We start from the raw sequence: 278,737 nt of genomic DNA, 5'->3' as shown, positions 1-278,737 counted from the left end.
CACTTGTGTGTGGGTAAGTTCTGCCAGTTAAGGACACTTAGGGAGGATATGTTTAGTTTTCCAAGGCTTCTGGGAGCTAGTTTAGTTATTTATTAAGAGGGACCCTAGATATATTGAACTCAACTCTTTTGCCTGTCATGAACCAACTGGCAGAAGGATTACACAGAAACCCTTGAAATTCCCATGAAGTTGCAGGTATCAGTTAGGCAGTTTTAATGAGTTTCCCTGTGCTGCATTTCCTGCTCCACAGCCTATGTGTTCGAATAGATATTTCATTTTCAGCCACAGTAAATGCAACACAGCAACTCATTTTAGTGGTCTTAAACAACAAATATGTGGTATTCTTCCTGTTTTCTTCAGTGTCACTTTCAAAACTATCTCACCTATGGTTGTTACACCTGGAGCACTTACAGCTGTGACAAAACTGAAAGATCTGAGTTCAAATACCTGTTGTGACAGGTTCTCCCCAGGGTGCCACCTGGAACTGGGGTACCTGACCCACCAGCCTGGGCTCTCCCTCACACTGTATTGGTGTGACAAGCTACAAAACTCCCCAGCCTTCACTTTCACCAGCATACATACAGGTAGGGACACACCCAGCTGCAGTTACAAGCAGGCTCTCCGACCAGCTCCTGCATGGGAAGGCTATTCCCAGCTTCTGAGGCACTCACCCCCTCTGGAATATAAACCCAAAATTATACCCTCTTGTGCTGCACAAGGAACTGTACAGCATATGCTCATAAAATTTGCCCCCTCCCTCAATGTGGAGAGGAATATGCAACAGCCTTTTGCCCTGGAGTTATGATTCCCACACACTGCTTAGATAAAGCAAAACCAAGTTTATTAATTACAAAAAATAAATTTTAAGTGATTATAAGGAATAGCAAACAGATCAAAGCAGATTACCTAGCAGATAAACAAAGAACAAAAACTAAACTTAATATACTAAATAGATTGGATATGAATAGCAGATTCTAACCCTAAGAGATGATACAAACAGGCTGCAGATTCTTAAGGGGCAAGCTGCACTTGCTTTGCAGCTTGGAATCCCCAAGGTGTTTCATTCACAGGTTAAAGTCCCTTTAGCCTGGGTCCAGCACTTCCCCCAGTTCAGACTTTGTTCCTCAGGTGTTTCCAGGAGTCTTCTTGTGTGGGGAGCGAAGAACACCGGATGATGTCACTCCCTGCCTTATATAGCTTTTGCATATGGGGGGAACCCTTTGTTTCAAAGCTTGATTCCTAAACCAGTCTGTGGAAAATCACTGACATCCCAAGATGGAGTCTAGAGACACGGTCTCATCACATATCCTTATAGAGTCATGTTTCAGAGTAACAGCCATGTTAGTCTGTGTTCGTAAAAAGAAAAGGAGTACTTGTGGCACCTTAGAGACTAACCAATTTATTTGAGCATAAGCTTTCGTGAACTACAGCTCACTTCATCGGATGCATACTGTGGAAAGTACAGAAGATCTTTTTATATACACAAACCATGAAAAAATGGGTGTTTACCACTACAAAAGGTTTTCTCTCCCCCACCCCACTCTCCTGCTGGTAATAGCTTATCTAAAGTGATCACTCTCCTTACAATGTGTATGATAATCAAGTTGGGCCATTTCCAGCACAAATCCAGGTTTTCTCCCCCCCCACCCCCCCACCCCAAACCCACTCTCCTGTTGGTAATAGCTTATCTAAAGTGATCACTCTCCTTACAATGTGTATGACAATCAAGGTGGGCCATTTCCAGCACAAATCCAGGTTTTCTCCCCCCCCACCCCCCCACCACAAACCCACTCTCCTGTTGGTAATAGCTTATCTAAAGTGATCACTCTCCTTACAATGTGTATGACAATCAAGGTGGGCCATTTCCAGCACAAATCCAGGTTTCCCCCCCCTTCCCCCCACCCCACACAAACCCACTCTCCTGTTGGTAATACCTTATCTAAAGTGATCACTCTCCTTACAATGTGTATGATAATCAAGGTGGGCCATTTCAAGCAAAAATCCAGGGTTTAACAAGAACGTCGGGGGGGGGGGGAAGAGTAGGAAAAAACAAGGGGAAATAGGTTACCTTGCATAATGACTTAGCCACTCCCAGTCTCTATTCAAGCCTAAGTTAATTGTATCCAATTTGCAAATGAATTCCAATTCAACAGTCTCTCACTGGAGTCTGGTTTTGAAGTTTTTCTGTTGTAATATCGCAACTTTCATGTCTGTAATCGCGTGACCAGAGAGATTGAAGTGTTCTCCAACTGGTTTATGAATGTTATAATTCTTGACATCTGATTTGTGTCCATTTATTCTTTTATGTAGAGACTGTCCAGGAAGATCACCGATGGATTGTAGTTTCCTCAGGAAGTCAGTGGTGTCTTGAAGGTAGCTGGGAGTGCTGGTAGCATAGGGCCTGAGGAGGGAGTCTACATAGCCAGACAATCCTGCTCGTTCACCTGCACATCCACCAATGTGATATATGCCGTCATGTGCCAGCAATGCCCCTCTGCCATGTACTTTGGTCAAACTGGACAGTCTCTACGTAAAAGAATAAATGAACAAAAAAAAAGGGGGGGAGGGGAGAAAACCTGGATTTGTGCTGGAAATGGCCCACCTTGATTATCATACAAATTGTAAGGAGAGTGATCACTTTAGATAAGCTAAAAGAAAAGGAGTACTTGTGGCACCTTAGAGACTAACCAATTTATTTGAGCATGAGCTTTCGTGAGCTACAGCTCACTTCATCGTGAGCCGTAGCTCACGAAAGCTCATGCTCAAATAAATTGGTTAGTCTCTAAGGTGCCACAAGTACTCCTTTTCTTTTTGCGAATACAGACTAACACGGCTGTTACTCTGAAATCTGTCTTTAGATAAGCTATTACCAACAGGAGAGTGGGTTTGTGGGAAGGCGGGGGGGGGGGGAGCGAAAACCTGGATTTGTGCTGGAAATGGCCCAACTTGATTATCATACACATTGTAAGGAGAGTGATCACTTTAGATAAGCTATTACCAGCAGGAGAGTGGGGTGGGGGGAGAGAAAAACTTTTGTAGTGGTAAACACCCATTTTTTCATGGTTTGTGTGTATAAAAAGATCTTCTGTACTTTCCTCAGTATGCATCCGATGAAGTGAGCTGTAGCTCACGAAAGCTTATGCTCAAATAAATTGGTTAGTCTCTAAGATGCCACAAGTACTCCTTTTCTTTTTATAGAGTCATAGCAGCCATCACTCACAGGCTGTTTGGAGAGCTCACAGGAAGGCTCACCAGGTGGGAGGTAAACTTTTCCTAAGGCCTATTGTTTTTTCCTAATGGCCCATTGCACTGGATAGGCCCTTCCCCACCCACTATCTAGACTGAAAGCATCTTGTCTAGTGGGCATTACCCAGATGTAACTACATTTGAAATACATCTGAAATAGTCAATATTCATACATGCATACAGTACGAATAGGATAATCATGTACAGCAAATCATAACCTTTCCAATGACACGTTGCATGACTTATATTGAATAAAATACAATTATGTCATAATCATATCATAATAATATCACTGCAAAGAATACAGGGTGAAGTGTCACACCTGTAATTAGGTAAATATGAAATTTTACAGTGCACCCTAAACTATCAGGTTGAAATCCTGACTCAACTGAAGTGTGAGAGAAATAACACATATTGGAATACAGACCTTATATAAAGTTTAATTATTTTTATTTCCTTACATGGGTTTCATCTTGAGGTTTTAACGTAACTTTTCCTCTGTCAAGATGAAACTTTCAAAGATAAATAGAGCCCTGTGCGGATATAAATTTATATCCAGGGATGCGGCTATCCGCAGATATAAATCAGTATCCATGGAACTGCAGGGCTCTCCCGGGAATGGCAGCAGCAAAAGGAGCAAAACATGTGGCTACTGCCGCTCCCAGAAGCCAGCGTCCCGTGCCAGTAGCTCCTCTGGCACGGCTGTACTACCCCCAGCCCTTCCACACAGCAGTCTGCATCTCCTATCTGGGGGCTTTCATGCTGCTTGAAGCCCAGCAAGTGACCTGCACCCACATGCTTAAGAGGAAGTTGAACAAACCCCAACGTCACTGCCAGTCTGACTCAGGGGTGTAGCCATGGATGGGCCTGTGTGGGACACAGTCAACGCACTTAGCATCCAGCACACCCAAAACGGAGCCGGAGCCCCCCAAATCCACAGGCTGGGACTCCCAACCCCGCTCAGTGTCCGTCTGGTGTCCGCCCAGCTGTGTCCCTCTCCTGCCAGTGCTACCTGCTGCTGCCCCCGGTCTCTGGCCCCAGTGCCTGGGGTTTGCATGTCTGGGCGGGTCTAGTGCTGGGGCTGGAGACTGGGGCAGCAGCACATGGCGCCGGCAGGGGAGGGAAGCAGCCAGGCGGACGGACACTGAGCCGGGGTTGGGAGGGATGGGCAGAGCTAGAACCCTGGCGGGGCCCCCCTCCATCCCACGGGTACGCCCTGCAGCCTCATCTTCGGGTGCCTTCTGAGCGGTAAGGGCCAGCTGGAAGGCGTGGGAGATGCGGGTCCCCCTCCCTCCTGCCTCCCCTCCTCTCACCCCCCCCCGTCATTGCTCACCCCCCCAAAAGTCAGGGCACACCCAGTTTTCCTGTCCTAGCTATGACACTGGTCTGACCTAGGAGAAAATTCCTTCTCGATCCCACATATGGCGATCGAGCATGTGAGATGAGCATGTGACCTGAGCATGTGAGCAAGAACCAGTCAAACAAGCAGCTGAGAGAGAATGCTCAGTGCCACCTTAAGGTCCTGTCCCTCCCCACCCAATGTTCCATCTCCAACCCTGGCTATCTCTGATGTTTCAGAGGAAGGAGATTAAAAGAATCCACCCCGAATACACTGAGGGAAAAATCCCTTCCAGACCCCTGCAGATAGCCAGCTGAAATCCTGAAGCATGCTTTTAGGAACATAAGACACAAACTGGAAGTGAGCCCCAGGCCCGTAGGGCTGTTGAGACCTGCCCCCTATCATCACAAGTGTTAAGGGACAAGAAGATTTGTCATTCCCCTGGGACCTGTTGCACCATTAATGCCTGCCATTGTCCAGAAAAGGTGTGAAGGCGGACTTGCTGACAGAGACTTCTTTGAAGATTCCAAGAGCTGGGCTGATGGAGAATGGAAAAGACATGCCTCCTCCATCTCCTCCTCCGCCAGGTTTTAGCACAGGAGTTTGTATGCAGGAAACCCTGCTTGGCAAACTGTCTGCCACCAGCCACCACTGAGTATCTGTACAAACACACAACCTATATTTAGACAGAGATCACTCCCTTCTGGGGATTAGGAGCTAGCAGCACCTTTGAAACAATTCTCCATCGCCAGAGCAACTAAACATCAAAAATCCTCCACCAGCACCAGGAAGAGTCTTCCTTTCACTGTTTCGTCTCTGACGAGTCAGGCATCATCACTGCTTTTCATCTCCGTCAGTTGTAGCAGAAATTGTCAGATAAGAAAATCTGTACTATCTAACACATTGTCTAGTATCTGAAATCGAGATGGAATTACAGGACAGGATTTCATATCCTTCCCCAAATTCTTCACTATGAAAAATTCATTTGTAGGGGAAAATATATATAGCTTTTGTTGGAGCTTTATTCTTGTATTTTTGATTTTTTTTTCCCTCTAAGTGAAATCTGGTTAAATGAATATCAGTTAAATGAATAATTCTGTTAAAAGAAGGCATTTTCTGTGCACCAACCGATATGTTGTGAGGAAATGGAGACTGGAGACTATACATAAGAGTGTTTTCAGAAGGGGAAGAGGTGACAGCAGCACTTAAGAAAGAAAGGGAAAAACACAGCTAAGATGGTGTAATTAATTGTGATCTGTGAGGGCGATAGTTGAGAAATAGGAAGTTAAAACTGAGTTTAGATAGGGTATCAGTTAGGGGAGATGCTTTTGTTCACAGAGGATATGGAACATAGTGATGGCTTTGACCTAGCCTAGCAAATGAGATGCCATTTGATGGGAGTTTGCTCCCCACATTGGTCTAAAATAGCCCCAATTTGACAACTTTTCTAGACACTGGAAAAAACATCTGTTGGAGAGCCTGTTTGGGAAGGACTGAGGGAATGTTTCCCAGAACGATGAAGAGGGGGAAAAGAATTTTTTTGTAGGTGAATTATTATTTTAAAGCTGCTGGAGTTTTGTTGTTGTATTAGTCGTGTTAGGGCACCTAGAGCCTTATATATGAATATTTATTATTATATCATCATATTATTTAAATATAAATAAATAAGAACCTGCACACATAAACAGATACATTTAGTGGTAGGAGAGATTGAAAATGTGTCCGCTTACATATGGGGTCAAAGAAGAATGAGGCCCTTGGATTCAAAACAGCACTGAAATAATATATATTACTGATTTTCCAAATTAAGAAGATAGTAAACCCCTCAGATCACTCACCGAAGAAAGGAATATTATTATTATTATTAGATCTACTGGCATCCAGGTATGTTCTTGTCCCTTCCCAAAACAGAAAGAAGACACAACCCTACTCTTAGGCGTTTATAAGCCAAGGCCCAATCCTTAAATTGATCCCTTATTGATGTAAGCTAAATTGATATAAAACATGTTTAAATCAATTTAAGAATTATAGAATCATAGAATATCAGGGTTGGAAGGGACCTCAGGAGGTCATCTAGTCCAACCCCCTGCTCAAAGCAGGACCAATCCCCAACTAAATCATCCCAGCCAGGGCTTTGTCAAGCCTGACCTTAAAAATATCTAAGGAAGGAGATTCCACCACCTCCCTAGGTAACGCACTCCAGTGTTTCACCACCCTCAAAGTGAAAAAGTTTTTCCTAATATCCAAGCTAAATCTCCCCCACTGCAACTTGAGACCATTACTCCTTGTTCTGTCATCTGCTACCACTGAGAACAGTCTACAGCCATCCTCTTTGGAACCCCCTTTCAGGTAGTTGAAAGCAGCTATCAAACCCCGCCTCATTCTTCTCTTCTGCAGACTAAACAATCCCAGTTCCCTCAGCCTCTCCTCATAACTCATGTGTTCCAGTCCCCTAATCATTTTTGTTGCCCTCCGCTGGACTCTCTCCAATTTTTCCACATCCTTCTTGTAGTGTGGGGCCCAAAACAGGACACAGTACTCCAGATGAGGCCTCACCAATGTCGAATAGGGGGGAACGATCACGTCCCTTGATGTGCTGGCAATGCCCCTACGTATACATCCCAAAATGCCATTGGCCTTCTTGGCAACAAGGGCACACTGCTGACTCATATCCAGCTTCTCGTCCACTGTAACCCCTAGGTCCTTTTCTGCAGAACTGCTGCCGAGCCATTCGGTCCCTAATCTGTAGCGGTGCATGGGGTTCTTCCGTCCTAAGTGCAGGACTCTGCACTTGTCCTTGTTGAACCTCATCAGATTTCTTTTGGCCCAATCTTCCAATTTGTCTAGGTCCCTCTGTATCCTATCCCTACCTTCCAGCGTATCTACCTCTCCTTCCAGTTTAGTGTCATCTGCAAACTTGCTGAGGGTGCAATCCACACCATCCTCCAGATCATTTATGAAGATATTGGACAAAACCGGCCCCAGGACCGACCCTTGGGGCACTCCACTTGATACCAGCTGCCAACTAGACATGGAGCCATTGATCACTGAGCCCGACAATCTAGCCAACTTTCTATCCACCTTATAGTCCATTCATCCAGCCCATACTTCTTTAACTTGCTGGCAAGAATACTGTGGGAGACCATGTCAAAATCTTTGCTAAAGTCAAGGAACAACATGTCCACCGCTTTCCCCTCATCCACAGAGCCAGTTATCTCGTCATAGAAGGCAATTAGATTAGTCAGGCATGACTTGCCCTTGGTGAATCCATGCTGACTGTTCCTGATCACTTTCCTCTCCTCTAAGTGCTTCAGAATTGATTCCTTGAGGACATGCTCCATGATTTTTCCAGGGATTGAGGTGAGGCTGACTGGCCTGTAGTTCCCAGGATCTTCCTTCTTCCCTTTTTTAAAGATGGGCACTACATTAGCCTTTTTCCAGTCATCTGGGACTTCCTCTGATCACCATGAGTTTTCAAAGATAATGGCCAATGGCTCCGCAATCACATCCGCCAACTCCTTTAGCACTCTCGGATGCAGCGCCTCCGGCCCCATGGACTTGTGTTCGTCCAGCTTTTCTAAATAGTCCCAAACCACTTCTTTCTCCACAGAGGGCTGGTCACTTCCTCCCCATGCTGTGCTGCCCAGTGCAGTAGTCTGGGAGCTGACCTTGTTCGTGAAGACAGAGGCAAAAAAAGCATTGAGTACATTAGCTTTTTCCACATCCTCTGTCACTAGGTTGCCTCCCTCATTCAGTAAGGGGCCCACACTTTCCTTGACTTTCTTCTTGTTGCTAACATACCTGAAGAAACCCTTCTTGTTACTCTTAACGTCTCTTGCTAGCTGCAACTCCAGGTGTGATTTGGCCTTCCTGATTTCACTCCTGCATCCCCGAGCAATATTTTTATACTCTTCCCTGGTCATTTGTCCAATCTTCCACTTCTTGTAAGCTTCTTTTTTGTGTTTAAGATCAGCAAGGACTTCACTGTTAAGCCAAGCTGGTCGCCTGCCATATTTACTATTCTTTCTACACATCAGGATGGTTTGTCCCTGTAACCTCAATAAAGATTCTTTAAAATACAGCCAGCTCTCCTGGACTCCTTTCCCCCTCATGTTATTCTCCCAGGGGACCCTGCCCATCAGTTCCCTGAGGGAGTCAAAGTCTGTTTTTCTGAAGTCCAGGGTCCGTATTCTGCTGCTCTCCTTTCTTCCCTGTGTCAGGATCCTGAACTCGACCATCTCATGGTCATTGCCTCCCAGGTTCCCATCCACTTTAGCTTCCCCTACTAATTCTTTCCGGTTTGTGAGCAGCAGGTCAAGAAGAGCTCTGTCCCTAGTTGGTTCCTCCAGCACTTGCACCAGGAAATTATCCCCTACCCTTTCCAAAAACTTCTTGGATTGTCTGTGCACCGCTGTATTGCTCTCCCAGCAGATATCAGGGTGATTGAAGTCTCCCATGAGAACCAGGGCCTGCGATCTAGTAACTTCCGTGAGTTGCCGGAAGAAAGCCTCGTCACTTCATCCCCCTAGTCCGGTGGTCTACAGCAGACTCCCACCACGACATCACCCTTGTTGCTCACGCTTCTAAACTTAATCCAGAGACACTCAGGTTTTTCTGCAGTTTCATACTTTAGCTCTGAGCAGCCATACTACTCCCTTACATACAGTGCAACTCCCCCACCTTTTCTGCCCTGCCTGTCCTTCCTGAACAGTTTATATCCACCCATGACAGTACTCCAGTCATGTGAGTTATCCCACCAAGTCTCTCTTATTCCATTCACATCATAATTCCTTGACTGTGCCAGGACTTCCAGTTCTCCCTGCTTGTTTCCCAGGCTTCTTGCATTTGTGTATAGCACTTGAGATAACTCCCTGATTGTCCCTCTTTCTCAGTATGAGGCAGGAGCCCTGCCCTCTCACACGCTACTGCTTCCTCCCGGTATTCCACTTCCCCACTTACCTCAGGGCTTTGGTCTCCTTCCCTCGGTGAACCTAGTTTAAAGCTCTCCTCACTAGGGTAGCCAGCCTGCTTGCAAAGATGCTCTTCCCTCTCTTCATTAGGTGGAGCCCGTCTCTGCCTAGCACTCCTCCTTCTTGGAACACCATCCCATGGTCAAAGAATCCAAAGCCTTCTCTCCGACACCACCTGTGTAGCCATTCATTGACTTCCATGATTCGACGGTCTCTACCCAGGCCTTTTCCTTCCATGGGGAGGATGGATGAGAACACCACTTGCGCCTCAAACTCCTTTATCCCTCTTCCCAGAGCCACGTAGTCTGCAGTGATCCGCTCAAGGTCATTCTTGGCAGTATCATTGGTGCCCACGTGGAGAAGCAGGAAGAGTGTCCACACAGGGTTGTCCCACCATTTAACTAAATCAACTAAAAATACACTGTTAGTTAAAATGATGCAATTTTTAATATAGGCAAGATATAAGGTGGGTATTCCACATACCTCAGTTGTGAGTTCCGACTTGCTGTACATCTGTACCCCTGTGTTTGCAAGAAAACAAGTGAATCCATATTTCCAACATCATAACATTAATATCAGTTAAGAATCAGATTTCTTTACTAGGTTTTAATTTGTGTTAAATGAGTCACTCCTCTTATTCTATTTTTTTCCTAATATTTTATCTTTTTCCAATATTTTTTCTAATATTTTGCATAGGATTGTTACAACAATTAAGCTGAAGAAAAGCATCCTAACTGACCCAATTCTTTGAGCTTCAAGAGACTTTCTTGCATGTTTGTATGATTTGCATTGTAATTGCACAATGGGCTTCTGCTTCAGTAAATCCAATACTCCAGTATTCATCTTACAGAATGAACCAAAAGTGGGGAATGTTGCAGAGGATTATTTGCGACAAATCACTGAAGAAATCCAGTTAGGACACAGGACTCACTTATTTCAAAATACAGAAAAAATTAAGTTTGAAGAAACAGAAAATAGTATTAGAAATAGTGCAGAAACTCACACGGATTCCTATTCTGATAATGCATTACGCTGTGTGACTTATGTTAAAGAAACTGATGGTTTAGAAATGACAGATGTGGAATGAGATTTGATGATATAATTCAGGACTTGATCCAGCCTGAACAAATGAATATGGCATAAAAATATTCTAATTAGTCTACCAAATAACAAATAAAAACAAAATAATGTTCAATAGCTGAGTCAAATAACCATAATCGAATACACTTTTGATTTCAAGATCTATTATTTGGCAATCTTTGGAGTAACTTTTATCATTGTTAAAAGTTCTCTCTTCCCATCCACGACAAATCAAATGTCTTAAAGCATGTTCTTATTTTGGGGAGTATGATGGGATGCACAATCCCCACATTAGGCCTGAAGGTGTTCAACGACAATACTGGCCCCAAATAGCTCTGCCCTTCCAGCCTTCAGAGCATGCTCCAACTGAAGAGGAAACTTAAAAGGGAGCAACTCAGTTCAGAAGAGTGAGGCTAGGGAGGAAGACGAGGCTCCTGGACAAGTGTACCAAAGAAGCCTCCCCGTGAAGACTAAGGCCTTGTCTATACAACATAGTTTTGTCAGCAAAAGGCGGCTTTTGCTGACAAAACACTGCAAGTTTACATGCTACAAAGCTACATTTGGCAGCAAAATGTTGCTGTTTCGCTGACAAAGTAAAATCACCTTGAGGAGACGCAAAAAGCTTTTTGCGGAAAAGTTAAAGTGACAAAGCATCAGTGTTCATTATGTCAAGATAATTGGCCCCCCAGTATCCCATAATGCCTGCCGTGACCGCTCTGCTCACTGTTTTGAACTCGGCTGCCCTGCAGGCAGTGTTCCCTTTAATTTTTCCCACCCATGTGTGGAATGAATTTTGTTATGTGCATCAATATGGAGGTGATGTGTGATATATCACCTTCATATTGGTGCACATAACAATATTCATGTGGTGGGGGTGGGGCCAAGGGGTTTGGAGTCTTGGAGGGGGCTCAGGGCAGGGGCAGAGGGTTGGGGTGCAGAGGTTTGAGGGCTCTGGCTGGGGGTGCAGACTCTGGGATGGGGCCAGAGATGAGGGGCTCAGGACTGGGGCAGAGAGTTGGTGCAGGGGGTGAGGGCTCCGGCTGGGGGTACGGGCTCTGGGGTGGGGCTGGGGATGAGGGGTTTGGGTTGTAGGAGGGTGCTCCAGGGCTATGGCGGGGAGAGAGGACTACCCTCCAGTTCTCTCTCCCCACAGCAGCACCTGGGCTGGGGGGGGAGAGGCGCCTCTCCCCACTGTGGCAGCTCCAGGACTGGGACCGCAGGATAGGTGCCCCTCCCCTGGCAGGTCCGGGCCGGGGCTGGGTTCGCGCCGGGGACGGGCGCTGCATGTCTGTCTGCCTTGAAGAAATGGTGGAGGGAAGTCTAGTCTCTGGCTTAGGCTGGACTCCCCTGGCTACTGGGTTCACTAGCAGCCTCTCCTCTTGGGCCACCTTCAACTTTTTAAGCTCCCCTTCTCCAAGCAGGGCATGCTCTGCACGTGTGCCTAATTTGCACTGCCTGAGTGCAGGGATGCTCATAAGGCTAACTGTCAGTGGGATAGGGGCATGTCCCATCGCATTCTACCCTCCCTCTGCCCCTCCACCTCCAGTCCCTCTCAAGACCAGAAAAGTTTCTTGTTCAAGCATCAACCCAGTCCCAATGTTTCAGGGGAAAAAAAAAAATCTGCATTTGCATGCTCCTTCCTGTCTCAGTGCTGCATCTGGAAGCTAGCTATAAAGCTGGAGTACTAGATACCAGCACATAATCCTGGGGCTAGAGTCCTTTAAAGAGTGTAGCCACTGTAAGGGCACTGTCTGTAACTAGGGAGTAAGGACTACCAAGCAGGTAATACATGAGGGTGTCCACAGTCCACTTTATTGCCAGAGCTTCTTTCTCAATAACAGAATATGCTTTCTCCCTGGGGAACAACTGAAGGCAAAGAGCAGAAAAAGTCCTGGGAGAGCACTGCTGTCAGGCCAGTGTCAGATATGTCCGTATTCATCACATTGTCTCAACAGGCTTTTTGGTGTCCTTGCCCTGTAGCAAATCAGTCCGGGGTGCTGTGATGGATGCAAAGCTGGGGATGAACCAATGATAATATCCCACCAACCTCAGGAGGTAGCATATGTGTCTTCTTGTCCGGGATGGAGGGCAGGAGTTAAACACATGGACTTTCTCTATCATTGATTTCACAAGACTTCCTTCTTCCTGATACACTAAATAAGTCACTTCTTACACTTGGCAGGTGAGGAGGTAGAGCTTGAGGGGAGTACGCCTGTGGACCCTCTCTTTGCCATACACCCTCTGTGTAGTTGCACTCCATCAATGAGCACTCTTTCCTCATGTGCCTGTGTTGCCCACAGGCAGGGGTGTGCGCAGGAATAAAAATGTGACTGCTTTTGGAGAGACACGTTCTGTGCCCCTGCCATGGTCCCAGACCCAGAGGAGCTGTCAGCTGTTGCCCCAGGGCCAGAGGAACTCTGTGCTCCTGCCAATTATTGGGGGGACATGTGCCCCTGCTTGCCCCCCCCCTTGTGCATGCCCCTGCCCACAGGAATAGCAGGTTACCAAGCTTATGTCTGCAGGCTCCTTTTTGACAGGGGACTTATTTAGACTATGAGGGAGACCTTTGTCTGAGCTCAAGTACTCCAGCCCAGTTGTTTGTGTCACTGGGCAGTTATCCGTGTAATACTTCATCTGAGCTCAGCCATGTGTCTTGCCACGGTCTCTCTCTCTCCATGCGGGTAGGTCTTCTGGGGTGCCATGTCTGCTGGGGGAATCAGCTGTTGGTAGACCTAGTTGGCAAGTGGATGGAGGCTACGTGTTTCCCATTCCAGGGACCTTTTGACTACGAGAAAATTATCTATCAGTTGCTTTGTGTCTGACAACAACTCAGGGCAATGCCACAGAACCCACTCCCAGCCCCTCTCTGAAAGTATGGGCATGAGATGCTCTATGAGGACCAACTCTGCAACTTGAGTCCTGGAATGCTCCTCGAGGTGAAGCCATTGCCAGCAATGCTCTTTTAAACCTTGCACTTCCAAGCATGCCCCCTTGTGGTAGGTCTCTGTCCTAAAGTTCTGCCAATGCGTCTCTTTGGTAATATCCAGATACTCCAAAATAGCAATCTTCACCCAATTGCAGTCTCTAGCCTGTTCCGAGCCAAGGTTACAGCAGGCCAACTGTGCCTGTCTCATTAGGTAGGGAGCTAAAACTAACACCTGATGCTCCAGAGGTCACTGAGATGCCAATGCTGCCCTCTCAAAGGTGATGAAGAATGTGTCCAGAGCACTGTTGGGGCCCATCTTACTTAACTTCTGGCACAAGTGAGAGTTCCTCCTGGTGTATTGGGCCCTACCAGGCCTCCCTGTGCAGAGGCAGGGGTTTTTAACTGTGGCAAAAAGTCTCTCTGGAGTTCTTGCTGGTAGGTCACAATCTCTTTCAGCAACTGCTGCTGTGCTGACTGGGCCTGCTGCTGGGCCATCCAAGGCTGCAATATCTGCTGCTGGCATTGCTGTTGTTGGATGGCCTGCTGCTGTTGCCATTCCTCCATCTAGTGCTCAGGATCCATCTCAACCGATGCCCCCTCTCCAAGGACTAGCACAAAACCTGTCTCTCTCTCAAGGCAGTGTACTGTATCAGGCACAGAGCATCATGCCTGAATCCTTCACCACCCGTAGTCAGCTGGCTCTCAGCCCGGGCTCAGCTGTCACCTCTTTACATCTCTTGTCATAGAATATCAGAGTTGGAAGGGACCTCACGAGGTCATCTTGTCCAACCCCCCGCTCAAAGCAGGACCAATCCCCAATTTTGCCCCATATCCCTAAATGGCCCCCTCAAGGATTGAACTCACAACCCTGGGTTTAGCAGGCCAAAGCTCAAACCACTGAGCTATCCCTCCTTGGAGCCCTCAGTCCTGGGCAAGCTCACTGTCCCCTGCGGCAGTTGAACTCACTCCTGGGTTCCTTTCTGAGTCTAATTACTCCAGTCCCTGGCACTGTTGCTTAGGTCCAGGCAGCCACAGGGCACAGATGGAGAGCAGATGGCCAGAGCCCCTCTCAGGGCTGCATGTCCCCCTACCCTAAACAAGGGGAAGGAAAGGCTCGTCACTGCCTTGGGGTGTGTTCCTGATGTCAGGTATGACACAATCGCTTTGTGAGAAGCATTCACCCACGGTGGATACGGTGTTTCTGTCTTTTTTTCAGACAAACCACAAAGGCTTGTCTCTGACCCCAGCAGAAGTCGGTCCCGCAGAACAGACGCTATCAGCCCAACCCTGCCTCGCTCACAGAAGGACACACACAGAGCAAAATCCCTTCCTGCCCCTGCCGTGCGCAGCCTGGTCTGGCTCAGCCCCCGGCCCCAGCGCGGCAGAGCTCCCCTCACGCTGCGCCAGTGGAACCAAGCGCAGCGCAGCTGAGCCTTGCCTTTTCCCGCCAAAGCCTCCGCCCGCTCACGTGACCTACCAGGTCGCCTGGCAAGCCCCGCCCCCCGTGCGTGGGAGGGACGCGGTGTCTCCTCTTCTCCCTTCCCCCGCGTCACCGAGCGACTCGCTGGGGGAACATCAGGTCCCAGCTGCGGCGCGGGGCCGGAAGGCTTTGGGATGCGCACCGAGGACAGGCCGTCGCTATAACGGGCCGCGTGGGAACGGGAGGCGGCTGGAGTCTCCCGCTGTGAGTAGTGACCTGACCCCGCTACAGGCACCGGCGCTCGGGGTTTCTTGCTCTCCTGGCACAGCCGGGCCCGGCCCCTGGTCTGCGTCCCAGCGCTCTGCGGTCGGAGGGTGCGTAACAGGAGGGCACGTTCCCCCTCCCACTCCCTCCCCCCGCCGCGGCGCTGCCGAGCTTCCCTGCCCCGCCCCCCTCGAGCCGGTGGAGCGTCACACCCAGCGCGTTCCGTCATCGCGGAGCTAAAATAGCCTCGGGCGGGGCTCCTCCGTCGCGCCCCCGCCCTGCCCGCGGCTGCTGGTAACTCCGGTGCCAAGGAGCGACTGGGCACGGAACTGACCTATGCCCGCTCCTCTCTAGTGCGGTCCCTGAAGCGGGGCGGGGGGCAAGAGTGACCTTGACAAGACGACGCGTTTTAGTGTCCAGGGCCATTTAAATCCTGCACGTATTAGCTGGACCACTTTACTGACTCCTTAAAAAGTTAACCTGCATATTTGTGGCAGACTAGATTGTTAAATACTTCTACTGCTTCTGAGGGAATTTCGTGCCAACAAAATAAAAATTTTGCACACGTTTTGAAATGTTGCACCATTCTGCAAATTTTATTTGTCAATACATAAATGTGGAGGCTTCGGCATGGGAGTGGGGAGCACAGGCCATTGGCTACACAGAAGTGGGAGATCACCCTGTAGCTCCCCCTCAGATACAGAGGTGAGGCTGCACCTGACAGTGCCAGTGGTTGGCCCTGCCCCTCTATGCCAGGCACACCAGATGTGGGCAGGCAGGCTCCTAGTGTGGGAGCAGATCCAAGTGCTGGGTGAGAGGGTTCTTTGTGGGGCAATCTGGCTGCTAGCAGCTTGGATACAGCTGTGTGTGTGGGGGGGGGGATCTTGATGAACAGGGGCTGGTTGGAAGGTTCTGGGTGCAGGAGCAATGGCACTCTGCATTAACGTCCAGGGGAAGGTGGTTGTGGCTCAGCGGGAGGTCCAGGTGCTGGGGAGTGGGGGTGGGAGTCTGGGTATACCTGGTTGGGGCTCAGTGTGGTGGGGCATGTGACCACTCTTGTGGCTTCCCTTTGCTTCCCCAGCAGTAAGTCACTTTTCTGCAGAGAAGCAAAGAAATCTGGAGAGGAGGGGACCATGAATTCTGCGCATGCGCAGTGGCACAGAATTCCCCCAGGATCAATGTTAATGACAGTATTGTAAAATTACATTGTAGGGGGGAAAACAAATACAATCAGATACTATGCTTTCCTCCCCTTCCTCACTTCTAGTAATATGCAGCAAGAGGAAACAGCCTTCTATAGCCCCATCTTAGATATTGACCATGCACCCGTGATGGAGTACCAACATCATATCTGGGAGAAGGAAATCTACCTTGAAAACACATTCATTGTGGTAGCATCACTATTTGGTATCCTGGGAAGAAAGTGAGTACAGCATGATTGCCTTTAGTAATGTGTTTGTACTGGAGGAGTGCGGATTATGAACATCTTATGCTAAACTTTGACAGACCTGCCTCTCCTGTCACAAGTTATCTGAGAATTTTATTAAAACCATGGTAATCCCATCATCCCTGAAGAACTGTTTTCAGTTATTTTATGTCCTCAAGATTTCAGCAGCTGGCTTCAAGTGTACAGCAAACAGAGGACTCATTCTACAATCTGTTTCTAGTGATGTTTACCAGAATTTGGCTGTGGAAGATTGGATTCATGACAACATGAATTTAGAAAACAGACAGGTTCTTTTCCTTTGGAGAAATTCTCCCACTGTGGTGATTGGGAGACACCAGAATCCCTGGCAGGAATGTAACCTCAAGATAATGAGGAAGAAGAACATAAAACTGGCTCGAAGGAGAAGTGGGGGAGGGACGGTTTACCATGATCTGGGCAATATCAATTTTACTTTCTTCACATCCAAGAAAAAATATGAGAGAATGGAAAACTTAAAATTGGTTGTTAGGGCTCTAAAAGGATTGCAACCCCAGTTAGATGTGTGTGCCACTGACAGATTTGATCTCTTGCTAGATGGGAATTTTAAAATCTCAGGTACTGCTGCAAAGCTAGGAAAGACAGTTGCTTATCATCACTGCACTTTGCTATGCAATGCAGATAGGTTTCTTTTATCTCCTGTACTGAAGAGTCCTTACAAGGGGATAAAAAGCAATGCCACTCCTAGCATGCCTGCTTTAGTGAAAAATCTCTTTGAAGAGGATCCTACGTTAACATGTGAGATGGTCATGGATGCTGTTGCTGCAGAATATGCAAGATGCCATCAAATTGACCATCATATTACCCTAATAAACCCAGCCGATGAGACAGTGTTTCCTGGAATTAATAATAAAACCAAAGAACTACAAACCTGGGAATGGATATATGGCAAGACACCAAAATTTAGTATTAGCAGTTGCTTTAACATAGTGTATGAACATATTCTCCTTGAAGTTAAAGTGGATATTCATGTAAAGCATGGGAGAATTGAAGTTTGTAACATAGATTTGCCAGAGCAGTGGCTGCCACCAGCAATGTGCAATGAACTAGAGAAAAACCTAATTGGCAGTAAGTTTTGCCCAAGTGAAACCACAGCATTAGCAAGTGCTCTGCTGAGAATATGTCCACAAAACTATGAGTTGCACAGGAAGTGGAGTCTCTTATGTGAGAATGTGATGACACTAATGTGATTTTCATAACGAAAGTGTAAGTCACATCTCTTATACTGACTAGTGCATGATTTACTAAAAACGTAAAATAAAATGTTTATTTTCAGTATGTTGTGCAAGTTGATTTTATAGGAGTAAGCTACCACTGAAGTAACTTTCTCTTGATTTATCCACTAAAGTTCTTGGAGTCTAGTGCTTTAGTTCATGACTGATTGTGTAACTACTAATTAGACTGATTATAAAACTAAATTTCATGTCACCACTGTCAACATGAAACTATTTCTCAATTACTGAAGACTGAACATGTACTTAGTCACCTAAATACATGAAGATACTTCAGACTAGATCTATATGCTAAGAGTTCACATCTCAGAGGCAGTGACTTGCTGGAAAGCTATATTGGATTTGGACAGAATGATAGTTCGTTTTAAGAAGACTGAAGCCACTAGACTAATATGAGGTGGTATTTTGATACGTTTGTTAACTTCTAAGAGTTTAAAGTTAAATGTATACATGGAGTATCTGCATGATCTACATTTTAGGCTCTAAATTAAATTTTATTCTAGACTTCCATCTTATGGTCTACATTAAAAATGGTAAAGTTTCCATGTTAACATCATGAAAAAAATCAGTATCAGTAAATAATGGGCCATGCACCTGCGACCAGCTCAGACATCATGCAGGAGAACTGCATTTTGATTCTTGTCTCTTGCTCTCTGGCATGGTTCTCGTCCTCAACTGGAAGGATAATGGCCACAAAGCAGGACCACACATTTAGACAGTCTGATCAAGTATGACACATTCTGTTCAGTTATCTTCCATTTATCGGTATGTGGGCCCTTCAGTACATGCACTGCCATTAGTATTCAAATAAGTTAATCACTGAAATGGAGACTTTTGAAGGGTGTTAAATTGTAGTGTGACTGCCAACTGGTATTTCACAGAGGACTCTGCAAAAATATTCACTGATTTTACAGCTCTCCACCTTGTTTTAGAAGGAAACAATTGGCCTTAATTATCTAGTTAACTAAGCTACAGTTTAACATGGTTTCAGAGTAACAGCCGTGTTAGTCTGTATTTGCAAAAAGAAAAGGAGGACTTGTGGCACCTTAGAGACTAACCAATTTATTTGAGCATAAGCTTTCGTGAGCTACAGCTCACTTCATCGCATGCATACTGAGGAAAGTACAGAAGATCTTTTTATACACACAAACCATGAAAAAATGGGTGTTTACCACTACAAAAGGTTTTCTCTCCCCCCACCCCACTCTCCTGCTGGTAAGAGCTTATCTAAAGTGATCACTCTCCTTACAATGTGTATGATAATCAAGGTGGGCCATTTCCAGCACAAATCCAGGGTTTAACAAGAACGTCTGAGGAACGGGGGGGCGGGATGACGGACGGACAAGGGGAAATAGGTTACCTTGCATAATGACTTAGCCAGTCTCTATTCAAGCCTAAGTTAATTGTATCTAATTTGCAAATGAATTCCAATTCAACAGTCTCTCGCTGGAGTCTGGTTTTGAAGTTTTTTCTGTTGTAATATCGCAACTTTCAGGTCTGTAATCGCGTGACCGGAGAGATTGAAGTGTTCTCCGACTGGTTTATGAATGTTATAATTCTTGACATCTGATTTGTATCCATTTATTCTTTTACGTAGAGACTGTCCAGTTTGACCAATGTACATGGTGTTTTCCTTCAATCCTATTGGTTTTTTCTTTAAAGTATAATACTAAAGACAGTTGCCTAACTTCTATATATTTGGATTTTCTGTGTTGGATCAAAAACATCTAAGTTTGTGAAGTGTGAATAATTTATAGATACGTAACTAGTTTCCTAAGCACTTGTGAACTTTTAGCACTGCTAATTCATCATATTTGATACAGTAGAACCTCAGAGTTTACGAACACCTTGGGAATGGAGGTTGTTTGTAACTCCGAAATGTTCGTAATTCTGGACAACATATTATGGTTTTTCTTTCAAAAGTTTAGAACTGTACCTTGGCTTAATATAGCTTTGAAACTTTACTATGCAGAAGAAAAATGCTGCTTTTAACTATCTTAATTTAAATGAAACTAGCACAGAAACAGTTTCCTTACCTTGCAATTTTTTTAACTTTCCCTTTTAGTTTTTTTAGTAGTTTACATTTAACACAGTACTGTACTGTATTTGCTTTTTTGTTTTGTCTCTGCTGCTGCCCGATTGTGTACTTCTGGTTCCAAATGAGGTGTGTGGTTGACCAGTCAGTTTGGAACTCTGGTGTTCATAACTCTGAGGTTCTACTGTACCTTGCTTTAAAGTGTTACCCCATTTAGTTTAGAAATTCTATTAATTCACACTGCAAGTAATCAAAAATATAAAAAAATATAGTTTTATTCCGTAAAAAATGTACACTACATGTAATTGAGAGAAATTAAAAGCAGGCATTTAAAGGTTGTAAGAGCAGTAATTAAATAACAGAAATACTTGGTCATGTTTTCTTTGTATGTTTAGTATGAAAGACATCCACTGTTGTTTCATGACATGGTCTCAAATCAAAGTCACAGTATCCAAGGCAAAAACGACCCTGCAAAAAGGAACAAAATTTTAGAATAAGCCACGTTGTAGTTCAAATTCATTCAAAAGAAAATACACACCTACCTGTGGTTTCTTAAAATAATCAAGCCCTCTTCCAATCTTAATCATCCATCCATTGTTGAATCTATTTAAAAAATTCCCAATATTATTCCATCTTCACAAGTTTACAAACTGTAGGTACATTTAACATAATTAGGAAAAAAACCGTAATCATATCTACAAGTTACGCAAATTCCTCCCACCATTTCAATCAAAATTTCTAGTTAGAGTAGATGTCAACTGTATAATACAGCAATGTCTTGTTTTAAAAACTAGATCCCAGCGGTCCCAAAGTTGAACACAGTATAAAACTATGAAGAACCTACTTTACTGGATAAAGTAACTGCCTTCTGCTTTGAATGACATTTGTAACCATGGTTATAGATAATTTGTCGAGATTAAATAATTTGGAATTTATTGGTTTTCTGCATCACCAACCTTATTTCTCGATCATGAATTGAAGATGAAAATGAGACATTCAGTGTTACTCCATAGTTCTTTAGTGATTGCTTTATTTCTTCTAGGCTACTTGTCTGTTGACTCTTTCCACTACCCTGTTAAGAGTAAAAGTTGTTTTTTCATCTTGCTTGCTCCAATTGTGTCCATTTATCTTCTTCAATTCACTAACACCACTTTGATCTTACACTTATCTAAGTCTCAAAATGCTTTATGAAGGCAGATAAATTATACTCATTTTTGCAGATGGGATGACTGAGGTACAGTGACTGCCGTGGCCAAAATCACATAGCAAGCCAATGACTGATTATGCACAAGGACTCAATTCTCCCTCAGGGTCCCATGCGCTAACCATTAGATATGCTGCCTCCCCAGTACACTGGATTATCTGTTCAGATTAAGATTTGGGCTAGAATGAGTATAATGACAATGAGAGGGTTTATACTTGTCATAACCCCAAAATATCAAAATGTATCCAGGCCTTTCTTATTATAAAGAGTCTCCCAGCAGAATTTATTTAATGGTGTTTCTTACAATAGACAGTCAACTAGGACAATATAAACATCTTTCTTCCAGGGTCACTTCCACTTAGGATGCCACATAAGTAGAATTTATTAGTTAGCAAAATATTTGGAATTACACTATTCAGTGTTTGTTAAATCCTCTTGACCTGATTGCATCTCCTGTTGAAGGAGAGAGGGCCTCAGTCTACCAAATATTGGTAAATATGAATAATAGATACTTACTTCATCATAGGAAGTTAGGAGGTGGATAGTTTTCACTCTGCAGGGCCCCTTAACAAGCATCTCACAGAATCTTAAGAAGTTGTAGAACTGTAAGAGTTAGTTTGATTATTGAATAACTGAAAAAAAATTGTTCTAGTTTTATAGATAAACTACGTTCAAGATCCACTTGCCTGGTGAACATGTCTGATGTATGGGTCCTCTACCCAAACTTCTGTAACGGTCTCATTAAGGTAGTCTTGAAAAACCTTCTCATAGCTGAAACCAGTTGAATTTTCTTCAATTTTAATTTGCTGGTGGTATTTACCATCTAAAAAAGAAGTATCCTTCACTAAACAAGACAGTGCAATCATACACTTGTATTCTATAAATCCTAGGTAACTGTATTGTAACTTCAGATGTACAAGTGCATCATTTCATGAACATTTAAAAAAATTTACAGTAAAACTTCATACCTTCTCTTTCTTTTTCAATATGTTTTTTAATAGCTTCAGCTCTCTTCATGTATTCAGGTATTTTTTGTCTGTAATGAGCTTTTTTTGTTTCATCTTTTGTAGCTGTGAATCAAAAATATTCAGATTATCTCAAAAAAGGAGGACAACTACGTCTGGTAATTATTCCCCAGGATATAAAGTCCTCTAATTTTTTTTTCATTCAACAGTCTATAGGAGAGGAGAGAGATCCTCTACTGGACCTACGTCCATGCCCAAGAGCCAGTCCCTTTACTATTTGATTCTCAACATTTTTCATTGTGTGTACCTAGGCTTGGCAGAATTTGATATTTTTTAAAAATAATTTTGACTGGTAATATCAATGTTTATTTTAATCACTTTTAAAATTTTCACAGTTCCAGAAAATTATGGGTGGGTGGTGAGACAACAATTATTTAATGAAAGTAGGTGTTGAGATTCAACAAGTTAAAGCTTTTTAATGGTTAAAACACAAATTATCAACATCACATGTTAAAATATACAAATTAAATATCCTTAAATGAAACTCTAATATGTTCTCAAGCAGTACTTTCCATTATTTCTGTACATTTTGATTATTATTCATGGAAATACTTTATTAGTACACAAATATTTTGTGTGTTTCTGGTGAAATCAACCCTTACCAACATTTATCAATACAAATCTAAACCTTCCAAGCCTGCATATACCCCAGGATAAGCTTCTTGAACGAACGTGTGTGTCTCGAACCACTGTGTGTGTGTGGGGGGGGGGTGGGGGGGCTTGGCTACACCTGCGTGTTACAGCGCAATGAAGGACCCTGGGCGCACCAGCTCACTACCCATCCACACTGGCAAGACACAGAGTGCTCTGACTCCACGGCTTCAGCACTGCTGGTACTCCACCTCTGCGAGTGGAATAACATTTGCTGTGGTGCCATTGTGAACGAGGTGTTGTTTTACTGTGCTCTGATCACACCCGGAAATGTCCCATAATCCCCTTAAGTCAAGTGGCCGCTCTTATCATTGTTTGGAATTGGCCGTAGGAATGCGGAAATGCCCCTTAAAAGCTCAGTTTCTGACAGCGGCTGCTGACTGCTTATCTCCTTCCAGACAAAGCAACCATTACTGTGGAATGCTGTGTGAGAGAGAGAAAGGCAGGGGAGGGTCTGTTGCTGTCTGAACTTACAAGACAGCATGCTGACATGCTCTCAGCCCCCCAAAAACCCACTCTCTCCCCACCACATACACACAACACACTCTCTGTCATACTCCACCCACCCACCCCCCATTTGAAAAGCACAGCTGCAGCCACTTTGCATGCTGGGATAGCTGCCCATAATGCACCGCTCCCAATGCCATTGCAAGTGCTGCAAACGTAGCCATGCCAGTGCGCTTGAAGCTGTCAGTGCGGACAGACTGCAGCGCTTTCCCTACTGCGCTCTGTGAAGGCGGGTTTAACTCAAAGCACTCTACATCTGCAAGTGTAGCCAGTAATGTTCTTAGCACTTAGTCTACATTTAAAATGCTACAGTGGTGCTGCTGTAGCACTTCAGTGAGGATGCTGTCTACACTGACAGGACGGGTTCTCCCCAGTGTAGGTAATCTCTCATGGACCTTGTTCTATCTACAGCCAGGGTTAGGTTGGTTTAGCTGCATTGTCCAGGGGTGTGGATTTTTTACACCCCCTGAGAGATTTAGTTACTGATCTAATTTCCTAGTGTAGGCCAGGCCTTAGTCATTTATGAAGAGAGGCCCAACACAGGCACATATAACCGTAACATGCACATCACTGCCTCTCTAAGCATGTAGCACATACATTAATGTTATTAGGGCTCATCACACTTAAAACACTTCAGTAGCACAGCTGTGTGGCTTCAGCCTAGACACTTCCTAAGCCAAGGGGAGGGGTTTGTCCACCTCCCCAAGAGGCAGTAGCTAGGTTGTGAGAAAAATTCTTCTGGCACCATCTACACAGGGATTTGGGTCGGTTTAACTACACCACTTAGGGGTGTGGATTTTTCACACCTCTGACCAACATAGTTAAGACAACGTAATTTTCTAGTATAGACCAGGCCTTAAAGAGGCAGCACCCGCAGGTCAGCCAGAGCTGGGCTCCGTCCCGCCACGCCCTCTCTGCAACCCCAGAGAAAATGACAGCCCCCAGCCCCAAACGTTTGCAAGCTCAGGAAGGAGCAGCGTTAACTCTGCCGGGTGGTTGCATTGGCGCTGCGGCTCCCGACCTTTCCCGGCGAAGCGGGGCGGGCAGGAAGCCAGCCCCGGCTCTGGGCGGGGTGAGCTACAGCGCTGGAGGGGAGGTAGGGGCCACGCCGCAGAGCCCGGGTGTGGGGATCCAGCCCGTCGGTACCTTTCAGCACCTGCAGCAGCAGGTCAATCCCCTCCTGGTAACACACCAGCGACTCCTGGAAGCGGGACGCCGAGTCCAGCTCCACCGCCCGCTTCAGCGTCGCCACCGCCGGGGGCTCCAGCGCGGCCACCGCGCCCGGACCGGCCTGGGACATGGGGGCGGGCGGTAAGCGGCACCCGGCGGGCATCGAAGCCCCAGGCTGGACCAAGCCTGCGCGCGCCACCAGCCACCACTTCCGGGAGCCAGGCGGAGCTGGGGGAGGTGGTCACGTGATTTTCAGGACCCAGAAAAACCCGAAGCGGCCGCCGGTGTCGCGCTTTATTCCCTCCCCGCTCTCGCGCCGGAAGTAGTCGGAACCAAAGTGCAGCGGCTTCTAGGCGCCGATCTTAGTGGCTGCTGGAGTCCGGAAATAACATTCGGTGCCAAGATGGCGGCGGCAGCGCTGGGCTGCGTCGCTAAGAGACCCCCGGCCGCCTGGAGAGTGAGTGGGGCGCAGCGCTGGGGGGTTTCCCTGTGCTGGTCGCCGTGGGAGTGGGGGGCAGTTCCTCCAAGGGGAGGAAGGGCGGCGTGAGAGTGGGACCCGGGCCTGCAGCCCCTGGCCTCCCATTGCCCCGGCTGCTGCGCTCCGTGCTTCGCTTCCCTGGCCCCTTGAGCCCCTGGTGAAAGGGTCGCAGGACTGGGGCTCTTGCCCCTCCGAGCTATCCTGGGCCACACTAGGGCGGGCTGCAGCCTGATTCCCCTGGGACCGTCCCTCCAGACCGGGTCAGCCCCAGTGAGTTGCGCTGCCTGATCGCGCTCAGAGTGCGTGTCCCGGCTCACCGAGGTTTTCCTCGTTTGCAGGGCCAGAAGCACGCCTGCCGTTCTGCAGCCTCCGTTCTAGTGAAACCAGGGGTTGTGTCCTCATTTCACTAGACACCAGGAGCAGAAACACAGGCTTTAAAAGGTTTCAAAAGTATTTGATTTCATTAAGCAAGACTATGCTAAACGTCTCGGTGTCAGAGCACCCACTGATATAGTAAGGGCACAGTATTGTATCGGTTATTCTGGTTGCACAATGGGATCCTGATCCTAATTTAGTCATTTCACGGTTTTATGTACAATACAAATGTTAATAATTTTCTTCTTGAATAAACTTAACAAATCATGCCATAACTTTTTTAGACTCTGGCAAAAAGCAGCATGGAATCACTGACTTGGACAGGATGGATTCGCCATAAATTTACTAAGTCAAGAATTCCAGCTTCAGTAAGCACAATATTTAAAGATTTGAAAGCATGTTTTGGGTTTGTTTATACCTTTAATTTTTTTAGTAAGACTAATTTGTAACAGTACTGAGCAATACTATTGTTAAACCAGAGAGATATGCACTCAGATTCTTGTATGAAAAACCAGTGTCTGATTGTAGTTGATTTTATTTCTGAAACAGGGCATTCTTGAGTAATAAGCCTGTCACAATCATCTTACAAATTTGGGTCCCAGTCCTACAACTAGACCTCTGCTCTTATGTGTTCATATATATATTGGTGAAGAATCATGCCCCCAAAGACTAGGCTATATATGAGTGGAGGATCATGACCCCAAACTTATTGTATCTTTATGGAAATTGTCATGAGGAAACACTTGAAATAATTTTAGGTTATTTGGAGATTAGCTTTTTTAATACTATGGTCATATGTTGCTGCTTTGCCTTTCTGGAAGGGAAGCTTATTAGAAATTTAGGGGGGGTTTGCCACATTTTCTTTCTAGTGAAAGACTAAAATATATTTTAGGGGAATATTTTTACAGCAAGATATTGTTGGATTCAGTAACTGTTGAAAGGTTTAAAAATAAAAAAACAAAAACATGCCTTTTGTGAACTACTTATTTGTAGGTATTTCAGCCACGGCCTTCAGATCATGAAAAATACGGAGGTGATCCTCAGCAGCCTCACAAACTGCATCTTGTCACTAGAATCAAAAGTGGAATAGGTCGTCCATACTGGGAAAAGAAGATAATACATGATCTTGGACTGGATAAAGTATACTTTCTCATTTACTTTATTTCACGTTTATCATGCACATCTGTAAAGTAATTAGCCTAGAAATTTAGGGGAAAATTCTTTTCTCAGATCTTCAAATCCTATTGAAATCAAATGGATTACTCACAATAATAAAGTTGAGCAAATAGGTAGGCATTTGCATGATTGGAGCCTAGATGTATGGATCTCCCGTGGATATTAATAGGAAATAAGCATTTGTATTAATGAAGATGTTAGTGAATCCCAAAAGTTTAATGAATTTTAGCACACTTATTTTCAAGAAGTGTGAGTTTCCCAAAGTAGTTTAATTTTGTGTACTATGTTCTTCTTTTATTGATATGTGAATTCTTCAGTTGAATACATCAGTTCCTAGAGACATAAATTGCTTTTTCGAAGTGAGTTTGTAACATTCTGCATTGTTTATAGGCAAATCAGCCCAGAGTGCACAAAAATATCCCATCTGTGAATGCAAAACTGAAAGTCATAAAGCATCTAATAAGGTTTGTTAACTTTTCCTTTAACCAGCAACAATTAAAATAACTTGTTACCATAGTCCGTGTTTTAAACAAATTCTCTTGTCTGTAGAATTCAGCCCCTGAAACTGCCTCATGGAATTCCCACAGAAGAGGAAATGTCAGATACCTTACTTAAGAGCACAGGAGAATTAGTAATTCGGCGGCATCTGAAATGCGTGGAACAAAAAGCAATTAAATCGTAGTATGCACTGACTATTCTCACTTTTATAAAATAAATTATTTAACCAATAAATTGGGAGTTGTGTCTACAGTAACTCCTCACTTAAAGTTTCGTTGTTACATTGCTGATCAATTAGAGAACATACTCATTTAAAGTTGTGCAATGCTCCCTTGTAACGTTGTTTGGCAGCCGCCTGCTTTGTCCACTGCTTGCAGGAAGAGCAGCCAGTTGGAGCTAGCTGGTGGGGGCTTGGAACCAGGGTGGACCGACAGACCCTCATCAGTTCGCCGCACCCCTAAGTTCCCTGTGCGGCAGCCGTCCAGCAGGCCATCAGTTGCTGGTAGCTCAGTTGTCATGTGCTGCTTCTGCCTTGGAGCTGCTCCCAGGAGCCTCCTGCTTGCTGTGCGCAGGGAGGGGGGCGGGGAGGAGAGAGGGGGGCTAATGTCAGGGTGTTCCCCTCCCCTGTGTCTCTGTCTGCCATGCTGTCTCCCCTCCCTCCATTCGTGCTGCCTTGTAGAGTGTGAGGCTACATTAACAACAATGGGTTAACCCTTGAGGGCTCAGCCAAAAGCTAGTTCATCATTTAGCAGTAAGCCATTCCCTGGGAAATATCCCACCCTCTCCCACCCTCTAGCTTCACTACCTCAACCAAGCTTCACAATCATCATCACTGTGTACAGTATTAAATTGTTTGTTTAAAATTTATACTGTGTGTGTGTGTGTGTGTGTATGTATAATATATAGTTTTTTTTTGTCTGGTGAAAAAATTAATTCTTATGGGGAAATTGGATTCTCTTAACATCGTTTTGCTTAAAGTCGCATTTTTCAGGAACATAACTACAATGTTAAGCGAGGAGTTACTGTATTAAATGATTAAAATGGAACCCAGCCTGTCCATGAGTAGCACAGTTTACTGTCTCACTATAAAAGTTTTGAGTTAAGACCTTGAAACAACTGCTTCCTCCAACACATTGTGAACACTGCCCAAAAGGCATTTTGCCAGAAGGCAGCAAATGGCACACTGGGATGCCTACCCACCATGTATAGCACTTTGTGTCAAAACTAGAACTCCTGGAAAATACGTGCAGCGCAGACACAAGCAGCCAAATATGCAAGCGCATGAGTGATATACAAACTTCAGCAGCTGAATGCTAACATAACTTGTGTAGACATGGCCTGAGTGTGGGATACAGGGAGGCATCTATCTGTGCTTGCAATCTACAGCTGGGAATGCCTTTCCTGGAGTCAGGCACCTTCGATGCCTAAGCTGTTGCTTGAGAGAACAGAACTTAGGCACCTGTCTGACTCCCACAACAATGTGTGTGTGTGTGTGTGTGTGGAGGGTGTTAGAGGAGGAGATGGCAGGTGCCGTCCTTTGTCCCAGTGTCAGAGCGCTCACCCAGAATGTGGGAAACTGGTTCAGTTCCCCTCTCCGCCTGACAAGCAGAAGGGATTTGAACAGGATTTCAACCTCAGGTGAGTGTTCTAACCATTGGACGATAGTCTCATTCTCTCTCTGGGCCCATTAATATTTAATACAACATAGAATGACTACAACAAGAGACCCACATCTGAATATGCCCTGGGGGTTAGGGTGCTCATTTGAAAGGTAGGAAACTCCTGTTCAAATCCCCTCTGCCTAATGAAGAAAAGGGAGTTGCCTCAGCCCACCTGAGCACCCTAACCACGGGATCAAGGTTATAAGGGAGTTGTCCTCCTCTGTTCTGTGTGGAGTAAGTCATGCTTAGAAAATGCCTATCTGATCAGGCCATGATGGTGTTCCCCCATCTATCGTCTGATTTGAGGATTGCACTGGGGCTTAGGTATGAGTTAGGCATGAGTATGCAGGCCCAGAGGCAAAAATGAGGTTCCTAGGGAACTTTTCAAGTGAAAATTTATTCCATGAGTGAGTTTAGGCACCTACAGGGTTAGTTAGCAGCTCACTGGGGGTTTTCTGGATTGCAGTGGTACCCACATTTGGGATTTAGGCACCTAAATTCCTTTGGAGCTGAGCCACCATCCTTTCTCAAGATGAATTACTGGGCTGAAGTCATTTCACCATGTGTGTCCATTGTGGATTTTTTGGGGTGCAGCTGGTAGCCACACCCTACCATAAAAGCTAAGTTAAAGAGCAATAAGCCAATTTAGATAAAGCCCTGTTTAAACAAAAATTGGGTTTATCAAGGTACCTGAAAAATGACTGACTATATATGGGAACACAAACTTTTATTTACCTTTAAGAAGAAATGAAAGTCCTGAAAGTTCCATTTCTGTGCTCCTTTTTGGGTACACTTACTACTCCCAGATTGTCTGGAAGTTAGATCCCAAGGTGTTCGCAGCCTTTGATAAAGTTCTATTAAACTATGTGGATTCTTTAACTGAACACAGAACAGGTAAAGAATAATAATGTTGACTACACAAGAGGTGCTTTAGTGCAAAGCTCTCAGAGAGGTATTCTGAACATTTTTCAACCTGAACCCCCAAACCATACACTATTGCCTTTGACTCCACCCCCAAGCCACCAACTTTTCTCTACAATGACTCCACTACATAACCCAAAGTCTCTTGGGCTGTTTCAGCCAAAACATCCCAAAAAGCATACATAATCTGGTAATTTTTTTTTTTTAAAGTTTATTGTGCCTGCTTTAAACCAAGGGGACACTTATATTCAATGTTTATAAATTTGATGTCATTTAAAAAAATACTATACTATCTATATGTTCTTACTAAAAATGATGTATTGATCATTCTATGAGTGTGTGTGTGTATGTATATGTTTGTGTGTATATATATATATATGTCCGTAAACACTTACTGCACCAGTTTTGCATTTGGTTATTAGAGTTAAGACTTCCAATTTTAATAACCTAATGTAATCTAACCTAATCTAGTATAATTAATACATGTAATTTTTCATTTTTAGAAATTATTTCTAACCTAAACGCCTCTTGGAGCTCCTAATTTATTTTTCTATTTCCAAGATTTATATCGGAAAAGTAGTATTTTTTAAATCACTCTGACTACACTACTTTTAGAAACTGTTCTCTATACGAGTGCTAGTTTCCAAATCCATTTCTCTCCAAAAACTGGACTCTTGCATTAACATCATTGCCGTAGTCATTATTTGTTGTGCCAATATCCATTCTGTCATAGCTCTGGACATTTTTAGGTCCTGCATTATATGCAGAAATTGCACCTGAAAGGAAAAAAATAGATATACTTAAGAGAAACTTGTTTCTTTTTTAAGAAATAAAACTAAACACAAATGCACCTCAGAAGCTTGTTCCTTCAGTGTGCAGTTCCCTTTTGTTCTATAAACACCTTTGGCAAAGTGTGACCCTAACGCACTCCAAGTGAGATGGCAAAGGGCTCCCAGCTATGCAACAGTAAATATTAACTGGCCTGACAAGCTCAGCACACTTCACACTGTTGTCACGATATTCATTTAAAAGGTGCCTTGTAATATATCACTTGTAAACTAATAACATGCTGGTCATTAATATAGCTGTGAAATGTATGTAACAAAGCTGAATGACAGTATGGATAATCTCTGATACTATCTTTTGGAGTCTGTAAACAGACAAAGGAGGCAAAACAGGTTTATTTTTGTCAGTCTGTCTAAAAAGGTATCGTGAAGCGTAGGCACCGACTCCATGGGTTGGCTAGAACACCCATGGAAAAAAATAGTGGGTGCTCAGCACCCACCAGCCACAGCTGTTTGGCCAGTCCTGCTGATCAGCTGTTTGGCAGAAGGTGAGGGAAGGGGGTAGAGCGGGGGTGAGAAGAGACAGAGTGTGGGCAGTGCCTTAGGGGAAGGGCGGGGACAGGAAGAGGTGGAGTGAGGGTGGGGCCTCGGGGAAGAGTGGAGGTGGAGCACCCACCCAGAAAAATGAAAGTCAGCCCCTGTGATGTGAAGTATCATATGCAAACTGGTAAGATGCTGGTCCTGAAACTCATTGCGTGGTGTACTACTGGGTGTGTACAAATAGCTATAAATGTGTGCTGGAAATATGTTCTTAAAATGTGTTTAGCAGGCAGTGCATAAAGCCCAGCCTCCCCTAGACAAAATAATGTGTATTTACATGTCTGACCGGCTTGACCACCAAGAACAATGAAAAGTATATTTACATAAAGGTAAACAAAGCTAGCAAGTGGGGGTGAATGATCTTGATGGGGAATGGAGTCCGCGCCCCCAGGAAGCCTTCCTGGCTCTTGAAACAGACAAAAAACATTGGGGAAATACAAAGGGGGTAAAGAGACATTTGATTCACCCATCATCTGGGAAAACAAAGAAGCTGTCGCTTTATAGTGATGAAAGACGGGTCTTCCTGCAAAACTAGTTGGAGAATGTTGACAACTTGGTGTAAGTAAGAAACCATGCTAGGCAAGCTGTATCTTGCTAGAATTAAGTTTTAGACATTAGAATGCAGGTTAGTTTTGTTTTTAACCCTTTTGTATCTCTCTCGCTTGAAATCACTTAAATCTATTTTCTTTGTTAGCCTTATTCTTAGTTTTACTACAAACCCTCTCAGTTCTGTGTATGAAGGTGGGAGGGTATAACCCCAGCTGAGTTAACAAGCTGTTATGTGTACTGGCTCTGTTGCCGGCACCCAGTGCCGAGAGGCTAAACAACAGCTGGAGTTGGTTCGCTACCCGGTGTGCTACACCCAATAATCACAACGGGGTGGAGAAGCAGAAAAGTTTATTTGCAGCTGCAAAAAGGTACAGGGAGAATAGAATCTCAAATCCTGCACCCAGAGCAGGAAGTTACACAGGCTTTTATACATCCTTTTTCCCAGCATACTTATCCAATAGCAAGCTACCCTAAGTATCCATATAGCCAGCCAATCCAGTTCCCAGCTAGTGCCCTTGTAATCTGTATCATTTGTTAAACCATACATAAAGCTGCTTTATTCAGCATTGTTCTTCCATATCTGCCCTGTTTGGCCTTGCTTAGTTTCAGGCAGTCTGACTCTGCAACATATTGTTGCAGATCCTCAGCTTAACTGCTGTGAGTGCCTCCAGGCGGGGCGGGGCAAGGACACTTGGGCCTAGTACGCAGAGCTGCTGCGAGTGCCTCCAGGCGGGAGGGGGGGCCAAGGACACTTGGGCCTAGTGCAAGGGGGCTTCATTGACACTCGTGGTCTTCCATCCCCTCGAGTTACCTAGTGGCCATGCCCCAGTGTCCCCAACAACTCCCTCCTTTGAGAACACTCAACAACCTTGGCTCTGAGTTTTCTCACTTGGGCTATTTCTTTACAATAGGACTTTGCATAAGCACTTTGTGATAGCCCTGAAGACAATGACTTATTAACTTTTGCAAAGGGCCCTAACACATGACACTGCACAGCATAATACCAGTAATACAAGCAATACAGGAAAGAGAAGTTTCAATAACAGGCTAAATAAACCACCAAGCCAAAACGACAAACCCCAGCCTGAAAACAAGGTTTGCAACCAATCGCTCTCTGGGGCAGTATAGGCAACCTGTGCTCTGGCTCGGGCATGTGCCTCACCCTGTACCACCTTTTCATAGATTTCATAACTGCTATCATTTACATATACACAACATCAGGGCCCGACGAGGGCACAAACCCCTCCTTGGGATGCCAAGAGATAGTCCAAAGCCAGCCTGTTTTGGAGGGAAAACGTCCTAAGCTGCTGTACCTCTTTATTTAATGTTTTTACTGCTGATCCTAAATCACTAACCGAGTCCTCTAACTCTAAGGCCACTTTCTCAAGTACCATTTGCAGACTTACAGTATAGCGGCCTATGCATGCCATGGCTGGCCCAGAAAACAGTGGCGCTATTTCCAGTACAGAGCACCCTACAAGCTTCTCGGTTGTGAGGGAATTCTTCATATTGCCCTCCAATGCCGTAGTCAGTCGCCGCAGGGTCTTTTCTCGTGACTCAACAGAGGTGTCTCGGGCATTTCTAATCTTTCCTTTGGCAGTGTGGCAGTTATGGAAAGATGAGGAACTCCATGAGCTATATAACAGCTACCTGTCCAGTTGCCTGGCAGCACCTTGTAAGCCTTTCAGCCACATACAAAATAGTGACCCTGTAGGGCCCAGTAAGGACTGTTTCTTAAGGGCATTCCTGGGATATTTAAGGCTGTTTTTTTCAAACAGTTTATATGCCCCTAAGGGGGCATCCCATCCTCCTGATTCGGTACAAGTGGGGGCTTTTCTAATTGTGCCGTTCAAATTACACTCGCCATAGGGACCACTACAAACCCACCATTGGCTTGCTACATTGGAGATATTAACTGGATGGCAAGTTATATTTTCAAACCCTTTTTTTTTGTGGTAAGATTATTTGTAAGAGTTTCCCTAAAAGGGGAGGAACCATTACACCCACACTGTTGGCCTCCCCTTTTGGTCTTTATCCAATACCCATCAGCCCACTGTGTAATAACACAGGAGCTTTTTCCCACAGGACGCCCATAGTGATCAGATTGGTTTCGGGTAAAACATAACACTCCTTCAGTGAGTACTGCAACTGAATACTCCTGGTCCTGATAGGTGGCTTGCTGTAAAGAGGTCTTATTCCAGAATGGCGAGTCCATTCTTTCTTGCTCTTTGGTGGCGGCTAATTCTGCTAGGGTCAAGGGCAGCAGGTCAAGGGGCATTCCCGTTTTGGGGGACAGTGGAGTTGGAGCACATACCCAGCAATCAGTCTGGTTTGTTAAAGTAGCAACATGGTGCGCAAGCGAAACAAAGGAGTTATGCTCCCGATATGCACAGTTTGGAAATAACAATACAGAGAATAACAATGTTACCCAATTAATTATCACCAGAGTCTTTTTAACCCAGGGTCTCCAGTACTTGGGTGGGCCCATTTTAGCATTAAGGTGCCCGCTATTTGTGTCTTTTAAACAGTAGCTTTAGCCCGAGATCGTCACTAGATGAGGAGTCAGCAGGTTGGACGGTCCACTGTTCTGCTGACGAGGGGGCAGGTACTGCCTTCAGACGAGAGTGATGGATCCAGTTCTTGTGTCCCTCGATCTTTGCCGCTGTATGGGAGATCAGCAGGACGGTATAGGGTCCTTTCCACTTTTCCTGGAGAGGCTCGTCTTTCCAGGTACGAACAAGCACGGAGTCACCGGGCTGTAAGGAGTGGACGGGAGAGTCCAAGGGGAGAGGCTGGGAATCCTTGGTATACCTGTGAAGAGACAAGAGAACAGCAGACAGGGAACGCATATACTGTGACAAAAAACCATTACCCAGCTCCCATTTCCCTGACAGAACCGGGGTGCCATTCATAGGCCATGCCCTTCCAAACATAATTTCAAAGGGACTGAGCCCTAATCTACCCTTAGGGAGAACGCGGATACGGAGTAGGACGAGGGGCAAAGCATCAGGCCATCGCAGTGAGGCTTCTTGGCACACTTTTGAGAGATGCCGTTTAAGGGTCTGATTGGTACGCTCCACTACCCCACTGGCTTGCGGTCTCCAGGGCGTATGGAGTTTCCAGGGGATCTGTAAGGCATGTGAGATGCTTTGAATGATTTTTGACGTGAAATGTGTCCCGTTGTCAGATTCCATCCACAGGGGGAGTCCAAAGCGAGGAATGATCTCCTTAACAAACTTGAGGGCCACTGTTCTGGCAGTGCAATTACAGCATGGGAAGGCTTCTGGCCATCCGCTGAACCGATCCACTATGACAAGGAGATATTGAACGCTTAGGTCCGGGGAAACTCAGTAAAGTCTATTTGCCACACTTGTCCGGGGCCCGGAGTGGGTTCTAGGGCAGCTGGTGGCACAGGATGTCCCCGTCGGGGGTTATTCTTTTGGCAGACTAAGCAGTCCGCTTGTATCTGGGCAGCCAGGGGTTGGAGTCCGGAAGTGATAAAGTATTTTCCCATTAGCTGGATAAGTGCTTCCCTGCCAGCATGAGTGGTTTGATGTAGTTTCTGCAGCACTGGCTGGATTAGGCCCTTTGGTAAGAGGACCTTCCCTTCTGGGGAATGGAGCCATCCCTCCTTTTCCCGGAGACCGAGTTTGTCAGTTAGCTGTCTCTCCTCCCCAGAGTACTGAGAGGTTGGAAGCTCCCCTACTGATGGGATAAGGGCATGCATATGGGCGTTCTCAGTCTGAGGGGATGGCAGGGTGGCAGCATGCTTAGCCTCTCTATCTGCCCGGGCGTTACCTCTGGCCACATCTTGATCTTCCCTTTGATGGGCTTTACAGTGTACCACCGCCACTTCTGAGGGAAGTTGTACGGCTTCTAGGAGCCAGAGGATTTGGGGCCCGTACTTGATTGGGGAGCCTTGGGCTGTCAGCATTCCCCTTTGCTTCCATAGGCCAGCATGAGCATGCAGCACACCAAAAGCATACTTTGAATCAGTAAAAATGTTGACCTGCTTTCCTTTTGACAGTTCAAGTGTACGGGTCAGGGCAATTAGTTCGGCAAGCTGGGCAGAGGTCCCAGCAGGCAAACCTTCAGCTTCCACAGTGTCATGGAGGGTCACAACAGCATAACCCGCCCTCCTTTGTCCATCTATTACAGTACTGCTACCATCAGTATACCACTCATAATCTGCATTTGGGAGGGGTACATCCTTTAAATCCGGATGGCTGGAGTCCTGGGCATCTATGATCTCTAAACAGTCATGTTTTTGTTCCTCTGTTTCTGGCAAGAGAGTGGCTGGGTTAAGGGAGGGGCAAGGCTGTAAGGTGACTTAAGAGTTCTCTAACAGCTTAGCCTGATACCGAGCAATCCGAGCCTGGATGAGCCAAAGCCCTCCCTTTGCATCCAGTAAGGCTCGGACCATATGGGGAGTATAGATTTGCATAACTCCTCCCGATGTTAGCTTCTCGGCTTCCTCAAGCACTAGGGCAGTAGCTGCGACCGCCCATAAACATGCCGGCCAACCCTTGACAACCTGATCCAGGTGCTTAGAAAAATAAGCCACGGGATGTCTCCATGCTCCTAACAGCTGTGTGAGCACTCCTAGGGCCACCCCCTTTTGTTCATGTACATACAACTGAAACGGCTTAGAGAGATCCAGCAGGCCCAGAGCCGGGGCTTCCATCAATTTTCTTTTCAGGATTTTAAATGCCCTGTCAGCCTCTGGGGTCCAATAGAAGGGGTCATGATCTGCTCCTTTTACACAGTCATACAGGGGTTTAGCCCACAGTCCAAACTCTGGGATCCATATTCTGCAAAAGCCTGCCATACCCAGAAATGCCCTGAGCCGCTTACGGTTACTTGGGGTAGGAACTTGACAGATAGCTTCCTTTCTTTTCTTTTTTCCGCTTGAACGCTGACGCTCCCCTTGCCTTAGCTGTAACCTGATCCCTCTCCACCTCAGACAACAGGGTTCTCAGGAGGATATTACAGTTGTCTCAATCCGGCTTGTGACTACTGAGGCACCCCTCAAAGACTGATATAAACCTGCTTGGGTTCGTTGAGAATTCCCCAGCCTGTGTTTTAAAAGCTGCTAAGTCTATTGGATTGAATGGTACATGGGTGTAAACTTGCATAGTAGTAGCCTGACGTCCCTCTGCCCCTGGGCAAGCCATAACAGTCTCGGTAATCAAAGGATAGATTCCCACCGAGGGGGCAATCTCTGTAACCCGAGGCATCCTACCCTTATAAGGTGGGGGCGTGGGGTCCGAAGGGGACACCGGCTCTGCCATTACAGTGGGGTGGGGGTCTGGGGACTAACATTAGCTACTACCGAACCAGTCAGAGTCAAATTACAACTCTGCAGAATTACAGCTCTATTCTATTTCTTAAAGCCATAAACGCTTGTGCATACAAATATTCATTCCATTTACCCATTCACTGACAAAACAAAACTAATTGGAGGATCGTGTTGTAATTAATTGACCCTCCTGGTGGCCACCACTCCTGGTCCTCTAGTTGATATTGAGGCCAGTCAACTGTACAGAATCGTTTTAATTGGCTCTTAGTCATCGGATCCGCACCAAATACCTTCCAGTTTGCTAGAATGCACTGTAGGGGCGTACACCGTGCCCTAACCCCCGAGGTCTGTCCCTGTCCCATACCTAAAGGGTAACTCTGGGCGTCCCCAGGTTCCAACAGAGCATACAATCCGGATTTCAAAAGGTTCCTACCTTATCCAAGGGACCGGTTCCTCACCGTTGTTCACAGCTGCTCCACCCCTATGTCTAAGGGACCGGTTCCTCACCGTTGTCCACAACTGCTTCTCCACTATATGAGTGCGTTGCACCGTTGTGCCCTCCGGGGTTGATCAAATCGCGTCTCCTCCAAGGCTCCCGATGAACTCACCGGTGCGTGCTGGGCGTCGGTTCTCACCGCAATCCTCGACCTCCAGGAGAGGTCCGGGCAAGGCTACATAGCAGCCTCGTCGCCCACCCAGGGACGCCAAAAGCTGTTGCCGGCACTCAGTGCCGAGAGGCTAAACAACAGCTGGAGTTGGTTCGCTACCCGGTGTGCTACACCCAATAATCACAACGGGGTGGAGAAGCAGAAAAGTTTATTTGCAGCTGCAAAAAGGTACAGGGAGAATAGAATCTCAAATCCTGCACCCAGAGCAGGAAGTTACACAGGCTTTTATACATCCTTTTTCCCAGCATACTTATCCAATAGCAAGCTGCCCTACGTATCCATATAGCCAGCCAATCCAGTTCCCAGCTAGTGCCCTTGTTCTCTGTATCATTTGTTAAACCATACATAAAGCTGCTTTATTCAGCATTGTTCTTCCATATCTGCCCTGTTTGGCCTTGCTTAGTTTCAGGCAGTCTGACTCTGCAACATATTGTTGCAGATTCTCAGCATAACTGCTGTGAGTGCCTCCAGGCAGGGGGGCCAAGGACACTTGGGCCTAGTACGCAGAGCTGCTGCGAGTGCCTCCAGGCGGGAGGGGGGACCAAGGACACTTGGGCCTAGTGCAAGGGGGCTTCATCGACACTCGTGGTCTTCCATCCCCTCGAGTTACCTAGTGGCCATGCCCCAGTGTCCCCAACAGCTCTCTGAAGACAGCAAATGTGGGGTTACCTCTGTGAGTGTCCAGGAAGAGGGACTGGACACTTGCAGGAGAGATTTGACATTGGAAGGTTTGTTGCGGTGACCTCACAAAATGTAACTGGGGTGAAGGAAGGTCAGAATGAGACCTTTGTGCTGTCAGCATGCTGCTGGGGCCAGGGCTCTGAGCCAATGCTGCACAGCCTAAAGGCAACTCAGGGTTCCAGGGCTGGTGGTGGAATCTAAACCACTATGTTTCTGGGGATACCCCCAACTGATCAAGCATGATGGCTTTCACTGCATCATAATCTCTAGCTGTTTCCTCATCTAGAGCATGGCAGGCCACCTGGACTTCCTTGGAAAGAAAAGGGCCCAAGCGGGTGGCCCAGGTTTCTCTACTCCAGACTGTGGTTGTGGCCACATGCTGAAATGTAACCAGGAAGGCCTCCGGTTTGTCATGGGGCCCCATCTTGGCCAGGGGTATCCCTGGGCTGGGGTTCAACACATTTTGGAGGGGCTAAGCTAGTTAGCCACTATAAGTGTGACTCCTGGAACTGCTGTTCCTGTTTCTGCTGCTAGAGCAGCTGAAGCACCTCCAGGAGCACACCTGGATATTGCTGGGCAGCCTGCTGGGCCTCTTGTTGACTTTCAGCTCATAGCCGCTGATTTTCAGCAGAGCTGTCCTGCTACTGGGATAGAAGTCTCATCAAGTCTTCAATTTTTAAAGTTTTCCCCTGCCCTTGTTTCAGTGGCCAACCCTCAAAAATCCACTTTGAGTACCAAGTTGTAACGGGGCCCTCACCTCTGGAGAGCCTCTGAGCAGTGGGGTGCCTTATCAGTCCTTTTCTCACCCTAGGTGCCCCCTGCAGGCTGCTGGCTGACCTTGCTGGGTCTTTGGTGGCTCTCTGGCCCTCCAGTCCAGTCATAAAGTCCAACTGGAGCCCCGCCAGGGTATTAAAGAGGCCAATAAATAAATGGTCTATCTACCTTCACTAGGGTCTTCAGCCCAAGCCCTGAGCCCTTTAAATTCAGCCCTTCGTTCAGGCTGCTAAAGAAGTTCAATTCTCTTCTTGGGATTTATGCTACTTTACCTGTGGCCAAGAGGAGCACCCAGGGCTGCCCACTATAAACAGCAGCCACATTATTTCTCAATTTGGTTAGTTGCTGCTTCTTCCTGGACTTCTTTCTACCTGGCCCTTTCAGCTTCACCCTTATCTCAGGGTTAAAGTTCTTAGGTCCTCTCTCTCCCTGCAAACCCAGCTATGCAAAATGCAGCCAGAAAACAAACTCTGTCTATCTCTCCAGTTCCTTTTGCCAGAGAGGAACACCCTTCTGTTTATAGTACAACAGTCTTTCCATTGACTCAGTGGACATTGGTTCAGGCTCTTAAAGGTCCTAAATGAATTGACCAGCTTTTCAAAAATGCTCCTTTAGCCTGTAGCTCCCATCTACATTGGGAACAAATGGATTCTGAACTCACTCCAGAAAAAATGCTCAACTGCTGATCTCAAAGTCAAAAGAGTGTAAGACCTGCTGTACTGGATAGGACTAATGTTTTCTCAAGTAGGTTATCACTCCTTTTCATTTAATGAGGTGGTAAGGCCTTTGGAAGCAGCAAAAAACCCCATAATCTCGGGTAGCACAAATTTCTTTCATTCAATTCCCTTTTAAGTTTGTTTATCTGCTTTAAATGTATTGTTGTCCTTATCAAACATTGGTTAATACAACTGAAAAGATGAACACTGGAGTCTTGCTTCATTTGCTAAATAATAATTTTTATTCAATTTTCATTTGCTTATTTCTGTTCAATTAAAAGCATCCATCCCAGGCTCTAGGCATTTCCATGCCAAAGTAAAAGATGTGTCAATAAAATCCCCACATACAATAAGTTTACAGATCTCTGTCCAGCTGCAATGAAAAATAAATTGTCAGAGTAAATCACAAAAAGATTGAAAATCCATGTTTCCTTCCCCAAAGAGATTACTTTTCCCTTTTTATTTCTTAAGACAACAGCAGATATTGAGATGTAAGCAGTGTCAGGATGAGCTCCACCCTGACATCTGGTGGTGAGGTGTGGCAAGTTGTGGAAAAAAAAACTTTAGGGGCTGATCTCATTTGCATAGGCACACCCACCCCGCCTAGACTGAGGCCATAGCTGCCCAAATGGTCACTTCGGCTGCTGTGGGATCCCCAGTGTCTCTGTTATTGGGGCAGGAAGAATAAATTGTTATTACCCTGATTATGGGAACTGTACTTGGCCTTTTGCTATGATGGAGGGACTCACCATCAACTAAGTAGCACTCGCTAGGCAAGGGTCATGGGTTCCAAAACTGTGTGAATTGAGAGAGACTTGAGACAGGTATTAGTACCTGGTGGTGTGGGCCCCTTTGTGAGGGCCTGAAGCACCAATTGCACCTCTGTCTCTCTCCACTGTGGAATGTCAGAGCTAATTTTGGGTCTATTAAGAGTCTTGCTACAGGTACTATGCTGCATTCACTTTGGCCTTAAGGTGCACCAGCACTAAGGCCCCCACTACTATGAGCTGAAATCACTAAGCACTGTGTCAAGTAGTGGGGAGCCGGAAGATCTAGAGTGCCGCGGTGTGTTTGTGAGACGGCGAGCTGAGCAGAACTGTTCGTGAGACAGCGAGCTGTGCGGAGTGGAGCCAGTCGTGGTGGAGCGGAGCTGTCTGTGAGACAGCGGTGTGTTCGTGAGACGGCGAGCTGTGCAGAGCTGTTCTTGAGACAGCGAGCGGTGCAGAGCAGAGCCGGTCGTGGTGGAGTGGAGCCGTTCGTGAGACAGCGGTGTGTTCGTGAGACGGCGAGCTGAGCAGAGCTGTTTGTGAGACGGCGAGCGGTGCAGAGCGGAGCCGGTCGTGGTGGAGCAGAGCCGTTCGTGAGACAGCGTAGCAGAGCAGAGCCCTGTGGGGCAGTCAGCTTCAGGACACGTAAGGTGCCCCTTGCCCCTTTTCCCCACACACAGGCACATTTTAGCCAGACTGGGGAGTAACACTATGCAGATGAACTTTTGAACTCTGGGGCTGGACTTTTTGGACTTTGGGTGATTTGTGGATTGCTGGACTCAAGAGACGTTTGGGTGCTGGGACTCTAGAACCCGAGGGAAAGGGGCATGCCCCAATTTGCTTGGGGTGGTTTTTTTTTGCTCATGAGTTGTGTTATGAATCCTGTTGGTGGTGTTTCCCCAACATAATGCCACATTGTTTCTCTCTGTTATTAAAAGGCTTTTTTGCTACACTCAGACTATGTGCTTGCGAGAGGGGAAGTATTGCCTCTTGGAGGCGCCCAGCGGGGGTGGTATATATTTGTCCCAGGTCACTGGGTGGGGGCTCGAGCCGGTTTGCATTGTGTTATTGGAATGGATCCCCTAGATATTGAACCCGGCCCTTGTTGCTGCCAACTCTGATGGGCAGAAGGGTTACAGAAATATACATATGATTAAAAATGGGAAGGTAGAAGACTAACAGGAGATAGAGCAGCTTTAATAACTCAGAGAAATAATCAGAATAGGATGGGATATTATCAATACTCTGGTTAATGTTTCCTTTGGTTAGATAGAGGCCAACTGTTTTGAAGTTACCATATAACCAATGTTTTACTGATTGCAGAATTTAAAAATCTGGTGCCTGAGACCCCACCCCCCTACTGAAGCAATTCTTCCCACTGCAGTCAGGGGGCCTATATGCATCAATACGGATTTTCAGGATACAGCTTTTAATCTTCCTCCAAACATACCTAATGAACATCAGACTGATAATCAGATGCACCACAATGTATCTGAAAGAAGAGAACTCCCAGATTCAGTATCCATTTCTCTTATAAAACTTGGCTCGTGCAACGACATCATTGGCATAATCATCGCCAGGCGTGCCAATATCCATATTTACGTAACTTCGGACATTTCCTAGTCCTCCGTTGTAGGCAGAAATCCCACCTGAAATGAAACATCAAAGTAGCTAACACAGTCAATATAAACTAGATTGGGGGGGGGGTATAAATATTCCCCATGCAGTGTTAGAAACCCATCACACAACACTGCTAAAGAATGGAACACCACTCAAACTCAAGAAGTAGACAAACAGCATCAGTGGTGAAAAATTATGTGAGATTCTTTTAAATGCTTATTATTCTAGAGTGTCAGTAACACAAACTTTCAAACATGATTTTTGCCAGAGATTTTCCCTTAATTCCTATACAAATCTACACTGTACCTTTCATCTGTTGTTCCTTTGTCCATCTGGGGAATTTTTTCTGGATTCCCTTAATCATACCAACAAGGATTTGTGTAGCATCAAGGAGATGATCTTCACCATTCCACCGTCCAACAATACTATGGTGGTTTTTATCAACCTAGAAGAGCCAGGGGGAAAAGAAGATGTGTTTATGCAGTTTATTTCCCTCTCAATATACTCTACGTGATTTTAATTGTCAAATTTTGTTTGATAAATCAGTTTTTGGTCATTAATGTCCATGGATCTTCAGTGCACTTCCTGTTGTGCCCTGAGCACAGACACCGAGGGATAGTACATTGGACTGTGCTAATGAAAAAAGACTTATCTTAAAATGCTGCTTCTTTTCCATTTCAAGTTGTAGTTATGTATTTGGCTACCACTGCTGCAGTGTCTGGTGCTGCAGGATGTGGGCCACACTTCCTGACCCACAGAGGAAAGTAAGGGCTTTATCCAGAAAATCTTTACTTCTCATCCTTAAAGATTTCCCTTCTGAGTAGTCTCACTGACTTCATTACAAACATATAATGCCACAGATGACAAGGGCCTGGCTAAATTCAAAGAAATACAAAAGTTCAAAGTGAACCATAAGATTACACTCTGTTCTTTTGTTGTTGGATTATCACTGACAGTCTTATTTTATGGTGTTAGCCAGGTGCATATTTTAAACTCTGTTGTTATCATGAAGGACTCAGTGGCATGAGATTGTGGCTAAAGCCTGCCCTGTCATTCTGAGCCTGCCAGTTTTCATCTCGTCTTTTTGTCTGATGCTTTCCCCCTAACTTGCTGCTGCCACTAAGTACTTCACTTTTCTTGTGTAGAAGGGTAAAATGTGCAGCCTCTTCAGGGACTTCCATTAACCCACAGAATGAACTCCTGTTCAAACTGAAGCACAAGAATCCGCCTCTATCACCCCACGTCTGACCTATGCCAGTGCAATGCGCTGCTGCCCCAGCAATAGTTCATTTTCCAGCAGTGTGCCAAGTATCAAGCTCAGACAGAGCTGCACTAGTGAGAAACGAAGCAGGCTCTCTCCGTTGAAACACTTGGATATACTCTAGTATTTTATTCCTAGTTTATTGATCATTACTGACCTGCATTAAACCAAATGCATTGCCATTATCGCCCCAGCCACCCTTTAGGAGAGTTCCAGCATGCGACTCCCGAGAGATGATACCAGCGATCACAGCTGGATCCACACATCTTTTTTTGCCAGCGCTCTTAATGATGGTTTTATATTTGTTCATATTATTTAAGTCCCTCTCAGCAATCTTTTCTGATGCAGGAACTCCTGTAGTAAATGTAAAAGTAGAGGTGTTTTCTTTAAGATTATTAAGTCAATGTGACATTTCAAAAGCCAAGAGCTCTGGTATGCCATATGAGAGCCTTTGTGAGAGTTTCAGAGTAGCAGCCACGTTAGTCTGTATCCGCAAAAAGAACAGGAGGACTTGTGGCACCTTAGGTGCCACAAGTCCTCCTGTTCTTTTTGTGAGAGTTATGTGTGTTGTGAAAGCAAGGCAAAAACGAATTGTGCCCTGTGTAATTAATGTGTAAAAGCTGGTTTAATTTCTATATCTTTAGGTCCCAAGATGGAATGGGCTTGGGAGGAGTTGGAGAGAGAGCGTGTTCAGCCTCTGAAGAGAAACTGACAGCAACCTGTCGGTGTCTGGATGATGCAGGAGTGATGTTGAGAGGAGTCACATCTACCCCTCTATGGCCAGAAGGACAGGACTGTACTACGGGGTTTCAAAGCTGAGAGGGGGATTCAGAATGGTGGGATTCTTAGGGACAGACGCAGAAGACTTATGTAGAGGGGGACAACTGCAATTTGAGACAGTAGTTCCCAATAGTTGCACTTTTGCCTCAGTTTCTTTTGGAGTCTCAGGACCATTTCATGCTACATTAGAAGGGAATCTCAATCCTACCCACAACAGGAGGGTTTGGCATTAAGTCCAATTTTATTTGTAGAGCAAAAGAATAGGGAGCTCCTTTGATTTTCCCAACAATACCGGATAAACTATTGATCTGATGTGCAAGTAGCTGGTGTAACATAATGAGGACTAACCAAGCAAATGGGATCAGGAATTCCTCAGTACCAATCCCAGCTTTGCCACTGATTTGCTGAACAGCCTTAGGAAAATCATTTGTATCAAATTTTAAAAAGTGACTGTTAATTTTGGATGCTTTAATCAGAGATACCTTGGGCCTGATTTTCAGAGATTCTGAACATTCACAGCTCCTGGTAAGTTTAATTAGAGGTGCTTGTGTGAGCACTTCTAATAATTAGGCCGTAAATGTCTGAAGTTGGATACCTAAAGAATCAGAAGCCACCTGTGTAAACACTGACTTTTTAATTTCTGGACCATAATCATCCCAAGGTTTTATTAAGTTTTCCTCTCTGTCTTAGTTTCCTCATCTGTGAAATGAGGAGAATAATACTAGCCAATCAGAATGTTTTTGTGAGGTTTAATCAATTGATGCTTGTAAAAGTCCTTTGAAGGTGTAACATACTATGGATCACTGTGATGACTCTGTGTGCTGAAGTACAGCAACAAAACAGCAGAATTATACTCACCACAGTAATTTAAACCTTCTTGTCTTGCAGTTTTACAGGAAGCCCCAGTGGTATCAACATTGTTTATGTTACCAAAGCATCCAGTCTGACTCTCAGAAGTACCTGAAAAATTAAATGCAGATATTTTACATTAAGCATCTATTGTGAACATAAGTAAAGCTAAGAGAATTCAAAGGCATAAACAAGACCCTGGTCCACTCTGAGATGGGGTACATTCCATTGTGGGTTGTTTTGGAAAAAGATCTCGTGGAGAGGAGGACTTCCTAGCCAGAAGACACTGCCTCAGTTGAGGAGGGAAGGCCTGTGCAAAGAGATGTTTCTTTCACTGGTCTCTAAAAAAGGCCAGACATGAAAGTGTCCTGACCTCTATACCCCAGTGCTCCTCACTGGGAACACCTCATTCTCACTCCTTGCTAGAGTCATCCTTGACTGAAAGCTGCATTGTCAAATATTGTTTGTCTATTCCATTTGCTGTTGCACCAAACTCATTCTTCCATGTCCATAATTAGGTTTTGTAGGAGTGGTCAGAAAAATGCCTTAATCTCTTATCTCCCCATCCCTAAAATCATCTCTTTACACTGTTGCTCTGGCATTGAGCTTAGTGAAGTAGACATGGACCTCAAACTCACCAAAAAGGGCAGCAAGGCCCAGAATCATCAGCGTTAGTAGCATGGGGACAGTTCTTCTCAGGCACCCAAGAGAGTCGGAAAATAAATCCAAGTCTGCAGAGAAACCAAAATATCAAAATGTACAGTACTGCTGTGAAGAAGTACAAAGAAATGATTGGGTGCTTTCTTCACTGAATGTGCAAATACTGAGATACAAGGGAATTTTGTGTATTAGTGTATAAATACTGGGACTGAGGGCGCAATAACAACTCTGCCTCCCTTTGACACAGCACACAAATGAGGTCATTTCAGTGTAGAAAAGATCTGAGAGAATAAACACAGCAAGTTGTAATTATTTAATTTTGATCATATTCATAATGTGCCTTTGTAGCATCTTAATAGCTTACTTCAAAATACAAACCCCAGTAATATTTGATCTGGAATTAGTAACATTCATAGTGTTCAAGGTGACCTGCTGCTGCTGCTACAAATGCACCTTTATTCTATGCCAGGGTCCCCTAGACCCACTGTGCAGTTGATTGCTAATTGTTGTTGTCATTTCTATGAGCAGAGCACAGGAGATTATCACCTCTACCCTTTTTAGCAGTGCCAGGACTCTAGTTTTCTCTAAAGTAATCTGAATAATCAACAGATGCCTCATCGCTTCTATTCACTGTACAGCAGGGACACAGTAATAACCACTAAGGGTATGTCTGCACTATGAGCTAGGGGTGTGATTCCCAGCTTGCATAGACATTCTCTTGCTAGCTCTCATCAAGTAAATGCTCTAAAAATAGAGATGAAGCTACAGGAGCACAGTCAGCGGCGAGTGGTGGCATGGGTTAGCCGTGCTGAGTACATACCCATGGAGTTCAGGCAGGTTTTTACTCGGCACAGCTAGCCCGTGTGGCTGCTTGCCACTGCCCGTGTTCCCACAACTGATTTTAGCACCCTAGAGCTAAAAGAGTGAGTGATTATATCTATGTGAGCTGAGAATCACACTCCTAGCTCATAGTGTAGACTTTGCCTAAAGGACAAATCCTGGAGTCTTTACTCAAGTAGAACTTATTTCATCTTTCATTACTACCCAGAGGATTTTCTAATGAACAGAATTCAGAATAGCTCCCATTCTGAATTAGCTTAATATTTTACTCACCTGTCTTCAGCTTCTCTTCTCCTAGAACATGGATGTTTTGAAGAGCTTTATATATGCTAGACAGTACTTCCCTGTTTACTCAGCATGTTCTTCTGGTATCAGATGTGATAAAATTTACTGTCAAGTTTCATAATGAGAACAAACTCCAGTGTGTGCCCTTGTGGGAGCTGGCATGAGGGAATATGTAATCTTCCACTATTTGGCATGATTCAAATTTCAAAACAAACAAAAAACTCCTCTTCCCAGCAGTTCTCCCCTCTTCCCCTTCATTTTTCTCTGATTTCACAACCTCCTCCCTAAATGGTCTGTAGCAAAGTCCAAAGCAAAGTCGAGGCATTCACCCTCTCTGGGAATGTTTTTCCCCAGTCTGGTTCTGGTATCACAAACCCTTTTCAGGAGATTCTGTGGGAACAAACTAAAAACATTTTCCCTCCCTGGCAGGAACAACTAGTTCCGAGAGGGTGGGACCTCACTGCACACATCAATGGCTCCTTCCATTCCTCCATTCCCCCCGAACCCTTACAAGTTATCCAGTGGGATGTCCACTTTCTTGGCTAACACAGTGGAGGTTGAACTGGGGACCTCTAGAGCTAAAAGCATCAGCTGCTACAGATTGAGCTAAAGCTTTGTATTTGGTGACTGTTGCAACTCATCTCCTCTGTTTACTGGGCACAGAGGGGGACCTGGAACATGCTCATCAGAGGGTTACATTTGCACCCTCACACCCCCCTCTATTGCAGAGACACAGTGCAACCCTCCCCCCTAACAATCAGGGACTGCATATAGTCCCCTGTTCTCCCCTTCCCTTCCACACCAGGAGTTCTGAGTCCCTCATTTCCCCCCAGCCTCCAGTGTAGGAAGCTTCCTTCCTTCAATGCTCCTCGGATTGGGCACTCTTGCACTCTCTCCCTCTATGGAGCAGGCTTTGGAGAGGCAGTATACCAGGCGTGAGGAAGGGAAGAAGGTTCCTCCTCTCTCTTCTGCCTCTGGCTTATCCCATTGGCTGAGCATCCACCCCACAGGCGGTAGGCAATTCTCAGAAGAGAGAGCAAGGAGCCACTTTTTAAGTGCAAATGGCTTTTCTGCTTTTCCCAAAAATCAGTAGGGCTCTGTCCATTGATGACTAGCATGTTCCCTGAGATACTGGAGGTGATCAGATGTGATGTTCAAAAGTTATCATGTTATATCCTGACAGAGCAATAACATTGAGTTGAGTGCAGGGTCAATTATTGATGAATATCTTGCTTAAGGCAACAAAACAAATGTAAGCAGAGTCAGGATGAGCTCCATCCTGACATCTGGTGGTGAGGTGTGGCAAAGAACTTCAGGGGCTGATCTCATTTGCATAGGCACACCCACCCCACCTAGCATGAGCCCATAGCTGCCCAAATGGTCACTTTGGCTGCTGTGGGATCCCCAGTGTCTCTGTTATTGGGGCAGGAAGAATAAACTGTTATTACCCTGACTATGGGAACTGTGCTTGGAACTGTACTGGGCCTTTTGTTATGATGGAGGGACTTGCCATCAACTAAGCAGCACTCACTAGGCAAGGGACATGGGTTCCAAAACTCTGTGAATTGAGAAAGGTTGGGGACAAGTATTAATACTTGGTGGTATGTGCCTCTTGGTGAGGGCCTTACATGCCAGTTGCAATTTTTCCTCTTTCCACTGTGGAATATCAAACTGATTTTGATTCTATTAGGAGTCTAGTTACAGGCTGCTGAGCTCACTTTGGGCTAATGGTGTACCAGCACTGAGGCTCCCCTAATACAAGCTGAAATCACTGAGTGTTGTGTTAAGTAGTGGGGGAGCCTGAAGATATATTGTGGAGCAGTTTGTGGGACGGCTGGAGTGCCTTGTGGACAGGCTGGTGGAGCAGTTCATAGGACGGCGGGAGCTGCTTGTGGGACGTGGAGCAGAGCAGTTCGTGGACCGGCTGGTGGAGCAGTTTGTGGGACGGCGGGAACTGCTTGTGGGCTGCAGAGCCGAGCTGAGCGAAGCAGTTCGTGGGGCGGCAGGCGGAGCGGAGCGAAGGCCTATGGAGCTGTGGAGCGGTCAGCTTCAGATCATGTAAGGTGCCCCTTACCTCTCTCTCTCTCCCCCCTCCCCATCTCCACCCAGGTTGGGAGGTAAAGCTCTGCAGATAAACTTTTGAACTCTGGGGCTGCCCTGACCAGGGACAGAGACTTTTGGGCCACTGGACTTTTGGGACTTTGGGCGATTTGGGGTTGCTGGACTCAAGAACCAAAGGGAAAGGGCATGCCCCAATTTGCTTGGGGTGGGTTTTTTTGCTCATGGGTTGTGTTATGAATCCTGTTGGAGGTGTTTCCCCAACATAATGCCACATTGTTTCTTTCTGTTATTAAAAGGCTTTTTGCTACACTCAGACTATGTGCTTGGGAGAGGGGAAGTATTGCCTCTTGGAAGCGCCCAGCGGGGGTGGTATATATTTGTCCCAGGTCACTGGGTGGGGGCTCGAGCCAGTTTGCATTGTGTTATTGGAATAGATGCCCTAGATATTGAACCCGGCCCTTGTTGCTGCCAACTCTGACGGGCAGAAGGGTTACACAAATATTTAAAGTTCAGCTGAAATAGTGGACTAGGAGTTATTTTTGCCCTACTCTTTTATTACCTAACTCGTGTGAGGGAGTGAAAACCCCAGTTGACTCCAGCTGATGCAATCTGTTCTATTGACATTGGCTTTGCAATACTCATTCACTTTTGGCCACTGTTAGGTTTTTGGTGGTGGTGTTTTTTAAACCCTGAAGATGGGAAATAATAATTTCTGCCATGCAACAAGACTACATTCCATTCTAGAATAATGCAGAAAGGTTTATTTCAGCACATCTCTCGGGAGCAATGGGGAGAAAATTGCAGGCCCGTATCTTTGAGTGTACAATGCAGGCACCTTAGGCATTTTCATGATGTCATGGATTTTAGTGATTTTTTTAAATGTTGGGGCATTGTTCTTTACTGAATTTGCAAACACTGAGATACACTGTAGAAGACAGCCAAGAGAATAAATTCAGAATCAAGCTGTAATAATGCAGTTTTGTTGACATTCATATATTGTCTTTCATGGAACATCTTAATAGCTTATTTCCAAATACAAATCCTGGTAATATTTGATCTGGACTTCATATTATTAATAGTGTTCAGTATGACCTACTGCTGCTATATATGTACTTTTATTCTATGCCAAGGTACCCTACACACTCTGTGCAGATGTTTACTAAATTCATTATTTCTTTGAGCAGGGCACAGGGAGTACCCAAACCCCCTTGTAGCTGCTCTATGACTCTAGTTTTCTAAAAAGTAATCTGAATAATAAGCAGATGCCTCTTATCTTGACGTCACTGTACAGCAGAGACACAACCACTAAAGGACAAATTCTGGAGTCTTTTCTCAAGCAGAGCTTTCATTGAATTCAATGAGTAAGGAATTGCCCTTCCATTACCACCCATAGGATTTTATTCATGAGCAGAATTGAGACTAGGTCCCACTCTGAATGATCTTGGTATTTCACTCACCTGTCTTCAGTTTCTCTTCTCCTAGAAGGTGGTTGTTTTGAAGAGCTTTATATACACTAGGAGGTTCCTTCACTCTTTATTCAAAACAACCATATCAGATGAGATTCACGTTTCAAGATTATAATTAAAACAAACCAGCATCTGTCATTATGAGAGTTTGTCTTTGGAAAGGTATAACCTCAGTTCTGCTATGTGGCAAGATTCAAATTTCAAAAGAAATAAATTCCCCTTCCCATGTGTTCTACTTTTCATTAGCTTTCTCTCCCTCCAGTCTGTGACAAAATCCAAAGCAAAGATGAGGCATTCATCCTCTCTCCAGGAATGTATTGCCCAGTTTCGTTGTGGTGTCCCAGACCCTCTCAGGCGAGACAGTGGCAACAAACAAACAAAAAGCATTTCCCCTTCCAGGCAGGGGAAACTAATCACTAGAGGATGGCGCATTTCATTGCTGCTGTTGTCCAAGCTCATTGCACATACCAGAGGCTCCTTGCATTCCTCTGTTTGCCCCACAACCTGGGTGTGAGATGGCTGCCTTCTTGGCTGACACACCAGGGGCTGAACTGGGAACTTGAAGAGCTAAAAGCATAAGCTACCAAAGCTTGAACTAAAGAACCAACACTGGACCTGGTGACTGTTACAACACATATCCTCTACTTATTGGGCACAGAGGTGGTCCTGTAGTACACACTCACTACATCACTGCATATGCACCCTCCCATCTCTCTCTATTTTAGGGACTCCTTGCAAACTCCCCCTTCATGCCAGGGGCTGTATTTGCCCCCCACATTCTCCTCTTCCCTTCATGCCATGGCTCTGTGTCCCCCATTTTCACTACCCTCAGCCTTCAGTGAAGGAGACTTAATTCCATCAATGCCCCTGGATGGAAAGGGACAGGTGTATGGCTGGTAGCTTCTCTACTTCTCTTTCTCCCCCTAACCATAAAGCAGGTTTGGTGAGGCAACATGCTTGGAAGGAATGAAGAAGTCTCCTTTTCTCTCCTCTAACTCTGACTCCCTTGGCTGGCTCAGCGTCCACCCCAGAACTGTTAGGTAAGTCTCAGCATTGAGAGTAAGGAGCAACGTTAAGGGCAAATGGCTTGGAACTTGTGGGAAAAACTTTTCTTTCCCTGAGGCCCAGTACGGAGAAATCGGAAATTTGAGGGAAAATTGAAAAGAAACGGTTCTATGAAATATTTTCTCTCAGAACGAACAGTGAAAAAGTTTTAGAGGGATGTTTAAAATAAACTGCTGCCCATCAGCCCTTCAAAATGCTTTGTAATAATAACTAATAATTATGCAAAATGAATAAAACATGAGTTTTGTCTATATCAGCATGACAATGTCAGGTCAGGTCTATTCACATACTAATTCTGAGCCCAAAGGATACAACCTTCCTTTTAGTTTATAACAATAGTGGTGCTTTCTATTTTTAACATTTTATATTTGTTTCCTATGCGCCAAGAGGTTACAAAGAAGCACTTAAATACCTTAATGTGAAACTGCAGCTCCAGCCCTAATACTAGCTATATTCGTCCTTAGTATTCGGATTAACACTAAAGAATCTGTACATATCTATCTCATTAGTATTCCAAACAGTACTTTCTTTATGTGCTAGCTAAATTATACAGAATACATTTCTGATTATTAAAGGAGTAAATAAAGTTTAGCTTTGATAAGCAAGTACCGACTACAGATATTTCAATTTTTTCCAGAATTTCCATTTTCATAGGGGAAAAGGGTATTTTTTCCCCTGCCTTCAAAATTTCTGGAAATGTTACATCCCTAGCTCTGCCTACTGATGCCTAGAACATTCCCTGGAATTTTGGAGGTGATCAGATGTGGTGCTCAAAAGTTATCTCATTACATCCAGAGACATGCCATCAAGATGAACGTAGGGCATAGTGCATTTGCTTTAATCACCTTTACGTGGTGAAAGCCCCATCAAATAGGCCACAGCTGTCAGCCATACTCCAAACACTGTGTAGCATGGCTGTACTGCAGGGTACAGTACCACCTGCTGTGGACGGGGGACTCTTGTTTCAGCCCCTGGAAGCTGCAGTGATTCTTGCTGCCACCAATATGGCAGGAGTCGCAGGGTTTAGTGCAGTGAGGTGGGAATCGGCTGGTGAATGAGAGTGTGGGTTAAACACCCCACTATCTTCCTGAAACCATTTCCTCTCTAGCTAGCTGTGTTTGATGATCCAGGGTTTGTGCACTAGGTACAAATCTGGCACAGGATAGCGCTGGCCCCAGAGGCTTCCCTTACCAGGCCTAAAAGGCTGGTATGCCATGTTACACACTATGTGGTGTTTGCCTTGTGTACGAGGAGCCTGTGACCTTCATTTATGGTGGTATTGACTTCTCTTGTGGCCCTGTCTGTTCACTGATCACTGGCTCGGATATAACCAGTTAATGGGTATTTTTTTCCACCTTTCATGAGGATATGCAGGATTGAGTGTCCCCCGTCACTGACAACACTTTCATTATACATACTAATTTACCATGCTAGTAACTATTGGATGACTGACACATCTGCATATGAAGTGATGTTCTACACTTCTGGGTTCTTCTGAAATTTGGTTTGTCTATTGTTCAAACAATAATCATACACCCAGACTCTTGATCACACTGTGTGGGATGCAATCACACACTCAAGGATGAAATATTTCTGTTTGTGGAGCGTTGCCAGGAATCATCAGGCCAGGGAATTTCTGGTTTGTACTTGCAAGAATAAATAATTATTCATTATTCTGCGAGCATTAGGCTTCGTCTTTAATTTCACAACCTCCCTGCCAAGAGGTTAGTGGCTTTGCATAAAACTTGGACTCCAGGTTACTCCTACACAATAAACTTCATTAACAAAATGATGGTTGTGCAAATGTACTTTCCTCACAAGAATACAAACTGGCAGGCTTCCCAGAAAAGGAGATGAGAGGCCTTGGAAAGACCAGGGTCAGATTTCCAAAGTCTGTCTCTTTAAAACTTGCAGAAATAGGCCTCTTAGCTCTCGTTTTATTACAGTGCCTCCCGCAAGTTGCCTCTTTCCTACTAAAGTCAGTATCTGCCGCCATTGGGCTTTGTTTTCACTTCCAGTTAATTCAAGTGTTGCTTCAAATGTCTCGACCTGCCCACACACAAAAACCACTCTCTCAGGTTTGGTGATTCTTTTAACTCAAGCTGGCTTACCTAAGAGTGGCGTAGGCTAAAGCTCGAGTAAGCCCAACCTGTCTGAGCAAGTCTGTAGGGTTGATGCAGGCTACCATAATGAGTGCCACAAGTCTTACAATGCCTTCCCATAATCCTCTTCCCCACACTGCGCTGTTCATCTAGGCAGGTTCCGTGTTTGAAACCCACATTCACATGTGGCTTTCAGTATAAACAACAGCATGTCTCCAACTCTGGTACATAACTCTCTCTGATTGAAATGGCATCCAAGAAGACCTCTTCCTAGCATGCTGCCAGCTAACCAGAGGCTGACACCCAGGTTCTGGGGGCCCTCTGGTGTGAGGCCAGCAAGAAGATGATTTTGAGACCAACACCTGGAATTCATCGTTCTGTGATGACATCTCCAAGAAGCAGGCAGAGCGAGGGCACCATCAGATAGGATCTTTGTGGCAGGAGAAGGTCAAGAATATTAAGAGTCAGTAGTGGAAGGCCAAGGACAATAACTCCAAGTCTGGTAACTCCATGAGAGTGATCAGCACTCCTCCAAACACAGAGCCCAATTCCATGATGGATGGGTTAAGGGCTCTAGGCAGGTTCCTTGGTAGACCAGGCTGCCAGTACAGGGCAGGTATCCCAGCACAATCTACAACCCACTCTTGGCCAAAGTACTTTTCCTTCTCCTCACATATTGGGGTATGCTGTGCACTGCACAACATAACATGAAGGGTATTCTACACACTGCACCCCAAATGGTGTAGCCAATTAGTTCATTTTATTTTCATGTATTCTTGGGTGATGTTCTGATTAACTGATATGTCAAGTCATACATAACCGTTGTATGCTGAATAGATTTAAGTTGTAGGATCATAGAAGTATAAGATTGATAAGCCTTTAGAAGTGATAAATATGCATTAGGTATCTAAGTAAAGCAGGGATGATACACAAGACTTACAGGCTCAGGCCTATAAGATTTCGGCTTTAGCCATACTAGGCCATGGCTTAAGAGATACTTGACGTAGGGTCATTTTTGGGTCACTTATGTCACAAGATCACAAGATTACTGGAAAGATGTGCCATCAGGTAATGTTGCAGAAATTGACCGCAATGTACTACAAACAACCTAATAAAAACAGGGCCTCCCAATATTCTTGGAGTGCAGAAATACAGGTAAGGGAAAAGAGGGTTGACGCTTTCATGCACATGTGTAGAGTGTTAGGTATAGTCAAAATTACAATATAAAAGAGGGCTTCCGGATGGGATAAAATTGGGACCTACAGGAAAACCCCAGCAGGAACCATTCCTCTGCTGATGATCAATTGTTGAAGAATCCATCAGACCATAAGGGCTGGTCTACACTACAGCTGTAAGTTGACATAAGTTACGCTACTGAAGTCGACCTAACTTAGATTCACTTACAGCGATGTCTACACCGTGCTGTGTCAACATGAGATGCTCTCCCGCTGACTTACCTTACATATTCTGGGGAGGTGGAGTACAGAAGTCAACAGCAGAGTGCTCTGCCGATCTAGACATAAGTACAGACATGGCCTAAGAATATTTTTGAGGCTGTGAGTATGACTATATTTGTAACTTGTGTAGGAGAGCTTGTGGGATTGATGTATGCTTGGATAATCATAACCTTGTTTGTAACTGTAATAAACTTGTAAGACAGACTAGAATTTGTATTTGTGAATGAATGTGTCTCTATCCCTGGTCTTCACGGGTTCTTAGAGGCTCTAAACCTGAAACAAGTAACAGAGGTGACTTTCACTCTGTTGAGCTTGAAAATGTAGAGAATTAAGCCAAATCCATGGTGGTGTAAGATAGCATCTTTAAATCTATGCTAAATAAAATAAAAGGCTACAGAATGGTGTTTGACGCTCTAGAGAACACAGAAAAGACAAGGGAGATAAAGACTGCTTTAAACATTATGGGTGTAATTAATTGATGAAAAATCATTTCATATAGGCAAAAGAGTGTGTTATGCTCACAGTAACTAGAAGAGGGAGCTTTCTTTTTTCGCTTATGCTTGTTATTGCATTATTGTGTGGTTTTGCTTGTCCGTTTATGTAATGTTGTAAGAACTGAGTTCAGGAAAAATTGAAAGGGGAAATTATTAAAGTAGTTCCAAATAGATAATAGCACTTGTGTGTGAGGGAACTGTATGGGTAGAGACCCTATCAGGTGTGGCAGAGTGAGTCAGACGGTTAACTGTCATTAATAAGCTCCCCAAACTTTGGACTCCTCTGGACTGCACTACCGATGGAGGATTAAGGAAAAATGTGTGGGGTAACCTAGGTCACCGCCCCTCCTCTCAGTGTGCTCCAGCTGTTAACAGCTGAAGGGGAAGTAAGCACCACAAGCACTTCTCAGTAGGGAAAATGCCCATATGATATTTTGTGGCATAGGGAGCAAGGACGGGACTACTTTCGAAGCGTGAACTACTAAAGGTGTTATGGAACAGAGTCAGGTGCCAATTCAGGCATTTGCCCCAATAGCCCCACGGACACCCCTTGAAGCCTTTGTATGCGATTATATTAAAACCCAGAGGGGAGGGTTAGCAAAAGGTCAATGGATCCAAGGAACATTAAGAGCCATGGAACTTAATGTGTTCTGTCTTTGAGGAAGAAAAGTTAAAGAAAAAAAACACAATATGAAAAGATGGGAGTTGCCTATGCTGTGTATTTATACCTCCCTACTGTATGTTCCACTCCATGCATCTTATGAAGTGGGTTTTAGCCCATGAAAGCTTATGCCCAAATAAATTTGTTATTCTGTAAGGTGCCACAAGGACTCCTTGTTGTTTTTACTATCATCAAGGTTTTTAAATATTTCTAGCTGTGTCAATTGAAAGTGTGACACATTTACGCTTCCCGCTGCTTGTCATTTTGCTTAGTCGTACAGTACAGTACTGGAAATCATTTCAGAGGCCAGTGAAAGAGCTCTCAGATATGCTTTTACTGCAAGGCCAATAACATGTCACATTAAACTTCCCAAGAAGCTTCCTTCCTTACATTTAAATACAGGACAAGAACTAAGGGTAAAAATGTCAAAGGAGTCAGATGTTCTCCCAATACTACCCCTTTGCTCTACAGTCAGTGTCTTCCAGCTGAGGCTGGGAGAGATCTTTGCAAAGGCAGCACCTGGCACTAAGGAACCTGGAGGCACTGTCTGGTTTGCAAGCAGCTCTCTGCCATATTCCTGTTTCTTGCCTCTGAGCTGAGCAGGCGGTCCTGCCCCTCATCCTTGGTGCTACAGGCCCAAGCCCTCTGCTGCCTCTCCCCAGGGCTTGTTCTGCTCTGTGCACTGCCTGACATACTCCAGAAGCAGCACATGTCAGGGAGTGGCCACCAGCCCCCTGCTAGCGCCCTTCCCTCCCCCACCTCTCACACTCCCAGAGGTGCTGGCAGGACCCAGGAGCGCATCCAGGGGCAAAGCTTGGCCCACATTAGTGGGTGCATGGTGCAGGCTGTGGCCCTTTAAAACTGAGATGCTCCTCCAGAGCGCAGCATGCCGGCAGCAGCTCCAGCTCCAGCAGTTCACACTCCAGGCCAGGCTCCTGTCTCTCTCCAGCACCAACAGCTTCCTTGCAACATCAGCAGCTCAGGCTGTGGCAGCTTCTTTTCCGGGCTCAGACTAAGCTTGCAAGCTTGTCCCCATCCTGGCTGAAGAAGGACGGGGGGAGGGTATTGAAAACAGCACCCACGGCTTACAGGAAAGCGGCTCAGATCCCAGCACTGATCCTGCTCTGCCTGCTCAGGCTGACTTGGGCTGGCAGCAGGGGCTCACAGCTGTGCCGTGAACCTCAGAGTCTTTGCCTCTTACCTGTAAGTGGCTGCCCCCTGCATGGTGAGGCACAACACAGTATTTACTACTTCTTTTTCTCCACTGCTGCCCAATTGCTTAATTCCAGTTCCACATGGTTTCTAGTTGACTGGTCAGTCCGTAACTCTGGTGCTCGTATCTTTGAGGTTCTGCTGTCATCTGTATCTAAAAGGTGTCATGTGATGTATCATTGGAGAACTAATACCTCACTGATCAATAATATTCTGGTGTGATATATGTACAGTTAACCCACAAAGGATTATACAGATGTGCTGGAATTATGACTAAAATGTGTTTAAAACGGCACGCTAGGGGGAGTTAGGCTTTTTTTTCAGACCAGGAATGCAGTTCCACCTGCTTGAACAAAGACTGTAGCTTGTTAAGTTAGGTCCTAGCCATTAGAAAGCATATTTTTATTTTTGTTTGTTTATAACCCTTTCTGTCTTTATCCCTGATACCTGAACTCACATAAAGTTGCTCTCTTTTTGACTAAATAAACTTGTTTTACTTTTGATCTAAACCAACCCAGTGCTTTGGGTGAACTGAAGCGATTGTTAACTCCAGTCAAGATAACAAGCTGCTGTTTCTGTCTCTTTAAAGGAGCAGTGACCATACAACTTCTGTGAGTGTGCCAGGAGAGGGCTGGACACTGCAGGAAATGGTTTTGGGCAAATGTGGGACTGGATGGGGGTGTTGGGGTTACTCTGCAAACAGTAACTGGGTAGTGGAAACCAGGGTGTGACCTGCATGCTTGCAGGCGGGCTGTTGGTGTCAGGGTGCTGAGCTAGAGCAGCGTACCATTTAAAGTACCCAGAGTTGTAGGGCAAATGGTGACACAGCCCCTTACTGGTCTGGGTTGAACCTCAAAACTTTACCAGCTGCCACTCCCTGCTCTTCCTAGTGGGAGCTCAGCATTTTGGGTCTGGCTTCCTTCTCCTGTCAGCCTCTCCGTGTTCTGAGGGTGAAGGCATTATATATATTGCCCTCCTACAGAGAGCTCCTCCCAGTTGGTGCAGGGAGAGAGATGCCCTGCCCTACGCTACACTACTAGACTCCTGGTCCCGGGCACTTAAAGGGATGGTGTCCTGAGTTTTTTCCCATCCTACTATTAATTCCCTGGAATCTCTTCCTCTATTTGGGCTTCAGCCATTTCCTGAGCCTTTGTTTATGTACCAGTGTTCCTGGAGCAAGGTCTTCTGGCCCCTTCTATGCTTAAAGGGCCAGTATACCTTGTTACTGCCTTACTTGCGTGAGTGCAGCACCAGGATGGATACAGTAATTTGAGTATTTTGCGTTGTGGCTGCTCTCACTTTAGTTCAGCCAATGTGAGAGGAGTAACTTAAGTACAGATAACTCTGTCTTGGTACTAGCGCCTACAGTGCATTGTGGAATGCTACGGTGTTGGCAAAATCAGAAGGAGGTGGTAGCTACTGCTCTCAGGCAAAGAAGGAGGTGTAGCGGATCCCTGGGGAAAGGAGAGGGCTGACAGATAGGCCTCTCACTGAATACACAGAAGAAAACTTTGTATTATTCCCTCAGACTTTTGCTGGGGGGCAGAGGCCTCCTGAGAGATTTCCCATTACTCCCATGGGCCAATCCAACTCTGCACACAAACGCTAAAAACAACGAAATCATGTTAAAGTGACATTTTGCACCCAACCAAGTTCCAATTTCCAAGCATTAGCCCATTACAATCCCAATACTCAACCCCACTAACACTTCCAAGTCCCTCGCACTGATTTTCAGTCCAACATTACTACCTCCCCCCAATGGACACATCAAAGACCTGAACTATCACAATGCAACACACAACCGGTTCTCCAGTCTTCCAATGCTACATTGTACTGGAGATTATAACTTGTTACTAAGCAATCAAAATAATACCCATAATCCTTAGCTCACACGTAGTGCTTTCATGCATAGATCATAGCGAGCTGTCTGGCAAGTCCTTATTTGTCAGTGCTATGGTCTGTGCTTTAAAGAGTCCACCCCCCATGGCAAGGTCAACAAATTAATTTCTTAATTGGTCGCTTTGTCACCTGCCAAACCCAGGACTATAACCCTGCTGGTCCTAGTTAAACAAAAAAAAATCATTTTTTGCTGTCCTCCTTTGCTCATGAAACTGAAAAGATGACCTCTTGGGAGTCTTGTTTCATTTGCCAAAAACAATTTAATATGTCATTTCCCTTTATTCATTTGGTCAGTAAATTTACATATCCAAATCTAGCCACAATGAAAAATAGACTTTCAAACAGAATAATCATCAGCTATTAACTTTCCAATTAAAAATAAGGGCTACTAGAGTTTTTCTTTGGTTTTGTTTTCATGATAGTGAGGCAGATATTGAATCATCCACATGTTTCAAAGCTGGAAGGCACCAATCGAACTGCGCCAATGTTAAGTCCAAAAAGATGTTGTACTACTAATCAGTGTCACTGTCACGTAGTTCACAGGAAACTCACTAAATGGGGGGGCCCTTGCTTTTGGGCTGGTGTGACCCAGAGAGGCTCTGCATGACTCCTGGGCTACCCAGAGAGATTCCCCTTTGGATATGGCCACGTAAGGCTCATTTTGACCTTACGTAGCTAACTAAACCTGTCACTGGAAGGAGTCTTATGATTTATCTGAAAAGAGGCTGAAGCCAGTATTACACTAAAACTCGGAATCCATTATTCTGCAGATATTTGGCTCGAATAATAACATTATTAACATAATCATTGCTCGAATTGCAGCTGTCCATTCCGTCATAGACCTGGATGTTCCTAACCTTGTCATGATAGGCACAAATCCCACCTGCAATGAGACACAAAGTAGTTAATGCAGAATTAAAAACGAATAAATCTCAGCCAGAAGCTGCGGCTTCAGCGAAAATCCATCTAATTGAACCTATAAAGTCTTTTGGGAAATGATAAATTGTGCTGTTGCGTAGCTGCATTTACTGAGTACTTGATTCTTAATAGGGAATTTGCAAACAACTTATTATTTGTTTATTTATTATTTATATTGCAATAGCATCCAAAACGCGCTAGATGCTCTCTGAATGCAGATGGGTACACGGTCTTTGCCTTAAAAACATGTATAATCTAAAAAGGCAAGGACAGGTGAAGGATGAAGTAAAAAGATACAACATGCACCTGGAGTAACCAGAGCGATGATGTACCTGTTTATTACAAGCTCCCCCACTCCCAGTCTTGTGTTCACAATTTAACTACATCTCCTACCTCCCTACCTCCTTTCCTTTTTATTGACATTTAGATATCACAAGAACATTTCTGTTCATATTTAATCATGTAAAACCCTTGCCTTAAAATGATTTATTATTTGTATTACACTCCCTCCTGGAGGTCTCGATCAAGAAAGGGGCCCCACTGTGCCAGGCACAGCACAAAAACAGCCCCCACGAGCCTACAATCTAAAAAGACAAGCCAGAAAAAGGATCTGAGCCCCTGTTTCAGTTCCAGGGCCCTTAATCCCCAACATATGACCCCTCCCATCCATTTAACAACCAAAATGTTCACTTCCAAGACAGACAGATGAGGAGAGACTTAAATCCTGATTCAGCTCCTCTGAACTCAATGGCGAGGTTTTTCCACTGTCTTGTATCAGATCCAGTGGGTATGTCTACACAACAAAAAAAGACCCGCAGCAGCAAGCCTCAGAGCCTGGGTCAACTGACTTGAGCTCATGGGGCTCACGCTACAGAGCAAAAAATAGCAGTGTAGACACTTGGGCTCAGGCTGGAGCCTGGTCTCTGAAATCCAGTGAGGTGGGGAGGGTGGGAACATCTGCTGGTTTTAGACCCACACCCCGAGCTTTGCAAGCCCAAGTCAATTGACCTGGGCTCTGAGACTCAGTGATGTAACTTTTTCTTTGAAGTGCAGCCATACCCTAGTCAGCTAAGGCCTGATCCCACAGAAGTCAGTGGATTATTGTCATTGAGTTCAGTGGAAGCTGGATGAAGCCCCTAGCTGGTACTCTTCATCCAGCCCTGAAATGGGTTAGTCCTGCATAACATTCTCTGTCCTCCTCCCCAAGCCAACGTGCCATGTCACGGCAGAATGCCAGAATCCCAGGATCAGCTATTCAGCCCCCAAAGTGTTCTAGTTTCCCACTCAGCTGTGCTACACGAAAGCTGTCAAGTATTTGAGGATCCAAATGTAGGTTATGGATTTCGGTGGAGGCTCTGTGCTCCACGGGCGAGGGCACTGCAATGAGAGTCAAGTGCTATTGCTGGCTTTGTCACTGGCCTGCTCTGAGACACTGGGCAAGTTATTTCACTGTTCTGTGCCTCTCTTTTCCCTCCTTCCCTTCTTCTGGCTTGTCTTTTTAGATTGTAGGCTCGTTGGGGCTGTTTTTGTGCTGTGCCCGGAACAGTGGGGCCTCTTTCTTGACTGAGGCCTCCATGTGGGACTGTAATACATATAATAAATCATATTTTTAAGGAGAGGGTGTTATGATTAAATATGAATAGAAATGTTCTTGAGATTTAAATGGCAGTAAAAAGGAAATGTTTGTTTCCATGTAAACAATCTACTACAGTCTTGGGAGCCCCAGCGCAATAGCATTGTACAGTGCATGAGAACCAGAAAATATAGCCAGAAACAAAACTGTCAACAAAAAGCATGGTGAAAAGTAAATCAGACTTACATTAACTTCGTCTTTAAAAATCTCAGCTATTCAAATCTTAATAAAGTAGTTAAAGCAACTTTTTAATATGTAATGTTTTATCTCGATAGTGTCCCTTTAACTTTACAGCACATACCTCTGAGATATTGTTGCCATGACCAGGTAGGGTACTTTGTCTGTAATGCCTTAATTTCAGTAATTAGAATAGTTGCACCTTGAGTTATATGTTCTTCACTATCCCAGGCTCCAGGAATTGTATTGTAGTGTGTATGAACCTAGAAGATTCAGACAAAAAATTCAGTCTCCTTAGAAACAAAAACACCACTTTTGTTTTCTGTTCTTTACATTTTTAGCCCCCAATTTAAGGATGTATCCTTATTCAGGACGACATTCAAGCGCATGCGCTGGTGTTTTCCTGAACAGGAATAGACTTAAGTATGTACATAAGTGCTGTCCCGAATGTAAAAAGTACTTACTAAATAAAGTAATGTATAAAGTAATTTGCTAAAGTAAAGCCTTAGTGCATAATATTTCTATTTCAGTACTTGGGATTTTTATTTTTCCTGGTCTTCCTTCCATACCTGCATCAAGCCATATCGGTTTCTTTCACGGTTCCAGCCATCGACTAGAATAGCTCCAGCACGACTCTCCACAGAGATGATTGCAGCAATGAGTGCTGGATCTATGCACAGATTTCTGGCAACTCTCTTAATAGGGACTTCGTATCTCCTTAGACGTACTATGTCTATTTCAGCCATCTTTTCTGCAGCATGGACCCCTGTAGCAAATGCAAAGGTGAATGTGGTTTCTGCATGTAATTTAAAAAACATCACTTTACAGATAAATTGGCATTCCAAAGCCATCATTTGCTGTTTAGAAAAACGCAGCCATTTAATGTGGCTCAACATATTTGAAAAGCCAGTGCAATCCTATTGATTTCTGAATATGGTTGATAGTTTTTGAAATCCAGAAGGCAATAACTATATATCTTTATATATCTCTGAATCAGTAACAAAAGGGTTGGGGGCAGCCCCTGCAATTCTTAGGAAGCCTTTGACATCTCTTTCCTCCTTAACATTTTCCTGATCCAGTCTTTTTCACGCTTCCCTTTCAGTAAAAATTTGACAACCCTGATTTTCAGAGATGCTAAGCACCTACAGGTCACAGGTACTAGAGTACTTTTGAAAAACTATCCAAAATTTATAAGAAAGAGAAACACCATGAAGATAAATATGTTAAATGATTTGTATTTTAAAAAAGCAACCCAGCAAGCTACATTAACTGTTAAATCCCCCAGCAAGTAAGTTTTAAAACAGTTGATTACATATGTATTTAACATAACTTACACTATGTAGCAGTTTTCAGCCCCAAAAGTTTTATGAACTTACACTACACTACACATAGGAATCACTTCACACATCAGTAAAATACAGCCACCTCTACTCAGAAGTGAAGTGATTGTTTAAGAGCATAAGGCAATAACACAGGACAGAAAGTGGAGAATACTGTATCCAGCCAAAATGGCAAAGGAGAATTTAGCAATACAAAATGGAATTATCCAATTTGGAGTTTGATCAAGACAATGGGTTTAGCAGCCCTCTTCTTACAAAAGTTCTCTGGGATCTTTCACGACTAAAGGTGGAAGGGAACTCTGTTTTACATCTCATCCCCAAAAAGTTACCTCCAGCCTCTTAATAAACTCTGGATCACTGGATCATTACTGACTCTGAGGGAAGAGTGCTACCTACTGAATCATTTTCCTGCCATGATGTTCCTTGTAGGCCTCCTTTCCAAGTACCTACCCAGCCTGATGGTAGTAGAGTTAGATCATGAATGGGAAATGGAATGAAAGCAAAGAGTGGGAACCTCCCCGTTGAAACCTGACTAGCTTTAAACAGGGCCCATCACCCAATGCACTTCAGTCTTAATCTTCCAAGTTTATCTTCAGATCTTCAAGATATTACATAAGGAGAAATACTGGCTCCATTGAAGTCAATGGGACTTTTGCCATTGACTCTCAGCGGGGCTAGGATTTCACTCATAGCAAAATAGCGGATGTTTTCTACATGTTGCAATAAAATGCTGGTATTTCCTTTTCCTTCTCTAAGACATCTTTTTTTTCCAAACAGGCGTGCAAGTGTGAAAAGGTTTCTCACCCACAAAACTTAATCTCCTCAAAAAAATGTACAGGAAATTGAGAGGGAATTCCTAAAATGGGGCACTCAAAGGAGGGGTAGGATCACCACAGCTCCAGGGTCATCCTCCTTTGATTTGTCCCATAAAATATTTATTTGGCATGTCACAACTGGCCAGTTTATTCAGCATGTCAAGACTCAAGTTTGATTCCAGGTGTCTTGTTTCCCAGTCCATGAGGGGTCTGGGAGTGCTGAGGAAAGTGCGTGCTCAGTACCTGTGTGGAGATAATGCCACTGAAATCCTAGCTGATTAAGGAGCAATGTTGACTGGAAAGGGATGATGTCTGCTTCTCTTTGTTCAGAGGCTGATTGCTGTAAATGAGAGACCTTAAAAGGGGGGTTCCTCAGAGACAGATACAGAAGACATAGCTAAGAAAGGCTGTCATTTGAAAACAGTAGGCCTTAACACTTGGCACTTCTCCTCATCTAGTTTTATAGACTCAGTATCACTGTCTACCCTCCAGTTAGCCCTGTATTTCTGAGCACAAACAGAAGTGTGTGCATTGAAATACTGCCAATCCAGCAGTGAATGATACCTACCACAAGTTGGGGTTTGTACAGCTCCACAGGAAATCACAGGGGTTTCCATAGTACGTAAATCACCATAACATCCATAACTTACAGAAGGAGCTAAAAAGTTAAAGGGAGATATTTAAAATAAAATAAGATCTTAAGACTGTATTGCTCAGACTGTTGCAAGCATGAATTAAACTTATGCAGAAAGGACACCTCCATGCTGACATTTCTGTTGTATTATACTCATTTATATTAATAGCACTATTAGCAGCATCAGCATCAATGGCACCATCAACAAAATCTAATATCCATTAATTGCCTTTTTCTAATATTACATATTGAAGTCAGTGGAGCCAGGACAATTTTTACCAGCTGAGGATCATAGAATCATAGGACTGGAAGGGACCTCGAGAGGTCATCTAGTCCAGTCCCCTGCACTCATGGCAGGACTAAGTACTATCTAGACCATTCCTGAGAGATGTTTGTCTAACCTGCTCTTAAAAATCTCCCATGATGGAGATTCCACAACTTCCCTAGGCAATTTGTTCCAGTGCTTAACTACCCATACAGTTAGGAAGTTTTTCCTAATGTTCAACCTAAACCTCCCTTGCTGCAATTTAAGCCCATTGCTTCTTGTACTATCTTCAGAGGTTAAGAAGAATAATTCTTCTCCTTCCTCCTTATAACAACCTTTTACATACTTGAAAACTGTTATCGTGTCTCACCTCAGTCTTCTCTTTTCCACACTAAACAAACCCAGTTTTTTCAATCTTCCCTCATAGGTCACATTTTCTAGACCTTTAATCATTTTTGTTGCTCTTCTCTGCACTTTCTCCAATTTGTCTACATCTTTCCTGAAATGTGGCACCCAGAACTGGACACAATACTTCAGTTGAGGCCTAATCAGCACGGAGTAGAGCAGAAGAATTACTTCTCATGTCTTGCTTACAACACTCCTGCTAATACATCCCAGAATGATGTTCACTTTTTTGCAACAGTGTTACACTGTTGACTCATATTTAGCTTGTGGTCCATTATGACCCCCAGATCCCTTTCCGCAGTACTCCTTCCTAGGCAGACACTTCCCATTTTGTATGTGTGCAACTGATTGTTCCTTCCTAAGTGGACTGCTTTGCATTTGTCCTTATTGAATTTCATCCTATTTACTTCAGATCATTTCTCCAGTTTGTCCAGATCATTTTGAATTTTAATCCTATCCTCCAAAGCACTTGCAACCCCTCCCAGCTTGGTATCGTCCACAAACTTTATAAGTGTACTCTCTATGCCATTATCTAAATCAGTGGTTCCCAAACTTGTTCCTCCGCTTGTGCAGGGAAAGCCCCTGGTGGGCCGGGCCGGTTTGTTTACCAGCCACGTCCACAGGTTCGGCCGATCATGGCTGCCAGTGGCTGCAGTTCTCCAGGCCAATGGGAGCTGCTGGAAGCAGCGGCCAGTACATCCCTCGGCCCGCACTGCTAGCCCTGGCCTTGCCAAATTGTTCTACTTTCTATAAAGTGAGAAATTAACTGAACCCATCAGCCAACCAAGGGCATTTATGAACTTAGTTAAGAATTAACATAAGTTGTTTTTGTGATCCAATTCTGCTGTCTGACCTATACTTTAGCATTTATAGTTTAATAGGCTTACGTGGAGGGCAAGAGACCTCATACCCAAAAGAAGACTTACCCATATGGTAGATTTTACAACTCTATATAATAGGAGAACTCAGATCTGATTGCATTCCCCTAGCCCTACAATAATCTTTTACCAGTGTTGCTTTTGACTCGTGAAATAGAAATAACCCCAAAACTCACCAACAAGGGCAGCAAGGCCCAGAAACATCAGTGTTAGCAGCATGGGGATGGTTCTTCTTAGGCACCCAAGACCGTCTGAAAATTAATCAAACTCTGCAAACATGAAGAATTCAAGAAAGTTTCCAATGTTACTAAGAAAAAGTTCACCCACACAAATGGCAAATTTTACTCAAACCACATCCAAAAACAGGCTCATTGACTTTTTACCCAGTCTAGCACACACTTACTACTTAGGTCGGGGCTTACTGTCACATGGACTTCAGCATAATAAGCCCTGTATTTGATAGTATTTGAAGGATCAGACCTTTATAGTCTGTCCCTATATGCATTAAATCAGTAGAAACATTTTCATAGATCAGGCCAATAGTGAGCAGCCTTTTTGGTACATATTGTTTTTTCCATGAACAGGAACTGGTCATATAGTCACATTTTAACATATCTTATTTTTTTCCTCAAAGATTTATTTTATATAAAACATTTAAAAAGTCCATCGATTTGCTTCATTATCCGTAAACAAACACACATTGGCAGTCACTAGATTACTACAAATAGAATGTTTCTATGAGTAAAATTGAGGATTCCTCCCGTTCCGAGTGAGTACAATATGAATGAGTTCAGACTCACCTGTCTTCAGTCTGCCTTGTCCTGCAAGACCGATCACTTAAAGAGCTTTATATATACTAAGGTTCCCCACCCTCTGGCTTTGGGAATGTTGGCTTTGGCTTTGGCTCTGGGAATGTTGAGTTCTACTTAGTGTGATGTCATTTCCTGTAAAGTTTAAATACTATAACAGTAGTAATACTTTGAACTCATATAATGCCTTTCATCCAAGGCTCTCAAAGTGCCGCCCTTCATTATTTTGTTAAGCCTCAGAATAACCCAGAGAAGTAAATAAGTATTATATCCTTTTTATGCAGCTGAAGCACAATAAGTGACTTGCACAAAGTATAGCAGTGAGTCAGAAGGAAAGGCCACAATTGAATCAGAATGCTATTCTTTTCCTGCTGTACATCCCTAGACCACACAGCTGAGGAGGTCTCTGGCCCACTGATGTTACTTTTCAATAAATCTTGGAACACGGGGTAAATTCCAGAAGACTGGAAGAGTGCTAATGTTGTGTCAAAATTCAAAAAGGGCAAGTGCGATTACCTGGCTAACTACATATCAGTTAGCCTGACGTCAATCCCAGGAAAAAATAATGGAAAAGCTGATACAGGATCCAATCAACAAGGAATTAAAGAATAGAAATATAATTAATACCAATAATTATGGAAAATAGCTCTTGTCAAACAAACTTGATTCCATTATGTAAGGAGATTGCAAGTTTGGTTGATAAAGGTAACTGCGTAGATGTAATAAACGTAGACTTTTGGAAGACATTTGACTTAGTACTGCATGACATTGTGATTAAAAAGCTAGCACTATTCAATATCAACAAAGTATATCTTACATTGATTAAAAACTGGCTAACTAATAGATCTAAAAAAGTAGCTGTCAATGGGGAATCATCATCAAATAGAGGTGTGTCTATGGGGTTCCTCAGAGATCAGTTCTAGGCACAGTACGATTCGATATCTCATCAGAGATCTGAAAGTAAATATAGAATCACTGCTAATAAAATTTGCAAATCTAATATTTATTAGTGTATGTCAGGTCCTAGACTAAAGTAAGGCACAACCCAGTGATAGCAATAAAGGAAGCAGGAGCTTTTCTTGCAGTGCTGGCTGCTTGTGACCATGCCTTCCCTTGGAATAGGTGTGCGGAGAGCAGTCTGGCATCTAGAGATGGGGACATCCTCAAAAACAATGAGGGGGTGGGGTTAAAAGCAACGAGGCCTCTTTAAAGAGAGCACAATGTAAGGGGAGCCCCCAGGTGTGATCTTCCTTTCAAGGAACTGCCATTTGTGGTTGTTTTAAGCCTGGGGGCATCTAATTTTGGTAAACAGTCTAGTGAGAGGTTTCAGAGTAGCAGCCGTGTTAGTCTGTATTCGCAAAAAGAACAGGAGTACTTGTGGCACCTTAGAGACTAACAAATTTATTTACGCATAAGCTTTCATGAGCTACAGCTCACTTCATCGGATGCATCTGATGAAGTGAGCTGTAGCTCACGAAAGCTTATGCTCAAATAAATTTGTTAGTCTCTAAGGTGCCACAAGTACTCCTAGTCTAGTGAGAGTAGACTGGTCATGGCACCAGGTGAGCATAAACATTCTATCAGCTCATGTGATAGAAAGAATATCATGCTGTCTACAGTCTGGAGTGGAACAGTCACTAGAGAGGTTTTTAAGATCAAGTGTCAACCAGGGCCTAGCTCTTTCACAGTTCCAAGAGACAAGTGAGAATCTGAGTGTCTACCGACCTGGTTAAGCAACCCGTGCTGCTTACTCAGATTCATAGATTTGAAGGCCACCGGGCACACAATATCTTTGTTTTCACATATACCGAGTGTTCTGTTTCTAATGAAAGAAAACACTGCATTATGTATTATAATGTTATGTATTCATGTGAAAAAAATCAATATAAGCAATAAAATAGGCCAGAAAATGCTTTGCTTTGCTTCACTTACTAGTTTCTGTATTTAAAAATAGTCAAGAAATTTTTTTTTTTTTTTTTGTGGCACATTGCTCAGATTGTGTTCTTGAGTTTACGATTTCTGCAGTTATGTGGCCAAAGAGGAAACACCCATTTACAAATCATCAGTTTACTAAGTAATATGCCCTGAATTATATTATAGAGCATGTGCTGTAGCAAGTAATAGTTTGCCATTGGCAAACATGTAATTACCAAATGACCTTATATTGTGTTTTAAATGACAGAACTGCAGCATATGTCACTGCAAGGTTACAGTATTAATTAATGGTATGTTTAAGAACTTTGTCATGCTTAGATGAAGGATACAAACCATTATTATAAAAGATGCATTTAAAAGATTGTCCACACTTTGGAAACCACATAAAGGAAATAATCTCAATTTTTTTCTAGGGCAGCACACTATATAATTAACATGTAATTAATAAGGAGGGAAGACTGGGAGGGAGTTTATTTCGCTTGCGTGTTTTACAAGAATCTGATTTTCATACACATGTTGTTCTCGGGAAAGCACCTATTTATTGCAAGCCATGGGGCTCATTAAATAGGTGAGTTAAAACATTCTCAAAAAACACCTGAGAAAAGTCAGTTAGCAATCATAATTCAGGGTAGAAAGTCTCAGGAGTAGAGTCATGCAACCATACTACCACCTAGACGAGTGGTAGTTTGCGGTTTGCTGCTCTAGGCCAATGGGAGCTGCTGGAAGTGGCAGCCAGTACATTCCTCGCCCCGCGCCGCTTCCAGCAGCTCCCATTGGCCAGGAGCAGCGAACCGCGGCCACTGGGAGCCGTGATTGGCCGAACCTGCGGACGCGGCTGGTAAACAAATCGGCCCGGCCCGCCAGGGGTTTTCCCCGCACAAGCGGCGGAACAAGTTTGGGAACCACTGACCTAGAGGATGCTCTGTGTGGACTCTTTCAAAGCAATAGCTTTACTGGCTGTCTCACCTTCACCAGCCTAGTCTTGCACATCTGTAAATGTAGACATGCTTGCAATAAAATCCACCCAATCTAAGTAGAGTGCTTCTTTGAAGGTCTATTCTGACCAGCTCTATTTAGATTATATTTGTTACTTTAACCTTTTGTTATCAGCTCCAGAGCTGAGATAAGTTAATGAAAGTGTATCTGCAGATAATTCCAAAGACTGCTGCAGAAATTGGAGTTCATTAGACCATAACAGTATACTGGGATAGGCTCTCAGCTAAATGGACATTTGATTCGGCCACCCACATCCAACAAAAAAATAAAAAAGCCTCTTAAAGAACAAGGTAGGACCTGGTATGGTATCAGAATGCTGCTCTGGAGAGAAATTTGGATGTTCAGATATTCCTTCAGGCTAAGGCATATGAAATCCTCATTTCCCTAATCTCATTTTTTCTGCTGGGCAGGTGAAGAGGTTCATAGATGCAAAAAGCAGTTAGTTGGGACATGCATGTAAAGAAGCAGCAGCAGCCACATTTGACTGAGTTATGCCAGCCTCCTCATCTTTTTTAGTTAGTTTATCTTTTAAGAATGAGTGCCCTGGATACCATTTCCACTGGGGCAGGTGGAGAAACCTTCAGAAGTGGGAAAAGAGCTGAAGCATCCTAAAAATTAGCTCTAATCCCTAGAGAAGCTTTCTTTAAACTACAGGGCTCATAGCCCTGATAGTGCAGCACCATCTTACCTCAAAGCAAGCACAACAGACCCTGGAAAGGAGACAGGCCTGCCAGATTTGTCTGATGAAAGAGCAGAATAAGCAGACATATTTGAGTTCAGACCGAGGTTCACCTTAAAAAAAATTCTCACACCTATGTAGTCACTTTTAGACACTATGTGAATATGCAATAATACAGAATTGTAGTTCCTCCCAGTTCCTTGGAGGAGCCAGGGCTTAGTGCAGGCTATATTGCTCTGAAGACTGTTTTTCTCCATCAACTTTCATGTATCAAACTACCTTACTTACAGGTGTAGAGGAAAATTAAAAGTGTCAGTAATTACTTTTTCTCCTCCATCCTCCAACCCCAACCTTCATTCCTACCTGTAGGGAAAATTGTGAGAAGGAACTTTTCCAAGGGAAGGATAGAGAAAGTTTCCTTGTGTATTTCCAATACCATTTGAGACAAAGTGGGTTATTTTTGGTTCCTTGCTAATTTTGTATTCTCTCAAGTTATTTTAAAGATACAACATTGTTTAAATCTTTTTAAAAATGTATTTGTCCAATTCATTTGGGGTTTTAAAATTTATCAATCATCCCCTGTAAGAGTATATTTTCATTTGAGCTTTCTATGATGTAGGCACTTCCACTGCTGACTCAGATACATCGCATCGGATAGGTGAGTGGCAGCCTGTAAGTGCCCCGCCCCAACAGTCCGCGCAGCTGCTTGGAGGGGGTATGGCGAACTCTCGTGATGGTAGTTGCGGGTTCTGGCAAGCAGGGGTAATGGATTTTTTGATCAAATGGATAAGGAATAATCAGGGCCCATACCAAGTGCAGGGGTCCACCTGGGATGAGATTGAGAAGGAGATGGGGGAGATTTTGGGAGACCCCAAGGGACAGGAGTGTAGGAAAAAGGGAATGGTATTACAAGGTTTGTGCACTGGGATGGCATACTGGGTAAAAAGGGAAGGCAATCTTCTCCAACACATTAAGGATTTTGAGGGGATTGTGGATCAGCAACGGATTTTAACAGAAAAATCTGTGTTAGCAGTAGAGGTAGCGGATTTGAAGGCACAGGATGCTGCACAGACAGAGGAGTCTTGTGAGGCAATCCCGTGAGAGACGGATGAACTGCTTGGGAGAGTAGGAGATTTAGAGGAGGAATTATATCAATGTAAACATGGGGACAATGAACTTGGGGACCCCAAACCATCCGCCTCACTAGTGGAACTGAAGGAGACACCTCCACCACCCTACCCTGAAAAAACACTGTAGCCACCACTGCCAGTGGACATTGTAAGCTGGCAATCCACAGTTACAGCCCCTGCCAGAGAAGCTATCCGGGTGCAACTGCAGAAGGCAGGAATAGTGGCCCCAGTTGTGGGGTGGGGGGACCATGCCCCACAAGTAGTAGAATAGGCAGAAATCCACCCCTTGTCCCTGAAGGACCAGGAGGCAGTACTGGGCCGTTTGGGAAAGGTACCCTGGGATGATTGGGACCAGTTTGTGCTGTGGCTAGTGGAGGTGGGCAGGGAGATGAAGGGTCTAACTCGTGAGGACCAGGTGATCATATGACATAGTCTTTTGGGACTGAGCACCTTGGAAATCGATGTGGCAGGACTGGCACACCCATTTCTAATCCCCAGACAGGTGGCAAAACATTTGTTTGGGGTGTACTCTCATACTGCGGGGATGAATAAGAGGAAGGGAATCCCTGGGGAAACAGGGCTGGATACACTTAATCGCATACAGGCATGGGCCCGGTGCTGGGTGCATCCCTTGGATGGTCCATGGGTGATACCCCAGACAGGGGCATCAGGACCTGGTGGGGGTGTAGAGCGGGGTAGGGATGTAGAATTGCTGGAGAAATGGTTGGAGCTGAGTGCTGCGCAGTTTGTGGGGCATTTAAGGTTGCAGCACCCTGAACTTGCTCCCAATGAGCTATCCCAGTTTCTTGAACAGGCAAATGTGTGGAGGCAGATGCATTGGGGGAGAGTCAGTCCATGCTATTACTGCGGAAGATCAGTATATGGTGGAAAGGGGTGGGTCAGCCCAGAGGGGAGATTGTAGAGGGAGACAAGTATCAGGGGGTAGCCATGTTAGTCTGTATCCACAAATACAACAAGGAGTCCGGTGGCACCTTAAAGACTAACGGATTTATTTGTGGGTAAAAACCCCACTTCTTCAGTTGCATCTGAAGAAGTGGGGTTTTTACCCACGAAAGCTTATCCCCAAATAAATCTGTTAGTCTTTAAGGTGCCACCGGCCTCCTTGTTGTTTTTTTGAGGGAAAGGTTCTGGCTTTGGGCGGGTAGTCAGGGACGAGGGGGCAGCTATAGAGCAACAGATCCAGAGACTGCAGGCTAAACTGACTTCCCAGGATCTTACCAGATCAGGGGGAAAGTGGCCCCAGAGACCAGGGGACTGAGATTGCCTGAAATGCCAGGCACACAATTTTGCTTGGGGAGAGGCATGTGTTCAGTGCCTGGATCCCCTGGGAACCAGTGGCAATACCTGATTTACCATGGCATGGGGCCCACAGTTCAAAGGGGCCCCGGCCTGCGCTTCTCTGCCCTGCCACCCCCGTGGGGGCAGAAGCTTCATGTGGCCAGGTCCTCCTGCAGCAGGGCAGGCTCTGCCAGCAGCCAAGCTCCTCCCCGGCCTCTTTCCCCAGCATGCTAGATTCCCTCCCCTCCCCTCCCTCTCCAGCTCTTGGCCACCGATCAGCTGTTTGCCGTGCAGGAGGGATGGGGAAGAGCAGAGCCTCAGAGCGCGCCTCAATCCGAGGAGGAGGAGAAGAGACAGAGGCGGGGCCTTGGGGAAGGGGCTGAAATCGGGGCATACCCCCTCCAACCCTTGCTGTGAGCACCCCTAGGACCCCAGTCCTCTGCCCTGACTCCTGCAACCCCCTCGGCCCCCTGCCCACCTGGACCCCTGCCCACCCCCATACACTTCCCCGGACCCCTGCCCTGACCCCTGCACCCCCATACACTTCCCCAGCCCCCTGCCCTGACCGCTGCACCCCCATACACCTCCCCAGCCCTCTGCCCTGATTCCTGCACCCCCACACATACCCAGACCCCCCCACCCCATGCCCTGACTCCTGACCCCCCCCACATCCCCACCCCCATCCTGAGCACCAAATGGGAGCTCCTGCACCCCTACCACATTCCCACCTGAACCCCTCGCACCAAACAGGAGCTGCCCCAGGTAAGCGCTCCACACCCCAACCTCCTGCCCCAACTCTGAGTCCCCTCCCTCACCCTAACTCCTAGCCAGACCCTGCACCCCAACTTTTTTTTTACAATATTTGGAAAGATCATTAAGTGGTCTGTCGAGGCCCTCCACGGTTTTCAAGTGGTCTGTGGAAAAATAAGTTGGACTACAACAATCAAGGTACCTCACTTTATTTTCATTTACTTGCTATTACTTATAGGAGGAGGATGAAGAAAAAAGAATGAAAAATGGGGTCGGGGGGAGATAAGAGAGAATGTTCTTTTTCTTGGCTGGGTCCCAAGGGGGACCTCGAAAATGAAGCTGAGCACAGGGCCGGGGGGCCCCTCTAACTCTCAATCCACCACTGGCTGTCACATCACCTGGGCTGGGGATACTGTGTCAGCTGATCCCCACAGTCTCCAACCTATCTGGGTAGCAGTACAGCAGACATGGCCCTGCCCATTAGCTCCTCTCCACTCCCTAGCCCACCCACCCCTTGCTTCCCACTGCTTAAGGCTTAGCCCTCTCACTTTTAAAAATGATTGCTTGCCCCTCCTCCCCCACTCAGACTTTTCTGGCACCCCTGTTTCCAGGTATCCAGTTTTAGACTGGAAACTCCAGTAGAAAATGGGACCTGGGTGTCCAGTTAGCAGTGCTGACTGGAAACTAAAAGTCCGATTATAGGAGTAACCACATTAGCCTCCGCTCCTCCCACTCCCAACACCCACCCCAGAGGGCTGGAAGAGAACCTGTCCTCCTGCTGCTGGATGTCACTGAGTGTGCGGGAGTCAGGGTCCTGCACCCCCCACTTCCTGCGATTCACCGTGACTCTCAGCCAGCCAGTAAAACAGAAGGTTTATTAGACGACAGGAACACAGTCAAAGCAGAGCTTATCGGTATGGAAAACAGGACCCCTCAGTCGGGTACGTCTTGTGGGGTAGGGAGCCCAGACACCAGTGCTGGACCTCCCTCTGTTTCCCCAGCCAGCTCCAAACTGCAACCCCCTCCAGCCCCTCCTCTGTCCTTTGTCTCTTTCCCAGGGCAGGAGGCCACCTGATCTCTCTTTTCCAACATCTTCAGTTGGCACCTTGCAGGGGAGAGGCCCAGACCATCAGTTGCCAGGAGACTGGGTGGCAGCCATACACTGTGCAGAAAGCATCACACCTTCCTAGGGCTCTGCAACAATCACACACCTTTATCCCACCACCTAGATACTTAAGAAATTCATAGGGGAAACTGAGACACCCACACAGTATTCAGAGAAAACATTAAGAACATTCCCACTTTGTCACACTGGAGGAAGGGCAGCTCAGTGCAGAGAGAGATGAAGAGAATGGGTTAGAACCAGGGAGAAGGTAGGTACCTGCTCTATGTGGGCAGGGTACCCCTGGTCCCTCCCATGCTCCAGGGACCATCCCTAGCTCCCGCCCCACTGTGCTTTTGCCCTCAGCCCCTTTTATAATCATTCCCCAGGGGAGCCCACAAATATGTTTGGAGCTGGGCCCACAAACAGTTAATCTGGCCCTGACCATTGGAAGGGACAGAGGTGGGTGCTGCAACACCAGGGGTGCCCTGGGAGGCATCCTGTCCATGTTCTCAGTTTAGGACGGGACGCATCTGGTCGCCCCATGTCCGGGGGGCAATTGAAGGGAGTTCCATGAGGAATTTTTTGATAGACACTGGAGCAGCCATCAGTTTAACCACATGGGGGTAGGGGAGGCCCTCAGAAGGAACTGTGACAATTGTAGGGGCAATGGGAGGGGAGACACAGTTAACCCTGAGGTGGGGACAGATCAAAGGAATCTGGGGGGAAGGGGAGATTATGTGGGGGTGTAATGATGTGCTTAATCTGTTGGGGGCAGGAGATTTACACAAACTGGGATTTGTACTGGATTTAGCCAGTTGGGTGTGTTTCCTGCAGGACGGTCAGGGCTATACCATTCCTGTGGGGATAGCCACTATGACCATTAAAGCGGCACATGCCCTCCCACCACCCCCGGCTGGGTGGGAGCACAGTCCTGTGTGGGCTAAGGATAACCTGGATTGTGGTAGGGGCAGCATGGAGGTACTGCTGGAAGGAGGGGACCCTCCCCCACAGAAACAATATCCTATTCCTCTGGAGGCATTGGCAGAGGTGGGGGCAACTATTGGGGAATTGGAACAGAGGGGACTGATGAGAGCAGTTGCGTCCCCTTGTAATGCTGCTGGGTGGCCCGTGAGAAAGCCAAATGGTGCCTGGTGCCTCACTGAGGATTACAGGGCACTAAATGCTCTGGCCAATTCCCCAGCCTCAGTAGTGGCAGCGTACCCTGAAATGCTAGCCCGTATTGGACCCCAATTCCGAATTTTCACTGTTTTGGACATAGCTAATGGGTTTTGGTCTCTGCCACTAGCTATCTCAAAAAGAACAGGAGGGCCTTAGAGCTAACCAATTTATTTGAGCATAAGCTTTCATGAGCTACAGCATGCATCCGATGAAGTAAAATTGGTTAGTCTCTAAGGTGCCACAAGTCCTCCTGTTCTTTTTGCGAATACAGACTAACACGGCTGCTACTCTGAAACCTAGCTATCTCACGTCAGTATAAAACTGCATTCACATGGGAGGGCAGACAATTCTGCTGGACAGTCCTACCCCAGGGATATCGGGACTCCCCTGCAATTTTTCACAGATACATGAGACAGGCTCTGGAGGGGGGTGGATTTAGCAAGGTGCGTACAATATGTAGACGACCTGTTGCTAATGTCAGAGACAGAGGAGGAAGACAGGAAACTAACCGAGCAGGTCCTGCAAGCTTTGGCAAGAGCAGGGCTGAAGGTGAATGGGAAAAAGGCTCAGATGGGACAGACAAGAGTGACCTACTTAGGAGTGAAAGTGTCCCAGATGGGAAGGGAAATCGATAAGGGACGGGTTCAATTGATCCAGTCCCTGCCACTGCCTACAGATGTTAAAAGCTTGCAAAGTTTTCTGGATCTAACTAGATTTTGCAGGGATTTTGTGGCCAAATATGCAGAAATAGCCCAGCCTCTATTTGACTTAACCCCAGCCTCAACTTGGGAGTGGTCAGAAGAGTGGACTGAGGCCGTGAGAGCGCGAAAGGAAAACCTTGCCAGTGCTCCAGTGCTGGCCTCCCTGGATGGGGAGAAACTCTTTTATTTGTACCCTTTGGTATCGGACACTACCATTGGTTGTACGTTAACACAGGAGTATGGAGCAAAGGACCGACCTGTGGCCTTTGCCTCTCGACTTCTGAGTGCTGTGGAACTGAAGTGTGGATGGTGTGAAAAGGTGCTATTGGGGGGGGGGGGGGAGATAGGGAAATTCAAATACCTGGGGGATAACGAAATTAAAATACCTCATGGGAATGCAGAAAGTAATAGTCCGATCTCATGACCCCCTGTGGCTGTTAAACATGCACACAATCTTACAGGGACAAGTGAGTGGGCAGTGTATTGCCAAATGGTTGTTGGCTCTACAAGCAGAAAACATTAAAGCAGAAGTGTTAAAGGAACCCATGGTCTGGGTCGCTGGATTACATCTGTCTGGCACCCCACACCAATGCGAAGCCAGCCCACGTAAAACCCAACATCAGGTGTTTCGGTAAAGGTGGACATCAGGTAAAGGTGGGGACACAGATATGGTTTTTGGATGGAAGTTGTAGGTATCGGGGGGACGGAAAAGTGCAGGCTTAGCTGTTGTGGGAATCGGAGGAAATGAGACAGTCAGCACCATTGGTTTCTCACTAGAAGCAAAGTCAGCTCAGGAGGCAGAACTGGCTGCCTTGTTAACAGTGTTAAATGAAGTGGATCCCAAATTTGAGCCAGAATGTTGGGTGGTGGTAGATTCAGATTATGTATTTCGTAGGGTCACATTAATGCTGTGATGGTGGGCGAATAATCATTTCAGGGCAACAGACGGCTCCACAATCAAGCATGCTACCTGGTGGAAGCGAGTGGAGGAGCTCAGTCACTGTTTTACACGGATCAATGTGGTAAAGGTAAAGGCACACAAGAAAACAGGACCCCTAAGCAAAGGAAATAATCTGGCTGATGTAGAGGCCAAGCGGGCTGCAACAGAGGCACCCCCATGGCCCTGGGAGCCAGAAGAGAGTGTGCCTGTAGCAGTGTTAACAAGAAGTGGGGTGGATACAGATCGGGGAGGGCGAATTCGACAGTAGCAAGAATCTGACCCAGGACTGGAAGGCATCATGGATCTTGGGGACAGGAATGTGTCAAAGGTGGAACTAATGAAAGGGATTTGGTGTGTCTTAACAGCTGAGGGACCAGTAAGACTGTGCCCTCAGGGAAGTTGGACGGCTTTCTTAAACATTGGAGCTTGTGAGGAGGACACCCCAGGTTTGAGGAGGCACTGGGAACTTTAAAAAAAGTTGTGCTGGTGGCCTGGAATGGCAGCTAATTTAAAATCACATCTGGAACATTGTTTGGACTGTCACAGTTACTGCCCTTTGTCTTAATGAGAATAAGGGCCCGAGTATCAAAGGGCACAGGATTTTCTCCATATGAGGCTCTCATGGGAAGGCCCAGGGAACAGTGGGAAAATCTACTTACCCCAGTACCTGGGGAAGTCACTACACACAGCTTAACACAAGAATGGATTTGAACTCTAATTGACCATGTAAAACAAGTACAGCAGGCAGTGACCTGGCAAGACGAGCAAGGAGCAGCAAGCTTGGTATGACCTGCCCGGGTAGCATGATCTACCCAAGGTGGGAGATCTAGTGATGTACAAGATTCCAGGTCAACACCATCCATTCCCAGCTCCTAAATGGAAGGGCCTCTATTTTGCTCTTGAAAAGGGCCCAGTCTGCTATTATTGGGTACAGAGAATGGAGGACAGGAGTGGGTTCACTGCATGCAAATAAAAAGGTACAAACAGGGTATTGGGAAAGGATGTGTAAATTTTGTTATGTGTGTATTACAGGTTAATTCAAAAAGGAGAAAAGGATGAAAATTCCCTGGCACTGGATGGAACAATTACTAGTGCTAATCATAATTGTCACATTTACAAATTCTGTTCAGCTCCCACAATGTGAAGTGTCAAAAGGAGGAAACACATGATGGCTACACATGCAACCTGTGGTAATAAAGCTAATGAAGACTATGGGTATGTCTACACTACCCACCGGATCGGCATGCAGCGATCGATCCCCGCCCACTCTCCCATCAACTGCTGCATTCCACCACCACGAGAGGCACAGGCGGGGTCGACGGGGGAGCGTCAGCAGTCCACTCACCGCGGTGAAGTTATTCACGTAGCTGAAGTTGCATAACTTAGATTGATTCCCTCCCCCATCCCAGTGTAGACCAGGGCTAAGATAATCTCCCCACAGACAGATGTTCCACTAATACTCCAACAGGAATTTGGCAGTGTCGGTATATGGTTTATGGATTAGATGGGGGAATCCCAACACAGTGGAGAATATCAAATTTATCAGGAAATATCGCATGGTACTCCCTGGGTGCTGCCATGGTTAATGATAGTGGAAAACACAGTTACCCAGCTATGTGGTTTGTTACAGAGGGTCCAAAGAATATAATCCTCTGGTCTCCTGGAGCAAATGAACCCTCTTGGGAAAATAGGGCCCCACATTTAGGGTGTGATGTTACCATATGTAACCACAATGGTACTTCCATGGAAAATAATCCCCAAAGGTGTGATTGTTATGTACATATTACATTGGGTGTAAAATCCCCTTTGGGACGCTGGCGGTATGATGAGTTAACCATTTTACAGAATGTAAGTCTACAGGTGATATGGATGCCAAGTTAGAAGAATCCAAATTTAAAGTGGCCACAGTCTAGAGCCGAGAATATTCCCCGATGAGCAAATATATGGGAGCCATTGTGGAGCAGGTGCAGCCAGCACTTTTTAACGTGTCTTTTCACTCTGTTCCAGGGGTTGGATGCCCCAAGGAATGGTGGTTGGACCAAATCCATCCTAATTGTAGTATGTACCTAAAAGGATTGAAACAACAATTCAATTGGTGGGTGAGGGGACACACCTAGAATTGTTGCTGGAAAGGGGATTGTGGGCAGTGGGGAACACTATGCTGGGTACATGGAATCTGGGGGACGAGTGGGTAACCAAACAATTAGTAAGCCAAAATGCGAGATTTCAACAACAAATTAATGAATTAATGTCACAGCAACTATCGGCAATTGCCACAGGGTGGAAGACAGCAGTAAAGGTAAACTTGCAATTAACTCATTGGGCAGAGGACCTGGTGACATGGGTGGGGGATGACTTCAGGAGATTAATGTGGGGAGAAGTGTGTGTAGGTATTCATAATGCTCAGTTAATAATGGATATTATAAGAGATGCTTGGTCAGAACAATGGCCTTCAGTATTAAATTGGGAGGCTAGCCCATATTTATCCACAATTGCAAAGTCATACCCATCTACCTGGAAAATAACATCCCCGACTTGTGGGGACAGTTCTTGTGTAATTGTTACTATGATACCATGGGAAGGCAATGCAAATAAGGTGGTCCCCTTGAACCCTATGGGAGTAACTAGGGAAGGGGGAGCAAGTTGGGAGCCACTAGAAAATGGGGGTGGAATGGGGTAAATTGGACTGTCATCACATTAAGCAGTTGTATATCTAGAGGAGGAATATGGATGTGCCCCTCTCCTATGATTATGGAGGAGCAGGATCAAAGGCCTATTGCAAAAGGGGGGCATTCAAGGATAATGAATATGAAGTACGGTGTATTCTGTTGGGAATGTATGCAGTCCCGCAATATAACAGTAGGTGGCAAAATTCTTCCAGTATATGACCAAATTATGAACTTCTATACACTGCCACCTGGACTATGGTGCACCAAAGGATCAGTGGACTTAAACAATTGAACCAGCACCTACTACCCCATGCCATACCAAGTAGTTGAATTGGTTTGGACAATACCAGATTTCACTGTGGATATTCAATGGACCCACAACATGGACAAGAGTACACAAAGATTACAAGAGCAACTTGCTGCAAGTGCCAACAGTTGGACACCCTTACAATACACACAAAGAAAAGGAGTACTTGTGGCACCTTAGAGACTAACCAATTTATTTGAGCATGAGCTTTCGTGAGCTACAGTATGCATCCGATGAAGTGAGCTGTAGCTCACGAAAGCTCATGCTCAAATAAATTGGTTAGTCTCTAAGGTGCCACAAGTACTCCTTTTCTTTTTGTGAATACAGACTAACACGGCTGTTACTCTGAAACCTGTCATTACAATACACACTACGGGATGGTGCTGACAAAATTTTAACCCTATCAAAGGAGGCGAAGCAGTGTTTTTGGTGGTGGCCAAGCTGTTGGACCATACTGCAGTCGTCAGGACTCTTGGTGGTGTTGTGGATTATCATAGCAGCTGGTGTTTTGTTAACTGTATTTGTGTTATGTTGCATATGGAAATGATCAAGGGAGGCACAACCCCCTAGAGAACAGCCACTAATTATAACCTTTAAGTAATGTAGTAAGCCCTCCCCAGCAGTGTACTAGACAACCCAGACCCAACCTTCTCAGGCCCTCTGTAATGGGAAGTCTGGAACACTAATTGGAATAGGTGTGGTATGCCCGTACGAGAGAAGGTGCAGGGCACAATACTATACAAGGGGCAGTGGGACAGATGGAATATCGACACCTTCCACATTGATGTCTGGCCCTATCAGGAAGTGTGTCGCCATATGTCCTATGCTTTTCCAGGGATACCTGGGCAGGAGGATCCCAAAAGAAAAAAGGGGGAGGAATGTTAGGATATAGACATTCAGGTCTGTCTGTAAAGGCCTATACTTTAAGATTTAGGTATATGTTTATCATTTAGCTAGTTATAGAGGTATAAAAGAAAGAATCAAAATCACTGTCTGCCTGTGTAAGGGCCTTCTCTCACTGTGATGGTCTGAGGCCCTGTTCTTAAGCTAAGGTCTTTGGCTAAGCAATGGGAGCAACCATAAGCTGGAAAGCATACGGTCACGACCTCACACATTTCAAACCAGTCATATTGAAATAAGGCAATCTAGGGCTGTTAGAAAGGTGATCCAATCGATCACCTCCAGCTAAAGGGAAGAGCCTAGAAGATGTAAAAGGAAATTTAGTTTGATTGTTTTCTGTTTGGTAAGAACTCATTTAGCAATAGATATAGTTGGGAAATCCTTATGTCTTTATAGATGTACACTTCTACCTCGACATAACACGACCAATATAACGCGAGTTCGCATACGTTGCGGTAAAGCTCCGACACGCTGTTCTGAGCAGCGTGTTAAGGGTGCCGGGCCGGGCTGGGGCTGAGGAGTTGGATAAGGGGCAGAGGGTGTTGGGGGCGGTCAGGGCCCCCGGGTCTGGGAGGCAGGAGCTGTGGGGGGGCACTTTTGGGGGCCCCGCAGTCCCAGAGTGGCCCAGGCGATTAGCAGGGGGCCGGGAGCAGCCCGCTCCACTTCCCTTGCCCCGGCCCCAGCCATGTCGCTCGGGGGAGGGGGCTTGGGAGAAGGGATCCCCCCACACTCAGCGGCAGAAGCGGAGCAGCCCAGCCCCAGCCTGCTCCACTCCGCCAGCTCCCAGCCGCGGCACTCCACTTCCCGCCGCAGGTGAGTGCGGGACCTTTCCCCAACCCCCCCACCTCCTCCCAGCGACACAGCTGGGGCCGGGGCAAGGAAAGCAGTGTGGGCTGGGGCCGTGTTACTCTGCTTTCTGCCGCCGGTGAGTGCAGAGGGCGTCCTTTCCCCAACCTCCCCGCACTCACCTCCGGCAGGAAGCGGAGCGCTGCGGCTGAGAGCTGGTGGAGTGGAGCGGGCTGGGGCTGTGTTGCTCCGCTTACCACCGCTGCCGGTGAGTGCCTAGTGTGGATAGGGATTGGAGCAGTCAGGGGACAGGGAGCAGGGGGGTTGGGCAGGGTCCTGGGGGTGATTAGGGTCAGGGGCTCTCTGGAGGGGGGGGTCCAAAGCAAGTTTGCTATAATGCGGTCTCACCTATAACATGGTGAGATTTGTCTCCCGAGGACCACATTATATTGGGGTAGAGGTGTACTTGTAAAATCCTCACATCTCTATTGTTTTGTCATTATAGTTCCCACTTTGCTATTGTTTATTTGCATGGTCTCTGTCTGGTTCTGTGATGGTTTCTGTCTCCTGTATAATTAATTTTGCTGGGTGTAAACTAATTAAGGTGGTGGGATATAATTGGTTAGCTAATCATGTTACAATATGTTAGGATTGGTTAGGTAAATTTCAGCAAAATGATTGGTTAAGTTATAGTTGAGAATATTACTATATAAATTAAGGGCAAACAGGAAGTACGTTGGGATTCGAAAATAAGGGTAAAGGAACTTGGATTTAAGCTTGCTGGAAGTTCACCCCAATAAACATCAAATTGTTTGCATCTTTGGACTTTGGGTATTGTTGCTCTCTGTTCACGTGAGAACCAGGAAAGTGGGAGGGTAAAGGAATAAGCCCTCTAGCATTGTTTGAAACAGACCTTAAATTCCATGTTTACTCAGAGTACTTCTTTAAGGGGATGAAATCACATGCATCTTACAAAATGGACTAGCCTACTTTTGGTTTTGTTTACCAGTTTTAGCCTGTATTTTAAGAAGGAACATACAGGAAGCACAGTCCTGAAGGTGTACACCTAAAATACATAATTGCATATCAGATTCAAACTAATGTGCATATTGTAACGAGACTATGATAGTCTGAAAGTGAGACAAACTGAATAAATAACCATAAATGCCAAGATTTCAACAATGGCAATAGTTTTACTTTTCCTAAGGCCTGTACAGAGGATATAGTGTTTGGGGTGATGGCTAATAGTTACATGTTTTCCCAGTCTGCTCAAAGCAAGCAGAACTCAGCATACAGATGTTTGATTATTGTTGTGGCATATGAAACGACTAGTGAACTATTACATTTATTCATCTATTTCAGCAAAACTGGATGTAAGAACAGGATGATTACTGCAACTATACTTTGAGATCACACCACAAAACACTGTGTGCTGATATTAGATTTTAATGCATGGAAAAACCTGTTTTGGCACTTCTCTCCCCCCAACAGAGACATGAATATCTAGTACTTGCATTGGTCTGAAGTGGGTTTATTGTTATTGCAACAAGATAACTGTTCCCCTGCTGTTAAGCTAAAATTTTAACTAGCATCTGCTCTCTTAAAAAGTCAAGAAACTTAAAATGTGTGACTTGCTGACAGCTCCATGGGTAAAAAGCATTACAGTCACGCTAAACTACTTTTAGAAGGAACAACCACCATCAGCATCCGAATTCAAATAACTTTATTTCAACGTACATGAATTGAAACAAAATATAATTGAGATTTACAGACTTGAGAGAAATATATTGCTGGGCTGGCCCATTGGCAAGTCTTCTTCAGTACTAAGCTGTGAGACTTATTAGATTTCCAGTCTTCACCTTGCTTGTTAGGCCAAAAAGGAGCTGAAAGTGCCATACGCTTATTCCCCAAGAGGACTGCATTGCTCTGCAATTAAAAACTAGTGTTTATAAAAACTGAAGAAGAAACCCATCCACTCTTCAGCTAGATAAACTGAACTCCATGCTAGCCTCAGAGCTTCAATGAGAGAGCGACCTCTTCTGAAAAAATACATCTATTACTAAAATCCTACTTCACTTGCGCTATTGTGGAAATTGCAGCTTTCGAGTATTAGGCTTCCACTGCAATTTTGTTTTAAATTAGCTTACTTTGCACAGTCCACAATTTTGCAAACATTTGAGGTTTGCAACACATACTTTTCCCCCCATTAATACATTAAATGATCTTCAGTTCTACAGTGTTTTCCAGAGTTAGCAGAGACAGCAAAGCAATCACTATTGATCTTGCCTAATTCTGTGGATGCTGAGTGTATAGTATCTCGGTATGGACAAGTCTGCATGAAGGAGACCACTGTAGCAGGGCGTTCTGCACTGACATTCAATGCCTGTAATATGTAAATGGCTAAAGTGATGACTTGATTTCTGCAGTTGTGTTAAGACTTTTAGTCTTCTGAATTTTATATTGTCCTGGTTACTTTTTTTTTTTTAAATGAATCTAATATAGGTGCAAAATTTGCAGGCATATATAATAATTGAGTGTTTATATTGTTCCAGCAAATAGGTCTACTCTAGCTTTTCCAAATTACCGCTATTAAAAAAGGTCCATTACTACTTTTCTGCAATTTTCCATGTCTTGTCTGTAACTCGGCCGCAATTATTTGAAGATCATCTCGCGATTCAGATAAGGCCTTATCTATTACTGAAGAGCAACAGTGCAATAAAATATAATGTACTGCCTCAAATTTAAAAAAAAACATTGTCCCTTCTGATGTTCTTATCCTGCCTAATCTCTTGTACAAGCATCTGCTCTAAAATTCACAACCACAGAATTTATATTACATAACCCTGCAAGCAAGGTGTTTTCAGTACACTTGTTGTTGTGTGCTATCACATACTGGCTCAGCTGCAACATGCTGTGTACATACTTGGTAAATGGGAATTTCTTTTGACAGTCGACTTGAAAATTTACAAACGCTAAGACTGTTACAATTTATAGTCCAATGTAGTTAAGTTAGTCAATGCTACATTAGGGCACTATAAGATAAAGCAATGCTTTAAGATGCACTATTTCGGTAACAGTTATTTGCAATTCTTGCCTCTAAGTTTCCTTTATTGAAAATATGATAAATGGTATAAAATACAGAGATGTAGATTATGGAAATGTTTTGAAATAACAGATTAAATTTATAGTCAGTTCCCAGATGATACCTGGTTCAAAGGGGCTCAGATTTTCAACCTACTTCCAAAGACAAACAAATAGTTGGAATTTCTTCGAATGTGAATCAGTTTATAAAATTGTACAGAAAAATGGAGTACTATGTGCAAACATACTGAAATCAACAGACTTTATAAAAACATTCCTAGAAATGTACCAAGCTTAAACAAAAAATGATATAGAAAGATTTATAGCTGAGCTTTTAGTCATCATCAGAATCTGAATCATATTTTTTTCCTCTGATGGTTTTCTTGTCCAGCTTTGTGACACTGGTTCCAAATTTCTTTTGGCTCTGAAAAGGTGGGTCCATCAAGTTTCCACTAGAAAGAAATAAAATTTTGCTGTTTAAAGTGAAAAGGTAAAAAAAAAAAAATGACAGCAGCACAGACCCGGAGAAGCTGCTAGTTCGACAAATCTGTTTAAAGAAAAAGGGGTTGGGATCAATAGTGGGTAGGAGCAGCATGTTCTTTCTATACCCTTAATCTCCCCCTCCACACTAAACCCAGGGATTGACAGAGAAAGTAAGACTAAGACAGCAAGGTTGTACTATCTTGCTTATGCAGCTGCCTCCTCTAAAGCAAGGTTCTTGAGGAGAGCTAGTCGGGAGCCCAGAGAGCAGGACATAGGAGACTAGGATTCCAGAGTAGTGCAGACATACAGAGCCTCCACACTAGGGATGGGCAAACTTTTTGGCCCGAGGGCCAAATCAGGGTTGCAAAACTGTATGGAGGGCCGGGTAGAAAAGGCTGTACTGCCCCGAACAGCCTGGCCCTGCCACCTATCTGACCCCTCCCACTTCCCGCCCCCTGACTGCCCGCCTCAGAACCCCCGACCCATCCAACCCACCCTGCTCCTTGTCCCCTGAACGCCCCCTCCCGAGACCCCCCGCCCCTAACTGCTCCCCCAGAACCCCGCCCCCCGACAGCCACCCCAGGACTCCCACGCCTATCCAACCCCCTCTGCTCCCCATCCCCTGACCACACCCACCCCCCCCAGAACCTTCGCCCCCTCTTCCCTGACTGCCCTCCGGGACTCCCTGCCCCTTAACCAACCCCCGCCCCCCTTACCATGCTGCTCAGAGCAGCATGTCTGGCAGCCGCGCCGCTTAGCCGGAGCCAGACATGCTGCCTTGCAGGAGCGCACAGCCCTACTGCCCAGAGTGCTGCCCGCGTGGCAGTGTAGCTGTGGGGGAGGAGGGACGGTGGGGGAGCAGCCAGGGGCTAGCCTCCCCAGCTGGGAGCTCAAGGGCTGGGCAGGACGGTCCCCAGGGCCAGATGTGGCTCATGGGCCGTAGTTTGCCCACCTCTGCTCCATGCAGATGGCTGTAGCCTACAGTGTACCCCTAGTTATCTGCAGGGTTTGTGGCTCATTTTACAGAGGGAGGGCTAATAGACCTAGATGGGAGAAACTCTGTAAGGAGAACCTAATACAGGTTTCCTCCCACCTCATCCCCTCCTCCAAGTTTTACCACATGAGGAATGGGCCAGCCCATCAATATTTACTAGATTCAAGACGCTATACCATTCACAAAATAGGTTTTCCCATATAAGTTACAATCCAGCAAGTCCACTTGTTCCTCATTTGTTGGATCCTACTAGTATATTCTCTTTGGCCACCCCCTCTCTGCTTGCTTGCTACTGGTGTGGAAGAAAGGGAAAAGGAAAGAGGAAGCGGACGTTCCCCCAGACACTCTTACAGATTAACGAAGTGCCCAAATGAAAACAGAGTTCTATAAAGGCACTGAAAAAATGCAATACTTAGACTAGGAGTGTGTTAACTATCGCTTAGCTCCCATGAGACTACAATATACTGTTCTCATTCTACTTTAAGAAAGAAGCACCTTGTTTGGAATGAGAATACATTCTACAATTTGGAGATTTAACATTCAAATAAAAGCAGATGAGTTTAATGGAAAACCTTCCCTATTTTTAATAACTTGGCTTTAAAAAAAGTCAAGAATATTAAAAGCAAAAGAAGGTACATTATCAAGGTTTACCTTTTAACCACATAAATCAGTAAATTCAGATTGCAGATTCTACAATATCCAACTCTGCCCCTGGTTTTTACTATCCATGTTTTTCCATTAATGATCACAAAAGACACAAGGCTATGTGACAGTTCTTTGCAAATGCAACATAATAGAAATCATTTGCACTTTTTTCAGTAAGAGACTTTTTAAAGTCAAATTGTATTTAAACTACCTTTTGCTATCACCTTGGACAGGCACATGCCCCATACCCAGATGAACAGTGCAAATGTGAAGATATCCTGTAAAGACTGAATTAGTTCAGGAGGAAAGGCTGGGCCTTCAGCTGACTCATGAAGAAGCAGCTGTAAAGAGAGTGGGTGGGAACTGATTATCCTAAAGCCCAAAGACCAGAGCTTTGTTTTCACTACTCTTGAGAAAAAAAAAAAGCTTTCCCAATACTTTCTCAAGAGGCACTTCCCTTGGTTTTCCTTGCCAAAAGTTTATTGCTGTAACAGCTGGATTATTAGCTCACTTTGGTCTTGGGCACACTAAACATCAACAAGATCAATAGAACCTTTATGCAAAGAATGAATCTGTAAATATAACCCTCACACATTAACTTTAAAAACCAAATATATTAATTACCTGTAATTAATTATGTCTGAACAGCCTAATCTCCATTCTAAGGTTTCTGTGGTGAAGTCATCCGTATTACCAAGATCAGTAAAGCCAACAATAAAATCTTGCGTTTTTCCATCTTTTACTAGTGCTAGAGTGGGAATTACTTTGATGCCTAATCTCTCACACAGGAATGGAGATTTTTCAGCATTTAATTTTAGGAATTTTGTTTCAATGTGTTTTTTTGAAAGTGCTGCCAAATGCTTGTCTAATATCATGCATCTGTGAAAAAAAATTCAAATACTTATGAGTTAGGTATCACAAAGGCCATAAATCATTTAAGTCTACTTCAGTGCTGAATTCTTGATTATTAAGGTCATAGTTGAAGAATCAACATTACAGACATAACGTGTTACTTTTGGTTTTACATTTAGGGAAAAATAAAATATTCAAGAACTTCAACTTACATTATCTGGATTTCAAGGTTATCAAAATAAGTTACTTTGACATTGTGGTTGTGGAACTTTGGATAACACATTCCTTCCTTGAAGCCTCTGGCTGCTAGCAGTTCATAGGGAACGCTCTCATCTTTCATTAGGGTGTGTTCTTGCTCACACTGAAGTATTTGGGAATTTTGCTATTGAACTTCAGCAGGAACAAGATCAGGCCCACGTTTTTAAGAAGCAATTTAGTGAGATTTGTTCAGTGATTAACAATCAACACCAAATTTTTTCCTCTGCTACCAAGTTTTCCAATGACCCTTTTCTAGGAATAAACCCATTATTTCAAAATGAATTTTACAGAAATAAAATAGAAACGTTCCCTTACTCTAGTCCGTTTCCTAGCATAGCTGCTCAGCTCAATATTAATGAACTGCCTGCCTCAAAGCTAAGCAACTACGATGATGTGAAGCAAAATGCTCTCCTAGAAATCCTGTCCACAGACTGTAGTGAATATTTTCAGGTATCAGTTTACCAAGCTGGTCAACATAATCAGATGGTGTTCTAAAACAAGTCCTATGTTAAGAGTTTAGGATGCTTATTTAGTCTTAGTAGAAACATGACTGATTGCAGGCCCCCCCAGCTCAGTGAGATTTGACAGACCTGTTGATTTTAAAACCTCTACATTCAGTTCCACTTGCTGCTTTTGGAATAGTTTATTTACTTTTACACATTCTTAGCATCACAAGAGTCTCTTTAAAATAAGGTATTTACTGTACCTGAAGGTTGTATCTTTATAGAAATGGCAAACCACATTTTTACTCTCTTTGACTTCTCGGAAAAAGTCTCTCTCACTTGGGATTTCTCTATATTCTCCATGTCCTTTTGAGAGCCATTCCTATGATCAGAAAGTAAAAAGTTAGTACAGTGTTTCTTAATTGTATTTAATCTATTCTGAGAACAATATTAGTTTTAGAGAAATCCCTAACATGACATGTTATAAAAATGTTTTTATTAAATAAAAAAGACTGCCATCTGAAAGCTTAAATAAAAGATGAGAATCCTTAAAAAAAAAAAAGAGGGGAAGGGCCAGGAGGGTTTTACTGGGAAACAGTTGGAAGTCAAACTATAGCAGCTAGACAGGAAAAGAAACTACCTTTCCCTCTTCTCCCCCTCCACAATGGATGAAAAACCACTGGTCTGGACATGGCTGCTGGGTTAACCTGCCCAAATATTTTTTTGTGGGGTAGAAGAGGAGAAGTTGTCACTGCTTTGGTGAGAGCTGCAGTCCTTGTACAGAATATGATACACTTCCATAGTATAATCTCCTACAAATAGATTAAAGCACCAGTATTCAAGAGAGGATATAAACCCCGAAGTTCTTTCAACAATTTTGGGAGCCTCAAAATTGCAATACTGACTGCCCTCTTCCTAAAGTAATTGTATACTGAAAAAAAAACAAAAGCATGGCACCTATAATCATTAAACAAAAAATATCACTGAAAGCATGACACAGCACACTTTAAAACTGATTTACTTTCAGTTGTCCCTATGTAGAAAATGCAGAGCAATACATTTGTAAAACTTCTGAAATATGCATTAGCATCTCAACATTATAAAGGTCACCAGAGGTGGCTTTACAACAGATACATTAAGAATTTAGATAATCTTTAAAATGCCAATTGTATACAAACAAAAAGTTCTTCAACATCTAGGTTCAGTCCAAATACCCCAACGTAAGCCAGTTTTCCAGAACAACATGCACGCAATTATACACACAAAAATGCATGCTTGTTTACACTTACTGAATACAGAGTTACAATTTCATAAGGGAAAAGTTATAATTGGACGTGCAGTTGCAGTAATTGCATGATTAGGTGTGCAGATATGTGCCTGCAATTTTGAAAGTGTAGCCCTTTATAATAAAAATTACTTCGCACTGAATGGAGAAGGATGGAGTAAGCTAGATGTTTACAAGCAGTACTTGCTTTTCCAAAGCTAAATCTCAAGTTGCCTATTTTTTAAAGTTAAAACAAAGCAATTTTAACAAGATGCCAGTGCAAAAAAAGCATGTTACCCTAGGAAGGAGTGAACTGAATTAAAAAGATGTCATGAATATCCTGAATGTTGTCCATGCTCATGGTGCCTAGTATAGACTAATTATTTTGATTTTATTTAATCAATACAAAGAAGAAGACAGAGTCAACAACAAACTAAACTGTTCAAGGAAAATCAGCAACAGAGAGAGAGAGAGAGAGAGAGGTTACGTTATCAAAAATATGTTCAGGTCTACCTTGAGTCAGAACTATTAAGATTCCATATCCCTCAGCATTCCAGTCTAACAATGACAGATATCCAGCTGTATCTACATCTCAAAACCTGGTATTGGCCACTACCGTTCCCTTCACAACTGGAATGCCCTCTTTCCACCTCATATCACTGCCCAGTTTCATAATTTTTGAGGCTTGACTGTACTAGGTAGGGAAACCCAAAGGACTTCCCTATTTGCAGCTCAAGTTCCACACCAGTTGTTAAGGAAACCCAAACTATGTTGTAAAAGATTTTTGGGAAACATCAAGATCAGTAGCTTAATGAGATGATTGCAACAGCAAGGTAGGATCATTTTCTGCCCATGCAAAAAGTCATGAGGAAATAAGTTTTCTTCATATACATTCCAAAGTCTTACTGGATTGTGAGAAGCCCCTTTGCAGAAGCAGGATAGGTGACCAGCCCTCTAAAGAGCTGGGAGAGGACATGCACCATTCCTTTTGTAAAATGCCTCAAAAAACAGAGAGGGAGGGACTTACATACTACCACGAGAAGACTTCAGATGTTTAGAAGTTTGGAGGAAGGGGATCCCTAAGGCCTGTTGGCCTGTGTGCATTACTGGTGTTTTCAGTCAATAATAGCTGAGGTCTCAATCACCTGAATATTAACAATCAAATCCAAATATCAGTTTTTTGCTTACCCTTCTCTTAATCCAGAAATTTTTTTAAAAATACACGTATGTATAATTTTGATATAACCAAACTGTTCTAAATCAAGGCCTAAAAATTTAAGTGTGTTAGACCTGTTGTATTCTATGCCAAATTTCAGCCCACACAGCAAGTGTACTGCTATTCAACACCCACCCACCCCTCATATTTTCTATCAAACACCAACAGAATCAACTATGGCGGTCTTTGCTATAGTGCATAAAGCATTCTTTGACGTTCAGAATCTAAAATGCTGCCAGAAAGTTACTTGTTTCTGCTGCTGGGATTTCTTTAGTGCTTCAAGCCTCCTTTCTTTAAGGCGTTCCAATTCATCTTCATCCATCTGGTCCAATTTCTGAATCTCAGCATCCAGCTGTTCTTCTACTACTTTAGTAGTCTGAAGCATTTGATTTTCCAGAACTTTTGAAAACATTTCAACAGAAGTATCAGCAGCCATTCTTCTGGACATTCAATACACTCCTTATAGCTGCAAAATATAATACATGAAAGTAGAGATGAATACCATAAAACAATACTTATTTTAAGCCTTTAGTTCATATCCTGATTGGGCCAGTCTCTTATCCATAGCGTGCTGTGTAGCAAAACTGGGGGTGGAGAAAAGAGAGACAGTGCCTATCCCATTAGGAACTAATATGCAGACAGCTGTTTTCTTCATGGGGATTTACAACTCTGTAGACAATACTTACACCTTACACACACGAAAACAAAGATTCTAGTCATATCCTATTCTCTGACTCCCTAGGCCAGCTGCTAAAATAGCACATTCAGCTTGGAGAGGGAAGCCCAGGTTCACAAAGGGCACTTCAGTGTCAGTTTTAGGCATCACTGTGATCCACAACACCAACACCTCACTTCCGCCTAACTCTGCAGGTACCTAAACTCACTCAGTGACTAAGTTTTCAGGGTGGAAGTTCCCTACATATGTTTCTGCCTGTGGCCATGTACACTGCTGCCTCCCTGTAGGTGTCTGGCTACCTACCTATCTCATGCCTAAGGCCTAGCTGGATCCACAAACCAGGGGAGATAGGCAGAGGAGAACCTATCTCACCCATAGGTCCTGAACTAGTAAGTGTGTGCAGAGGCTGCCTAATGCCACAAAACAGCCCGGGGAAGAGTGGGAGGTGGATCTCCCTCATAATCTTTAGCAGAGTGGTTAGGATACCAGGCAGAGGCACGGCTGAGTCTGCCCCCGCCCCGGCCAGGTGCCACACCCGGGGTCAAGGGATGCAGCAGCTAAACACGACGTATTACGCATGCGCGGCTCGCGCCAGCTGCAACAGCTACATTCACCGGCTCCAACCCTCCCCGCCCCAGGCAAACGGCCGGTGTCAATCCCAGGCTCCCCCGCCCCCCCGAAAGGAGCCCGCAGCCGGGTCCCTGGGCCGACAAGGGAAACGCTGCCGGACAGGACGGGCCGCTCGCAGTCCCCGCGCCGCAAGACTGGCGGCGGCGGCGGCGCCCGCTCCCCTTGTCCGCGCGTCTCGCTACCCCAGCTCGTGCCTGGCGGCTCCGACGGTCGTTGACCCGCCTCACGCCAGGGAGGATGGTGGTGAGGGGAGAGGCCCCAGTGCGCACGCGCCAGCACCCAGCGCGACGGCCGCCTATGGAGAGGGCGCGAGACAAGGGCGCAGGAGGGACCCGCCGGCGCTGAGCCAGGCGCTCACTGCTGCCGCCGGCGCCCCCTCTGGCTGGAGGACGAACAGCGGCAACAGGCGACACCCTCCCCTCTCATTGCCAGGCTAGCCCCAGACTCCTCCCTTTATTGCCCCCTGCTGCCTAGCTCCAGGCTGCCCCGCCTTACTGCCCAGCCCTAGGCTCGCCCCCTCACTGCACCCTGCAGCCAAGGCTAGAGGTGGAAATTTCCCACCCATTCCCTCCTCGGGCACGGGGGTGGGCGCTGTACACAGCAGAAAAAAAGGCATGCTCTGATTCACTGGTGTGGCCCAGTGGTTAGAGCACAGAACAGGGAGTCAGACTATGGGATTCATAATCCTGCCACTGAACTGCTACCTGCCATGGGCAAATCGTTTCCCCTCACTGCCCCTCACCTCCCCCCTCTGTAAAACAGGCACAACAACGACATCCTGCGTCCCAGGGGTATTGAGAGAATTCATGTTTATAAAGCACTTTGAGATTACTGGGCAGCCAAGGAGAATTTCTCGCCTCCACCCTCACGAGACACACGCAGGTGCAGAGCAGAACAGTGCGCCATGCGATGCCTGTTGCAGACCGCCGGCCTGCTGTCTGTGGGCGCTGTGGGGTTCTGCTCTATTCCTTCAGGGTGGGGCTGGGGCTGGGGACCCTCCCTGAGGAACAGGGCAGGAGCTCCCATCTGGTCGGGGGATGGGTGTGCAGCACTGGTTGTGCAGGGACTGCAGCTAGAGCGGGGTTCCCCATAGCTGGGTGATGCATCTGCCCATGGCCTCTTTCTGTGGGAGGGTGGGAGTGCGGCTCTGTGGCTTTGGGCTTCTGGTGTCAGGAGGAGCCGTTCCTGGCTCTCTAGGCTGTTCATTAGGCCTGTGTTGTAATGAGGGCGTCTCTTGATGTCAGACATGGGGCCAAATCTTTCCTCAGGCATCATGTATGATGCCTAGGCAAAAACCTTTGAGACAATAAGGGTCACACTAGGCTGTTTCTAAAATCCTGGGGGGAATTGGGGCAGCATGGTAAGTGATGCTTTCAGGTGAGCAGAGTAGTTACAATAGATCATCGCTTCTACCACATGACTTCAGTACGTCACTGACTATTCTAAAATCAAGATGGGATGTTTTTCTAAATGTGAAGGAGCAAGTTATATAAAAGGCATATATAGTAATTTCTCTATTTTGTCATCTAGATTTTTTTTATCCTGTTTTGGAAATGTTAAACATGTAGCATTCAGGCATTTTTTACAACTTCCTGTTGTGTGATCCTTCCAATAGACCATCATTTTACTGCTATATCGCACTTATCTATAGACAGACATTGACCCATTATGGTGGCCAGGAGGAGGCTGACTGGGAATTGTGAACCTTATCACTATAACCTACCCATTCGTTAGTGTCTGTCTGTTGTATTTTTGTGACTCCAAATGTTACATTCTGAAACAATCCTTTCATTCTTTTCTTTAACCACAGTGGTAATATTTTTGACACAGGGTAATGATAGTAATGGCTAGGGCAACCAGCAGGAGTGGTGTCTGTAATCCTTAAATACTGACACTATATAATAAGATTCCAGGAATGTCACACTGTGGGAGTCACTCTGAAGCTTATTATGTCTGTACAGTCAGTGTTAAGTGACAGAAGCAGCTACAAGCATGTTGAGCTCTCTCTTTGTTCAGAATACCACCAGAATGAATCATCACTGGGTTTCACAGTTTGTTACTATCCAGTTTTTAAGTTCTCAGCCATTTTGACTTAATGAATTATACCTGTGTGGTGTACAGCTACAGTCAATTAGTCATGTATATGTCATGCCAAGAGTCCTAGGCTGTTCCAATGTCAGAGGTAACTCAACCAATGACCACCCTTATTCTGTAGCTAATTTGCAGGCAACAATTTTATAGGTTATGTAAGGGATAAGGTACAATGATGGATTACTTGGCCCAACTGTCACACCCAGGTGCCCAACTGCCACACTGCAGCACGCACCCCTCATTCACCACCTGCACAAATCCATGCTACTCTCCTAGCATAACCACACAGACACAAATCAGCACAGCCACTCACACAACACAGCCACTGTATATAATAACCCCAAACACACACAGCCCTTCACAGCAGCACACACCCCTCATTTACCACCTTCACAATTCAATGCAGAATCCCCCAACACAAACCCCACAGACATAAGTGAACACAACCAGAACACATCATAACCCCAGACATCACTCTGAAGCCTAGAATATCTGTTGTGTGTGAAGAGTGAAGCAATGGAAAGAACTACAAGCATGGTTGAGAACTTTTTTTGTTCAGCATATCAGCAGGTTCAATAATCACTGGGATTTGTGGTGTCTTACCATCCAACTTTTAAATTCTCAGCCATTTTACCTTATTTACACACTTGACAAATTACACCTGTGTGCCAGCAGAGGCTTTCAGCTACTAGTTACTGTTTAAAAGTGGGTGCTACTAATAAGAGCATCAGAGTTTGATTTAAATTCTGGTATCATCTAGGATTTACATTCTTTTACATTTCTGTGTAATGAAGAAAAGGCTTGATCAATTCTACTAGCGTGTTTGTCATTCGATTGGTGTTACTGGGTACGCAAGTATATGCTGCCAGAACCACAGGCCTTTTTCCTATACTTTTGCCAAGAACTTTTCTTGATAACCTTTGTTTTTTCCTTCTTTAAACCCTCCCTAATTCCTTGAATGAAGCTAACATAGAGTGGAACTTACAAACGTTTTCCAAGAGCAGAGCAATATTCCAGCAGTTCCACAGTGCGCTTGTACTGCCTACACTGATCAAACTTCCTGATTTACTATGGTATTGTAAGCAGTTTTAGTATCATAGGCCAGCTGGAAGGCAAACCTACCTTTTTTCCCCATCGGTTGGTGCAGCCGTTTCTGTTTATCTCTTCAAAGCTGAGCTGTGGGTCAGCTGCCTTTGTGTTGATCCCTAGCACAGTTTCTTCCCTCTGAATTATGCCTTATCTGACATGCAATGTAGTCTGGGGCCAAATTACACAATATTGGAATTTGGGCTCTGTTATATACAACTTAACTGCAAGGTAACCTTGTATATTCAGAGATTCCATTGCAAAGGAAAGGACAGAGATGCAGTACAAGGGGAAAGAAGAATTGAGGGTATGGAGGATGAGGTGAAGATCCAGCAAATGTGTCCAGTAACAAATGCCTCAAATCAGATTGTTCAGATAGCACCCACCTTCTCCTGTACCTTCCTAAGGGCGTCTCCCCGGAAAGCACTTTCATGTGCCAAACCCTCCCATTGACAAGTGCTTCCAACCTAAACTCCCCACATTTCCCAAGCTTCCATAACCACCCTGCACAATCCAGGATAAAGCCTCTGTACATGGTTCCTCAATCCCAGGTATTAAAATGCCCATCCACTGTCTTTCCTTTTGGTAACAATGTGCTTTCTTTTATTCTTGAAACATCTTCTCTTTTGTTTTACACTATGTGATATTTCTTTATATTCTGCTTTAAAGGATCACCGGCAACTTAAAAATAGTATTTTTTTTTTAAATCTAAGATTACTATAAATAAAAGATTGTTGGGGGGAAATTTTTCAGTTTACTCTGTGCATTTATCGCCACCTTGCATAGAGCGAGTTTCAGTCTTTACTCTGCATGTACAGAACCGTCTGTTAAACTATGATCCTGCAATGAGCTCTGTGGGGTTGACCCTTGCACTGCTGGAAAGCCCTACTGGAATCATTAGAGCCTGTGTGGACATGGGGATGCTTGCATAGAGTACATTGCAAAATAGGGGCTTTAGTTATTCAGTTTCTGCCGGTGTTTGAGTTGTTCACAGAACAGAAAGGGAGATTTTTTTTTTTTTTTGTAATTTTAGAAAACATGATTGTAACACCACAAAAATTGACAGGAAACCTTGGGGACAGGCATAGCACCTGAAACTATTTGTAATACTTATTTTTTCATTGTCTGATCATCCGGTTGACTATCCTTTTAAAACTTGCTTCTCTCCAAAAACTTTTCAGTGATGATTCAAAAACACCCCCAAAACCTCTCTCAAATGTATGATAAATATCTGCTCTGTGTGTTCTGTGTCTGGATTTAGAGAAGCTTTATGGGCTGTGTCTTCTTCATTGTTTATATTGGCCCTGCACACACTGTAGGTACCTAAGAAGAAGATTTGGCACTTGCTGTTGGCTGTCCAGTAATCTCAAAGTGCTTTACAAATATGAATTCTTTCAATATCCCTGGGATGTAGGATGCTGCTGTTGTGCTTGTTTTACAGAGGGGGAGGTGAGGTGCAGTGAGGGAAAACAATTTACCCAAGTCAGGTGGCAGGTCTGTGAATCCAATAGTCTGACCTTGTTCTGTTCACTGGGCCACACCAGTGAATTAGAACGAGGAGTACTTGTGGCACCTTAGAGACTAACAAATTTATTTGACCATAAGCTTTCGTGGGCTAAAACCCACTTCATCGGATGCATGCAATGGAAAATACAGTAGGAAGATATACATATATACACACAGAGAACATGAAAAAATGGGTGTTGCCATACACACTATAATGAGAGTGATCAATTAAGGTGAGCTATTATCAGCAGGAGAAAAAAACCTTTTGTAGTGATAATCAGGATGGCCCATTTCCAACAGTTGACAAGAAGGTAAGAGTAACAGTGGGGAGGGGGTGGAAATAAGCATGGGGAAATAGTTTTACTTTGTGTAATGACCCATCCACTCCCAATCTTTATTCAAACCTAATTTAATGGTGTCCAGTTTGCAAATTAATTCCAATTCAGCAGTCTCTCGTTGGAGTCTGGTTTTGAAGTTTTGTTGTTGTAATATTGTGACTTTTTGGTCTGTAATCGAGTGACCAGGGAGATTGAAGTGTTCTCCGATTGGTTTTTGAATGTTATAATTCTTGACGTCTGATTTGTGTCCATTTATTCTTTTACGTAGAGACTGTCCTGTTTGGCTAATGTACATGGCAGAAGGGCATTGCTGGCACATGATGGCATATATCAGACTCCAACGAGAGACTGCTGAATCGGAATTAATTTGCAAACTGGACACCATTAAATTAGGCTTGAATAAAGACTGGGAGTGGATGGGTCATTACACAAAGTAAAACTATTTCTCCATGCTTATTTGATTACTCTCATTATAGTGTGTATGGCAACATTCATTTTTTCATGTTCTCTGTGTGTATATAATATATATATATATATACATCTTCCTACTGTATTTTCCACTGCATGCATCTGATGAAGTGGGTTTTAGCCCACAAAAGCTTATGCTCAGATAAATTTGTTAGTCTGTAAGGTGCCACAAGTACTCCTCGTTCTTTTTGCTGATACAGACTAACATGACTATCACTCTGAAACCAGTGAATTAGAGCATTCCTTGTTTTCTGTTGTGTGCAGCGCCCATCCCCATGCCCGAGGAGGGAGTGGGTGGGAAATTTCCTCCCCTGGCACTTGACAGCTGGGTGCAGTAAGGGGGCGAGCCTAGGGCTGGGCAGCAGGGGGCAGTAAAGGGGGCGAGTCTGGGGCTGGCCTGGCAGTGAGAGGGGAGGGTGTCGCCTGTTGCCGCTGTTCGCCCTCCAGCCAGAGGGGACGCCAGCGGCAGCAGTGAGCGCCTGGCTCAGCGCCGGCGGGTCCCTCCTGCGCCCTTGTCTCGCGCCCTCTCCGTAGGCCGCCGTCGCGCTGGGTCCTGGGGTGAAAGCGCGTGCGCACTGCGGCCTCTCACCATATGCACCCCGGTGCGTGTGGATGTGGCCGGCCGGACCCTGCTGAGGCGGACGCGGACGCGGACGCGGACGGAGGCGAGCGGTGACCAGGCGGCCCCGCCAGCGCCGCCATGGGCAAGAAGCAGAAGAACAAGAGCGAGGACAGGTAGCGGGCCAGGTCCTCCCCGGAGCGGGCTCGGCGCCGGGGAGTGACAGCGCGGGGCCCTCCCACCCTCAGGGTCCGGCTGCGGGGCCGGGGATACCCCCCCTTCCCGGGCCGCTGTTCGGGGGACCCCGGCTGCCGCGGGCAGCGAGCGCTGGTGGGGGCGAGTCGCGGCAGCTCCGCGCCCCTGGGACACCAGCCCTCTCCCACCGCGCACCGACCCGCGGACGCGTGTCTTGGTCTCCGTAGCTGGGGGGAGTAGCGGGGGCGACCGTCCGAGCACTGTGTAGCTGGCGCTGCCTTCCAGGTGCTGCCGCCCCCTGCTAGTTCCTTCCCGGGGCAGCTGGGCGTTGTGAGTAACTAATGCTGGCGTGTCAGCCCAAACGCGTGTGGGTGTTGTCTTTTCCCCCCGGTTTTATTCTGGGAGGGACGTCTGCCTCCCAAATCCATGAGCCTTGTCTGTAAGCGGAGCAGAGCACTGGAGCCAAATTGGAAATGAAAATCTGTGGAGAGATCAATACTCGTATGCTGCATCCCCAAAGCTTCACTAGTCATCTGGATATATTGGGATAAATATCTTCCAATATATGCTGTATCAGGTCCCACAAACGCTTGGGATGTTTAGCTGAAACGTTACCTGCCTTGGAGTTTGTAGCACGGGGTGGGAAGAAATGTCTATAGGTGAAAGGCTCTTTGAGTTTATCAAAACTATTGAGGTGTTGAATATACTCCAGTAAAGTAGAAGTTAGACTGTAGTTATAAAGGTGGGAAAGGAGGATTTTTGTCACTTCAGAGTGCTTAAGTGGTTGGTGAAGAGATGATAATGTTAATTTTTTAATGATCTTTTCTCAACCGTAGTCCTATTTCTAAAGATCTGTATTTTACGCTGTTAGCTAGAATGAATGGCTGGATGACATTGTGCAAGCACAGACTTCAGCTGTGTTGAAAGTCACTTTTTGCTTCAATTTTAAACCTTAAAGATGTTCTAAATTATATTGCTGGCTCCATACAGAACACTTCCACACTTCGTACATGTGACAGATGATTCCATGGTCACAAAATATTAGGGTCCTGAGGATCCTCTGACTGTCTGCCTTGTTCATGCCTTCTTGAATGCCGCATGCCAGTCAACATCTTTTTGGTGAAGGAATAGACTCCCATGAAAGCTGTTAAATTTACCAGAAAGATCACGGTTGTGTGCAGCACGCTTTATACCTTTCATCAAGAATAGGTATATTTCTTATACTCCTTAGCAAAACCAAGACCTAATTCTACTTTAATTGATCATAGGCCCTGCGTAATTAGTGCTGACAGGAGATAAACAAGTATTTTCTTCCATAGTACAAACCAAAAGAAAATAAAAATACATGAGCACGCATGTGTTTTTTTCATTTTGCTGTAGCTGATTCTTCAACATGCTCTCCTTTACTTGACCTCAAAATAGATGTTGAGATACAGCCGTGTTATGTATCTTATTCCTAGGTTCAGATGCCTTTGATGTATGATCTGTTTTTGAATGAAATCAGCTGTAAATTGCTAGTCATTTTAAAAAAAAAAACAACTCTGAATTTTACTGGATTTCTTCCTCTACTTTTAAGCATTTATTAGTAAAAACGTATGCTGTATCCTAAATGCTATGAAGAATGTTAGTGATTTTAAGGCTTTCTATCCTTGTCTCTAAAACAGTTTATAATCTGCCTTCTCCTTCTGGGTAGGGAGTTGGCTTTTAATGAAAATATTTATAGTGTAGCTGTTGCTCACCGTGGAAGAGTGGGAAGCACCATATATGCTGCTTTGTAGTATCTCTTGTCAGCAGCCTGACTCACCAGCTGTGCTCAGCAAAAACATACTGGGGAGGCAGGCTGGGTAGGGGTATTGGGGGAATGGGAGTAAGATGGGGCTTTGAGATGGAATAGACGTTGGTTGGGACTGTGGAGGCAGGGAAAGAAGTGGGACTTGGTGCTACTGCTGTGACTTCTTAGTGCAGCAGACAGCAATACGTGTGTGTTGGGGAGCATGCTGGTTAGTGCATCTCAGGAGCTGAATTCAGTGGCAGGAACAAGGCTAAGCCAGTAGGGAGGGAAGCTTGAGGAAGGCTCTGTGCGGGGTTGTTACAGAAGAGGACAACTATGTGAAGAATGGGAGCATTGGAACTCTGCAAGAAGACCTAGAAAGGATAGTAATATCAAAATTAAGTTATTCATGTGGATAACAATAATAGAATCATAGAAATGTAGGGCTGGAAGGGATCTTGAGATGTCTTCAAGACCAGTCCACTGCACTGAGGCAGTACCAAGTAAATCTAGACCATCCCTGTCAGGTGTTTTGTCGAGGCAGCTCTTGAGAACCTTCAGTCATGGGCATTCCACAATCTTCCTTGGAAGGCTATTCCAGTGTTTATCCTTTATCATTAGCAAGTTTTTCCTAATATCTAACCTAAATCTCCTTTACTATAGATTAAGCCCATTACTACTTGTCCTACCTTCAGAGAACAATTGATCATCCTCTTTAGAACAGCTCTTAACATATTTGAAGAGGTCATCAGGTCCCCCATCAGTCCTCTTTTCTCAAGACTAAACATGTCCAGTTTTTTTAACCTTTCCATCTTGTATCGCTCTTCTCTGGATTCTCTCCAATTTGCCCACATCTCTCGTAAACATTCTTTTCAACACTGATTTTCTATATAGATTTATTTCCGCCATATAACCAGTGAATACATCAAATTTCTCTGCATCACACTTATGCATAAATCTTAATTCTGAGCACCATACTTCCAGATACAAATAGCTGATTATAGGTATTTTTTTCTGTGAATATGTGTATAGAGAATATATTTATCCAGTTTGGTTGGAGTTAAGATTGATGTAAAAGAACTTTGTATGCATTGTGATCAGTGGAGTTTTTCGGGTGAAGAGTGAGTGCGTTCAGATATGATATTTGGGTGTTAAGGCATGTGGAGGCTGCCTTAACTAGTGACTTCCTGAAGTTTTAGTGGTTGTGTTGTACTGATACTCTTTCAATAAGAGAACTCAATTTCTTTAAAAATGTAAATGTAAAAAATTTTCAGTCTCCTGCAAGAGAGTGCAACAGAAATGCCTCGATGCAGAATTTAGTTCCAGCTGGTTGTGGGATACAGAGGGCCTTGGCTATGGGATAGAACTCTAGCAGCACAGGTGTGAACCTATTGTGCAGGATTTTCTTGCATGGAAAGTTTGAGTGGGGAGAGAGGTGGTTGTGGGAAAATGTAGGGCTCTTGCCATTTTGCTTTGAATTCACACCACATGCTGTTGCTGCAGACTTCCATATAGGCATGTGGTATTATGTTACAAAACCGTTTCCCATCTTGGTTCTCATTCTCTCCCTCAGGTGTTCTGGGCCTTCCATATTTTCTATCTTTTTCTCCTTGTAAGTCTCTTTTTCTTATGTTCCTTCCTTCCTTACCAGTTCTTTTTACTTCCAAGTATTTAATCTTTGGCTGTATTTATTCTCACTCATATTTTGGTACCCTTTGGCATTGCAGTCTGTTGCATAGGCATACTCCTGTGATCATTCATGCATATTGCTTTAGAAGTCATAAGTGCCAAACGGATGATTCTGCAGCCAAGAATGAACACTAGATAAATTAAGAGTTATAGTACAACTAACATAGTTCTGTGTATTGCTTGGTTTTCTGCAAGTTAAATTGCTAGTGTCATGTACTAACTAGTTTTTCCTCTTGTGCTTCTTTTTGTGGTGTCAGTCTTTCTGATGCAGCAGAAAAACCACTGAGAAGTTTATAATAATTTGAAGCATACTATCACCTTTAGATTCTGCTGCAAGTCTTTCCTTTTAGTTAGTAAACTCTCTGTTACCAATATGATATTTCCAACAACTGCCCCATCCACCTTTTCCCTGCAAAATAATACCCCAAGCAGAGCTTCTTATAACTGAAGCAGGGAGAAGAGCTGAAGGCTCCCTAAAGTCTGCTGAACACTTTGCTTTTGGAAATCTAATGTGGGAGGTGCTTTGATATTAGTGGTTCCTGCCAGTACAGAACTCTAAAGTAGAGATTAATTGTGCTATTAATAGGCTTTGTTCATAAGGGTTATTGACACAGTCTGAGGTGAACAGGGCTACCTTTGCTGTAAATGAATCATTTTTCTTTCCTAGTGACATAAAAATTACCTTTTGTGGGTGGCTTGGTGGATCCCTTTAAAGAAATAACAGTGCCATCTGTGGATTGGAAAGACTAGTGTTTGTGCCTGGCTACTATGATTGGTCTTCAGATATTTGTACTAATAGCTGGATTGCTTTTATTTATAGAATAACTTAAGTAGTGGGGTTTTTCTTTCAGTTTAAATCTTATCTGTTCCTGTGTGTTACCTGGGGTGTACCGATGTGTAGAAAGAATAGTAAATATGGCAGGCGACCAGCTTGGCTTAACAGTGAAATCCTTGCTGATCTTGAACATAAAAAAGAAGCTTCCAAGAAGTGGAAGATTAGACAAGTGACCAGGGAAGAGTAAAAAAATATTGCTTGGACATGCAGGAGTGAAATCAGGAAGGCCAAATCGCACCTGGAGTTGCAGCTAGCAAGAGATGTTAAGAGTAACAAGAAGGGTTTCGGTTTCTTCAGGTATGTTAGCAACAAGAAGAAAGTCAAGGAAATGTGGGCCCCTTACTAAATGAGGGAGGCAACCTAGTGACAGAGAATGTGGTAAAAGCTAACGTACTCAATGCTTTTTTTGCCTCTGTCTTCACGAACAAGGTCAGCTCCCAGACTACTGCACTGGGCAGCACAGCATGGGGAGGAGATGACCAGCCCTCTGTGGAGAAAGAAGTAGTTCAGGACTATTTAGAAAAGCTGGACGAGCACAAGTCCATGGGGCCGGATGCGCTGCATCCGAGAGTGCTAAAGGAGTTGGCGGATGTGATTGCAGAGCCATTGGCCATTATCTTTGAAAACTCATGGCGATCAGGGGAAGTCCCGGATGACTGGAAAAAGGCTAATGTAGTGCCCATCTTTAAAAAAGGGAAGAAGGAGGATCCTGGGAACTACAGGCCAGTCAACCTCACCTCAATCCCTGGAAAAATCATGGAGCAATCCTCAAGGAATCAATTCTGAAGCACTTAGAGGAGAGGAAAGTGATCAGGAACAGTCAGCATGGATTCACCAAGGGCAAGTCATGCCTGACTAATCTAATTGCCTTCTATGACGAGATAACTGGCTCTGTGGATGAGGGGAAAGCGGTGGACGTGTTGTTCCTTGACTTTAGCAAAGCTTTTGACGCGGTCTCCCACAGTATTCTTGCCAGCAAGTTAAAGAAGTATGGGCTGGATGAATGGACTATAAGGTGGATAGAAAGCTGGCTAGATTGTCGGGCTCAACGGGTAGTGATCAATGGCTCCATGTCTAGTAGGCAGCCGGTATCAAGTGGAGTGCCCCAAGGGTCGGTCCTCGGGCCGGTTTTGTTCAATATCTTCATAAATGATCTGGAGGATGGTGTGGATTGCACCCTCACAAGTTTGCAGACGACACTAAACTGGAAGGAGAGGTAGATACGCTGGAGGGTAGAGATAGGATACAGAGGGCCCTAGATAAATTAGAGGATTGGGCCAGAAGAAATCTGATGAGGTTCAACAAGGACAAGTGCAGAGTCCTGCACTTAGGACGGAAGAATCCCATGCACCGCTACAGACTAGGGACCGAATGGCTTGGCAGCAGTTCTGCAGAAAAGGACCTAGGGGTTACAGTGGACGAGAAGCTGGATATGAGTCAACAGTGTGCCCTTGTTGCCAAGAAGGCCAATGGCATTTTGGGCTGTATAAGTAGGGGCATTGCCAGCAGATTGAGGGACGTGATCGTTCCCCTCTACTCGACATTGGTGAGGCCTCATCTGGAGTACTGTGTCCAATTTTGGGCCCCACACTACAAGAAGGATGTGGAAAAATTGGAGAGTCCAGCGGAGGGCAACAAAAATGATTAGGGGACTGGAACACATGAGTTATGAGGAGAGGCTGAGGGAACTGGCATTTAGTCTGCAGAAGAGAAGAATGAGGGGGGATTTGATAGCTGCTTTCAACTACCTGAAAAAGGGGGTTCCAAAGAGGATGGATCTAGACTGATCTCTGTGGTACCAGATGACAGAACGAGGAGTAATGGTCTTAAGTTGCAGTGGGGGAGGTTTAGGTTGGATATTAGGAAAAACTTTTTCACTAGGAGGGTGGTGAAGCATTGGAATAGGTTACCTGGGGAGGTGGTGGAATCTTTCCTTCCTTAGAAGTTTTCAAGGTCAGGCTTGACAAATCCCTGGCTGGGATGATTTAGTTGGGGATTGGCCCTGCTTTGAGCCGGGGGTTGGACTAGATGACCTCCTGAGGTCCCTTCCAACCCTGATATTCTATGATAGGTAGGCTTTATAAACAGGTTAATTACTCATTGTCACAGTTGTGGAAACAGTACATGGCATGGCAGCAGAGAATGGAAACACTATTCCTCTAGTCTTCAGAACATTCCTGAAAATTGTGAACCAAAATGAATAGGCTTGCAGTCTGGGTGGAGTGACTTAAATCTTCGGTATTAATCAACTTTTCCCTTTATACTTCAGTTATTTTCTAAAGACAAGTGCATTCTTATTGGTTGATATAATAAATATTAAAACATCTTGATTTACAACTAAATAGATTGTAAATTTAGGTTTTAGATATTTTTGCTACCTAGGTGGGTATGCTATAACTATATACATTTTAAGCAATTATATCGCTTAATATTTTCAGATTCTTATTAAATAATTGTACACTTTAAGTGTGTTAGAAAATGGTGACTGTTGCTTATTTACTAATAATTTAACGTTTTTGGTCATGATTTGTACCCAGCTGCATTGAGATGGTAACTGGAATTTAATTAAACATACCAACCACCATTTAAAATGCATTTTTAAGAAACAAAACAAGCCCTTAATATGTCATGTGACCTATTATGCTACATTTCTAAATCTTAACCTGAAAAGTTAGATGTTTCCCCTGATTCTTTATATAGAAAAGCTGCCTTTAACTCAGTTTTTGATAGGGACTCATGGATTCAGCATATTTATTTAAATATTTTAAGATATTATCGTTTTAAATAAACTCCATTTAAAAAAATAAACATTGGTTTATGTTCACCCTGCTTGCAACAAATGAAGCCTTATTGTTAACATTCCTAACATGCAGTCAGATGCTTTCGCAGCTCTATCCTCTGTAACTGTTAAAAGGAGAGTTTGCATTGTTGTAGCTTGGTATCTAGTTTTTCTGTCAGTGGTTTCATTTTTAACTTTGTCTGGCTAGAACTTTTGCACCATCATACTTTTAAATGTGATATGTGAAAGAGTGTTGGGGAGAGGGGGAGGCTTGTGCATCTTTGTTGTAGGATGTGTCACAGAAAGAGTTCCTGCTTTTAAAAAAACCAAGAAAACCCACAATGCTCAAATACAAATTCTTAACTCATTTTTTTTCATCAGGTTTTGCTTATATGATCCACAGACGATTAGGCGCTCTCTGAGCCTTAAACTGAAGGGATAGAAGTGTTGGTGTGGTAGCTAGACCTATTCTTCCAGCTGTTAAATGTTTGTCAAATGAGTCTGGGCACAAATGAAATACCTTTTTAAAGAGCTTGAACAAAATGTTCATCCTTTCTCAATCAGGTTTTACTTCCTAGTTAGTTGGTTGACAGGTTTTACTACTTCTGTCAACCACGGTTTTCCAGGATAAACTGAATGAAAAAGACCTGGATTTCTAATATGAGAAATAAGAAGGAAAAGACCACCTAGGCGATGTTTACATTCTGTGTGTGGGTATATAACAGCCAAATTTTTTCAGATTACATTTAATGTTGCAGGAAGAGGTTGCATTAGTGTTGAAAATAGCTTTCTTACCCTTCTTCCTCTGGAAACAAAGTATTGCTTCCTTAGTGTTTCTAGCCCTTGTCTATCTGAGTAGAAAGAGACTTGGACCAAGGACATCATCTGAATGTCTTGAATGGCATTCCAGAGCTAGCTAGTAAGTCCCATTTAGTCACATAACACAGGCATTTTCCCCTTAAAGCCCCACTTAAAGATGGTATGAAACAAGAAATTGATGTGCAATCTGCACACTCTAAAAAGTTTGATTAATTTCAAACTTCTTATGGGCAAAAGCTTTCATATGCTGTGCATCAGTAAATTATTCTATGGTTACTTCCTTGAGGAGATACCATCAACTTGAAATCTCGTCAGTTTTAAAGAGCTAAAAGTAGTCTCAGGTAATACATGCACTCCTGTCAATTTCAGTAGTCTTTCAATCAGTTTACAGTTTTTAAATGCTTTTTTCTTCCCTGTTTTGGGTGTAAAGACCCCCACAAACAAATGAGGGACACTTACTATTCAGGAAAATGGTGAAGTCAAATGCATGAAGTACATTGTTTTTCCTCTTTCTGAGTATTCCTGGAAAACTTTCATTTGTAGTCATTGGGATATTAACGGTAAAATGGCAGGTCCAAAAAAATAGAAGCGACCTAAGTTGCTGGTGTCCCTTTAATTCACTTGGAGCAGTGCTGGTGTAACTGAAATTGACATAATATCATGAGAGTTGCTTCAGCAAAATTAATCTCATAAACACTTCCTTTTAGAAACATGAGCGGTGAGTGTATTATGTTGTAGTGATGCAACTTTCTTGTTCTGTTGGTTTATTGTACTCTTCTAGTTTTAAAAACTGGAAGGCTTTGTAAAGTTGCTGTCATTTTACATGGTGAGCCATTTTTATTTTTTTTAACTGGAAAGTCCTTTGAGCAAGAACTGTTCATTTTGGCTGTAGTCAAATGTATAGCTTGTTACCTGTAGCACCTTTTAAAGCAAAAGGCACACCTCACTGGTCATGTTTGTATTTCCCAGACTCTTGGTGAATGGCTGGTTGATGCAGAAAACACTTGTCATCTTGAACCTATGCGTCTTTGTTACCTTGTAAGCCTTTGCTTCAGTTTCAGTGGATGATAGATCACGTTTCCTGTTGACTCTGCTTATCAATGTAGAAATTGGAATTGTATCCCTGTCTTGGGATGCTGGATTTGAAAAAGTACGTTACTGTGGTGTATTTCCATTAATTAACTTTAATGGAGCTGAACTGATTTAACTGAGGAGAACTTGGCCCTTCTTCCATATGCTACTTATAAATCCCACCACTCCAGTTGCTCAGTTCATGCATGGCTGAATAGCTTTTCGTTTTTTCTGTTTAATTTAATACTTGCTGACTAAGGGAACAAATCTGTCCAAGATGTCTGTTACATAATCTGAGCTTCAGTCTTCAGGTTTAGGGATCATAATTAATTGCACTGTTAATAATATACCATTTATTTAAATATTTTTAGATGTTTTCTACATTTTCAAATATATTGATTTTAATTGCAACACAGAACACAAAGTGTACTGTGCTCACTTTATATTTTTATTACAAATGTGCTATAAAACAAGATGAAGTGAGCTGTAGCTCATGAAAGCTTATGCTCAAATAAATTTGTTAGTCTCTAAGGTGTTACAAGTCCTCCTTTTCTTTAAGAGAATGTATTACAGTACTTGTATGAGGTGAATTATAAAATAATCTCCTTATCATGAAAGTTGAACTTACGAATATAGAATTATGTACAAAAAAAACTGCATTCAAAAACAAAACAATGTAAAACTTTAGACCCTACAAAACAGAGAAGGGTACATACAATTCTCTCCCGAGAAGTTCAGTCACAAATTTAATGTATTTTTTTTAATGAGAAGTCATCAGCGTGGAAGCATGTCCTCTGGAATGGTGGTTGGAGCATGAAGGGACATATGAATCTTTAATGCATCTAGCACATAAATATCTGGCGACGCTAGCTACAACAGTGCCATGAGAACACCTGTTCTCACTATCAGGTGACATTGTAAACAAGAAGCGGGCAGCGTTATCTCCTGGAAAAAGTAAACAAGTGTTTGTTCTAGCGATTGGCTGAACAAGAAGTAGGACTGAGTGGACTTGTAGGCTCTGAAGTTTTACATTGTTTTGTTTTTGAGTGCAGTTACATTAAAAACCCCTATATTTGTTAGTTGCACTTTCATGATAAAGAGATTGCATTTCGGTATTGTATGAGGTGAATTGAAAAATAATTTCTTTTATCATTTTTACAGTGCAAATATTTGTAATAAAAATAATATAAAATGAACACTGTACACTTTTTGTATTCTGTGTTGCAATTGAAATAAATATATTTGAAAATGTAGAATAACATCCAAAATATTTAATTTCAATTGGTTTAAAAAGAGAGAGAGAGATGAGTGTGAAATTATTTCACAACATTTTGGGCTAGGAAAACATGTTTTGCTTTTTACCTTGTCACTTTTGACTTATAAGTGTACATCTTGTTTTAAAAAAGGTTTAAACTTTGCTTTTCCTAGTGGAATTCTATACCTACCAACCTCTGCAGAATCCTAGACTTCTAGTTAAAAAACAAAACAACCTCCTTCCCCCAAACTTTCTAGCTTTTACAAAGATACGCCCTTCCAAACATCAACAAAGTGCTGCAGTGCTGTCATTGTGTGTCTGCAGCCAAAATATTATATAGAATCTTATTGAAAAAAGATTGAGATAAATATGCTTGAACATCATTTATGGATTTCATGAATCTGAATTGTGATGAACTGTGGTTTCTTAATGACTTTAACATGGAACTTCAAGATTCCAGTTGTTGCAAGACGTTGCATCAGAAAAGGAATTTTCTCATAAAGTATGCTTTTTTTTTTGTTTTGTGGAACTAAGTTCATACCAATACTTAATCTTTAAACCAATTTATCTCCTGCCCTCCCTAACAAGACAAGCCGCTGGGATAGGTTTCCTCAGGTCACTTGCTTATCACTAGGGATTTTCCTCTTTTCTGACTCAATAGCTTGCAACTGCTTGGAGTCTTATAAGTAGAAGAACTATTGGATAGCTCTTCTGTAGCTGGTTGAGCAGAGATAGGTGCTGTATCTTTACTTACTTTTCAACTTGAAATACTTTCCAGACTGGTGAGTAATGTTTTGATTCCTGTATGCAAGGTTTTGGGGAAATTAATAAACACGTGACACTTCAGTAAATGGCTATAACATACATAATTTTGGAACATTTTGTATTGCAGTTTCTATTTTAATACATTATACTAAGTGGGAGTTTTGAGCAGGAAGCCTTTGAAAATTATATCACTTAGCTTTTTGAAGCTAACTGGACTAACAATTTGCTATTTTTATTTCAGAGTGTACTAACTACAAACAAAAATGATTTTCTAACTAAGATATAACATTAAATCTTTGCAAGCTGATTGTGAGGTAATAGTAGCTGCTTCATAGTTTAGTTTGTGTAACTGAGTTTTTTTTCTTTGTGTCTGAGTTTTGCCCTGGCAAAAAAAAAATCCATTTGCCTGAATCCAGTAAATACTTTGAAAAGTGGTAGGCTGTGTCTGTAGTGTATAGAAGTAAAGGTTAAAAAAAGACGAAAAGTTAACACTTTAAATAACATCAGGATTGGGGAATGAGAGAACTCTGGTTCATTCTCAGCACCAAAACCAGAGCTGGGAATTAGAAGAAGTCAGCGGGGAAAGAGGTTCCATTGCTAAGTTTCCTGTGCAGAGCCTGGGTGGGGGAGAAGTAAATGTTCCCTGTTCTTTTGTGTCCCACCAAAACTCCTCTTTTTGGCTTCACATCTGTGCTGCTGCACCCGTGCGCTCTCCAAGTCAGGTAGGAAGTGAGGCCTAGTTCAGAGGACCTAAGGAAGTTGGAGAATGTTTGTTTGTGTGAGATGGCTCTGAGGCTTTACTCTCCTTTATTTTCTTTGAACTTCCTGAGATCTGGAAGAACGGTAAGTCCTCTGAGCCTCTTAAAGCTTACTGTCTTCTGGGCAGCCCATCATGTAAACTGTAGTTTGAATGGGGGCCCACCACCTACTATGAGTTTTAAGAGGCTCGCTGGAGGGTAATCCTATGAGCCTTAGGTTTCAGAGTAACAGCCGTGTTAGTCTGTATTCGCAAAAAGAAAAGGACTACTTGTGCCACCTTAGAGACTAACCAACTTATTTATTTATTTATGCTCAAATAAATTTGTTAGTTTATAAGGTGCCACAAGTACTCCTTTTCTTTCTATGAGCCTTAGGAGGTTTTAGAAACAAACAAGCTTACTGTCGTATATAAGACTGCAGAGTCCTCTAAGCTGTGTAGGAATTTGGGTGATGGAGAGGAAGGAGGGGCCATAATATGTATTCAGAGGCTATAGGGTTTGAGGGGAGGGTCCAAGAGGCTCCCAAAATGTCTCCCAAGGCTTGTTGTGGTGGCTGGAATTGATGGGCTTTGACGCTCCTAGGGCTTATAAAGGGAGGTCCACAGGCGGGTTGGAGACCCATGAGACTGGCAGGGGGTGCAGTCTGGGGACTGTCTAATAAAGTTCAGTAGGAACTGATGTGCTTGCCCATGTGCACCTCCCTGAGGTCAGCAGTAGATAGATTCTCCGCCAGTGAACCTTAGGAGATGTATGGGATCGTCGGAAGCTGCCAGGAGAAAGGAGACTGTACCCCCTCAATCTTCTTTCCCTGGTCCAGTGTTAAATTTTTACTAAACCCTAAAGAAATTACAAAAACATAGTAGTTAAAATTTCGACCCGTAACCATGCACAAGTTTGAAATGTTTGGTAATCAGTAAACTCCAAACAGACAACCCTTTCAAAAGCCCAGAAGTTCAGATTTAATTAAAATTGTAAGTAATTCAAACACTTTAAAATATGGAAGTACATAAAGTATCCCATCTGCAGTAATGCTGGGCTTTATAGTTTCCCACTTCCCTTGGGTTTTTTATGTAATGTCTTTGTATTGTGTTTTGGTTTTTTGGCTCAGAGACTGTAAGGAGTTCAAGAAGATTCCAGTCGTGGATGGCTTAAATTTTGAGCATTTGTGATATTTAGCATATCAAAGAGTACATCATAGAGCATTGGTTTATAACTGAATTGATGTCTCCACTCTAGACATCCTAGCTTTGCATCTGATGATCATCACAAGTTAGCACAGAGAAGTATATGGCCTAATCATGTAAAGATCTGAGGATTCTGTGTGGGGAACTGAGCATTCTCTGTTCCTTTCAGGATTAGGCCCTTAATGAAGAGTGGGGAATTACCTCCTTCACTGAACAGTTTGCCTAAAGAAAGCGCGCGCGTGTGTGTGAGAGAGAGAATAAAGGTTGTGTTTTAATTTTAACATACTGTAACTTGATTGAATTTAAGAGCAATGCTGATTTAAAATATGCATAATAGCGTATATGCTAAAGGAGCAAAACTATTATTGCAGGAGTCTGTAGGACTGTTTTCAGCATACTTTCTCAATTCCTTTTCAGTCTGAAAGCTACTGAATTTCCTAGAAGCTCACAACAATTTTGGGAAGGAAGGGAATCTTGAATAGTTAAGAGGTTAATTTTTTCCAAAACTGAATTTGTTTCTTAAGGTTGAGGTCTTTAATTTCCCTATGTGTAGCCCAGCTTAACCTGGGCCTGAGAGAGAGCCAGAATTTACCAATGTACATTGCCAAAGAGCCACAGTAATATGTCAGCAGCCCCCACCCCCTCGCTACCAGCGCCTCCCACCCACCGGAAGCACCGTTGATCAGCACCTCCCCACATCTCCCAATCAGCTGTTTTGTTGCGTGGAGGGGGTTCTGGGGGAGAGGAGACAGGAAGAGCGAGGGCACAGCAGGCTTAGGGGAGGGAGTAGGAAGGGGTGGAGTGGGGCCAGGGCCTGTGGCAGAGCCGGGGATTGAGCAGTGAGCACCTCCCGGCACATTGGAAAGTTGGTGCCTGTAGCTCCAGTGCCAGAGTCAGTACCTAAACAAGGAGCTGCTTGTTAACTTCTGAAGAGCCGCATGTGGCTCCGGAGCCACAGGTTGGCCGTCCCTGGTGTAGCCAAACCATGAAGGCATAGTAAAGATAAATTCATGGACTAGCACAGAAGTTCTAAATTTACAGATTGCAGTTCCCAAGAAGGTTGCGAGCAAATGTCTGGAGGGCCAGGCTCACTTCCCCTGTCAAAAATACCAAGTGAGAAACAATAGTCATTTCTTATTACGCCTCTTTAGACAACTGTCTCAAAGAATTCTGGGATGCGTCAACTGGTTGAGTGTGGGCTCATATGAAAGGAAAGATTGGGAGCCCTTTCTGTATTTTCTGTGCTCCCGCCTTTTACTCTCTGTCAGAAACGTTCTCTGTCAGACCTATTTCAATCAGCCAGCACTACTTCTGTTTCTCTGTATAAATTTAATACCACTGTGCCACTCTGTACCTCAGGTGGCACCCTGGGATCCCCATGTTCACCACTGTCATATAATTATGATAGTTTTGTACAAAGTATGCATTGTGAGGTATCATTTTGAAAGTCTTGATCTGTTCAACATTAATATCCAGTTGGATTGTATGTGCTATCACTGTATGTGAAGGTATGAAGTTTTGCAGTGTTTGTTACTGAAATATGTAGTGAGGTTGGGAGACGCCCACAGTCAACCTTTCTGTCCAGCAAAGGACCAGCCAGATGTGCTGATGGCCCATTACAGGGAATCCACTCTCTCAACGGCCATCCCAGAAACTTCACAGTGAGAGCACGTATACAATGGAGACTTGAGCAATGGGGACTGCCTGATCCAGGAGCGTTAGAAGCTCCCTAAAAGTGTGTGTGTGGGGGGTCCAACAGGTGCCTGAACTGTAGCTCCGCCCTCACGCCACCCCTTCTCCCTGAGTTCCTGCCCCTCATTACTTGTCCTTATGGCCAGCAAAAAGTGGGAGGGCCTTGGCCCCCCTGTTCCAACGCTACTTGCCTCATCCCCATGTCACAGCAAAAGATCTTTCCAGCAAGCTGGAAGAAAATATAAGACGGGAAGTGACATCATCACTTGGTCTCTCTTCTCCCCCTCCCCCCAACTCAACACCTGGAGAAACATCTGGAAGACAAAGACTTTGAACGGGAGAAGGGGGTCCCAGGCTGGAAAAAGGGTCCTACCCTGTGTATTGAGGAACTATACTGTCTGTCAGAGTGAGACACTGCTTGATTCAAATCCTGTTTCGTTTGTAGAACTCGGGCTGCACATTTTATTTTCTTAAGTAACCAACGTTGATCTCTATGCCTGCTACTTATAATCACTTAAAATCTATCTTTATATAGTTAGTTTTTTTTCATTGTCTTAATGTCCTCATGATTTCTTAGAAAAGCGAAAACTTGGCTGAAACACCCAGTGGCAAACAAAAAGGACTCATATTGTATTTTTAAAATCTCATAATTTGATGGGTTTTAGTGTTTTTGTTTTTTTTAAATGATTTCGCTTAGCAATAGTAATACTTGGCAATTATTAATTCAGACATTTGCTGCTGTCTTGGAAAATCTGAATTTCAAAGAAGTGCATATTCTTTTGTGATATTTCTTTAGATATAGAGAGTCAGACACTTTGGGGATCAGATTTCAGCAGTATTCATGAATCCATCAAATAGCAGGGAGACATTTCAGAATGTAATTGTGAGATGGTTGCATTTGGAACCGATATGTGAGGGAGATGTATGTGGTACTGATGGCAAATTCTGACGGCTAGAAGAGGCATGAGTAGCAGATTAGACATGAACTTGCAAAGTAATACACTGCCAAAAAGAGAAAATGGTAAGCTAAGGGAGTCTTGAGTTGAATACCCAAATGCTTCAGGTCATGGAGCAGGAAATTAAGGTAATAGTATTTCCTCTCTCTGAGGCTCTGGAGTAACTGCACATAGAACATTCATTTCTGGACGTGATACTTTTTAGAAAGGTCTCCCTCAAACTTGTCAATAGAAGAAATGAACAAAAATAATTATTGCGGCTGGAGGGGTGGAGTTGAAAGACCAGAAGAACTAAATTTGTATGGTTACAGAAAGGTACACAGAATTTAGAGGAATTATTTAGAGTGGCACAAGAGGTAATGGGATTGAATTGGGAGGCAAGTTTAAGACATGTATCAAGAAGAAAATTCATGACTGTATGAATTGTTAGAGTGGGAATAATTCTCGAAGTGTTGGAAACCTCTGATTGGGACTCCCAAAATTAGACTGAGCAAAACACTGTAGAATATGGTATAGGGAACTGCGTGGCACTGGCAGAAAGATGGGCTATATGATTTAAAGGGCCTTTTCTTCCTGTGACTTCTGATTTGAGTAAGGATGAACCTGTGGACATATCTTGAAGGAAAGCATACTATGTCAGAAATTCTCAAACTGGGGGGCATCCAAGGGTTCACGGAATGTATTCTGGAGGGCATGAGAAGCTTTAGGAGGTTTTAAAAAAAACTTGCTGGGGGGCTGAAGAACAGCAGCGGCGGCTGCTGGCTGGATGCCCAGCTCTGTGTCTGAAGGCAGTGCTGCCGCTGGCAGAAGTGGAGAAGTAAGGGTGGCATGGTATAGTGTTGTTGCCCTTACTACTTCACTGGTAGTAGCACTGCCTTCAGAGCTGGGGGACACAGAAGGGGGGCATGATCAAATAAGTTTGAGAACCACTGACTTATGTTATGCTTTGGTGATGTAAATGCTAAAGGAGAAACTTTATCACTTGTATCTGCGTCCTACAAACAATTTTTTTTTCCTTCATGGTAACTAGTGTCTATAGCTTTGGGTAGGCTTTCTTTTGAATTTGTTAGAAATTAGTTTTGGAATTTGGTTATTATACATAATTTTTACAGAGTTTCTGTTTCTTTAAAAAACTACGGTCATGTGAACATGCATGATACAGATCCCCCCTCCCCCCCCCACTCTTCTGTGATATTTTGTGTGTGTGTGTACATATATCCTCAGGAGGGGAGAAGAGAATTGAAGTTACTATGGTTTGGGATTGCTAAACTCAATCTTCACATTTTGACAGTGCACAATGATACTGGTTGGGATGCAGTGACTTTGCATTGTAGCACAGGCCTGATATGTACATTTAGGGAAATTTTAATTGACTTGTGGAACTGCATTACAAAACTGTTCCCATATCGTTTAATTTTAAGATGGATGGGAGCCTAAATGTCGTCTTTTAAATTTACTGTGAGATGAAAAATATATAAAATTTAAGTTTCATTCTGAAGTGTCTGTGGAAATTGTTAAATGTACTCATCTTGGTAACTTAAACTCCTTTAGGTGACTTCCTTTTTAATTTGAGCTTTTAGTAAAGCTATTTTATCTTTCTGTTTAGTGCCAAAGATGATATTGACCTTGATGCTCTTGCTGCTGAAATAGAGGGAGCAGGTGCTGCCAAGGAGCAGGAACCACAAAAATCTAAAGGCAAAAAGAAAAAAGAGAAGAAGAAACAAGAATTTGAGTAAATAATTTTATCCCTTTCATTATTGTATTCAGTTACAAATAAACAAATACTTACGTGATTTTAACTTTTTCTTTAGTGAAGATGATATCCTAAAGGAGCTGGAAGAACTGGCTGTAGAGGTACAAGGAGGGAAGGTTGACAGAGAACCTGCTTCAGCAAAGGTGAAAGTTGAGGGGTTATTGACAAATAGCATTTTGAAAAGGGCAGTTTTTGGGTACTCAAATCTTTTACTCGCAGATTACATAAGTTTTGGTGCTGCTGTATAGTAGGAAGACCTAAATGAAAATTGACTAATATTTAAAAGTAACGATTGCTTTTAACTACTCTTCTGCGTTAGAGGCAAACAATGATGACTTTTAGCTTAAACCACTTTTGCACCCAGATAAGCATTAGGAAAAATGTGATGGAATAAGTAGAGCATTCTTTATTGTGGGCTGTCTTTAGTTACTTCAGGTATCCCTTTACTACTACTCAACCTCTATCCTCAATAAGAAGAGTCGTATATAATTGCCGAATTTTGCATTTGAAAACATTTATTTTTCCATGAAAAAATGAAACATGTTTGTTTGATTTACCAGACAGAGAATGACGACCAAGAAATCGGCTTCTCAAAACAAGACAAAAAAAAGAGAGGGAAGAGTAAAAAAATCAGTTTTGACGATGATGACAGTGAAGAAATGGAGGGTAAGGATACAAAATCTAAAAAGACTCAGAAACCAAAAACTGAAACTCACTCTGGCAGTGATGACGATGATTGTGAGATATTGCTTAAAAAAGGCAAAGGAAGAACTGAAAAATCAAATAAAAAGCTGGACCTTTCAGAAGAGGATGAAGTTAACATTAAGAAAAGTAAAGAGAGTACACGAGCAGTATCCTCGGGTGAGAGTGCTGATGAATCGGACGATTTCTCCCAATCTAAAAAGGGTCAAAAGAAAAATCAAAAGGGAAAGCCCGCTCCTAATGCTGAAAGTGGGGATGAGGAAGAGGAGCCTTCATTCAAAATAAAAACAGTGGCTCAGAAGAAGGCAGAAAAAAAAGAGCGTGAGAGAAAAAAACGTGAGGAGGAAAAAGCCAAACTGAAAAAACAGAAGGAAAAAGAAGAGTTGGAAGCTGGTAAAGAACAGGTAAAGCAGAAGGAGATTCCAAAGAGAGCTGAAGAGGCAGCTTCTCCTGAAGCTATTCCAGCTGCTGCAGCAGGGGAAAAGGGAGAGGCTCCCACAGCAGCAGAAGGTTGGTAATTTTAGGAGAGTAATATTCGATGCAATCAGACTTTTTTTCTCTTTAGTGAGATAAACCAGTGATTGTGATTGCAGCTTTTTCCAAAGTCAATAATATTAAAGATACTTAATAGCTATATATATATATTATTTTATTGTATGTGGTTCACCCATGGGCATTTTTCCTGGTCTGTACGTTGTCCAGGTATATGGAAAGCAAGTGCCACATGGTGAATTCTCACTGCGCTATATATTTATAGCTCTGTAGTGCAGACATAATTTTTCACTGCTTGATTCTTAGACATCTATTACATGAACACTTTAGAGTCTTATCGCTATGATTTAAGAGTCAATTTTTTTCTTTTTCAGTATGAAATCAGAATCAGCAATGTTTCTCAGATGTGGAATTAAGCAAAACATAGTATTTAAAATACTACTTAACTTTCTGGAGTCTTTTTAAATTGAATTTCTGACACCCCTGAATATCTGTCTTTTTCTTATGTAGCTGATGATGAGGGGGACAAAAAGAAAAAAGACAAGAAGAAAAAGAAGGTTGAGAAAGAAGACAAAGAGAAGAAAAAAGGTCCCAGTAAAGCTACAGTTAAAGCTATGCAAGAAGCCTTGGCTAAGATGAAAGAGGAAGAAGAAAGGGCAAAGAGAGAGGAGGAAGAACGCTTAAAACGACTTGAGGAGCTAGAAGCTAAGCGTAAAGAGGAGGTACTGCATGTGTTCAGATGGGTGAGGGTTAGGGAAGTGGTGCACCCCCACTCAGTCTGTTGCAGGATTAGGCCCTTACTATGTATACAGTGAAAACTCACTGAAAGTAGTGGAAGGTCCCCCTTCTTGTCAGCTATAAATTGTAATAAATCCTTGTAGTTTGATAACTAATTCCATAAATCACAAAAATGCATAGTGATATTTTTCTGTATCACTGTTTACTTTCATAGGAACGATTGGAACAAGAAAGAAAAGAAAGGAAGAAACAAAAAGAGAAAGAGAGAAAAGAGCGTTTGAAGAAGGAGGGAAAGCTTTTAACTAAATCCCAGCGAGAAGCTAGAGCCAGAGCAGAGGCTACTCTTAAACTACTCCAAGCTCAAGGTAAGTAGTTTTGTAAAATCTAAGCGCTTTTTGTGCACTTACTGCTCAAGGAAAACTTTGCAGATTCTTTCTTCTGTTATCTAGGTCCCATGTTGCTTCAAGCAGAATATACCCAAAAATGTCATCTGAAAATGAGTGTGTTTCTGTGGCCAAGGAAAGCAATATTTTTATTTCAGATTTATTAATAATAGTTAAAATTAAGATTCTGTCATGGGTATTTTCAGTAAAATTCAGCGACAGGTTGTGGAATTCACGGAAGCCCACAATCTTTCCCTGACTTACCAAAAATACCCTGGGGTGGGGTACCACAAACAGAGCACTGCCGGGGCTTGCAGCTTCTCCAGCTCCTCCACTGCTCCTGCAGCAGAGACCGACTACTGCTGCTTCAGCCCCGGGGTGGGGGCTGACCCAACGCTGGCTGCTGCTCCAGCTGGCCCGGGGCTGGCTGTGGGCCAGTTGTTTGGGCGGCCTCCCATCTCCACTGGCTGCGGCTCCCTGGGGCTGGCTGCAGCAGGCAGTGTTCCTGGAAGAAGTCATGGAGGTTGCGGAAAGTCATGGAATCTGTGATCTCTGTGAGAGAATCGTATCGTTAACAATAGTTATCAGAGTAGCTCTGTGCTTGTAGAGTTATTAAATATAACCATAAAACCTGAAGGGAAAATTGGCTAATATAATATATTTGCCACCTTAATCTATGTATCAGTTACCACCAAAAATAAATGCCTATGAAGAATTACTACTTGGACATCCCAATCTCATAAGGCCAGAAAAATTAGATGAGTCTTGCAGTATGTATTGAAAGTAAGTTTGGTTCCTGGCAGACTAAAGTAGGAAGCGAATTCCAGAGGCGAGGTCTTGGGTCTCTTGCCTTTTAAATCTGGAAGAAACTAGCTTGAGTGCCTCCACTGAGCATAACTACGTGCTATCTTAGTGAAAAAGAGGTGCTCTCAGATAGTCACGATCCAAACCGTTTAGGCACTCTGACAAAAGTTGTTGGAATTTTTTTAAATAAAAAAACCTCATTAAGGCCCATGGTTTCTGTACATTTACTGCTGTAGTTTATAACTAGCTTTCTCTGGAATCCTGCTGATTCATTGCAAAATTATACACCTCTGTGTAATCTTGTCAGATCTCAAACTTCGCAGGTTTTGGTCTTGGTGGTAATTGAGTGGAAGGTATTTAAGAGGACCCTAGGGTGTTGGAGCAAATACTCTTGGTACTTCAGTGGCAATCCTTCCCTCTTGCACTAGGTCAACTTTCTACTCTCATGCTAGAAAGTTATTTTAAAGCAAATGAGGGAAGAGTGCCACTGGAGGTCCCATCTTTCTGATGAGGTAGAAAATGAAGGCACTGATCTTCATTTTTTACTTGGCACACAATTATGTAACTTCAGAAGCACAATACTTTTACCAGCAGGCAAAATACTACCTATTTAGCCTTCTTTAAAAGCTTAAGAAAAGAGAGATGGCAGGTAAGAAGCCTAAAGACCCTAAAACAAGGTTTACTGTCAGGCCACTTAGAAGTGAATTCCGGAATAGAGGATCCTTTACTGATGATGCCTTATCACTGCTAAATTTTAAATGTATATGTTTGTGGGATCAAATGTAAACCTCAGTCAAAAGTTTCAAACCTGGGTACCTAATGTTCGATGCCTAAGCATAAGTGGCCTGACCCCTTTTTTTCCAGAGGTTGAGCCCCCACAAATGCCACATGAAGATGCATGTCGTTGGCATTTTCTTGCAAATCAGGCCACTTAGGTGTCTGAATATGCCCTTAGTCTAAGTTTGTGCAGTTATGGAAAACTTTGGTCTTTAATTTAAACCACATCTTATCTTTATTTTAGTTTGCCAACTTGGTCACTAATCTACAGGTTAGTTCTGTTCATTGTGTTCCTTGAACGGTTCTAATTCTCATTTTGCAGGTGTTGAAGTGCCATCAAAAGATTCTGTGCCAAAGAAGAGGCCAATTTATGAAGACAAGAAGAAAAAGAAGCAACAGCAACAACAGGAAAACAAAGAAGGTGAGTGTATTTTACTTCAGCAAAAAATTCTTCATATAATACAGTAAACTGATTTTGACTTTCTTTTCGTAGTTTCTTTTTTGCTATTACTCTTGATCATTCACCTTAATACAGCTTCATTTTCTTGTTCACTAACAATATTGGTAACAAAAAGGTGTATTGCAAAGCAACAAAAGGCTCGTGTCCCCCATATACATCATGAAGGCTCAGTAGATGGCGGCATGATGTTATGGCTTGAGGTTTTTTAACTTTTTTTAAACATCAGGGATTATAGTGTTCTAAACTTACTGATATTTCTGAAGTGAAAAAGCAGTAAAGCTTTATCCTAAAAAAATAAGACTATTTGATTTATTTTTGTGCCCTTTATCAATGAACCTGTAAAGCAGGGATCTCAAACTCAAATCACCACAAGGGCCACATGAGGACTAGTATGGCCCGAGGGCCGCATCACTGAAACCTTTTCATACAACAATACAAAAGTATAGTCAAAAATGAAAGAGTAATATAGTATGCTATTAAAAGTCAATGTATTCACTTTTTAAAACTGTAATGTGAAGAGGGGTTTTTAATATAATATGAACACTCTCAATAATGCACCTCACTCAAACGACACAACACGCATTTACTTTTAGAATTACTTCGGTTAAAGCCCCCGCCCCCACTCCACCCCTTATTTGAAGGTGAAAGGGGGTTGATGCCCTCTGTGAGCTTTTTCAAAGACAGTGCTGTATCGACTGTACATTTGATTCCCCCCCACCCCCGCCCCGACAGACACGCGCACACACACGCACAGTCTTTCCAACTAATTGCCAGAAACTTTCGTCTGCCATAAAATAAACATAACGAGGGTGGGTGCTCACATTCTGAAACATTGGAGTCTGTCAGAACAGATATAGATATCTAATGGATTGCATGTAGCTAAGTGTTTGACATTCCTGCTTTACAGTTCTCCTGTGGTTACGATTGTTACAGCTTTTTCAGCATAATATCAATTATATGCCAAAAAGAGTTTTAAGTGAAATATGGATACACCTTTAACATCTATAACATTCTTTTGGTTTTTTTGGTCTTTTTTTTCTTTTAATCCTGCTGAACTGTAAGTAGCAATTTTTCCTTTGTGAGAAGGATCGTGCTTTGATAATTGTGAAAGTAACCACCAATTTAAATTACTGTTTAGTAATGATTTATTTTCCCCTTTTTCGGTTGGGGAATGGAGAGAGATCTGAAAACTTATTTGTATTATCACATCTTTCTGCCAATGCCGGTAACTGAGATGAATCTTTATTGTTTTTGAATGGGTGGTAATCCTGTTTAGCCAATAATTGACCCAACATCTGTCCACTTTCAAGCCTGTTTATGTTGTTTGAGAAAGCATAGCTTTGGGAGCTGTTTGTTTAACCTTTTAGATCAACAGGTTCATGCATTTTGGTTTGATCTTCCTAAAATATAGTAGTGATTTGTTTTCTTGGTATTAGTTTTGACTTTAAAATGGAATCCAGTGGTAAAATGTATCTAACCAAGTAGATAGTATCTCTCTAGGCATTATTCTCAGACAATATAGCAGTGATTTTGTTGATTTCCTTGCAATCTCAGAAACCATGGAGGTGTCTTCCCCAACTGAAGAAGTTGTCGAACCAGTTACACCAGTACAAGAAGAAATTCCTCTTTCAGAACCAGGTTGGTAGTAATATTAAACAATTAATAAAGCATATGTTGCCTGGCATAGTCATTTTAAAATATTCTCAATTAGAAACTTCAGAAACCTCTCACCTGCACTACTGGGAGAGTTGGAGTCGGAGGTTTTTTTGGTCCTCTCATTGTCAGGAGGACTAGATTCCAAAGGGTTTGTTTTCACAAATGCTGAGCAGTTTGTATGGATTGGCTTGGGAAACTAAACAGCTGTAGGGCAGGAATGTACTCCACTGATGTGCAGAAAACAAAGCTTTTAAGATGTGGCCTTTGTAATGGGAAGTATTAAACTCGTGATTGTCCTTTACTAAGTAATCCATCTTAATGTTTGTGATGAGTAATAGAGTGAGGACAATAAACAAAGAGTTATGCTTCAAGCAGCTTGCTACATTTTTTTAAACTTGCTGCTGCAGTACATCTTTGCTATGGAGGACCAGGAATTCTATAACCACTCCACATCTCCCTTTTTTATAATAAAAAAAATTAACTGAATTATAAACCAGTGTAAATACACACAATTCACAATAAATTTCAAATTCCTTAAAACTGTTTATATTACTGTGTCCACCTATGAATTGCATTTCAGTAGTCTTGGAGTATTCTAAAGATCAAGTGTTTGAAAGAGTCCGATCAGTCTTCCAGACCATGTTCTCTCATCTTTTGAGTTTGTGCATGGAGTCCCCCTATGGAGGAGACACACATCCTGACAGAGTAACTGCAGGTCCCAGATCCTTTGTCGTGTTGGGCAATATTGAACATGAATCCGATACCTCTGGAGAAGTCTTTTTGGAATCTCCACCCTTTGGGATCTGAGAGTTTCTGACAAGTTCTGAACAATTCCAAATATCAGGGAGTTTTTGAGCCAAACTTTGTTCCCTGGTCTCAGTTCAGGTAGTTTGTTCTTTTTGTGCCAAACATAAAAGTTCCGCAGTAACAAAACTTCAATTTCAGCATCCTATTTTCAAAATTCCTTCAGGTTGGGTCACTTAAGTTTAAGCTGCATTGGTGCCACAGGTAAAGGTGTCCTTAGTCCTTTTCCCATCAGAAGTTCTGTAGGCGAAAGTCCAGATGCAAGTTTTGTTGACTCGCCAGGAGTGCTTTATATGGGTCCACTGATTTTTGCAGAAGTTGATTTAACTGCTTTCTCCATCCCCTGTTACTCTGGGGGCTAATGTGGACTACTTGTATGTTGATCAAAATCCAAGTCCTAATGCTATGAAGGCTTCAGAGGTAAACTGAGGCCCATTATCAGACGTGAGGACTTCAGGTATTCCCTGTCTTACAGATACTGATTTTAGTTTTTGGATGATCTGTGCTGATGAGGTCTGTATAAGTATAGCCAAATCAGTCTGTCTGGAGAAGGAATTGACTACAAACACATGTATGTCTTTTTCCTGAAAAACAAATCTGTGGTTACCTGCTGCCAAGGTCTGTCATAAGTCTTAGTAGAGAGTAATGGTTCTGGCATGGTGTGTTTTTGTTTCATTTTTCCCCTTTTTATGCATCTCTATTTCCTATTTCATTTCCCTATTCAGACCAAGTCTCTATACAGATGGTTTTGCTTGTGTCCTGCACTTGTTTATACCTTGCTCTCCCCCATGGATTTTGGAGAGCATCCCTTTCTGAAGTACCATAGTGCTAAGAATACTCTGTCCTTTCAGAAGCAGGCCATTAGGCATGTGTGAAGTTCCTTTACATCCTGCCAATGTGGCGTTAGGTCTGTTGGAAGTTGACTCCTTGAAACAACACCCCCCCCCTTTTTTTTTAATGGCAAGCTCATCCTTTAACGTATCATCTCGGTTTGCTAAAGTTGGCTGGCAGGTGCTGGAATTGCTGCCAGAACAAGGTCAATGTAGACTTTGACATCTTTCTCTGAAGCTGTTGTTTCTTCTTCTTCTTGGTGGCTGCTGTAGCCTAGGAGATGGTTCAAATTAAGAAATAAGAAGTTAGGTGATTTTAGGCCCCAAACATAATTGTTAGAGGAGTATCAGAAATTGAAGTTGTTAGTTTGAGAAGTTAAAGATAAGTTGGAGACAGTGTGTTGTTGGAAAGTAAGAGTTAGCAAGGACATGACCCAGGGTTATGTTACTGTTCTGTTTTGGTTATAACTGGCTTAATGTGTAAAGAGCCAGTAAGGAGGTGGTAGAAATACAATTATGGTAAAAGGCAGTTTAATGTTAATTAATAGTATAATGGAATATAAAGGAGCAGTGTTGCTAAATTGCAGGAAAGCTCCAATTTATATTTTTTTAAGAAGGCCCATTAGTTTCCAGGATTATAAGGCTATACTTCACTCTGTTATCAATAGATTGATCACCCCATTGATACACTTCATCTTTAATCGTAAGTATAATTGTAGTATTATGTAAGTAATAACTCCATGCCTATTTGCTTAACTAATCATTTTTTTCTTTTAATAAAGTTTGATTGTATCATTCAAAGTGACACCTAGTAGTCCTTTACTGAATAAATTTTCTGTAACTGACCTAGAACCTTGAACCTCAAAACTAAATTGAGTTTTATTGCACCATTATCTTTATGCTAAAATGTTCCCAATATTAAGCTGTTAAAGGTTACAAAAGGTTACACTGCTCAGTTTGGGCTCTAGACAGAGTATATGCTGCAGTGCTTTCCCTGGTATGCAGTCAGTGTTGGGGAGACAAATCACATCAGCTATAGTAGAAATCTTTGAATCAAAGAGGGAAGGTCATCCTGTTGATTTTGAACCCAATAATGTGGGCTGTTTCTATGTTAAAATTCAAGCCAAACAGATATGGACTGAGCTGTTCACAGGCCCAAGTGGCTGCTAGAGCTTCCTTTTCCACCGGAGCAAGACTATGAACTGCAATAATAAATCTCAGCTGTTTTCCCCCTTCTTCCTGGCACCTCCTATTAAATTTGGCCCTTTCATATATTCTGTTGTCTGCCCATGAAGACACTTTGAAGTATTTCTTTTCCTCATCAGTGGGGGGTAGAACACATAGGATACCATCAGCAGCACTACCCAAGGCAAATATCAGGGTGTTTACTTGGTATTCTTATGCTTTCTCTGTTAAGCCAAAAGCCATCTGGAATTGTTCCAGTTTCCTGATCTAACCAGGCTAGCGCCTGAGTTGCCAAAATCAAACTTCTTTAACAGAGCCATTTGTGCTATGGACTCCATTGTTGTGCTGAGACAGGGCTTTGCTTCCTTCCTGCTGTAGCTTTCATAGGTCTCTTCCCTGATTTTCCACTTTCTCCATTCACTCATCGTTCTGACAGTCTGGGGGTCTTTTCTTTCTTTTACTCCTCCTGGAGAGAGAGAGAGAGTCACCTCGTTCTGACACCATGTGCTGTGAAGACACAAACACAGAGGCCCATGTTTGCAGTAGCTAGAGAACTTCCTCAGTGGGAAGTTCCTACATTTATTAAGCTCCCCACTGCAATACATCCTGGTCCTCTTTGCTAACTGTGGAGGACTAGGAGCTCTATAACCACTCCACAATAGATACATGTGCTCTTGAAATTCTTCCATAATGTCAGTATTCTCCCCAGTAGATCCACCTAAGTGTGCTGGGGTATTGAAACTCTACTACTTCATTGCTTATGATTGTACGGAAACCTGAGCAGCTGTACTCTTCTGGGAAAAATATTTGTTTCCTATTAAGCCCTTGGTTCTTGAAAAGGAGGTTCGGGTTCAAACAATACATTTGTTTGAAACAGGGCTGGCACTGATAAAAACGTTCAGCTTTGTGAGAGCTTGACTTAAATTTTGTGTGCATTATACATCTGGAATAGAGTAAGTTTCAGATCGATTTTTTTTTTTTTTCTTCACTGCCCCCTCTCCAATTGTAGACTGAGCTGTATCCCACTCACCACAAAAGAAAAGGGGTGGCTGTGAGGGCTCCAAGACTCTGAAATGTGCTTCTCCTCTTGCTCTGAAATAGTCCAAATTCGATGTGTTCAGTGGTGGTACAGCTGTATTAGTTCCAGGAAATAACATCCTGGGACTGACACAGCTACAACACCACATCAAAAAAACAAAAAACCCCAAGCCCCACCATGCCTTTCTGATAGCCCTAATGTGGTGACCTTACAACACTCTACAAAACAAAACAAACGATTTAATAGGGTTTTTGGAAAGGGCTTAAAGTAAGCTTACCATAACAATAAAAGGTGGGAAGGAATCGCTATAGGTGTCTGTCTGGCTGATTTCCTGTTGGAATGATTATTTTAATGGGGTTTTGTTATGTTGTATAACTAATGTCTTAAGATGTACAGAACTTTGAATAAGCATCTCTTCTTTTACCATTTTAAATCTAAATAGGCATACCCCCCCCCCAAAAAAAAAGAAAAAGAAAAATCAAACCCAAAACTCACCATGGGACCAAAACCTTCTTTTTCTTTTCTTTGGTACCTCTCTTTACTCCTGAGGGCATTCTGCACCAAAAAATTAAAAATTCTGCGCACAGTATTTTAAAATTCTGCAAGTTTTATTTGTTAATAAATAAATAAATGCTGAGGCTCCAGCATGGCATTGGGGAGACAGGCCACTTGCTGCAGAAAGGTGGGAGATCACCCTGTAGCTCCCATGCCCGGGACACTGACTCAGTGGTGTGGCTGCACCCAACCCTGATACAGCACAAGGCCTGGGCTTGCCCCAGAAACACCCTGGGGCCCTGCCCCTCTGTGCCAGGCACACCAGGTGTAGGGCAGGCAGGCTCAACCAGACAGGATCTAAGTGTGGAGGGGCTCAGTGTGGGGGGGGGAAAGGGGATCCAGTGTGGGGTGAGAGGACTCTGTGTGCAGCCAGCTCAGTGGGAGTCTAGGTGTGGGGAGATCTGGATGCACAGAGGCTCGGTGGGGGTGGGGGTGGGGGTTTCCAGGTGCAGGGGCAATGGGACTCTGCAGGGGCTTCCAGGTGAAGGTGGTTGGGGCTCAGCAGGGGGTCTGGTTGCTGGGGAAGTGAGGCTTGGTGGGGTGGGGGTCTGGGTGCAGCTTGGTGGGGGTTAGTGACATGGGGGTCTGGATGTGGGGGTTCAGGGTGGTGCAGGGGTGGGGTATCAGGGTGGGGGTTTGAGTGCAGGGAGCTCAGTGGGAGGTCATCTGGGTGCAGGGGTGGGGGTCTGGAGGTAGGGGTTGAGGTTCAGTGGGGTGGGGTTCAGTATGGAGGGCTAGGGGGGTTCTGGATGTACCAGGTGAGGCTTGGCAAGGGTGTCTGGATATGGGAGGTTGGGTGGATGGGGGAGCAGCTCCCTGTACAGTGATTCCTCCCTCCACAGCTGAGGAGCGATGCAGAGAGGATGCTGAGCTTCCTGCAGCTGGAGGAGGTTTCTGGGCATGGGTCTGACACAGCCCCAGCAACTTCTTGCAGGGGAAGAGGAAGTTCCATCCTCTCCTGCCTCCAGCTGGGACTAGCAGCTGATCCCAGCTCAGGGTAGGAGATACTGGCTGTGGTGTCCCTAGCCCTGTGGTGATTTACCTCTCTGCTAGCTGCTCTGGGTGCCTGAAATGATGTACCTGTGCTGCTAGAGAGTGATGCATGACTGCTTTTGCAGTTTCCCTTTGCTTCCCTGACAGACAGCCATTTTTCTGCGGGGAAGCAAAGAAATCTGCAGGGGACATGAATTCTGCACCCGCGCAGTGGCATAGAATTCCCCCAGGAATGTCTTGCATGTGGATAATTATTGATTGGGGACTATTCTATTAAGGACATGCAGTTCTTGACACAGGTGCATGTGATACAGCAGCCAAATACTAAACTAACAAATCTTGTCCAAAGAGCAGAGGCCTTTAGAGATGAGTCCTCTGAGATGTAAGTAAGCTTTGTTGAATAGATAAGGACTATCACAAACTCATTAGTAGGATGGATCTATTACCCAAAATGTTGGATTGTATGATCTCACAAAAGGAGAGTGGATTTATTTCTTGGGGGCATAATATGTTACTGAGGACTTCTACATAGACCATGTCTTATTGTCCGTATTTTTTCCCCTTTAACCCATAATGAATTCTCTGGGGAGCTCAGTGACACTAGACTATTCTAAAGCTACGCTGCAATGCTAGTTATGTAATGCTATCTTTTTGTGAGCTTAAAAGATTCAGTTGCCATTTTGCCATAAGAAAAAGGAGACCCTCAAATATTTCACTTTGGTCATCTGATATTTCTTGCACTTCTATATAACATGGATATTGTAAACCTAGTGAAGATTTATTCATATATGGAATTCTTTCAGTTTCAGAAGAAAAGGAGGAAGAAGAAATGGCAGATGCAGGTTTGGATGACTGGGAAGCAATGGTCAGTGATGAAGAGAGAGAAAAAGGTGGGTGTGTGAGAGTAAATAGAGGTTTGGTAGTATTTTTATATCCAGGACAAGTTTAACATGGTTAGTTAACAATATGTGCTGGTTATTATGACCACATCAGATCCATCTACCGATCTCTAGTTGGAGAATTGTCTCTGTGATGGATTGGATCACAGAAACCCCTTTGGAACTGCCACCTGATGTGCCTAGACTACCTCTGAGCCTGTTTTCCCTGCCAGCTTGGGACTTCAGTACCTTGCCTTGTTTGAGCCAGACATGCTTGCCTGCTGCGCAGACAGATCTGGGTCTGAACCACATCCCCAGCAAGCTGCAGGCTTAACTGAAAACAGCTTAAGAAGTGCTCCTGGCTCCAGCACTCAGATACCCAGGGCCCAATGGGGTCCAAACCCCAATTAAATCTGTTTTACCTTGTATAAACTTTACCTTTATATAAACTCATAAACTGATTGCCCTCTGTAACATTGATAAAGAGAGATGCACAGTTGTCCCCCCCCCCCAGGTATTAATACATACTCTGGGTTGGTTAATAAGTAAAAAGTGATTTTATTAAATACAAAAGTAGTATTTAAATGGTTCCAAGTAATAACAGACAGAACAAGGTAAATTACCAAACACACAAGTCTAAGCATAATAAGAAAAAACTAAATGCAGGTAAATCTCACCCTCAGATGTTCAAATAAGGCTCTTTTACAGACTAGACTTCCTCCTAGTCTGGGTCCAGCAATCACTCACAACCCTGTAGTTACTGTCCTTTGTTCCAGTTTCTTTCAGGCATCTCCTTGGGGTGGAGAGGCTATCTTTTGTGCCAGCTGAAGACAAAATGGAGGGGTTTCCCCAGGGACTTATATAGTCTCTCTCTTGTGGGTGGAAACCCCTTCCCCTCTCCTATGCAGAATCCAGCTCCAAGATGGAGTTTTTGGAGTCACCTGGGCAAGTCACATGTCCATGCATGGCTCAGTTCCTTACAGGATGACACATTCCCAAGAAAGCTCAGATGTGGATTGTTAGCTTAAGTGTTTCTTGATTGGGCACTTACTGAGAATAGTCTTTTCTCAAGAAGCTGACCAACTGCTGCTTCACCGAGGCTACTTAAAATCGAACAAGTACATAGCCAATATTCATAACTTTGAATACAAAAATGATGCATGCATACAAATAGGATGAATATATCCAGTAGATCATAACCTTTGCAGAGATATGTTACATGACATATCTAGCATAAAACATATGTTCCAGTTATGTCCTATGTACAATCATAAGCATATTTCCATAAAACATAATGGGGGGTGCAACCTTAGTCTCTCTTCCTCCTCTCCTTCCCTCCCCCCGCCAGGAGAAAAGGAGGTGAAAGATAAAGCAACTGTGGATAGGGTGTGAGTTTAAGATTTTTATCATGATTGACAACTTTTAGAAATTATTCAAAATCCTGTCCAGTTAATGTCTTCCTAGACATTGGTGTGTGTGGTGGTGGTGAGGGGATTTAGGTCTAGATTCACAAAGCAACTTAAATGTGGGGACACTGATTGTCTTTGTGCCTGGAAAATAACTGCGATTCACAAACCCTGAGTGAGTTTGGTGCCTAGGCTCCCTATACAATGAATGGGGAGGGACAGGTACCTCACAGTGGGATTCACAAAAGCTTGGTGGCTCCTTGTCTGAGGTACCCAGTGGGAGGTGCCAAGCTTAGGGATGTGTACTAAACCCTGCCCCCTCTCGGAGATAGGGTCCTAAGTCCAGGCTTCAGGGAGGTGCCTCCCTTTGCTTGAGATTCTCAGTTGCAGACCCTCTCTTGGTGTTAGGCGCTTACACTGTTTTTGCAAGAAGGCCAGGAATGGGAGAGGAGGAGGATGACCTCCTTCAGAATTTTTAGCCTAGTGGTTAGTGTGCTCACCTGGAGCATGAGACATCCCCAGTTCAAGTTCCCCTTCTGCCTGAGCAGGAGAAGGGATTTGAACCGGTATCTAACACCTCTCAGGTGAGTGAGTGCCCTTACCCCTGAGCTATGGGATTCTGATGTGAATCTCCCTCGCTCTCCTATTGAAGCTGTTCCACTGTGGATAAATAATGAAAGAATCATGTCTGTCTTGCTCTACCCTGTAGCACTGCTCTCTTGTTTCCCATCTAGAAGGAAGGATTCTGCCAAATACAGAATTCTCCCCATCTGGCTACCTTTTCACCAGTGTAGAGTACATATTCCCAGGAACCTACATTGGGGCTCTGTGCTTCAGTGGAAGTAGCTATCTTGAGCTCCCACTGAGAATCGCTATGAAGTAGCTGGCTTGGTGCATTGAACTGGCATATTTGTGGGCAGTCAGCAGGATAGCAACGAGCTGTTCACATGTTACCTGAGCAGCTGGAGAAGTGATATATGCAGCAATTACTGAGTTGCCTTCAGCTGCCCAGTCCTGGGGACATTGGCAGAGGCTTAATACTTGGGAACAATTCCCAGCATCCAAAGCAGTCCCAGTCAAACCACGACTATTAATTTTTGTTTTCTTTTGGGGGATGTGGCACCCCTTGGCAACAAGTTGTGGGACCCTCTTCAAAGCCGCATCTGTTGCGGGTGAGGTAGGCTGGGGTGTTTAAGTGCCCGCTTATGATGATGATGATTACCATCTGAGGGCACAAAGGGAGCATAGCCCCAACCATCTCAATTCTTTCACTGGAGAGAGCAGAAGGGGAGCCTCTGCCTCTCAGCTGTGATACCTAAATCCTTCGGTTAGCCCCTAAAGATGTGGTCTTAACAGTAAGAGTTGTACCCCATCAAAGGCAGGCATCCTTGTGGTACTGGACTGTTTGTTGTACCTCCAGTCCCAAGGTCTTGTTAGTCTCTCTGAAAGTCCACTTTACTGTTTTCTTAGCCAGTCGCTAGCCAGTGGAGGGAAAAATAGTATATTCCCATCCTACAGTAGCCAGATTTTTAAAGGATTTACTAATAACTTCCCCAGCAAGAGAAACATTCACATTCCTTGGATTTCAATTTAGTGCTCACCAAGTTGGGGGGGGGGGGGAGGCGTCTCCCTTTGAATCTCTCAGGGATGTTCCCTTAGAAAACAGCATTCCTTAGAGCAACCACATCAGTGAGAAGAGTTGAGCTCTAGTGATTACTCCTCCCTGTGCAGTAATGCCCAAAGAGAGTAGTGCTTAGACCTCATGATAGCTTCCTATCTTAAGTGATATCTGGCTTCCACCTTAGCCAGTATGTTTTCCTCTTGTGTTCTTAGACCAATGATACTCAGACCTCAGAGGTTCAGGAGCCAAATTAGCAATCAGCATTACCCAAAAGAGCCACAGCAGTGTGAATTCATTTTCATTGACTCTAGTACTATATATTCATATTTAAACAGTATGGCAGGGAAAATATTTACGTTTGCAAAATGACTGACCGAGTATGGCTATTTTATCAATTACAGTTGGTTAATAACATAGTAAAAGCATCCTGACTGGTTAATAGTTAAATCACAGTGGTTTAATATCATGTGCTACCAAGAGTCACATTAAAGAGCTATTTGTGGCTCATGAACCGACCCTGTGCCTGCCAAGGGGAAATAAATTGTCATACTTTATATGAAAAAAGAGCCCTTTGTTTTTTCCCTCAAGTAAACAAAACCCATTAGACAGGCATGTGGGTAAAACTGTCAGGGAGAGCCTGTTTCTACACAGATTATCTGAGTTATATGGAACTCAAAGGACCAGTATCTTACAGGGTTGAGGACTTATTTGACTAGAGACACTGCAGCTTGTGTGGAATATGTTAAGCACAATTCCCTAGTGGAGTTACATAGAGCAATGTGAAGTTTGGTGCGTCCCACCTCCAGGCACTGCTCTTTATACTTCATGATCCAGTGGTCTGTTTGGGAGAATGGTTCAACAATGCATAGCTTGGGATAAACTCCTCACCCAGATTCCTCCTGGTCAGTACAATTTGCTTTTCTCATGAGTAGGAAAGCTCAGAGGACCCTGAAGAAAGAGGTTGCTTGCTAGTAACAGTTGCTCTAAGTCTCCTCTGTGTAGCCACACTTCCTGCCTACCACCTCCTCTGTCTGAGATTTCTTTATGTACTTAGGACTCTGGTTTAAGCGAAGGAACTAAGAGGTTTGGGGGTGCACTCCCTTATACAGCCTCAGACTTCAAATGTCAGTGTCACAAGAGTACACTTACACACCCCTCCAGCAGACACAGCTTTTGAAGAGAGCTCTGTAGTTCATCTCCAAGGGGGAGTTCCATATTCCACAAGTATTAATACACATAGGTGTCTTTCAAAGAAATTGTAACTGGTAAGAAACCTCCCTTTACTGGGGCATTCTACTGGAAAATATGTTTTCTTTAAACCATCTTTAAAATGTTTTACAGTCTTGACAATATTTATAAAGATGTAGTCCCTTCTACACTAATTACAAATTCCTTGAGTTATAGAAACTTTCAAAAGCATCTTTCTAATGAAAAATTGACTCCAAATGGAACTTGTTAGATTTGGAGTGTTAGTTCTTTACTCCTGAGGACATTCTGAACCAAAAAATTAAAAATTCTGCACACAGTATTTTAAAATTTTGGGAAATTTGTCAGATGTGGAGACTCCAGCATGGCATTGGGGAGCACAGGCTGCGCAGAGGTGGGAGATCACTGTGCAGTTCCAACCTTCACACAGCGCAAGAACCAGTCCTGCTCCAGAAACACCCCAGGGCCCTGCCTCTCTGAGCCAGGTGTGGACAGGAAGGCTCAGCAAGGCAGGATCCAAGTGTGGAGGGGCTTTGTGTGGGGGGGATCCAGGTGTGAATTGAGAGGGTTTTGTGTGGGGCAGTCTGGGTGCGGGCGGCTCAGTGGGGGATCTGGGTACAGGAGGGATCTGGGTGCATGGGGGCTTGTTGGGGGATTCTGGGTGTAACAGTAATGGCCCTCTGTAGGGGGATCCAAGTGAAGGTGGTTGGGGCTCAGTAGGGAGGTCCAGATGCTGGGGAAGAGGGGCTCAATGGGGTGTGGATCCAAGTGCAGCTGTTTGGGGCTCGGTGGGGTGGGGATCTGGGTACGGGAGGATTGATGGGGTGGCCCAGGTGTAGGGGGAATGGGGCTGATCCAGGGGGAGGTTCTGAATGCGAGGGGGTGAGTCTCGGCAGGAGGGTCTGGGTATGAGGGGGGTCTAGATGCACAGGGGTTGGGTGGATGGGGGAGCAGCTCTCTGTACAGGTATCCCTCCTCCTGCAGTTGAGGAACAATGGGTGCAGAAAGCAGGGGAGGGGGAAGTTTGCGGAGCTTCCTGCAGCTGGGGGAGAAATCCGGGGGTGGGTCTGACCCAGACTCAGATGCTGTGCAGGAAAAGAGGAAGTCGCATTCTGCCCCGCCAGAACTAGCAGCTGAGCCCAACTCAGGGTAGGAGCCACTGGTTTTCCCCAGTCCCACCCCCACCCATCAGTGACTGACTTACCTCTCTGCCAGCTGCCCCAGGCACCCAAAACACATGGCTGGGGAGGTTTGTGTGACAGCTCTTGTGGCTTCCCTTTGCTTCTCAGTCAGTCATTTTTCTGCAGGGAAGCAAAGAAATCTGGGGGGGACATAAATTCTACGCATGCACAGTGGTGCGGAATTGCCCCAGGAGTAGTTCTTGTCTGCATTGACTGTATGTGTATTTATAAGTGAAGTGCATGGTATGTAATTGAATTGAGCTATCTTATTCCTCCAGATATTTGGGAAAGGGCTCCTTAGGTCAGCAGGGATCATTCTTGGTGGGTGCACTGACTGTATTGCAGTGCTTTGTTTTGATTTTTCACATATGCTGCTTTGACTGGCTCTAAATTTAGAAGTTTATTCCCATACTTAGTGCAGCTGACTTATTCCTTCACATGGATTAAACCAAAATTAGTCCATGTTCTGTTTATACAATGAAACCTGATCTCAGTTACTACTTCTCTTTATGGTGGTTTTTGGGGATGTGATCTTGACAGAGTATTTTACTTCAGTTTTATCTCTCCTCTTGCCAGAGGGAAAACCTGTCCACATTGAAGTCAAGGAACACAATGAAGTGGAAGAGGAAGATGAGGAAGAAGAGGAGGAGGAGGAGGAGGAAGAGAGTGAAGAGTCTGAAGAGGGAGAAAGTGAGGGAAGTGAAGATGAAGATGAGAAGACTTCAGATGAGAGAGAAACGGAGTCTCAAGCTGTTGGAAAACAATTGGTAGAGAAAAAGCCAAGCAAAGAAATAAGCTCCGATTCGGAATGTGATTCTGATGATGATCGTACAAAAGAAGAGCTTGTTTATGACAAAGCTAAGCGGAGAATTGAGGTATCTAGACACAGCTTTGTCTTGAAGCTTATCTGTGTGGCATGAAAAATCTTGGATTTTAGTGGACGTTCAACGATACTTGACTAAATTAGCTTAGCAGTTATGACACAGTATTATTTTTAATCTGAGTGGGTAAAGTAATATCTTCTATAAGACCACTTCTATTGGTGAAAGACAAACTTTTGAGCTTACAGAGCTCTCTTTCAGGTCTGCGTAAGCCCGAAAGCTTGTCTCTTTCACCAACAGAATTTGGTCCTATAAAGGATATTACCTCACTCACCTTGTCTCTAATATCCTGAGACAGACATGGCTACAACAACGCTGCAAACAATATATTCGTGCAAGTGTCCATAGTGGTCTGCAATGAACTTATTGTCAGTGCTCTACAGACTTATAAATAACTTTTATGCAAAAAGTAACCATACTTAATACAGCTTCTTTTTTTATGAATGCATTTAGCAGACTTAGATCTATCTTGACTTAAAACCACAGTACAGGGGTTGTATGAGCTGACAAGCTATACTCCTTGCATTCTAGAAGGCTAAAAAGTATCCTTTTTTCAGAGGAAAGCTTCCTTAAAGGGTGGAAGTATGTGGCATCATCACTGTCCGCTCCATCCTTTGTAAATGCTATTAGAATTTTAATGAAGCATTTCTACGCTATTAGTTTGTGGTGTGTTTTTTTTTTTTTCTTTTCTTTCAATTACTGACATTTCGCACTGGCTCTTTTTCCCCTTCTTCGGCATATTGCACATTTAGAAACTCTAACTTTCATTAATGCATGCCTAGGAATTGGTTTCAACAGGTAAGGAAATTTTGAAATGTATGCATAGTAAAACAACCTACAAGCCTTATTACCTGTCCCAAAGCACACCTTTTGCTATACATCCCCAACAAACCCATACGTTAGCAGATGAAATAAGTTATCATACTAGTTATTCTTACTTGAAACTGTTGCTTTTTAAATTGCGAACTGAGAATGTTACCAATCTGATGAAAGCCATCTAACTGAGACAGCTGAGTTAATTTAATTAGACCTGGATTCCCAAGATGCTAACCTTTAATTCTGATCTTTAAACTGCACCAAAAAGCTGGGCAAAAGGACGAGCTAACGTTATTGCAAATCTCAGGACCTCAAATGTTCTGCTTGGAGATAAACAACCTAGCCCAACATGTATTGAATCCAGATGCACACCATGAAATTTGTACTTGGACTAGAAAAATTTCTGTCTATATAATCTGCATACCCCCCAACCCTCCCTGGAAATTGAATTGTCATGGAAGTGTTGTATTTAGTAAACCTTGGAGGGGGAGTGCAAAACCCCAGCCAGCTTTTCCCTTAAGGTGCTGCTGGCAACATTAGGTAATTCTCCACTTGCTTTTTGTAATACTTTAAATGTTAATCTCTACTTTTGAACGTGTCTTATTCTCCTATTAGAAACGGCGTATTGAAAATAACAAAAATGTAAACACTGAAAAGCTAAGAGCACCAGTTATCTGTGTACTTGGGCACGTAGACACAGGAAAGACCAAAATTCTAGATAAGGTAAGATGCAGTGTGATGGATCTTCATTATCAAGTTTCTGTAATAGCTGATTTGTCATAGTGTAATGTAACTGCTACTGCTTGAAATAACTTGTAGTAATCCTATAATGCTTATAAAAATACAATGCAAGATAACTTTCCTAATCAGAGAAGTCCATATATGACACGCTGAGAAAGGGACCTGGATAGACAGATTACCCCAGAGGAATGGGGTTTGCTCTGGAAGAGTACCAGCAACCTCAATATAGAGAGCAATAAAGGGAAAACTTTGTTAAGATAATGTTTCAGTGGTATTTTATACCAGTCAGGTTAAAGAATAGAGAGAATGAATAGAGATAAATGTTGGAAAAATTGTGATGAAGAGGAGATTTTATGCTTTTATGGTCAGTCATTAGAGTACTGGGATGCTGCAATTCCTAACCAAATATTACAAATTATTTGATATTTATTGTCAGATGATCCTTTCGGAATTCTGCTGGGGCTTCCTAGCAGAAATGATCACACAAAACGAAATGAAGAATTAATCTGTCTGCTAGTTAGCAGCTAGACTTCTGATAGCCTTCTGCTGGAAAAATAAAAGTAGCCCAACTCGGGAGGGAGGTTGGTGGTTATGGAAAAATTAATGTACCCAGTAAAACTTTCACCTGCAAAAAAAATCCACCACACCTGTCGAATTTTTTTTAATATTCGCATTTGATAGACATGCCTGGTTTGTTAAATGTGTAATCAGAGATTCCACTCGGTTCAATAAAATCACAAGAAATGATTATTGTAAATATACTCATTCTATAATATGGCAACGCCCTATTAAGTAGAGGGCCCAGGATTATATTACTGTATAACGTTCCTCTAAACAAAAGCTTACTGTTGTAAATTTCGGAGACTATACAATAATCATTACATGGTTAGGCTCTGATCCAAGAGTGTATATATCTGAACCACTCAGTAATAGTGATCATAATGTAATTACTTTGACATCCTTGCAGGGGGGAAATGTCAAAGAAACCCACCACAGTAGCATTTAACTTCAAAAAGGGGCACTTCACAAAAACAAGGAAGCTAGTTAAATGGAAATGAACAGTCACAAGAGTGAAATGCATGCAAGCTGTACAGAAAACAATTTTTAAAAACACCACAATCAAGGCTCAAACTAAATGTATACCCCAAATAAAATAATAAAAAAACAGTGTGAGAACCCAAAAAATGCCACTATGGCTAAATAACAGCAGCAAAAAGGCATCCTTTAAAAATTTAAAGTCGAATCCTAGTGTAGAAAATAAAGGAGCATAAACTTTGGCAAGTAAAGTGTGAAAATATAATTAGGCAGGGCAAGAAAATTTGAAGAGCAACTAGCAAAAGACACAAAGACTAGCAGCAATTTATGAAGTAGATCAGAAGTAGGAACCCTGCTGAACACCAGTAGGGCCACTAGATGATCAAGGTACTAAAGGTGCATTCAGAGAAGACAAAGCTGTTGCAGAGAAGTTAAATGAATTCTGTGCATTGGGCTTCACTGCAGAGGATGTGAGGGAGATTCCCACATGTGAGCCATTCTTTTTGTCACAAATCTGAGGCATTGTCCCAGATTGAGGTGTCCAATAGGTTTTAGAATAACAAATTGATAAACAGTATTAAGTCACCAGAATCCAGATGGTATTCACCCAAAAGTTCTGAAGGATCTCACATAGGAAACTGCAGAACTGTGATATATAACCTATTGCTTTAATCAGCCTCTGTACCAGATTTCTTGGATAGTAGCTAATGTAAAGTTGGTTGTTTTTTGTTTTTTTTTTTTGAAGGCTCCAGAGGTGATCCTGGCAATTGCAGGCCAGTAAGCCTAACTTCAGTACCAGGCAAATTTGTTGAAACTATAGTGAAGAACAGAATTATCAGACACACAGATGACCACAATATGTTGGGGAAGAGTCAACACAGCTTTTGTAAAGGGGAATCATGCCTCACCAATCTTATTAGAAATCTGTAAGGGGGTCAACAAGCATGTGGACAAGGGTGATCCAGTGGATATAGTGTACTTGGACTTCCAGAGAGCCTTTGAAAAGGTCCCTCACCAAAGGCTCTTAAGCAAAGTAAGCAATCCTGGGCTAAGAGGGAAGATCCTGTCATGGATCAGTAACCTGTTAAAAGACAGGAAACAAGAGTAGAAATAAGTGATCATTTTTCACAACGGAGAGATGTAAATTGCAGGTCCTCCAAGGATCTGTACTGTGGCCTGTGCTGTTCAGTGTGTTCATAAATGACCTGGAAAAGGGGGTAAATAGTGAGGTGGCAAAATTTGCAGACGAGATGCAAAATTACTCAAGATAGTTAACTCCAAAGCAGATTTTGAAGAGTTACAAAGGGATCTCACAAAACTGGGTGATTGGAAAGGAAAATGGCAAATGAAATTCAGTGCTGATAAGTGTAACGCAATGCACATTGGAAAAAATAATCCCAACTATTCATGCTAAATGTGTTCTAAATTAGCTGTTACCACTCAAGAAAGAGATTTTTGGGGTAATCATGAATAGTTTTCTGAAAACATCTGCTCAATGTGCAGTGGCATTAAAAAAAGCAAACAATGTTAGGAACCATTAGGAAAGGGCTAGGTAATAAAACAGAATATAATCATGCCCCTATATAAATCCATGGTACCACCACACCTTCAGTACTGTGTGCGGTTGTAGTAGCCCCATTTCAAAAAAGATATATTAGAATTGGAAAAGGTACAGAGAAGGGCATCAAAAAGGATTAAGGGTATGGAACAGCTTCCACGTGAGGAGAGATTAAAAAGACTGGGACTGCTCAGTTTAGAAAAGAGAGAGTCTGTAAAAACACGAATGGTGTGGAAAAAGTGAATAAGGAATTATTTGCCTCTTCATATCACATAAGAACCAGGGGTCATCAGATTAAATTAATAGGCATCAGGTTTAAAACAAACATACGGAAGTACTTCACAGTCAGTACGTGGAACTTGTTTGTGAAGGCCAAAAGTATAACTGGGTTCAAAAAAGAATGAGAAGTTCATGGAGGATAGGTCCATCAATGGCTATTAGTCAAGATGGTCAGAGATGCAACCCCATGGTCTGGGTCTTCCTAAACCTCTGGCTGGCAGAAGCTGGGAGTGGATGACTGCATAGATCACTTGATGATTTCCTGTTTTGTTAATTTCCTTTGAAGCATCTGGCACTGGCCACTGTCGGAAGTCAAGATACTGGACTAGATGGACCATTTGTCTGACTCAGTGTGGCCATCCTTATGTTCTTACACGTTACAACTTCCTAAATAGACATAGTTTAAACACATTCATATTCTCTCTCTCCCTCCCCCCAAAATAGGAAATAATTAATGACACTTCCAGGGTACGATTTTAAATTCCCTTCTGTAAGCAGGTTCCCATTTCTATGGTTTTCCCTGTGCATTCAGTACTCCCTTTATTGCTTTGGTTTTATAGCTCCGTCATACTCATGTACAAGATGGTGAAGCAGGTGGTATCACTCAGCAGATTGGAGCAACTAACGTTCCTCTAGAAGCCATTAATGAACAAGCTAAGATGGTGAAAAATGTAAGTAACAGCACTTTAAAGACCTTAGACTGAGGTCCAAAAGTTCATAAAGCGATCTGCTTACTTACTAGATGTTGTGGTGGGATATTTTCTAAGAATTTTTTCTGCTTTTGTGAATGTAAAAACCTAGTTGACATATTGGTTATTTGGGTTGAATTTATTCTTCTCACTGTTTTTTAAAGAGATACTCTAATTCAGAAATTAGAGTAACAGCATTGCCAGACAATTTATAATTATCATCTTTAAAAAAAAAAAAAAAACCCAACTCCTCCTCCTGTCTCTACTCCATTCTAGAAAGTGCATTTATGCATTATATGTTGACTATATTTACAAAAATCTGATATTTGGGTAGAAATTGGGAATACTCTTGGAAGTTAAAATATACCCATATTTTTATTACATTTCTTCAATGAGCTTTAAAATGGTTTCTATTTAATTTCAGTGCATGTACTCACAAGCTAAGTTTAACAATGGGCAACAAGCTTTACTTTTAAATCCACAATATTAGAAAACTGGTGTTGCCATTGAAGGTCACTTTCCAAGGGACATTAATGTTTTCCCTGTAAATGAAATATTGCAGTTTGATTTTTATCTAGAAAACCACTCAACTGCCTGTTTTTAATATTAAAAAATGCACTCCTAGTACATTTTGTCCAGTATGAAGAACAATCATAAATTGCAGGAGAGCTGTTCTTGAAATCTCCAACAGCAAATTAAATCACTTTTAGAAAAGTTGTTTTATACAAAACTATTCTTGAAAGCATTTAAACAATCTACTGGAACTTTGTTTCTCTGATGTAGGAAGTACAAGATGGTTGAGATGGCAAAAGCTGTCAGTTTGTTCCCTTTAGCTGGGTTTAATGCAGTAGAAATCCTAACTTCATATATCTTGTCAAAGCAATATCCTGGTTTCTAAAAAGCTGGAAGATTTGCTACATCAAATATAGCTTCTGAAAGTTTAGTTTTCCTTCAAGTTGTGTCTTTATGGGTGTTCCACTTCAAGATTGGAGTTTTCATCAGCAGAGTCCTTGTCTGTGCCCGAGACAGCCTCGTTCTCTGATATGAGCATATGTGGGGGGAAGGGCAGACCTACCACAATTTCAGTTCCTTCTCAGCCACCTGTGGCTCTAGATCAGTGGTTCTTAACCTTTACTACAGCCTGTGCCCCTTTGGTTCTCAAAGTATGTTCTCGCACCCCTTCTCAAAAATGGTTGAAGTAGGTCAGTTCTTTAAACCTAGATATATTTTGTTTGTATATTACAGTAATAGTTAAAAGAAGTATAATGTTAATAAATACATAGGTTTGATGAAACAAAGTAATTGTACTTACGTGCCTGTGCTTAATTTGTGTTTTCGATGATTTACCTTCTAAAAAAAATCTGGCATGTCTCATAGACATGTGTGCACCCCAGGTTAAGAACCAGTGCTCTAGATGGAACATCAGCGTCCCTTAGCTAGCTGCGTGGTTTGCCACCTCTTTTTTGCTTATTTTTTCTTATTATTTTAGATAGATCTTGTATTTCTTTTTCTGTTACTTAGCACATTTTGTGCTTTTTGGGGAGTGGGGGTTACCCTTTCTCTGTTTTTTTGTTTTTTGTTCTGCTCTGGGCCTTTAAAACTCAGACCTTAAACCAAAGCTTCAAGTAAGGGAGTATGCCCAAAATCCTTGACTTCCAACCCTGTCAGACCTGTCACAGGTCTTTTTCCCCAACAGTGATGGACACTTGAGCTCTCCCTTCACCCCCCCCCCCCTCCCCATATAAAATCCACTTAAAATTACATCTGAAAAACTGAGGGACAAGGTAAAACTCCTGTTAATGGAGTGTTCCCTGAGACCTAGGGGGTTGAAGTCACCTCCCTGTAAATTGGATTCAGTTGCTCATAGAGCCCCTGCAGCTCTGAATCACTGCTGCTATGGTAAGCAAAGACCTGAGGGATCTGTAAGAAGCAAGCAGACTGTTAAAAGAGACCCTGTTCTGAGGAATAGGATAAGAGAAGGGGAAAGTTACCCTTTCAGTCTGGATCTTGGGAGACCTTGTGTCCTGACAAGGGTACCACTGGCCCCTGATTCATCATCAACGAGAAAACCGTGCCATATACCGAGAAGCTGTCTGTTAAACTGCAGTGGCACTGAAGTCAGCACTGCACCCAGTGCTTCTGAAGCACAGTGACTCTAAGGTTAAGCCAAAAATGTCATTGGTACCACCTTCCCTAGCCAGCAGAGAAGAGCACACAGATTGTACTTCAGTACCATCTCCAGTATCACCCAATGTACTAATGCTTGAGGTCCTTATCTGGAGTACCCAGTACTGTCCAGACTCCTTTTCCACAAGGATCTTTGGATCCTGGAAGAACCTGAGTCACCGTTGTTCAAGGGTATCAAGAGACCTTCTCTTGTACTGATTTGACCTACCATCTGGGATCAATGCAGTCTGATTCCACACAAACCCCTTGTGGTTACTGAGAGGCATTTCTGATTGACACATTCTCTGGTACCATCTCACTACCAAGCAGATTCAACCTCCAGTTCCTGTGTGGTTATTTGATCCCCTCTGTTCTCCCATACCCACTCAACCGCCGGTACCAGCACCACTTGCCCCTCCAATGGACTTGGTAGATGACAACTCATCTGATTATGAGGTGTCTATACAAGCCCTTCTGTTTTCCCATTTCAGCCTTCCTCATTGCAGTGCAGCCTGATGAAGATACTCCCTGCTGGACATATACCCAGCAAACCTGGCAAGAACAAGCCTGGGATCCTGTTGCCTTCCCTTATGTCCATCTTCAATGTGCTTATTGGTCCTTTATAGCGACCAGCTCTACAGGGTCCCATCATGTAAGAGGACACGTCAAAAGCAACAACTGCTGTCCTAGGATCCTGTTCTGTAGGAGGAACCAGATGAACAGGAGCCATCAGGAGAAGAAGCAGCATCACCTTTCTCCCTCCTGGACAAGACTATTATGCTTCTGTCAGATTCTGGGGTTGTCACCACCTGCTCTGTAACCTTGTGTGCCTCATAATGCTTTGCTGCTGTAACTCCCAACTTGGGCTCCTCACCAACAGCCAAACAGCATGCTAGTAACAAGGTGAATGTCTGTTTAGCTGCCAGCATGCTCTAGTCAACACTCTGGCTTCCACTAGCTTTGCTTGCCACTTGCAGGGTGACTGCAACACACTCCCAGTCCCACATTTTCCCCCCACCAAAATGTGTGTTCTGCACTGTCCAGCACTCCACTGGACAGTTGAGATACTAGAGGTCAATTGCCCCTGTAAGGGGTCAGTGTATATACAACAGTTTACTCCTTTAATTGGCATTACCAAACAATTCAGTTTAAACACAACACTGGATTAAATACAACAGAGCCCACAAACCACAGCAAGGGCTTTCCTCCAACTCCTGAGCCATATGGCAGTCTGTACGTTTGTGGCACTCTTAGCAGGACTACACTCCTGGTGTCTTTGAACCTGATTGAGAATGGTCCACACCAGAGGTGGGCAAACTACGGCCCACGGGCCACATCCAGTTTGCGGGACCCTCCTGCCCGGCCCCTGAGCTCCTAGCCCAGGAGGCTATCTCCTGGCCCCTCCCTCCCCCCTTCCCCGCAGCCTCAGCGTGCCGTGCTGCCGGCGCAGTGCTCTGGGCAGCCAGGCAGCACAGTTGCAGAGCTGCAGCCTGACCTGTTGCCTGGAGCGCTGATGGCTGGCGGCACTACAGCCACGCCGCCCAGAGCAGTGCGGTAAGGGAGCAGGGGGGGTTGGATAGAAGACAGGGGAGTTCAAAGGTGTGGTTGGGGAGGTCAGAGGACGGGGAACAGGGGATTGGATGGGGCAGGGGTCCCAGGGAGGACAGTCAGGAATGGTGGGGGGATTGGATGGGGCAGGAGTCCCAGGGGATCCATCGGGGGCAAGAAGCGGGAGGGTCAGATAGGAGGCGGGGGCCGGGTCACGCCTGGCTGTTGGGGGACACAGCCTCCCTAACCGGCCCTCCATACAATTTTGGAAACCTGATGTGGCCCTCAGGCCAAAAAGTTTGCCTGTCCCTGGTCTACACCATGCACAGTCTGTCCAAATGGGTGTCTGTACCTCGAAGGGTCCTCGATTCTCTAAATTGGTGGAAGGATCCACAAAAGGTGTGTATGGGACTTTATGTTCTTGCATCGTCATCCCATGAGGATCATCACTACAGATGCCTCCCAATGATGTACACTTTCAGAACTTCACAGCTCAGGACAAATGAACTCTGAAGGAAGTGATCCTTCATCTTATCAAGCTCAGAGTGGTCTGTTATGCTTGCCAGCACTTCCTGACCCACATCAGGGGCTGCCCCATCAGAATATAATTGCTGTATATCAACCACAAATAGATATCAGCAGTTTATCTACCAGGACTGCAGAATGCAGTGGCGGACTCCCTCTGCTGGCACTTCCATCTCCGTCCTGAGTGGGAGCTGAACAGCAACATATTCTGAAGGATATGTTTTACCTGGGTTGATCTGGAGATGGCTATCTCTGCGACACCATCCAATACAAAGTGTAGATGATTCTGTTCAAGAGGAGGGCACAGCCGCAAATCAACAGGAGATGCTCTAGTCATCCCTTGGCCTCGAATGTTGCTATACACTTATCCCTCAAGGCCATTACTGCTCAAGGTCCTAAACAAATTGAAACAGGAGAAATTAGTAGCCATCCTCATAGCACTGCTGTGGCAGAGAGAGGTGTGGTTACCAGAGCATGTGTGCATGTCTTGACAGCTGCTTCTCCCCCTTCTGGTGGCAGCAGATCTTCTCACTGAGGAGTCAAGATCCATCACCTTCTCCAACCTCTTGGCACTTCACCTCAAGAACAGCCTGCTAAATGGCTCTCTGGTATAGAACAAGACCGCTCCTCAGTGATAACAAACAGTACTGCTTAATAGCTTAAAACCCTCAACAAGGAAAACTTGCAAAAGTGGAAACACTTCCTAGCTTGGTACAGCCACTTTCTATACCTACTTTCGTGTCCTGCCTGGCACGCATTCTTGATTGTCTGTTAAATTTAAAAACCACTGGAATTGTTGCCGAGTTTAATTGAAGTTCACCAAGCTGCCATCGCTGATTTTCATTGTCCCTCATCGAGGGGTTTTCAGTCTTCACTCACCCTTCCACCACCAGGTTTATTACAGGCCTGTTCAATCTTTTCCCTCCTGTCAAGGAGCCAGCTTCACCGTAGGACCTCAACTTAGCCTCCATTTGAACCCATGGGGCACTGTTCCCTCCTCCATTTGTCCCTCGAGACCTTGTTCCTCGTATTCATTTCAGCCAGAAGGGTAGGAACCCTGATGGCTGACCCACTGTACATGATGTTCTGTCATGATAAAGTGACACTATGTTAACATCATCACTTCTTGTCTAATGTTCTTTCAGAATTCCACATTTAATCAGGAGATTCTACCAGTGTTTTAGCCCAAGCGTCGCTCTTCAAGAGATGAAGCGAGCCTCCATAGACTGGATGTAAGAAGGGTTGTCACCTTTTACCTTGACAGAACTAAGTCCTTTAGGACTTCTCCTAGGCTTTTCATATCTGTTGTGGAATGAATGAAAGGGCACCCAATCTCTACCCAAAGACTGTCCAAATGGGTTTCAAGATGCATCTTAACCTGTTATAAAACTGCAAGGACTTGTCCCTCTTCTAGGTTGATTGCCCATTCCACCAGGGCTCAGTCTACCTCTGTGACCCTACTGAAAACGTACCCGTCTCAGACATCGGCAGAGCAGCCACCTGGTCTTTGCTGCACAAATTTTCCCAGCACTGCGCTTTTATGCTTGCTTCCAGTGCTAGTACACCTTTTGGTGGTGCTGTTTTATCGTCTGTACTGGATATGCCTCCTTGGTACCCTCCTCTGTAATTTGAGGTACTGTTCGGGAATCTCCTGAAGTGGAGCATCCATAGGGACGCTACTTGAAGAAGGGAAGGTTACTTACCTTGTAGAGTGACTGGAGTTCTTTGAGATGTGTGTCCCTATGGGCACTCCATTAGCCACCCTCCTTCCCTTCTGCCATAGTCTTTTTGCTGGGCTTTTGTGGTTCAGAAGGAACTTTAGTGGCAGCAGATCTGCCCCCCTCTGCCCACCATATGCCCTTGTACCAGAGCATGAGGCTATCTAGGGCACAGGCATGGACTTGCCAACACTGCTGACAAAATCTCTGATAAGAGTGCACTGTGCACACGCATCCTGAAGTAGGCACACAGAGTAGGACACATCTCAAAGACCTCTAGTTACTGTACAAAGCAAGTAACATCTCCTTTATATGATGTCGTCATTTTGAGCATCCCTTACCTAACTGGCTTTGCTTTTATTGTGACATGATGGCATTCTTAAGAACTGTTCGGGTAACGGTGTTGGTCCTTCCTAAAATACTTAGTTGGATATTTGAAATTTATGACTACTGCTGAGGCTCTAAATTAAGTTTATTTTCTTACATAATTTTCTCAAGATGGCTAATATTTGAAAATGTTAGTTTGACAGAGAGAACATAAAAATTCCAGGAATGCTGATAATTGATACTCCAGGACATGAGTCTTTCAGGTAACTTTTTTTTATTGTTGTGATATGAAGGGTCTTGTTAATAACTGATCGTAAGACTTAACTGTTAATATCGGCATAGGTACTTAACTGAGTTATAGAATTTAGGATGGATCTGCTATTTACTATATATCTTTACACTTCTAAAAAAAATTCATTTTTGTATCTGACAAGGGATATGCTTGATTTACATTTGTATTGTGGGTATGCTTGATTTGCATTTGCATTTTGTATCTAGCTAATCACTTGTGGATGAAAGGTGTATATAATTTTCCCATTTGTGGTCAAACTGTTATATCTAGAAGAGCATGTAAAGGCAATCTTTCACTTTGAATAGTGAATATAAAAACTTAACTGGGAGAAAACAGTGCTTATCTGTGAAATGTAACTTAAGTGCTTAGGGAAAAGACTTTTTCCCATCTTAGTCTCCAGATAAGTAGTCAGTGACCTAAATTTTGGCTTGTTATAGAGCCTAAATGAGTCTGGACATTGGAGATTATGAAAGTTAACTTTCTTAAAAGGTCTCCTATACATTTTACTTATTAATTCAGGATCCTAACAAATCCCTAATGAAAACTTAACATAAAAGGAATTACGGTTGGTTAAATGTGACATTCTCCAACAACATCCTTACAGGCAATGAAATGCCAGGTTATAAGACACCTTTTAGCTGTACTCTAATACAGACGCAGCCCATTCCTGTAGATGATGACAAACTCGGCATCTTCGTAACAAACTTCCTTCTGCCAGATAACACAGTGTATAACATAACCTCAGTTATAAACTCAGGAACATGAGTAAACAGTTAGCGTCGACATGTGGATAAGTTAATTGTGCAGTGTGTTAACTTTCTGAGGGAAGTAGGAGGCGTTAACCTCTTGGTTAACATGGTTAGAGACTGAAGATATAATAAATCTGCATGGATTACCCGAACTTTGTTTATTGCTAGGGCATTAAGGAGTACGATCAGTGCAGTCTCTGTCCATACTTAGATTCAAAACTGAATTATAGTGATCTGATTTAGGACCTTTGAGCAATTTTCATCACCTTCTTAATAATCTTTCTCAGAAAGGGCAAGTTAGAAACAGTGGGATAGCTAATGTTTGCTGGTTGAGTATTACACCTCCTAAGAGGTTTGCCTACAAAGTCTTTCACAAATGTGTTCTTTTGTTAATGGACTTGGACTTATAGAAACATTCTATAATACATTTTGGAAGTGATCTTCTATTAATAGTGTATATAGCTGGCATGTCATTTAATCAGTCTTCCTGTCTCTTGGGAAGAGTGAGTAACGTGGCAGTATCTTAATGCAAATCACAAGATTTTCACTTTTTGTTGGGCAAACATCAGTTGACCCTGAGGTAAAAAAACAAAAAAATCATTTCTAATAAAAAAAAAAATTATGGAATATTCAGATTACTGTATGAATGACTTTCTTTCTTTCCCAATGCCACAGCAACCTAAGAAATCGAGGAAGCTCACTTTGTGATATTGCTATTCTAGTAGTTGATATTATGCATGGTTTGGAGCCCCAGACAATTGAATCGATAAACCTGCTGAAATCCAAGAAATGTCCCTTTATTGTAGCGCTCAACAAGGTAAGATGGCCTTTCAAAGATGTATTTAGAAAATTCAGTATCAAATATATACTGTACTATTTTGTCTGTTAATTGAATTGTGTTTATGAACAGTGCCATCAACCCATTGTAAGAGCTGAAGCCGAGGTTCTTAGTTGTCTTTCTGTTGACCTGCATCTTTTTCTGTGAATGAAACTGAGATTAAGCATAAGATTTTCATAGACTTTGCAGAGCAGTTTAAGGAGTCTCCTTAAAGAAATTTTTATTATTCAGTTCATCTCATAGCTCTTCTGTGTGGTTCACATTACTGGAAGTTGTTCTTCAATCATTCTGTAATATACTTAGATGAATTTGTTGGGTGATACCTTTTTCTTCTTTTTTACCTTGTAAAATTCAAAGGTGTAGTACGATTCTGCTCCCCTTTTAACTATTTATTTAGCGTGTGCATAGTAGTCTAGCCAAGCGATGGCATCTTCTGAGGTGGGTCTTCTAAACCACTGGTCTCCAAACTGAGGAGCGCACACCCCTTGTGCGAGATGATCCCAGGGGGTGCGCGGCAGCAGGAACACTCCGCCTTTTTTTTTCTTCAGCGGCAGCTCTGCATGTCCACGGCTGGTGTTCCCCTCAGGTGGACCCCCTGCGACGGGTCTTTCGGTCCTGTTCCGTCGGCCGTGCGCCTGCGGCAGGTCTTCCAGTCTTCACCCTGGGGTGTGCGAACCAAAAAGTTTGGAGACCACTGTTCTAAACTAACAACAGATGTTAGTTGTTTGAGACAGGTTTCAGTGTCCTAGCAGAGCACTGAGCAAATTTAAATACATTGTAAGGTCTGGTTTCAAGTACTACAGCATTAGGTGACACAGTGTAGAGGAAAAATATGTGTAATTAGTTTCTTTTTTAAAATTGAGTAGTTGGCCAGCATTTTCAGGTATGCTGATAGGCATTTTGATTTCTTACAAAATAAAGATTAAAAACATTTTACTGTATAAGTTTCAATGAAATATTTGTATAGAAAGGAAAACTAAGACACTACAGAAATCCTGATGTTACAGCGATCATGCACATTTTAAAGTGGGTGATATAGATGGTGCTAAGAAAACTAAGTTGTGTTCAGATAGCTTTGCCATATGTTATGTGACACACCGGCAGTCTTATTTTTCTTTTTAATGGGTGTTAATGCATACTGCAAAAGAACTGCATTACGCTTTCGAAGTATTTAGTAAATATTAAGAATTAAGGGTGGCAGGGAGTTGAGAAACCTTTGTGCAATTACTTAAAGGACTCTTGTTTACTGGTGGGGGGGAGGGAGGGGCAGTTTGACCTTGAAAGTGTCTTAAACTTTAATTACAGAGGCCCTCAAAGCTTATTGTTTTACTTTTTAAACACCTCCATGTTGTGTCTGTTCTGTAAAGTGCCTCGGGACATGGTCCTTGTCTCAGTGAGCTCCATAGTCTAACTTTTAGATGTGATGCAATGTGCGAGGGTTAAAAAAGGTAAGGAGTGATGAAGACAGTCACAGCAATAAAATCATGTTAATCAGTGTAGGTATGTGTACTACTTTATGGCCCAGTTAAAAGGTACATAAATTAAGACCTTTTTATGAGCATTGTGGAAGAAGCAAGCCTTAAGTAGGGATTTGAACGAAATGACCATAATGCCTTGCACTAAACGTGACCTACTTTAAAACGTACTTTGGGAATGACCCTACCTTCTGTAATGTCTTTTTATTGTTTTTGACACCCATTCTGAACACACCTTCTTATTTAGAAAAACAAATTGCTGTTGATATTGACTTAATTTCAGTTGTGCTGTTGCAGGAAAGGAATTCCAACCTCACCAATAAGCTTTATAAACAGTTAAATATCCTTTCGGCAAGGGCTTTGTGTATCCTTTCTTTACTGTATATAAACACCAAGAACATCATTATTTTATTTAAAAAAAAAGTCATGACTTGAGTCATGTTCTCGGGAAGTAGGAAGACTAAAATCTTTTCCCACTTGTTTTGTCTTAAACTTGATGCAATACATGTAATTAAACTACCTCTTCAGTATAAAAAACACTTCGCACATGTATCAAAAGACATAATTCAACAGTCTGAGGTTTTAAAAAAAAGTAATTATTGCACTCAGGAAATATTCCCCAGTACTGTTTGTTTTTTCCATTACAATACAGGATATATGTATGTAGGAAATCTTTTTATATTTGAAACATACACATGGTCACTAGGATAAATTGACATCTAGATACTATGGAGATTAATACTTATGAATAACTTAAATATTTCTTATAAGTTATTCATATGTGAGGCAGGTCATAAATGACAGTTGACTTCTGTAGGCATAACCCAGGAATGCACTTCTGAACATAGCAAAGCATGACATAACGGTATTAAAATTGTATTTTCAAGATTGATAGGTTATATGACTGGAAAAAAAGCCCTGATACAGATGTAGCTACCACTTTAAAGAAACAGAAGAAAAACACAAAAGATGAATTTGAGGAACGTGCAAAAGCTATCATTGTGGAATTTGCACAACAGGTAGGTTGGATTATTAACTTTTTCTGTTAACAGAAGTGAAAATAGGTGGACAACTTTTGAAAGCCAAAGAGAGATTTTTTATGGTATGAATATCACACTATGTATTTTCTGACCCTTTATCAGTGTGTTCATCATTTTACATAAATTGAAACTAAAGTAAAAAATCTATGCTTTATTTTGATGAGAGACAGCTTTCTCTACCCCCATTCCAGTCCTGGGTCACTTTGTTGAGAATGCAGCATCAGTAGCGCTAGCAAAAACAGACTGGGTGTTTTACACACACTCCCCTCATTTGAATCACCTGAGAGAAACTATCTCCTCCCTTTTTTCTTCAAACTAGTGTGATTGTGTTCCAGCAATACTTAGTTTTCACAGCCTCTCTCTGGTCACACAGAAACTGCCTATAAGCTAAAATATAGTAACTAGATTTATAGGGTTTACTCATATTTTGAGCTGTTGTCTGTTGCCCTCTTCTTTGTGCTTTTTAAAGTGTGAAATTTGAGGTCGCATTATTAAGATGTTACTGAAATGGAGCTAGGACTTGAATTCAGGATTTGAAAAATGTGATGTTACATGCTGTTAGTGTTGACGTGGTAATCTTCCATGCAACTGTACTGTTCCTGGTTCTAGGGCTTGAATGCTGCTTTGTTTTATGAGAATAAGGATCCTCGCACTTTTGTTTCTCTGGTACCTACCTCTGCTCACACTGGGGATGGCATGGGGAGTCTGATAGCTCTTCTTGTTGATTTGACGCAAACCATGCTGAATAAGAGACTGGCCCAATGTGAGGAACTGAGAGCTCAGGTTATGGAGGTAAGTCAGTGTCCATGCTTTTTAGAATATTTGTCTAGCAAACTTTTTTTCCTTTTTGTGGCTGATAAACTGAGTTGAAGTACAAGTGTTTTAACTTTTTTTTTTTTCTCTTTCTCATATCTCTTAGGTCAAAGCACTTCCAGGCATGGGAACTACCATAGATGTAATTTTGATTAATGGACGTCTGAAGGAGGGTGATACCATTATTGTCCCTGGAGTAGAAGGTCCTATAGTAACTCAGATTCGAGGTCTTCTGCTACCTCCCCCTATGAAGGAACTACGAGTTAAGGTATGGGAACAGCATGTGGAGGTGGCATTTTAGGGAAGTCTTAAGAATTAGAACAAAAGATTAGAAGAAGGGGGAAACCCAGAGAAGTATTCAGTACACTTTACATCATAGAAGCAAGTGTCCAAAGATGATCAAATTAAAGTGAGGAGGGGGAATAAATGGAAGAAGTTGCAAGTTACAACGCATCCATACTCCCACAGATGTGTGTAATTGTGGAAGTGGTTCAGGACAAGGATCAAAGAATAACACACCAATGTATATTAACAAGCATCAAGGTATATTTATTCTGGTTATCCAGGTTTATGTATAATGCATAGACATGGAAGGGAGAGATCCTGTAAAATGAATACAAAACCCATAGAAACACTTCTTTAAAAAAACAACATTCAAATATAAAGTGAAATTACTGAACCAATGAATCAGTACTTTATGGTGTTTGGTGCCAGGTGTCCTGAGACAAGGTGAATGAAACCCTTGCACAGTGCTGCAGCCTGCTTGAGGAGGGATAGGAGGCTGGGCCAGCCTGATCTCACTAGGGTTGTGTAGCTAGGAAGTAGACAGGGAGGTTAGAATATTGACTTCTGGATCATTCTGAAAGGAGGAGGAGAGCCACAGAAGTGAAAAGAAAAGGAGTACTTGTGGCACCTTAGAGACTAACCAATTTATTTGAGCATAAGCTTTTGTGAGCTACAGCTCATTTCATTGGATGCATCCGATGAAGTGAGCTGTAGCTCACGAAAGCTTATGCTCAAGTAAATTGGTTAGTCTCTAAGGTGCCACAAGTACTCCTTTTCTTTTTGCGAACACAGACTAACACGGCTGTTACTCTGAAAGAAGTGAAAAGTTAATTTGAGAGGAGAAGCTAGAACCTGGTGAGGAGCAGAAGAGCTTTTCTCTATTACTGCCTTCATTTCAAGTAGAGTAAGGTCTGGAGCATTTCCTAGATCTAAGGCCAGAGGAACCATTATGACTCACTAGTCTGCCCTTTTGCAGAACACAGGTCACAAACATTTCTCTGATTAAAATTCAGATCTCAAGTCCCAGCCCAAAAGCTTAACAATAGGACCATCTTTTCTTTTGTTGGGGAAGTATGTCCTTGCAGGGCTCTATGATCCTTGGAGCTTCACAGAATTGGACACTATAATAGGGCAAGATGGTAAATTGATTTTAGCAACCACCTTGGCATTCCATTTTCGGTCTTGCCTGATGCCCTACTGTGGTGACCACACAATCCTGGCTGAATTGAAAATGGTGCTGCAGAGGAAGGAAGAGGGCTTAGTGGAATCTGACTACACTAATAGGGCCTTTTGGGTCTAGTTCTAGTAAGGAGATCAGGCACCTTGTCCAGGTTCACCTGGACACCCATGCGGATTGAGTGGCAATGCAGATGGCGACGACAACTCCTCTTGGGGGCCTTATGAAGTGCTAGGTTAGCTTTCCTGTCCTTGGTGTCCAGTGGTACTGCTGTTGGCCTGTAAGGGCTAGAGACTGGATACTAAGGCTTCTCTTTGTCATTCTCAGGGCAAGGTCCTGTTTGATTCATCTGCAGTTGCTGGGTACCTGCTTACAGTGGGAGTGTGAACTGAAGGCACATCTGTGCACATGCTCCCTTACGTTTAAAATCAAGGGTAAAATTTTGCCTCTGTCCCATTTTCAGAGTGCGCTTAAGAGCTTGAATCTTACTGAGAGTCTGGGCTCCTTAGTTCTTGTCACTTCCTGAGGGGTCCAATGGGAAATGGGCTCCTTTAGCAGGTTAGGGTCACCTAAAGAAACTTCATCAGCCTTGAGATAGGAGATGAATTTGGGTGCCTCCAGAGAGCTTGACAGGGTGGGGTGTTTGAGGGGTTAGGGAGCTATACTGGAATCTCCAAGGAAGGTAGAGACCGTCCAGAGGAAATGGATCCAGACACTGATTTGACAGTATCTTCAAGCTGAGACTGTGAAATGTCTTTCTGTAGGGAGAGTCTGGGTAGGAGAGGGATCTGCAAGATTCCCCTAGGCTGTGGAGGAACAGTGCTGGAGCTTCAGGGAGATGAGAGGGGGAGATACCCGTGTATTGCTATCAGGAAAGAGGCCATTAGGAAGGGCTGCCTACTCTCCTCCTCCAAGACCACCTACTCTCCAGTCATGCTGAGTGTGTGGGGGTGAGGGGGCAGAGGCAGTCCGGCCTCAGAGCCCTTGTAGACTCTTTGTAGAGTGCTGTCTGCTGTACCTCCCTCCTCTCTCCCCCGCCCCCAGAAACAAAAACAAACTAAATCTATGCCAGAAGCAGGGGACTTGCTGACAGACTCTCTGCTGCTGTTTTTCTGTCTGCTTTTTTCTGGGATTCCTTTTCCTTCTCTCTTGAGCCTTTTCTTTAGTTCTGGGTGTAAGAGAGACGCAAGAGGAAGAATTAAGGAGAGAGCAGCTGGGCATGCAGACTGAGGCACAAGCTCCCTGCTTCAGGGAATTGAAGGCAAAAAAAACTGGAAGAAGTGGGAACAGACCTGAGCTGCCTTTGTGCTACAGGGCTTGATTGTCAGAGTCTGTGCCTTCTTGTTTGCTTGTGCAGCCATAAAATTAGGCATCTTTGACTGTCTCTTTATTGGTAGCATGGGGAAAGAGGGACGTATGACCAGGTGATCTGCTGAGTAGCTAAACCCCTGCTGAGTGCTGCTAAGCAACATCCATGTGAACTCTTAAATGAACACTTTTTTCTTTCTTCTTCAGAACCAGTATGAAAAACACAAAGAAGTTATGGCAGCCCAGGGCGTAAAGATTCTTGGGAAAGACTTGGAGAAAACATTGGCTGGTTTGCCCCTGCTTGTGGCTCATAAAGAGGATGAGATCCCAGTTCTTAAGGTGAGGCATTGCTGAACATATACAATTCCAGTAGGCTCTATAATGGAATGCCAAGTAACATGAAATCCACTGAATGATAAAAAGATTTTCATTCTTTTACTTTTAAACTGGAATTTTTAATCTGTTAAAATGGTGAAACTTCAGCATGCAGGAAACATAGCCATTTTTGTTGTATCTAAAACAATTTCGTAATGTGTGATAGTTTTCTGTTAACACTATAACCTGTAACTCTAGTATAGTGGAATTTGTTAGTGTTTCCATGACGCATTTATTACCAGGTAGAAAATTAGCTTACTGGAACTTGTGAGATTGTTGTTATTAAAAACCAAACTATCCAGTATTCCAGTTTGTATGTAAAATTATTGTTTTGGGACCTGTAGTAATCTGGACCTATTTTATTAAAATTAGTGATTAGCCCAAAATATAAATTTGTTTAAATTAGTGAGATCAGAATACTTGAATTTACAGAACTGGCTTCAGCATTTGTTAGGAAGTACTACACAAGAGAAACTTAGTGAAGACTTTTTCCTATGCATGTTTAATTGTTCCATATCCTTGTACTAATATATAGATGTACTACAGTTCTGGATGAGCTTTTAATTGTCTGAATCAAAAATTCACTTTTTAAAAACTTCATCCCATCAAATGGTATAAATGGACTGCCTCAGTGATTTAACCACACAATTGCCAGAACTGTCCACTTAATATTAGTTTAAAAACAAATGTTAAATTCATATTTCATAAAATTCTGACTGGCATGTATGGATATAGAAGAACTTCCACACAGTGACCATCTGAGCACTTACCAAAATTAAGGGAATAGAAAGTTTGTGTTTGTCAAGGAACTGGACTGCATCTTTAATATTGTGGGAAGCCTTGGCAGGAGTGAGTATTTTGCTGTGAATGTAATGAGGTCTGTATGCTGGTCTCTTCCAGTCCGTTTTGTGTAATATGTAATTTGTTTGCTCAGTACACTGTACCGCAAAGGGCATTTAAAAAATATCTACTGTTCAAGATTTTAGGGGTCTCTGCTTTCGTGGCTGATCAGAAAGGAGCAGCTTTGTTTTCTTACGCTAGTAAAGACACTGTATGTATCTGACAGTCACGTTCTGCCTATATTGACTGACCAGAGCTTCATCAATCTCAACAGTAGAGACTATTACTGTATTAGGAAGGAGAGAGCAATGGATTGAAGAAAAGTTACTTGTCCGTATCGTAACTGTTGCTCTTCGAGATGTGAGGGCAGACATGTATTCCGCTCAGGGATGCGCATGCCAGCGCACCAAAACTGGACAGTTTTGCTTAGTAGTACCTGTATGGGCAGTGCTCGCTCTCCCCCCTCTCATGGCTATATAAAGGCACCACCCCAACTCCTCTAAGTTACTTTGAACCAAAATCCCCAGCTGGAGACTGCGATGCAGAGGGGTGGAGCATGGGTTGTGGAATACATGTCTGCATCCACATCTCGAAGAGTAGAAGTTACAATACAGGTAAGTAACTGTCTCCTCTTCTTTGAATGGTTGCAGGCATGTATTCCACTCAGGTGATTCACAAGCAGTTCCAGCAGGAGATGGGCTTGGAGTCTATTTAAATAGTGAGTGCAGAACTGCATTCCCAAAGTTGGCATCAGATCTCGATGCCATGGTGATAACAGCATGTCTAGCAAAAGTATGTACAGAAGACCACATCATAGCCCTGCTGGTATCTACTACTGAGACATTGCTAAGAAGAAATGCAGCCCTGTCACCTGAGCTCTTGTTGAATGAGCCCACAATGACTGTGGAGGCATCGTCTGAGCAACTTCATAAGCTGTGGTAATGCTAAAGGAATTGGCGGATGTGATTGCAGAGCCATTGGCCATTATCTTTGAAAACTCGTGGCGAACGGGGGAAGTCCCGGATGACTGGAAAAAGGCTAATGTAGTGCCAATCTTTAAAAAAGGGAAGAAGGAGGATCCTGGGAACTACAGGCCGGTCAGCCTCACCTCAGTCCCCGGAAAAATCATGGAGCAGGTCCTCAAGGAATCAATCCTGAAGCACTTACACGAGAGGAAAGTGATGAGGAACAGTCAGCATGGATTCACCAAGGGAAGGTCATGCCTGACTAATCTAATCGCCTTCTATGATGAGATTACTGATTCTGTGGATGAAGGGAAAGCAGTGGATGTATTGTTTCTTGACTTTAGCAAAGCTTTTGACACGGTCTCCCACAGCATTCTTGTCAGCAAGTTAAAGAAGTATGGGCTGGATGAATGTACTATAAGGTGGGTAGAAAGTTGGCTAGATTGTCGGGCTCAACGGGTAGGGATCAATGGCTCCATGTCTAGTTGGCAGCCGGTGTCAAGTGGAGTGCCCCAGGGGTCGGTTTTGTTCAATATCTTCATAAATGATCTGGAGGATGGTGTGGATTGCACTCTTAGCAAATTTGCGGATGATACTAAACTGGGAGGAGTGGTAGATACGTTGGAGGGCAGAGATAGGATACAGAGGGACCTGGACAAATTGGAGGATTGGGCCAAAAGAAACCTGATGAGGTTCAATAAGGATAAATGCAGGGTCCTGCACTTAGGATGGAAGAACCCAATGCACAGCTACAGACTAGGGACCGAATGGCTAGGCAGCAGTTCTGCGGAAAAGGACCTAGGGGTTACAGTGGACGAGAAGCTGGATATGAGTCAGCAGTGTGCCCTTGTTGCCAAGAAGGCCAATGGCATTTTGGGATGTATAAGTAGGGGCATAGCGAGCAGATCGAGGGACGTGATCGTTCCCCTCTATTCGACATTGGTGAGGCCTCATCTGGAGTACTGTGTCCAGTTTTGGGCCCCACACTACAAGAAGGATGTGGATAAATTGGAGAGAGTCCAGCGAAGGGCAACAAAAATGATTAGGGGTCTGGAACACATGACTTATGAGGAGAGGCTGAGGGAACTGGGATTGTTTAGTCTGCAGAAGAGAAGAATGAGGGGGGATTTGATAGCTGCTTTCAACTACCTGAGAGGTGGTTCCAAAGAGGATGGTTCTAGACTATTCTCAGTGGTAGAAGATGACAGGACAAGGAGTAATGGTCTCAAGTTGCAGTTGGGGAGATTCCGGTTGGATATTAGGAAAAACTTTTTCACTAGGAGAGTGGTGAAACACTGGAATGCGTTACCTAGGGAGGTGGTAGAATCTCCTTCCTTAGAAGTTTTTAAGGTCAGGCTTGACAAAGCCCTGGCTGGGATGATTTAATTGGGGATTGGTCCTGCTTTGAGCAGGGGGTTGGACTAGATGACCTCCTGAGGTCCCTTCCAACCCTGATATTCTATGATTCTATGAATGCAAACAGTTATTCACTTGGAACAGTCCAAAGGGGAGAACCATGCCCTGGTAGTGATGGCCAGTGACCAGGAATCTGAGGAACTTCCTGTGGCCTGGGAAGATTGTCATTTGCAAATAAGTGTCCTGAAGATCAAGAGCAGCAAACCAGTCATGTGAGGGCTGAGAAGAGGGGCGAGGTTTGAGAAGCTTTGGGTGGGGGAGAGAAATGTGTTTGAGAACAGCTGCCCTAGAGTACACAGGATTTGTACCTGCTGTAACAGCAGTGATTCGTGAGAGAGGTCCCTGGAGGATGGGGGAGGGGGAGGGGAGGGGAGGGGAGAATGGCTGGCTAGCAACTGAATGGCATAACCCAGTTTCACAGTGCTTAGAACTCATCTGTCCATAGTTGTAATCTCCCAAGCACTGTAGAAGTGAGACAGCCTGTCCTCAGATATCTGGGGCATAGGTATGACATTGAGAACTGAGTGCTGCTCTCAAAACAGTGGTCAAACAGACTGTCTGGCTGAAGAAAGAAGAGGACAGGCCATTTGACTAAAAGTAGACCAAAAAGGTTTCCTCCTCAGTGACTTATGCCCCTTTTAGGGGAAAGCTTGCTGCCTTGCAGGGTAGGAAGGCTGATGGAAATATTGCTCAGAATGATATTGCTGTTGGTTCCCAAAATGCCACCTGTGTGACCTGGGTATAAATTCCCAAAGAGCATAGGGTTCCCCAAGAGTCTTTGAAAGAATGTAATGTCTCCTCCGTTTTCTCTGAGGGTAGGAGGTTACCATCAAATGGCAAGTCCACAATATGCTTTGCCGGATCTTAGGCACTATGCCAGAGTTTTGTAACCATGAGATTCTTCTCATAGTTTCATCCAGGGTCATGGCCTTGGCTGTATCATCTGCTATATCCAGGACTGATTGTAAAGAAGTTTTGGCCACTAAATGACCTTCCATAAGAAAGGCCTTGAACTTCTCCCTGGAGGATTCTGGTAACTCTTCTACAAATTTGGACATGGTGTCTCAGTTCACAAAATCATATTTTGATAATAGTCTGCTGGTTTGCAATATGCATGTGCAAGGGGGAAGTCAAATAGCTCTCTCCCCATCAAATCTAGCCTTTTGGACTCTTGAGGCATAGATGTATTTCTTCAGTCTCACTCATTTGCTGCTGCCACAACCAGGGAATTGTGACCTGGATGGGTGAAATAGGATTTGAAGTCCTGCATTGGGACATAGTATCTCTTGTCAGTGCACTTTGCTGTGGGCATTAACAAAGCCAGGGTATTCTGTAAGATTTAGCAGGCTCTAATATTGCTTCATTATCGGGAGGGCAACTCTTCCAGAAACCAGTGACTGGAGGATATCTACCAACGTATGGGTATTTTCCTGCACAAACTTGAACTGAATACCTCAGGCCGTCGCCATGCATCTAAGCAGATGCTGATGCCATCTGCAATCCTCTGGTACTGGAGATGAGGACTAAGGTACCACTGTGTCATTGGTGCTGAAGAGGACGAGGTAGCTGGAGCAAATGGAATCCTTTGTGGAATGACTTCTGACTATCCCAAAGGTTCAGGGTGCCCTCATGCAGAGGGTGCTCCCTCTGCTGGTGGCTGCAGGACAGGTGGTTTCAGTGGGGAGCCTACCGGAGGTACATTCTAGAGCAGGAGTGGGCAAACTACGGGCCGCGTCCGGCCCATCAGATGTTTAAATCTGGCCCTTGAGCTTCCGCTGGGGAGCACGGTCTGGAGCTTGCCCTGCTCCGGCGCTCTAGCCAGGGAGCAGGGTCAGGGGCTTGACCCACTCTGCATGTGCTGTGACTCCATGAGGCTGCCGGAAGCAGAGGCATGTCCCCCTTCTGGCTCCTATGCATAGGGGCAGCCAGGGGGCTCTACACACTGCCCCTGCCCCAAGCGCCACCCCTGCAGCTCCCATTGGGCGGGAACTGCAGCCAATGGGAGCTGCAAGGGTGGCACCTGCGGACGGGGCAGCGTGCAGAGCTGCCTGGCTGTGCCTCCACACAGGAGGCGGGATATGCTGCTGCTTCCAGAAGCTACAGGGGTGGCACCTGCGGACAGGGCAGCGCACAGAGCTGCCTGGCCACGCCTCCATTTAGGAGCCAGAGGGGGGACATGCTTCTGGGAGCTGCTTGAGGTAAGCACCACCCGGAGCCTGCACCCCTGACCTTCTCCCATTCCCCAACTCCCTGCCCCAGCCTTGATCCCCCTCCTGCCCTCTGAACTCCTCAGTCCCAGCCTGGAGTACCTTCCTGCACCCCGAACCCCTCATCTCCAGCCCCACCCCAGAGCCCGCACCCCCACCCGGAGCCCTCCACCTTACCCCCAATTTCATGAGCGTTCATGGCCCACCATACAATTTCCATACCCAGATGTGGCCCTTGGGCCAAAAAGTTTGCCCAGCCCTGTTCTAGGGTGAGCAGACTGGGACTTCACCGAGCGAGGGACTTTCTAGGGAATCCACTGTGGATAAGGATATTCAGCATTGGGGGAAAGTTAGACAAGGGACCATGGCCTATTTCTCTTCTGTGGCAACAGTACCAATCCTGACCTAGGACTCCTGCAGTGTCTGAACAACCTTCGAGAACCAGATGGGGAAGGGGCCTCTGTGCTCACTTGTGAGGCTCCCTCTAAATAGCTTGGTAGTGGCGGTGGGGCCACTCCTGACTGAGCTACCAAGCATCCCGCACCATCCATGGCCCAACCCCACAGTGGCATTTGTATGAAAGGAACAGTTGATGGATTTTTGAATACTGGGATCAGCTCTGAAGTCATACTGGTCCCCAAAAGAGGCATAGGTGTAAAAAATGAAGCTGTTCCCAGGCCAACAGATGCAGGCCGCGTCATAGTTTGTATCGGTACCAAGGATTCTATCCATGTCAACGATACGCTCAGTTTCAGCAGGAAACTGCCACCAAACCCAGGAGAGCTGAGGACTCGGCAAATGATGTCACTGTAGCTGGATGATCCTGAATAAGCCGTGGAACAGGGACAGACAGGCACAGCAAATCTGATAGGCTGTCAGAGTGGAAACTGACAGTGCTGTCATCTCTGCCAAGGGTACCAGACTCAGAGGGCGCCCCCGAGGTGGAACTGGAGTCAACGGTACAGATTCATCCTGATCCCACCTCAGAACCAGAGATTGGGTCCTACTCAGTACTACTTTTAGGTGGAGCAGATGATCTCGCTGACCTCTGAAACAACCACAATCTGTTTTGTGGGTTCTTTTTCTCAGGGGTCCCGATGAAGGGGAGCAGTCCCTTTATTTTTTCTGGGCGAGTACTCCAAGCTTGGTCAAGAAGCACTGGTCCATACTGGGTGCAGCACTCTTTGAGGGGTCTGATTCTCCACAGCAGACCCGCATTGAGGCAGGTCTCGTTGCCTGCTTGAGAAGGTGCTGTTTTAATCCTAAGTCTATAGCTACCTGTGTCCTCTTTTTAAAGGACTTATATATAGAGTATCTTTCTTTAAAGTGCCCTTCCCCAAGACACAATACACTTCTGGTGTGGGGATCAGTATTGGAGATAGCTGCCCCATGCAGAGGAAAATATTTAAACCCTGATGAGGGCATCCCACTGGGGGAGACTACCTAACTGCTTCCTATTACTGACTAATTAAGGGTACTAACTATAACTATATACAAAGAAGATGCACAACGCTGTGAAGACAAGTGTGAAGGAAAGAACACTAAGTGTTCAGACGCTAGCTGTGGGTGGTCAAAAGGAACTGAGGGGGGCTGGGGTGGTGTTGCCATCATATAGTCATGGGAGGGCTTATGAGGGGAGGAAAGCAAGCACTGCCCCTAAAGGTACTGCTAGGCAAAATTCTCCAGCTTTGGTGCGCTGGGCGTGCACACATCTGAGTGGAACACATGTCTGCAACCACTGGAAGAAGATAAGCTCTGTCAATAGTAATGCAAAACCTATCTTTTTGCAAAATCTTCAAGTGATTTGGTACGACTTCATGGTCCAGAGATTCTTCTAGCTATATTGGAGGGGGAGAAGAAACTTCTCCCTATACTGACAGTTACTTTAGCCATGGAGTGGTGGAACAGAAGGCCAATTATATAAGTTGGCACATGGTGTCCAGATACCATATTGATTGGTTCATTAGAAGACTCTGGATGGATAGAGGAGTTTAGAAGCTTAGCAGGCTATTGTAGTTTGGTAAGATTGCTAAAACTGGCTTTTCTTTTTAAAGGATGAATTAATACATGAATTGAAGCAAACGCTGAATGCTATCAAGTTAGAAGAGAAAGGTGTTTATGTCCAGGCCTCTACGTTAGGCTCTTTGGAGGCACTACTTGAATTTCTTAAGACATCAGAAGTGCCAGTAAGTACTTGATAAAACAAAATTAGTGTTTCGTACCATAACTGTGTTCATCTAACTGAAGAATGGGTAGCCACTGATTGCTTTTTCCCAACAGTATGCTGGAATTAACATAGGTCCTGTCCATAAAAAGGATGTTATGAAGGCATCAGTTATGCTGGAACATGATCCTCAGTAAGTAACTTTTTCTTATGTTGCTGTGCTCATTAGGATGTACGGTAAAGTCTCCAACTGTTACTTGTTCTGTAGGCTACTTCACAGCTGACTCTTTTTTTTTAAACTTGCAGATATGCAGTAATTCTGGCATTTGATGTGAGGATTGAACGAGATGCCCAGGAAATGGCCGATAGTTTAGGAGTCCGAATTTTTAGTGCAGAAATAATTTATCACCTATTTGACGCCTTTACAAAATACAGGCAAGACTACAAAAAACAGAAACAGGAAGAGTTCAAGTAAGTGAGTTGTCCTTATTTGGAGGCTTTCAAACTTGTGTAATCCCTAATGAAATGAAAAGCATACGACTGAATGCATATTTCTGTTAATCATGGAGTTCTTCTCATGACGTTCTAGTGGGGTTTTCAGTTTATTTTTTTATTGAAACCTCAAGAATTCTACAGTCCCAGCACAGAGCAGCGAAACTTCTCTTTCACTCAGGAGCAGATTTACTGGGACTCTTCCAGTTACAAAACCACCATCATAAAATCTAGTCTGAAGTGACCATATAAAATGGAGCTTCCTCTTCGAGTAGTGTCCCCATGGGTGATCCACTGTAGAGGTGCTTGCATCTCTGAGCTGCTGATAAGCGAACTTCGGTAGCAGTGTCCGTTAGGCCTGCATGTGTGGTGTCTCTCCTTGGTCTGCGCCACGGGGCTAGTTAGTGCACATGGGCTAATCCCATCTGCCTCCCCCCAGTCTTTCTCAGCTGCCCATGGCTAGAGATGGTGCCATTAGTAGTCCGTTAAGGCTATTGTTCTCTTGTTCTGCATACTTCTAGTTAGTTGTTTTTTCTTTCTCCTCCTTTCTTACTCTCTCCTCTTCCTCCCCCGCCCCTCCCCCCCCCGGACTATTTTTCTTCCTGCCTTTTTTTCCCCTGCTGGAGACCCTTCCCCTCAATGGGGTATGCTCAGTTCACTAGGCCTCAAGAAGTGACACACCTGTAAAGAGGCGATCCCAGTTGTGGATAAGTGCACTTAGTGCATTCTCTGTCTCAGGGAAGGCCACATACAGCAGAAGTGTAGTCTTTGCCAACAACTCCATCCAGGATCCCGCAAAGACAGAGCTCCTCCAGAAGATCATCTTCATGGAGGCAGCTCTGTGATAGCAGTCACCTGGTAGACATGAGTGTTCCCCACAACCTCACACATCTAAGTGATGTGGGTTGAAGAAACAGGCTGTGGACCCCACTTGCAAGTCATCCAAGAAGAGAGTTGGAAGTAGCCATAAGTGATCACCATCTCGTCCAGCATCTTCAGCACCACTGGCACTGAGACCATCTCAGTGCAGCAGCCATGCCTCACGAAAACTGGTGGCTACTGGTACCGCTGCCAGGCCCATGGACTGGATGGACATGGTACTGAAGGACAAGAGTAAATGTTCTAAAGACTCTCCCGGTACATGAGTCTAGCCAGCGACAGCTCACATGGCACCTGAAAGACAGGTGCAAACAAGGTCTCTGCCCCCCATCCTGGCACCACCACCAATGCCAGAATGATTGGTACCAGCAGAATCCCGTCATTCCAGAGATCTCTGCATGCCAGATGCACTCAAGTCTCCATCTTGGTACCAAGACCTCTGCACCAAACTTCTACAAAACACAGGAAATATTCCTGCTGCCATGCCATGCCATGCCGCTTCGCTCTCTAGCAAGGATTCAGACAATGAGCCAGGGGAGGTAGTGTCACAGTACTCAAAGTTCCATATGGTGCTCACTACGAACATGGCCCAAGGATGCACTCCTCCCCACCCCCACCATCTTGGTACAGCCACCCATGGGTGCCACCACTGGGCTCTGTGCCACAGTAATGGCCATATTGGGACCCTTGGGCAGTGCACCGACAGCATGCCTCTCAAACTTCGAGCCTCACTCAAGAACCCTCCAGGCACACCCCCTCCGCTGCAACATCCAGGGTTTTGGAACCACCTCAAGAGAGAGAAGAGCAGGAAGCCAGTACTGAGAAGGAAATGACACCAAGGACCATATCCTCCTCCTTCTCCAGATGAAGCCATCCTGCCTCCCCCACCACCTTTGGCAGATGACTTTTCTTTTCCAGGAGCTGGCAAAAAGGGTGGTAGACACCCTCCAGATACTATTGGAGGAAGTCAGGCACACCCACCATCAGCTCCTTGACGTCGTCCTCAAAGATCACCCTCCCAATTAATGAGGCCATTTTAGACCTGGCAAAGACTATGTGGCAAACCGAGCATTAGTGGCACCAACCTGAAAGCGAGCAGACAAAAAACTGTCCCTGCCAGGGAACTTGAATTCCTTTTTTCCCCACCCAGCTCCATCATAGTGGATGGTGTCAACTTCTGTGGCCGACAGCACTAGTCAAGGGCTACTCCTTATGATAGAACAAGGCACTTGCAATTCCTTTTTGGCAGAAAAGCATACTCCTTGGCCACTCTACAGTTCTATATCGCCAAATACCAAGCCCTCACAGTGAAATACGACTACATAAATTAGTCTAAATTGAATTACTTTATTGAAAAGATGCCAGAGGGACATCATGACTCCTTTAAGGCAGTTATCCAAATGGGCCAATTAATGGCAAAGACATTGCTGCAATCTGCCCTCGGTGCGGCCGACACAGCGGCTAGGTCCATCGCCATGTCTGTAGTGATGCGACAAGCATCATGGCTTCATTTGAGATTCCCAAAAGAGGTGCAGTCCATGGTTGAGGACCTTCCCTTTTGAGAGCACAGAGCTCTTCACTAAGAAGACTGACTGACTCCTCCGTTCACACCTTGAAGGACTCCAGGGCTGCTCTTGAGACCACAGGCATCTCAGTATCAACCTCAGCACCACTACAAGCTCCAAAGAAAGAAAGGGAAGTTCCCTAAATGCAAACCATCTGGCCCACAATCTTCATCCCAGCCCTCTGTCTGTCTAACCACCACTTTTGACGGGCAGGTCAAGGAGCCATTAGACTACTTCCCCAACTGACACAGCCGACCATTGTTCCACACCCATTTGGCCACCGATTGGCAGCTTTCCCCAATGCCTGGGAACAAATAACATTGGACCAATGGGTCCTAGAGATCGTCCAAACCAGGTCCTCCATTTTACCTCCCTGCCCCCTCCACAATACCCTTCCCTGTCCCTTTTCAGGGACCCTTCTCACAAACGTTTATTAAACAAGAGATTTGCCGCCTCCAGCTAGGAGCCATAGAACCAGTACACCAACATCTATGAGACAAGGGGTTCTACTCCTCCTTTTCTAATACCCAAAAGGAAAGGAGGTTGGAGACCCATACTAGACCTCAGAGCTCTCAATAAGTTTGTCAAGGCTCAAAAATTCAAGATGGTCACACTTCAATGATCATCCCAGCATTGGAACAGGGAGACTGGCTTTCAGCTCTCGACCTCCTGGGCGCCTATTTTCACATCTCGATCCTACCGGTTCACAGATTATTTCTCAGATTCAGTTCCAAGGTTCTCTCAGTGGTGGCCACTCATTTACGCTGTCAAGGGATAATGATTTACCCATACCAAGATGATTGTCTCTTCAGAGCCCCAGTCTCTCATGGAGGCTCAGCAAGTCACTGATTACGATACATTTGTTCACAGAACTGGGTCTACAGATCAACACCCAGAAGTCAACTCTTACTTCAGTGCAACACCTAACATTCATAGGAGCTGACCTCGATGCGTTGTAGGCCAAAACCTGCTTACCTCAACACAGGTTCCTATCCTTAGTCACACTCGTAGACACTGTTCAAAGAAGTCCACAAATGCTGGCCAATCTTTGCCTCCCACTTTGGGACATAGAGCAGTGGGCATGGTGGTGATACCTTATACCAGGCTTCATATGCAATGCCTCCAAATGTGGTTTGGCTTGGTTTACAGACCAAACAAGGACACGTTGGACAAACCGCTGTCACTACCCACCAGGATAAAAAAAAAACTCATTAGACTGGTGGAAGGACCCAGCCAACGTTTGCAAAGGGATTCCCTTCTCTCAAACATCAGCCATTGCTCCTCACCACCGACGCATCACTCATGGGATAGGGCATTTTATCCAAACGGCCTCATGACACAAGGCAAATGGTCACCCATGGAGATGTCCCTTCACATCAATCTCCTGAAGCCAAGAGCTGTCAAGAACACCTGCACCCATTTCTTCCCGCTGATCGCAGGATCACACACACATCCTAACAGACAACATAGCCTGTATGTACTATATCAATCAGCAGGGGAGAGCCAAGAGGCCGTCCCTATGTGTAGAGGCGATGAAGTTATGGAATTGGTCCATTTTCCACAATGTTACGCTTTCTGTGGCTTACCTCTCAGGCACACAAAACTTGATAGCAGAAGTCTCAGTTGCAAATTCCCGCACGACCATGGTGGGGAGATACACCCAACAGTACTTCACGACCTATCCAGATGCAGATGATGGGGGAAAACTGTTCACAGATCTGTTCGCCATTTACCTGAACAGGAAAGATCCACACTACTGCTCCATTTCCCTGGGCGATGCTCTCATCCCATGGGACACCTTTCCTCTGTTTCCCCTGCTGTAGAAGGCCTTGCTGAAAATAAAAAGGGGCAGAGCCCTCATGATTTTGATTGCTCCTACTTGGCTAAAAGATTCCTCAAGGGTATAAATAATAAACCTCTTCTCTCAACTTTGACTTTCTATCCCCATGTGGGTCCTAAACCTGGTACTGGAAGGCCTGACTAGGCCTCCCTTTCAACCCCTGGCCATCTGTTTGCTAACGTAATTATCTATAAAAACGGCCTTCCTGGAAGTGATTACCTTGGCCAGGAGAATAGGAGAGAGAAGCAGCTCTGATGGCGCATCCTCCCTACACGGTATTTTTTCCAGACAAGGTTACGCTCAGGCCACTTCGAAAATTCATTCCTACGGTAATCTCTCCTTTTCACATGAATCAACTGATTGACCTTCCAGTCTCCTACCCCAAGCCTCACCAAGACAACAGGGAGGCTATAAAACATACCGTAGATGTCATGGTATAAGGCCAGGGGTCTCCTGACAGGACAAGTATTTTTAGGAAGTCCCCATGACTTTTCCTATTCATTGCGGAAAGATCCAAGGGCGTAGCAATATCGGCCCCCAAAGTTCTCTTAAGTGGGTCTTGAATTGCATCAGACAGTGTTACCAAATTCACAACATGATCCTTCCAGGCCCTGTTCGTGTACACACCACAAAGTTGATCTCCTCATCTGTTGCGTTCTTCAAGGGTGTCCCTATCAGAGCCCTGTAGAGCGGTGACATGGGCGTCAGTCCACACTTTGGCAGAATACTATGCAGTCACTGAGGACAACACCTCCGATGCCATCTTGACTCCACAATTCTGTCGTCTGTAACTGCCCCAACTCCGAAGTCCCGGTCCTCCAGAAGGGGTACAACTCGGGAATCACCAACAGTGAAGCACTCGGAGTGACAGTACCCATCTGACGCTGACTAGCCTTGTGGTGCAGCACGAGAAGAGACAGTGCATGGGTGGCCCCAACAGCCACTGCTTCCAAAGTACTCCAGTCAGCAGCGCAGGGAGGCAAGCACGCCTGCAGTGGAGCACCCATAGGGACACATCTCGAAGAACTGTCGTTACTGCACAAAGAGAGTAATGTCATCGTCTTACTCAGATCTGCGATGGGTTTACTCCTGGGAGAATTTTGCACCACTGCATGCGCAGAATCTTGTCCCACACAGATTTCTCTGCTTCCCTGAAGAAAAATGACTTTGATGGGGAAGCCACAAGAGTGGTCATGCTGTCCTCTCCAGCAGTGTGGGCATGTCATTTCGGGTGCCCAGAGCAGCTGATGGAGGGTTAAATCACTGCGGGAAGGGGGGCTGAGGATGCCCCCCCGGGTGCCAGGTCAGACCCACCCAGATCCAACCCCCATCTGTACAACCCCCATGCATCTGGACCACCCCAGACCATACTGCTGAGCCTCGCCCCCTGCACCTGAGCCCCTGCTCTGCCGAGCTCTGTCCCTGCATCCGGAACCTCCCGGCCCTCCCCAGCCCCACTGCTCATGGTGGCTCATAATCTGCACTGGACTCAGCTGCTAGTTCCGGCTGGGCTGGGGAAGGAGTGCACTTCCCCTGCATGGAGTGGCTGGGGTCAGGGCCCAGGTCTGGGTCAGAACCACCTCCAGAAACCTCCCCTGGCTCTGCAACCTCCCCGCTCACTTCCTGCCCCCATCACTCCTCAGACACAGGGGGAGAGGTCATTGTATGGGGAGCTGCTCCCCATCTGTCCAACGCCCCCCTGCATCCAGCCCACCCAACACCTCTTCATCCATTCCCCCAACCCTGCCTCGAGACCACCCCCCGCCACTGAGCCCCAAACCCCAGCACTCCGACCCACTCGCTGAGCCACCGAGACTCCCCTGCTGATCCCCATAACACCCACACCCAGACCCTCCTTGCTGAGCCCCAGCCACCTTCACCTGGACTCCCCCTTGCAGAAACCCTTGCCTCTGCAGCTGGAACCGCCCGGCGAGTCCCTGTGCATCCAGACCCCTCACTGAGCCCCCTGCACCCAGAGTGCCCCCCCCAGAACCCTCTCAACCCACACCTGGGTCCCCCACGCTAAGCCCCTCCACACTTGGATCCTGTTGGGCTGAGCCTGCCTGCCCCACACCTGGTGTGCCTGTCGCAGGGCTGCTAACCCTGGTGAGTTGCTTCAGCTGCTACTCCTGAGGGAATTCTGCCCAGAAAATTAAAAATTCTGTGCACAATATTTTAAAATTCTGCAAGATTCTGCCAATTTTATTTGTCAATAAATGTGGAGGCTCCAACGTGGCAGTGGAGAGTACAGGCCAATGGCTGTACGGAGCTGGGAGATCACACTGCAACATGGGCACAAAGGCGCGGACTCTGGGGCAGGCCCAGCCCTTGCACTGTGTCAGGGTGTAGCCTCACCGCCGAGTCCATGTCCCAGAATGCGGGGAAGGGGCTGCAGGGTGATCTCCTATCAGGAGTATGGGGTTTTGAAATCCTTTCTGCTTGCCTAAGTGACTAAAACAATTTAACTGTTCTTTCCGGTTAGTCTTCCAGATTCAGGGAAGCAATGGCTGAGTGAACTGGGTTTTGTTTTATTCTTGCACATTTTATGCACTTGTTAACCAAGTTCCAGTTTTTAGGACTATTCCTGACCTTGGTTAAACAAATATGGCCCCATCCAAAGCTTGTAGAGGTGACCCGAGGGCAGCATTTGACCTGCAGAATCCATATTGCTGGTGTTGTGCAAACAAGCAGGAACCCAGCTTGCCTTTCAGATCTCAAATCCAGTTTCCAGGGCTCGCAGTTAAAAAGATGGGTTGTTTTTAATTTGTATAATGAGTAAATTTGATCTGGGGGTCGTGACAAATGTGAGACCCTTGCAATGTTACTTCTACTACTTTTTTTTTAAGAGAACTGCATTTTAATTGGTATTCTTGTAATTACTTTCATTTGTTCTTAGATGGTTGTTCAAGCTAGTCAAAATAAAGCTCGCCCAAGCTACTTTCCTATATGATCTGCTTCAACTAGAATTGTTCAGAATTTGATCACATTCAGTGAATATTCTCCTCTAAAATAATTATAAATGTGTCTAAAGTGTGTGAGTTTTGGACATTCTCACACACAAACTGCATTATATGCATTATTTCAAAATGCCTCTTCCCTGTCATTTCTTAGGCATATAGCAGTATTTCCTTGCAAGATGAAAATACTCCCTCAGTTTATTTTCAACTCCCGTGACCCAATAGTGATGGGTGTAGTGGTGGAAGCAGGCCAAGTAAAGCAGGGGACTCTCATGTGTGTACCTAGCAAAAATGTAAGTAAGCGTTCTCATCTTTCTACTATGAGCATAATAAGAGTTTTGGCCTGATGAAGTTGGCAGGACAACATTGTTCCTGCTAAAGCTGCTATATATGCATCCCAAAAGGACAGGATCTCTGTAGGAGCTGCTCTCTCCCCTAAAATCATCCTCTTTTCTAATGATAGGCCAGTGTTGGAGCATGGCCTGGAGTGAACATATGTGCCTGTGCTGGATGATGTACCCTTGGGTTGTAGCAGAGAAAACAAACAGCATGAGGCTAAGCAGCAGGTTGAGAGGCTGCATTACTGGAGTGCTCCCCCAGCGCCGTTCCTGTGGTGCAGCACTACACTGTAGTCACCAAAATTGAGTTCTTGGCAGCTAGCAGGGGGAGGAAGTAAACTCCCCTTACTACTTCTTCTTCTTCTTTTTTTTTTTTTTTAAGAAACTAAGTTACGTCTTCCAAATCAGTTTTAAAATCCGGTCTTTGATACTTCAGGTGTTCTAAAGATGAATGTAAATATGTATGTGTTGCTCTCTCATTGTAGTAAAACTCTGAAAGAGCTACTGGAGGGACATATTACAGTAGCAGTCTTGAAAGTACCTTTTCTGTATTCAGTGCATCTGTGAGAAGCCCCAGAATGGAGGTGGGATTTGGGGAAAGCCGTGTGGACAGAAGTTCCTTTGGGATGTGTAACAGCTTCTACATTGTGTTACAGTTTGTTGAAATTGGAATAGTTACAAGTATTGAAGTGAACCACAAACAAGTGGATGTTGCAAAAAAAGGCCAAGAAGTCTGTGTGAAGATAGAACCTATTCCTGGTGAATCGCCTAAAATGTATGGACGACACTTCGAAGCAACAGATATCCTAGTCAGTAAGGTAAAATTTTCCTAGCCGAGATTTGCCCTTTTTTTTTTTTTCTTCAAAGGCTGGTGGCATGTTGGTAACTTGACTTGACGTGGAGGTTGGATGGGAAAGCCTGAGGAATTCTAGAATTCTCAGCACTGTACCCCCGTGCTAATGGGGTGCGCACATTGATTGCATGGCACGTCTAGTACAGCTCCGCTTCTTGCGGAAATCTGCATTTCCTGACCGATGTTAGGGGCACTGACATTGACCCTTGCAGTCGTGCTATTAAGAATGCAAACTTTCATCACCAAAGGGATGAAACACTGGAACTAAGTACATCTTGCATCACCCTTCCTTCTGAGACTGAGGAAATAAGTTAGCCAAGGGCAAAGGACTGTAGGGGAGTCTGTTCAGTGTGGTGAATGAATGTATACAGCGTTCTGTAGTGCGTCCCTTTCTGTGTACAACTTTGCCCAGTTAGCACTCTGGACAGAACTGCCATGCCTCAAGACTTTACAGGATGTTAAATACTAGCTGCTGCAGTTTGTCTGTTACTGGGGGTGGGCAAGGTATAAACACTGATGATTCATTTACTCTAATCTCAGATTTTTAAAACGACTTTATTTGTATTACAGTAAGTACAAAGCCCCATTGGTTTAGGCACTATGCAAACGTAGTGAGACAGTCTTTGCCCCAAAGAGTTTACAATCTAGATAAGATAGGCAAAGTGGATTGCCCAGGTAGATAGCAGGGCAGGGCAAAGTTGGTATTAGAACCCTGATTTCCTCACATTAAACCACACTACCTTCAATATTTTGGGGAATAATTTCATTAAAACACTTGTTTCTAATATTCATATGTTGTGTATTTGCAGATTAGTCGTCAGTCCATTGATGCCCTGAAGAACTGGTTCAGAGATGAAATGCAGAAGTCTGACTGGCAGCTTATTGTAGAACTGAAGAAAGTGTTTGAAATAATTTAGGTTTTTGGTTTTTTTTTTTAAAAAAGCAATGGGCAGGCTGGAATATTACTCACTATTCCTGTTCTAAAAATCGCCAACAAAGTCAGAGTATTGAAGAGACTGTTGGACTTACGTTTGGGAGGAAAATATGTGGATAAAATGTTTTCCATGAGAAACCAAGAAACTTACACTGGTTTGACAGTGGTCAATTTACATGTCCCCACGGTTCCACTGTGCCTGTTCACCTCTCCCATGGCCCTTCCCTTTTAGTGGCTGCTGTTTTAAAGTTTGCCCTTCCCCACCCCCCTAATCAACAAATAAATAAAAATTGAATTTTTATTACAGACTAAAACTTTCACTTTTATATTGATATCAGTACTGCAGTATTTGATTAACCAAGCTTTTGCAGACTTTGGTTCTCGGACATGTTTGATGTAAGAAATACTTCTTTATTTATGCGTACCTCTCTCCCCCCTTGATTTCTTCCCCTCCACCCCCATTCTTCTGCTTTGTGCCTATAGGAATTTTTTAAAATAGAAAATTAGGTAATCAGATATTTCTGTATTTGCTTTGTGTGAAACAATGATGTAAAACATAGTTGGCCACCTTTAATTGCTTGTACAGTTCATGAAAGTCAACTTAATCTGTAATCATTACAAAGCAGAGCCACAAATAAAGGAAATGGACACATTAGCCCTTTTGTTACAACTCGTTTCAATAAATAAAGCATCTGTTGATAGGCTGTTCTGTAAAAGTGAAGTTTACATCTGTAGTACCAGCAGATAAGGCAACAGAATTTTACAGGTCCATCGTCTTAAAGAGGGAAACCACCAAACCCCTCTCTCCTGCTGTGCTGCCAACCCCTACCAGCAAAGAAGAAAAAATTGTGGTCCAATAACACGTTCATGGTTTAGGTTTGGGACTCTGATATTAAAAGCACCACACAGTGTGCCGTAATGCCAGAGGAGCTCTGGTAGAAATAAGTTTGGATAGAAATTATCTCGTCTTGCCATTATTCAGAATGGTGCTAAGTAGGCATAACAACATGTTCTGATAGGCAGACAAAGCAAACGTGCTTTATCTCCAGCGGCTGAGCCAAACTTTTAGGTGTTGCAGCAAAGTTATTGACTGGTTCAGCAGCTGGGGACTTGACGGCAGATTGTGCAAAATGGGCCAGCTAATTTTGACTGTGTGGTAGATGGAAATAAGTCTGTATTGTGGGTAGCCTTGATTTTGTTCCCCTTAAAAAGGACACTCAGCTCACATTGTTAGATCCAGCCTAGATCAGCTAGAATTTCTTTTTCAGCTGTTGCTGAGTATATAGCCTTTGTGTGGTGTCAGAAGCACTCCAATCAGTTAAAAGCTTATAAATGGAAATAAAGCAAACATGAGACTGTGACTTGCACACCCATATTGTCAGCAGATCCCTAAAACTAAATTGAAATATGGAATCCCACATTCCTGTTTGAAATTCATGGTTCAGAGGAAAGCTGCTATGTAACCAACTGTTAACCTGGATAAACAAATTCTGGTGGCAGTAACGTAGTTCAAAGCCATCTTTTGCTTTTTAACTGCAATTTTGGATTGAAGTATTATAAGCCACTCTTGTATTATTTTTGCTAGTGTAGCTGTCTTATGAAGATAGCAAGCTCTGGCTGGATTGCCCTCTTCCTCCCCCCTCTCCCCCCCCTCCTTTTTTTTTTTTTTTAAAGGGTTGGAGGAACTCCTATTACAGGGCGTCTTAGTTTAACTACTGTTCCCTGACTGATTATTTTGGACTATGGCGGCTTGAATAAAAATGCATTCTTGATGAGTGGACCCAGAAGCAAGCACCTTTTAATAATTAAAAGTGCAACAACACCAACAAAAAAGACTTTCAGGACTTTCAAGCTCACTTCTGGAAAGGGCTACGTTTCATTATGGTCTGAGCTTGGTAAAATTAAAGATCTATCCACCCCTCAGTCCAGGCATTCTCAATTGATGACGTCGGGTGTCTTTTCATAAAGATGAGAATAGACTGACCTGTACATGGGGGAGGAAGGGGAGCCTGTTACTAATCTGTTCTGTAACCATGGTTCTTTGAGATGTGTTGCTGCCTGTCCATTCCACTCTTGGGGTGTGCGCATGCCTAGTGCACTAGCATAGGAGATTTTTCCCTCAGTGGTACCTGTAAGGGCAGTGAATGCACCTGGTACTGCTCTGCAAGGCTGTAAAGGAGTGGATCCCTCTGTTTCTTCTTACCAGACAGCCTTAGATATGCATAGGAAGGAGGGTGGGTCATTGAATGGACACGTGCAACAGCCCAAAACACAGTTACAGGTTAGTACCCATTTTTATTTTGAGTGGTTACATATAGGGGGAGAGGGGTAGCTCAGTGGTTTGAGCATTGGCCTGCTAAACCCAAGGTTGAGAGTTCAATCCTTGAGGGGGCCATTTAGGGGGTTCTGGGGCAAAATTGGGGATTGGTCCTGCTTTGAGCAGGGGGTTGGACTAGATGACCTCCTGTGGTCCCTTCCAACCCTGATATTCTATTCTATGTCCATTCCACTTCTGGATTGACCTGCATGTGAGCCCCCTTGGGTGGGTTGACCTCTATCTGAATAAAGACAGAAAGAACACAGATGCAGATCTGGCATCCCTTCTAGATTGCTGGGAGATGGCATAATGAGAAGCAAAAGTAGGTCCTGAAGATCAAGTTGTAGCTCTACAAGGGTCTGGTATAAGGTGCTTGAGCTAGAAAGGCGGCAGAAGCTGTGATCTTTTTAAATGAGCTAGCACCTTGGTCAGCAGAGTTAAATTGGCTAGGGAGTAGTAGCGCACACACCTATATGAGAGGAAATCCACAATGAAATTCATGAAAGTCAACTTCATCCATCACAAACAGTTGTGAGGATAATGTAAATGGTTTAGTCCTATCCAAATAAAATGCTAACACTCTCCTAACGTTGCCTTAGAGCCTGAGGCCTAGGGAAGAAAGTTGGTAAGTAAATTGCCTGACTAATGTGGAAGAGAGAAAGCACTCTGAGAAATGTTGGATGAGGGCTTAGTCGTATCTTGTCCTTATATGAAATTATATATGATGGGTCAGATACCAGGGCTCTTAATTCTAATACTTTGCTTGCAGAGGTAACTGCTACCACAAAATTGTTTACAGTCATTGAAAGGTGAAGCAACAACCATGTAGCTATGGGTTCAAAGGGTGGATGCACTAGCTGCGCAATCTGTCCATAGGTATCATAATTCCGCTGGCTGGAGCGCAGCAGGGCCTGCCCAGCCTCCTCTCCCCAAATGCCGATGAGGTCCAGCAGCTCGGCATTGCTCCAAGCTACCTACAGAGATGCACTGAGACCACTGCCCGCATCACCGAGCAAACAGGAAGGGCCCTTTCAAATTTCCAAAGGAATTTATGTGGTGGAGATGATGGTTGGTCACCTGAGGGCAGAGCAGTAGAGTTCAAACCGATGACCAGAGAGGTGAGAACAGGCATTGTGGGACACCTCCTGGAGGCCGATCGCAGTGCTGTAATCGACCACAGTGTCGACACTGGCACAGCAGCACTGTCGCCCGGGCGCAGAAAGCCCTTACGCCTCTCGTTGGGGTGTGGTTTTTTTTTTTTTAAGCGCTGCAACTGTGCAGTTTCTGTGCACTAAGTGGCTTGGCAGTGTGCACACCTCAGGAGTGACAGCACAGAAAGCTGCTTTATGGCCCAGAAACTTGCCAGCGTAGACAAGGCCTAAGACTCCTGTGGGCACTCGCACCAGCGTATCCAGTGCATGATGAATCAGGATGTAGGCTGAGCTCAGCCATTGCTGAGATGCAGCCGAACATGACTAACCATGTTAAGTACATGTGCCCCTGAGGCAAGCTGTGCTTTTGTGCTAGGATGGGCTTGCATGGCTAATGAAACAGCCAGCAATGCCTGGACCTGTTTTGTTGAAGGATAGCCCTGGCTGACATAAAGTCCGAGACCGCTCCTATAAACTCTAGTCTGAGAGGTGTGACTTGGCTTCACTGATCAGCAATCCCAGTGCACCAAAGGCTGATTGGCTCTTGGCCACACTGGACAGCACCTGGCTCTTGGATTGGCCTCTCACCAACCAGCTTTCGAGGTATGTAGACACCTGAATGCCTCATTTCCTCAGCAGTGCGGCCCCAGCACCATGAGCTTTGTCAGAACATAGGAGCACGGCTCAGCCAAATGGCAGGACTCCAAACTGATAGTAGGAGGGAATCAACCGTAAATATGAGGACTTGCCTGTGGCTTTGGTGTATTACCACAGACAAATACTTGTCCTTTAAGTCAAGGGCAGCATACCAGGTGGCAGGCTCTAGGGGCTAATGGTAGCCAGTGCCACTTGATTTTCTTTATGTATGATTTTCTTTATGTATGTGACTGCCTTTTGCTTTTAGCGAGAATAAAACCCCTTTCTTCTGTGTCAAGGAGGAAATTTCTCTATGACTCCCCTATAGAAGGTGATATTGTACCTTCTAAAGGAGCAAGAACTTGTGAGAATAGTCCCTAAAAATGGAGGCGAAAGGAAGGGGAGTGACAAACTTAAGCATGTATCCCAATTCCACCATGCTTGGCAGTAGTGCTGTGGGTCCAAGCACTTGGGAAGTAGGAAAAAATGGCCAAGAGATGGTGACAAACTGGTACTATGGCCTCGAGGAGAGCATTAAACTGACTGCTTGGTGTTCCCAGGGCATCTGTATAAGCTCACAGTGGCTGAAGAGTGAATCAGATGTGATGCCTTCCTGTAGGTTTTCCCTTTCCTTCTAGATTAGTCATGGTGTTGAGGTGTAAAAGGCGGCTAATGGGGGTACTTCTGTGTTCAGACCTCTCCTTTGGGAGAGGACTGTAAATACCCAAAGACTTGAGTGTAGCCCTAGACTTTCTAAGACTGTGAAGCTTATCAGACTTCTGCAAAAAGTCAATCCTTCAAAAGGAAGCTCCTGAATGGTCTGTTGGACCTCTTGAGGAAGACCTGGTAACTGGAGCCATATTCACCTATGCAGTGCAATGGCTGATGCCATGGCTCATGCAGCAGAATCTGCCATGTCCAGTACAACCTGAGGCAAGGTCCTGGCTACCAACCTTCCCTCATAGACTACAGCATGGCCTCTTGCAGCTGCAAATTTTAAAAGATGGTCACAGAGGACGAACTAACGTCTCCCCAATGCCTGCTGATGAGAAATCCAGAGCTGTAGTTCAGCTGTTGAATAAACTTTCCTGCCAACACGATTGTGCTTTGCATCTTTTGATTTAGGCATTGATACCCGCTGACCCGGGCACCTACAAGAACCCCAAGATGGTAAAAAACCCCTTACATGGAGATATACCGCCACTCAGTCCATTTAGTTGTAGGAGGCAGGGAAGCTGGCATCTGCCACAATACTTTTTTTGGCTTGAGTCTAGCCTCAATTACAAGGAGTGCACTGGAGAAGGCCCCCACAGAGCAGAAGCTATCAACCAATCTGTATAAACTTGCCTGCACTAGCTCCACCTAGCTAATAAGCTGCCCTCTTTAAGATGTCTTCATAGGCCCTGTAGTCATCTGGGGGAGATGAGGAAACACCAACCCCCTACTGCAGAGGTGGGCAAACTGTGGCCCGTAGGTCACATCTGGCCCTCAGCTCCTGCCAGCTGGGACAGCACATGGAGCCACCTGGTCACACTTCGGAGCCAGAGTGGGGGACATGCTTCCGGGAGCTGCTTGTGGTAAGCGCTGCCCAGAGCATGCAGCCCTGAGCCCCACCCCCCATGCCCTGCTCCCCCTCCCACCCAGCCCAGAGAGCCCTCTTGTACTCCAGGCCCCTCATCCCCAGAGCCCACCCCCCCCCCCCAGCCAGAGTCCTCACCCCCCAAAACAGCCTGCCTGATCCCCCTCCTATCCTCTGAACCCATTGGGCCCAGCCCGGGGCCGCCTCCTGCACCCCACCCCCCTCATCTCCAGCCCAACCTGGAGCCCCCTCCCACACCCTGAACTCCTTATTTCTGGCTGCACCCCCAGCCAGAGCCCTCACTCCCTCCCACACCCCTACTCCCAATTCTGTGTGCATTCATGGCCCACCACACAATTTTCGTGGCCTGCAGGCCATAAAGTTTGCCCACCCTTGTCCTATCGCCTTGTCAGGCACTGAGGCGGTGGAACTAAGGATGGCTGAGCTGGAGTTTCCCCCAGTTTGCTCAATAGGGGATTCACTGAGGTAGATAACCCATGTGCAGTACTGGGCTTCCTGCAACTCTTGCCCTGCAGTTGGTGATGTCTACTAGAGGATGTAGTGGGGTGGGTGCAGAGGCAAGCTGGAGCCGGGAAGAAACCCCCACAGGTTCCAATACAGCTATAGATATGGCACTGGAGCCCAATTTCTTCCCCCTCTCAGCTCCCTCCTAGCAGACCAACAGGTGAAGACCATCTGAGGTACCATGTGCTGAACGCTAGCAAATCTGTGCTAGAGCGTATCTCTCCATACTGGGTGAGATATTGCTTGGCCTGCTGGCAAAGCCGGCACTCAGCTCACATGCCAGGTATTGACTGCAGCAAGAGATGTACATCAAGAGCCGCTCTTGCTGAGCCAAAGATGGCAGCATCGTAAAGGTCGGATTCAACAGCAATATGAGCAATGGGGTTGACACGCCCTCCTCCCCTCCCCCAGGCAGTATCTGCACAGGGGAGAGCCTCAGCACTCCACCCTCCTTCCCAGCTTGACTGGTGGATTTCAGGGGCAGGGACCTTGATCTCTTAGGCAACGCGTCTCTGTATGCAGTACTGCTGCTTCAGTACCAGAGCAGATCAACACAGAATGACAGAGGCAGCGTGCCTCACCAAAATAGCGGGGGATGGGGCCTGCCTCGAATAGGAAGGCTCCCAGGGTGGGTGCAGAGCCGCCTTCATACAAAGGAGCTTCAGTCTGACCTTCCTGATTTTAGTTCTGGGGTTAAAGTCCCTGCAGATTTGGCACCTCTCTGATGTGAGCTTCTAGGCCGTTTGAGGCAAGTCACTGACCAGCTTCGGTTTCTTGCATGCACTGGCAGGAGTGAAACAGAGGCATCCCTGACCCCAGGTGTTGATACTGGCAGGAACCGAAGTGTGCACAGATACAAAAGGAATCCTACTAGTAGAAAAATACACGAAGCCTCATAGAGCTATTAACGAGTGCCAACTCTATACAATAAAATACTAAGAGAAAGGGAAATGGTTGCCAACACCCATCACAGCAGCTAAGGAGGAGTTTGGAGGAGAGGAAAGGGGCTGTGACAAAGTGGGGTTTTATTCATCTTATGTTGCATGTGAGTCTTACTGTCCTATACTAATATCATGTGTATGTCAGTTTCCCATTGTACTGCACTAATACCTCGGTGGTGGGAATTGGGTGTGTGATTTTTGCTGAGGCCCTCAGGGCAGGTGAGGCTGCCCCGTTTGCACCCATGTAACCTGAAACCCAGGAGGAGGAATGTGACCATGGAAGCAAGACAAAGAGATGGATGAGGAGCAACAGGGGTGTGTCGGAGGTCGGATGGCTGGAAGCTGGCAGTCTGCGTGGGGGGATTTGAAGGGGGGAGTCCAGGGCATCTGGCCCAGGACTCCCAAAAAGGACTTGGTAGAAAGTCACTGATTTCTGTGCTAACAAGTTCTGTCCTACGCTGTGTTCCCATCGACGAATAAACCTTCTGTTTTTACTGGCTGGCTGAGTCACGTCTGATTGCGGAGTTGGGCTGCAGGACCCTCTGGCTTCCCTAGGAGCCCCGCCCAGGCGGACTCCCTGAGGAAAGCGCACGGTGTGGAAGGCTGAATGCTCCGAGGTCAGACCCAGGAGGGTTGAAGCTGTATAAGCTTCTTGCCCTAGAGACAGTCTGCTCAGGAGGCACGGTCCCCCCCGAGTCCTGCCTGGCTTCATACAGAGTAGTTTCAGAGCACTCCATGACAGGGAGTGGGGAGGGCTGTGCTGCCCTTGACATTATTGTACAGCAGTGGGCACATGCAACACCCTGACAGATACCACTGAGGGAAAAATCTCCTATGCTAGCGTATCTTTTAGAAAGTTATATATACACTATCTCCAACAAAAGTTATGGGCTGGATGCAGAGATCTCCTAAAAGATATGCTCTAGGAACTATTTTGTGGAAGTTCTAGGACCTTTGTAATACAGGAGGTCAGACTACATTATCACAATGGTCCCTTCTGGCTTTAGGATTACTGAGTGAGGTTCTTTGGCCTGTGTTTCTGCAGGTGGTCAGACTAGATGATCATAACGGTCCCTTCATAATCTATGAAACTATGCTGCAGCAACTGAGCAACGACTATAGTAAATATTTACTAAGCAAAATGCATCATGTGATTGCAATTCAGGGCTGAAAACTAATGCTGACATTCTTTCCATTTAAATTGTTATTTGGGTCAGCTTCTATATAAAACATGTTTCAGAGTAACAGCCGTGTTAGTCTGTATCCACAAAAAGAACAGGAGGACTTGTGGCACCTTAGAGACGAACAAATTTATTTGAGCATAAGCTTTCCTGAGCTACAGCTCACTTCATCAGATGCAACTGATGAAGTGAGCTGAAGCTCATGAAAGCTTATGCTCAAATAAATTTGTTCGTCTAAGGTGCCACAAGTCCTCCTGTTCTTTTTATATAAAACATGTTGTTTTAATTGCTGCAGTCAACTACCATTTTGTGCTCACTGCATGCCTTTCACTCCCCAAACAATGGAAACATGCCACAGCCGTTTTAATGTAACATACTCCATAATATTGTAAATTTACTGAAACCCCACAGTGGGCATGTCCCACCTAATGAAAAACCCAAGAAGTGATCAGGGTGGGAGCGGAGCTTGACAGGAGCTCTCTCTGTGCTCTTCCAGTTTTTTTCTGAGCCACCCATGCATGCCTCACTCTGATCCTTCCCCATCATGGGAAAAGAAGTGTGCAGCAAGGTCCCCAGTACGTGAACCCTGGATTCTGCAAAATAGGTAACAATGTGAAATGTTAAAGGAAAAACATACATGCAAGTAATTTAAAACTTTGTGACCACCCATCACTACTGTAACAGAGATTTTCTGAATGGGGCCACAGAAATTACAACAGTTTTATGTGCAATGTAGTTAAGAGTGTGCTACAGAGTGTATGGGACTTATGCTTTCATACTTTGTGGATCTACAAATGTACAGAACACAGTTTATGAATTAGTTCAGTGGGTACTGGCTTTATAATCCCAAAGGCAAGGAAGATAAATTATTCAACCCGAAGCACTGCCTGTGGCTTTAAGCTGTCACACTCAAATGTATTCTAGACTACTGTGTACAAACAGGTACAATGATTCAAGGATTTTTCTCACAGAAATTTTTTTGAGAGAGCTAAATAAGCGCTTACCACTGCAGAGATTAGTAAAATGACTCAAAGCTACAGCTTTAATAAAGGGTTAGCTATATTCAAACTGAAGCATTGACAAAATGGAATCAGTACAAAAATATACATACAGTTCTTTATTAAACAACTGTAAACACTTCACTGTAAAAATCCATAAAACTTTATAAACAAACATTTTGCAAATAGATTCTATACTACAATAAAAGAATTTTAACACAATTATTTACATGCAATACTGACAAATTTGGCACTTTTTGAAAAGAAATGTACAAAACACTTTTTTGTTTAAAAAGAAATTGAAAATTATAAAAACTCAGAGCCTTACTATCATGCACTTTGCAAATACCTCACAAGCACTTATGGCACAGCTAGCAGAGAGCTCCAGGCTCCCACCAAGCTCTTTATTACAAGTTAAGTTCAGATAACTTTTAATGTGCTTCCATAAGTTTGTTGTAAAACCACCTGAACATTGTCAAGAATGAAGTCAAATGCCATATTCCAAACGGATTCCACAGACTGCTGCATTAACCTGGGGGGGGCGAACAAAAGGAAGCCATGCTTAGAACAATAGAACAGTCATCCTTCCCAGGTCGATGTGTATTACAGTACAGGATGCTTTAGGAAGAATTTGTTTCCAATATCCAAACTGAAAAAAATCCCACTAGAAATGAATCACAGCAGCGCAATATAAACAGTGTTTGGATTAGTTTTTAGTAAAACAACACACAAAAAATTATGTTAAAAGATTATTAAGAATTAATAATTATGCCAGAATTATGCCTCTACAACCTTAATTTGGCCCCTTTATGCATATGCATTACAATATATTCTTTAATTATATGATTGCTGAATTAAAGTTGCACAAACAACCTTAATTCTGGCATTTCCTAACTTTGGAGTTTACTACCTTAATAATGTTCTCCTAATGTAGTTTTTGTGTGTGTAATTTGCTATGTTTTAAAAAAAGCAAAACCAACCAAGCCAAACCCCCCCCCCCCCCACCAAATTCCATGATGTGGCATCATACTGACATACCGCTGGGGCTCATCAACAGCACTGAAACTTTTAGATCCATATAGACCTCTGCCACTGAGCTAACTGGATACCTGATGAGAGTGGCAGGTTGCTATCCTTTATGAGGGCCAGCAAGGAGAATGAGACACCCTGCTAATGGGTTTCACAAATATTTGCTGAGACAGAGGAACAGTGACACTGATTCAGGGATCTTGTGTTCCATTCCAAACTCTAGGGGGGAGTGTACACTCTAATGGACATAGACTCTTCTGCCCATTTACCCCACGCTTGACACCTTATGCACCATCCCTTCCAACCTGCCTCTATCCCATCACTGACTCCTCGTCCCATTCCATTCTCCTCACCTAGTTAGTCCCAATCTCCACTCCCCAAGTTTCTGACCCAGTCTCCTTGCCCAGTAAGTCCCAGTCCCTCCCACCTCCCCGCTCAGCCAATTCCAGTTCCCTCCCCCACCTCCTGATCTCTCCCGCACTGAGCCTCCAGACTCCTGCCCCCCTCCCCATTATGCATCCTAGTCTCCATCCCCAGCCTTCTCATTCAATCTCACTATCCTCACCTCCCTCTGCTCCTTGGCCCAGTGTTATTTGCTCAGTCAGTCTCAGTTCTCTCACTGTGCCCCAGCTCCTCGTCAGATTTGTCTTCCTCCCGTCCACCTCCTTCAACCTGCCCCACCGGTTTCCAGCTCCAGCTTCCTCATTCAAGCTTCTTTGCTGCCATCCAGTCTTCTCACCCATTCCCCTCCTCAGCCCGAACTTCCTTGCCCAGCCAGTCGCAGCGCCCCATGCTCGCTTCCAGTCCCAGTCTCCACTCCCCATCTGTCTCAATTTATTCCCCAAACCCTCCCCTGCAATGCCAGACGTCAGTCTCTTATTCCCTCTGCATCTGAATCAGATGGCTTCCTCCTCCCTTCTGCCAACAGGGGGTCACTGAATGCCCAGAAGAGACAGTCTCACTGCTCTCAGTTCCAGTGCCCACTCTGGCCCAAAGCAGCCATTATGGAGAAAGTCCAGTTTTGGAGAGTCCCTAGTCTGGAGAGGGCTTACTCAGTTGCTCTGTGGGGCGACTCATGCACATTCTGATCACACACAGGAGCTGTAAGAGGCTCAAGCATGCTCAGTGAGGACGGAAGCCCCAGAGAACTTAGTTAAGCTCTAGCAAGTCTCTACTGAGCACCTGTGAACTCTGCTTTTTCAAAGGCTTATAAACTTGTCCTTATTTGAGCAGATTTTCACTAGAGCTTAAAAAAAAGTTGCCAGAATATTTTCAACACCGAAGAAAAACTTATTTTCCCCTAGCCTTGTTCTTGGAAACAGATGAACTGTTTTGGCTGAAATTTTCCAAAAAAATTCAGCCGGGGGCAGAATGGAAAATTTCAGCCTGAATGGTAAGTCTGTCAAAGTTATAAGCAACTGAAAACAGAGGTGCCACTAGTCCAGTCTATAATCAGTACAATCTTAGGTAATGCTCAGGCTGTTCTGAAGTTCAGAGGACTATACTTCTCCAAATATAAAGAACTTCCCAGCAACTTTTACAAATTTCAGTATTTTTACCATTAGGATTACAACATACAGATAAACAGGTTAACTGGTGACTCTCTCACAACTTTACCCCCAATAATGAAGGAATTTAAATGATAAATTTTTGGATTCTGACACTTCCCTCACACCAAGACATTTGGGCTGCATCTGTCTTCCTACAAGAATGCAATTCAGACATTTACACAGAGCTCTGGCATGTTGCATTGGGTGCTTGGCTGCGGGCTGAAACATCAGTGCAAGGGCAGAAGAGGCATGACCAAACCTAGAGATCCATGGACTTGTACCAGCTGCCTCTCTAGTATTTAAAATCCAGGAAGAAAGGTGTAAACAAAGGTTAGGACCCAGAAAACTGTCCAAAAATCAAACAGCGAGATTCTGTGCTGCATCTGTAAGAGGCGCTGCAAAGAACTCAGAGCCTGGAGGAGGGAGCAGCCCCTACGTGACTAAAACTTTCTGATTCTGGGCTGCTACAGGGGTCAGAGTGACTTTCAGTGTAAACTTGGACAAGCCCTGGAAGGCTGCCTAAATTACAGGTTGTATGTGGGCAAGCTGCTACTCTATCCCATGCCTTCCCCACTCCCTGTCTTGCTCTGGTATACTCCCTATGCCAGGATTTGCGAAGAAGTCCTTTAGGACATCCTGACGCTGTCTTCCTCAGCTCCTCTGCAGATGAAATTCCCCCAGGTCAGAATCAGGGCTTTCAGGGCTCTTTATGGTGTTGTCTCCTTTACCTGGTGTACAGGGGCCAGAATGGGGGTGATAATGTCACTAGCTGTTTTTCCTTAAAAACTTAATGGGATTTTATGCCAGTTTAGTTAAAATAAAATACCCATCTGCTCTGTTAATTTCACAGTGTGACTAATTATTTCTTATTAGTTTACAAAGGCCCAATGACATACAATAATGCATAGCCATAACTGAATAATATTTTGCATTTCTTTGTGCCTATCTGATGATATCAACCCTGTGAAGTAGGTATTATTTCAATTTACAGGTGGAAAAGCTGAGGCACTATTAAGTGACTTGCTCAAATCACAGAGTTAATCAGTTGGAAATCCACTTCAGGTGACTCACAAGCAGTTCAATCCAGAGGTGGTTTAGAGTTTACCTGAAAAAAGATTCAAGGACATCAAATCTGAATCTGGCATTATCTCTAGAATGTTGAGATATGGCATAATGAGGTGCAAAGGCATGTACTGATGACCAAACTTGCAGCTCTGTGTAGGCACTTGAGCTAGAAAAAGCTGCAGAAGCCACCTGCAGTCTTGTCGAATGTGATACCACTCGGCTTAGTGGAGACACATTGGCAATGTCGTGGCATAAACATATGCAGCAGGAAATGCATGGCGAGATTTTGAATTGAGACTAGAAGATTCTTCATCCTGTCCGTAACGGTCATGAACAGTTTTGAGGATGACTTGAATGGTTTAGTCCTGTCCAAGTAAAAATAGAAGACTCTCTCTGCACATACAACGTATGGCATCTCACTTCATCCTTACAAGCATCGGGCTTGGGAAAGAAAGTTTGTAAGTATATTGCCTGATTGATGTGGAAAATGAGACACTTTAGTCAGAAATTTTGGATGTGATTATAAGCATACTTTGTACTTATAAAAGACTGTATAAGGTGGGACAGCTACCATGTCTCGCAATTCTCCCACTCTCCTCACAGAGATAATCACCACTAAAAAGGCTATGTTCATCAAAGGATGAAGCAATGAACAGGTAACCAGCAGTTCAAAGTGGGGACTCACAAACCTTGTTAACATCAGATTTAATCCTCAAGGGGGACAGGTTCCTTTACTTAGAGATATAACCTGTCCAGATCTTTCAAGAACCTGAGCGACATCAGATTGGAGAAAACTGAGTGATGAGCAACTAGAGGGTGGAAAGCAGAAACAGCTGCTAGCTGAACCCTGATGGAACTAATGGAAAGTCCTTGCTGTTTCAGGTGGAATAAATAATTCAGAACTTGTTGCATAGACAGTGAAACACCTTTGTGCTGAGACCATAAGGAGAACCATTTCCACTTCAACAGGTATGGGTACCTAGCAGAAGGTTTTCTGCTATTTATGAGGATGTTTTGTAAATCCTTTGAACAGACCTCCTCCTCAGATGTTAACCATGGAGCATCCAGGCAGTAAGGTGAAGAGCATCCAGGCTGTGATGAAGGAGATGTCCATGGTCCTGTGATTATGTATGGCTATGTATTTCCCGTACCCCGCAGAAACAGTGCAAAGGCTTGGGGGCGGGGGTCAGAGGTAAAGAAGGAGCTGAGGAATAGGGAAAATTGCTGGGGAGGAGCCTTGGACTGAACTTGGAGGACTGTTGGGTGTGGGTGGGAGAAGTATGGAACAGGGTTTTTGGGGGGGAAGGTGGGGCGGGAGGGGGAATTGTTAGGGAGCCTCTCCCATGCAGACCCTGGCTGATCACTAGCCTCTCTGAGTCAGGCACATTTGCCCCTGTCCCCATGTATCCCTATACCCTCCTCTGTCCCCATGTGGCCCTGTACCCCCACTCAGCCACCCCTCTCCCACCATGCGTCTCTGCACCCTCCTGCTCCTGTGTTCCTGCACCCCCACTGCCATTCAGCCCCCGCCTCAGTCTGTCCCCTCCACTAGCCCTTCTGAAACGTCTGTGATCCCCACAGAAACCCATGTACCCCACACTGTCCATCCCCCCATATCCTGTGCATCCTGACCTGGCCCAACAGGCAGGGCACTGTGAGGAACGCAGTCTCTTCATTTCCCTATCAGCAGCTGGGGCTGCTCCCACCTGGAAGCAGATGCTCTCTGTTCTGGTGCCACAGCAGCCCCTGGTGGGTGAAGGGCAAAAAGTGTAACTGCAGCACTGCTCCAGCAGAATGTATTTTCTGCAGAGAAAAAAAAATTCTGCACGGGACATGAATTCTGTACATGTGCAGCGGCACAGAATTCCCCCAGGAGTAAGCACTGTCCATAAGCACTCGTAAATTCTTTCCCCAATGTCGGTGAGGAAAGCCTGACAAGCTAGATGCATGGATCTCAACTCTCTCACGTTTTTGTGGAGAGCTAAATCTTGGACAGACCAGAAAGCTTGAGTCATGGATTTCCCAGGTGAACCTAGAGAAGCATCTGTAACCAGAGTCAATGTGGGTTGTGGGGGGACAAAGGGAACTCCCTCACATATGTTGGCTGGGTCCATTCGCCAGTCCAAAATGGCTAGGACTCCTGTGGGCTCTTGAACTAGCATGTCCAATGGGTGACAAATCAGAGGGTACATCAAGCTCACCCAGATCTAAAACTTCCTGAGATGAAGTCTGGCATGCCAAACCACACATGTACATGAGGCCTGAGACAGATCCTTACAGTCATAGTGGGATGGACATTTAAGTCTAAGAAAATGGCTAACAGTCTGAAATCTGGTTTGTGGGAAGAAAACCCTGACTACTGTAGAGTCCAGGACCACTAATATCTTCTGATCGGGGGAAGTGCTGACTTGTCCTTGTTGATTGGCTGCCCCAGAACTCTAAAGGACTAGATCATGGCAACACTGAATTTTACTTGGCTCTTGGACTGACCTCCAACCAACCGATTGTCCAGGTGTGGAAATATTTGTGTTTTCCTTAGGAATGCAGCCACAACCACATGCATTTTGTAAATACTTGCAGGGTCATGGACAGACTGAAAAGTAGGACTGGAAACGGATAATGGGAGTCACTGACCATAAATCTTAGGAATTTTTCTGTGGCTTTGAGGATAGAAACACGAGTCCTTCAAGTAGAGGGCAGTGTACCACCTGCCAGGATCCAGGGAACAGATTAGAAAGGCTCCGGTGATCATGCGAAATTTTATTTTCTTTACATATTTGTTCAGCTCTCACAGGTCTAGTAAGGGCCTAAGACCTCATTTTGCCTTTGGAATTAGAGAGTAGCATGAATAAAACCCTTTCCCTCTGTATAAAGTAGGAATCTCTTCTACAGCTCCCAACATGAGACTGGACCTCCAGAAGGAGGACCACTTTGTGAGAGTGGGGAGGGAGGGGAGGAAGGGTAGAAACACAACCTTCAGTTTATCCCAGTTCCACAGTGCTTAGGACCCACTACTCTATGGTAATATGGGTCCAAGCACATAGGAAGTGGAATAGCCTGTCAGAAAAAAACAGGGATAGGAGAAGCTGGCATAAGGCAAACTGGTAAGCTATCCTCAACAGGGCAGTCAAACAGACTGCTTGGTATATCCAGGCTGTCTCTAGATGAGCTCACTGTAGATAAAAAGTGATGAGGGGGTGGTCTCCTCATATGACTCTTCCCTTTCCTCCTGGACTGGTCAAGTAGCCTAAATATAAAGGGCTGGTAACAGTGAAATGACTCAGGGCAGAATTGCTTTTTTTGTGTGGAGTGGAGTATAAAACCTCAAAAAGACTTCAATGTAGCTCTGGAGTTCTTCAGACTGTGGAACTTATCAACATTCTTGGGAAAAGAGGGTTGGTATCTCAAAAGGGAGATCCTGCATATTCTGCTGGACCTCCTGTGGAAGACCTGATGATTGAAGCCACAAACATCTCTGCTCAGTCCTTTTGGCTGTTGGTGGCAGGAGAAGATGGTTTTTGCCAACAAACCCTTCTGAGCTCTAGAATGGCCTCATTTATAGGCAGAGCAACTCAGGAGGGCCTGGCTGAACACCAAAATTCCTCCAATCATAGAATATCAGGGTTGGAAGGGACCTCAGGAGGTCATCTAGTCCAACCCCTGTCTCAAAGCAAGACCAATCCCTAACTAAATCATCCCAGCCAGGGCTTTGACAAGCATGACCTTAAAAACTTCTAGGGAAGGAGATTCCACCACCTCTGTAGGTAACACATTCCATTGCTTCACCACTCTCCTAGTGAAAAAGTTTTTCCTAATATCCAACCTAAACCTCCCCCACTGCAACTTGAGACTATTACTCCTTGTTCTGTCATCTGGTACCACTGAGAACAGTCTAGATCCATCCTCTTTGGAACCCCCTTTCAGGTAGTTGAAAGTAGCTTTCAAATCCCCCCCCCCAGTCTTCTCTTCTGCAGTCTAAATAATCCCAGTTCCCTCAGCTTCTCCTCATAAGTCATGTGTTCCAGCCAGCTAATTATTTTTGTTGCCCTCCGCTGGACCCTTTCCAATTTTTCCACATCCTTCTTGTAGTGTAGGGACCAAAGCTGGACACAGTACTCCAGATGAGGCCTCACCAATGTCAAATAGAACACGTCCCTCGATCTGCTGGCAATGCCCCTACTTATACAGCCCAAAATGCCATTGGCCTTCTTGGCAACAAGGGCACACTGTTGACTCATATCCAGCTTCTCATTCACTGTAACCCCTAGGTCCTTTTCTGAAGAACTGCTGCCAAGCCATTCGGTCCCTAGTCTGTAGCAGTGCATGGGATTCTTCCGTCCTAAGTGCAGGACTCTGCACTTGTCCTTGTTGAACCTCATCACATTTCTTTTGGCCCAACCCTTTAATTTGTCTAGGTCCCTCTGTATCCTATCCCTACCCTCCAGCGTATCTACCACTCCTCCCAGTTTAGTGTCATCTGCAAACTTGCTGAAGGTGAAATCCATGCCATCCTCCAGATCATTAATGAAGATACTGAACAAAACTGGCCCAAGGACCAACGCTTGGGCTCTCCGCTTGATACGGGCTGCCAACTAGACACGGAGCCAATGATCACTACCCCTTGAGCCCGACGATCTAGCCAGCTTTCTATCCACCTTATAGTTCATTCATCCAGCCCATACTTCTTTAATTTGCTGGCAATCTATTCGAGCTCTCCTGAACTACCTCCACTGTGTGTCCAGGGAGGAAGACACCCTCTTCAACAGGTCTTAATAGGACCTTATACAACCTGATGAAGTGAGGACACACCAGATATCACCACCTCATCAGGTGATGAGGAGGAGGAATACAAAGCAAACTGCAGTGAAGCTTTCTGGAACTCCTCCAACGGAGGTCTTGCTGGGGCAGTTTACTCTTGCTCGGCACCCAACTTGGCACCCAGGGTAACTTCATGAGCCTCCTCACGTGAACTACCCTGGAATCTACTTGGAGATCTGGAGGAAGAAGCGTTTGCAGGGCGGATCCGGGTGTGGAAGGAAATCTCCACAGATTCCAATACGGCCACTGATAGGGCACTGGACCAAGGATCCATGTCCCTTGACGAACATGGAACCTCTGCTAGAAAACACTTTGATGACAGAGAGTGATGCCTCCTATCTCGAGATAGACACATATTAGCCAACTTCCAATTCTGAAAATGAGCCTGAGTCACCCAGGTGCAGAAGAGCACTGGCAAGATTCCAGAGATGACAGTACTGAGATAAGCATACTGGGCTCACCTCAAAATAGCACTGGACAACAGTGTGCAGAAGGATCTGAAGCAGTCAACGGTATTGAAAGCTGACCTATACCTACAAGTAAGTACAATGCAGTCTAAGGGGTTATTGGTACTGGACAAGATGTCTCCTATACTACTGGAGAGGCCAGTACCAAGAGACACAGGAGATCTCGTGCTGCCGTATATGCCTCCAATGTCATCAACATGGAGAGGTTCTCCTTATGCTGCTGCTGTTGCATTGAAGAGGTTGGTATCACAGCATCAGTCAATCGCAATGACACAGACACCAGTGCCGATGATCCCAATTTAGATGCTACTGGCACAGGTGAGTGCCTCCTCTCCAGCACTCTACTCTACTTCCCAGCTTGTTTACTGGTTGACTGTGCCGGGGACCTTGATCTCTTGGAGGATGAGTCCTTTGCAGCACTATGCCAATGTTTTTTTCTCAGTACCAGGGAAGGAGAGCTGTGCCAAGACTCTGCAACGTCCAGAAGGGCATTTCTGACAGAAGTAGATATGCTTGGTAAGGCTCTAATGACAGATGCAGGGCAGCCTTTACTAGAAGGCGACAGAGCTTCACTGCCCTAAACTTTTTGGGGCTTAAGTCCCTGAAGATCTCGCACCTGTCCCAGACATGACCCTTGTCAAGGGACTTTAAACTCTGAGAAGGATGGTCACTCACCAGCATGGATTTCCTGCAGTCAGTGCAAGGCTTAAAGCTCGGAGACAGAGGCATTTCCTTGTACCAGGCATCAGCATCCAGAAGAATCAGGAAGCAACAGTTCACCAAAGTACAAAACAACTAAGAAATGTAACATACACTAACCTAACTATGAACGAGTACCAACCAAGCTAATACAATGACTACCAACCAAGGGTGATAAGAAGGAACTGAGGAGGATTGGGGATGGCTCCGCCCTTTATACTAACAAGCAACAGCATGAGGCAGCAGAGGGCACATGTGGCACCCGACAGATACCACTAAGGGAAAAGTCTTGGACTCTGGTGCACTGGGCACGCACACCTCTGAAGTGGAACGGACATGTGCAATCACTCAGAAAGAAGTCCATCCTTTGTTCGAAAAGCATTCCGCTTTTTAGCTAATGCTACTGTCATAAATATAAAGGGAAGGGTAAACCCCTTTAAAATCCCTCCTGGCCAGAGGAAAAATCCTCTCACCTGTAAAGGGTTAAGAAGCTAAAGGTAACCTCGCTGGCACCTGACCAAAATGACCAATGAGGAGACAAGATACTTTCAAAAAGCTGGGAGGAGGGAGAGAAACAAAGGGTCTGTGTCTGTCTATATGCTGCTTTTGCTGGGGATAGAACAGGAATGGAGTCTTAGAACTTTTAGTAAGTAGTAATCTAGCTAGGTATGTGTTAGATTATGATTTCTTTAAATGGCTGAGAAAGGAATTGTGCTGAATAGAATGACTATTTCTGTCTGTGTGTCTTTTTTGTAACTTAAGGTTTTGCCTAGAGGGATTCTCTATGTTTTAATCTAATTACCCTGTAAGGTATCTACCATCCTGATTTTACAGAAGTGATTCCTTTACTTCTATTTACTTCTATTTCTATTAAAAGTCTTCTTGTAAGAAAACTGAATGCTTTTGCATTGTTCTCAGATCCAAGGGTTTGGGTCTGTGGTCACCTATGCAAATTGGTGAGGATTTTTACCAAACCTTTCCCAGGAAGTGGGGTGCAAGGGTTGGGAGGATTTTGGGGGGAAAGACGTGTCCAAACTACGTTTCCCAGTAAACCCAGTTAGAGTTTGGTGGTGGCAGTGGATATTCCAAGTACAAAGGATAAAATTAATTTGTATCTTGGGGAAGTTTTAACCTAAGTTGGTAAAAGTAAGCTTAGGAGGTTTTCATGCAGGTCCCCACATCTGTACCCTAGAGTTCAGAGTGGGGGAGGAACCTTGACAGCTACTATTAAGGTTGCAAAACTACTGCAGCTATTTTCACTTGCTCAACTTTCCAAAAATTAGGAACCTTCTTTTATATAGTCTGACTTTATTTTTCTTTTAAAATCATATTCATAAATGCCATGAATGTTAAGTTTATGCCCTTGTATTGGCATATCTAATACATCAACTTTAGCACAAAATATTAAAGTTATATATATATGTATATATGAGAATGAAATTAAGCTACCTTTTCATGTACTTGATGACCAGATCTAGCTTTTCCAAATCCTTTTCTTCTATCAGATCAGTACAATACTTCACAACCTGTAGAATGTCTTCCTCCATGGGATCTGTAAGGAAAATATAGATACAGTAGGGAACTTTTCTTCAAGTATACTTGGAATCAAAGAAATTCTGCAGTGACTAATATTTCAGAGTCTGATCTTGCAGCCCTTGCATTTCCACATCTCCCACTGAAGTCATCTGAAGTTTTGCATATGCAAGGACTGCATGATCTTGAGAAATCTGGACAGCAGACTTGTTTTTTTCCCTGCAAGAACAAGTGACAGCAAAGCTATTAAAGAAAGGGAACAGACATACGCATTTATAATGGAATAGCTGTTTCAAAACTTTGGTAATGAAGGCAGTGATGTCCTGCAACATCAGAGAGACCAAAAAAACTGCAGTTCCAATTTTTCAGGATATCAAGGAGGCAATGATTGTCTCGAATTATGTTAAAGTACAATGCTACCTTCAGGTTTTAACGATTGTTTTATACTTTTGGTCTTCTGTAATTTTATAAAAGAATTTTAATATATATATTAAAAATCCTTTCAGTTCACCTTTCTGATAAAAATGCTTTCTATAGAAGATTGTTTCACTTCTGTTACTTTTAACTTTGGTAGCTGCAACATGTTGGACAGAAAGAAGAATAGCTACAGTAATTTAGCTTGTACTAAGGCATGAACAAGATATAGGACAGAAAAAGGTAGCTTTTAGAAATGTTATAAAAAGAGATGCAATAAAGTTTGGCAAAAGCATAGAAGTGAGAAAGAATGAAAGTATCATAGAATCATATAACTGGAAGGGACCTCGAGAACTTGTGGCAAGACTAAGTATTATGACTATTCCTGAGAGGTGTTTGTCTAACTTGCTCTTAAAAATCTCCAATGATAGAGATTCCACAACCTCCCTAGACAATTTATTCCAGTGCTTAACCACCCTGACAGCCCGGAAGTTTTTCCTAATGTCCAACCTAAACCTCCCTTGCTGCAATTTAAGCCCATTGCTTCTTGTCCTACCCTCAGAGGTTAAGAAAAACCATTTTTCTTCCTCCTCCTTGTAACAATCTTTTACATACTTGAAAACTTATGTCCCAACTCAGTCTTCTCTTTTCCAGGATAAACAAACCCAATTTTCCCTCATAGGCCATGTTTTCCAGACCTTTAATAATTTTTGTTGCTCTTCTCTGGACTCTCTCCAATTTGTCCAAATTCTTCCTGAAATGTGGCGCCCAGAACTGTACTCCAGTTGAGGCCTAATCAGCGCGGAATAGAGCGGAAGAATTACTTCTCATGTCCTGCTTACAACACTCCTGCTACTACATCCCAGAATGATGTTCGCTTTTTTTTACAATAGTGTTACACTTCTGACCCATATTTAGCTTGTGGTCCATTATGACCCCCAGATCCCTTTCCGCAGTACTCCTTCCTAGGCAGTCACTTCCTATTTTGTGTGTGCGCAACTAATTGTTCCTTCCTAAATGGAGTACTTTGCATTTGTCCTTACTGAATTCATCCTATTTACTTCAAACCATTTCTCCAGTTTGTCCAGATCATTTTGAATTTTAATCCTATCCTCCAAAGCACTTGCAGCCCCTCCCAGCTTGGTATTGTCCGCAAACTTTATAAGTATATTCTGTATGCCATTATCTAAGTACTCCAATTATCCCAAGGTTGTGAGGAAGAGAGAGATCAGGACGACTGGAAAAGAAACCAGCTAGAGAAGCAGGAGTACACAGAAGATATGGTATAGAAATTCAGTTTTTCCCATTTGGTTTTCCTTGTGATGTATGCAGAATCACCACGGGTATAATATTTGAAAATCAAATTATCTGAATTACAATTTACCTGAAATAGTTGTAATCCATTCTTTGAGCAAGGTCTTTACATCACTGAATTCAACAGCTCCAGCTAGATTTGGTACCCGTGATGTAATTGAGCCAGACTGTGCTGTCTGCAAAGCTGATGGGCCTGAAGTATTTGAGGTTGATGGAACTGGTTCCACCTATTCAGAAAAAAAATAATTGATATTGTTCATATGCTTCAATGTTTGTCAGACTGATTTTCAAATTTGTAACACCTATGTTTTCTGAGAAAAATACTGAAAAACAAGTCTTAATACTTTGAAAAACAAATACAAGAGGCAAGAAAAGGAGCGCAAGTCCTATTTAGTACATTAAGCAGCTACAATAACAACTGTGATTAAAGACTGATTCTAAGGAACAGTCATTAAAATAAAAAGATAATTTACTGAAAACTTTTAGTTTTGTTAAAATTACCTGAGATTTACCAGTGGCTGTACCTTCCTGATTTAAGAAACCATCTATTAGCTTCTGTGGGCTTCTGGAAGAAGCCACCATGTTTTTTGCAGGGCTATCCAAGAGTTTGTTTTTCAAAGGACTTTGAATCTTTTTCACTGGACTGATTTGATTTTTTTTCCTGTTTTTTTTCTTAGTTTTCACGGTTGCTTGCTTCAACTGTAATAAAGGATTCTTTGATACTGAAAAAGCAGGAATAATTAGTGGCCATTAACTTTCTAGTATTTTTTTCACTGAAAGCAAGAATCATAACACTTATGTGAAATCTAAGACCAATCATCCAATTTATCATAGACAAGACCCATTGTTTTTGGTTTTTACCAAAAAAATCCCCAGGTTATACGAAAGTTATTATTTGGTTTTTCCTGATTTTCACCCTAACATTGAATGACTCAAGTACATGAAAATAGTAATATTAAGACATCCTCTACATTACATGTAGTAGAGGTGGTAGTGGTTTTGAGTTCAATTTAATTTACATTAAATTTTGTTTGTTACAGTATCTTGGGGCTCCGATAGTGCCACTAGGCAGTACTGAACCTATGTATTAAGCAGCTAAACACAGTTCATTAAATGAACCACAGCATTAAATTGCTTTTACCTTCACTATTCTTACTTTTCCCTATTTGTTTCTTTTTTCTGTCCTCCCATTTCCCCAATATTAACCCCGATATTTACCCAGAAAACTGTGAATTTAATTTTTTGCACTGATTTTCACCCATTTTAAAATTTTTATAATGAATACAGATTAATTCTGGGAAATTATAAACAAAATAAAACACAAAAATGAAGAGCTTTATTCATAGACAAGATAACTTATTTGTATCTGTAATTCCAGTCACTGACAATGTTTCAGCAAAACTTTTTAAAGGATATTTTTATTAAGTTAGTGCATGGGGATGACACCCAGCTTAATATTCTTTTTAACATCAAACATTCTAGCTCCCGAATGAGAATAACCTGTTGAACCTAAATCCAGTCAACACTATAGCAGCTTTAGTCAGGCACACTGCTTCACTATTCTCAAAGCTGCATGCAACCTAGAGAACTCGTGGACACTTATAATGCCCACCAGCTAGAAACAGCAGCAAAAAACTTCTTCCACCTTTGACTAGCCAACAAACTATACCCCATCCCATTAGATTCAAACCTATCTACAATGACCCATGAATTGTGAACTCCAAGTTTGATTATTATAATGTACTGTGTAATTTGGAATGAAACCAAAGAGACACACAAAATTCCAACTGGAGCAAAATGCAGCAGACCAACCAATGGTCACCAACAGGGCGACAGAAGAACATCGCTCTGATGCTTTGGTCACTTTACTTGATCCCCACAGAATATTGGATTAATTTTAAGGTGATGGGGGGTGTAATCCAGACCCTACTGAAAGTCAATGGCAAAACTGCTACTGACTTTAATGGGGACAGAATTTCACCCCAGTCCAGATGATTTTACATAAGATTTGAGCAAAGCATACCACAAGAAAAGGGAAGGGGACAAAAGAAGGGAAGGTGTCCAATCTCTAAATGAAAAGCTGGGAAAGGCATTTTTCAAAATTGAACTTCTAGATCCTTGTCTTTACTCTCAAATTCTAATTGTAAATGTATACACACGCACGTCTCATGGAAGAAATTGTATAAAACCCAAAACATTTGGTGGCATATGCCACAGAAGTAATGGAAATACTACTAAGCTCTTTTATAGCAGTTTTCATCAGCAGATCTCAAAATGCCTTTTAAACCCATTATCCTCATTTTAGAGAAGGGCGAAATGTGGGACAGAGAGCTGAAGTGACTTGTCCAAAATCATCCAGCAGGCCAGAGGCAGAGTCAGGGACAGAAGCTAGGTCTCCTGAGTCCAAGTCAGTGCTCTATCCACTAATAGGCACTGAACTGAACATTCAACTTAAACTAAACAGTGAGTTCTATCGTCAAGTCATGGGTAATGCAAATTTGACTCTTAAATTAGGGCCTGATTCTGCAAACACATTTGCAACTAGTCCCATGAAGTCAACTGACTAGCAAAATTACGTGCATAAGTATTTGCAAAATGGTATGTTAAATTTGGCAAAAACTGACAGCCTGTCAAAAGCAAAGGCAGTGATTCAACTGAAGATACAGTGGAACAGTGACAGTGTGAAAGTCACTTCTAACGATACAAACGACTGTCTTGATTACTCTGCTTTGTCCTCCAATTTGCTTCTTTGTGCACACTTTTTGGAGAAAGCTGGCTTGTTCTACCTAGTCACTTTGAGATCAGCTAGAATAGTCCCTAACAAAATAGCTGGAATGTAGAACAGAAGTGACAGTCCTGTAGCAGCTCTTGGTTATCTCAGATTTTAGGCACACATACGCATTCAATCTATACCTATACCCACCCACTATTTTCCCTTTGTATTGTCAGAAGGCTAGATCAACCAATATAACCGAGCCATGCTCCTTGGAAGAACAGGGGAAGAGAGTCACTTTTATGCTGCCTTGATCCTGGGACCATACAAAAACCAATCGAGTCCCTGGCATAATTTAGAGCATACTTATGCTTAAACCTATGCCCAGAACAACAAACCTGGACTGGACAACAGGACTGGGGCCAAAATGTGTAACAATGTTCTTAGACTGTGGTATTTTTAGATGCATTAGTCGTATTTTGCAATTTTCTTTAGGATTGCAGAAAGTCCCTTCAAATCTTAGAATACTCCAGATACAAGACTCATGTACATTTAAAAAAATTTTTTATGACTCACCAAAGGTGCTGATCGGTTGCTGATAAATGATGTTCTCTGACTGCTTTTGCCTTTGATCATATGCATCTTTAAGTTCCTCTTGCAGCTCAGTAGGTAGAGCAGCAAAAACCTCTGGGTCCACCTGAACAATGAGAAATAGTTCATTAGAGGTTTTTCTACTGGTGACAACAGTGTTTGATGTTTACTTTTTATTGTTTACCCACATGAGAAAGGGATTTGCGTTATGTGTCAATCGTATTTAGATAAATTTAAAATATTGTAAGATATCTTCTGTTTGCATTTATATATTTATATACACACATACACACACACACACACACATCTGTCAACAAGTGAAAAGCTTGAATTATTTTCCTTTCAATATTTACATTTTAAATACAATTTATTTTACAACTAATTTGCTTAACAACATTTATAATACATCAACTCGATTTAAATAACATGCTCAGAGGTGCCAAATCAACAATTGCTTTGATTATTTTCATAATATATTTAATACACACTTGCTGAATGTTGTGGGCGAAGTTGTGCCTTTAAGACACACATACCCCTGTAATGGGAGCATGTGCAAAACAACTCCTTCCCAGGGAGAGGCACCCAGAAGCATTCCCTCTCCACCCTTATCCTCAAAGACAAGTAGGACTGACATCTGGCTCCTTCTAGTTCTTGCACCCAGCAATTTTTTTAGGCTGGTGCTTCCTGAATGGAGCATCTTGGAAGCAGCCTTGCACCTCCTTGAGTGCAGGGGCTACAAATCTAGTTAGATGAGTTATGCTGGATTTGGAGGGGAGTGGGGTGGATAGGAGCCTTCCTTCTTCCCTATGCTAGTACCATTTGATTGTACAGATTTTCACTTTTGGATGAATAATCTTCTGTCATTCATCATCGTCTTGACTGGGCCAGAGCTTGAGTAGAGATATACAGTATATACACCTGATTATCCGAATAGAAAGGAGGACTTGGATTTTATTTGGCTAATTGGGAATTTGAATAACAGAGGGCAGAAGCAGCAGCGCAGCAAGACCTCTGCAACTCTGATGTCATGTCCCCATTCACTTACTCCCATGACAGCAGGACTGCGGGGGGAGGGGGAGAGGGCTGTGCTCCTAGCGGGGCAGAAAGGATACTGTTTGGCCAGGATACTACTTTACTCTGCCCTGCACGTTGGGCTAGCAGGGATAGGGTGTTGCCGGTTCCGCATCAGTACAAGGAGCCCTCTGCAGCTCTGCGGTCATAGGAGTGAGTGAGCAGGGCTATGGTGGGGGAGCTGCAGCGGGCTCCGTGTTGCCGCAGGAGCCATTCAGCAGCAGCGTGGCCTTACCACTGCTGGGGGTCTCTGGTGTATTATCTGAACCTCTGCATCTGTCCTCTATGGGAGACAAGGAAGGGATTCAGAAGACACAGAGATTCAGATAACAGGATTTCAGAAAATCAGGATTATACTGTAGTGTATTCTAGATTTTTCTGGAACATTCAGATGAAGTTTCATGAGCCAGTAGAAATACTGTATGTGATATTATTCTCTAGTTTTGAGTTGCTCAATGTTTTAAAAGTTTCAAATATTTGCCTTTTTAAGTTTTCAATGCAAAAAAGTGAGTGAACTGTTTATGCTAAGGGTGAAACGTATACTTTCCTCCATTATAAAAAAATTCTTGTGAACTTTCTGACATGCTCTAAAAGCTCAAATGGGTGAGTGCAGAAAGTAAATTTGGCAGGAAGATGGACTTTACTAAGAATTGGTTTTGAGTTTTCCAATGAAAATGGTTAGATTCTGGCAAAGTTATGAGGCGTTCAAAACCAACCTGTACATGACGATTACATGTTATTTATAGGCTTAGAGGGTTAGATTTTTATTGATAAATGTTGGTAAACCAGTGATTTCTCTGTACACACACACACAAACTGACGAAATTATACTTCCATAGATAATAACAGAAACGTACAGATAGGAAAAGTAAGAAAAATGGTGCTTGAGAACTTATCAAAGTTTGATTTAAGCATATTAAGTGTGTATATTTTGACATGTGATGTTGACAATTTATTTTTTAACAATTATCAAGCTTTAAATTTTTGAATCTCAATGTCTACTGTCATTAACTAATTATTGTCTGACGTCCCTCCATAATTTCCCACAATTGTGAAAATTTATAAATCAATAAAGATCGAAAAATGCTTAAAAATAAACACTGATAGCATTATCCATCAGATTATAAAAAAATAAAAACAGAATTCTGCCAAGCCTAGTAGTTGTTTTAACAACAATGGCATTTTTTTCTTCAACTGAGATCTACAAATATTTGTATGGAAGACAGGCTGCACAGTTCACACATACCAACTTACCTCTCTAATGAATACTCACTTCATATAAATTGTGCATCTGCTTACAAAGGTAAATCTTGATGCACCTGGCACAGATTTTTTCAGTTTTGAAAACTCTTCATGCCAAGCACAAAGTTTTCAACACATAAGACGTGCAGTAAATAAGGTAAGCCTTGGACGGAGTCCTGGCCTTACTGAATGCACACCTTGTATTTGATAGCACATTACAGTGGAATCCGGCCGAATATTTCCAGAACTTGGAATTATTTTTAAAAACACAGGTATTTCTATTAAAATATATTATTTTAAAAAGTTAAAGCTGAATGGTTAAGCACCCAAGAATCAGGAAATTTGCACATGCAGTATGAACTCGGTCCCTTTGTGTACATGCATTGCAACAATCTAATTATATTCTCTCATAACTATTTCTCAAATAAAATCATATACAGAATATTTTATTTTTACCTGTGCGTGAGCACACCCACCCTCAATAGCTTAAAAGGTGCACTTTGTAAGTTGCACTAAGAGATAGTGATCCAAACTAAAGGTTGAATGTACAAAATTAACTAATTTCCTGACTCTTAAGTAATTATCTGTGCAACCATAATGTCTTACATGTAGCTTTAAAAAAAACTGAACAAAAAGTGAACCTTGTATATTTTACATAAATAGTTCTCAAACTTTCTGATGGTATTTATGCCTGTAATAAATTATTAATAAGGTGGTTACAATATACAGCGCTTTCAGGCAAAACAAATCTATTGTGAAATTAAGAACTCATAAGTGACCTTTCCTTATTAACTCATCATACAAAACATCAGTTTTTTTATGTGCTATTTACATTCTCAAAGTGATTTACCATTTGAAATCACAAAGTAGGAGGTGCAAATTTGCTAATGATAAAAAAACTGTTACTAACCTTTGTGTAACTGGTTTCAGAGTGGTAGCCTGTATCAGCAAAAAAACCCGAGGAGTACTTGTGGCACCTTAGAGACTAACAAATTAATTTGGGCATAAGCTTTCATGGGCTAAAACCCACTTCATCAGATGCATGCAGTGGAAAATACAGTAGGAAGATATATATACACAGAGAACATGAAAAAATGGGTGTTGCCATACTAATCATGACAAGACGAATTAATTAAAGGTGGGCTATTATCAGCAGGAGAAAAAAACATTTGTAGTGATAATCAGGATGGCCCATTTCAAATAAACAGTTGACAAAAAGACGTGAGTAACAGTAGGGGGAAAAAAAATTAGCATGGGGAAATAGCTTTTACTTTGTGTAATAACCCATCCACTCCCAGTCTTTATTCAAGCCTAATGTAATGGTGTCCAGTTTGCAAATTAATTCCAATTCTGCAGTTTCTCGTTGGAGTCTGTTTTTGAAGGTTTTTTGTTGTGGGAGAATTGCGACTTTTAGGTCTGAAATTGAGTGACCAGGGAGGCTGAAGTGTTTTCCGACTGGTTTTTGAACGTTATAATTCTTGATGTCTGATTTGCGTCCATTTATTCTTTTGCGTAGAGACTGTCCGGTTTGGCCAATGTACATGGCAGGGGGCATTGCTGGTACATGATGGCATATATCACATTGGTAGATGTGCAGGTGAACGAGCTCCTTATGGTGTGGCTGATGTGATTAGGTCCTACGATGGTGTCCCTTGAATAGATATGTGGACAGAGTTGGCAATGGGCTTTGGGGCAAGGATAGGTTCCTGGGTTAGTGTTTTTGTTGTGTGGTTGCTGGTGAGTATTTGCTTCAGGTTGGGGGGCTGTCTGTAAGCGAGGACTGGCCTGTCTCCCAAGATCTGTGAGAGTGAGGGATTGTCCTTCAGGATAGGCTGTAGATCCTTGATGATGCGCTGGAATTGGTCTTGTTACAGTTGGTATGGCAACACACATTTTTTCCATGTTCTCTGTGTGTATATCTCTCTCTCTATATATATTATATCTATCTTCCTACTGTATTTTCCACTGCATGCATCCGATGAAGTGGGTTTTAGCCCACGAAAGCTTATGCCCAAATAAATTTGTTAGTCTCTAAGGTGCCACAAGTACTCCTCGTTTTCTTTGTGTAACTGTTGTTTTTCAAGATGTGTTGCTCACGTCCATTCCACGTTAGGTGTGTATGAGTCACGTGCACAGTTGCTTGAGATTTTTCTCTCAGTGGTATCCACTGGGCTAGCTCTAGTGCTCTCTGGTGCCATGCGCTCCTGTGCCAGCGTAAGGCGCCCAGCTGGCTCCACACCCTCTCAGTTCCTTCTTCCCAGCTAACTCTGGCAGAGGGGCAGGAAGGTGGGTCATGGAATGGACATGAGCAAGACATCTCGAAGAACAGTTATGGAAAGGTTAGTAATAGCTTTTTCTTCTTTGAGTGCTTGCTCACGTCCATTCCACATTAGGTGCCTCCCAAGGTGGGCTCCGAGTTCAGAGACATACGGATTGTAACACTGCTCTACCAAACTTGGCATCATCTCTAGCTTGCTGGGTGATGACATAATGGGAGGAGAAGGTATGTATCGATGACCATGTCGCTGCTCTGCAGATGTCTTGGATCGGGACCTGGGCCAGAAACACCACTGATGAAGCCTGAGCTCTCGTTGAATGGACAGTCAAGATGGCAGGAAGCGGGACACCCACCTGCTCATAGCACACATAAAACCAGGAAGGGATCCAGGATGAAATTCTCCAGGCCGAAACTAGTAGGCCTTTCATCCTGGCTGCTACTGCCACAAAGAGCTGTGTGGATTTACGAAACAGCTTGGTCCTCTCAAGGTAGAAAGCCAGGGCATGTCTAATATCCAGCGTGTGGAAACGCCGCTCCTCTGATTTTGTGTGTGGTTTTGGGGAGAAAACCTGATTACTATGAAGCTGCGAGACCACCTTTGGGAGGAATGCTGGATGGGGGCACAGTTTAACCTTGTCTGTAAAAAACATTGTATACAGGGGTTCTGATGTAAGGGCCCTCATTTCTGATACCCCCTCCTGACTGAGATAATCACCATCAGGAAGGCAATATTCCAGGAGAGACACAACAGAGGGCATGATGCCAGTGGCTCAAAGGGAGGGCCCGTGATTCTGGACAGGGATGAGAGTTGACTTGCCCATTTATCAATATGCCCAGGGCTCAGAAGGTAGCTTGACTGATGCTGGCTCTCACGTGGGCCTCCGACCAGCTCTTGATCAGTCAGTTGTCGAGGTAAGGGTAGACTGATACACCTTGCCTTCACATCATGCTGCTCTGAGTATTGGTACCAGGCTCAGTACTGGAATCCGGGTGGCACAACAGAGCAGCCCTTCTCTCTGACACCACTGTGTATGAATGGCTGGAAGGCACTCCCGGTACCAGGAGAAAATCCCATGGATTCCTACATAAGCCACTGCCCACCAGGCCAGGTGTCTGGAGGGGCCTCCACACCGGGATCTGACGAAACATAGGTTGGGTACTGGTATTGGCCCCTTGATTGGGTGCTGACTTCACCTCTGACCTTGAGGACAAGTCAGTTTGGCGGGATTGTAGGGGGCTGGAACCCCTTGCCTCTGTCAGCCAGTGCCAAGGGTTCAGGGAACGGTGCTGAAGCAACAAATTCTTTGCTGACATCAGCAGGGTCAGTTTCCCTCTGGTTGGTACCAGTGGACTCAGTGCCGGATAGGAGCTCAAGACAACACGCTCCCTTCTGCTCGATGACTTCGTCGGTGCCAGAACTTGCTCTGCCAGAGTTGGCAGTACTAGGAGAGCCATTTGGTCCCTGGCCACTGCAAATGTCTCCAGGGAGGACAGCACTGAGATCCTGCTGGTGCCATGATGACCTCCCGGTGTCGGTGGATGGTCCTGTACCAGACTCAGCGGCACCTGTGAGCAGGATGGAGTTGATGGTGTCACAAGCAGAGTGGGGGTAAAGGAGTGGCCAGACACAGGTTGCACACTGCTGCACTCTCCGTGTTTGTCCTTCCTCGATTCTGGGGAATGTCCCCTCTTGGATCGTTGTTTCTTGTGTTTTTTCCTCAGTACTGGTGAAGGGGAATGGAGCCAGGAGACCAGTGCCACTGGAGGAGCACTCCACACCAATGTCTGACCAGATTGGCTTTGATACTGGTCTGAGCCTGGCTTCCATCAGGATAGAACTTAGCCTAACATTCCTGTCCTTTTTCATATGAGGCTTGAACTGGCAGTAGATCTGGCAACGCTCTCGAATGTGATCCTCCCCGAGACACTTCAGACAGCTGGAGTGCTGGTCGCCCACCGGCATGGGCTTGCCGCGGGAGGCACAGGATTTGAAGTCCGGAGACTGGGGCAGTCCTGGCCCCGGGGGCGGAGGATGCCCTTCTAAGCTAAATGTGGAAGGTTTAACTATATACACTACTACTAAAAGAAATATCTGTAAATACCTGTATTCTTTACTACTTAAATGCTCTGCTTTAAGCTTCAAATCTTGCTAACTTTTACAGTTTTTTCTCTATTCCAAATGATTACTACAGAGGCTAATTGAAATGAATTAAACCTATTTGGATTCTTACAATACGAACCTTAGAATTAACAAGTGAAACTTACCACAAATTTCCCAATGAACAAATCAGTCACCTTATTAACCAGGCACCCAACTCATATAAAAGCAATTCAGACAAAAGTGATGTAGAGTTGAAAAAAATTAACCTAATTAAGCAATAAGAAACTGCAGGGCGTAAATTGTGTAATAATTTACATCTGCTGAGTTGTTATAACTAAAATCCTCCACACTTGCAGCAGAATGACAGTAATATTTCAATTTATGGAGTGTAGTACTGTACTAATTCATTAGTAGTTTCAAATATAAATAGCTTTTTTTTTTTTTTTTTTTAAAAACACATATGGACAAATTGGAACGGGTCCAGAGGAGAGCAATAAAAATGATAAAAGCTTTAGAAAATCTGATTTATGAGGAAAGGTTAAAAAAATTGGGCATGTTTAGTCCTAAGAAAAGAAGACTGAGGAGGGACCTGATAACTGTCTTCCAATATGTTTAGGGCTGTTAAAAGAGGACGATGATCAATTTTCTCCAAGTCCACTGAAGGTAGGACAAGAAGTAATGCACTTAATCTGCAGCAAGAGAGATTTCGGTTAGATATTAGAAAAAACTTTCTAATGGTAAGGGTATTTAAACTCTGGAAGAGGCTTCCAAGGGAGGTTGTGGAGTCCCTGTTATTGGAAGCTTTTAAAAACAAGTTGGACAAACACGGTCAAGGATGGTCTAGGTTTACTTATTCGTGCAATGGCAAAGGGGATTGGACTTGATGGCTTCTTGGGGTCCCTTCCAGCCCTACATTTAGTCTATGATATATTCTCCCATAATGATGTAGTTTATGACATGAAGACATTCTTAGGAAAAGACCATATATTGTTTTAAATTAAGCTACCACTTCAATAGTAACGGCTTTAAGATCTGTTGAACTCATGTTACTTTTAGTTTGAGAACTTAGACTTGGATCTACAAAGGGACTTTGCCACAATGCCTAACTTTTAGATGCATAGAAAAATCACTGGAATCCACAAAGCCTGAGTTAGGCACCTAAGAACGGGATACACAAAAGCCAGGCCTCTAGGCGGGGCCACCTAAGCTAGCCAATGGGAAATAGTGATGAGAGAAGTATGTCCTAAGCCCTGTTCCTCTCACAGATTTCAGCACCTAAATCCAGGCTATAGGGAGGCACCTACTTCTGTTTCCAATCCACAACTGGAAACCCATCTCCCCTTTCTTGGAGTTAGACAGCTTAGGTGGCTAAGCTGTTTTTGCAATTTCACACAAAACAGCTGGGGGGATAAGCCTCTATTACAACCTTTAACCCAGTGGTTAGGGTACTCAGCCAGTGTGTGGGAGATCCCAGTTCAATTTTCCTCTCTGCCTAATAGGATGTTTAGTCGAGTATAGTGTCCTGAGAACAGTGAATGGAGAATTAGCTCCCTGTTGCTGCAAATGAATTTTAAATGAAGTCTATAACAAGATCTTTCAGCATCCATCTCCAACATATCTGATCCGCTGAGACTGAAGAAACGATGAACAGCCTTGGATGAATAGCATCCATCCACCACTTCAAGCCATCATGCTATAAACCAGAGGTGGACAAACTACGGCCTGCGGGCCAAATCCGGCCTGTGGGACTGTCCTGCCTGGCTCCTGAGCTCCCAGCCAGGGAGGCTAGCCTCCGGCCCCTCCCCACCGGTCCCCCCTACCCTGCAGCTTCAGCTTGCTGCACGGGCAGCATGGCTAGCGCACGCCCACTTCCTAGGCTTTCCAATAAGCCTGTCCTGCCGCTCTGAGCGGCATGGTAAGGGAGCGGCAGGGGTGGATAAGGGGCAGGAGGTCCTGTGGCAGTCACAGGACAGGGGATGGTTGGATGGGGCGGAGGGTGGGGGTGGTCAGGAGACAGGGAGCAGGGAGGCTTGGATGGGGGTAGAGTCCGGGGGTCCTGGGAGCAGGAGGGGTTGGATAGGGGGTGGGGTCCTGGGGGGACAGTTATGGTTGGGGGTCCTGAGTGGGAGGCCTGTCGTGGGGCAGGGTGTGGATAGGGGATGGGGTCCTGGGGGGCAGTTAGGGGCGGGGGGTCCTGGGAGGAGGCGGTCAAGGGACAAGGAGCAGGGGGGGTTGGATGAGACGGGGGTTCTGAGGGGGGCAGTCGGGGACAGGAAGTAGGAAGGGTCGGATGGGGGAGGGAGCCAGGCTGTTCAGGGAGGCACAACCTTCCCTACCCTGCCCTCCATACCGTTTCGCAACCCCGATGTGGCCCTCGGGCCAAAAAGTTTGCCCACCCCTGCTATAAACCACTTTTGCACTCCCCGAATCCCGGTCCTGCTGTGCACCAGTTCAGTAGCCTCAAGCAACTAATATGGCATCTGGGAATTGCTGGGACCCATGGGAACTCCTGTCACGCCTCCTTTTCCCCCGACAAACACACACTAAACTGGCAGGCACATGTGTGGCATGGGAGCTACTACGCTAGCTTTATGTCTTAAAAAGATTCATCTCTAATGGGGTGATTCTCCAGTGGCTAGCTAAGCTGATTTTAGGACTGCCTTGCACTGGTAGTGCAATGTAACAGAGCTGCAGTGCAAGGAAAAAACTGTTCATACATCTCATTTTATTACAGAATGAGGGATAAATGCAGAGCCTTTTCATCATCATCAACAAAAAATAACTTTTCAAGACACGGATGTAGAAATACTGGCAACTATAAATCTTTAACATTTATAGATTTTGCTGAGTCCAGGATAAAAATTCTAAAGGTGCAGAGGCCAGTACTTAGTGGCCCATGGGTCGGATCTGACTGACTCACAAATTCTAATAATTTTGCCTGGACAAATGAAGTTGTTAACTATTTATTTCTACAGATTCAAAGCTCATATTTGTTGATACCATGTTAAAACCCACTTATTTTAGAGTAAACTCTACCTGCGAGAATGCTGGCAGGGCTATTACATTAATTCCTGCATCACTGTTTGGTTCTTGGAGGTCTGGTATTTGTAAGAGAACTGTTCCAACTGGCTGTGGCAGAAACTCATTGTTACACCCATTCATGGGCTCTTTTTTGCTATCACCATAAGTCTCTCCCTGTTGAATTGCGTACATTTGCTCTACTTGTTCTCTGAGATCAGATGGCAGTGCTTCCAAGACAGATTGATCTAACTGCAAATAAAATAAAATAAAAAGGTCATTAGATGTTTGGAGAACCAAGAACATAAGAACATAAAAACAGTTAAAAAGAGTCACAGTACTTATTTTACAAACTGAAATTAGAAGAAATTAAAACACAAGAATGGACATCCTAATTTGTATACACAAGCTGACTTGGGAATCTGACAGTACTGAATGTTGTAGCACAGTGGTTCTCAAACCTTTATACTGGTGACCCCTTTCACATAGCAAGCCTCTGAGTGCGACCCCCCCTTATAAATTAAAAACACTTTTTAATATATTTAATACCATTATAAATGCTGAATGAAAAGCAGGGTTTGGGGTGGAGGCTGACAGCTCGCGACCCCCCCACGTAATAATCTTGCGACCCCCCGAGGGGTCCTGACCCCCAGTTTGAGAACCCCTGTTGTAGCAGCTGTATTATGTAAAAGGCAAAATTAAGTTAGTACACATAAATGCTTAGTCTTGTATTTTTACAAATAATATTTAACATAGTAAATATAAATCCTATATAAACTTTCCTTCACATTCATCTAACCTTCATTATAATCCTAAATAACTAATATGAATAAAATATTGGCAACATATATATTGATTTGAACATAAGTCTTCTATCTGGTCTAAAGCAGTTGACTGATCATTCAGCAATACAGCAACTGAGCGATCATTCAGTTTAGTGCCAGGATATTTATATATATGCTCCAATTTACTTTGGTGTTACTAATCTGGTGTATTTACCACAAGATCAGACTTCTCACTGCCATATTTGTAACATGGGTTTTGTTAGTACAGTCAGTAAATTTAGGATATGCTTTTCCCCCAAAACCATAAACACCATTCAATAATCAAGTCAGTTCTCAACAGTTGGTCCCAGGGGTAGATTTCCATAAAACATAAAATTACTAACATCAAACAAATGAAATGGTGCATCAGATTCCAAAAGCTGAAATATTTAATTGCAGCTCCCTGAGTGACAGAGAGTATGACTGATAATCACAACAGGAACATCTTAAATGTAGATTTGAATCCATGTTGCTCAAGATTATTATTACTGTAGCACCTAGGAGACCCAGACATGGACAAGGACTACACTGTTGTATTTGTAGGCCAGTGGTGGGCAACCTGTGGCCCATCAGGGTAATCTGCTGGCAGGCCAGGAGTCAGTGTTTACATTGACCGTCGGCAGGCATGGCCGCCTGCAGCTCCTAGTGGCCACAGTTCGTCATTCCCAGCCAATGGGAGCTAGGGGAAGTGGTGCAGGCCATAGGGCCACTGGGAGCTGTGGACCGTCAATGTAAACACTGTCTCACGGCCCACCAGCAGATTACCCTGACGGGCACTATGCGGCCCGCAGGTTGCCCACCACTGTTGTAGGCTCTGTACAAATACAGAACAAAAAGAAAGTCTCTAAAATGAAAGGAAAATAGCAATCTGTACAGAATGAAATACTGTATTTGCTGGTAAGTGCTGCAAATACAGGTTTCAGGGGAGTATTCCAGATGCTTTCTTCTACTGATTATCCTTAAGAGAAATTTTAAAATCTCATACCCAGGGCACAGCACAGGGGTATATAATTGCAGGATTTTATCAACAAAAGGAAATATAACATTAAATATAGGAGCTTATTTTGTTAGGTCCCTGTCTATTTTCTTCACCATAAATGAGGTTGGAAAGAATAAAAGGAGAGCAACATCTGCTTCTATGCTTTGGTTCATTGGGACAATTTTGAATTTCTGAATAATCTAACCATTTCTAAGCATACTGAATTATAGTACAAGAAAAGGGGGCTTTTCAAATTCTATTACTTTTTTATTTTGTTTAATATAGTAAACAAAATTAACATGGCAAAATCTGAATTACATCATTTGAACCTTTTGAATTAGTTGTGTTACTAATTAATTAGTAACACAAGTGTATCCTTGTGAGGAGCAGAATTCTTATTTAGCTCTAGTCAGGTATTAGGATGAGCAAGTGTGAATATCAGGACTCTAATAAAATGATATTAACAGTGCTTAAGAGCGCTACCTTCATGAAAAACATAAATGGTACATTGTAAAAGTCCCCTTTAATAGTTCATTAGTAATTAGCCTATATGGAAAACAGTCCCTATTAATAACATAAGAATTAAAGCTCAGCACATACTATAGAATTAAAAAAATACATATTTAAATTCCTAACAGAGTATTGCTATTTTTATTATATACGAGCATTAACACAAAAAAAGTGTCGTAACTCTGAGTTAAGTTTTCAGAACGTCATGATTTTTAAAACCAAGGTTTGTATTTCTTTAAAGAGCTTTAGAGTTGCTGGGTGAAGGGTAATCTATTCAATACTCTGATCTCAGAGTATCTTCTCCTTTTTAGTCCCAGTTCCATTCTCTGACACTGTAAAAAGGAAGAAAAATACTGGAAGGATGACAGTTTTTCCTGTTGGGTATTTACCACCAAAAATAGGAACTGCATTCCTGTACAGTAATTACAAACAAATATGTATCAGAAGTTCTGTACTCCTCACATTTACCTGGGAAGGTGAAGGAACCTCAATACTTAAATTAAGTCTTGATTTTACGCTGATAGGAGTGTGTAAACCATTCCATTTGACTGCAGACTCAGCCTTGCTGGTAATGGGATTGAGACCAGATGTCAGATGGGTAGTGAGAGATGGCAGAAAAGTGCATGTTCTTGATGCAGACGATATTTCGAGATCCATAGCAGCCACAAATACTATAAATGTAGAAAACAATATACAGAAAAATTCTCTTAACTGTTCAAAAACAACTTACTTTTCACATGGTAGGAAATTTTAGTTACCCTATGCTTCTACTGAAAAACATTTGGTAGTTTGTGCAATAATGGGAATGGTTAGTGAGAACCTTTTTCTACTTTAAATATCTACCTTAATTATCCCTCTATCTTTTCAAGATTTTGTAGAAGTTCCGATTCTAAACTAATTCATACATCCCTCTTTTTCAGGTGGGATGGAGCAGCAAAACATGCACACAAAGTCTTATTGCTTACATAACTTGAAATGAATTTCTGTTAAAAATGTTCAGACGCAAAATCAAATTAAAATGAGTTGTGTCTTAAAGGAAGCCAATATGATCACAAACCCAAAATACAACTGACCATTGCAGTTTAAAAGCATGCAGTGTTGTTGTCGCTGTGTCAATCCAGGACATTAGAGAGACAAGGTGGGTGAGGTAATATCTTTTCTTCGACCAACTTCTGTTGGTGAGAGAGACAAACTTTCCAGTTTATACAGAGCTCTTCTTCAGGTCTGGGAAATGTACTCAGAGCATCACAACTAAATACAAGTTGAAACAGATTGTTTAGCAAAAGTAGTTACTGACCTTCTTTATGTTCTTCTTCTGAAGATTTCTTAGTTTTTTGAACATGTAGAAGATCGATAACTGAATGTGATCCCCCAGGTAAATGTCCAGATGGTACTGATGAGCGAGAGGAAACAGCTGAAGTGGTTTTATTGATGGGAACTAACTGATGCACCTGAATTCCAACCTCAAAACAAAAACACATTTTGTATCCTTATTTCTAATCACAAAGCCAAGAACAGTAACAAATAAGGGCAACTTAAACTAACAAATTTTATGGAGTTTTTTTTTTTTTTTTTAAATATATAAACTCTCCCAACCCGCCTGACCAAAACCATCCACCTACTACTAGAGGAAAAATATTTTGCAGGCACTAAAAATAAAATCAGCCCCCCAAGTCAACAGCTAAGAAATTACAAAAGTGCCACCCTTCTTCATTTCTCTGGGGTAAAGTAAAGAAAAAGTGTGTGTCAACAGGATCATATGAACAATTTATATAACTTATATTGGTTTTACTAAATTATACAAACTCCCCAAACTCAAACAAGTATATATGTTGCAACCAGGAGTAGAAATTTATACTAACTCAGAGAAGTACCCATGACAGCTGAAAGATGTATCGAGTGAGGGATACTATTTTTTTCTCCCAATTCACTGATCTAATCTATACTACACTTACCACTTCAGTATCTGAATATCAGATGAACGGTGAAGGTCCATGCCAAGTGCACAAGGGCAGGGTTTCCCCCAAAGTGCAATAGAAACAAACATACTTTCATTTTCTACCAGATACATTTCCTGCCTAGAAAAGCTTTCCTCACCTTTAATTTAGTCCAAAATCATATCCAAAACAAAACAGCAGAAGTATTTTTAAAAATTATTTTGCCCAATTCAATGGTGCACCTGGGTACCATTTGCAGGCTTATCTCCAACTTTCCTAAAACCTTGGACAGGAAATCCTGAGATAGCGTACGACAGGCCACACCGAGCATGAAATAAGTGGTGGGTGGATGGCTGCTAGGACTTTTTCTATGTTTACATAGCTAGGAAATTATTCACTGCCAATTAGTTTAGCTGAAATTGTGATATTAAACTGTGAAACCTCTCTCTATAAAAATGGCCTGTTTGGGCTTCCACATTTCTATTCTAAAAAGATTACTAAATTAAGTGTACTCAGTTTACAAATAGTCAAGTTGTACTTTATTATATGTAAAAGTGGCAAAGAGTTCTGTGGCACCTTATAGACTAACGGACGTATTGGACCATAAGCTTATCCTCCAATACGTCTGTTAGTCTATAAGGTGCCACAGGTCTCTTTGCTGCTTTTACAGATCCAGACTAACACGGCTACCCGTCTGATACTTTATCATAAGTGAAACTATTACCCTGTTAATGTCAATCCAAATCTGTGCAGCCTAATAAAGTTAATAAAATATATCCATGTAGAGCAGGAAACGTAAAAAACAGAAACTTGAACTCTTTGTTTTATTAACTCACCCCTCGCATATCTGATATATTCAGTTTCATTGTGTGAAACATGTTTAGTGTTTCTTTCCCGATTACTTTTGCACTATCTGTTGCATGGTCAAGAGTTACAGTTCTGCAAAGAATAAAATACAATTAAAGAAAAGATGCATTACAAAATTGCAAAGACTTTACATATTAATTCCAGACATCATCTCAAAGAAAGATCTACTACTTGATTCCATGGAGGAAAGTAATTTCTAAGTCTACAAAATTGGAATAATAATTTTTAGGAAAACTAGGACAAATACACTATAGAAACATTGATTAAAATCAATACTTATGAGAGATTATTACCAGTCTAAGGCAATTTTAAAAAATTCTGGATTATTAAGTTTATAGGGAGGAAGGGAGAAACATTTTTGTCCTCAATAATTAACTAACATTAATGATCTGATAGGTGAGAAACCAAGGTTTTACTGAAACCATCCGAATACATATATAGCAGCCAGAGGTGTAGAGGAGTCTGTAACTACACTATTTCAGTTTCAGTCTTCTTTCCTTCAAACCCTGAAGGATGCACTGGTGGCATCAAGCTCATTCTTTCCCACTCCTGCTTCATCTAACACCTACTATCTTCTCCCAATATTGTCTCATTGTTTCTGTTGCTTGGTCTGTATCTAGCTATTGTCTTGTCTTATACTTAGATTGTAAGTTCTTTGGTGCGGTGACTATATTTTTATTTTCTATTTGTACAGCACCTAATACAATTGGTTGCTAGTCCAAGACTAAAGCTCGTAAGTGCTAATAATAAAACATATAATAAAAAACATGCCTCACAACTTTCTAACCTCTGAAGTATATTCTGTTCACCTTTCCTCTCCTTTTCTGTAAGTGCAGCTGTCATTTATTGTTTTTAATATTCCTTGTCCTTTCTTTCTAATTTGGACACATTTGGCTCCCCTTCCTTTCTCCTCCCATATTCTCCATTTTTATCCTGGATGAGTTCAGTTTTCAGACTGATGATTGATTCGCTGCTTCTCACTTCTACTTTATTTCCTCCTCTAACTCTAGATCTACTGCTCAATACATCTATGAAAGGGATCAGTACTAATACTTTTCTTATGGGACAAATCTAAGCAGTAATAATTGATTTGTGTAAAGCATTTGCACAGCATGCTATTTTACTTTACTGAACAGACTTAACAGAGACTATTAGCTTTGGAAAAACCCTACTGCATTCTATCTATATCAACAGTATTACATCAGATAGTTTTACTACATAAACCGGGTGCCAGAGCTTCTCTTAGATCTAATCTTATTTTCAGCATGATACAAAAAGGTGGATGTTCTCAAGGTCACCTTTTATAAAAAAATTAGTATTTATTCTGTGTATACGTCTCCGAAATCAGTCTGAGAGTGTACTATCGTAGACTTTTAACAAAAAAAAAAATAAAAAAAAAATCATTTTTTGATTTGCTAAATTCAAGGAACCGTACACTTTAATAGATATGTGGCAGGCAATTAGTGCTACATACTGGAGTAGTGTGTCAGTAAGTATTACCAATTATTATTTTCTTGTTTCAAACAAGAAAAAAGCAAAGCCTCACCAAAGCTTTTTTTTTTTTTGGTTTGTAATTAGCCTTCTGGAATCCCTGAAAAGATTTATTGGAAGCTGAACATCACAAAGATTAGACTGGGGTGCTCTGATTGGTGCTGCTGACTGTACCACAGTGCTGAAGAAAATTAACGCACAATTGTTAGAATTGTGTCAAGGTCGGTATTTGCAGCCAGCTGCTCTTCCAAAAGTGATTTTGACTGACAAAGCCTTTTCAGGAAGGCTTTGCAGACCAAACCACCCCAGCTTATTTCAAGACCATCACAATGAAGTTCCTTTTCTACTTCTAAAGGAGACTGGAAGGAGAGATATTAGTCTCTAAACTCCTCTAAGATTGTAAGAGGGACATGTATTTAAGACATTTTTTCCATGAAAATCCTATAGTCATGTTTCTATAGGAAAACAAGAACACCTAGGACAATATTAAGCAAAATGTATAGGAAGTTTGAGAACACTACTGCAACTATTATATAGTTATAGATACTATATAAAGTCCAACTCTGCAAGGCAAAAAGCATCTTTAATGCCCTTTATATTTTACTGGGAGTTCACGGGGCTCAGCACGCTGCAGAAGTGGGTCCATACCTACATATTGATAAGTTTTTAATTCTATGCAAGGTTACCTGGCAATGTTGTCACAGATTCCATGGCCTCCAAATTTTGCAGGTTCTACAGGGGCCCCAGCCTTTCTGACCATTATTTTAAGAGTTAATCGTTTACCCTTCATCCCAGCAGCTTCAAGTCTATGTTGGATTTCTTCTGAAAGACTCAGAAGGAAAGCTTCTGCTTCCTTAGGCTAAAAGGAAGAGGAAAAAAAAGTTCTTTATCACTCTCTGTCATGTATCTGATGTAGAGAGCTAAAATGTCTTTAAAAATTAAAAAAGTACTTTAGTTAATTTATTTCATGTAGTTTTGGCACTAAAGGGTACACTATAAAGATTTTCAAAATAAAAAAGAGCACAGCCAACTGACTACAGCAAGAAAACTCATAGGTAAAAGCGTCTTTTTTAACTTGCTCTGTTTTGCCTCTGAATAGAAGGAGAATTTTCATTGCATGCATACTGCTATACTAATGTATGACAAATCTGAGGATACAAATTTCATATAATTTTGTCATTTGTAGTCAGAGGAGCATGTTTTGGCAACATCTGAGGTAAATCACACACTTTTGAGATGTGGAACATTGAAAAATTAGTTTTATTTTTCTACAAAAAAGTGCAACTTCTTTGTAGAGTCATTTTAAGAACAGCCTGATGCACAAACTTCAAGTTGTTTTATTCAAGAGATTTTGATGACAACTAGTACGAACTCTGAAAAGAGGAAGTTACTCACCTTGTGCAGTAATGATAGTTTTTCTAGATGTGTTTCCCTATGGGTGCTCCACTGTAAGCTTATCTGCACCTCTAATCAGAGATTTTAGGTAGTGGTGTCAGTTCAGCCTGCACATGTGCTCTCCCTCCCATGCTGCTTCAAGGCTACCTACATTGTCAGGGTGAACCCCCCTCAGTTCCTTCTCTACACAGAGTCCCTTATAGGGAACACCGAAATAGAGGGGAGGAGGGCAGGTTATGGAGCACCCACAGGGACATGCATCTCCAAGAACCATTGCACAAGGTAACTCCCTCTTCGAGTAGTCCCACTGTAGGTGACTTCACAGCAATATCCTCTTTGGAAGGCTGAGGCTTTGGAGTGGAGGTGGTTACTATAGAGAGTACTATGGAGCCAAAGACGGCAGCGGAGGCTGAATCTCCAGTCATCGCATAATGATCTGTGAAAGTGTGGACAGAGGCCCAAGTTGCTGCTCTGCAGATTTACAAGATAGGGACATCTTTAAGGAATGCGACCAATGTAGAAATTGACCTCGTGAAGTGTGTACGATTCCAGACAGAAGCAACAGGTTGAGCCCTTGATAAAAGTGATTAATGCAACTTGAGACCCATTTGGATAGAATCATAGAACTGGAAGGGACCTCAACAGGTCATCTAGTCCAGTCCCTTGCACTCAAGGCAGGACTAAGTATTATCTAGACCATCCCTGACAGGTGTTTGTCCAACCTGCTCTTAAAAAATCCCCAGTGATGGAAATTTCACATCCTCCCTAAGCAATTTATTCCAGTGTTTAACCACTTGGATAGTCAAGAAATTTTTTCTAATGTCCAACCTAAACCACCTTGCTGCAATTTAAGCCCATTGCTTCTTGTCCTATCTTCAGAGGTTAAGAAGAACATTTTTTCTCCCTCCTCCTGTCACAACCTTTTATGTACTTGAAAACTGTTATGTCCCCTCTGTCTTCTCTTCTCCAGACTAAACAAACCCAATTTTTTCAATCTTCCCTCACAGACCTTTAATCATTTTTGTTGCTCTTCTCTGGACTTTCTGCAATTTGTCCACATCTTTCCTGAAACGTGGCACCCAGAACTGGACACAATACTCCAGTTGAGGCCCAACCAGCGCAGAGTAGAGCGAAATAATTACTTTTCGTGTCTTGCTTACAATACTCCTGCTAATACATTCCAGAATGATGTTTGATTTTTTTGCAACAGCGTTACACTGTTGACTCATATTTAGCTTGTGATCCACCATGATCCCCAGATCCCTTTCTGCAGTACTCCTTCCTAGGCAGTCATTTCCCATTTTGTACGTATCCCATTTTTGGATAGTCTTTGAGCTGATATGGTGGAGCCTTAGATTTTTCCGTGAATGAAAGGAAGAGTTTAGGTGACTTCCTGAAGTCCTTAGTCCTCTGCAAGTAGAATCCTAGTGCTCTTCTAATATCTAGCATATGCAGAATCACCTCCCTGTTGTCACAGTGTGGTTTTGGGAAAAAACCAGGAGGATGGATCTGTTGATTCATATGGAAAGTGGAGGCAATTTTAGGGAGAAACTTGGGATGCAGCCTTTAAAAAGCCTTTGCCTTTAAAAAAGGACAGCATATGCTGGGTGTGCCATGAAGGTCACTATTTCTCCTACGCTCCTAGCTGAGGTAATGGCAGTTAGAAATGCTGTCTTCATGGACAGGTGTAAGAGAAAGCAAGTTGCCATGGGATCAAAGGGAGGTCTAGTCAAAGCTCTGAGGTTAAGATCCTAGGTTGGAGAGGGTGGTCTCACATGTGGAAAGAGATTCCCAATGCCTTTAAGAAATCTATGAGTCAGTGGGTGAGCGAACACTGTGTAACCATCTACCAGATGGCGGAAAGCCGTTATGGCTGCAAGATGTACCTTAAGGGAGCTCAGAGTTTTGACCTCTTGAGATCTAAAATGAGAGGGAGAGAAGACAAGGTTGGGTATTAGAGTAGCAGCCGTGTTAGTCTGTATCCACAAAAAGAAAAGGAATATACACAGAGAACATTAAATCTCCCCACGGTATTTTCCACTGAATGCATCCGATGAAGTGAGCTGTAGCTCATGAAAGCTTATGCTCAAATAAAGTTGTTAGTCTCTAAGGTGCCACAAGTACTCCTTTTCTTTTTGAGGTTGGGTATGTGTACTCAGAATGACACCAAACTTGGAATCATTTCCATTTTCGTAGGTAAGTCTGTCGAGTGGTTGACTTTTGGCTGTGAAGCAACATGTCTTTCACCTAGTCAGACCATTCTACCTCTAAGTCTTGGAACCAAGAAGGAGCCAAGACAGGAGGTGGAGGACCCACAGGTTGGGATGAAGAATCAGCCCGTTGCTTTGAGAGAGCAGGTGGGGAATGGGCTGAAGAGGAACCCGAAGGAAGTATTGCCATCTGTGTCAGGTAAGGGAACCAGAATTGTCTTGGCCAGGAAGGGGCACTCAGAATAACTCTCACTTTGACTCTTTCAACAGAACCTTGGACAGAAGAGGAAATGGGGGAAAGGCATACAAGAGGTCCTTGTCCCATGGGAGGATGAGGGCATCTCCCAGAGAATGTTTCCCCAGGCCAGCCCTGGATCAGTAACAAGGACATTTCTTGTTCCGGTAAGTAGCAAAAAGATCTGTAGTTGGGGTGCCCCAAAGGGCAAATATGTCTTGAAGCACCTCTGAATTTGGTTCCCATGTATGGTTGTGAAAAAAGTTCCGACACACTGTAAGCTGTCACGTTCTGTATCCCTGGTAGATTGACAGCTGAGATGAGCACGTTGTGGTGGATGCACCAATTCCAAAATTTGAGTGCTTCCGTGCAGAGGGAGGGAGATCTGGCACTCCCTTCTGGCGATTTATGTAACACATATAGGTCATATTGTCCATCATGACCTTTGAATAGGTGTTCTTGATGAAAGCAGAAAGTGTGCACAGGGCCCTTAGCTCTAAAAGACTGATATAGAAGGTTGCTTCTGTGGAAGACCATTTGCCTTGAACCTTATGGTCGTGTAGGTGAGCTCCCCAGCCTATTAGGGAGGCATCTGTCGTTAGAGTCAGCGTTGGTGGCGGCTGCACGAAGGGAATGCTTGCTCGGACATTGGATGGATCTCTCCACCAGTCAAGGGAGTGCTTTACTGTGGAGGGCAGTGATATCAGTTTGGTTAGTCTGTCCCTGTTTGGGGAATATACAGAAGTGAGCCACATCTCAAGACATGTCATCAACATCCAGCGTTTGGGGTGACAAAGGTGCATGCTGCCATATGACCCAGCAGATGCAGGCAGTTTCTGGCTGATGTCTGAGGGCTGGCCTGGACTGTTGCATGAGACTAGTCCGAGTGGTGAGTCTGTGTAGCGGAAGGAAGGCTCTCGCTTGTACTGCATTGAGGTCGGCGCTGATAAACTCCAGTTGTACCAGGGTCAGTGTCAATTTCTGTAAGTTGAGCTGTAGACCCAGCAGCATGAAAGTGCGCATGTCGTCTGGATGGCAAGTACAGCGTCTTGAAACAAGGGAGCCCTGAGGAGGCAGTTGTCTAGGTACAGTAACTCCTCACTTAAAGTCATCCTGGTTAACATTGTTTCATTGCTGATCAATTAGAGAACATGCTCGTTTAAACTTGTGCAATGCTCCCTTATATCATCGTTTGGCAGCCACGTGCTTTGTTCACTGCTTGCAGGAAGAGCAGTCCATTGGAGCCAGCTGGTGGGGGCTTGGAACCAGGGTGGACCGGCAGCCCCCCCATCAGCTCCCCGTTCCCCTAAGTTCTCTGTGCAGCAGCTGCCCAGAAGGCTATCAATTGCCGGCAGTTCAGCTGTCCTTCCCCTCACTGCTGTGTGCTGCTCTTGCCCTCTGCCTTGGAGCTGCTCCCCGGAGCCTCCTGCTTGCTGTGAAGGGCAGGGGGTGGGGGGAAAGAGGGGTTAATGTCAGGGTGTCCCCCTCCCCCATGCTCCCCGCTTAGGCTATTTCCATAGAGCACGGCAGGACTCAGGATGGAGGGAGCTTCCTGGCAGCAGCTTCTGTCTCAACTTGCTGATCTACTTAAAAGGCAGCGTACTTAGAGTGGCATCAGTGTACTTAAAGGGGCAATGTGCATCTCTCTCTCTTACACAAACGGTGTGCGTCTCTGTCTGCCATGCTATTCCCCCCCCCCGCCCCCCATTCGTGCTGTCTTGTAGAGTGTGAGGCTACATTAACAACAATGGGTTAACCCTTGAGGGCTCAGCTGATTGCTAGCTCATCATTTAGCAGTAAGGCATTCCCTGGGAAATATCCCACCCTCTGACTTCACCAGGTCAACCAAGATTCATAATCCTCATCCCTGTGTACCAGTATTAAATTGTTTGTTTAAAACGTAGAGTGTGTGTGTGTGTGTTATATATATATAATTAGTCTTTTGTCTGGTGAAAAAATTTCCCTGGAATCTAACGCCCCTTATTTATATTAATTCTTATGTGGAAATTGAATTCGCTTAACATCGTTTCGCTTAAAGTTGCATTTTTCAGGAACATAACTACAACATTAAGCAAGGAGTTACTGTATGGGTAAATCACATTGCCCAGCATTCACAGGTGGGCCCCTACAACAGAGAGAACCTTGGAGAATACTCTGTGTACAGATGAGAGGCAGAACTGGAGCACCCTGTACTGATAATGGTCCTGCTGGAAGTAAACCATAGGAATCTCCCGTGTGATGGTTGTATCAAGATGTGGAAGTAAGCATCTTGTAGGTCGAGGGCCAAAACCCAATTTCCTTGCTCTAGAGCTGGAATAACGTCTGCTAACATAACCACCTTGAACTTCTGAGCCTTCATGTATTTGTTTAATGCTTTTAGATCTAGAATGGGCCTTCAAACTCCCTTGACCATGGAGATCAGGAAATAAAGGGAGTAAAACCCTTTGCCCTTGAGTTGTGCAAGGACTGGTACTATGGCCCCTAAGTGTAACAGATGATCTATTTCCTGGCAAAGCAGGTTCTCATGAGAATGGTCCCTGAAGAGGGACAAGGAAGGAGGGAGGGAATTGGGGAGGGAAGTGAACTGAATGGCATAACCCTCTGAAATAATCTCCAAGACCCATCTGTTGCAGAGGACCCTCTCCCAACTGCTGGGAAAGAGGGCCAGGCAACTTCCAAAGGGGCATGACAGGTGTGTAGATGGCACCTGACATTGCAGTACAGTTGTTCGGGCCTTCGACCAACCCATCAAAAGTGCTTAGAAGAGGCAGTCTGAGAGGTCACAGATTGCGGTGCTGACTGCTTCTGAGCCCTGAACCTCTTACGTTGTGGCTTGTAATAGTGCTGAGTGTGGTTACTGAGGAGGTCATGCCCTATGCTATGTCTGAGAACTATATCTGCTCTGTCCCGCAGAGTAGATTCCCAGGGAGCATAATGTGGCCTAGGAATCCTTCAAGGTGCGGAGAGAAGAGTATCTTCTCCGCAAAGAGCTTGGGCCCTTCAAATGGGAGATCTTCCACTGTAGTCTGCAGCTCTTTGGGCAACCCAGAAAAGTGTAGCCAATAAGACTGTCTCATTACCAGTGCCATAGAGACAGAACAGGCCATTGTATCGGCTGCGTCCAGTGCAGTCTGTAACACCGTTCTGGCTACTAACTGACCCTCTCTGACAATCGCCTGAAACTGTTCCTTTTGTGTCTCCAGTAAATGTTCCAGAAATGCATTGAGTTTCCCACAATTAATAAAATTATATTTGGCCATGGAAGCTTGGTAGTTTGAGACTCTAAACTGCAATGTCGCTGACAAATATGCCTTCCTCTCATAGAAAGGTAGCTTTTTCCAATCACAATCATATGGGTCGACTTGGTGTGATGCTGCTTGCCTCATGCATTAACCACATCAACTACCCACGGAGCTGGGTTGTGGATGTTGAAACAGAAAGTTTGCCTGTTTGGGAGGGATGCAGAATTTTTTGTCGGCTCCCTTGCCAGTTGGTGTCTTCCAGATGACTTTGGCAGGAACTAAAATAGACTCATTAATTGGGAGGGCAATTCTGGGTGAGGAGGTGTTGTGCAGAATATCAACCAGTTTGTGATGTGCATCTACTACCTCCTGTAGGGGAATCTGCAGCTGGTCCACCACCCTCTTAGTAAGGCCTTGCAAGTTCTTGAAATCATCAGCTAGTGATGGGGAAAGGGCATTAAAGCCTCACCTGGTGAAGACAGGGAGAAGTTTGCTGGAGCGAAACTTCCCCTTCAAGACTTTCCTCCTTTTCCTCCTCCTCTGGTTCAGGGGCTCTGGACAGTAACGCTCTAGGAGACCATCAGGCAGACTCTTTCTGAGAGACACTAAATGCCCGTGTATTATGGGATTTGTATGTTGCCTAAGGATCCCAATACGGCCCTGGGGAAGGGGGATGAGTGGTGGGAGTGCCCAAGGGGGCCCATACCATGATCAAGGTTAGTTCGATGGACTTGAGGAAGACCCGTGATGGTGGGCCACGATGAGAGGCCAGGGAAATGACCTCCTCCAGGTCACTGTCAGACTTGTTACCAAGTAAGGGTGGCACTGGTTGGGGCATTCGTGGTACACAGCCCGGTGCTGAGGGCGAGTCTGGGTGCCAGGATGTGCTCGGTAGCAGGGTCCTGGTACCAAATAATGGGGATTGTGGTTCTCTGGGATACTGGAACTCTTGTGGTACAACTGGCTCACTCGGTACCATGGAGGAGTGTCCCTGGTACGTTGTCCGTACTGACAGTTGTGAAGGTGCAAAGCATTCCCTAGATGGGAGCTTTGTCTCACCCAACTGAAGGTTTTCTCAGTGCTGCTCCTTTAGAGGTGGTAGAGTGTTGGTCTTTGTCCTTAGAGGGAAGTACCACAACCTGACAGCTTGAGCTCCAGGTGCATGTAAGTGGTGTGGCAGAGCTCATAGCAGAAGCACCCTGATGTTTCTGGGTACCGTGGTTCGGAGTAGCCAGTACCAAGGTGGCCACACCGGGGAACCCCTCTGACTGGCCAATGACTCAGTTTGGGGCCTTTGAGCCCTTTCTCTCGAAACTTTTCAGGAGGAATCTGCTGGTCTTTTCGTGACTCTAACCCCTTTGAAGTTGAAGGCTCCGGGGATGATCCAGGGTCAGCACCGGAGTCCCCTGGATGGCTGAAGTGTCTTCTCCATAAGGAGAAGTTTTAACTTCAGCTCCCTGTTCTTGCAAGACCTCGGCTTTAGCTAGAGGCAGAGGGAGCACTTCTAAGGGATATGGGACTCTCCCAGGCACTCAGAGGCAACTCTAGAAGCTGGGCATTCCCCTGGGGAGGGAGGTATCACCTTCTAGCAGTGAGGAATGCAGAAGAAAGTTCTTCTTTCCTCTCTTCTTTTATTCTCCACCCCCGCCCTTTTTTTTTTTTTAACTGAAAGAACGTAGAGAGTTTTCTAAAGGTCCCTGGGGCAGGAAATATAAGCTAAAGTTCTTTTCTTTTTTTAATCCCAAGGGGATAAAATGAAAACACTTACTACTAAGGAGAAAAAAGAAACAAAAACAACTACTACTTATACTAAGGACACAGATAAGGAAGGGACAACTGCTGGCTCCTTCAAGGCCAAAGCAGTCAAGAAGGAACTGAGGGGGTTTCACCTGTGCAGTGCTAGACAGCCTCGAAGCAGACCACCAGGGAGGGAGAGTGCATGGGCAGGCTGAATGGACACTGCTACCTCAAATCTCCAATTAGAGGCACAGTGGAGCAGATACACCTACAGCGGAGCACCCATAGGGGCACTACTTGAAGAAATTCAGAAGATAAGATTTTCCTTGACACACATGGGAGCCTAAGCTGTCAATTTCTAAGCAATTTGAGCGTTCATTTCTCTCTCTTATGATTGCGGCTCTAAACTTCCAAGTGAACTTCTGAAGCAGCTGCAGTACTTTTGCTGAGGATCATCGCCAAAGTTGTCTATACTCCTCTTGGCAAGCTGGACCTAAATTCAGTGGCTTTACTAAAGGATTCCTCAGTGAACACTGCTTCACAGTTTGGATCAAATAACCCCACACTGCATTTAGCAGCATTTCATCCCTTTTTCTTCATTTAATACTATGAAATTAAATGAAAAACTCCCAACATTGATGCAAGAAAGTTTGAGAAATCAAGCACTCAAAAATCAGGAAATTACAAAAGGAAAAGTTTTCTATTGCACTCTCAGACCTTGGCCATGAGGCCGCTACCCATTTCACTTTCTGATTTCCAAGTGAAAAGTAATATATTAAGGTTTACTTAATATTAAATTTAATCTGTACTACAAATTATGAATGGTATGCAATGTGATCAAATTAGAATTTTGGCAGAAACATGGGTTCAAAGTTTCAAACTCTAGGTTCTGAAGTTAGGTTCCTACGGATTGCCTAAACAAACATTTAGGTGTAAGTCTGTCACACACAAGTCTGCCATGCAGTAAGTGCCCATGCAGACTCTGTCATGCACTAGAAGTTCCCCAGTGTGCTTTAATGCAGTGGCTCTCAACCTTTCCAGACTACTGTACACCTTGCAGGAATCTGATTTGTCTTGCGTACCCCCAAGTTTCACATCACTTAAAAACTACTTGCTTACAAATTCAGACATAAACATAAAAAAAAGTGTCACAGCACACTATACTGAAAAATTGCTTACTTTCTCATTTTTACCATAGAATTATAAATAAATCAATTGGAATATAAATATTGTCCTTACATTTCAGTGTATAGTATATAGAGCAGTAAAAACAAGTCATTGTCTGTATGAAATTTTAGTTTGTACTGACTTCACTAGTGCTTTTTATGTAGTCTGTTGTAAAACTAGGCAAGTATCTCGATGCACCCCTAAAAGACCTCTGCATACACCCAGGGGTACATGTATCCCTGGTTGAGAACCACTGCTTTAATATACCCTGCTTTAAAATGGGAGTAGATTAAGAGCTTGTGTAGACAAACCCCTAGATTGTTGTTTTGATTCTAAAGTCAATGAAAAAGGCAGAGGCTCCCTCCCTCTCCAATATGGCATTTTGTTTAAGAACCTTAAACAATATACCTTGTTTAAGATACAGAGTCTAACTTTAGGCACCCAGGTATGTTGGCCTTAATTTTTATAGTTTTCATATATTATTTAATTTCTCACTCTTACCATTGCACTAACTTCCTTTATGAAGGTAATAATTTTAACATAGTTATAATTAATAAAAGATTTTAAAAATGCAGTATTTTAAAAGATAGAAATTGGTTAAAAATTTGCACTAGTCTAGATATGGTACTATGCATTGCCACATGAGTAACCTGCATTTGAATTTCAGTCTGGTGAATCATTCCCGGGAATAGAATGTTATGTTGAGAATGATGGATTATCAATAAGACTGTTGTTATTGTGGCTGTAACAGAGCGATGTCTTAAAAAAAAGATTAAATGAGGGCATTCAGAATATCCATGGGAAACAAGGAGGATCTTCTGCTGTGGGAGGAAGTCTTTCAAATATAATATTTAATCCTCCAAAACGAAAGACAGTTTTAGTTTACCTGAGTAAACCTTATACCATAGTTGATCTCAGCTGAAACAGATTTTCTTTCCTTTTCTGTTCGAACAGGTCTATCATCCAAGCCACGACAGAATCTGTAGAGCATCTGTCCTGTTTTTGGACCAAATTCCTTCTGGAGTTTTGACATAGTAAGATATTGTAAGTCTCCACAAGTTTTAATTCCCAAAGATGCCAACTTGGATTCCATTGACCTACCAACTCCTAACAAGAGAATAAGTAATTTTGTTCTGTTAAGTCTACACAATCCAGACAAAGTTCATTATTTTTAAAGCACGACCATTCTCTTTCAATCTTAAAATGCCCGGTATCCAGTTCAAATTTTAAGGTGGGATTGGGGGAAAAGGCACATTGGCTGCATTACGATTGACCAGAAACTTTTGTATCGTGTACAGTATTTGTTTAGTCTGTACCGAATTTTAGTTAAGGGCCTAATTTTGCAGTTACTGATGTTTGTATGCTTGTTCCAATGTCAAGACTTGCTAACCTGTGCTTGCAAGACATTGCTTTTAACTTGTAACCCCATGGATAACATCAGTGTCTTCTACGCTTCGTACAACAACTGAGCACAAGGTCAGTATTAAGACAGTAGTCTGATTAATACATTTTATCAATCCAAAAAAGCTCTGAAGCCTTACATAATCAGAAACAAAATAAGAGAGATAATTTGCAACTGTACACAAGTGTTTGCACCTAAAAGGAAACCTGTAAAAATTCTAGCTATTTTCAATTGCTACTTGGTTGGAAACATGTTATTTCAGAGAGGAAAGATGACTCAAATTATGAGTTACGAACCACCTGAAAATTGTAAGTATCCAAGTATGTTAATTGTATCTCTTTTTAGGGAAAATACTGATTTATAAAAAAGTAATAATTTACAAATTAATCATAACTTATGCATTTACACTACTGTAGATAGCTAAAGTTAGAATATTCTGAATCAGATTCCATCTTTTAGGATCTCCATTTTACAATTTAAATGATGTACTGACACTGAAAACATTAAATGCAAGTGACATCAGAAAACTTTAAAGGACTTTTAAGTTAAAGCATACTACGTTATACTATAGAAAATTAAATTTAATTAGACAAAAATGGATAGATAGTACAGGTTAGATGAAGAGGCCAAACCAAAAAAAGTTATGTATCAAGAAAAAAATCAAGCTTCTAAAACCTAATTGCCTTGGCAATCTACAGTGAGCTACAGTCAGAAGTGAAATAGACAAATTAAGTATTATTCTAGATTTAGCATTATACATTGAGGAACATATGGATAATGATGCTATTTTCAAATATTTTATATGTCTACTACAATATCCTTCTGTTTTGTTTCCTTATATGAAAGAAATCTTTTTGGAACACATATTCCTAAAACAGCTGTGCATACAGTTTGAGCAAGATTAAGTACCCATTTATGCTCTGTATTTCAGTTATTCATTAATTTCAGGGTCTTCCCTCTCAAACTGTGTCAGGTGCATACACTATAAAGGCAACATGCTATCCTGTTACATACAAGAAAGCACTTTGGCTTACAATTGCACAAATACAGTTGCCAAAATTGAGCAAATTTCTACTATTCTTCCATGACACAATCCACACAGATTCCTGTTCCTCAAGTTTAGTGGTACAATAAATTAGAGATCTTTATATACAGTAATTCAATGAAAACAAATGTTGTCAGTCCTACTTCTATGTCCATTATGGCAAGATAATGTACACAGAAGTGTTAAGGTGTTGTAGTCCCATTGGTTTCCTTTTCCATTGTATTCTCCACTCACTATTCCATCCTTGCGTTGGCTAATTTCAAGGAATACTTCCTTCTTTCAACCCAAGAATGCCCAGTTTTCCTGTATCTCCTCCTCTATATTCCACTCATTGACTTTTACTTCTCCACCTTCCTCATTTTTCTCCAACCCTTCTCTCACTGGGCATTACCTAATATCAACAAGTTTTAAGAAAACCATCCATCTTTTTACCCCCTTTCCTCTCCCATTTTTCAGTCATGACTCTTCATCCTTAGTAACTCCCTTTTTCTGGTGCCTTCCCAAACTTCAAAATTCCGTCAGTGCACACGCCTTTCTAAAAAAATATTCCCTTGATCCTGACACCATCTACAATATGATTTTCAACCATTCATAACAGAGCCAACTAACCAATCAGGCAAGCACATTATACTAAGAGAAAAGGAGTACTTGTGGCACCTTAGAGACTAACAAATTTATTTGAGCATAAGCTTTCGTGAGCTACCTAGCTTATGCTCAAATAAATCTGTTCGTCTCTAAGGTGCCACAAGTACTCCTTTTCTTTTTGCGGATACAGACTAATACGGCTGCTACTCTGAAACCTATACTAAGAGACTTTTTCATTACATTCCTAACAGTAACTACCCAAGTATAGTGACTCAGCATGAATTCTGCTGGAGATGTAACACCCACAAATTAGCAATGCAAAAGTATTCAGGCTGCCTGAAATACTAAACTGAGTCCATCCCTTGCCAACTCACCATACTGTATGGCTTTGTAAGGTCTTTAATAAGGAATTTATTTTTAAAGAAGATACAAAGAAAATAATGTAAAATAACAAGAGAAATGAGAAGGAGCATTCCAGTATTCAGCAGATAATCCTAAACATAACATGAAATATCTTCATTTTCCAGATTAGATAACCTTAAATAATGGCGAACCTCTTTTATGTGAAATTTGGGAAAAATAATTTGACCCTTGATTGATAATGGACACCAATTTGCAACATATAGCAAATTCTAATGTCAGCCTGAAAAATCCCTGTAAAAGAAGGACATCAATAATTCAATTTAAAAATGTACCTGGAAGATTGCTAACTAGCTGACCTCTAATAAAATCATCTACTTCCTCCGGTTTTAAGTGATACTGTCCATCTGGTTTTGCTTTGCGGGTTGCCATTCTGGCCAGCAGAATATTGGAACCTGTAAAAGTGAACAAATAATTAAAAGATGCCTATGATGATTTCTGCCATCACAAACAGCATTTTCCTAGTCAGAGGATGAGGAGAAAGGTGTAGAGAGGTATAGCCACATTTTAATCCCTCTCCAAATACTGCTTTGGATTTTTTATTTAGTATTTATTTGTTTCTGCAGTCCATGCTTCCACTCCACAATTGGTAGGGTTTGAGGGAAAAAGGGTATTTTTGCAACACTAACTTGTACTTGCTAAATTACAATGAAAAACACCCACTACAAAATACTTTAATGTATTAGTCTCCAGTGAATGTTCTACACATGTAGAAATAGACATAGTAGCTATCAAAATTGCTAAAAAGTAAAATTTCAGCATCTTTATACTGTAGATCAGAGATGCTCAGACTGAGGCTCATGAGCCACCAGTGACTCTTTAATGTGTCTCCTGCAGCTCTTTGCAGCACATTATTAAAACAGTGTGATTTAATTATTTATCAATCTAAGTTACTAACCAATCAGGATACTTTTAATATGTAATTAACCAATTGTAGCTGATAAAAAAATATGTGGCCATTTTGCTGTGAGAATTATATAGCATATGAAACAATGAATTCTCACTACTGTGGCTCTTTTGGGTAATGGTGATCACTAATTTGGCTCCTGAACCCCTGAGGTCTGAGTATCACTGCTGAAGATCATTCTGAAAAAAGATGTTGCGCTCAACGTAAGTATAATAAACTGTCAATTACACTAATCATACTAATAGTGAATTATATAATAGAAATGGGTATTTCTCAGCCCCTTTACCTACTAAAAAAGAATAAAATTCCATTAGTTTTACTATTAGAATGCCACATAAAAATCAGAGTGAGGGGGACATTTGGCACACTTTCAGAATTTTTTTTCTGCTTACAGGTTTCTTCATGTCCAGCCAGCTACCTCTCCAATATGGTGCGCTAGCATGTCTCATTCTGTGATATCACTGCTACCAAAAAAACCTTGCTGTAGCATAGGGAAAACTACAAAAGGTTAGGTAAATGCCACCATTTACAATGTGTTGTTCCCTGTCTCTCCTGTCCTGCAAGGGTTACATTATTTAATGTCTTTTTGGTAAATAATGATGGTAATGCAGACACCATGGGCACCATGCTAGCAATTATATTTATGACACACTCGATAAAGAAATGGAGTACTTGTGGCACCTTAGAGACTAACAAATTTATTTGAGCATAAGCTTTCGTGAGGATTCCATGTCTAATTTTCCTTTGGTGTCCCATCCTCTGCCTGTAATATGTCAATTCAGATTTCCACCAGTCTACCTATCTTAGGTATATGGCTCCCATTACTGCAGTATCAAAGTGACTCACAATTTTTACTGTATATATCCTCACAGCCTTATGTGAAGTGGGAAATACTACTATACTCATTTTACAAGATGGGGAACTGAGGCACAGAAAAAGTAAGGCCTTGTCTACACACATTCACAGGTTTTAATTTAATTGGCTTAGATAAAATGGCTTAGTTAAGCCAGTGAAATCTCTGTCTGTGTGGATGCTCTTATTTCCATCTAACTTAAATCTGTTCCCAACTGACTTAAGCTAAACCAAAATAATAAATAATAAAAAAATAATAATAAAAGACAGTTATCTCAGAGATCAGAGCATTCAAACACCTATATCAGAAATAAGAGTGTCCAACACAGGAGTTTTCACTGGTTGAGCTATATAATCAGTGAGAGTCACATCTTCGGTTATATTGCTGCAACCTTCCCAAGGAGATAAATTACTTGCTCAAGGTCTCACAAAGTATGTGGCAGGCTAAAGAACTGAATCCAGGTCTCTTTCAAGTCACAGGCTTGTGTCTTAGCCACTGGGCCACATGTCCTTTGTTCCAAATCATTTTATCCTGGCCTAAGGTTGATGTCCTTGTACTATTCCCATCATATGAAGTTTTAAAAAACCACTGGATACACAGTAATTGCAGACTGCTCTCTTTTTAAAAGTATTTGATATATACTTATTACTGGAACAAACATTTGACTGAAGCAATTGGTTCTTTCAACCAATAATATGAAATTGAAATCAGAATATAAAAGGTATGCTCAGAAACTGTATTTTTTAAAACAAAGAATAAGCACATTAAGGCTATAAAAGGTTCCAAATATGTCTCAAGGCAAGGCATGACACAAACAGGAATCTGGTGAATTATATTTGAAGTTAATAACAATAATGAATAAGAGATAATGGGAGAAGTCTACTTCCAACGAGCTACAATAATGGATTTCAACTTAAATCAGAAGTGAATTTTAATTGTCTCAAAATATTTATTCCCAGATTCTCATTTCTATAATATGATTATGAACAGAGAGAAAGGAGGAGAGAGAGAGGGACAAGGAAAAAGAAAAAGCAAGCATGGAAAATTTTCAAAGATGTGAATTCATATACTGTACCTCCTACAAAACTGACTACCTCTACTTTTAGTGAACATGTTTCATGACCTATACCAAATCATGCCACCCTATAGCCCTTTATTACTTTCCCGTTTTATACTGGATGGTGACTGAATAGGTTTTATCCTGCTTTCATTTGTAAAATCTACTGGAAAAGATATCTTAATATTTATTTTTAAATGAACACAAAAAGTGTCCCAGAAGTGAAATTATACCACACTGTCAGTACTATAAAGGGAGCTGGTAGCAACCCCTAAAGTTAGGTTGCTTAACATTTTCCATCAAGGAATTTTTTTTAATAAATTTATTTTAATGGCAATGTTTTGTGTATTTCATGAAAACTCACTGTTTTAGCAGTCCCTTATATTATTTTGATATACCCAAGGACGGCAAGTGACACTTGTAAGTAAATATGAAATAAAGTACTAACCCATCCCAACAGAGGCAGCACATTTAGTCTGGTCTTTGATTTCGGTGCGGATAGCACTTGCAAATTCATCAGGAGTCAGTCTGGTCTCTGCAAGGATTTCAGTGATATCTACTAGTGCTTCATCACAACTGACTGCTTCGATGTTATGAGTATAGCTAACAACACAAAGTAAAGGAGGTGAAACAGCAGCAACAGCTCACCATCTGTTAAAACAAATACGCAGCAAGTAAAGTCTTCCTTTTGTGGTGGTATTTCCCTAATTTTTATTTTCATTATCCCACACAACTTAGTTAAGCATTTAAAAGTATTACTAAAGCAAACTACGGTCTAGGATTAATTTCAGTATGCATCATGCTTTTAAAAGATTAGTTGGAGAAGGAAAATTAAATATTTTATTCTTCACCTAAAAATAACTGACCCCTTTCCCCTCCCCCCAGTCAACTGAAATAAAGAAGTAAACTTTTCTTTAAATTTATTCCAAAAAAATTCAGTTCTTGAAAATGTGTGTCTAAAGAAATGTTGGTGTCTTGAAAGGGCAGCAGCACGTACAACACTTGCCAATTGAAAGCCACAGTCTTCTCCCACTGAAGTCAGTGGAAGTTTTGACACTGACTTTTACAGGAGTCAGACGTTGATCATTTTGCAGGATTTGACCTAAAGATACAGAGCAACATAGGAGGCAATCTCACTCTAAACTGACTACCCTCCATTACCCAGTCAAGATAAAAAGTTACTACAAAAGGAAGAACTGAGGTGGGAATGGTTTGAAAGGGGGAAAAAATGGGGATAACAGACCCATGAAGATGAAAATCCTAGATCACATAATGGCATTTGGGAATGTAGCAAGTGAAAACATGCTTGATCGCTGCAAAAGATTATACAAATACATAATGCACTTTACCTGGCCAGTGTCTCATAAACTGTCTGTGTAACTTCTTTGTATGCATGGAAGTCATATGGAACTGCTTGAAGACTTGGACATAGCTGTTTTGCTTGGCCAAAAAACATTCCATTCTTTATCCCAACTTGTCTAAAATCAAATAAAATCAAGTAAGTTATATAGATCTTCCCTTTTTCAAAAATCACATTTCAGATATTTACAAGGTAAAAAGTGTTTGTACAGCACCACCTAGCACAATGGATTTTCAGCCCATACCTAGGACTCCTAGATGCCATAGTAATACAAATAAATAATAATATTCATACTTTCCCACACTACTACTCCAGGCAAAGAACAGATATACAGGAGTTTTCTCCACTCATGTAAATGGTCTAATTGATGCAAAAAGTGACTTGCACTATAGTAATGAAATCCAAAAATTGTAGGATTTTGTGCTATGTGTCTCAAACAATGAACAGAAGTGGGGCTATTGGGAATATACACCGTAACCTATTCTAAAATTAAATAATATGTATTTTAGACAGAGCTTGCCATCTCCTGCTCCAAGCTATGAAAGAACATGAACTATGCAAAACAGTACAACTCTGCTAGAGCATGGAGAAGGAAAGGGGATCAATGTGGTTTATTTTATTATAATGGCACAACTGTGTAAAGTTACGTATTGAACTATAAAATAAATAAAATCTTTGCAAAACCAAGCCAAAAAAAAAAAAAAAAAACCCACCAGCTCATCTGCCCTATAATACTCTAACCATGGTTCCATGGTGATAATAAATGCAAGGGTGTTATTTGCCATACGAACCAATTAGGCTGTTGATTAATCGCAGTTAACTCATGCGATTAACTCAAAAAATTAATCGTGATTAATCACACTGTTAAATAATAGAATACCAATTGAAATTTATTAAATATTTTTGGATGTTTTCTACATTTTCAAATATCGTGATTTCAATTACAATACAGAATACGAAGTGTACAGTGCTCACTTTATATTATTTTTGATTACAAATATTTGCACTGTAAAAATTCACCTCATACAAGCACCATAGTGCAATCTCTTTATCATGAAAGTGCAACTTACAAATACAGATTGTTGTTGTTGTTGCATAACTGTACTCAAAAACAAAATAATGTAAAACTTAAGAGCCTACAAGTCCACTCAGTCCTACTTCTTGTTCAGCCAACCGCTAAGACAAATAAGTTTATTTACATCTCTGGGAGATAATGCTGTCCATTTCTTATTTACAACAACGTCACCTGAAATGAGAACAGGCATTCACATGGCACTTTTGTAGCCAGCATTGCAAGGTATTTATATGCCAAATATGCTAAACATTTGTATGCCCCTTCATGCTTTGGTCACCATTCCCGAAGACATGCTTCCATGCTGATGATGCTCGTTTAAAAAAAGCATTAATTAAATTTGTGACTGAACTCCTTGGGGGAGAATTGTATGTTCCCTGCTCTGTTTTATCTGCATTCTGCCATATATTTCATGTTATAGCAGTCTTGGATGATGACCCTGCACATGTTGTTCGTTTTAAGAACACTTTCACTGCAGATTTGACAAAACACAAAGAAGGTACCAACGTGAGATTTCTGAAGGTAGCTACAGCACTCGACCCAAGGTTTAAGAATCTGAAGTGCCTTCCAATCGTTGGATCATTATCAAGCAGAACCAGTCCTCGCCATGAACGCATGTCGTCTGGAATGGTGGTTGAAGCATGAAGGGAAATATGAATCTTTAGCACATATGGCACGTAACTATCTTGTGATGTCAGCTACAACAGTGCCATGCGAACACCTGTTCTCACTTTCAGGTGACATTGTAAACAAGAAGCAGGCAGCATTATCTCCTGAAAATTTAAACAAACTTGTTTGTCTGAGCAATTGGCTGAAAAAGAAGTAGGACAGAGTGGACATATGGGCTCTAAAGTTTTGCATTGTGTTATTTTTGAATGCCTTTTTTTAATACATAATTCTACATTTGTGAGTTCAGTTTTCAGGATAAAGAGATTGCTCTATAGTACATGTATTAGATTAATTGAAAAATACTATTTCTTTTGTTTTTTACAGTGCAAATATTTGTAATAAAAATAATATAAAGTTAGCACTGTACACTTTGTACTCTGTGTTGTAACTGAAATCAATATACTTGAAAATGTAGAAAATATCCAAAAATATTTAAATAAATAGTACTCTATTACTATTTAACAGTGTGATTAATCGGGATTAATTTTTTTAATCACACAATTAATTGAGATTAATTTTTTTAATTGCTTGACAGCCCTAAATATCAATATGTTATATATCTTTGAGACTATATTTAAAACAAGTTACCGTAGGCGCTGGATGTTCCCCTCTTGACCAGGATATTTGGGGAATTCAGCACACAATTTGTGGGAAAAGTACCATTAGATTTGGTGATCACAAGCAATCAGGACTTTAATTTTATGCCTCATCTGTGCCTGACCTCCAATAGTACAACATTCTTAATGCAATGAAAAAACAGTGGTTCAGTTTCAGAGAGAAGGACGGCACCTATTAAATCAATCACTTTGTATGGAACCTCGGATTTTCTTTAGTGGTCTTGGCCCAACTGAAATATGCTTAGCTTGTGAGAACTGATTAATACCATGTTTCAAGCTATGAGCTAAAGTAAAAAGGGAGAGGAAACACATTTTCCCTTCTTGTGCTGGTGCCTAGCATAATTTATTTAAATGTAATTTCTGAAACAAAGACTAAGTGTTCCATGTTTGGATGAATTTAAGCAATGTAAATAGATATTTCACTAGCCATCGGTGAGCACTGTATGACAGAACTTTACAATCAAGATGACAAATAATTTCTACCTACCTGGCTTCATAACTACAAGATGCAATTTCAGCCATTGACAAACCAGAGATATCCAAGTCAGCTCCATTCATCTGTGCAGAATCTGGATTCTCCCCGATTGATGAGTCCAGTTTATCAGGAACTCTATTTTCTGCTTGGAAAAGAATATTTTACATTTTGTTCTTATATTATTGTCTTAATGGTTCAAAAGACTTATTTCATTCCAAATAATCAATGGATTACAACTGAAATTTTTTCCAGCAGTTTCTGTGTTCATATTTTATGATGAGGAATTTCTTCACAATATATTGGTTCAAATCATCCAATAACCGATTAGGTCAACAAAGAACTTACCAATATATTAACACCCATCTATGGGGTTGATCTCTGGAGGACAGTAAAATATGATGCTACTGAAGAATAACTATACTTTCTTTTTTTCACATTATCTGAGACCAACTTGTAGATGGCTAGTGGCCAATAAAATTCAGACTATAATAATACTGTGAGTTGAGAGAACCGTTAATACCCTTAACATGGTTGTAAAAACAGATTTAATTGCCAAACTCCTGAGGTTTCTTTAAGCTACAACCTATAAACTAAATGCAAGACACTCAAAGCTTATCAACCATTTGCCTGAACAAAAGAATGTCATATTTACACCCCTTTTAAAAAAAAAGTAAGTTAAAAAGTACAAGAATATAGAATTTCAACTTAAAATGCAATTCTGCAGCTCAGCCTCCTTGTAACCTAGTACTGACATCTCTACTTTCTAGTAATTACTTAATCTAAACATCAAGTAACTTAATTTAGATACCTCAAATCAGAATTTTAAAAGTTAAACGAAATACCAAGAATATTTTCAGATCAGGAAATAAGCAAAAAAATGTAAGCCTTGCTGGATACTTATATGTCCTTCACAACTTTCAGCTTCATTGTTAAATTCATAGATAACATTTCAGTCACTGGCCTCTGATGATTCTCTTAGTGGGATTCAAAAGCACCTGATTTAGCATATCATTCCAAACGTCCACTGGACCAAAATGATGCAGCACTAAATAAATACTCCATTCTCAGACTATTAAAGAAAAGGATGAGACAGATCTTTAGCTAATTCTATAAAACCTACTTTGAATGAGCTAAGACAAAAAGACTTAAGAATCATTCAAGCCACCTGAGTACTACATACATATGCAGAAATGTATGGTAGAGAGATACAGCAAATTGGGAAAAAGTAAAGCATTCTCTATTCTATTCAGATTCTTATTCTCTGCACATCAATATGGTAGCTAAGTATCTCTAGATAAGCACACTGACTCTTAATTGTAGGTCAGCCAGAAAAATCAAGTAGCTGCAAAAAACCCAAAGCTCTGAAATCAAGAACTGAACTCCAAATGGTGAAATCTCAAAGGACAAAAAGCTACTGCTTGCTTTAAAGGAAAAGCATAATATACAATTTAGATTTGGTTTTCATTATTGCAGTCTATTTAATACAATACACCTTTGTAATATAATACAATATACAAGTTATAGCCGCGCGTGCCCAATAATACTGTATGACAACAGCTTACAGATTAACATTTTTAGTTTGAAAAGAAGTATGTTGCTATCTCCACATAAAGGTGGTTATCAGACCAAAGAAAGTGTTGTAATGGGGGGCAGAATCTGACTCATGTGACTCATCTGCCTTTCTACAGAACTTCTAATTTACTTGTCTTTTTATTTCTTAAAAATTTGTTTTAATGTTTGATGGGCTCATTAAGTTACCTAAGATGTCGGAAGTTGCAAATTTATTAAGAGCAAAATTATGGCCCAAATAAAGATAAGAATGACAAGAACAACGTATTTAGTCTGTGCCTTCCTGTGCCCTGGCCTGAGATGTTGTTGTCATCTTGTCTATCTTCATTGGGCTCGTCGACCTTTTCCACAGCGTAGCAGAGCAGATCCCCCCATGAGCTGATGGAGTCACTTCATGTGAAATTCCGGGCAATGCAGAACACATTGTCCTCACTGGAAGGCAAGGTAGAGAATCTCTCATCAAAAGTTGGGAAACTAGACAAATGCATGGTGAATGTGGAGCAACAAATGGAGAAATCAGAGGCCAGGACCCTAAGTCTGTGAAAAAGAAATCGCTGAGAATAAATCTGTAAGTAATACGATAGTTAAAACTGCTGCTCTTTAGAATGAAAATTGGAGATACAGGGGTGGAGGGAAAGAAAGACTAAAAATATCCACGTCTTCGACATCCTGGCTAGGAAAAGAGACCCCAACCTCTGAATTGTGTGTGTACACTAATCCCTTAGTTTTCGGACATGAATGTTAAAGAAGATATCAACAGAGTGTAATTTCTACCACTCAGGAAACCGCTCCAAATTGACACACAGAGTGAGAAAGACAACAAATTTTAAATTTAAAAGTTATATAGTTTTGGATGAATCCAAAAAAGAAAAAAGAAGTATTTCATAAAGGATCCAAGATTCTACTGTTCCTAGATATCTGTCCAGCAATCCAGACCAAAAAGCAGGAACGAGTATCACTGAAGAAGCAATTTGCAAAAGCAGTAGTTGAAGCTGAAGGAATCTGTATCTGGTCAAACTAAGTGAGTCACAGGAATTTATGTATCTATTTTTTTCAATTTGGAACATTATTTCTAATAAGCAAGTTCTGGAGAAGGCAAGATCAGAGAACAGTTTGGACAGCATGAGGCATCAAACAAATGAAGTTTGCTCTATACAGGAGAATTGGTGTAAAAATGAATTTAAATAAAAAGAATACTCGGGCCCAATTTTCTTCTCATTTCCACAAGTATATCCCCAACAGGTTGTACATGTTTAACAGAGCACAATTTGGCCTTTTGGATTTTTGATATCTTTAGAAAATAGATTTAAGTTTGTTTCACATGGGCCTATATGCCTACCGGACCATATTTACATGCAGTGCACAGCATAGTTTGTTCCTGCTGTGAAGTGCTTCATGTACACTATCTAGGATGTAGCAAAGTCAGAGTTAGTTAGCAGTACCACCTTTTCAATTAATGCTAAAAAGTAATGCTCAATCACTAAATTCATTTTGTTCTCCTCAAGACGACAATCTGATACTTTTAATGAAAATCCATAATAGTCTCTCTTGATATAAGTTTGGTAAGTTGAGATAAAATTAATAAAAAGAGACTTTTTAAAAATGTAATGAACCTGTAGTTAATAAGATACATACTTTAAAAAAAGAGTGCCAGGGAGGGAAAAACAAAACAAAAACAAAACACCTTTTGGCAAACTACAGGCTGCGCAGGAAGAAAGAAAGAGCTGCCTGCCAGCAAGGGAAGATGCTGAAGTAAAAGGTCTGAATGTGCGCACTTCCAGAAAAAGTTGCTGCAATAAAGAACAATGAGTTTGTAACATACTGAACCTGAGCTCCAGTGAAACCTTGCACACTGAATATCATAGAAGAGATACTGTGGAATTTGTGTATCACACATAGTATGTTATTCTTAGCTAATCTTCCTCAATTTTATTTAACTAGCTAGCTTTCCAAGACATTTCTAAATTGTAACAAATGACCTTCTTATCAAAATACACTGGCCTGGAAAATGTTGTAGAGTGCCTATGTTTAGAACTATGCTACCAACTGTTCATTGATAAACTATAGTGCAACAAGGCTAAATCCCTATAAACAATAACTGCCCTTATTATAAACCACTCAGTCTTACACATGGCACTATGAATCAATTCGATTAAGTCTGAACATCCTGAAAGGCACTAAGAAAAGGTGGAGCGACAATGGGTTCTATATTTTTTATTTTCTTCCTGTTTTAAACTGTGATTATGCTATTGCAAAACGACAAAGGGCATCTATTACGGAAGATATCTGCTTTCCATTTTTCTTCCAAGATCTGCTTAATTTATTGACAAAGCCAACTTTTTACTGTTAATACTACAGAAGCAACATAGTTGTGGAAAATCAAACTATTCTATTCTACCTTGCACATCAACAAAATTACTAACTGTGGTATAAATTCTAATCCAACGCTATTTGTTGATTCTGCTGCTGATGTAAGAAGTGAAAAACAATCCGATTTCCAGAAATCAAGCTGAAATTAAATGGTAGCGGTTAGAAACCTCTTTAAACTTCTAAACTGAGAAAAAATAATAAAATAACTGGGAGAATAAATATGAAAAGCTATTTATTTTTAGTGTGTCACTTTTTTCCATAATAAACATACTTCAGCTTGTATAAACACACCTAGTCTTAAATGCTGTCTTACAGTAATTTATTGTTGACGCTTGTATATTGCTACTTCAGAACACAAAATGTAATAAAAACAGTTTCTAAAGTACTGTGGGAGAATGAGAAATTCTTTAATAATCAACAACAGATGCCTGTCTTTTGAGGGAACAATCCTGATAGTGAGAGGACAGAATTCATTGAATTCTTCAGGGGCTTTCCAGCAACTGAAATATTCTAAAAGGAAGCTACATTAAGTCTACAGGTTAAGACATATATAGCTCAAAGACTTATACCTATATCTTAGCAGCCAATTTCTCATCGGTAACATGCTGCTGTTTGTACAGTTCTCCTATGCTTTCTAATTAGTCCTTTTAGCAACCTTAACTTTTGATATTTTGTACTGGATCCTCTGTGATATACTGTTACTCAGGTGCAAATGATCACAGATGGTCTATGTTTATCTTATTTTTCAAACAGGACATACACATTTACCAAAGCACTATACTTTATTCCCATCCCTAACCAAAAAGGAAATAAAAAATAAGTTACCCTAAAATATATGCCCATTCTCAACAAAATTAATTAGCAGAATGTAAATATGGCAAACTATTACAGAACCAATTTATATTGTTGTCAGAGACCACTATCCTGTCAAACATTAATCTCTCTCTCTGAAGTCAACTCAGTGAAAAGTATTTATCCTTAATTTTTTATAACTTTAATGAGAGATTCTTCATCAGCACTATGATTTTAAAATCAGACTCATTTTTGTACCTGCTTTGCCATTCAATATCTTATTCTGGTAATATTGCCATTCCATCTGTGGGTTTGCACCAGGGCGAAGTGGTGCCCTTCCAGCACCTCTGTTGCTTGTAACAGCCACTGGTTTTCCTGTGAAGAATAATTAAGTTAATTAAAGTCCGTATATAATAAACATTTACAGCAATAGCACACCAAGGCAAAGTTTCTGACAATGTTTACTTTAATTTTGTTCGCTTCTTTCAACACCATTCTTTCAGCATTATCTAATCTTCTAGCATTAAGGAAGCAGCAGTTAAGGAAGTGACATGCATTAGAAACAATAGTTTAGTTAACTGGTTACAATCTCATGTCAAAAGGAGGAGAAAAGAGAAATCCTTTGAAACAAACACTAAAAATCCAGCTATGCTAGTTTGTGTATAAGGACTTGCCTAAACAGAAGATGCACAGCTTAACTAGATATCTGATATTGTACCAATTTAGTCGAACCATTGCAACCTCTATGCATTGCCATCTTACATCAGTTTACCTTGCACCTGCCATTTAACTAAAGTAAGCTAATGTAAACGAGGTTTAAACTGGTATAAAACAGTCCACACACAAAGGTGTAACAGTTTAACTAAAATGGTGAAAGACTTGTTAAGCCAGTCATAACTCTATGTTTAGACCAGGTCTAACCGCTGACCATTCTGGCCTAACCTTTCCCCATTTTAATCACCAATGAACTTTTCCATGCTTGTCTCTTTCAGGCTGAATTTTTTTGGAACACTTCAGCACAAACAGTGCACCCACTTCCATGAACAGGTTTAAAGAACAGATTGTATTTTTTTATGTTTGCAAATCTATTTTTAATTTTATATGTATAAATAAAATATTAGAAGCTCTAGCCCTTCTCTCCGTAACAGAGATTTGATATTTGGCAGGGAGATAGCCCTGGTGTCAGAGAGGCACCTGCATCCCTATGAAAATACATCCAGATCTGGCAGACTTATAAACTTATGACATTTGCCATTTGCACAGTAGAGCTAACCGGTAAAATCTCTGAACATTCCATCTGCATTGAGCATGCTCACCAGCCTCAGTGAGTATGCTCCCTTGCCTCAATGTCCCTCTGTATGCACTTTCTCCCAGACCCCATAGCAAAAGGTCTGGACAGGTACAGCAGTAGAATATCTTTTGGCCTATGGGAAAGCGTACTGAGCTAGGACCAAGGAGACAAAGAGTTATGTTCTTTCCTTTTCCACTTGACTGCCCTTATTAAGCAAAAGGCCACATACCGCTTACCTTAGAAAACAGGCAAGCATCATTCTGACTATTTACAGATGGGGTAAAGAAACAAAAAACAAACAAAAAAATCACATTTGGTATCCACGCTGCCTTTCAGAATGCTTGTGCTAAATCTATATGATTATCTATGCTGTCTGTAACCATGTGACCACTTCCCCTTCCACAGCCAGGACTTAACCCAGGACTTCTGATCCTCAACATTCCTCTGCTCTCTAGCAAACAGCTGCATAAGACACTGGAAAAGATAACTGCATAGTATTACTACCAGTTACTCCTTTAGTTTATCAGGTAGGGATCTGTGCTGTGGATTTACAACTTCTGCAGTCATAGCCTGCTGATGACTCATGCAGGAGAGGTTCAAAATAGTTCCACATGTAATTTCTGTTCTTCAAGTTAAGCCCCCCCCCCCCCCCCCCCCAAAAAAAAAAGCCTAGGAAATTACATAGGAAAAAATGTTCAAAGACCATTAAGAGTTGCAAAATCAGGCACCCCTAAATTAGGAAATACCTGAATTCAGGTTGCCTATGCTTAATAATAATAAAAGATAAGTCATCCCAACAGGGTTCAGATATAGCCCAGCTCTCCCCCCATTTCTAGTTTTGGAGGGGTTATGTATCTCCAGTTTTCACCTTTTCACACCTTTGGCTGCTGAGAGTGGGGAAAGTATTTTCTTCTTTTCCTTGGTTCTAAGTGCTGGAAAGAAGGCAGCAAGAATTCCACTCTGTTTCTTCCACATGTATCCACTGAGTGTGGGGCACTGAGCAATACAACCTGGCAATATGAGCAGTGCTCTCATACCATCGTGCAAAGTTATTAGAAGAAAAGCACTCACCAAATCAACTTTCCTTGTTGTCAGCAAGTGCATTTTCAGTACTGTATAAGTGATTTTTGACATTTAAAAATATGTGAAAACTGACCTTTGAGATCAGGCCTATTTCGAATACCCACTGATACAAAGAAGCAATCCATATCCATGTGCATTATACAGCGCTGATGCTTGGATGAACTTAAGACAGAAACATTACCTGGTATAAACAAATACAAATAGAAATTTTGAAACCTAATTTACAATTTTTGCAGTATTCATGTTAGTCATCAAGGACTGATATAAGACGTTTCCAAATACACCGAAGTTATTTTTATAATATTCCCCACCCAACTATTAAACTGCCTTCAAGGAAAAAATAAATTGTATACTATTCAATGCACTAAAATAATAGAATGCAATATAACAACATTGTGGAAATGTAGCCATAAGTCTACTAAGTGAGGCATCATATCCCATGATATCCTTTTTATGTTCTCAAAATTAAAATTCTTCACCTTGTTAAAACAAGTCTGTTTCCAGGAGTTTACTATATATACACTGATAACTAAGTCTTAATATTCACCATGCTAAAATTCAATCTGCAATGGAATGCTTCTTCAGTTTTTGATCAAAGATCAGAGCAGTCATTATCTCTGCACAATCTTCTCTGTTCACAAGTGTTGAATGATTTAAAAACCTTTTCTATAATGGGAATTTCAGTCATCAATGTACCTACACAGGTGCAAAACCTAGCACAGGCAAGCAGAACAGCTATAAGCTGCAATTTACACTGATGCAGCTTACTCCTGCTTGAATCTGGGGTAAACTCCATTAGATCAATTGTCACTTATAATAATTTCCCCATGTACACTATAGAATTTGAACTGCTGCAGTTACACTGGTGACTGGCCACCAACCACTGAAATTGGAGCAAATCCCAAGTGTGGACAATACCTAACACTCCATCATGAAAAAGTATTTCAGATCAAGAAAACTGAATTGCTTCGTTTGTCAAATGGGAAACGATGAGAGGAAATAAACTGTTTTTAAGGCCCTGTTTTCAAACATTTAATCATTTTATCTCATCTATCACCTGTCTTTTTATTTTTTTTAAAGAAAAGTATTGCTCAATATTATACAATTAGGGAAAACAAAGGAATACATAATGACAGTTTGATACCTTAAAGAAATAAAAATCTCTACTAGAAGTAATGGTCTGCCTTTCATCCTTAGTTAATTAGGAAGAATAGTTCTGCATGTTCAAGGAGATATTGCTAAAGATATAAGATGAAAAATAATATTTAGGCTACTACTATACTTAAAATATTTAAGTTCTGGTCATTTTGTTCTTTATATGAATAACTTCAGTATGGCATCTGCATGCACTGCAACACACTTACAGAGCCAATTTTTGTTCTAGATCAGATGAAGAAGGGTCACAAAGATCCAAGAGCATGTAGCAGTCTTGCTAAAAAATTCTCATTTTGATTATAGATCATTTCCAACTGCTACTCAACTTAGAAATCTTCAGTATGAACTGTAAGAAGTAGCGAGTTAGATTTTCAAAGAAAAATGTAAGACCAAATACCTCCTTTGTTTGTATAGATAAAAGTGTTTATCCTCAAGAACCCAAAATAGCTTGGCAATCTCTGGAAGAATTAATTAATAATTCTACAGAAAAGAATTGTATTTACAACTGAATTTCATATTAAGTCACAATTTGCTTTTAAAATTAAAAAATGAAGAAGGCCCTTCAGACTTTCATTTATCAAAATCACATAAGTAGCTATTTCATATAACTTCATAACCTTTTGAATACAGAAAGCTCACATGTTTAATCTTGATCAGCTGCCTATCATAAGACTGAAGAAATAGAGAATCTTTTTAAGTAAAACCGTCAAACAAGTATCTACCTGTGTCAGCTATCATAAGTGCAGACCTGCCCACTTTCAATTTTTTTAACTTTTCCCTTCCCGGAAAGACACCATTGTTTTTTCTCTGCAGGGTATTGACAAATTCTGTCAATTCACACTTCCATGTAGATATGTGATGCAGTCTTGAACGAGAGTAAAAGTCAGAAATAAAACTGCAGTCTAAAGGTTTGGACAATGACGAGGGAGTGGCCTTGCTATGAGTAGGTACTGAAGAAGTGCTTTTTGTGCTTAAAGGCCCCTGAACAGTGAAGTGGTGAGCACCATTTATTTTAGTATTACTGTGCAAAGATGAAGATGAGAATGAATTACTCATAGTCCTATGTGGGTTCTTTAAAAGATCTGTGTTTTTGTTGCTTTCCTGCAACTGCTGCATAGTGCAGTCTCTAAAGTCAATGATGCCTTTTTCAGTCTTCCCCTTCTCTGGCACAGAGCCTGGAGATAACCTGCTTGCAACTCTATTGCCATAGGGCACCACGCAATCCTCTGTCTGTAAGGCACTGGTAGAATTATGAGTATGTCCATTAAAAATGGCAGTGCTGTCTCTGTGATGCTGAATTCCATTTTGTTTCCTCCCAGGAAAGACCTGCTCCAGCTCCATAAAGCCTAAATCTTCACTTTCTTCTTTCTCTTCCTCATTCCAGCTACTGATGCCATTGGCTTTGATCTCATTTTCAGTCTCATACTTTTTTATTACGCAATTTCTAGAACAGACAAGAAAATGTTATTTAATAACCTTACAAAAAACAAAGACACAGTTCATCAAGAAATAATTGTAAGTGTTTACATATACAAATAACATAGATAATTTAGGGATTCTGAATGCTCACATGCAAACTCCTGCTAGGTTATTAGAGATAGATGATTATATGACTTTATTACTAAGTTTGAACTATGATCTTTCACCACAAAAAGTCAGTATTTTCGGTACACAAACTTTTCTAGATTCGCTATAATATTATTAATATAAGAGTTAAAGGTACTCCTGCATTAATCATGCTCTCTCATTAGTAAGGCAACTTTCTCTGGATTTACAGTAAGATATATTTGACGAAAAACCATGAGCAACACAGTAATTTGGATTTTTTTTTTTTTTTTTTTTGGAAACATAACCATACCTTGGACAGCACTAATAATGTAAGGCTGCTGGAAGGGAATATCTTCCATTTTATCCCAAAGATGCAATTTTTACACTCTTTGTATAATAGAAAATGTTAATTGCAAAGATCAAAAACTTATTTCTCCTTTTTGGAGGAAGATTTAGGATAGTTTGTTGAAATCCATCTGGTTTTCTCCTAGCTAAAACTTGTTCCAGATCTATAAACTCAAAACAGTCACAGCTTTTGGAGATTTGTTTTCTTTAAGAAAAACTGTTTGCATGTTATGTATGTATAAAAATAAACAGTAAGTGTTGTGCAGTATATTAGCTATTTACTTCTTCCTTGATACCGTGAAGACAAAACTTTTACCTCAAAGAGTAATACTATAATAATACCAATGAATATAAGTGTGATTAAAATTAGACTTTTCAAGAGTTAAGTGGATTCTTGGTCTATAGAAAAACCTAAATACTCCCACAGAAAGCCATTTTAACAAACATTCAAAAGGTGACTGGTAATTAGCTATTTGACATGCAAGTAAAACCAGAAAGCTAATTAGCTGTGATAACAATTCATCTAAGATTACTGCAATTATAAACTACATTAAACATATCAACAATATTTTGGAATAGCTATGTGTTTGGGAAGCTGTTGTTTCCCAGTGGCACTGACTTAATAGAGTCATAGTTTACAGTAAGTTTTAAAATTCAGAATGGTTATGTTAGATACTTATGAAAGCCTGGATATTCTTTTTATCCCAAAATTATTACAAACGTAATATTAAACTAGGGTTTAGGTTACTATAATATCACCTACAGATGAATGTAAGCAAAAAAGAAATGCTTCGCATGTACATACAGTAGGAGCTCTTTCATCTGTCACCACTTAATCCTCCTTCAGCACCGCTATGCAGGATTAGATCTACAATCTACTAAAACAAGTATTAACTGACTTTTTTATGTGACATAGAGGAACATAAACTACCATTCTGAATCTGATCTGGGGCCCATCTAATCCCATATCCTGTCTCAGACTATAGCCAATACCAGATGTGTCAGAGAATTCTGCGAGAGACATCAAAAATGGGCAATTATGGAATAACCTGCCCGTAGGGGGAAATTTTTTCCTAACCCCACTCACTCCCAAATCAGTTAGAGACTGACTTGTATCTACAAGTGGTAGGGTTTATTCCCCTTCCAATTTTGTTCTTTATATTTTTTAAATCCTTTGTAATATATTTCATTTTCCTTATCCATATAAATGTCCACCCTTTGAGTTTTGCTAAATTCTCGACGGAAAAATGTCCACAGGCTAGTTATGCACTGCAACATTTTGAACTTATTTTTTTCAGCTATATTCATTTATACTTGCTCCAAAACCTTTACCAAAAGAATAATTATCTCAATTTATTATTCTTTTTAAACCAAAGACCTAATTTCAGTATCACTGGTCAGATTCTCTTAATGTGTGCAACACACACTGTTTCCATACAGCTGTGTGCTATACCCATTGCGTCCTACAGTAGAAACATTATGGAAAAGTGTGGTTCAGGGGTCAAGGCACTGGACTCAAAAATAGGATAACTATGGGACCCTAGACGACTTATTTCATATCTCTATGCCTCTGATTTTCCAACTGTAAAATGTGCATAATGACACAACCTCCTTTGTAAAATGCTTTGAGATAAGTGATATAATGCTATATAAGTATTATCATTTTAAACTGATTACAGCTGACTGATCAATAGCTTTGTCAGTATTAAGAGACTGAAAACACTTACACCCTGTTGTTGAGCTCTTTAGCTATATTGCTAGGACCTGGCATAGGATCTTCAGGTTTGCATATGGTACTGAAGTTGAGACCTTTCTGAACACTTGACTGCTTCGTGTAAAGCTGATATGGAATGTATGAGAGGAGATGTCCGGCTTTTATGCTGAAACAGAAAAGAAGCAAAACTTTATCACTCAAGGCTTTCAGAAAAATATGTAAACTAACATTATCTTAGTTATAATAGGCTAATACTTTGATCATTACAATCTGCTGTCTTGCTATACGTGGTTTTCTCTGCAGTCCTTTAACTGTCCATATATTTCAGTTGTGTTATCTGAACCTTTAAAGAGTTGATGTATTGCACCTAAATGGGAAAAATTGTTTTAAATTTTAAAAAAAATGTAAGAAGTGCAAGCTATGAAATGAGGATAGAATAAGTAGGATTACAATAAAATTGATAAATACTTTACACACTCTGAACTGCTAAAAAGAATTTTAATGATTGTTCAAGAAATCTAAAAAGTAAGCATATAAGATGTGAAAGTCACTTTTTTTATTTCAAGTATAATAGACCAAAATTAAGCACACTTACCACAATAACTGCTGTACAACTATAGCCAAAACGGTGCAACAAATATTGACTCATCAGATTTAATCAAAAAAAAGCAAGTAGCTTTAAAAGGGGTCAGAACATAAATTTTAGTTTATTGGTCTGATGGACATCAGTACTTCAGTTCCAAATTCTGGACTTTAAGTACTGCATATTCACAATATAATAGAAATGTTATCAATTAACTGTCTCAGATCAATGCTGTGCTGGGAAATCCATTTAACTCTGAACACTGTAACAGACAGATGCACTCCAGAAAAAACAAACAAACAAACAAAAAAACCCCCATAAAATCAGAGATGAGCATTTCACTAGGATCTGATTCAACTTTAAAGAGTTCCCTCAACTTCTGCAATTCTACAGGCTCAACTGTCCCATCCTGTAAGGGAATACACCGGTAGGGAAGAGGAGAAAGCTTCCAGAGGTTCTTCTCATGAAGATTTGACATTGATCATTCCAGTTCCATGCTTCTGGTATGCCCTGTCTCTAACCCACCCGACTTGCACTGTTAGGCCTTGGAGAAGCTGGTAGCTTCCTCAGGAGCCCTTCTCCTTTAAAGTGGGATCCTGACAACAAAAACCCACCCACAATGAGATTTTATCTTTCGTTTCTGATCTCTGTTCGTGGTGGTGAAGGAGATGATGTGCTCCCTTCCTAGCCACTACCCCTCTCCCTAACCACAGGAAGAGATCTCCATACTGCACTTTGGAACAGAGGTGTTGCTGATGTGGAAGTCCTTTTTACCCCAGGGAGGGGTGAGATACATATGAGAATCAAGTAATCAGACTAGATTCAGAGCTTTTAAGAGAGGACACACAGAGAGAGATGATTTATCAAAACTAGTTATTAACACCTCAATACTTTTTTCTCCATGATATATTTCCTAACTAGCTGAGACTTGTACTCTATTAAGGGACTTGGCAGGGGAAAAAGTCTCTGTTGGCTGTCATGTTACAATTAGGGAAGAATGTAAAGGGAGATCATGTTACCTAATTAGAGAAACAAACTAGTTAGCATTTTTAGAGAGAACTGGGAAGGTTTCTAGGGAAAGGTGTAATCAAAGCAGCTACAATAGAGAAAGTCCCCGAAACAGATGAATTAAGTACATTTTGACACATTTATACCACTTAAATGATATTCCTTTATGAATACTGTGAATTAAATGACATTTCAAACCTTTCAGGTATAAAAAATGTTGGTGCAGCAACCAAGCATTTATACTCCTGAAGTATGAAAATTTTTTCATATCATCACATGGACTTGAATAACCCAAAGTGACAGTCACAAAATTATCCTGTCAACTTTGAATACAAACACAGTACTTAATACTGGTATTTTCTATGCTGAGATTTTAGCCATTGGTGTAGCTGCATCAGTCACACACCTACCATTGACACTGTATTATACTGCATTAACCGCTAAAATCCCAGTGTAGACAAGGCCCCAATGGGTATGTCTAGACTGGCATAAGTCTCAGAGCCCCTGTCTATAGACCTGGTCTCATACTACTGCGGTAAAAACAGCTGCATAGATGCTTGGGGTTGGGCTGAAGCCCAAAGGTCTACACAGATGTTTTTAAAGCCCTAATGTTGAGTCCAAGTCTATAAACCCAGGACCTGAAACTCTCTACCACAAGTTTTAAAATGCAGTCTAGACAGACATGCCAATGACCTCCTGGAGTAATGAATTCCATAGGCTGATTATATGCTTCATAAAACAGTATTTCCTTTTATTATTTCCAAATTAAACTTACAAAATTGCCATGAAAATGTACTGGCCTAGGGACAACATCTATTATCCCACCCTTTATTATTGGGGAATAAAGTGTCTTTTTTTAACTCATGGGGGGGGAGGGGAAGGGAACAAACCCTACCTAGCTCTGGGGAAGAGAGGACCAGAATTTTGTGAGGCTATTCAATCCTTTTATTTCCAGTTTCTCCTCCTTCTTGTATTATAGAACGAGATTTTAAAAAAACATAGGAAACGTTGTCAATTTCCACTGTCCTTAGTAAATATGAATACTGCAATTCCTCTCTAACTTCTCACTTCCAGATGAAATCTCAACTTTTACAATCTATTTTCATATTTAAAACCACTAATCATTTTTGTATCACCATATTCAGGATCTTTATAACCTCTGCTACATCTTTCTTTTGAGATGTTCTCCAGTTTTTCAGATGATGTACCATTATTTTGTAAAACAAAATTTGTATTACAATACAACATCCATTTCAATGTGCTGAAACATCCTATTTCCTTCAACTGCTGAAATGTTTTGATAACTTCAGCTTGTGTATTGCTTTACATTTATACCTGATATATTTCATCCTCAATGATGCTCCTCAATTCCTGTGTGTGTTAAAATCTACCTAGAAGGTGTCACAACCCCCTGAAGATTTTACTAATCTAAACAATTAAGTTATCAAACTTCAGTTTTCTACTTAGTTTCTCTGCCAATTAAGATTCTGATCTTTCAAGGTGCTGCATTCTCAATTCACACTGGAGTCACTAGGTGCCTCAAAGGATCAAGCCGTAATATATTAACAGTCTCAACACTTAATTTCAACTTACTATTAACTCGTCTTTACTATAAAGAACTGTTTATGTTGACCTTTTTTTTTTTTTTTAAACACACAACTTAACCAGTTTTTAAGCTTGCCATAATATTTCCTTTATCCCATCATTATTTTCTAAGTGTTTCTCATGAGAAGTCTTATTAAAAGCAGTAGAAAAGCCAAGTATATTATGTCCTTCCAGTCAGTATTTTCCATTTTATTACATTTTCCAAAGAACTAATATGTTGGAGAGACATAATATTCCTTAAAGAACTTGAACTGGTTTGACTATACCAGTTTATATTTATTCTAGTATTTTACTTTATGCTTAATTACAAAATAGGAGCAGAGGTTCCCCCTGGAAATTAGGTGAATCTCACCAGACTAATTTCTGGAATCTCTTGACAACAGTTTTAAAGACATGTATCATGTTGGCAAATTTCCAATCTTTAAAAAGATGTGGTTAGAATCTCTTTTCTTAGGGGTCTTCACTATTTCCTTTAGAATGATCAGATTGAATTAGGTTTAGGATTAACTCTGCTTACATCAGAACTTGGAGGCTTTGATCCAAACTGTCAGAGAACACTCACTGATACGTAGATTTGAAGACCAGAAGGGACTATTAGATTACCCAGCCTGACCTGTATATCAAAGGCCATTAAAGTTCATCCAGTTACCCCTGTATTAAGCCTCATTACTTATTTGACTAAAGCATATTTTCCAGAAAGGCATTCTGTCTTGAAAATAGCAAGAGGTGGAAATGGTAGTTTATTCCACTGGTTAAATCACCCTCACCTGTTCCAAATTAATTATTTCTAATTTGAATTTGTCTCTCTTCACCTTGCAGCCAATAGCTCTTGTTATGACTTTCTCTGCTCTCAGATTAAAGACCACTCCTGTACCCAGTATTTTCTCCTCCATGAAGGTGCCTATACATTAATCAAGTCATCTCTCAATCTTTTTGACAAGATAAACAGATTGAGCTCCTTCTCCAGCCCTTGAATAATTTTTGTGGCACTTTTCTGCATCCTCTCCAATTTTTCAACATACTTTTAAAAATGTGGACACCATAAACAGGGGAAGAGAGGGAAGGGAAGGAACAGGCTTGTTGGTCTGGTGGCCAGAAAATCTCCTGTTAATCTGTTGCCTCCCATCATCCTGTTGAGGGGGAGTCCTGAATCTATAGTCCTCCCAAGAAGTGAGAACATAAAGTGAGAACTTCTTGCATAAAACAGGAACTACACAGGACTGAGCTCCCTTCCAGTTGGCATAATGTCCATGGGATTGGGGCTAGCCTCCTAATAGCTAAAGGAAGGCAGAAACAAAGATGGGGGAGGGGGCAAGTAGGCAGAAATAATGAAGCTGGAAGAAGGCGTAGGGCAGTAAAGAAAATTAGAGTGTTTGGGTGTCCCTTCAACTTTCATCCACTACACTGCCTGTTCCTCCCTGACTCCCAAGCCAGGGGATAATAGGGAGTGAGGAACCCCTTCCCTACCTTGCATGGGGTCCAAGGAAGATATATGGGACACAGCATTGGGGTTCTTCACTCCCCAGGACTACCTCCTCCATCTCTGAACCCTGACAACACTTCAGTGTTCAATAAGCCTATAAGGCATGTCAGCCCAGATGAGCCCGACACACCATCGTACAGGCAGCAGTTGATTAAAAAACCTACTAAGGCTCATGGGTGGCACATCAGGGAGAGGGAACTTTCAGTCCTTATGAGTAAGGCTGCGAGTCTTTCACGGAAGTCACGGATTCCGTGACTTTCCAGGACCTCCATGACTTCGGCAGCTGCAGTGGCTGGTGTGGCTGACCTCAGGGTCGCCCGAGCAGCTGGGGCGGCCCTAGGGCCAGCGGCACCGGCTGCTGCTCCATCGGCCCCAGGCAACTGGTCCCAGGCGCTGCCTCTGAGCAGTGGTCTGGGACCGGCGGTAGTGGGGCCCCATGCCTCCCCCTACCTGGAGTGGTTGGGCCCCGGACCAGAGTGGTGGCAGCAGGGCCACAGGCCACCCCAAATCTGGAAATATACAAGATTTTTCTTCAAAAATTGCAATTTTTCTAGTGTGTGGTCTGATCAAATAAAAAACAAATTGGATTGTAATAAAAATACAATACTCAATTAAAAATAAAACCATAAATCAATCCTAATACAACCTTTCAGAATGTAGTTTTTCTAGACATTTTCTTTTTTTTAAAGGGAGAAGCCGCTCACACTGAAATGCACCAAATGCAAAATGAAACAAACAGTCAGATCACTATCCTTCTAATTTTACCTTTCTATGATCCATTCTGGACGAACCACCTTTTCCCCTTTCAGTTCTTTTATTTTGGCATTTGGAAGATTTGTGGCAATGATGTGCGTTGTTTTAGCTCTGGAATAGTACACATGGTATTGGCCACCATGCAACATTATTAACCTCCTTAATTCATCAGCTGAAGGATCTGTAAAATTAACAAAAATCCAACTGTAAAAGTATTCCTGCATGAGAACACTTATAGAACCATGGAAACTCAGAAATCTAAAACCATGGTTGATTAGAATGCAGAGCAACTTTTTTCTGAAAATCCACTAATTTCTTGAGAGACTTAAGTCATTTCTTCAAAATACAAGTAAACAAAGCCACCGAAGTTTAGGTAAATTGTCGTTTCTGGAAAGACTGCTTCAAAAACAAAGATGTCATGATCAGGTTAATTTTAAAATGTTAAACAAGGCCCATTTTACACAAGCATCAACACACAACAAAATCAGATGAATTTCGTCCACATCTTTTGATTGGTATTTTCCCATATGCATTTAATGAAATGTTGTATATGGCCTTGACGGAAAGCAGTTTATTCCTAGGAAGTAAGGAAAATTACTTGCTTATAACTCTTTTTGATATTATCACAGGATTCCTAATTTTGAGATTTCAAGCTCAGGTGGAAAACTCTCTCAAGCTCTTCAGCTTTTGGCTCTCTGAAATAGTAGTAGTTGAGGAAAAGCCCACTCTTTTCTTACATGCACTGACCAACTGCCGATACGTCAGTTCCAGTTAGAACCTGCCCAGTCAATTCCTGAATTGTATAGAAAGCAAGGGATTCCCTAAAAATTAAAAACCAATCATAAAAAACATGACATTTCAGAAATTAAAAGTAAAATTTTTCATGTGTGTAAAACAATAATTATTCTTAAGGAACAGTCAAAAATAAAAGGCTACTACCTCAAAAACATTTTAAAACCCCAAACTGAAACTTCTGAGTTGTAAGGGGAAGGGAGGGGAAGTCTACCTGAAGATATCTTAAAAGAAGAAGAATTATAGGTAAATTTTCCAATCTTTAAAGCAGTGGTTCTCAAGCCAGGGGGTACATCAACTCATCTAGATATTTGTCTAGTTTTACAACAGGCTATATAAAAAGCACTACCAAAGTCAGTACAAACTAAAATTTCATACGACTTGTTTCTACTGCTCTATATACTATACACTGAAATGAAAGTACAATATTTATATTCCAATTGATTTATTTTGTAATTGTATGGTAAAAATGAGAAAGTAAGCAATTTTTCAGTAATAGCGTGCTATGACACTTCTGGATTTTTATGTCTGATTTTGTAAGCAAGTAGGTTTTAACAGAGGTGTAACTTAGGAGTACGCAAGACAAATCAGACTCCTGAAAGGGATACAGTTGCCTGGAAAGGTTGAGACCACCGTTTTAAAAAAAACACACACAAAATATTTCAACTAATTGGCCCCATCTACACTAAAAATTGAACCAGTGAGAGTGTACTAAGTGCCAGTGGTGCAGCATGGCCATGCCAGCCATGTTACTTTGATTTTCATTTCTGTTTCAGTTTTGCCTTGTTTACACACTAGTGCTGCTCACCACTGCAGTTGTACTGTTGAATGGGTACCTATCCCATAATCCCCTGTACAGCTCCCTGAAACAGTGGCTTCTGGAAGATTTCAAAAAGGCTTCTGGATTTCTCTGTGGAACCCAGGAGAAATGTGTGCCTAATTCCTGTATATGAATCTTACAACCCTACTCCCCACAACACATTTACTAACCTAATCACAGATCATTTTATCTTAATAGCCCCTTAAAAGCAACATCTCTCTCTTATTCCTCCTTATTCAATTCATAAGCCACATTGTCTCAGCCATGATGCACTGAAGAGCCCACTCCATCCACCAAAATGTAAATCTGATCATCCTACCCCAAGTATCTGCTACCTGACAATGTGACTGGGATACAGTTTGGAAATGCAAAGTTAGGATTATCCTGGGTGCAGAATTAAAAGCTCTTTAAACACTACATAAACATATTGGATTTCCAGATCCCTAAATTCAATTTCAATAATAATTCACATGATAGATGGAAAAACATTTACTGCCAATTATCACAGAATCACAGAAATGAAGGACTGGAAATGACCTCGAGGGTCATCTAGCCACTCCCACTCCGCTGAGGTAGGACCAAGTATACCTGGACTATCCTGACAGGTATTTGTTTAATCTGTTTTGAAAAACCTCCAATGACAGGAATTCTACAACCTCCCTTGTAACCTGTTCCACTCCTTAACTAGTCTTACAGTTAGAAAGTGTTTCCTAATATCTAACCTTGCCGCAGATTGAGCTGATTATATCTTTTCCTACCTTCAGTGGACATGGAGAACAACGGATCACAATTATCTTTATAGCAGCCTTTAACATATTTGAAGACTTATCGAATTCCCCCTCTGTCTTCTTTTCTCAAGACTAAATATGCCCTATTTTTTTAACCCTTCATAGGCCAGGGGTGGGCAAACTATGGCCCGGGGGCCACATCCAGCCCTTCAGATGTTTTAATCCAGCCCTCGAGCTCCTGCTGGGGAACGGGGTCCAGCGTTTGCCCCACTCTATGTGTGCTGTGGCTCCGCATGGCTCCCGGAAGCAGAGGCATATCCCTGCTTCGCCTACTACACATGGGGCAGCCAGGGGGCTCCGCATGTTGCCCCTGTCCTTCCCATTGGCTAAGAACCACGGCCAATGGGAGTGCAGGGGCAGCACCTGTGGATGGGGCAGCATGCAGAGCCCCCTGGCTGCACCTCTGTGTAGGAGCCAGAGAAGGGACATGCTGCTGCTTCCAGGAGCTGCTTGAGGTAAGTACCGCCCGGAGCCTGCACCCCTGACCCCGTCCCGCACCCCAATCCCCAGACCTGATCCCCCTCCCACCCTCTGAACCCCTCGGTTCCAGCCCAGAGCATCCTCCTGCACCCCCAACCCCTCATCCCTAGCCCCACCCCAGAGCCCGCACCCCCAGCTGGAGCCCCCACCCTCCCCACACACCCCAATGGGCTGCCCCAGCCCAGAGCCCCCTCCCGCACTCTGAACTCCTCATTTCTGGCCCCACCCCAGAACATGCACCCCCAGCTAGAGCCCTCACCCCCTCCCACATCCCAACCCCCAGTTTCGTGAGCATTCATGGCCTGCCATACAATTTCCATATCCAAATGTGGCCCTCGGGCCAAAAAGTTTGCCCATCCCTGTCATAGGCCCTGTTTCTAAACCTTTTATCATTTTTCTTGCTCTCTTCTGGACTCTCTCCAATTGGTCCACATCTTGCTTAATAACAATGTCAATACATATAATTAAATGGTGAAAAAATGCTTACATTTGGAACTGAAAAATAAAAACAGATGCCATTATGGAATGTTTCAGTAGCCATTCTGATTTGATGGCTAATGGATATCAATTTAAAGCATCTTTCTTTCTTTCTTTCTTTCTTAAGTAGAGAAAATTATTAGCCCTAAAACGACTAATCAAGTTTCAGTTTTTTAAATTAAGCTTTCTGACTTGAGTGAAAAGACCCATCCAACTTAAGATTTCATTGGGAGTGTTCTGGTAACTCAAACTGTAAGACCAAATTCTGCCGAACTTAGGAAAAAACTCCAGTCTGAGACCCAAGCTTGTAAAAAAGTTTCAAGTGGAACAATATTTTTTGTCACATTATGACTAGTTGAAGAAAATGATTTTGTATAGAAAGCCACCTGAGCCTTAACCATAACGTTCCAAGGAACATTTTACAATCATAACTAAATTTTATTTATACTACTGCAGATTCTTATTCAGCTATACCTATTTAAGGCCTGATTCTCATTTACAATAAGGCTCCTTTACACCTCACCAGCAGTTAAGAGAGGCATTAGTATAAATGAGGATCACTTAATGTTTTGGAGAAAAATGAAAACCTCACCTGTAAAGCCATTGACATAGATGGCAACTCCACTAAAGATATTGGATGAAGTTCCATCCTTCTGATGCTGTATAGCCGCATCTGACTGGAACTGATCCTCCAGTTTCTGGACCTTTGCAGACATGTATCCTCCCTAGAATTTAAATAAAAGAGAAGTTTAAACATGAACCAAAGCAATGACTATTTTCACTTTCTGATGCCTAGCTACAAAACTGACAACTCATAATCAGATATTCCCTCCTGAAAATAGTTGGTATAAATTTGGTTTTCCCTCCTGAAATACATTTTGGATGAACTGCAAAATTCATATGCGGTTTTTCCAAACCATGAGTAATACATTTAATCCAAACTCCTGCTGATTAAACAGTTGCACCATGCTAGCAATGTGGCAAGGCTCTTCATTTACTCACCCGGGTGGCAGGTAGAAGTTTAGAATCCCACACAGAATGATTTTAGGTCAGCAGACCTGCTGTGAAGGTGTGGCTTGTTACCTCTACTCTGGCTGTAAAGGACATGGGAGTGGCTCTCTAAGGAAGAATGATCTAATTCAGAAGAAATTCTGGAGAAACCCTAGGGAAAGTCAAACTCAGATAGGAAGCTTAGGCTGTGGTTTATGTTTTCTTATTGTTTGAGTTAGTAATAAAGTCAAATGAAAATTAATAAAGCCACAGAGGGTGAGTCTGGATGATAATTCATGATCTATGTGCTCCAAGGATAGGGCAAAGACTCAAACGCATTAACCTTCAGAGATTCCAAAGCCAGAAGGGGCCACTGTGATCATCTAGTCTGACCTCCTGTAAATACAGGCCATAGAATTTTCCTGAAATAATTCATGAATTCTTTCTTCCTAAATGTACATGACACAGGGTGGTGTGGTATACACTTATCTAAATTTGGGTGCCTTTGTTATCACATGTCCAACTGTAAAGGATTTAGATGAAGAGGAAAACTGTAACTTCAAATCTCTCAAAAATGGACCTATCATATAATCTCCCCAATGGCAAAAAAGCTTCTATTCCTACTTTGCAGGGCTAAAAAATATCGAACGGCCCATTTTTGGTGTAAAGTCAATCTATTATTTTTTCCAAGGGGAGGGGGAAAGAAAAGAGTGGAGAAAACATTAATTCTTTCAGTAGGTTGTTCTTTTGTTTTTAAACTGGAGACTGTTGAAAGTTGCTCAAGAGTTTGGAATGTTAAAATAAGACCCAATGAACATGGACTAGTAAATAAGTGCAATTTATTGGATGCCTTTGCTGAACACCTCTGAAAGTCAGGACGTGTTTTTTGGAATGATTTGGAATGACAGTCTCTTTCAAGTGGAGAAAATACATGTGTGTGTGTGTGTTGAGGCCCTTTACACGTTAATTTAAAAAAAAAAAAAATCAAAAAAGCATCAAGAACATTGCATTTATTTACCCTTTCAATAAAAAGCCTTTTGGTTTTAAACATACCCATATCCCCCAGCCATCGTCATTACTGGCTCGTTTCCTCCATCCACCCCGCCTCATAGTGAAGCTTCTGCTTAGGAAACAAAAAACAAAGGGTTGGTTGGTTTGTTTTTTAGCAGCATCTCCAATTCCACTTCGGTGATTGCATGCAAACAGACTGTCTTTTTCAATAACATACTCATGCACGTAATCAGAAGCTAAAATAAATGTAGCAGTTGCAAATTCAATCCTAAGAAAAGTGAAATGTAAAACAACCCTTTATTTAGGAGCTGTGAGATGCTTACCAAAATTAGTCCTCAGGGTGCCTGCTACGTCCTGCACTAAATATAGTATTTTCTTCTTGCTACTACAACACAGCATTACAGTGTTCAGTATCTACAATAATTTACTAGACTTTTATTGTCCAACATACACCTTATATAGCAGACCACTTCTAAGCAGTTTAAACAGGATTGCTACTATCCATGAACAATATTGCCAGTCAGCGATATATATTTTTCGTATTTGATATCTAGTGCATCTTGGGATGCAGGTTCAATTTTCGTGGTATCAGGCACTGGTTAATTACACTAGTGGATTTACATCTAATCTCAAAGGCTGTTGATGCTTTTATGTAAAAAACAAAAAAGAACAAAAGTCACTTTTTGCTTAATGGAGTGCCTCTTGGTTAAAATGACAGCTGATTTACCCCCAGGTTTGTTCAGAAAAATCAATTTACAAACTAAGACCAAAATCTCCCTTTCTGTGAACAGCTTAATACTGGCATCTGAGCTATGCATAGCAATACCTCCAGGTATAGGAGGAGACAGAAATAGTGGTGAGGAGAGGGAATGTATTGGACTATGGCTCCTAAAAACACTGCATCCAAATAATCCACATTCACTAAAGCACTGATATTGATTCTGAAATATTGACGATTGGTGTGGTGTGATTGCCGGGTCACTACCTAGAATATCACATCTGAGATTCTCTCAACCCATAAAGTGACTTTGCCTCTTAGGGAATATGCCCGTACCCCTGGAGAGGTTAAACAGAACCAAATTTTGACTTCAAACTTGAATATGGTGCAGTCTAGCAGAAATATTTTAAGTTACGCTGGTCACCTGGTTCTTGAGAACATAAAAGGGTTTTCTATTAGATTGCGTGCCCTTTAGTGGCCTGCAAGGAGAATGCCAGACCCCTAAAAGGCCTAATGGTAACCAACACCTTCCTGAAAAAACTCCAACGCCCATGAAGTAGTAAAAAGCTGCGAGCAATCTTGTGCTCAGATACACTAGTGGTGGGTATTTTAGGTAGGTTCTTTTTGTACATAACGTTCCTATATATCAGCAAGGTGGAGACTAACCTTATTGACATGGTCTCATAAACCAGGGATTCTATTTCATGAGCTGACCCTTTAAAACAACTTTTCTGAAGTCTTGTGACACACTAGACTTTTGACTCAAGAGATGGGAAGGTAATCTCCTACCAAAGGCCAGCAGGTCAGAGTACTACTACAATCAGGGGCAATAAAAATCAGACTTATTTTGTCTACTTTTAGTTTCATCAGGACAAGTGATCAGAAAGACAGGTATACATTAGGTGAACTCAAGAGATGGGGAACATGATGTCTGTCACACAGAAGCCCTCCTTTTCCTGGATTGGCATTACTGATTGCTGCAGATCTGCAAGCATTGAGATAAGCAGTCATCAGAAAACTTCAGATACATTTCCAACTTCCCTGGCAGATGGGACTCAGCCACTTCACTTGAAGTCTGAACACAGGCTAGGCAAGTGGAATTTCAATGATTATCAGATGTGTTCTGCCCAGCTTGTTCATTTGACATCAGTGCTGTGGTCTTCAGGTTACAAGTGATTAACAATCTTCCCATTTGCAGCTCAAGGAGTTTGATGAGGAACCAAGATCTCTGGGATGAGAAAGAATCCCCATCCAGTCTTGCACTTCTGGCGATGACAGCTCGCCCAAGAATCCAGCAAAGGCACGCACCCCCTGGAGAAATTCATTGGGCTTCCTCCAGCAGCGCTGGACTGCTAGAGCTAAGGTAATCTTTCCCTGCACACAGAATCTACTGAGCCAGAAAACTAGGTGAAGGAAGGGAGGTGCATGTTTACTGGTTCAAAGGATCAGAGCTATGAAAGATGACATGATGCTCATTACATAGATCATCAGCTTGAATGGATGTGTATTTGACTTCCTAATCTGAGCTTCTACAAGAAATGCTTTATCAAGCTTCTCCTGGAAGGGGTGGGGTGGGGGGAGAAGACTCTAGGGCTTGAAGACTGATCATGGGTGGACATATTTCAGAGAGGGGGTTAATCTCCTGAGGTTTATAATAACCCCTTCTTCCAGAAGCTCTATTGACCCCTGAAGGGCTCTCTAACCCTTCACAGACCAAATGCAAAGGCAGGACAGAATGTACCACATCTTCCTTTTGTGAAAACACACCACCGCAACTACCATGAGCATTAGAAAATGCTGCTACACAAACCACAAACAGAAACTAGGAATTATGATGCTCAGCACTCTTCTGGTCTCTCTCAAATACTTGTGTAACCCACTGGTAAAGCATGTGTTGTATGTCCCTGTATGAACTGGCTCACAGAGAGGATAACACTATACTTTCCCCCAACCAGTAACTCCTACCACTCAAAGGGAAAAGGTATGTGCTGTAGATCTGAAGGTTGTGGGTTCAAACCCTCCTGATTATCCATTTGAGGGGAGAGAATTCATGCATAAGTTAGTGTGAGGACAACAACTGAGCAAGAAACAGTTTTACCACCATATAGAACTCTGAGATTTCAAAAGTTTTCCCATTGTGCATCAGGATGAAACTGAGGCCATAAGTTTTTCACAAAAGGCAAGACAGAGCTGCCTCAGCCCCAGAACAGCCATCAGCCTGGTGGTTATGGCACTTATCTGAAATGTGGGAGACTGAGTTAATTAGTTCCATGCTCAGCCTGATTTGGTGACTAGAGAGTCAATCTCTCCCCCTGGCCAAATGATTAATTAGTTATACAAGGGGAAAGAGCTCCAGCTGGAGACAGAGACTCTATACCCTGGTAGTTAGAACACACTGTCATAGCTGGGACATGGGTAGTCTGACCTACTGGTTGGAACAGGAGCCAGGCTGGGTGAGATATCAAGAGATCAGACTGAGACAGGCCAGAGGGCAAAGCAGGAGTCAGCTGTCGGGAGGCAGGACCAGCAATTAGAAACAGGCAGAAGCAGCCATAAGCAGGGAAAAGCCAATTGCATAGATCATTTCCTGTTCCTGCACTTGGTTTAAATACAAGTAGGGAGCCAATCAGACCCCAGGACTGGAGTCGTGGGCGGCAGGTATAATAGGCTCTGCCTCCCCTGGTGCTACTGCAGTCGTCAGACCCCAAGTTGCGGGGTTTGGTGGTGAAGTTTTTGCTTTATTATGCCCCATGCAGGTTCCGGGGCAGCTAAGGAGGCGGTATATGCTATTCAGCTTCCTGGGTTCATTGGTAATCTCCCTGGACTGCAGAGAGATTACTGAGGAACCCAGGAAGTTGAGTAGCAAATACTGCCTCCTCAGCCACCCCGGAACCAGCATGCGGCATATCAAAAGTATCTCCGAAGAGACATTTTTCCCTGGGGCAACTTGGGTCTGGGGAGGGGAGGGGAGGGGAGGAGAGAAGAGGTGTCTCTGTGGCTGGCCCGAGGCTCTTTCGGGGGGGGGGGGGGGGGGGAACAGGGACGGGACGGGACTGGGCTTCGACTGGCCCAGGGCTCCTCTGTGCTCAGGACTGTAGCTGGTCCGGGGTTCTTGCGGCTGAATGTGGGGGTGGGCGGAAGGGGCAGAGCCGGGGGCTAGCCTCCCCAAAGGGGGGCTCCACCCATTGCCCATGACTAGAGTGCTCTGTCAGAGTTCAGCTTCTAGTTTTGCCAACTGTTAGCAGCTCACTGGGTGGCAGGGTGAAACTGACTAGCTCCTACAAGCCCTTTGGACCAGCATTCAAGAACTATGGTCCCTGACCCACTCATCTGGGATGTGGGACACCTCGGTCCAAGTCTCTGGTCTGAATCAGGCAGAGTTGGGACTTCAGCGCAAAGTCTCCCACAGGCTGAGTACCCTAACCATCAGGCTACTGGCTATCCTTGGTTGGTTGCATGCTTGCTCGCTCTCTGGTTTTGACCAGAAATTCCATCCTGAACCTACAAAAGTTTCACTGAAACTGGTATGTTCCCAGGAACTGTTTCAGTTTCAGTGAATTGGCATTTTCCAACTAAAAAGGATTCATTAGAAAATTCATAACTAGCTCTAGTAAGGAGTCTGGAGTAATTGGTGGAATGATTTTATACTCCAATACAATGTATGCAGAAGTGAACTGGGTGTTGTGTTAATATTAAGGCTGTTGATTAATCACAGTTAACTCATGCGATTAACTTAAAAAAATGAATCACAATTCATCGCAGTTTTAATCGCACTGTTAAACAATAGAATACCAATTGAAATTTATTTTTATTTTTGGATGTTTTTCTACATTTTCAAATATATTGTTTTAAATTACAACATAGAATAGAAAGCATACACTGCTCACTTTATATTATTTTTATTACAAATATTTGCACTGTAAAAACAATAAAAAGAAATGGTATTTTTAATTCACCTCATCCATGATGCAATCTCTTTATGGTGAAGGTGCAACTTACAAATGTACACTTTTTTTTGTTACATAACTGCCCTCAAAAACAAACAATGTAAAACTTTAGAGCCTACAAGTCCACTCAGTCCTACTTCTTATTCAGCCAATTCCTAAAACAAACAAGTTTGTTTTCATTTACGGGCAATAATGCTGCTGGCTTCTTATTTACAATGTCACCAGAAAGTGAGAATAGGCGTTTACATAGCACTTTTGTAGCAGGCACTGCTAAGTATTTACATGCCAGATATGCTAAACATTCGTATGCCCCTTCATGCTTCAGCTCCCATTCCAGAGAACACGCTTCCATGCTGATGACTCATTTTAAAAAAAAAAAATGAGTTAATTAAATTTTGACTGAACTCCTTGGGGTGGAATAGCATGTCTCCTGCTGTTTTACCCGAATTCTGCCATGTATTTCATATTATAGCTGTCTTGAATGATAACCCAGCACATATTGTTCGTTTAAAGAACACTTTCACTGCAGATCTGACAAAACGCAAAGAAGGTACCAATGTGAGATTTCTAAAGATAGCTACAGCACTCAGCCCAAGATTTAAGAATCTGAAGTGCCTTCCAAAATCTGAGAGCGATGAGATGTGGAGCATGCTTTCAGAAGTCTTAAAAGAGCAAAACTCTGATATGGAAACTATAGAACCCGAACCATCAAAAAAGAAAATCAATCTTCTGCTGGTGGCATCTGACTCAGATGATGAAAGTGAACATGCATCGGTCTGCACTGCTTTGGATCGTTATCGAGCAGAACCCATCATAAGTATGGACGCATGTCCTCTGGAATGGTGGTTGAAGATGAAGGGATATATGAACCTTTAGCACATCTGGCATGTAAATATCTTGCAATGCCGGCTACAACAGTGCCTTGCGAACGTCTGTTCTCACTTTCAGGTGACACTGTAAACGAGAAGCAGGCAGCATCATCTCCTGCAAATGTAAACAAACTTGTTTGTCTGAGTGACAGGCTGAACAAGTAGGACTGAGTGCACTTGTAGGCTCTAAAGTTTTACATTGTTTTGTTTCTGAATGCAGTTTTTTGTACATAATTCTACATTTGTAACTTCAATTTGCATTACAGTACTTGTAATTCCCTATATGAGGTGAATTGAAAAATATGGTTTCTTTTGTTTTTTAATGCACAAATATTTGTAAGCAAAAATATAAGGTGAGCGCTATATACTTGGTATTGTGCTGTAACTGAAATCAATATATTTGAAAATGTAGAAAACATCCAAAAATATTTAAATAAATGGATTTCTACTGTTTAATCTCACGATCAATCACGATTAATTTTTTTAATTGCTTGACGGTCCTAGCCAATATTTGTTTTACTGTGGCATTTTTAGTATTTGTGTTTGGTTAATGAGAGCTGTTCCTTTAAGAACAGAGTGCAGCACTTTATTATATTATGCATTAAAGACTGAGAGCAACGTGTGGGAGATTCTCCGTTTCTCCACACTGGAAGACCGTGCCTGAGTAACTCCAAAAAGGTCACAAAATACATTTGGTAAATTTATCATTCTAGAATGCATGCCTCCTTTCTGAGGCTGTAACATTAGCACTTGTGGGAGACTGGATGCCTCAGGACATTGCTAATGAGCTACAGAACCTTTCATCTGTAGCTGACCACTTTGAATTCAGCTCAGCAAGGATTAAAAATTGTTTTCATCTAATGGATGTTTTGTGGCCCTATATGCATTTCATGGCTCTCAGTTCCAGCTCCCACCTCACAAACCCATCACTGGCAAGCACACTCTCTTATGATGCATTTGTACAATGCCGAGCACAATGGAGTCTCATTCTCGGTTGTGTCTTCTAGCAAGAGCTCCTGCAGCAGGGGACAAAATTGTGTTACAATACATTTTTGAGTGTTAGTAACCCTAAAACATTGAGGGATGGGGCAACTGGAGTTTAAAATCAGCCTACATGCCAACATATAATGCAGGGAGGAGGGAGGAACGGGATGACACAGACAATTAAAAAAAACTTTTCAGGATTTTTGAAGTTCTTGGATTGACAATATCATTTTATAACAAAATGAACTATAAACTTGATGACCTGATACTGTTAGAGTAGTTTGAGCTGATTTTAGGAGGGAATGACCTCTAATACCATTACAGTCATTTGCAACTGCAAGCAGTTGCTGATGTCAGGGCCAGTCAGGCAATTTTAATCCAATCAATCCCTGACTACTAGTGTTTTAACCATATCTGTATAAAAATTACATGCATAGAACTGGCTGACTAAAAAACATTGGAAAAGTTTCTGGACCATACACTGCCACTTTCTGGGGGAGGGTGTTGAAGGGGAGAGAGAGTTTGGAGTAAGAAGGCCAACAAGCCTTAATCAAAAGATAAAACGGAAAACCCTCGATGAAGAATAAAGCATGTGACACAAAACAGTAAGCTAAGGAGTATGAGAAGTCAATAGTAAAACTCACTTTCCAGAATCTATGAAAAGCTGATCCATAGTCGTGTGTCAGAAAAGTGAAATGTTGTGTAATTTGCAAAAATCATGAGTATTAAAGCCGTTTAAAATTAAATTCCCTATATGTACATGACTGCTCATGTGAAATACACGGTAGCAGGAAATGTCATTTTGTCCCAAGAAACTCCTATTACTACATTGCTCCAGAAAATGCAACTTGAGGAGATACAGAAGTTCTACACAGTGTTGCTAAATATAATTTCAATTTCTGAGATTTTGAAATTGTCTTCAGTTTGCGATCTGCAGGCCAAAATGGCCTTAATCTTGGATCAAACTAAGTTAACACCTAAGAAGTGAAAGATTTTTAGATACAAGTGTCACAGTTCATGACAACTGCACCTGTATTCTCCCCCTCCCCCCCCCCGATGTCCAGCATGGGCACCCACTCTTTGTTTCTCAGCTGTCACCTCTCTTGGGAGGAGGCCAATCTCTCTCTCCCTTCTGAACTGTGGTTGCACAGTTTCCTGCCTACACTGTGTTATTCCCAGCAAACCAAACTTAGTCAGCCCAGCCTCTGTGCTTTGTAACTCTTCAAAAAGTTATGAACAACATAACTGCAAACAGTTATGAGTTACCACACATTTATTCTTAAAATGAAAGGATTACAGACCAAACATATTAAAAACAATAAAAGAACCAATGCACATGCTAAAAAGCTTATCAGAGGTCACCCCAACTCCAAATGGTAGGTGTCAATCCCTCCAAGCCTTCCATAAGCACTTGGGGTCACCCCCCTAGACAGAACTTTCTGTCCGACCCTGAGTCAGTTTAAACTCAATATATTATCTAAAAGGCCTCTCTTTACCAGATGGTCTCTGGAGAATCCAGTCTGAACTAGTATACAAGAGCCTCTCCAGCTAGAAGGTGTTGCAACCTGAGTGATTTTGCCTAATCACCCCCCACTGTTCTTGGCTACGGGAGGGCTGTGGCCACGCTCCAACCCCTCATGGAAATACATAAAATCCCTGGCTCACAATGATACATACACTTAATACGGTAATATCTCCCACAGATATTGTAGGAAATTGTCATATTTGTCACAGCAAGCAATTATAAAGTCTCTTACACAAGTGTCTCACACGAATACAGAAAGCTAGGTTTATTACTGTGTTTGCTGATGGAGCCATACACAGGTCTGTTGTTGAACAAGTATCTGTGTGCATCAGCATTGTACATTATGACAGTACATTTGGAATCTGGGACAACTGATTGTGATACACAAAGAATAAAAGCAACTTTAGGAATTGTGGGGATGAATACATAACAGCTCAAGTCAACATGAGTCAGGCTGAAAATAGATGGCGCAGCAGTGAATACAGGCTGCTCAAATGTTGTGCAGGCCACGTTTAGACAAGATACTAATTTTATTGTTGTGCACTACATCCAACTCTTACATCCTCCGAAACACAAGCACGCCGGACTCATTCTAAGACCAACTGGCAATGTCTCACTGCCCTGTAGGAACAGTGTTTCTGATCATTGCTAGTCACAATCAGCTTCGGAGCTCATCACAACTGTAGCTGTTTAACCAGCGGCAGCTTTCTTCTGTTCCTTGGGACATCAGCTTGAGTTTCAACAGAGTTTTGTTTTTTCCTCTATTCCCCTTGTTTCCGAGTCCCACAAGTGGCTCTTCCCAGCAATTCCTTTTAATACTTTTAGTTACTTGGCTCGATTAGTCTTTGAGTTGAAGAGTCAGCAGCTCCTTCAGGTAAGGACATGGCTTGCCACTGCCACAATTCATAGGCACAGAATTCAACATACTGTGGTTGATTAGCTTCATAATTTCCCTCATGTATTCATATTCTTTTGGGATTTAGCAATGTGATGGCCTCAAAGCTTTGCCAGAACTATTGCCTTCTCAGTACAGTGTGCCTCTATGCTTACTTTGAAGTGCTGCGTTCCCATCCTAACTTACTAGTTTCAGGACCTTCTCTCAGCACATGGAAATTATTTCTGTCTGATATTCTCTTCCAGATTCAACTGAAGTGATGTTCAGAGGCACCAAGTTCCTTGAGGTTATACAGTGGTCTCTGTCTTGGGGACATCACCTTATTCTCTTTGGAGAAAGCAGAGCTCCTCAGATCTCAAGGCCTCCAAATGACAGTCAAGTCTCAATCATTCTTGGCCTGGAGAGGTCTGAAGGTGTCTACCTTGAAGCAGACGCCTAAAACAGCATCCAGAGCACAGCCACATCTTTGCTTTGTGGAGATGGATGCAGGAAGGCCTCAAGTTAAAAGTAGCCTTCCCCTGGATAAAACACATGACTTGCAGCTTTACTGGATGCCATCTTCAAGTAGAACTTTTATGTATACTATTTCTCTTCTCCCACTCCTTCAACACCCTCTTCTCAAGCCATTCATACTTTTAAACAGTTTCTGATTTGCCTTCTCTTGATGGCAGACAGGTCCAAGCAAGTAGATTCGCTCCTGCCATTTTTTGTGGGAAGAAGGGAGGAATGTTTTAAGCCAGTGTGGCTGAATCCTTTCTCCCTCCTGTATGAGAAAGAAATATAAATGAGAGAACCTTTCTAAAATGATGACAGTTGACAGCTGCTGGTCATTCAACAGATTAAAAGGAGTGTGCACTACAACTTATTTTCAAATGGGGAACACATTGCTGAAGATCCTAAATTTAGCTCATCAGATCTGGAAGCCCAAATATAAAGATGGTGCATGTTGTATTTAAAACATGGGAGGTTATTGTGTTTCTGCTTGCTTTTTACATTAGAGATAACAATAAATGGCCCTGGTTTTGCTTGAGGACTTTTTCCCCAGTTTATTTAATGTAGGCATTTAACAAAATTGTGTGTGACCAGTTTCACTGCTCTCCTCTCTAGTTAAGCTTCTCCTTTACAAGAAATCAGAAAAACCTTTAAAATTACTTAACATAATTTTTTAAAAGAAGTTTCATGGTGTCAGTAGAGGAGGTTTTTGAAACAAACTGATAAATCAAACAGTAATAAGTCACCAGGACCAGATGGTATTCACTCTTACATCTGAAGGAACTCTAAGATAATATTGCAAAACTACTAATTGTGGTATCCAACCTATTGCTTAAATCAGCCTCTGTACCATATAAGTGGAAGACACCTAACATAACACCTATTTTTAAAAGGCGATCCAGGCAACTATAGGCCAGTAAGCCTAAGTTCAGTATCAGACAAATTGGTTTAAAACTATAGTAAAGAACAGAATTATCAGACACACAGATGAACACAATATGTTGGGGAAGAGTCAACACAGCTTTTGAAAAGGGAAATCATGCCTCACCAATCTATTACAATTATTTGGGTGGAGGAGGGTCAACAAATATGTGGACAAGGGTGATCGAACGGATATAGTGTACTTGGACTTTCAGAAAGCCTTTGACAAGGTCCCCCACCAAAGGCTCTTAAGCAAAGTAGACAGCCATGGGATAAGAGGGAAAGTCCTCTGATGGATCAGTACCTGGTTAAAAGACAAAAAATAAAGAGTAGGAATAAATGGCCAGTTTTCACAGTGGAGAGGGGTAAATAATAGGGTCCCCCAAGGATCTGTACTGGGTCTTGTGCTGTTCAGCATATTCATACATGATCTGGAAAAAGGGGTAAACTGTGAGATGGGTAAGAGTTACAAAGGGATCTTACAAAACTATGTGATTGGGCAACAATGGCAGATGAAATTCAATATCGATAAGTGCAAAAAAATGTACATTGGAAAAATAATCCCAACTATACATACAAAATGATGGGTGTAAGTTAGCTGTCACCACTCAAGAAAGATTTCAGAGTCATCGTGGATAGTTCTTGGAAAACATCTACTCAATGTGCAACAGCAGTCAAAAAAGCCAACAGAATGCTGGGAAACATTAGGAAAGGGTAGATATGATGACAAAAAATATCACAATATCTTTACATAAATCCATGGTATGCCCACACCTTGAATACTATGTGCAGTTCTAGTCACCTCATCTCAAAAAATATCTATTAAAATTGGAAAAGTACAGAGAAGGGCAACAAAAATGACACGGGGTATGGAACAGCTTCCACGTGAGAAGAGGTTAAAAAGACTGGGACTGTTCAACTTAGAAAAAGAAATGACAAAGAGGGATGGGTGGATATAATACAGGTCTATAAAATCATGAATGGTATAGAGAAAGTGAATAAGGAATTATTTACCCTTTCACATGACACAAGAACCAGTGGTCACCCAATGAAATTAACAGACAGCAGGTTTAAAACAAATACAAAGAAGTACAGTAGATATTTGTTTGCATCAACACCTTGTAAGAGCAACTTTTCACCTGGGAACACTTTCCCTACTGTGTATTGTCCACTTGGTAACAGCAACATAGTCACCACATAAGAGCAACATTTGTGACATTGTGACATCACCTCCAGGGGTGCAGACTGCGGGGGGGGGGGCATATAGGGTACCCCCAAATTGCATACTCTATCTCCATTCCCCTCCTGACCTGGACCTTCAGCACCATGCACACGGCCCCATCTACTTGCTCTGCCTGACAGAGCCTGTGTGGAGAGCATGTATAGCAAGGAGTTTGAGGAGAGGGTCTGGAAGAGATTTTCAGGGTGGGGAGAAGCTGGGGTCGGGGGAGCAGCAGAGGTGCAGCTCAAAGGTTTCCTCCTCCCTTCCTCAGCATCTGGCTTGCAAGCGGCAATAGGCTGGGTTGTGTTTGCTATTTTGCAGTGGGGAGTATCAGGACCCCCCTCCCAACACTGACCTGTCCCCTCCATCTCGGTTGCCAGTGGCGGGGTGTGGCTGTGCTGTTTTGCAGTGGGTGGTCGGGGGACCTCGCTCCCCAGGGCACTTACCTGTCGCCTTCCCCACTCCCAACTCTGCTGTCCATGCTAGGAGCCACCCCCACCTTGCAGGCTGCACAGGGTGCCCTCCCCAGCCACCCTTCCCTCCCTCACCAGGGTGGAGCATGAAGCTGCCAGCAAGAGTATCCTCAGCCTGTTGGCAGCCGGGCTTGCTCAGCCATTCTTCCGACTGGGGGCTCCCCTGCCAAATCTGGGGTTCCCCTACCCCATACTCCTCAATTCCCTCCCACAACATGGCTGACCCACCCCTTCCAAAATGCTCTTAACTCTTCATAGGCCTTTGGTCAGATGACACTCCCCATAACAGCAACAGCTGCTTAGGAGCAACATAGAAAAAGGGCACCAATATGACAAGGGTTTACTGTACTTCTTCGCACAACAGGAACTCGTTGCTAGGGGATAGTGTGAAGGCCAAAAGCATAACTGGGTTCAAAAAAAGAATTAGATAAGTTCAAGGATAGGTCCATCAGTGGGTATTAGACAAAATGGTCAGTAGGGATGTAAAATACTAAATGGTTAAACAGTTAACCGGTAAGCATTAGTCTTACCCATTACCCTACCCTAACCGTTAGCTCCCAGCCCCGGCCGACCAGCCGACTCTTGCCCTTCTCTTTAATTGGTTAACTGTTTAAAATATATAATTTTAATTGTTTAAATGGATAACTTTTAAAATGGATATTTACATCCCTAATGGTCAGGAATGCAACCCCATGCTCTGGGTGTCCCTAAGCCTCTGACTGCCAGAAGCTGAGACTAGATGATAAGGGAGGGATCACACAATAATTGCCTTGTTCTGTTCATTCTCTTTGAATCGTCTGGCACTGGCCACTGTAAGAAGACAGGATACTGAGCTAGATGGATCATTGGTCTGGCCCAATACTGCCATTCTTATAATATTTAAAGTCTGCTTTATTAGAAACAGTTTTTAAATTGGACAATTCCAGAAATGCAACTCAACAGCATCTCCTTAAATAGTCTGAATAAAAATGGCTTCTGCTCTCAATGTTTACTCTCAATATTTACTCATGTTTACTTCTGCTCTCAATGTTTACTAATGTTTTATCTGTCCGTCCTGTCCAGTCCAAGAAAACCACTGTGACTCAAATTTACAATGTAAAACACGAACAGATAAAACAAATCTTACACACAACTTTTTACATAATACAGCAGAAACAAACAAACATGCATCACACCCAAATGGCACAAAATGACCATCCATCTTTGCAGGGCATCTTTAAGGAGGACCTTGCAATCATCTGGAGCTATGAGGCATGCTGCCATCTGTGTATCTTATTCTTCCCAAAGTCTTCTAAGATGGAATAACAGTTTTGGTATCTCTGGGTTCAGTGCAAAGGACAGTCCACCTCTTCTGCCAACCCATCCAATAGGGTCCTAAGAGTTCAATTTTTAAGGGTTCAGGCAAATGAATTCCACAGAGTCGATGTGCAGAGATAGTACTAAGTGGCCCAGATCTGAGGAAGCCCTTTTCTTTGCAGGACTCCCAGGCTCTAGGGAAACTGACCTCATGGGCCAATCCACATGCCCAAATGCTAGCAGAGCTCTCCCTCCTGGTACAGAACTATGAGGAAGAAGTCAGTTGCACCCTTCCCAAATCCCAGAGTCTCTGGTGCTCTTTAGAAGAGGATATATGGAATGACCTTTCTTTTGTACAAACCCTTTCAGTCTGTAAAGCCACTGCAGCTTTCGCATTATGATTTTCTGAGCCACATTAGTACTTGGATAGTCTCCTTTTAAAGGAGACTTTCTTGAAACTGTATTTGACAGCCTCTTTCATTAAAAGAGATCATCTTTCTGTGCTCAATGGGAAAAAGACACGCACAACTCACAGATCATAGCCAAGTGAAGTCACTGTTCATGACCACTTGAGGAAGGAAAACTGTGCGTGCAAGAAAAACATTTTTAGAGAAAGTTCATCTTCTTCTAAACTGGATCCAACACTGACAGCAACTAGTATATAATCCAAAGCTCTAAATTAACTCCCTTTCCTGTGCCCCGCAACAAAATCATTAATAATACAAGTTGCAGTAAGACCAAAAAAAAAAAAAAAAAAAAAAAAGTTAAAAACGGAAGTTTTTGCTTTCGCTGAAATGCAAGAAAAGGAACTGGGGACCATTATGGAGCAGTGGTGCTGTTTATACCCTCAATCCCAGGTTGGGTAGAAGCTTGAGGGATGCGTGCATGTGCTCATAGGATCCATCAAATTCTGGGATCCAAGGCAGTCTCTCTATGTTTCTGCTAAAATGGTCATGCTTGAATATGTGCCTGATGCAGTATTTTTTCATCTGCTATTAGTTTCCACATTGCCAGGATTACTGTAATCTCTTATCCTCCATAAATCAAGAACGTAGCTGAATTCAGACAAGCCAGATAAGGAAGTACCCCTGGAGTTGTGATTTGACCAGATATCAATGGTTAGGGGACATGGTGAACATACAAAGACCCAAAAACCCAAGTAGTGCAGTCAGCTCTCTTTTCTTATAGAGAAGCAGTCTGGTTTAGTCTCAGGACTGTGGCATACATAAAACTACCAAGTGGGAGACTCAAAACTTTAGAATAACAAGTAAGCACTGGTCTACAGTACAAACTTATTTGATATAACTACACTGCTCAGCACTTCTGGACAAAGTTACCACCTGATGAGGAGGTGGCGTACCTACACCCAACAGGAGAAGCTTTTCCATCAGGATAGGTAGCAATGCAGCTGTAAGTGCAGACAAGCCCTAAGTTTCACAAGTCACCATTTTTTAGCTTCCTCAGAGTCAAATTTTGCAGTGATCCACAATGTGACCGTGGATTGCCTCAGTGAGTCAATTATATCAGAAAGAGTGAAGCTCATCCAATTGATATACCATGATCAAATAGCCACAATGTGCAACTCCAAAGCAGTGACACTCTTCAATCAGTTTTGAGAACAGAGGCCTATAGTGGATGCGCTCCACAACCCATGGAATTTAAAGCTACCTTGTACATTCCCTGCTCCTGAAGAAGCTGGCAAGTGGAAAGACCAGTTCTCCCCCAGGCTCATACACTATTATTTTGGGTTTCTACCCCATGATTGCCAATGCACCATCCTTAAACATAGCTGGCAGCACATAACAAGAATCCTTCATTCCTGACAATATTAGTATTTTCAATTGCAATATTGTCTGCTTTCTAAAATGGAGAAGACAGGCACAACGATGTACAGGAAGTGCTACGTAATTTTTTCTCAGTGAAAACACTAGAGCAACTCATATAATGTATTTACATAGGGTCCCACAAAAGTCATCTTCCTTGCATGGTGCTCAGGCCATTTCTTTGCCCTCTTGCCGTCTCCATTCAAGTTGCTCTCCCTCACAGCCCTGAACAATTCCATGGCAGTTCTCATTTTTTCTGCTCCCTTTCCTCTTATTCTGCTGCTCCGCCTGGAGAGCACAGAACTACCACCCGACTGGTCCCAATAGTATTCCGTTAATGGAAAAATTTCAGTATTATGAGATTTAGTTCCCTCCCTACACATCTACTACCCAAAACTACTGCTAATAGGAGTCAGGAGCTCTCAAAAAGGAAAATATATCTGTCATTAAATTTTTTTTTGCAAATATCTAATTCAAAGAGGGAAAAATATTCTCCTTTGTAAAATTATTTCTATTCAACAAAGATTAAATTGGGAAAATGTATGGTGGGATCAAGCACATTTATCTTTCACTAATTGCCGAGGACAAGTGAATTTAGGGGTTTTTTTTGGGGGGGGGGGAGGGGGGCCTCACTGTGGTAACTAAGTTTCTCTACCTGCTGGAAATCCTATTTTTATACTTATTGGCCTAACTCTTAATATTTGTTCCTTAGAGTAGCTGAAACAGTAGCCAGATGAAAAATCTGACATGACACTTCTCTAGACCAGTACCTTCTAGGTCAAGGGAGTCAGCAGCAAGATAGCCTGAAGCCCAGTGCCCAGAGACACAGTGTTATGCCCCACAATATACCTATATTTCATTGGTCAATGGGAAGGAAAAATTAAATAGACCATCCAGAAAGCCCTGATCACTACTATATTTGACCAATAATGCAGGGAATAGTGATCTACTGCACAACATTGAAGAAAAATGTTCTATCCGCAAGAAGACAGACATTTTACTACAAGGGCTCTAAATAAACCATTTTTTGTTACCTGAATTCTTACAGCTTAAAAACATACATGTGCAAAGTAGTTAAGAATCTTTAATTATTCACAAGCCAAGAACAAGGCAGGTACTGTAAGGAGTTTGTTTCCTAATGCTGCCCTACCAATGACCTCCAGTTTGACAGGGAGGAATTATTCACTAACAAGTTAAGAGATTCAGTCAAATAAGCCAGTGAAAGAAAGGGATGGAACAAAAGACCAGTGTGATGTGGGGCCACTAACAACACACTTGAGACAAGATAGCAAAGGAAGAGGTCTGCAGAGATTTTGGATTTGTATGTTAATTATCTTGACTCTTAACAGACTAGTCTCTAGAATAGTTCTATGTTAACTATGACGTCTGGCAGCTACTGGTAATTAAACCACCTCTACATGAGCTTATTTTTCTACACATTTTGGACAGCATAACTACTATCAATAGTCTCCTGCTTTTTTGTACTAGGCAACTGAATTTTCACATTAGACCTGGCTCTTAAATCGACACACAAAGTAAAAAGGAAAGAAAAAGTGATTCAAGAACAAACATCTGTACCTTATCTACAAACACACCCAAGGAATCTTTTATCTTTCATTATTTGGTAGTATTTTAGACATGCGCAGCAACACACTAAAAACGATGAAATCTTGCAGTGTCCGATTTATGTCAACAAACCTAGACGCTCAGCACTGACCACTCTTAGCTTCCACAACCCCCCCCTCCCCATTTAAGAGTAACAATGCGCATTTTTTCTCATCAGCTGTTGCTTACTATCCTGGGTCGAGTCACTGCTAAGGCGGTAGCAAAACAAGGCAGCACGGTGAGCGGGGGAGAGTGGCGTCAGGAAACACACTGAGCGCGTACGGACACACTGCGAGCCTGCATTCCCACAGGCAGACCCCTTCCTTTCAGCTATGCCACACTTACACAGGCTCATCGCCGGGACGGGCAGGCTGGGAAGCCGCAGACAGAGGCACACTGCTCTCGCTCGGGGCCCGGACGCGTGGGTGCTGCGGAACTGGGGGGGGGGCTAGCCCATGCCACGGGCTCTTCTCCTCCTCCCCACACTGCCCCTGTGCTGGGATCCGGGCGCTAGCCGGGCTGCACCACTCCGGCTCTGCCCTGGCCAGTGTTGTGTCTGAGGCAGAGGCCCCATGTGACACGGACGGGTGCAAGGTGGGGGGTCTGCGTGACCCAGACAGGCAGGTTTAACAGCGGCAGCACGCCCGACCAAGTTGCAGCTCGCGCGCCCCTCCCCCGCCGACCCCTCCCCGCGCGGGCAACTGCGGGGCGGTTACGCGGCCCCGCACCCGCCTCCTGCAGCTGCTGCGGGCGCGCGCGCGGGCCGCGCCGGAGTCACTGGCAGTTGGGGGCAGGCCGCGGGCCCGGCCGCCTCTCCACGCGCTGAGCGCTCCGGGGGCCGGAATGCACCGCGCGGGGAAGGGGCCCGCTCGCTCAGCCGCCCCGCGGCTCACCTGTCGCCGCGTCTGCCAGACGCACATTCCTAGGCGGCGGCGCCTGCCCGGCCGGGTCGTGTAGGAGCTTCACATCGCGCTCCGCTCCGCTCAGACAGCCCCGGCCCGCGCCTCTCGGTGTCCCCAGCTCCTCCCGCCCACCCCCTTCTTCCTGTGAACGCGTCACACACGGCGCGAGAGAGTCTCGCGCCACCAACCGACGCTCGGTCAACAAGCCTCGCGCCGGCCACGCAGGGCTCCCCCTAGCGGCGCGCGCCCCTGAGAAGTCGCGTGCAGCGCAGCCGCCACCGCCGAGAGGACTCCTAGGCACGTGACCGTCTGGAAAGCGGGCCAAAAAAAAAAAAAAAAGCTCGTGGCCCCCTGTCCTGCTTATCTGCCGCTCTCTCCCACGCTCGTTGGCTGCGCGGGCGGGGAAGGGGAGCCAGCGGCGCCCTCTAGCGGGGAGAGGGCTGCTCTGCAAGCATGAGGAGCGCCGCAGCCAAATGACAGGCAGGAACGTGGGGGGGGAGGCAATGACTGCGCCGAGTGACTATAGCCAGCCAGGGCGCCGGAGCCCACGTGCGCTGCGGCTCCGCAGGTGGAGTCTGCTCCCCGCACGGAGCGCCCTGTGCACCCTGACGGGCGGCAGCGGGGCTGGGGTGCACCCAGCGCTCCCCCGGCCTGCTGGCACGGGTCCGCCCTCAGCGCCTTGGGTGATTCCCGGGCGTTTGAGGAACCTGCCTTCACCCGCTCTAAGAAAAGGCTCTGACCGGGGTGTGCATGGCTCCCCCGCGCCCCAGCTCGACCATCCCGGGTGTGTGGTTAATCGGGGGGGGGGGATTCTGCCCCATTGCACAGCAGGGAGTGGGGAAGCTGGCGGGGAGTTAAACTTTGGCATCACTAAAGCAGGTAAACATTTTTTCATACTCTTGATGAATTTTTCTTTTACATAAACAAGTTTCAGAGTAGCAGCCGTGTTAGTTTGTATCTGCAAAAAGAAAAGGAGGACTTGTGGCACCTTAGAGACTAACCAATTTATTTGAGCATAAGCTTTCCTGAGCTACAGCTCACTTCATCGGATGCATGCAGTGGAATGAAGTGAGCTGTAGCTCACGAAAGCTTATGCTCAAATAAATTTGTTACTCTCTAAGGTGCCACAAGTACTCCTATTCTTTTTATAAACAACAAGGAGGTCGGTGGCACCTTAAAGACTAACAGATTTATTTGGGCATAAGCTTTCGTGGGTAAAAAACCACTTCTTCAGATGCATGGAGTGAAAATTACCCCACGTCTTCAGATAATTTTCATTCCATGCATCTGAAGGTTTTTTACCCACGAAAGCTTATATCCAAATAAATCTCTTAGTCTTTAAGGTGCCACCGGACTCCTTGTTTTTGTGGATACAGACTAACACGGCTACCTCGATACTTTTCTTTTACATGTTTATTGATGAGCAGCTCTGCAGGGTGAAGATTTGGGGAGGGGCTCCTCTCAGCGAGAGATCCCGTTTGCCCTTCGTGGGTTACCGTGTAGGTGATCAAATAGTAGGCTCTGAAGCCCTGCTGAACTAAGCTCAGTACTAGGGGAAAGTCAGAGATCAGAGGCAAATTACAGCTCCTCCAGGCACTGTCAGCCAGCCCCAGTGGAAGTTAAGGTGTCTGAGTGGCCAGCTCACTCTTGGCTTTTCTCTGCCTTTCCAGACTACTGCACCCCTTTCAGGGGTCTGATTTGTCTTGCACACACAAAGTTTCACCTTACTTAAAACCTACTTATTTACAAAATCATAAAAATACATAAGTGTCACAGCATACTGTTACTGATAAATTGCTTACTTTCTTTTTTTTACCCTATAATTATAAAATAAATCAACTGGAATGTAAATACATACTGTACTCACATTTCAGTGTATAGTATATAGAGCAGTATAAAGTCATCGTCTGTGTGAAATTTTAGTTTGTACTGACTTGGCTAGTGCTTTTTATGTAGTCTGTTGTAAAACTAGATAAATATCTAGATGAATTGATGTACCCATAGGCGCCAACTCCGTGGGTGCTCCGGGGCTGGGCCAAATTCTGCTCTCTGTTACAATAAAGTGCTAATCTCATATAATTCCATGCAACACATAGTTTAACGTGGTTTAAAGGGCCGGTTGAGGATTTCCTAGCATGGGGAAGTCCTCAGAGAATATAGCACTACAATAGAGGCTCCCATGCTACTCTTCTTACCAGGCTCAATATAGGGGACTTGGCCCAGCACGCTATGCTCTCTCTAGTGATTCCTGGCTGCCAGAGTGTCTCTATGGACTGTTGTGAGCCAGCATAAATGTAGATATCTAACTATTCCCCCTTCCTGTCCTCCGACTACTCTACTTTATGTTGGAGTGACATGTAAAGCCAGCCCCTTCCTTGGCACAGCCAAGGATCTGTCCCCATATGAGTACCTATAGACCTCCCCTGATTCCCAGGGTTATTCATGTAATGAAAGACTGTCAATACATATGCAGAAAAAGTGGAATTATGGTTGCAAGGACATCTCTGCTGGCTGCCTGTTGCATCACAGAGGAAGGAGTGTGGCTCTGACTGCTCCATTGTCCGCTTTCCTGCTGGGCTGTGGAAGCCCCAGGACAAGCAAGATTGGAGATCATTTGGGTCTTCTGAAGACAAGGGGAGCACTGCCTACAGTCACCCGGGGAGCCCAAGAGTGGAGAAGATGAGAACCAACAATCAGTTACAGCTCCCTGATTCTTCACGCCAGTCCAAGTTAGAGCAGTCCAGAGGCTGTTTTAACTTACGGCAGCTGGCAGCAGTCCCTTACAGACCATAAACCAGCTGGGGATAGCCAGAACACAACATGGTCTAGTTACTCCCTGTTCCTGTCGTCATGAAACCTGCATGCTGGTGGAATCCCTAGCATTCGACCTGCATGTATTTTCCACACAGGCAGCACCCAGGAGATGGAACAGTAGAGAGAATCTGCCCCTACGTACTGATTGTGGCCCACTGGTGTTTTTGAAATAATATGCTCAGCCCTCCCGTGCAAAAGGTTGGACACCACAGATATAGCTTTATTCACCCACTTAGTATTTATATCTATATTTAGCCACAATCTGCATGACACTATTTTACTGACACATTTATATACACCTCTACCCCGATATAACGCGATCCGATATAACACAAATTTGGATATAACACAGTAAAGCAAAAATGGTTTTCTGTCTCGTCTACAACACTGGTTCTCAAACTGGGGGTCACGACCCCTCGGGGGGTCACAACCTGGTTATGTGGGGGGTTGCGAGCCCGGACCCCAGCGCACGGCTGCAAGTTGCGAGCCCCGACACCTGCGCTGGGCTGTGAGCCCCAACCGCGATGCATGGCTGTGAGCACCGACCCCTGTGTGGAGGTGCAGGGCTACGAGCCCAAACCCTGGCACCAGGCTGTGAGCCCCGACCCTAGGCTTGATGTGAAGGATGACATCAGATGCACCCTTTCTCAAACAATACCAAGAATAAAACTTCTTGTGTCAAATACTGTATTAATAATGGAAATGCTCAAGGCCAAAGCAAGTTCGATATAACACGGTAAGATTTTTTGGCTCCCGAGAACCGCGTTATATTGGGGTAGAGGTTCAGATTGAGTTTAGACTGCATGCAGCTGCAGGGACTCTTCAGGTTTATTAAATAAAACTGCTATTGATGTAAAGACAGACATGTAAGGAATGTTTAGCCATAACGCTGCATTGACTAAATGTAACCCCCAGTCAGTTCTCATGGGAGAGGATCA

General features: G+C 43.0%; 8 protein-coding genes across 13 annotated transcripts; 3 read left to right on the top strand and 5 right to left on the bottom strand.

Moving 5' to 3' along the window:
- Positions 1–15,107: 15,107 nt before the first annotated feature.
- On the top strand, positions 15,108–19,305 carry LIPT1 (lipoyltransferase 1). 2 transcript variants are annotated; one of them, XM_074965109.1, is made up of 2 exons: positions 15,108–15,245; positions 16,513–19,305. In XM_074965109.1, exon 2 carries the CDS (start codon positions 16,797–16,799, stop codon positions 17,916–17,918), a length of 1,122 nt encoding a protein of 373 aa, XP_074821210.1. In that variant the 5' UTR covers positions 15,108–15,245; positions 16,513–16,796; the 3' UTR covers positions 17,919–19,305. The 2 variants fall into 2 exon arrangements, with proteins under 2 accessions (XP_074821210.1, XP_074821220.1); XM_074965119.1 differs by having other exon boundaries at positions 15,216–15,355.
- Positions 19,306–19,978: 673 nt separating this feature from the next.
- MITD1 (microtubule interacting and trafficking domain containing 1) lies at positions 19,979–24,805 on the bottom strand. Its single transcript, XM_074965131.1, has 7 exons — positions 24,529–24,805; positions 22,168–22,269; positions 21,886–22,022; positions 21,716–21,802; positions 20,952–21,067; positions 20,538–20,598; positions 19,979–20,463 (listed from the first exon to the last, which is right to left on the bottom strand). The coding sequence occupies exons 1-7, from the start codon at positions 24,713–24,715 to the stop codon at positions 20,368–20,370; spliced, it is 786 nt and encodes a 261-aa protein (XP_074821232.1). The 5' UTR covers positions 24,716–24,805; the 3' UTR covers positions 19,979–20,367.
- Positions 24,806–24,859: 54 nt separating this feature from the next.
- MRPL30 (mitochondrial ribosomal protein L30) lies at positions 24,860–27,313 on the top strand. The gene is made up of 5 exons (XM_074965143.1): positions 24,860–25,009; positions 25,690–25,773; positions 26,399–26,545; positions 26,972–27,045; positions 27,131–27,313. Exons 1-5 carry the CDS (start codon positions 24,956–24,958, stop codon positions 27,261–27,263), a joined length of 492 nt encoding a protein of 163 aa, XP_074821244.1. The 5' UTR covers positions 24,860–24,955; the 3' UTR covers positions 27,264–27,313.
- Positions 27,314–40,007: 12,694 nt separating this feature from the next.
- LOC141982883 (lysozyme g-like) lies at positions 40,008–46,915 on the bottom strand. The gene is made up of 6 exons (XM_074945368.1): positions 46,784–46,915; positions 45,649–45,741; positions 45,020–45,121; positions 43,539–43,735; positions 42,427–42,565; positions 40,008–42,149 (listed from the first exon to the last, which is right to left on the bottom strand). The coding sequence occupies exons 2-6, from the start codon at positions 45,689–45,691 to the stop codon at positions 42,016–42,018; spliced, it is 615 nt and encodes a 204-aa protein (XP_074801469.1). The 5' UTR covers positions 45,692–45,741; positions 46,784–46,915; the 3' UTR covers positions 40,008–42,015.
- A 13,034-nt stretch (positions 46,916–59,949) lies between these two features.
- On the bottom strand, positions 59,950–67,113 carry LOC141982878 (lysozyme g-like). Its single transcript, XM_074945355.1, has 6 exons — positions 67,078–67,113; positions 66,454–66,546; positions 64,664–64,753; positions 62,510–62,706; positions 62,065–62,203; positions 59,950–60,095 (listed from the first exon to the last, which is right to left on the bottom strand). Exons 2-6 carry the CDS (start codon positions 66,494–66,496, stop codon positions 59,950–59,952), a joined length of 615 nt encoding a protein of 204 aa, XP_074801456.1. The 5' UTR covers positions 66,497–66,546; positions 67,078–67,113.
- Positions 67,114–84,161: 17,048 nt separating this feature from the next.
- Positions 84,162–93,341, bottom strand: TXNDC9 (thioredoxin domain containing 9). 3 transcript variants are annotated; one of them, XM_074945343.1, is made up of 5 exons: positions 92,678–92,889; positions 91,946–92,164; positions 89,482–89,600; positions 88,290–88,544; positions 84,162–85,995 (listed from the first exon to the last, which is right to left on the bottom strand). In XM_074945343.1, exons 2-5 carry the CDS (start codon positions 92,144–92,146, stop codon positions 85,878–85,880), a joined length of 693 nt encoding a protein of 230 aa, XP_074801444.1. In that variant the 5' UTR covers positions 92,147–92,164; positions 92,678–92,889; the 3' UTR covers positions 84,162–85,877. The 3 variants fall into 3 exon arrangements, with proteins under 3 accessions (XP_074801444.1, XP_074801425.1, XP_074801434.1); XM_074945324.1 differs by lacking the exon at positions 92,678–92,889 and adding an exon at positions 93,199–93,341 and having other exon boundaries at positions 84,163–85,995; XM_074945333.1 differs by lacking the exon at positions 92,678–92,889 and adding an exon at positions 93,187–93,311 and having other exon boundaries at positions 84,163–85,995.
- Positions 93,342–99,027: 5,686 nt separating this feature from the next.
- On the top strand, positions 99,028–172,368 carry EIF5B (eukaryotic translation initiation factor 5B). Its single transcript, XM_074965095.1, has 24 exons — positions 99,028–99,228; positions 116,428–116,553; positions 116,633–116,717; positions 117,135–117,786; positions 118,279–118,490; positions 118,721–118,871; positions 120,793–120,891; positions 122,485–122,568; positions 128,796–128,882; positions 134,861–135,159; positions 136,597–136,704; positions 140,155–140,265; positions 146,763–146,830; positions 148,284–148,425; positions 150,809–150,940; positions 151,571–151,753; positions 151,881–152,042; positions 154,752–154,883; positions 162,402–162,533; positions 162,628–162,704; positions 162,818–162,982; positions 170,399–170,537; positions 171,239–171,400; positions 172,245–172,368. Exons 1-24 carry the CDS (start codon positions 99,194–99,196, stop codon positions 172,350–172,352), a joined length of 3,651 nt encoding a protein of 1,216 aa, XP_074821196.1. The 5' UTR covers positions 99,028–99,193; the 3' UTR covers positions 172,353–172,368.
- A 9,465-nt stretch (positions 172,369–181,833) lies between these two features.
- Positions 181,834–275,039, bottom strand: REV1 (REV1 DNA directed polymerase). Of its 3 annotated transcripts, none has more exons than XM_074965064.1 (23): positions 274,977–275,039; positions 257,356–257,422; positions 255,905–256,037; positions 251,968–252,136; positions 246,537–246,689; positions 243,639–244,360; positions 241,835–241,942; positions 239,646–239,762; positions 234,669–234,801; positions 231,813–231,941; positions 230,912–231,066; positions 227,922–228,041; positions 225,081–225,301; positions 214,895–215,067; positions 212,687–212,789; positions 211,211–211,376; positions 210,382–210,584; positions 207,619–207,852; positions 197,876–197,996; positions 195,088–195,308; positions 194,657–194,813; positions 192,775–192,877; positions 181,834–182,229 (listed from the first exon to the last, which is right to left on the bottom strand). In XM_074965064.1, exons 2-23 carry the CDS (start codon positions 257,410–257,412, stop codon positions 182,118–182,120), a joined length of 3,810 nt encoding a protein of 1,269 aa, XP_074821165.1. In that variant the 5' UTR covers positions 257,413–257,422; positions 274,977–275,039; the 3' UTR covers positions 181,834–182,117. The 3 variants fall into 3 exon arrangements, with proteins under 3 accessions (XP_074821165.1, XP_074821173.1, XP_074821182.1); XM_074965072.1 differs by having other exon boundaries at positions 234,669–234,798; positions 274,977–275,038; XM_074965081.1 differs by lacking the exons at positions 241,835–241,942; positions 243,639–244,360; positions 246,537–246,689; ... (2 more) ...; positions 257,356–257,422; positions 274,977–275,039 and adding an exon at positions 240,704–241,264 and having other exon boundaries at positions 181,839–182,229.
- Between the last annotated feature and the right edge of the window lie 3,698 nt (positions 275,040–278,737).

Source organism: Natator depressus, chromosome 1 (assembly GCF_965152275.1).
Source record: "Natator depressus isolate rNatDep1 chromosome 1, rNatDep2.hap1, whole genome shotgun sequence".
Classification (NCBI taxonomy): domain Eukaryota; kingdom Metazoa; phylum Chordata; order Testudines; family Cheloniidae; genus Natator; species Natator depressus.
Note: the sequence above shows the minus strand (reverse complement) of the source record. Positions and strands in the feature narration are given on the sequence as shown.

Excerpts from the sequence above, each read along its gene's own strand:
- LIPT1 (XM_074965109.1), top strand. The coding sequence starts at position 16,797 with ATGGTAATCCCATCATCCCTGAAGAACTGTTTTCAGTTATTTTATGTC.
- MITD1 (XM_074965131.1), bottom strand. The coding sequence starts at position 24,715 with ATGCCCGCCGGGTGCCGCTTACCGCCCGCCCCCATGTCCCAGGCCGGT. Across the intron at positions 22,270-24,528 it reads GCTGCTGCAGGTGCTGAAAG|CTACAAAAGATGAAACAAAA; the intron begins GTACCGACGGGC and ends TTTGATTCACAG. Across the intron at positions 21,068-21,715 it reads TCCTAACTTCCTATGATGAA|GGTAGTGGAAAGAGTCAACA; the intron begins GTAAGTATCTAT and ends TACTCTTAACAG.
- MRPL30 (XM_074965143.1), top strand. The coding sequence starts at position 24,956 with ATGGCGGCGGCAGCGCTGGGCTGCGTCGCTAAGAGACCCCCGGCCGCC. Across the intron at positions 25,774-26,398 it reads AGTCAAGAATTCCAGCTTCA|GTATTTCAGCCACGGCCTTC; the intron begins GTAAGCACAATA and ends ACTTATTTGTAG. Across the intron at positions 26,546-26,971 it reads ATGATCTTGGACTGGATAAA|GCAAATCAGCCCAGAGTGCA; the intron begins GTATACTTTCTC and ends CATTGTTTATAG.
- LOC141982883 (XM_074945368.1), bottom strand. The coding sequence starts at position 45,691 with ATGCTACTAACGCTGATGATTCTGGGCCTTGCTGCCCTTTTTG. Across the intron at positions 43,736-45,019 it reads AGAAGGTTTAAATTACTGTG|GAGTTCCTGCATCAGAAAAG; the intron begins GTGAGTATAATT and ends CATTTACTACAG. Across the intron at positions 42,566-43,538 it reads ATGCATTTGGTTTAATGCAG|GTTGATAAAAACCACCATAG; the intron begins GTCAGTAATGAT and ends TGGCTCTTCTAG.
- LOC141982878 (XM_074945355.1), bottom strand. The coding sequence starts at position 66,496 with ATGCTGCTAACACTGATGTTTCTGGGCCTTGCTGCCCTTGTTG. Across the intron at positions 62,707-64,663 it reads TGTACAAACCCCAACTTGTG|GGGTCCATGCTGCAGAAAAG; the intron begins GTAGGTATCATT and ends CATTTGCTACAG. Across the intron at positions 60,096-62,064 it reads ATGGCAACAATATCTCAGAG|GTGGGATTTGTGCCTATCAT; the intron begins GTATGTGCTGTA and ends GTCTCATTGCAG.
- TXNDC9 (XM_074945324.1), bottom strand. The coding sequence starts at position 92,146 with ATGTCCAGAAGAATGGCTGCTGATACTTCTGTTGAAATGTTTTCAAAA. Across the intron at positions 89,601-91,945 it reads AATCCCAGCAGCAGAAACAA|GAATGGCTCTCAAAAGGACA; the intron begins GTAACTTTCTGG and ends TTCTGATCATAG. Across the intron at positions 88,545-89,481 it reads TATAAAGATACAACCTTCAG|ATGCATGATATTAGACAAGC; the intron begins GTACAGTAAATA and ends TTTTTTTCACAG.
- EIF5B (XM_074965095.1), top strand. The coding sequence starts at position 99,194 with ATGGGCAAGAAGCAGAAGAACAAGAGCGAGGACAG. Across the intron at positions 120,892-122,484 it reads ACAACAGGAAAACAAAGAAG|AAACCATGGAGGTGTCTTCC; the intron begins GTGAGTGTATTT and ends TTGCAATCTCAG. Across the intron at positions 128,883-134,860 it reads TGATGAAGAGAGAGAAAAAG|AGGGAAAACCTGTCCACATT; the intron begins GTGGGTGTGTGA and ends TCCTCTTGCCAG.
- REV1 (XM_074965064.1), bottom strand. The coding sequence starts at position 257,412 with ATGAGGCGGGGTGGATGGAGGAAACGAGCCAGTAATGACGATGGCTGG. Across the intron at positions 212,790-214,894 it reads ATCTGTGACAACATTGCCAG|AACTGTAACTCTTGACCATG; the intron begins GTAACCTTGCAT and ends TATTCTTTGCAG. Across the intron at positions 195,309-197,875 it reads GCAACCGATCAGCACCTTTG|TATCAAAGAATCCTTTATTA; the intron begins GTGAGTCATAAA and ends CTGCTTTTTCAG.